We start from the raw sequence: 288,358 nt of genomic DNA, 5'->3' as shown, positions 1-288,358 counted from the left end.
GTTGTTTTTCAGAGTCCATAGTCTCTCATGGTTCACCTCCCCTTTCAATTTCCCTCAACTCCCTTCTCCTCTCCATCTCCCATGTCCTCCATATTATTTGTTATGCTCCACAAATAAGTGAAACCATATGATAATTGACTCTCACTGCTTGAGTTATTTCACTCAGCATCATCTCTTTCAGTCCCATCCATGTTGCTACAGAAGTTGGGTATTCATCCTTTCTGATGGAGGCATAATACTCCATAGTGTATATGGACCACATCCTTGACTTTTGTTCTTTATATCACACTTAACAGCAAATCCATCCACAAAGCTTATCTTCCTTAACATAAGTATATGTTCAGAATCTGACTACATATTACCACCGCTACTACTACCAACCTAATTCAAGACATTTGGATATATGAATATGGGGTTCAGCAAAAGAGGAAAGGGATGAAAATGTAAATTTGGAAGTCATCATTATATAAATGTAAAGGCACAGGAATGGATAAGAAGACATACGATGTGAAAGTCCATAAGAAAATATAAAGATTTTCATAACTGAGCTCTGTGCAGTCCAACATTTAGAGTTCAAGAAGATGAGAAGTGTCTTAGTCTATATAGACTTTTTAAACAAAATACCCCATATTGGGTAGCTTATAAACAACACACATTTGTTCATCACAGCTCTGGAAGCTGCAAATCTCAGATCAGGGTGACAAGATGATCAGGTGAGAGCCCTCTCCCAGGTCACAGACTACTCCTTATAGCCTCACATGGAGTATCTTTCACAAAATCACTAATTCCATTCATGAGAACATCATCTCTCAAAATCTCCCATCAGACTAGGTGTTCAGATTCCAACATGTGAATTTTGGGGGGAACACATTCAGACTATAGCAAGAAGCTATCAAAAAGACAAGACGTCTCATCCAATATGGTAGGAGGAGAATCCAAAGTATTGTCACACAGCCAAATGAAACTAAACAATTGCTTATGTCAAATAAATCAAGTAAGATAAACACTTGGAAATGGTGTTTGGATTTGGTTACATGGAATTTATTGGTGACTTGTACAAGGTACACTTTGATGAACTGATAGAAACAAAAACTTAATTGACATGGTCTGAAAAAGAGTATGTGGAGAGAATGTGTAATTAGTGAGTCAGTTTTGGTAATTTGTGTCACTCTTTAGGGTTTTTGTAAATGAAAGCAGAGATGTTGTCCTTCCTCTGAGTTCCCATAATGCTCTAGGAATTTCTCTATCATTGGGCTCACCTCTTACTATATTTAGCTGTTAATGTGTCTGAGAGAGAGTCAGTGGAACAAAGTAGAAAGTTCATCTTCATTGCCATGGGATCATCACCACAAATATGCATCACAAATATAAGGCAGACAGTAAACTGTCCACATTGAGGAACACCTAGCCCCATCTAAGCAGCTCATAAAATGCTTTCAGATAGATGGATTGTCAGAATTCAGTATTAAAAGAAGAGTAACCATTTACCAGGAAGAAGTAGAATGAAAACAAAGGCATCCCCGACAGTGAAAGGCCATGAACCAAGGAACAAAAGGGTGAAAAGAACTGGTGTTTGAAAGATCCCCACTTAGTACTTTGAAGTTGAAGAGGTAGCAGCAAGTTCCTGAAGAGCCTTGAAGAGTTATAAGCATTTTGGGATGGATTATTCTGTATGGCCCTGTGTTGAATGATTTCTAGGTATTATGAGATTTAACTTCACAATGAATCTAAGAGGAAAGCCCTACTATTAAAATTGTCCTCATTAACAGATGAAGAAACTAAGGCAAAAGAGATAAGATAAACATTCTAAAGTCACAAGCTAGGGAATGGTAGAACTGGATTGGCCTATCTCTTCTACCTTAACCACTATGATATACTGACTTGCACACTGTGTGAAGGTGTTTGAATTCTACAGAGCTGTAGTTCTCCAGATTTGGCCCTCAGACGAATAACAACAACCTCACCTGGGAAATCATTAGCAGTGCAAATTCTCAGACCTCCTGAGACTCCCTGGATCAGAAACTTGGCATGAGGCCAGCAATCCATTTTTAGGAAGTCCTCTGAGTGATTCTGATAAGCACTAAAGTTTGAGGACCACTGTTATAGAGAATGAGGAGCCCCTGAATTATTTTGAGCCAAAGGAGTACAGAATCCTTTTTGAGTTGTAAAAAGATCATGGTAGAATGGAATAGCATTGTCAGAATGGTCTCCATTTTTTTGTTGATCAGACAGAGTTTGTAAATGTTATTCTTCAGTTGCCAAGCAAGGTTACATTAAGAAACTTAATATTCATATGTTTCTCCTGTTATTTAGAGAAAAGAGTTTGAGGTATTTTTAATGAACACACGTAGTGTTCATATGGAGTCAAAACTATTAGCATGAACTGTGTTGGTCAGCTCAATAGGAGGAAAACAAGGTCTTGTTCAAAGAAGAACAATTAGAATGGTGTGGTAAAACAACTGATATGGAAAGCAATATTTAAAATCTGAACATATGTCATACCTTCTAGTTTAAAGATTAAAATACTCATGATGACTGATAATAGCTTTCCCAAAATAAAGGAGGATACCCAAGAAGACCAGATAAGGTAGAATTAGATAAAATAGAAAAGAATAATGGAAATAATAATAGAAAGGAACTAAACTAGACTTTGCCCAAAAACATGTAATGGATTACAGAATCATTTGAAAAAAAATGTATATTGATTTGTTTGTTCATTCCTGCATTTATTCAAGAAAATGTATTGAGCACCTTTCAGTATGCCACATATCAAAGTAGGCATTAAGACTGGAGGGGTGAACAAAATTGGGAAGAGTCCCAGCCTGCGCAGAATTTATATTCTGGTTGGGAAGATAGAAATTAAAGATACATGTAGATATATATGTCTTACTAAATGTCAGATAATGGTTAGTGTTACAAAGAGAAATAAAGGAGACTAAGGGAACAGCAAGAGGTTCTTTTACAGCTGGAGGCATTAGAGGACCCCTCCCCAAGGAGGTGACATAGAGGAGGGAGGAAAAGAGGAAAGAATTGTGCAAATATCTAGGGAAAGAAAATTCTAGGCAAAGGGGATAGCAAGTGGGAACATGCTTAATAGCTCTTTTACAAACCTATGTTATATATTTGTCTTTATTTCATTTTATTTTATTTCTAATTATATACATCCTTTATTATTACCATTTTTATAAGAGCATCTAAAATATCCTTTCTTTGCAAAATTGTACTACTTAATACAATTTTATTACCCATAGTCAGAATGATATACTTTAGATCTCTAGGCTTAACTGTAACTTTGTGACATGTTGACCAATGTCTTCATATTTCCCCCACCTCCCTGACATTCATAATCACTGTGCTACTTTGTTTCCTGTATTCAACCTTTTAAGATGCCACATGCAAGTGATATCATGAAGTTTGTTTGTTTGATTTTTTACTTTTTGTGTCTGGGTTGTTTTACTTAGCTTATTGTCCCCAAAGTTCATCCACATTGTTGCAAAAGCAGTAGGTCTTTCTTTTTAAAGACTGAATAAATTTGCATTGTATATATGAAAAAAAAAGTGGCAACATGCTTGGTGTGATTGAAAACAGCAACAAGTCTAGTGTGGATAAAGCCAAATGAGAATAGGAGGAGGAGTAGGAATTAATCTCAAATAATCAGGGACCAGATCATACAGGCCTCAGAAGCTAGGACACTAGGGCCTTTTTCCTGTGTATGATGAGGAAGCACTGGAAGACTGCGCATAGGACTAGGATGATAGAATTTGTATCTACACATCTTCCTTGACTTATAATGTATACCCCAATAAGCCCATTGTAAATTTAAAATACCGTAAGTCAAAATGCATGTAATATACCCAAACTACTGAACATCATAGCTTAGCCTAGCCTACCTTAAGTGTGTTCAGAACACATTAGCCCACAGTTGGGTAAAATCATCTAACACAAAGCCCATTTTATAATAAAGTGTTGAAGATCTCATATAATTTATTGAATACTGCTCTGACGGGGAGAAACAGAATGACCTAATGGGTACAGAATTGTTGTAGTTGCATTGATCGTTCACCCCTGTGATGTCCTGGCTGACTAGGAACTAGGACTCCCCTGACCAGCATCATGAAAGAGAGAATGGTACTGCATATTACTAGCCCTGGAAAAGATAAAAATTCATAACTTGAAGAAGGGTCTCTACTGAATGCCTATTGTTTTCACACCACTGCAAAGTTGAAAAATCGTAAGTTTAACCACTGTAAGTTGGGGACCATCAGTACAATCACTCCAACTACTATGAGAATGGACTAATAAAGACAAGAATGGAGGCTAGGAAGTCAGCAAGGAGGAGGTTGCACAGGCCAGGGGGCAGGTGCTGTTAGCCTGGACTAAGGAGTTAGGAGTCGATCTGGTGAGAACATGTGTGGGAGGCATTTGGAAGAGAGATCTGAGGAGTATATGTATCTTAAGAGATTTGTACATGGAATAATAGATAATCAAATGTAATCGTTCTTTAGAAAATATGAGCTAGATACAATGACCTGTATCATTTAGATAAACTGAGGCAGAGATTACAGAGATTACTTGTCCATGATCAGAGTCACAAAGCCAGGATTCAAATCTATCTGACACCAAAGCCCACTATTTCCTCTGCAGTTTACTGACTTCAAATCTGGAACAGATATACCAGTGTCAGATCCAAGTTTAAATAAATAAACTAGGGGTACCTGGGTGGCTCAGTCATTAAATGCCTGCTTTTAGCTCAGGTCAAGATCCCAGGGTACGGGATTGAGCCCCACATAGGGCTCCCTGCTCTGTGGGAGGCCTTCTTGTCCCTCTCCCACTCCCCTGTTTGTGTTCCCTCCCTCCGCCCCCCCTTCTCTTTCTCTCTGTTAAATAAATAAATGAATAAAATAATAGAAAGGTGGTGATCATTTTAATTCCTCCCTTAAGAAAGACAAACTATTTGACAAAGGGGAAATCTTGGTTTTAATAACAATTTTATTAATGAGAGAATATATCAAAGAAATTGTCCTAAAACTAATGTGTTGGTTAAAATTTCTGAATACTTATAAACTTTAAAAAGAGAATCACTAGCCATCAGAGAGATTCAAATCAAAACCACATTGAGATACCACCTTACACCAGTTAGAATGGTCAAAATTAGCAAGACAGGAAACAACAAATGTTGGAGAGGATGTGGAGAAAGGGGAACCCTTTTACACAGTTGGTGGGAATGAAAGTTGGTGCAGCCACTTCAGAAAACAGTATGGAGATTCCTTAAGAAGTTAAAAATAGAGCTACGCTATGACCCTGCAATTGTACTACTGGGTATTTACCCCAAAGATACAGATGCAGTGAAAAGAAGGGCCATATGTATCCCAATGTTCATAGCAGCAATGGCCACAATTGCCAAACTGTGGAAAGAGCCAAGATGCCCTTCAACAGACGAATGAATAAAGATATGGTCCATGTAGTGGACATTGCTGCTATAAACATTCAGGTGTCCATGCCCCTTTGGATCACTATGTTTGTATCTTTAGGATAAATATGCAGTAGTACAATGTCCACAATAGCCAAACTATGGAAAGAACCTAGATGTCCATCAACAGATGAATGGATAAAGAAGATGTGGTATATATATACAATGGAATACTGTGCAGCCATCAAAAGAAATGAAATCTTGCCATTTGCGACGACATGGATGGAACTAGAGGGTATTATGCTTAGTGAAATAAGTCAGTCAGAGAAAGACAACTATCATATGATCTCCCTGATATGAGGAAGTAGAGATGCAACATGGGGGGGGGGGTGTGGGGGGTAGGGAAAGAATAAATGAAACAAGATGGGATCGGGAGGAAGACAAATCATAAGAGACTTAATCTCACAAAACAAACTGGGGGTTGCTGGGGGGAGGGGGTTGGGAGAGGGTGGTGGGGTTATGGACATTGGGGAGGGTATGTGCTATGGTGAGTGCTATGAAGTGTGTAAACCTGGAAATTCACAGACCTGTACCCCTGGGTCTAATAATACATTATATGTTTATAGAAAAATAAAAAAATTAATAAAAGAAAAAAATTTAAAAAATAAATAAAATATACTGTGATACAAAAAAATTTTTAAAAAGATATGGTCCATATGTACAATGGAATATTATGCCTCCATCAGAAAGGATGAATAGCCAACTTTTGTAGCAACATGAATGGGACTGGAAGAGTGAAAGAAGTGACTGAGTGAAATAAGCCAAGCAGAGAGAGTCAATTACTATACCATTTTACTTACCTGTGGAGCATAAGGAATAACACAGAGGACATTGGGAGAAGGACAGGAGAAGGGTATTGGGGGAAGCTGGAGGGGGAGATGAACCATGAGAGACTAACTCTGAGAAACAAACTGAGGGTTTTGGAGGGGAGGGGAGTGGGGGTTGGGTGAGCCTGGTGGTGGGCATTAAGGAGGGCACACATTGCATGGAGCACTGGGTGTGATGCATAAACAATGAGTCTTGGAACACTGAAAAAATAAGATAAAGTTTTTTAAAAAGAATAAGAAAAAGAATTAATCTCATTAAGAAGATAAACTCCATAAAAAACAAAAATTGCTCCCCTCAAAATATTTTTCAAGCAATCTGTTAAAAAGCACAGAATCAAACATTCATCTTGAAGAAATTAGCAAAGGATCATATGTAATTACATGAAAGATGCTTATCATAGTACTTCTATAATGGCAAAATCATGAAGCAACCTAGATGTTCAATAATATGAGATTAATTAAATACATTTTAATGTATACCTCCACATAATATAATGTTATTCAGCCACTGGAAATAGTACATTTAAATATACTGAAAGGTGTAGGAAAATGTTTGCACTATGACATTAGCAAAAAAAAAAGACACAAAATGGGATATAAACTAAGAGCTCTATTTTGTGAAGCTATAGATACATATACAGATATAAATAGAGAGACAGAAAAAGAGAATGGGTAAGGGAAAAGGGGAGGAGGAAAAGAGTTAAGGAATAGAAAGAGGGACCCCTGGGTGGCTCAGTTGGTTGAACACCTGGCTCTTGGTTTCGGCTCAGGTCATGATCTCTGGGTCTTCAGATCAAGCCCCACATCAGGCTCCAAGCTCAGGGAGGAGTCTGCTAAATTTTCTGTCTCCCTCTCCCTCTGCCCCTCCTTGCACTTTCTCTCTCATATAAATAAATAAATCTTAAAAAAAGAAAGAAAAACCAACAAACAAATTCCAATAAATATTCCCTTCATGGGTTTAAATTAAAAAAAAAAAAAAAGAAAGAAAGAAATACATTGAAATAAAACTGATCCTGTGGGTAGTAAGCACTTTTTGGTGGTATTATTATTATTATTATTACTATTATTTTTATGGGCAACAAAGCAAGGTGTATTGAGCAATAGTGAGGTGATAGTACAAAGCTCCCAAAGAAAGAGGGGACCTGAGAAGGTTGCCATCAGAGTATCTAAGTCTAGGGTTTTTACAGGCTTGCTGGCTGTTTTAATCTGATTAACCCCCCTGTGTCTGTCATTTTTATCTATAAACACATACTCATAATAATAAGAGTGCTTATATAAATAAATTATATAACATAGTAAGGACAATGGCAGAAGGGAGTTTTTGCATAACTAGTGAGAAATAAGCTCACCCTAATGCAGAGATTCACACAGGGCTGGACCACATCTGCCTTTATGCTTACCCTTTAGCAGGCACAGAAGCCTATGTGGGAGGTGCCTGGACTTCATCCTGCAAGGTCTGTCTAGTGAGGAGCAGTGAGGGTCTCCCTGAAGACAGCCCTGCAGGCTTCCTTTCACAGTCCAGATTGCTTTGTAACCCAAAGTCATTTGACACAACACACACGTTTATAAACCCATTTGGGGTATATTTTATTATGGTTTCTTTTTCTCGTTGTTTTGTAGCTATGACACCATTGGAAATAAACAATCAAACAAATGTTTCTGAATTCACTTTCTTGGGATTTTCCAACCATCCAAACTATAGGGCTTGTTCCTCCTGGTTTTCTCAGTTATTTATCTGGCAACTCTCCCAGGGAACACACTCATAGTAACAACCACCAGGGTCAGTCCTGCCTTCCACACTGTACTGAATTATTCCCTCTGGAACCTGAATTTCTTGAACATCTGCTACATGTCCACTACCAAATTGATCTGCATTGAACATTTGACATATTTACAGCCAATATCTACTTGATCTTCTCTGATTTTCCAGAGATGGATATTTATAAATAAACTAAGAAATCTATTATATGCCCTACCTAAGAGGCTGTTTTAGTTCTTTTACTACCTACCTCCTTAAGATTGCTTTATCCATTCCCATAGCTTTAAAACCTATATGTATAAAACTGTCAAATTTATTTTTCTGGTTTATAAATTGCTCCTGAGCATGTGAAGTATAGAAGTGATTGCCTACTGACATCTCCTCTTAGATGTCAAATAACATCACAAATATACTATGTTCAAAATAAAGGTGTTAATGCTCCATTCTTTTATCTATCCCTCTATTTGTCTTCCACCGTCACACAATTCCAAACCACACTGAGCAGTCAATCTATGACTGAGTTCTGTGTTTCTGAAGACTATCTCATTAACCTTACCACAAACCTGGGCCTAACCACTCAGATTCCAGCACTATTCTTTCACTCATTTTTCTGATTCTACTCTTACTTCATTCTTGTTTGTTTTCTACGAGGTAGCTCAAATGATATTTTGAAAATATAAACCAGTAATCAAATACTCCTCTGTCTTCCCTCAGAAAGAACACTTTCTATGTGTATTTCTCTTAGAATGAAATGAAATGTATACTCCTGGGGTTCCTCTTCCAGTCACGCATCAGTAAAAGGATATGTCATCAGAAAAAAAAAAAAACTATAAAAATACCAGAAACAAACATTTCAGATATTGGACAAGATGCAGAACAGGAGGGTGCCTGGGTGGCTCAGTGGGTTAAGCCACTGCCTTCAGCTCAGGTCGTGATCTCAGGGTCCTGGGATCGAGTCCCACATCAGGCTCTCTGCTCAGCAGGGAGCCTGCTTCCTCCTCTCTCTCTCTCTCTGGCTGCCTCTCTGCCTACTTGTGATCTCTCTCTGTCAAATAAATAAATAAAATCTTAAAAAAAAAAAAAGATGCAGAACAGGAATCCCTAAGAAAAGGAAAACAAAGTAGTTCCTACCATTTCAAGGCTTCCAGCGAGGAGGTAATTTCCCATCTGGAGTGCAGGAAGGGAGACTTCAAACAAAGCCCAGTCTTATGAGCCCATCTCATTCTTTTGAGGAGAAAGCAGAGCACAAGGAGGTTAAGAACCCTGGAATTTGTGGAGCAAGATATTCAAAAGGAGGCAGTTATGCAAAGAAAGAATTCTAGAAATTTACATTAGCATCTCCTTGAATCCTTGACTGAATGCCAATTCATGCATGCATAGGGAGAAACCCCATAAAACTAGGCAAGAATCCCCTCTGGAGAAACCAATCACCAGGCAGAGATAAAGAACTGTAAGCCAAATTATTCCCAGGTCCAGAAATCATTCTAATTTCCACAATGTGAAGTGTAGAGATATCACTGGATACACAAGGCAGTCAGTGGAGATACCAGAAGAACCATACCTTAGAAGTGTAGCTCAGTTTGGGATGCTGGCTGGTGCAGTTGGTAGAGCATGGGCCTCTTGATCTCAAGGCTGTGAGTTCAAGCCCCACATTGGGTATAGGGCCTATTAAAAAAAAGAAAGAAAAGAAGTATTACTAAATTGGTCCTGAAGGCTCTTCTAGATCTCTCTTAAAGAATTTCATGACAGGCTTTGAAGGAATCAAATTGATCTGCAACTAACTAAACTGATAGAAAAAAAAAATCAAACATTCTTAAAGAAATGTAACAAAATATGGAACTCGAGAATATAAAATTCATTACTTCTAGCATCCAATTAAAAATTTACCATATGTAAGATGAAGGAGAAAAATGCAATTTCAGGACAAAAACGGTCAGTATAAACAGATCCAAAAATGATGGAGATGATATACTTAGCAAATAAAGACATTATAGCAGCTATTATAAATATGTTCCATATGTTCAATAATGTAAAAGAAAACATGAACATAATGAGAAGAGCAATAGAAGACATAAAAAGGAACCAAATAAAACTTCTAAAGATAAAAAATACCATATCTGAAAGAAAGTTCACTGTGAGACTAATAGCAAATTAAAAACTACAGAAGAAAAGATCTGTAAACTTAAAGACATAGCAACAGAAACTATGCAAAGTGAAGCACAGAAGGAAAAAGAGAAAAAACCCCAAAACTTTAGTAATTTGTGAGACAATACCAAGTGACCTAACATACAGCTAACTGGAATCCCTGGAGAAGAGAGAGAAGGGGAACAGAAAAGGCATTAGGAAAAACAATGGCTAAAAATTTCTAAATTTTATGAAATCACCAACCCACACATCAAGGAAACTCAGTGCACTACAAGCAGGACACATACATACACATGCACACACACATACACACACACACCTTACCACTTATGTATGACATGATCAAATTGTTAAAAGAAAGAAAATCTGATAGAAAATTTTGAAAATAACAATGGGAAAAGACACATTACATACAAAGAAACAAAGATAAGAATTATCATGGATGTCTTGTGAGAAATTGCAAACCTAAAGACAATAGAATAACATCTTTAAAGTTCTAGAAAAATTATCCATCAAGAAACCTGTATCCAGGGGCGCCTGGGTGGCTCAGTTGGTTAAGCAAATACCTTCAGCTCAGGTCATGATCCTGGAGTCCCAGGATCGAGTCCCTCATCAGGCTCCCTGCTCAGCAGGGAGTCTGCTTCTCCCTCTACCCTCCCCCTTCTCATGGTCTCTCTCTTTCTCATTCTCTCTCCCTCAAATAAATAAATAAACTCTTAAAAAAAAAAAAAAGAAACCTATATCCAGTGAAAAGTACTTTTCAAGAATAAAGCTGAATATATTTTCACTGAAATTACCATTTAGGTATTTCTCCAAGTGTATTGTAAGCTCCTGAAAGACAGGTCTTCTGTGTGTACATACTAAGCCCTCAAAAAATGTTTATTCTTGAGGTAAGAGCAGGATAACAGAGGAGTAGGAGACTGAAATATCATCAGGTTCCAGGAATTCAGCTAGATAGCTATCAAACCATTCTGAACACCTACAAACTCAACAGGAGATTGAAAAGAAGGAGAGCAGCAACAGAAAAGCGACCACTTTCTGTAAGGTAAGACCTGCCAAGAAGTGAATCCAAGGTGATATATGGAAAGAGAGACTACGGGGGGAGGGGTGGGCTCCCACCAAACGGTGGAGCAGTGGAGCACAAAATCAGAACTTTTAGAAGTCTGCTGCACTGAGGGACATTACTCCAGAGACTAAGCAGGGGAGTGGAGCTCTTGTGGTGACAGTGTGGTCTCAGGACCCTCAGGAGTCCCAGAAAGACCAGGGGTGCCTGAGTGTGGCAGATCTCCTAGGTATCGGACCAGGGAATCTGGCTGCAGATGCAGAGCTAAGGAGTTACCTTAAACCATGATTGGATACACAGTTAGACCACTGCTGCTTTTTGAGCAGGGACCCCACAAGTGGCAGATCCATGGAGACTTACCTTCCTCCTCTGGGAGACTGCAGCAGGAATCTGCTAGGTTTGGAGACTCCAAACAGGGCTGTTAGCCAGAGACAGAAATGCTTGGTCACAGGCCAGGTGAGCACAGAGTGTGGCTAGAGACCAGGGAAAAAGAAGTGATTAAGCACTTTTCTCTGAGGGTGTTCTGAGGAGTGGGGCCTGAGCTTTCGGCTCCTCCATGCCAGAGATTGGGAAGCTGCCATTTTCATTCCCGTCCTCCAGAACTCTACAGAAAGTGTTCAGGGAACAAAAGTAACCGAGAGCAAACTCAAGCAGATTACTTAGGGCGGCTCCTGGCAAGGTCGGTGCAATTCCACCTTGGGCAAAGTCATTTGAGAGTCTCTGCAACAGGTATCTCCTCCAGAAGATCAGCAAGAACATCTAGCCAAGACCAAGTTCCAGATCAATGAGAAACATGGAAATGCAAAACTCGGGGACTGCAGCACATAGAATTCATGGCTTTTCCCCCATGATTGTTTAGTCTTCAAAGTTAAATGTTTTTAATTTCATTTTTTCTTTTTCTATTCTTTTTAAATTTTCCCCTTTCTTATTTTAACCTCTTTAACTATTTTATCTTATCAATAACTTTTTAAAAATCTTTTAAAATTTTCATTGTTATAGTCATATTCTATCCCTTCGATGTACTTAACCTTGTTTTTTGTATACATATAAGTTTTCCTTTCTTTAAAATTTTGGAATACAGTTTCTTCTAACAGATCAACATACACCATAAATCTAGCATATGGCTTTGTTCTGGTCTCCAGCCAGATCACATTCTCTACTTTTTTTTTTTTTCTTTTTTCAACCAACTTGTCATCACTTCCCTTTTTAAAATCTTTTTTAATTTTCATCTTTTAAAAAAGATTTTATTTATCTATTTGAGAAAGAAAGTGAGAGAGAGCATGACAGGGGAGAAGGTCAGAGGGAGAAGCAACTCCCCATGGAGCTGGGAACCAGATGCAGGGCTCGATCCCAGGACTCCAGGATTATGACCTGAGCCAAAGGAAGTTGCCCAACCAACTGAGCCACCCAGGTACCCCTTAATTTTCATCTTTACAGTCATATTCCATCCTTTCATCATGTTTACCCTTATTTTTGTGTACACAAAAATAAGGGTATATACTATATATATACTATATATAGTGTGTGTGTGTGTATGTATATATATAAATATGTTTTTCTTTCTTTAAAATTTTGGGAGGCATTTTCTTCTAACAGATCAAAATACACCCAAAATCAAGTGTGTGGCTCTAAAATGACAGTACAGACAAAGGCTGATATCCAGGATCTATAAAGAACTTCTCAAACTCCCATCCAAGTACTAACCAGGCTCAACCCTGCTTAGCTTCCGAGATCAGACGAGATCGGGCGTGTTCAGGGTGGTATGGTTGTAGACAAGAACTTCTCAAACTCAATACACACAAAACAGATAATCATATCAAAAAATGGGCAGAAGATATGAACAGACACTTCTCCCATGAAGACATACAAATGGCTATCAGACACATGAAAAAATGTTCATCATCACTAGCCATTAGGGAGATTCAAATTAAAACCACATTGAGATATCACCTTACACCAGATAGAATGGCCAAAATTAGCAAGACAGGAGACAATGTGTGTTGGAGAGGATGTGGAGAAAGGGGAACCCTCTTACACTGTTGATGGGAATGGAAGTTGGTGCAGCCACTTTGCAGAACAGTGTGAAGATTCCTCAGGAAATTAAAAGTAGAGCTTCCCTAAAACCCTGCAATTGCATTACTGGGTATTTACCCCAAAGATACAAATGGAGTGAAAAGAAGGGCCATCTGTACCCCAATGTTTATAGCAGCAATGGGCACGGTCACCAAAGAACCAAGATGCCCTTCAACGGACGAATGGATAAGGAAGATGTGGTCCATATACACTATGGAGTGTTATGCCTCCATCAGAAAGGATGAATACCCAACTTTTGTCGCAACATGGACTGGACTGAAAGAGATTATGCTGAGTGAAATAAGTCAAGCAGTGAGAGTCAATTATCATATGGTTTCACTTATTTGTGGAGCATAACAAATAACATGGAGGACATGGGGAGATGGAGAGGAGAAGGGAGTTGAGGGAAATTGAAAGGGGAGGTGAATCATGAGAGACTATGGACTCTGAAAAACAACCTGAGAATTTTGAAGGGGCAGGGGTAGGAAGTTGGGGGGAGCCAGATGGTGGGTATTAAGAGGGCACATGTTGCATGGAGCACTGGGTGTGGTGCAAAAACAATGAATACTGTTACCCTGAAAAGAAATAAACACACACACACACACACACACACACAGTGTGTGGCTCTATTCTATTCTGTTCACCAGCCTAATCATTTTTTTCCCTTTCTTCTCCCCCTAGTTTTGAGTGTCTTCTAATTTCATTAGTGTATATTTTTCTTGGCTCATTGTTACCCTCTTAGTATTTTATTTTCTCATTCATCTATTCTTCTCTAGATAAAATAACAAGACAAAAAAAAACTCACCTCAAAAAAAGGAACAAGAGGCAGTACTGACAGCTAGGGACCTAATCAATATGGACATTAGTAAGATGTCAGAACTAGAGTTTAGAATGATGATTATCAAGGTGCTATCTGGGCTTGAAAAAAGCATGGAAAATAGTAGAGAATCCTTTTCTAGAGAAATAAAATCCCTTTCTGGAGAAACAAAAGAACTAAAATCTAACCAAATTGAAATTTAAAAAGCTATTAATGTGATGCAATAAAAAACGGAGGCTCTTACTGCTAAGATAAATGAAGCAAAAGAGAGATTAAGTGATATAGAAGACCAAATGATAGAGAATGAAGAAGCTGAGAAAAAGAGAGACAAACAACTACTGAACCACAAGGGGAGAATTCAAGAGATAAGTGATACCATAAGACAAAACAGTATTAGAATAATTGGGATCCCAAGAGAAGAAGAAAGAAAGAGATGTGCCGAAGGTATATTGAAGCAAATTATAGTAGAGAACTTTGCTAATTTGAGGAAGGGAACAAGCATCAAAATCCAGGTGGCACAGAGAAATCCCCTGAAAATCATTAAAAATAGGTCAATACCCCATAATCTAATAGTAAAACTTAAAGGTCTCAGTGACAAATAGAAAATCCTGCAAGCAGCTTGGAACAAGAGGTCTGTAACATACAACAGTAGAAATATTAGACTGGTAGAAGACCTATTCACAGAGACCTGGCAGGCCAGAAAGGACTGCCAAGATATATACAGAATATTAATGAGAAAAATATGTAGCCAAGATAATTATATCCAGCTAGGCTGTCATTGAAAATAGAAGGAGAGATAAAAAGCTTCCAGGACAAACAAAAACTAAAAGAATTTGCAAACACCAAACCAGCCCTACAGGAAATATTGAAAGGGGTCCTCTAAGGAAAGAGAATGCCTAAAAGTAACATTGACCAGAAAGGAACAGAGACAATATCCAGTAACAGTCACCTTAGAGGCAATACAATGGAACTAAATTCATATCTTTCAATAATTACGCTGAATTTAAAAGGGCTAAATGCCCCAACCAAAAGACACAGGGTATCAGAATGGATTAAAAAAAGAGAGAGAGAGACCCATCGATGTGCTGTCCTCAAGAAACTCATTTTAGACCCAAAGACACATCCATATTTAAAGTGAGGGGATGGAAAACAATTTACCATGTTAATGGACATCAAAAGAAAGCTAAGGTGGCAAACCTTATATCAGACAAATTAGATTTTAAGCCAAAGACTATAATAAGAGATGAGGAAGGACACTGCATCATACTTAAAGGGTCTGTCCATGTCTTCTGTCCATACTTAAAGGGTCTTTGTTTAGATAACATATCACCTAAGCAAAAGATCAACAAGGAAGTCAAGGCTTTAAATGACACAATGAACCAGATGGACATGACAGATATTTTCAGAACATTCCATCCCCAAACAACAGAATATACATTCTTCTCAAGCACACATGGAACATTCTCCAGAATACATCACATCCTGGGTCGCAAATCAGGTCTCAACTGGTACCAAAAGATTGGGATCATTCCCTGCATATTTTCATACCACAATGAAAATATGAATTCAACACAATGAAAACTAGAACTCAACCACAAGAGGAAAGTTGGAAAGAACTCAAATAGATGAGGGCTAAAGAGCATCCTACGAAAGAATGAATGGGTCACCCAGGAAATTAAAGAAGAATTTTAAAAATTCATGGAAACAAATGTAAATGAAAACACAACTGTTCAAAATCTTTGGGATGCAGCAAATGCAGTCCTTGGAGGAAAGTATATAGCAATACAAGCCTTTCTCAAGTACACAACCTAAGCCTACACCTAAGGAGTTGGAGAAAAACAGCAAAGAATTCCTAAACCCAGCAGGAGAAGAGAAATAATAAAAATCAGAGCAGAAATCAATGAAGTAGATCAGGAAGGGATGCTGTACTTTGTCAAATGCTTTTTCAGCATCTATTGAGAGTATCATATGGTTCTTGTTCTTTCTTTTATTTATGTGTTGTATCCCATTGACTGATTTGCGGATGTTGAACCAACCTTGCAGCCCTGGAATAAATCCCACTTGGTCATGGTGAATAATCTTTTTAATGTACTGTTGAATCCTATTGGCTAGTATTTTGTTGAGTATTTTCGCATCTGTGTTCATCAAGGATATTGGTCTATAGCTCTCTTTTTTGGTGGGATCCTTGTCTGGTTTTGGGATCAAGGTGATGCTGGCCTCCTAAAATGAGTTTGGAAGTTTTCCTTCCATTTCTATTTTTTGGAACAGTTTCAGGAGAATGGTAATTAGTTCTTCTTTAAATGTTTGGTAGAATTCCCCCGGGAAGCCGTCTGGCCCTGGGCTTTTGTTTGTTTGGAGATTTTTAATGACTGTTTCAATCTCCTTACTGGTTATGGTTCTGTTCAGGCTTTCTATTTCTTCCTGGTTCAGTTGTGGTAGTTTATATGTTTCTAGGAATGCATCCATTTCTTCCAGATTGTCAAATTTATTGCCGTAGAGTTGCTTATAGTATGTTCTTATAATACTTTGTATTTCTTTGGTGTTAGTTGTGATCTCTCCTCTTTCATTCATGATTTTATTTATTTGGGTCCTTTCTCTTTTCTTTTTGATAAGTCGGGCCAGGGGGTTATCAATTTTATTAATTCTTTCAAAGAACCAGCTCCTACTTTCGTTGATTTGTTCTATTGTTTTTTTGGTTTCTATTTCATTGATTTCTGCTCTGATATTTATGATTTCTCTTCTCCTGCTGGGCTTAGGGTTTCTTTCTTGTTCTTTCTCCAGCTCCTTTAGGTGTAGGGTTAGGTTGTGTACCTGAGACCTTTCTTGTTTCTTGAGAAAGGCTTGTACCGCTATATATTTTCCTCTCAGGACTGCCTTTGTTGTGTCCCACAGATTTTGAACCGTTGTATTTTCATTATCATTAGTTTCCATGATTTTTTTCAATTCTTCTTTAATTTCCCGGTTGACCCATTCATTCTTTAGAAGGATGCTGTTTAGTCTCCATGTATTTGGGTTCTTTTCAAACTTCCTTTTGTGGTTGAGTTCTAGCTTTAGAGCATTGTGGTCTGAAAATATGCAGGGAATGATCCCAATCTTTTGATACCGGTTGAGTCCTGATTTAGGACCGAGGATGTGATCTATTCTGGAGAATGTTCCATGTGCACTAGAGAAGAATGTGTATTCTGTTGCTTTGGGATGAAATGTTCTGAATATATCTGTGCACCCGAATGTTTATAGCAGCAATGTCCAACAATAGCCAAACTATGGAAAGAACCTAGATGTCCATCAACAGATGAATGGATCAAGAAGATGTGGTATATATACACAATGGAATACTATGCAGACATCAAAAGAAATGAAATCTTGCCATTCGCGACAACATGGATGGAACTAGAGCATATCATGCTTAGCGAAATAAGTCAAGCAGCGAAAGACAACTATCATATGATCTCCCTGATATGAGGAAGTGGTGATGCAACATGGGGGCTTAAGTGGGTACGAGAAGAATCAATGAAACAAGATGGGATTGGGAGGGAGACAAACCTTAAGTGACTCTTAATCTCACAAAACAAACTGAGGGTTGCTGGGGGGAGGGGGTTTGGGAGAAGGGAGTGGGATTATGGACATTGGGGAGGGTATGTGCTTTGGTGAGTGCTGTGAAGTGTGTAAACCTGGTGATTCAAAGACCTGTACCCCTGGGGATAAAAATATATGTTTATAAAAAATAAAAAATTTAAAAAAATTTTTAAAAAAATGAAATCAATGAAGTAGAAACTGAAAGACAATAGAACAGATCAACAAAACTAGGAACTGTGTCTTTGAACAAATTAATAAGATTGAAAAAACCCTGGCCAGACTTATCAAAAAGAAAAGAGAACCCAAATTAATAAACTCATAAATGAAAGAGGGGAGATCACAACCAACATCAAAGAAAAACAAACAATTATAAGAAGATATTATAAGCAACTATACACCAGCAAATTAGACAATCTGGAAGAAATGGATGCATTCCTAGAGACATATAAACTACCAAAACTTAATCAGGAAGAAATAGAAAACAGACCCATAAGCAGCAAGGAGATTGAAGCAGTCATCAAAAATCTCCCAAAAATACAAGAGCCCAGGACCAGAGGGCTTCCCAGAGGAATTCTATCAAGCATTTAAGGAAGAATTAATTCCTATTCTCCTGAAACTGTTACAAAAAATAGAAATGGAAGGAAAAATTCCAAACTCATTTTATGAGGCCAACATTACCTTGATCCCAAAACCAGATGAAGACTCCATCAAAAAGGAGAATTACAGATCAATATCCTTAATGCACATGCAAAAATTCTCACCAAAATACTAGCCAATAGGATCCAACAGTACATTAAAAGGATTATTCACCACAACCAAGTAGGATTTATTCTGGGGCTGCAAGTTTAGTTCAACATCCACAAATCAATCAATGTTATAGAATACATTAATAAGAGAAAGAACAAGAAAAATATGATACTCTCAATAGATGCTGAAAAAGCATTTGACAAAGTACAGCATCTTTTCTTGATCAAAACTCTTCACAGTGTAGGATAGGGGGTACATACCTCGATACTATCAAAGCCATCTATCAAAAACCCACAGCAAATATCATTCTCAATGGGGAAAAAACTGAGAGCTTTTCCCCTAAGGTCAGGAACACAGTAGGGCTATCCACTATCACCACTGCTATTCAACACAGTACTAGAAGTCTAAGCCTCAGCAATCAGACAACGAAAAGAAATAAAAGGCATCCAATGGGCAAAGAAGTCAACTTTGCAGATGATATGATACTTTATGTGGAAAACCCAAAAGACTCCACTCCAAAACTGCTAGAACTCATACAGGAATTCAATAAAGTGTCAGGATATAAAATCAATGCACAGAAATTAGTTGCATTTCTATACACCAATAGGAAGACAGTAGAAAGAGAAATTAAGGAGTCAATCCCATCGACAATTGCACCCAAAACCATAAGATACCTAGGAATAAACCTAACCAAAGAGGCAAAGAATTTGTACTCAGAAAACTATAAAGTACTCATGAAAGAAATTGAGGAAGACACAAAGAAATGGAAAAACATCCCATGCTTATGGATTGGAAGAACAAATATTGTGAAAATGTCTATGCTACCTAAAGCAATCTACACATTTAATGCTATCCCCATCAAAATACTATCAATTTTTTTCAAAGAAAAGGAATAAATAATCCTAAAATTTATATAGAACCAGAAAAGACCCCAAATAGTCAGAACAAAGTTGAAAAAGAAAGCCAAAGTTGGTGGCATCACAGCGCCAGACTTTAAGCTCTATTACAAAGCTATAATCAGCAAGACAGTATGGTACTGGCACAAAAACAGAAACATAGACCGAAGGAACAGAATAGAGAGTCCAGAAATGGACCCTCAACTCTATGGTCAACTAATTTTCAACAAAGCAGGAAAGAATGTCCAATGGAGAAAAGACAGTCTCTTCAACAAATGGTGTTGGGAAAACTGGACAGCCACATGCAGAAGAATGAAACTGGACCATTTCCTTACACCACACACAAAAATAGACTCAAAATGGAAGGAAGACCTCAATGTAAGACAGGAATCCACCCAAACCCTTGAGGAGAACATAGGCAGTAATCTCTTCGATATCAGCCACAGCAACTTCTTCCTAGAAACATCGCCAAAGGCAAGGGAAGCAAGGGCAAAAGTGAACTATTGGGACTTCATCAAAGCCGAAAGCTTTTGCACAGAAAAATGAACAGTCAACAAAACCAAAGACAACCGACAGAATGGGAGAAGATATTTGCAAATGGCCTATCACATAAAGGGCTAATATCCAAAATCTATAAAGAACTTATCAAACTCAACACCCAAAGAATAAATAATCTAATCAAGCAATGGACAGAAGACATAAACAGACATTTCTGCAAAGAAGACATCCAAATGGCCAACAGACACTTGAAAAAGTGCTCATTATTACTCGGCATGAGGGAAATACAAATCCAAACCACAGTGAGATACCACAGTGAGATACCACGTCACTAATGACCACCATTAGTCAGAATGGCTAAAATTAACCAGTCAGGAAATGACAGGTGTTGGTGAGGATCCAGAGAAAGGGGAGCCCTCCTACACTGTTGGTGGGAATGCAAGCTATTGCAGCCACTCTGGAAAACAGTATGGAGGTTCCTCAAAAAGTTGAAAATAGAGCTACCCTATGACCTAGCAATTGCAGTACTGGGTATTTACTCTAAAGATACAAATGTAGTGATCTGAAGGGGCACATGCATCCAAATGTTTACAGCAGCAATGTACCCAATAACCAAACTATGGGAAGAGCCTAGATGTCCATCAACAGATGAATAGATAAAGAAGATGTGGTATATATACACAATTGAATATTATGCAGCCATCAAAATCTTGCCATTTACAATGACATGGATGGAACTAGAGGGTATTATGCTAAGCAAAATAAGCCAATCAGAGAAAGATAATTATCATATGATCTCACTGCTATGAGGAATTTGAGAAATAAGATAGAGGTTCATAAAGAAAAAGAGGAAAAAATGAAACAAGATGAAATTAGAGAGAGAGAAAAACCATAAGAGACTCTTAATCTCAGGAAACAAACTGAGGATTCCTGGAAGGGAGGAGAGTGGGAGAGATGGGGTGGCTGGGTGATGTACATTGGGGAGGGTATGTGTTATGTTGAATGCTGTGAATTGTGTAGGACTGATGAATCACAGACTCGTACCTCCAAAACACATAACACATTATATGTTAATTTAAGAAAAAAAAAAGGTATGTCCCTTACCATAGGCTGTAGAGCTGTACATAATCTAGTTCCTGCCTCTGTCTCTAGACTTAACACCAACTCCACCTAGCTCCTAGGGTTCTTTTAGATCTGCTACTTTAGCCACAAGGGGTCTCCCTTCTTCAACAAAGCATAACATTTCTTGCCTACAGGCTTTTGCACTTGCTCTTCCTTCAGCTAGAGTACTACCCTCTAGCTATTTTGATGTCTGGCTTGTTGTCATTAAGATCTTACCTCAACCCAGTCAGTCCCCTTTTGGCTTAGCTTTGCTTTCACAACCTAGTGAAGATGTGATCTTCCAAAAATTACCAAATATTTTTGAGATTCAGTGTAACAATAATTTTATCTTTTAATTCCAAGTAGTATTCCACTATATAAATATCCCACAATACGCTTATTTACTCACTTTGTTGATAGAAATTTGGATCATTTCCAGTTAGGTCTATGAGGAACAAAACTGCTATAAACATTTGTATATAGGTACTTTGTGGACATGTTTTTCATTTCTCTTGCAATACTCCCACTCAGAAAAGAAGGCTATTTGGAAAGTCTCATGTTACAGCACATTCTTAATTATTTTATTCTGAACTACCAAGCACTTCAGGTGGTGAAAGATTAATTAGCTTTAAATGATATCAAACAAGTAATAATATTTAGATATGCAACAGCTATTCCTGATGGAAATGGTGAGAGAGATGGGAAGTGGAGAGAAACTTATATAATTAGTAATTTGTCCTAAAAATATGACTTCACAATTTTCTCTGTTGTATGACAGAATAAACAAGCATTTTCAATACAGTTTGAAAAGCAATAGAGCTCCATATGAATATCTCCTGAAAAATGAATAATATGGTATATTCATACAATGCAATATTTTTTTAAGATTTTTTATTTATTTATTTGACAGAGAGAGATCACAAGTAGGCAGAGAGTCAGGCAGAGAGAGAGGAGGAAGCAGGCCCCCTGCTGAGCAGAGAGCCTGATGCGGGACTCGATCCCAGGACCCTGAGATCATGACCTGAGCTGAAGGCAGCGGCTTAACCCACTGAGCCACCCAGGCGCCCTCATACAATGCAATATTAAACAGGATGTGAATAAGCTACAGCTACATGCAACAACATAGACAATTTTTTTGTTTTGAAGACTTCAACTTCTTATTGAACAGGTTACAGAAGAGGTTTAGTCAAAAAGACCAAAACACATGTTGACATCAGTCTCCTCTGAGTCTTCTTTTTTGCTTCCACTTTTTTCTCTTCAGTGGGGGCAGACCTGGTGGAGGGAGCAGGACCCCCTGCTGGTGCAGCAACAACTGCTGGGGTGAGTCCCCAAGCCCCTACATTACAGATGGGGCTCCTGATGTTGACATTGGCCATGGCTTTTGCAAACAAGCTTGTTTGCAAGGCCAGCAAGGTTCAACATTTATATCTGAGGCTATAATGAGGGTATTGATCTTATCCTTTGTGACCATAACCTCATCATCATGTAGGATGAGGGTTAAATGGATGCAAGCAAGTTACAAGAGGGAGGCCATAGTGTGGGCAAAGGCTGAACGAGCACTGCCAAGTGTGGGGCTAGTCACCAGATCAGGAGAGGGCCTCACTCCAATGTGGCCTTAGCTTCCTTGGAAGGACTAAGCACCTTAGGAGCAGCTGAAAAAAAACAACATGGATAAAGTTTATAAGGAAAATCATCTTATATTTCAGGTTAATCTTATATTTAGTCATCAATGGTATGTATGTTCTCCACTTTTCATTAAAAGAGTGACACATCCATAGGCCCTAACTAAGGAGTAGCCCTGTACAGTCATGTTATAGCATGTCAGCTCTCCCACCCCCCACCCATCACACACTTATTTGGGGAAGAGATATATGTCTCACCCAAGAGCAGCCAATCCATAATTAAAATTAATACATGCAATCCATGATCACTAAAATTAAAACAAACACATGCAATCTGTGCTCAGTGGATTCCATGCTCATTACAAATGCCAGAGGTAATAACAAATTCTGTCTATGAGAGCTTCTTAGTGAGGTATATCTAAATGGGCCCTGAACAAAAAAGAAACATATACAAATACGACTGAGACTGAAAATGAAACTTACTGACTCATATCACTAAACTAGACAAAGAGAAACAAAGTATACTTTGGTATAAGGTATATAACAGGATTAAATATAACAAGCCTAACCCTGTATGAATTTAATAACAGAACATCAAAAACTGATAAAACTGAATGGAGAAGTAAGTAAATCTACAATTATAGTAGAGATATCAATATCCCTCTCAATCGCTGATAGAACAATTGGTGATGGTAGCTAAAATTAGAAAACAGAAGAATGAAACTCGACCATTCTCTCACACCATACACAAAGTTAAACTCAAAATGGATGAAAGACCTCAATGTGAGACAGGAATCCATCAAAATTCTAGAGGAGAATATAGATAGTAACCTCCTCAATATTGACCACAGCAACTTCTTTCAAGACACGTCTCCAAAGGCAAGAGAAACAAAAGCGAAAATGAATTTTGGGGGCTTCATCAAGATAAAAAGCTTCTGAACAGCAAAGGAAACAGTCAACAAAACAAAAAGGCAACCCATGGAATTGGAGAAGATATTTGTAAATGACACTACAGACAAGGGGCTGATAAAAAGATCTATAAAGAACTTCTCAAACTCAACATCCAAAAACCAAATAATCAAGTCAAAAAATGGGCAGGGGCACCTGGGTGGCTCAGTGGGTTAAGCCTCTGCCTTCGGCTCAGGTCATGATCTCAGGGTCCTGGGGTGGAGCCCCACATCAGGCTCTCTGCTTGGCAGGGAGCTTGCTTCCGCCCTCTATCTGCCTACCTCTCTGGCTGCTTGTGACCTCTCTCTCTCTCTCTCTGTATGTGTGTGTGTGTCCAATAAACAAATAAATAAAATATTTAATTTTAAAAAATAGCTATTTAATTGGAAAAAAAAAAGGGCAGAAGACATGAACAGACATGTCATCAGAAAGGATGAATACCTACCATTTACATCAACACGGATGGAACTGGAGGGGATTATGCTAAGTGAAATAAGTCAAGCAGAGAAAGACAATTATCATATTATTTCACTTATTTGAGGAACATAAGGAATAGCATGGAGGACATTAGGAGAAGGAAGGAGAAAATGAAGAGGGGATATCAAAGGGGGAGATGAACCATGAGAGACTATGGACTCCAGGAAACAATCTGAGGGTTTTAGAAGGTTGGGGTGAGGGGATGGGTTAGCCCAGTGATATGTTTAAGGAGGGCACATATTGCTTGGAGCACTGGATGTTATACGCAAAAAATGAATCATGGAACACTACATCAAAAACTAATGATGTACTGTATGGTGACTAACATAACATAATAAAAAAATAAATAAAACAAATAAAAACCATGATACAAAGGACCCCACCTTCCACCAGTGATGAGGCTTTTACACCCAGCCAATAGGCTGGTGATCTAGTTCCAAAATCCTTTTTTAGAGTCTGTTTCCTAGGAATATTCTCAATATTTACTATCTTAGCCATATTCCCCAGAAACCAGATCTGAGACAGGGATTCCTATTGCAAGAGCCCACCTGTAATGAGAGTGAGAGAAGCAGGGTCAGGCAGGTCAGGTCAGGTCAGGTCAGGTCATCACTGAAGTGATCCAGTTTTGACAGAGGCCTCTGTTGATCCCATGCAAAGCTAGAAGACCCTTAAGAGTTGTCTCAAATTGAGGCCGTTGTAGCTCCCACATCATATAGGCATTGGTAGAGAGGTGCCTCCAAGGATTATGTGACCTTAGGCAAGACAGCTCCTTCAGCTGTCTTAGAGAGCAATTCTTAGGCAGGGCCTTTCTGTGAGCCAGTGAGATAGGAGCCTCAGTCCTGAAAGGGGATGTGGACAGGGCAGCACCATATTCACTGCAAAAGATCAGAACCTTAGTGTTTTTACATTTAAGATGTCTATTAGATCCAGCTGGAGATGTCAAGTAGCCTGGAACTCAAGAGAAAGGTGTAGGCCCGAGACAAATTTGTAGTCCACAGCATTTAGGTGACATTCTAAAACCATAAAACTAGGTGAGATGACCAGGGAAATTAGAAAAGAAGTAGTTCAAAACCTGGACCTTGGAGCACTTCCAGATGAAGAGGTCTGGAGGAAGTGGAGGAACCAGCCAACGTAATAGAGAAGGAGCAGCCAGTGAAGGAGGAAGAAAGCTAAAATTGTGTTACCAGGAGGCCAAGCACAGAAGGTGAGAAAGAAAGAACCAATGATGTCAAATGCTGTAGATAGGTCAGGGGAGAGGAATAAGATGTGTCCATTGGATCTAGCCATCTGGCAGCCACTGGTGATCTTGACAAGAGCAGTTTGAGTGGCAGAGTGGAGGTGAAAGCCTGACTGGAATCAGTTTATGAGAGAATGGGAAGAGAGGAACTAGGTGCATTAACAATGAGCTGACGGAGGCATTTGCTATAAAGAGAAGCAAAGAAATGTGGTGCAGCTGAAATGTGCATGGGGTTAAGAAAGGCAAGGGTGAAAGAAATAAAGTTTTTCAAAGATAAATGACAGAACGCATATGATGAAAATGACTGGTCACACAGGACAATTGATAATGTGGGAGGAAGAGGGGGTGATACTGAGTGGTGGCCTTGAGTAGATGGTGTAGTGTGGGATCTGGTACACAGATGGGAGAGCTGGTCTAGTTAGGAGTGTAGGTCTTTCAACCGGGGGAATAGTAGGGACCAACTCCCAATAGTACCAACTCCCATGTATGGTAGGAGTACTGTGGAAGTTCCTTTGATTATTCCAATTTTCTCTGTGACACAGGAAGTACTACGATTGGCTGAGAGTGGGGGCTGGGGAGATGCTGGGGAAGAGTAAATGGAAGAGAGATATAGTTTGATAGTTGGGCAGCATCAATGCCCGCTTGAGGTCTGTGGTCATTAATTTAAAGGGATAAGTGATGAGCATGACTATTTCCTCATCACAGCTATTCATCCATGTAGTGGGGATAAAACCAGTGCCCCCCTCTTTGGGTTGCTAGAATGATTTAAGGAGTCAGCATTTTAAATATACAGTATCACTTAAGTGTTCTTATGATCCTGTAGAGTACATTGTTATCTTGGGTACATATCTAAATTTGATCACAAATGTGTTAACTCATAGAAACTCAAGGTTAAAAACCATTGAGCCCAACCACTTAACTGATACTTGAATTGTATCCACATTGCCTTTCAGCCTTTGTCTGAGCCACTCAGGGCCGGCACATGTGCTATGAAGTCATTTCATCTTTGGACATCTGGACAAATACGGAAATCTGCTCTATAGTAACCTTCACCAAAATCTACTCACTTAGGCCACCCTGAAGAGAGTATCCCTGTGCACGTGACTCTCCCTTCTATAAATGAGTAGCCCTGTACACACAGTCAGTCTGGACACTCAGTATGTTCCCAACCTTTCCTTCCTTAGAGGAATCATGAACATTTGCAGAAGAAAAGACTTCTGTTTTTTAATTCTTCTCACCTCCTGGAGCCACATTCCCGTCAAAGCTTCAGATTTGGTTACCTTGCTTACCTCCTCAGTGAGAAGTGTGTGATCTGCTTCTGCCTAGTCTAGAACAATTCTTCATTACTGTGTTCTGGAGAATTTCATAAGATCTCAGTGATTATTCCATGAAAAATAGTTTTATGTAGTCAAATAGTTTTGGAAAACTGCAGACAAAATTAAACAGTTTTCTCATGTAAAAGTATACTGACATGTACTATAAATTCCCAAAGGGGAGCTGTAATGAATTTTCTAAATGTATAGGTTAACAAATGCATTTTGTTGTGGTTGCTTCTTTTCTGGGACTAGCATCCCATAGAACAATCTTTGGGAAGTCTCGTCCAGGGAATTCATCTCAAACTTAACTATTATGTGACATATAAAATATTGACTTAGATGACTTTATTATAAAATTACATAAATATGTACAATCATAAAATTAGGGTAAACTCCACTCCTTATGCATACAGCTCTCATATAAATAACTATAAAACCAAAATCAATTTACAAATTAAATATAAGCAAACCCACTAAAATTCAAATTGACTGCATTAAGTTAATGTGACATGTAGTATGGTTTTGTTTAAGCAAAATCGCCGATGCGGGGCTTTTTGGTAAAAACATAACATCTTATTATTAACTTGGTTTTTCTGACTTTGTCCACAATAGACTTGCATTTGAATCATCATATCATTGCTGATAAATTTCTTTATTTTTAATGGAGCCCATTTAACCACAGGTTTATTTTTGAATGGGTCAGTCAATGTAGAAGTGCAGCCCTCCCAAATAAAAAACTGTAATTAAAAAAATTCTTTTAAGCAAATTAGTTATCGCATATTGACTTATCTTCTGCCATTGAACTGTAGTAAGTTAGTATGAGCAAAGCATACAAGGAAAACACTTAAAATATGAATACTATACAAATGCTATACTCACTGACATGTGCAGATTCTTTCAAGTTTGACCTTTCTATTTTTCTCTGTCACATGGTAGTGAAGAAAATTTTCCCAGTACTTTTACTTTCTGAACTAGCAGAAACCTTCATTTATAGATGGTTTGGAAGTATTATTTGACCTTCACTTGGCAGGAACATGATCACAAACAGACACAAACCCAGGCACCAAAATCAGAAGGCTATATTCATCTTTTCTGTCTCAGTCAGCTAAGCATCTGCCTTGGGCTCAGGTCATAATCACAGGGTCCTGTGATCAAGTCCCACATTGGGCTCTCTGCTCAGCAGAGTGTCCACTTCTCCCTCTCCCTCTGCCTGCTGCTCCCTGTGCTTGTGCTCTCTCTCTCCCTATCAAATAAAAAATAAAATCTTTGACAAAGAGAGAGAGAGAATCATCCATAATTCAGAATATGCTTGTGTTCATTTTTAGAGATTATTATAAAAGTAGAACAGATGAAGGGAAAATAGAGATTAGGAACTGCTAAAAATGCCTGCATTGCTCTTTACAGAGAGAGTTGGTCCACAGCCTCTCTTCTCAACAGAGGGATGAAGAGAAACCGCTTGGCCAGGGTCCCCAGTTCCTGCTTTTTTCCCTTATGGTTCCTTCCCCTCCCTGCAAACAATAGAAAGGAGCAATGAGGTGTGTTTTGACATTCATTCACACCAATGTGCTACCTCTATTGGCAGTTTTACATTTTAATCCATTATTTATTTATTTAAGTATTAATCCATCATTGTGGAAGGAAAGACTTTCCCTATCGCTAAAGGAAGTTCAAATTCAGACTCCCTGGACTGGAGGACGAGACAGGGTTTGGGGATGGAGAGGATACATAGGATTCTGTGCTTGGAATTTAAACTATATTTAGGAATAAAATTGAACAGAATATAAATCTAATCTGAAATCTAACTTGCACTTGCAGGTTTAGGCAGGTGACCCGGAGAAAGCCACTCCTGCAGACACTCTCATGTTCCTTCTTCCCAGTGTCCTCCTCTGTCTCTTGCTCTGGACATCAGCTGTCTCTGGCTTGGGTTTCTCTTCCTGTCTGCCTCTCCTCTTTCTGAAGCCTGTCAGTCGCCTCTGTCCCATCTCACCAACCTCTTCACCCAGGGAAGGAAAACATGCTCTAGGACCCCTCTGCTGTGGGACTGGGAGGCACTGCGTTGACATGAAAAGTACACGAAGGGAAACTCACCTCCAGAAGGTCAAGGGCTGAGAAGTAAGATGCATGCCCTTTGTCTTTCATGGTGTGGGCAGTAATAAAGATACTAAGATGCTAAAGACTGAAAACACAGAATCTGGTCTCCAGGTGCACACTGATGCTCTTTACCACTAAGAATGCTGGGCGGTGGGGCACCTGGTGCTCAGTTGAGCATGTGCCTTTAGCTCAAGTCATGATCCTAGGATCCTGGGATGGAGCCCCATATTGGGCTCCCTGCTCAGTGGGGAGCCTGCTTCTCTCTCCCTCTGCCCCTTCCCCTGCTTGTGCTCTCTCTCTCTCAAGTAAATAAAATCTTTAAAAAAAAAAAAAAAAAAGGAATGGTGAGCTGTGCTGAACATCTAAGTGAAAATATGTCTTGAAGATTCTCTCTGGCTAGTAATCTCACTCATTTAACTGGAATTTCTGGTCTGAAGAGCTCTACATGGCCAATATTCCACTAAAGTCAGACATGGCAGGTTTCTTGCCTTTTCTTGAAGAGGAGAAAAAGGCAAAAGAAGAAGGTGACCATAAACTGGGGTCAAGAGCGTGCACCTCATACATTTCACACAAGGCATGCTCTTAACTTCTTTCTGTACAACGTTCATTGTTTTCCCTTCCCTTTTATTTTTTAATTTTTTCCCTCATGCTATCAACAAATATTTATTAAGCCTTTTTGTTGTCATAGGCTCTTTGCTTTGTGTTTCAGAGTTCAAAGGTGAAAAGTCTCGTCCTTCTCCTTGAGGGACTTTCAGTCTAGAGGAGGAAACAAACAAATAAAAAACTGAACAGCAAGACAGCAAATAATTACACTATGTGACCATTCCTTTATTTGCTCCAGGCCTGTGCAGCCATCCACATTCCTGTTATCTCCACAAAGCAAGACCCCCCTCCTCCTCCCCGTCTGCCAAGATTCTACAGTCCTTGCCTAGTATCTTGCAGAGAAGGACACTTAGTGTATACGTTTGTGATAATGAAGATATAGACCTTTATGTAAGGACAACAGATCCATCTATGGGTTGCAAGCTCTCTGCGCAGGGGTGGTATCTAACTGTCCACTTCGCACAACACGAGGTTACTGGGAAGGAAGCGCAGTAACACTCCCCTGCTGCCACCTGGTGCTTTACACCAGCAGTAGATAAGGCAACTGAAAATCATCTACCATGCTCAACCCTAATATGAAATCCCTGCCCTCCCCCACAACACATATGCAGGCACACATACACACGTCCCCTCATTGCTTCCAACTCTGCCAGCCCAGAACTGGAAAAGGGTGTTCAGTTAAGACTGGCATGGAGAAAGGTGCCATGACTGGAAAATGTTTTTCCTCTGGATGACCAAAGCTCATGCTGGGATGAAGAACCCAACTCTGTAGAGTTGGGAGTTAGTGAAGTAAGCGGTGCCCACCAGCTTATCGGTCAGCTCCTCACCAAATATTTTTGAACACCAATTTTGTGACAGGCACAAGGGAAGGCTCTGGGGAATCACTGGTGAGCAAGATGAATGCATTCTCTGACCTAAAGGGGCTTACACTGGAGTGTGGAGAGTCCTGTAAATTTTTTTTTTTTAAGATTTTGTTCATTTATTTGAAAGAGAGCGAGAGAGCACAAGCAGGGGGAGGGACAAAGGAAGAGGGAGACGCAGGCTCCCCACCGAGCAGGGAGCCCCATGTGGGGCTCAATCCCAGGACCCTGGGATCATGACCTGAGCTGAAGGCAGACACTTAAACCGACTGAGCCACCCAGATGCTATGAGTCCTGTTAACTCTTAACAAATAAATAAAATCATACTAGGCATGTGTAAGGACTAGAAAGAACACTAAATATGGGGATGTGACTGAGGGGCTGCCTCAGTGAAGTGGCCAGGGATGTCTGCTCAGAGGAGATCACATTTGAGATGAAGAGGTGACACTGAGGATGGGGAGAGGGGTATACCAAGATCTAGGGGAAGAGACTCTGAGGCAGAGAGGCCCACACAGGCCCTGAGAAGAGAAAGACTGTGATATCTTAAGGACAGAGGAAGGCCAGAATGGCCAAAGCATCATGAGATGAGTGATGGACATGTGGAGGAAGGGGAGGCTGGTGAGAGTGGCAGGGTTGGATGGGCAGATGCTTGGGAAACAGCAAAATAAGGCCTTTAGATTGGATTCTATGCGCAAAGGCAAAACTGCTAGATGGATTTAGGCAAGGGGGTGCTCTGCTCTGCTTTTAGGAATGATTGTGGTGGAGGATGGATTCCAGGAAAAGTATGGAAGTCTCAATGGTTGTGGCTATAACCTAGGTAGAGAGAGGATGAGGTGTTCTAGCAGCCAGTGGAGATAGGAGAAGTGTCAGCTTTGAGCTATATTTTAGAGGTAAAGCCAAAGCATTTATTGAAAGTCTAGATGCTGGGGTGTCAGTGAAAGAAAGGGCTTTCAGAGTGCTCGGGTAGAGGGTGGTACCATTGACTAAGGTGAAGAAGGCTGAGATGTGACAATATATTTGCGAATGGGGAATCAGTAGTTCTGTTGGACCATGCTACATTTGAAATATCTGTTAGACTTCCAAATGGAATAGACAGGTGGGGCTAAGTCTGGATCTCAGGCAAAAGGTGCAATGGAGAAGTGGGCATCTTCCCCATGCAGATGGTACACGTGGCCATGTTTGCTACCCGTACTCTGCTTATAGCTTCAAATAATATCCTTACCCAACATCTGCAATCCCAGCTCTCAGAAGAGCGTGTTTCCCTTGGCAAGAATAGCAAAGGGAAAGATTGGATGGGATGGTAAAAATCAACCATTCTAAAGAAGCAGCCACTCCAGTAATGAGCATAAGATGTCAGACTTTGCAAAGGTTCTACCTCCGAACTCCTGATTTTGTTGGTGAGGAGTTCTGTGTGCAGAGAGGTGAAATGACCAGTGACGTCACAGAGCTGGTGCACACACAGCAGAGCCAAACCTTGAACCTACGTGTGCTGGCAACCGGCACTCCCTCTGACGCCAAGAGGGCCGGATGGTGCAGAGCTGGGGGGTGCAAACAAGGCAGGTGTATGTGCACCCCACAGACGGATTTAAAATGAAATTTTTAATCTGTATGTGCGGTTTTTATTCTTTATCCTTCAAGAGTGAGTGAGAGTTCCAGATCTAGCATAGAACAAACAGGACCAAAAGTTTTAAAAATAGCAAGCTCTAGAAACCAGTCTCTTCATCTCTGTCTCTAGGGCCTCTCTGAGCCCCATCATCTGTCTTGGTCATCAGCGAAGGCCTTAGGACACAGAGCTCCCAGACGCCCTGGGAGTCCGCATCTGCCCTTTGTGAATATGGCAACGGGAAAGCAAGGCGCCACTCGGTGTCCCGCAAAGCACCACTAGAGGGCTGCAGAGACTAGCTGTGACAGGTACAGCAGGCCGGCCACCAAGACCAAGACGGGAGAACCAGCCGTCATTACCTCATGGCCCAACGCTCCCTCCTTTGAGGCGAGGGAGGAAATTGGAGCCTCAGAAAGGTGAAGGCCATGGACTGGAGAGTGACAATCACAAGTCTATCACAGGTCCTCTGGTTCAAAATTTGGTGTGAGGGTTTTGGATCCAAGAATCCCCGGTTTTGTGTGTCCCATTTTGTGTCATTGGTCAAATGGCACAGCTTGTCTGAACATCTGTGCCCTGGTCTGTACAATGGGCACTAGTGTTTCTGCCATGCCATGCATCATGTTACGTCGGTAAGCTGGTGGGCGGACAGGCCTGCCACTTAGGAAACATTTGCCAAATGCCCAGGCCTTCCTCTCTTCCTGACAAGGCGCTGGGTCTTCTCTGAGCTAGCTCATCCTCACAAAGCAGCTTTAAGTCATCACCCCCAGAGGATCCCATCTGGTTGCAATTCTCTGCCTCAGAGTAAAGGATGGAAACAGTACTATAGAGCACTTAAAGAAACATAACAAAGAAAACCATAGGATGTATATGTGTTATATATCTTTTTAATTTAACAAAGTGGCTGGAAAAGAGTGTGTCTTCCTTCTCGGTGTCCTAGGATTTGGATCCCAGGATCTTTTCACCCATCCCCAATCAGTGGGTATGTGTGGAGCTCCTTCAATGGACAAAGGAGTGTGGGGGATTTAGAACACCAGGGAGCCCTGTCCCCAATGGCAACCACCATTCTGCTCCAGACATTGCTTGTATCACCTTATTTACCTTAGCTCGTTTCTTCTCCCAGCCATCCTCCAGATCAGGTTTCCTTGGCTTGATTTTAGAGATGAGGACCAGGAAGGTTAATTCACTTGCCCAAGTCCAACCAGCAAATAAGTGGCAACGCTGGAGTGTAAACTCAGCTCTGCCTATGCTTTCACTGTACCCTTTTTCTTTGAAGTGCTTGCAAAAAATGGGAATGTGGGAAGGGCCATGAAAAAAGGCTCCCCAGAGTTCTGAAGGGAGTGGTTGCTCCTGACTGAGGAGTCTAGAAGGAATTCTGGAGGAAAGCTCAAAGTGGACAGGCCTGGAGGTGAGGAAAAGGAAGGAGGACTTCCCACACACCTATCTGTAGTAAATTGATGTCTTGCAACATAGTGTAGGGGCACCTGGGTGGCTCAGTCAGTTAAGCATTTGCCTTCTGCTCAGGTCTTGATCCTAGGGTCCTAGTCTTGATCCTACGGTCCTAGGATCGAGCCGTGCATCGGTTCCCTTGCTCAGCGGGGAGCCTGCTCCTCCCTCTGCTCCCTGTGCTTGTGCTCTCTCTCTCTCTCTGACAAATAAATTAAAAAGAAAAAATGGTGTAGTTGGTGTATGAGAGAAAGACTCATGCGCACACACACACAGGCACACACACATGCACTCACTCTTGGGCAGATGGAATACTCTAAAAGAATCTTCCTGGAAGAAAGTAGGGGTCAAAAGCTGAAATGAAGAAATCTCTTTAAGTTGGAGTCGTAACACTCATGCACTTTCAGGACCAGCTCACCCAGGAAATTAATTTCACGTTGAGTTGTTCTATTAAAAACCTTGACTGAACTGTCTCCACAAGGTAAACAGCGGGAAAGCCTCCGGGAACTTCCTAAAGCATGTAACATAGCCAGAGGCTGACCTGACCTAATTGGCAGGAGGAGATCGGAGGCCAGGGAAACCCAGTTCTCTTCCACCTACCACAGCCTGGCCAGCTGCCACATAGAGATGCCAGCCCAGTGGCCAAACAGCAGCTGCAAGGCTCCCCCGCGTCCCCTGCCCCGACCCCAGCCTTCAGAGGCTCTGCCCACCAGCATGTCAGTCACTGTGAGCACCTTCCTAACATGAAAGTCCAGACGCTCTTGCAAAGCAATTCTAGAAATAGCCAGGCACCTGAGTGTAAGCCGACACAGGAAACATCCTTCCTTCCGGTACAAAGCATATTCCTCCAAAGGGCAGGGAGAGGAAGTCATAATTAGAATCATTCATTCATCCAGCAGAAGTGAGCCCCCGGCTAGGAGCCAAACGTAGTTCTCAGTCCCAGCTGCACAGGAGAATCACCTGGGATCTTTTAAAAATACCAACGCCAGGGCTCCACCCAAAACCAATTAAATGCGCCTATCTGGGAGTGGAGCCCAAGCCCTGGTATTCTTTAAAAGCTCTCTGGATGATTCTTGTGTGGTTGAGAACCACTGCATTACATATCACGTACAACAGAAACCAAAATCACCGGTCAGGCTGCGAGGAGCTTGCAGGTCCACCAAGCCCTAGAGTTCGCAATGGGTTTTTTTTTTCCTGCAGGTGACCTTGACTGATCTTTGCAACCAGCCTGAGTTAAAAAGAAAACCACAGGCCCAAAATGGCATCTCGTGGGCCAGGCCAAGTCACCAAACCCCAGGTTTAATACTTAACCTAGCTGCAGTTCCAACCTTCCCCCAGAAATGTAAGTGTTAGCCTGTCAGTCAGGAATTTTCTGATAAACACCAATGAGATAATGTGTCACGGGGGCCCTCTCCATCTCCTGAAGGAACATGAGGTAATCCGCCTAATAAGAACCCGTACCTTTCCCCCTAAGGGAATGTAATCTTGACTGGAACAATTGTTTCTTTTCTTTTGCTTATAACTTTCTTTCCCCACTGTCCTTCCTATAAAAGTCTTCCATGTCCTACATCTCCTTGAAGCACCTCTGTACTTGGTTAAACAGGATGCTGCCCCATTAATGAATTGGTTAAGGAAGCCAATTAGATCTTCAGATTTACTCAGTTGGGTTTTGTTTTTTCATGCCTGGGAGGGTGCTGGTATGGCCCATTTTGTAGATAATGTAGCTGAAGCTAAGAGGGAGCATCTGTGCCCAAGGTCACGCAGCAGGTAAGCAGCAGAATGGGCACAGGAACTGGCTTTTCTGATTCCAGGACTCTTGCTCGATGTCACTGAGCCGTGCACAGAGGAACTGAACTTGAGAAGAGGCTCAGTGCACATTGTAACTACACCATGGCAGGGGTCAAGGGCCAAGGGAACACATGGGTGAGAGTATTATTAGAGGAACCTACTCGTCACAGAAAAGTCCAGTACCAGTTGCTGTCCATCAGTGTTCCTATAACTGAGTCTATGTTGATCAACTGCTTGTTTTTGTTTTAAAGATTTTATTCATTTATTTGACAGACAGAGATCACAAGTAGCCGGAGAGGCAGGCAGAGAGAGAGGGGAAACCAATGAGCAGAGAGCCTGATACGGGGCTCGATCCCAGGACCCTGGGATCATGACCTGAGCTGAAGGCAAAGGCTTAACCCATTAAGCCACCCAGGCGCCCCCAATCAACTGCTTATTTATTTCACCATTTTCATTAAGGACTTTTCTAGGTAATAGAGCCTGTGGCCAGAATAGTAAGTTGACACTTAAAAGATCACCTTGCCAGGACCAACAACTGGCCTTGGAATAGGTTAACAACCCCTAAGAAGAATAAAATTTATTGCACAAATTCTTAGGTTATGAACAGTAGTACCATCAAGTTTGCTGACTTGCTGGCCATGAATTAATGGTCAATAGATGTTTGAAGGGCAGCCTGCATTAATAGAAAGAAGAGGGAGACAGGTGCACCCCGTGGCTAGACTTTGAAATCGAATTCCCTCTCTGGATGGCAGTTTCAGCCTTATAAGAACTTTGCTTCTTTGGGTGACACGCACATAGTTTTGCCTACTCAGGAATGGGCTCTAACATTTCCAACGTGGCCTCAGAAATATTGAGTCTGGTTTCCTAAGGTCATTTGGGAAGCAGAAATTGCTACTCTTCATAACCAGATTTACTAGCCCTGTGCAATTTGGCCTGGACTTATCTCTCATCTGCTCTTCCAACCACTTCTTCATTCCTGGAGTCTGTCACCATTAAAAGGCAATCCTCTCATTTTGCAAACGAGGAGACTGTGATCACAAGAGACACCTGGCCAGAGCCAAATGAAGAGTGGTAAAGCTAGGACCAGCCCAGCCCCACCTGCTACTCCGTCAGGACAGAAGCAACAGGACTGACCAGCATTTGTGTGTGTAGATCTCATTCCAAAAGCCTAACTAGAGAAACTCAGTTACCAGTCTCATTTGTGTAAAATACAGTACTCTACCAGGCTCATTTAATTAATTAATTAATTTATTTTAAATGCCTTTTTTTTTTTTAATTAATCTCTACACCCAGTATGGAGCATAAACTCACAACCCTGAGATCAAGAGTTGTGTGCTCTCCCAACTGAGCCAGCCAGGCACCTGCTCCACTGGGCTCATGTTAGTGGTCCTTATGCGTGGGTTCAACTTTAGGCAACATCACGATGTAAGCAGAGCTCATCTTATAACCCCTCCCCTCTTTCAGGTCAAGAATAAAAAAGCAAGACATGCTAATACGCATTACTAACACCTCAGTATAGGCAAAACCCATATCTGTTTTTTAAAGAAGGATTCACCTTGTATGTAAACCATACTTTAGTGATAGATGAAAGAAAGAAAAGGAAGGAAGGGAAATAGGAAGGAAGGGAGGGAGGGAGAACACAGACCCATTTAGGAGAAGAATTAAAAAAAAAAAAAAAAAGCTGGGGCGCCTGGGTGGCTCAGTGGGTTAAGCCGCTGCCTTCGGCTCAGGTCATGATCTCAGGGTCCGAGGATCGAGTCCCGCATTGGGCTCTCTGCTCAGCGGGGAGCCTGCTTCCTCCTCTCTCTCTGCCTGCCTCTCTGCCTACTTGTGATCTCTCTCTGTCAAATAAATAAATAAAATCTTTAAAAAAAAAAAAAAAGCTTTTAACAGCAGCACTCTCGGTCTTTGATATCTGTACTCAGACCTTCTTGGCTCCTTCAGTAACAATAAAAGTATCAATAATCAACATCCCATTTACTGAGCACCCACTTTGTTCCAGGTGGTGTAAAATATGTTTATATATATATTTAATGCTTTACCCCATGTAAAGCAGGTCTTATTTTTTCTATAAGCAGATGAGGAAATTCAGACTCAGAGTGGACAACAGCTTGCACAAGTTCACACAGTGAATAAGTACCTGAGCCGGGGTCAAGTGTGCCTGCTCAAAAGACAGGATCTTTGTACCACATACATAAATGACAGGTACTCCTCCTCCTCTTGCTCTTACATGAACAAGTTTCCAGAAACTGTGGATGTGGCAGGGGCTGCACACAGATTCCAGGATGCACGAGGGAGAAAAGCACCAACCCCCAAGGGCTGAGCATCTTATAGTTGCTTTCTAATTTCCCCCTACCCTCAACATTCCTATCCCTACCATTCATCTCCTCATTAGTCATAGACCCTGAAGGGTGTGAGGGAAACACACAGTTTGAGCACAGCCTGGCCCGACCCTGGAATGGAGCCTGATGCCTGTAACATTCATCAACTGGTTAATTTCAGAAAGGCATCCATTTGCACCAGCTGCTTAAAAAGCTCTCTGCCCTCAGGAGACGCTCAGCCAATCACAAAGCAAAGGCAGGGAGTTTTTCTGGTAACCATGTTCAACCTGGTGTCTGTCTGCTGCTTGTTTGGTTGTATAATTTCACTGAAGCTCAGGAGAGTGGAGAGTACAGTTAAAATGAATGATCTTATTTCCTGTAAATTATTATTCTTATGCTTATGGCTCACATTTGTCCTTAATGCACATGTGCCCTATTAACCTATGAGGATGATGATGATGATGGTCATGATGAAAATGATGGCTATTGCTCTTTATTTGCTGAGAGATGCCTGGCTATTCCCAACAGATTCTCTCCAGGTGGCTGCATCTCACGTTGTATGTTTGGAGAGAGAGGAGAGAGAAAGTCCCCACGGGGCTGGGGTCTGTGCCTGAATTCAGTTCAGGTTCAAGCCTCAAGTGAGAAGTTCCTTTTAGAAGAGATTGATCAATCATTCACCTAGAGAAGGACATATTCCCCACCAATTCCCAGAATTCATTCTCAGGTCCAACCAAAAGACCAGATGGTTGTGGTCACAGATTTGGAATAAGGGCATGGGATGTCCTCAAGGGTGAGGGTGGGGATTGTTGAAAGCCAGCCCTTCCTCTACAGCAAATACTTATCAAGGTCCTTCATTGTACCAGGCATTGGACCTGAATGACCTCAGACTCTGCAAAAGCCCTAGGAGAGGGGTGCCAGTTATCAACCCCATTGTGCTGGTGGTAAGGTAGAAGCTTGAGAGGTCAGGTTACTCATTCAAGTCCAGGTGCATCTATCAACAAAGCTGACCCTCAGCCACCTGCTCTGTCCTCTCTCTTGGGTTAGGGCTGCTTCAAGACCTGGCAGCATCTGTTCACTATGGGACCACCTTCTCCCCTGTATCGTCCCGGAGCGTTCTGATAGACTTTCACTTACACGTTCCTTTTTTATGGTTTCTATGTAAGCCAGCTATCTGGCTGCATTTGACAGTTTATATTTTTGTTTCAAACTCAATGGTAGAGGGGCGCCTGGTGGCTCAGTTGGCTAAGTGACCTACTCTTGATTTCAGCTCAGGTCTTGATCTCAGGATTGTGGGACTGAGAGCCCCAATGGTCTCCATGCTCAACAGGAATTCTGCTTGAGACTCTCTCCCTCTCCCTCCACCTCTGCCTGGCCCTCCCTCCGCTGGTGCACACACTCTCTCTCTCAAATAAATAAATCTTCAAAATGAATAAATAAACTCAATGATAGATGAGAAAAGAATTTTTTAAAAGTCAGGCCAGAAAAAAATACATATAATACACACATATTAGAAAGAAGTTGATGGTCATAGTAGAAGGGTGAGGAAGGAATAACATAAATATGCAGATGCTGCTTTCATTCACGTATTCAACAATAAATCTGTGCAGAGTGCCTACTATGTGCCAGCTACTGAGTGCTTAGATGAACAGGACTAGTCTATCCCCTCAAGCTTCCCACAGCATTGCAGGGGTGGGAATGGGAAACACTAATGATCCAACGTTCGGGATATTTGGAAGCAAAGGAAAATGTGTGACTGACCTTTCCAAAGCCTCTGGTTAGGGAAGGGGGCCTGGTAAGGCTTCACAGTGTTTTTTAAATTATATGCAACATCTTCAGTTAACATATTAATAATAACATAAGGTCAGCTGAAGAAGTTTGTATTTTAAGTCCATGTTTGGACAAAAATGTCTTAATACGGAAAGTATAGCTGATCCTCAAACAGTGCAGGGATTGGGGGCGCCAATACACTGTCAGTCAAAAATCCACATATAACTTTGGATCCCCCAAAACTGCCAACTACTAATACTAAATGGCCAACAGTAGTTGGCCAGAAGTCTTATGGATGACAGTTAACACATATTTTGTATATTACATGCATTATATACTGTATTCTTACAATGAAGTAAGTTAGAAAAAAAAGAAAATGTTAAGGAGAAACAAGGAAGAGAAAATATATTTACAGTGCTGTACTGAAAAAGCCCACATACTGGAGTGTCTCGGTGACCTGAGCGACTTAGGCAGTTAAGCATCTAACTCTTGATTTCGGTTCAAGTCATGATCTCAGGGTCTTGAGATTGTGCCCTGCATCAGGCTCCACATGGAAATGGAGCCTGCTTAAGATTCTCCCTCTCCCTCTCCCTTGGCCCCTCCCTCCCCTTCTTGAAAAAAATAAATAATAATTTAAAAAATAAAATTAGAAGAAAAAATCCGGCATTTAAGTGGACCTGCACAGTTCAGACCCATACTGTTCCAGGATCAACTGTATTTGGAAATGTTAGCTTAGAATTGACTAATAAAATATACTGAAGTAGAATTTTTAAAAATAATAAACTAACATGTATGAATTCAGGCACTAACCTAAGCTCTTTATATGTATTTACTCATTTAGTCCTCACTAGAACTCTAAGTGGTAAACATGAATACTATTCCTATTCTACAGACTAAAAAACTGAATCACAGATTGATACAGAAGGCCAAGTGATAATGATTATCTATGATGTACCTGGGTACTAAGGTTAGAGCAAGGAGTCAAGAGGAAAAACCAAGGGGTGCCCAGGTCGCTCAGCCGGTTAAGTATCTGCCTTTGGCTAGGTCATGATCCTGGGGTCCTGGAATCAAGTCCTGCATCGGCTTCCCTACTCAGCGGGGAGCCTGCTTCTCTTTCTTCCTCTGCCTGCTGCTCCCTCCGCTTGTGCTTGCTCTGTCTGTCAAATAAATAAAAATCTTAAAGAGAAAAAGAAAGAGGAGACATCAGGTTTGAATTAGGACAAGACTGTGCCACATATTAGTTCCGTAGATCTAAGTGTTCATGGATAAAGTGAATGGGTTGGCAGATCATTTCTGAGATGCTTTCAGTGTCAAACCCTGAAATCCTTCTTAACTGTGTTTCCAGTGGCATAAAATAAAGAAGGGCAAGAGATGAGAAGAGGAAAGAGGACTCAGGCTATCAGGGCTTTGGAAGATGCCTCCAGATCTTCACAGAACCTGCACCCAGGAGGTAATCTAGAACAAAATGGATATATGAAGGAAAGAACTTGTAGAGGAAAAACCAAAAGCTGAGTCGGAGATGGAGAAAGATTCGTGTATGCAGAATAGCAGAAAAGACAGTAAGAGCCTAGTTCATGGCGAATCACCAGCTAGAGAGCTGAGGAGGAGCACGAAAAGCAGACAGGGGTAGCAACACTTCACCAGAGGGTTGCAGGGCTGTGGTTCTGGCATCAGACTACCTCAAGTTCAAATCCAGGCTCTGCTACTCCGTAGTGTGACCTTGGGCCAGTCCCCTAGCCTCTTCTGTGCCTCTGTTTTCCTCATCCACAATTTGGGGATAACAATAATACCTTCCTCATAGAGATGCTGACCAATAAGCTGAGATGACTCTTGTGTGGCCCTAGGGAGGCAGGCAGAGAGAGAGAAGAAAGCAGGCTCCCCACTGAGCAGAGAGCCCAACGCGGGGCTCGATCCCAGGATCCTGAGATCATGACCAGAGCCATAAGGCAGAGGCTTTAACCCACTGAGCTACCCAGGCGCCCCTTGTGCGGCCCTAGGATGTGGCTAAGGGCTCTAGGAGTTTAGCTGTTGTTGTTAATCCGAAATCAGCAGTCTTCTCATCATATCCAGCCTGATTATTCCTTGACAGAAGCTGTGGCCTTGGCAAGAGGCCAATGTGAACCATCAATAAGAAGATCCCTGACCAGGGGCACCTGGGTGGCTCAGTGGATTAAAGCCTCTGCCTTTAGCTCAGGTCATGATCCCAAGGTCTTGGGATCGAGCCCCACATCAGGCTCTCTGCTCTGGGGAGAGCCTGCTTTCTCCTCTCTCTCTGCCTGCCTCTGCCTGCTTATGATCTCTGTCTGTCAAATAAACAAATAAAACCTTTAAGAAAAAAAAAAAAAGAAGAAGATCCCTGACTAACACTAAAGAAGTGAGTCTAGTTTTATGGAGAACTGAAGGTCAAGGCAAGAGTCATTCCATGTACCTGTTAAGTGGGAATAGGGGCTCCCTCAAAAATGCCAACAAATTTTAACCTCTTCATCTCATTTCAGGACAGATCCAGAGCAAATGAGCTTGCTTCCCATAGGAGGGAAGGAGAGTTCTAAGCAAGGAGTGATCTCTGTTTCCTTATTTTTGGAGCTTTATTTTTTCTTTTAAGATTTTATTTATTTATTTGACAGGCAGAGATCACAAGTAGGCAGAGAGGCAGGCAGAGAGAGAGAGGAGGAAGGCTCCCTGCAGAGCAGAGAGCCCAATGTGAGCCACCCAGGTGCCCCGAGCTTTATTTATTTATTTATTTATTTATTTATTTATTAAAATTCATTTGAGAGAGAGAGAGAGCATGAGCAGAGGGGAAAAATAGAAGGAGGAGAGAAACAGGTTCCCCTGCTGAGTAGGGAGCCCATCTCAGGGCTCCAACTAAGGAGCCTGAGATCACAACCAGAGCCAAAGGCAGATGCTTAACCAATTGAGCCACCCAGGTATTCCTACTTTTTGGAGCTTTAAAATATAAATACATAAATTCTTATGCTGATGAAGTGGGGGCTAAGCCACAGCCCAGGGGTGACTGGCAGATAATCCCTTCCAAGTCTCAGGCCTAAGAACTGAGCATTGAACCCATTCTTGCGGCTGCTTTGGTTCTATTCTTCCCACATTCAATCATCGTCATTTGAACTGAACACCTACTGTGTGCCAAGCACCCTTCAAAGTTCCACATCTCATTCGTATTCCAGTCCTCTTCTCCCTGCTAGGTCTTTCTGAAGCACAATTCCTATCCACTTCCCATTCTTGTCCACTCTCCAGGAACTCATTTCTGACACACAAACACTCAAATCAGCCATAAAGATGCTGCGTTTCCCTCGTGCCCATGCCTGAAGACGGGCAGGTGGAGGCGGCAAGAGCCAGGTCCAGACCCTGAGCAACCCCTCGGGGTCTGGGTCTCCATACTCACCCCCTGTAGCGAGGACCCCAGAAATCTTAAGTGCAAGGCACTAACTTCTCTCAATTTCTCGGGTGCTGAGTAATGGGAGTAAATTAAAGAGAAGAATCGCACAAATAGACCAGTTTAACAAATGATCATATTCACACATAGGAAACACAACAGCAAATCAGAACAACGGGGAAATGCAGCGCGCTAATGAGACCAGAAGGCTGTTTCAGTTTTCTGGGCTCTGCTCACTGGTGTTTTGAAAGGGCGAAGCAACTCAGTTGCAGGAATGTCCTGGGGGAGAAAATTCCACCAGGACCGGCTATTATCAAGCTGTCACCAAGGAGGTGGGAAAAGGCTGCCAAAGAGAGTCTGATTCGTAGATTGCTCTCCGAAGGAGCCAATGCTAGGTCTGATCAGAGATCATCCCCTTAATGCTGCCTGATTTTTTGAGAAAGAAATGCCCAGAGTTACACGGCAGCTTTGCAAACTCCCCTGCCAGCCAACCCCAGCCTGGGCTTGTGGTTGGGCAGGGAAGAGGAGTGTAATCTGACGCCACCACCTGCTGGCTGGCTGGGGGGCTGGCTGAGGGCAGAAGGGAAGGAAGGCGGGTGTTCTAGAATCTTTGTGGAGACTTTGCTCCCCCCCCTTCCCCATCCTCCCACAGAATTGCTTATTCTTCTGGCGAAACCCTGATTCTCAATGCCAAATCTCTCCATGTGTAAAAGAGGGATTATGACATTTGTTACCCACTTTTCCAGTGTCTTGCAAGGTTTCATATGCTAATATTTATAAAGCATCTTGAAGTTCGGCAAAAGGTGACCATTTGTAAGCACCTTGAACTGTCATTGACAACTGATATTTAGTGAGCATAGACTCTGGACCAGAATGTGTGCTGGATATTACGTGTCATCTCATTCAGGCCTCACAATGGCTTGGTAAGGAAGGGATTGCTATCCCTCTTTTCTGACAAAGGGGAAAAAAAGGCCCCCAACATTATGTAGCTTGTCTACATTTATACAGGTGAAGAGTGAGGATTAAGTTTGACCCTGAAGTTTTCCCAAAATGTGGCTGTCTTTCCCATGTACTTTGGATTGTGTCTCCTTGGACTTTCTGTTCATTTATCCAATGAATGCCACCATGTGCCAGATATTCTTCATTTTACGTTTTTGTCTCCTCTATATCTCTGTATCTATATGTCTGTTTTTCTGTGTCTTCTTCTATCCCTTCCTCTGGTCACACACACACACACACACACACACAATCACGTACCCTGAGCCAAGTAGAGGGTAGCTGGGTTATGGGGTGCCCATAGATTTGGGCACTGCCCCGCAGAGACAGTTTCCCTGTCTTCCTTCCCCCAACCCCATTCTCATTACACAATTCCCAGAGATGTGAGTACCTGTCCCCTGCTAAGAAGGCCAGTTCGGTGACAAGAAGCCAGCAGGTTGGAATTCTATCTCCCCAGGTGAGCCTTCCTTGGCGAAGTCTGAAGAAGTCGGTCCATTCATTGTATGCTACAACTCATTTGATGATAAACCGTATATTGCTTTGTGGCAACCCTCCTATTGCTGCTTTAACCACTGTTTGGGCCTTGAAGCTTCCACATGGTTGTGTCTTGTTCCTAGAAGCAGGACTCACATCTCATGTCTATTTCTTCAACCTCCCCACATGCTTGACACATGACAGGCATTCAGTAAATATTTGTTCACTTTATATCCCATTTCCTCCCCTTGCTGGGAACAGGTCTGCCCATTTACCTCTCTTCCCACCCTCTGTGCCTTGCAGGATGCACCCCCCATCCCCATCCTTTCCAGGATTTTCATTCCTTCTCCTCCTCAGTTACTGTGGCATGGAGTCCCGTTTACTTGCTAAATCACTTGTTTGGATCCCACAGGTGGAAAACAAACCAAATTCGGAGTCTGGAGATCTAAGTTTCGGTTACCATAGGAAAACAGAGTTGTCGCGCTCGCCGCATGACCTTGACTAAGCCACCAGACTCTTCTGAGCACCCATATCTCCCCAGTCATTTTCTCCAGGCCTCTCCCCTGCTTGGACCATGGAGTGGGACATCCCTTGCCAAAGTCATCAATGTCCTACCAGCAGCTTAATCCAACAGACCCTCATTGGCCTTTTACGTTGACCTCTCGGCACATTTGGTCTGACTGACCAGTTTTTCGTAAACACTTCCTTCAACTTTCATGACGTCACTTTTGTCTGATACCCTCTGGCTTCTCTGGCTGCTGCTTCCTCTCATTATTATCATTCCTACTCTTATTAAACATAATTAACATAATAGCTTGCAGTAATTGAGGCTTACTCTGTGCCAGAATTTTGCTAAATTTTCTCCATACTATTCTGCAAGGTGAATACTATTATTGTCCCATTACAGAGGAAGAGACAAAGGCTCACGGGGGTGATAACAGCTTACCCAGAGACAGACGGCCTGAGGTGTCTGATTCCAAAGATTATTCTCGCAACAGAAACAATGCTGTTCCATCTCATTTGTAGGTTCTCTTTTCTTTACTCTTAGACCTCCTTGGAGCTCTGGCATGAGCCTGTTTCTCCTCTCTCCATCTACTCGCCCCAGACAATCTCACCCACTTGACCTTAGTAACCATCCACAGGGAAATACTACTCCACAGCTAACTTCAGCCTGTGCTCCTCTCCTGAGCTTCAGACACTTTTCTCCAACTGCCCACTCTTAAGACAGTGACACATGTCTCAAACGTGACGTGTTATCTTTCCCTCAAAACCTGCTCTTCCTCCCAGACTCCCTCGCCCAGTAAAATCACGTGATTAGCCACCAATTGGCCAAGTCAGAAAACGTAGTGTCTTCTGTTCTCCATCTGTTCATCCTCCTTATTCACCTTCCTTACTTTCCAAAGCCCTTTAAGACTTGGTTCCTGCCTCTCTTTCCAGCTGTGTTTCTTCTTTAAAAAAAAAAATATATATATATATACATATATATATATATATTATTTTTAAGTCATCTCTACACCCAGCATGTGGCTCAAACTCACAACCCCCAGATCAAGAGTCACACACCCCACCGCCTGGGCCAGCCAGGCGCCCCCCAGCCATATTTCTTCTGATTCATCCCCAGACATTCTTCACCTACCTGCGATGACCCCATTGCAGTCCTGACAATGAGCCAATTACTTCATCGCCATTACTTTCCAACTGTTGATGTAGTCCCGTCTGTTGCGGTATCTCGAGGATCCGGCATAGTGCCTTGTACATCAAAGGCTCTCAAAATAATACTGAATGAATGAAGGAACTGCAAAATAGAGTTAATTATAACTACTTCTCTGTTAGACTGGGTAATTGTGAAAATTACATGGAATAGTATTTGCGATTGTACTTTATAAGCTGTAAAATTGTAGAATCCTTGCAACAGTAAAAAATTATGCACAGTTGATCGCCCCTACTTTTCCAGACTCCTCGCCTCCTTTCTGGACCCACCATCTCAGCAACAGTCAAGAGATCCTGAAGTATCCAAGTCCCTTCGGGGACTCCAGCTGAGATTTGCTCCATGCTCTCTCACGTGGAGGTTCCTCTGCGATCCAGGACCTGCTGGGGGTTGCATTCCACATCATCTCTGTTGGATCCATCCCTAACCTGGCTCCGCCGGCAGCTGCTGCCAAAACCTTATACTCACCCCTCCACACCACAGCTTGACTCCAGCCCAATCCAGTTTGGCTCTTTAGGCCGATTCTCTGTACCCTAAGGAGACTTGGTGACCACCTTGGTGCTGAGGGGGAGCATCTCCTTTCCCAAACACCCTGGCTCTCCCCTCTTGCTTTTGCTCTTTCCAGAAACTTTGGGGGAGGGGATAGCCTGACCAAAGGTTCTCCTGGCCGCGGAGAAGATGATCTGGAGGGAAATAAAATGCTAATAGAGTTTCAAAGCACACTCTTGATTGCTGGATTCAGGGGAAAGAAGTGTAAGAAACGGGGGCGGGGGGGGGGGAGGAGGAATAGATGTGAGGGTGAGGAGTTCCTGGGTGGGCAGGAGAGGGACTCAGTCCTCCCTGTCATCCTCTGTACCCGGCAACAGCCCATTTCAGCAAAGTATGTGTCCTCTCTGGCTGGTTGCAAACAGAGGTGTGCGTTCCATTCTCATTTAGTGTTACTCTGCTCCAGACAGGCGTCTGATCTCTTAGGACTTCATTTACAGATAGAGTTACTCAGTATCATTCCTAAACTTAGAGGCTAAAATCATGGGTAATCTCAAGTGACTTTGTTTTATTTGTTTGTTTTTTTTTAAGATTTTGTTTATTTATGTGTCAGAGAGAGAGCATGAGCAGGGGAATGGCAGGCAGAGCAGGCAGAGGGAAAAGCCGACTCCCCGCTAAGCAAGGAACCCAATGTCGACCCAATCCAAGGACTCTGTGATCATGATCTGAGCCAAAGGCAGAAACTTAACTAAGTCATCCAGGCGTCCCTCAGGAGATTTTGTTTTACTCATCACCAGGAATTTTGGAAAGGTCGATCACTATATCATCTGGTGGTTTCAAATTACAGAAACAACCGTGACAGCAACAATCCCATCAGCTCCTTCACATAGGGTGGGGGTATAGACTTGCCCTCTCTTCCATCCCAGCACCTACACCTTAGACTAACCTCCTTTGCAACTGCTTGGAAACTGCCCCAGACGTTCCCTCACCTGAGGTTACCCATATAAACATGCGTTCATGTGATCTGCCCTGGACCATCCATACCAGGAATGGACAAGCTCTTAATTCCATAGAAGACACTTCATTTGGAAATCTGGAACCCTCTAAACACTGTGTGTATGCTAAGTTTTTTTCTTTTCTTTTCTTTTCTTTTTTTTCCTTCTGGAACTGACCTGTCTAAACGCCAAACAGGGTGCTGATTGGATGTTCCAGGTGAATGTTCCTTCCCTGTATTCACCTGCACTTGGGGTACCTTCCCTCAGCCCTTCTGTGTCGCTGTGCAGAGCTTCTTGCCACCACATGGTCCCGGCCTGGGCCCAGAAGCACCACAGTTTGTATAACACTCAGGATGCTAAGCCTACCTGCACCTTTCCCTGTTTTCACTGTGCAATTTGGGGAAGTGACAGAACTGTCATAATGTGTATATGTAAGTCTCTGAGTTTTAAATTCAACAGAGAAGAAAAGGAGGGGGCTCATGAGGATGAAAAGGGTAGCAGACATATTTTATCACTTTTCAAGATATTAGTTCTGGAGCCTCGTTTTTTTCACCCTCCAAAAAAAAAAAAACCTCCCTGCATAACAACTAGATAGAATGATGAGCAGTGACACCTTGGAAGACAGCCAGTCTAACACTAACAGTATTAGAGAGATAATATAATTTTAGAACTGGAGGGGCCTCGGACCCGATTTAGTCCAATGCTCTCGTGTTGAGATAAGGACAGCAAGGCCCAGGGAGGTGTGTGACTTGCTCAAGGTCGCATAGGGAGTTTGGTCTAGAAACAGCTCTCTGGACAGGCAAGGCCAGTCCATCCAGACTCGGGCAGGGTAAGTAGCAACAGCAGGGTCTGTGCAGAGGGCTAGAGGGAGGCGGTGAGAAAGGAAGTGGGGGAGCAGGGTGCTGGAAGAAGAGAAGCCAGGAAGGGTCTCAGGGAAAGATGTTTTAGAAGCACCATTTCAATGGAATGGTCAAGCCCAAGACATCTGGGCATGAGAGGGACCAGATGGGCATGGAATAGGCAGCAATCAGGCACAGGGAAATTCACTGGGAGTCAAAGCCACCGGAAGAAGCCTTCCAAGTCAAAGAGGCTGATTTGCCGCAGCTGCAGCTGCAAACCCAAGGACAGAATTTAGATTTATTGAGTGTGGCTAGGACTTTTGGTCAGCATCAGTCACCTCAGCCCTGTGAATCACAGCCAAATCTAGATGAGTTGTATTATTGACCATGATAATAGTAGGATAAATGGTGGCTGTGATTGCCTGTGCCGCAATCAACCTTTAAGATGGCTAGAAATTTTGATCCGGCGGGCGCTTGGCCCAGATAACGATGTCCAGAGACCCAGCAATTGCCGTGAGCTGAAGCGGCTTCAGAGACAAAGGCCACTGTGCACCGCCCTGTGATGGAGAGGCCTGCTTGGTCATGCGTCAGAGGCCAGGTTAACACAGACCTTGGTTAGGGAGGTGTATGTAGGGGGAGAGGGGAAAGGACAGCAAACACTGGAGAATGGGACGAAGTAGATGGTCTGTTTTCATCTCACGGATTCAGAGGCCATCAGGAGGCAGTTTCCAAATACTAGTGCTACGGGTGCTCAAATGGTAAATGTCTACACAACTTCATTACCGCTATATTCAGAGGATTTTTGTCACAAGTCTCGGCTAAGTCACTTAACTTTTCTATGTGTCAGGCTGAATCAACACAATGCCGGAAAACATCTGGATGAAAATGAAATGCCTCTGTCAGTTGTCTGGGTGTTTTGTCTACCTGACATCAAACAGCTGGATTCCTGTAAACATTTGGATGACGCACTGAATTCTTCATTCTTCATTCAGATCACAAAATCATAAACTCTCCAGCTTGGCAGGACTGTAAAGGTCGCCTAATCCCTGATATTTGGCATTGCCTCCAATGACCTGTTTTGTATTATTGTGCAAATCAAACACTAAGATAGGGGTATGTGTTTTGTCTAATTATATATATTGTATCTTATTTAAACACATGTTTATTTTAACATTTTGTTCTCCTTGGCTGTTTAATTGAATTGTAAATGAATCATTTACAGAGTAAACTAGATTATTATATGTATGAAAATACAATGAAATCCTGTAATTAGCCCAGACTTGATTTAAAAAAAAAAAAAAAAGCTGCAGGTGCATAAATGTGCATAAACTTTGATGTCACACTCAGCACGGAGCCAAGATGTTGTGTGCGTTACCTTCCCTCCTGAAGCTACCTGCTTAGCTGGGTAGGGAGAGGGGCTTGCAGAGAAGTTCACTTCACCTCTTTTTCACTCCCTTACTTATGGCTGCCATTTAATGAGCTCAAACCAGGTGAAGCAGAGTTAGGGCAAAGGACTGTGAATTTCATTAACTCCACACATCTGTTTTAGCATCTGAATTTTCTTCATCCAGCTGGCCAAGGTTGCAAGCCACCCCATTCCCCCTCTGCATTCAGATAATTCCTTTAAAAACATTCACCCGGGGACACCTGAGTAGCTCAGCCAGTTAAGCATCCACTCTTGGTTTCAGCTCAGGTCGTGGTCCTGGGATAGAGCCTGGCATTGGGCTCTGTGCTCGGCAGGGGGTGGGGGAGTCTGCTTGAGAGTCTCCTTCTGCTTCTGCCCCTTCTCCCATCCCCCCATAGCACATGCTTTCACTCTCTCAATAAATAAATAAATAAATCTTTAAAAAAATAAAAAACCAGGGGCGCCTGGGTGGCTCAGTGGGTTAAAGCCTCTGACTTTGGCTCAGTTCATGATCCCAGAGTCCAGGGATCAAGCCCCGCATCAGGCTCTCTGCTTAGCAGGGAACCTGCTTCCTCCTCTCTCTCTCTCTGCCTACTTGTGATTTCCTCTGTCAAATAAATAAATAAAATCTTTTAAAAATAAATAAATAAATAAATAAATAAAATAAGAATAAAAAACCAAAAACAGTCACCCAGATGCAGCCTCACAGAGGTGAGCTAAGGAAGATTTCTCTCCCATAGATTCGGCTTCTGGTCTCAAATATGTATTTTTATTTCCCTGACAGTCTGCATGGAGCTTTTCATTTCTCACAAGTGTTCTTTGAGCCATTGACTCATTTATCCTGGTAGGCTCCATAAAAATGGGTACAATCTAATTAAAATATAGCAGCAAATGGGAAACACATTCCAAAACTAAATAATGTGTGCCCTGAGCTGAAATGATGGTCTAGGGAGAAAAACAAAGTCAGAAGGTCCAGGAAATGGAAGAAAGAGTAAAATGAGATGGTGAGTCAATGAGGCAGGGAGGCGGAGGAAGACTGTTCTGGATGGCAGGAGATGTAGATAAGGAGGTTCTTATATTTGCAGTGATGGAAGCTTATTATGGGATGGAGGGAAGGTGGGAGTATATCAATCAGTCAGCCAGCCAGCAGCGTGTGTGGGTACTCACTGTGCACAGAGCATTCTTGGTGCGAATAACAGTGGAGAGTTAGCCAGGCTGTAAAAGACCTTCCCCAATGAGCTTAAAAACTAGTGGTGGAAACCACCCCAGCAAACAACACTTCTGTGAACTTAAGAGAAAGCAGAACCATATTGAATAATGAAGATAGCTACGATCTAAGCAGGCAGCAATACAACCCCACGCCCAAAAAATAACTCAAGTAATCTAGATATGATAGGTTTAATACATATGTATGTCAGAGTTAACATTTATTGAGTACTTACTATGCAGCCAATATTGTATTAAGCACTTTATACACATCTTCTATACGGGAAATGTGGACTAGCCTGGGAAATCTAAGCTTCAAGTAATATGCCTGTTCATTTTGGTATGAAAAGAAATAAATGAAAGGATATAGGGAAGAGGTGTAGGAGCAGACTTCGGCATTCCAGAATTTGACATAACTCACAGTGACCATCAATGAACTGCCCTTAAAGTACCTGACATGGATTAATGTGTAATGGGCTCAGATAAGAGTAACTTACGCTGGGCAACGGTTCTCTCTAAGCTTTGGGGAGAAAATTTCAGTGCCCACCATTTGTGTCTCATACAACATCAGTATTCTATATATTTCATTGAGTTTATAGTCATTCTTCTGAAAGGGTGTTCTACTGCATTTTATGGGGGAGAGTCTAAACTATTGTTTCAACTGGGAGTGTGAAGACTTGCAAAGCTCTGTGACGTACACTTCATAAAGGCAAAGACAGATGTGGAAGGCCCCTGTTGAGCATGGGTAAATTCTCCAGTGTCTGTCTGTGGTCTAGCTCTAGTGGAGTCACAAGTTCTATGAGAGCTACTGCTGTGATAGCTTTGCCCTTCTTAAGTCTCCTGGAGAGTAACGTCTCAGGATAACTCCAGGTTTGAAAATGGAGAACTGTAAAATCTATTTTGGATTGGCCAATCTTTTCTTCAAAGGATACCTGGCCTTGACCTCCTATTCCCTACTGTGCTGAGGGACAAAGCCCCAGGCTGCTCCTTGAATGAGGGTGGCCATGTTCTCTACCACATGAGCCTGCTCTCTGCTCTCTGACTGAATGCATAGTCGGCTCCTGATAGAAAGGCAGTAGATCCAGACTTTGTCAAGCAAGCTCAACGGAAGTGACGTTTAAATAGGGCAATAAGGTTCTTGTAGGAATCTGAACTGATAAACTCCAAAATAGAATCAGTCAGTACTATGAGAAGCATCAAGAAGATGAATGTGGAAGAGCAGCTGGAGAGGACAGCCAGGTCATGTTTGTTGTGAACAATATCAGGATGAAGGACCACCTCTGAAATCAGATCCCCCCAATGTCCATAGAACTTTTCACTCACTGAGCGGCTGCTGTTGCCAGATGGCCCTGGGACGTGTCTCTCTCCTATTGCCATAGGTATGCCCCAGTAAGACCCCTGATGGAAGTAGGCCTAGGGGGCGTCTGTTTCTGGAAAAAAAATATCCCAGGACTGCCTACTAATTGGCGATCATCTCACTGGTGCTACTCCAAGTGCAGTTCAAGGGCTGGTGGACTCCACGACTGTTCCAGTGTGTGGGAACCAAACTCAGAAAGTGAGAGTAAGTGTCTGAAACTTTAATAGGAATTTGACTTTGCCCCAACATCCAATTTTATGGCTGTTGAATCTAATAATAAAATTTGGGCCTGCATTTTCTAAATCTGGGGGGTTATTTTCACTGAAATTTCCTAGTAATTTATTTTTATTGTGTTTTACAAAATTATCAGCAAATGAAGGGCTGTAAATTGTAAAAGAAAAAACAAAAACAAACCCACAAAACTTAAAAACAAGTCCTCTGCAATAGTTCGAGGAGCACTGATCTAGTCCCTTGTTTTCAAGTTGTAAATCCTTGATCCATGAGTAGATATCAACAGTAACAAATAGTAAAATGGAAAAAATCAGGACATATTGATGCCATAAGGATAAGTACGGTTTTGTGAAGCTTTTGTTTTTTTGAGTGTAAGTGTGCAAACACTCATGTGTATTTGTGTTGTGTGTATATATATACATACAGCAGGGCAAGGAACATGAAATCCCCATGTTTGTTTGTAAAATGTGCCTCTGCAAGACACCCGAGTGGCTCAGTTAGTTGAGTGTCTGCATCCGGCTCAGGTCATGATCTCAGGGTCCATGGATTCAACCCTGCCTCCTGCCTGAGAGCCGGGAGTTGGGCTCCCTGCTCAGGGAGGAAGTCTGCTTCTTCACCTCCCTCTGCCCCTCCCCCGGCCTATGCTCTCTACCTCACTCTTTGTCTCCCTCTCTTTTTCTCAAATAAATAAAATTTTTTTTAAAATGCGCTTCTGCTCTTATCATAGGTATAGGAAAAACATGCACATTACTGGAAAACTCGGTTATTATCTGTAGAATACCTTTTGCATTATCTGATTTTGATTCTATGGGATCTACTTTACACCTCTCTAAATTGTAGATAACAGATAACATTGCAAACTAATTCCTGTCTATGGATATGCAAATTCTGTACTTCAGGGAGAGGGTCAGATGACTCCCACACGGAAGAAGCCAGTTTTGCCCCTTTTTGCACAAGAACTAGAAACGGGTCTGTCCTCTTTGGATTCTCTTTGAACCAGCTGTAGCATGTGTCTAGTTCCCTCACTGATTGAATTAAACAAACTCTCTAACAGGGCACCTGGCTAGCTCAGGGGGTAGAACGTGTGACTCTTGATCTCAGGGTCATGATTTTGAGCCACAAGTTGGGTGTAGAGACAACTTTAAAAACAAGAAGCCATAAGGGGCACCCGAGTGCTGCAGTTGGTTGGCGTAGGATTCGTGGTTTCTGCTCAGGTAGTGATCTCTGGGTCCTGAGATGGAGCCCCTTGTTGGGCTCCACACTCAGTACAGAGCCTGCTTGAGACCCCTCTCCCTCCCTCTCTGCCCCTCTCCCCTGCATGCTCTCTGTCTCTCTCTCTCTCTCTCTCAAATAAAAAAATAAATCTAAAAAGAAAATTAAAATAAAAATCAGTAAAAGAAAATGTCTGAGGAAGGCATGCGCATTCTAAATCTGCTTGAGAGTCACGAGACTACCTTTTCTTGAGAATGATCATCTACCAGAGATCATGGTAAAGCTTTTGTGCCCCCATCAGGCTGTGCCTGGGTCCCCAGCAAGGCTGAGGGGCTTCTGCCTGGGTTCACTTGCTACAGCTGCCATTACAGGAACCAAAAGAGGTTTTTTTTTTCCCCTTAAGATTTTATTTATTTATTTTAGAGAGAGAGCATGAGGAGGGGAAGGGGCAGAGGGAGAGAGAAGCAGACTCCCCTCTGAGCTGGGAGCTTGATGCAGGGCTGGATCCCAGGTGGGATCCAGACCTGAGCCAAAGACAGACGGTTAACCGACTGAACCGCACAAGCGCCCTCGAAAGTGGTTTTGATCATGAAAGATCTTTGTGAAAGACCACGAGCTGTCAATGATTTTGATGGCTGCCCCCATAATGTCCCTCCCGTGCCTTATTCCTGTGATATTTTAAAATACACATCCCTTTTACCATAGTTCAGAAAATGTCAAGATACAATTGAATGTAGACCAGGGAAATTAAAAGTATAAGGCCCCAGAGAGAGCAAGAAGGAGCACCAGCCTGAGAATCAAACATCTAGATGCCAGCCCAGCTTGATCCCTAATTAGCTGCCTGAAATTAAGCAAGTTACTTAACCTCTCTGGGCCTCGGATTCTTTGGTGCTTTGATGTAAGTGAATAGCTTGGGGTTTTGGGGTGGAGGGGAGTAACCACAGTTTTTTCAAAAGAAAGCTTGCACACAGTCCCAATTTGCAAAACAATGACAGACACTCTCTCCAGTTGGGTGTCTGCTTGGTTTCAGCTTCCCACACTATGGCTGGCCCCAATTGCAGGGGCCCCTCAGGACCCCGAGGATTCCATAATAACATGGCCTCAGAGACGTGGAACTCAACTGCACTAAAGTTCTTCCTAATGCTGTGATGTTACAGTTGGTTATTTTGTCTCTGAGTTCAACATATTTAAAAAACCCTTTCCAAGTCGTTGCACCCTTTCCTTCCTACCCCCACCCATTTGGCAATCTCCAGTTTTAGTTCTGACCTTTGGAGTGGTGCTCCCCTCCTCAGTTCCTGCAACCCCTGGGATCCACCCCAGAGCTCTAGTTCAAAACATAGCCATTGTATTCTAAAAATCTGTTTAATTATCTGCTTCCCCCACCAGCCCCTGAGTTCCCTGAAAGGACAAGCCAGGTCTCCTCCACACCTCCACTCTGGGCTGCCTCCGTTCTCAGGATATACTCCTGGGTTCTCTCCTGCACCCCACCAGTGACCTCTCACCCAGAGCTCACTTTGAAACCTCAGGTTCACGCGTGCGGCTACTTGCCGGACAATTCCACTCTGGGTTCCTCATAGGCTACGTTCAAAAGCAACATGTCCAGAACTGGACAGAGCTTCCATTCAGCATCCTCACCCCATCCTAAAGCCCCATCACGATGAGAGTGCTGCAATTGACCTGCCCCCTAACAGAAATCCTAGACACCTCTCTTTATTCATTGCCACATCCAACCAGTTATGTGTCCTTCCAATTCCATCTCCTCCAACTCCTGGCCCCATCTGCCTCTCTCCATTCCCACTGAGGTTGCTCTAGTATCCACGACCACAGGATAATAACAGATAATTCTGATAGAGATTTGGAGGTGTAAAGTGTTGTATGTATGTGTGCATGCATATATATAAATAAGTGAATTAATTAAGTAAGTAAACCCTCTTCATACCTTAGCTCCTTCAATGTTCTTGCCTACTTGGTAGGTTAGTACTGTTAGCAGACTCATTGCATGGTTAAGGCCATGAGAAGCCCAGAGAGAATAAATAACTTGCCAGAGTTATCCAGAAGTGCTGGAGCTGGAACTTGAACCTGTTTTTCTTTAATGCTATTGACAGTTCCATGAAAACTGAAATATGGACTGGTGGTATGTCCCTACCACCAGCCTTGCCCTTTTAAGTCCTTTCTCCATTCTTATAGCCCAGGACATTTTTGAAAATAGAAGTCTTATCATGTATTCTCCACTTAAAACCCTTCCCTGTTTTTCCTTTGCCCTGGATGCATACAAACTTGTTACTAGGTCACTGCTCCCTTTACAACCCGGACCACTTTAACCTCTCTGATCTCTTTTCTTGTCGCTGTCACCCTTGGTTTCAGTCACATTTAGTCACTTGCAATTTTGAGGTCAAACCTCATGGTGTCTCCCATCTGTACCTCTCTACCTCCTTATTCTTGTGTCTGGCAAATCCTTGGCCCCACCTTTTTCCCCAGCCCGCCCCTAGACACACTCCAGTGCTCATCTCAGAAGTGTGCACTGCCAAGAATCTCTCTGTGACCCACTCTTGTTCCCAGAGCCCCATGGATTTCCTGATGCTATTGCTGTTACTTCTACATTGGAAGTACCTGTTTCTTTGTTAGTATCTGCCACCAAAACAAGCTCCCAAAAGGCGGAGACTGCTTCTCATTTATACAGTGTCATACTTTGCTATAAGTTGGGTTCCTTTGAAGGAGGTGAGGATTCTTGGCAGGTGATTTATTGAGGGAGTGCTTTCTAGTGAAACCCTTAGGAACCAGGGAAACTGAATAGGGCAAGGAGAAATCAGCCCCGGGTTCCACGATGTCCAGCCTCAAGTTGGTCCTAGAGGGGGCTCTGGGTCTTGATGACAGTACGGACTGTCCCACCTCCAGTGAGCAAGAGGGCTAAGCTTTTATCCCCACCCACAACAATTGGCCGTTGGTTGCAGGCAGCCCCCCTCCCAGGGTGAGGGTGAGGGGAGAGAGAGAGAGTGTGTGTGTTTGTGTTGGGGACATAACTTCGGGACCATGCTTCCCCACTACAGGTGGGGAAAAGGGTGCATCTCTGAGTTTTTAGTGGCTAGCAGGTGGGTACACCCTCCAGATAAGAGGATTTACTACATACCCCAGCAGCTGGAATGTAGCCTGCCACCTCACACTCAATAAATATCAGATGAATAAATGACAGAACTTTGTATTCATCTATATTTCTCGTTTATTCCTGGCTTAATGATTTTTCTAGTGAATTAAATCCCCTAATCTTTCCAACCTTGGTTTTATTTAAAGGTCTCCAGTTTTTCTCAACCTTGCCTGAACTCTAACCATTTTACAGGGTTCCCAAACTTGAGTAACTCTAGTTTCTCCATGTGTTTTCTTTTTTTTTCTCCATGTGTTTTCTTAAGTACTAACAAAATACGTGCATGACTACTAATATTTCTTCAACTTAATTAGTTGTTAAAGGTCTGACTGGTTGTCATGCTGGCAATTGTGGGGAAATTTGATTCTTGGACTTTTTTTTTTTTTTTTAAGATTTACTTATTTCTTTTTTTTTTTTTTTTTTTTTTTAAAGATTTTATTTATTTATTTGACAGACAGAGATCACAAGTAGGCAGAGAGGCAGGCAGAGAAAGAGGAGGAAGTAGGCTCCCTGCTGAGCAGAGAGCCCAATGTGGGACTCGATCCCAGGATCCTGAGATCATGACCTGAGCCGAAGGCAGCGGCTTAACCCACTGAGCCACCCAGGCGCCCAGATTTACTTATTTCTTTGAGAGAGAAAGTGAGTCGGAGGATTGGAGGAGAAGGAGTAGAGGGAAAGCAAGAGCGAAACTCAAGTGGACTCCACACTGAGCACAGAGTCCAATGCAGGGCTTAGCCCACAATCCATGAGATCACGACCTGAGCAGAAATAAAGAGTTGGCCACTTAACCAATTGGGCCACCCAGGAGCCCCTAAAAATCTGATTTTTAGACCATTTGTCTAGAATGATTTGCTCAGGAACATCTACATATGTCCTGTTTGGGGGTCTACCCAAATATATCTGTCAATTCTTCACAGTGTGTTTATGTATTATTGGGGATAGGGGCCCCTCCCTAGCAGTTAGCTGCTGCCTGTTCAGATGGCCTAAGATCAACAGCCACCTCCCTGGTTGGGAAGGCCGAAAGGCCCCTGTGGAGGGAAGGAGAGTTATTCCAACAAGAAGGTTCCCTTCTGTTCAAGAGGGCCAGGGCCCTGATTTTGTTCCTCAAAGACATCTTCTCTGTGGGAGAATTCAGCCCTGTCAGACTCAGCCAAAAGTTAAGAACCTTCAAGGTAGAGACTGGGTCTTGTTCATCTTTACATAACACTAGTAATATTTCACACTTAACTATTTAAATGTTCTTTCACATGTAGCATCTCATTTGATCCTCACAAAAATCACAGAAAACAAAGAATTATTGGTACCATTTTACCCGTGAGGAAACTGGGACATCTGACCTAATGACTGACCTAAGATCAGAAAGCTATTAAGTGGCAAAGCCATGATTCAAACCCAGGGTTTCTGATACCAAATGTAATGGTCTTTTTAGGGGACCCCCCAAGTAATGTGAGGCCAGCATGCCATATGCCCTCATTAGCTGTTTGTTAGGTTGAATTACCTATGGCTTCTATTATTCATGTCCAGTGCTCCGTTTTAGTCTAGGTAGCAAGGTATACATGATGGGCTAGTCTGTGTTAATTAAAGCATTGCGCCAATGAGGTTAAGGTCAGCGGTTCAATTCTCAAAAGATCAGTTACTACTGTCCCAAGACAGTAGCAATCTTAGGGGTGCCTGGGTGGCTCAGTCAGTTAAGCATCTGCTTTTGGCTCAGGCCATGATCCCAGGGTCCTGAAATCAAGCCCCACATCAGGCTCCCTGCCCAGTGGGGAATCTACTTCTCTCTCTCCCTCTGGCCTCCCCACCTACACGTGTTCTCTCTCACTCTCACTCTGTACCTCAAATAAATAAAACCTTTAAAATAAATAAATAAATATATGAACAAATAAAGCAATAAATAAAACCTTTAAAAAAATAAATAAAACCTTTAAATAAATAAATAAAATTATAAATAAAAAAATAAGGAAAGAAAATCACCAGAGTTCCCCATAGAAGCCTCTGGGTCAATATTCAATGACTCGAGTGGATCTGGCCCCAAAATGTTTATGAAGGAAGGGGTGAGCCAGGCTAAAGTGGGAGCAATGGCACAGGAAGAAATGACCAGCTGGGACATCCAGTCCAGCACACATCAGGCCTTCAAAGAGGGAGTCACAGGTACATTTTCTGCTGAAGATAACCTGAAGACTTTGGGAGGTAGGAAAGTAACATGCTTCCACTGGCTAAATTTTAAATCCAGAACCCTAAATAAAATCTTCACCCAAGTTCATATCTTCCATTCCTACAACTTAGCCTATGGTGACAAGAAAGAACAAATGCTTTATAACAAATATTTGAAAACTGTAGAACCTTATTGCTAATAGCATTTATAACCATTAGATTTAATGAACACAATTGAGAGGACTGCTTTACGTCCCCCACTCTACCAGGCCCTATGAGTGGGGATGCATGAAGCCTCTGCCCTTACAGTATCATCCAAGGAGTAAAGCCATTGTAGTGTGTAGTGTGTAGCACAAATCAAGCAAAAAATAAGTGGTGATTGGGTAATGTACTCTAGGAGATTAAAGGGGAAAGTTGGCTGTGACAAGATTCCTTTGGGAAATCTTCATGGCAGAGGACTGAACTTTGAAGGATAGTTATGATCTGATTCTGAAGGCAGAGGGGAGTGGAAAGAGAATTTCTTCTAAATCCGGTGCCCCACCTACATTCTCAGCCTGCTTTGTATTTCAGCCATCACTGCAGTCACCAGCTGCCAGGCAAGCAAAATCTGACAGCACCACACCTTCTGGTGCATTGAGCAGACCTCAGTTTCCCTTCCTGGCTTCCCTGACCTTCCTGCCTGCAGGAACGTGCTCCACTGATCTGATACACGTGCAAACCTGGAAGTATGTGTGGAAGTTGACACCCCAGGAACAGCACTTGATCAACAGAGAGTGAAAGCGCTGGACTGATACTTCCTTCTTCTACCCTGCAGGCTGCTGAGTCTGAGATGCATTAGACAAGCATTCCTCAGAGGAACTAAGACTGAACTCTGGTTGCCCATAGTGATGATCAGATCCATAAAGTATGCACGGATTGGCTTTTCTTTCTTTCTTTCCTGTTTCAATCTTCACAAGACCCCTAAGCCCCCAGTCCTATTCCTTAGAATCACTTCCCCAAATTTACCACCTGTTCATGTGCTTGAAAAGAATCTGGACTAAGCTTAAGAATGAACTTGTTGCTTTTTCTCCACATCCCTGAAAAGTAGCTGTTCCAGACGCAGGAGAAAGTCATGTGACATGACACAGGGAGGGAGGTACTGAATCCTTTTACCGAACCTCCCCGACCCCTGACCTACCTCCTCTTTTGGATTTGTCTTATGGGATTTCATGAGCCAAGGTGTCTTCAGAGAGCTCCCCGAGGCCTGAGCAATGGAGAACCTTACATTTGTGTGGTACAGAGGTACTTCACTTAGGGTGAAGCAGCCAAGCCCTGTGCCCTCCCTTCCCCCCAGTTGTCTCTAAAAGCTGAAAGGGGTTCTTGTATTCCCAGGCCCAGAATTGTGGAAGGAGAGAGCTGAACCTCAGCCTGGTTTTAGCACCCTTTGTGGGACTCCTATGTATACCTTTGTCCCTAGGTCCCCAGGTCTCTGCACTTCCCAGGACCACCAGCCCATCCCCAGATTGGCACTTGCTCAGGCTACAGATAATGAGGCTCCCCAGACCACTCAGCTCCACAGTGTCCTCACCAGAAAGTGTGATAGGAAGGGCCATCAGACTGGCTTACTCTGATCTTGGAAACAGGACTGACCCTCTCTGAATGTAGACCATGTTGAGTTTTGTGCCTCACAAGTGAAGCATGATAATAAGAACTCGGACAGGACCTCACAGGGATATGAGTTTGAGAAAAAGATCTAGACCAAATGCTGAGAAGAACAGGGTGATTTAACTCAGTGAGAAGCAAGGATGTACAAGGTTCCCATGGTCTCAGTGACTCAAGGAGACTGACCCAGACTAGATAGTGGGACATCACTGGAGAGATTGAGGTTGGACAGAACTTCTCCCTTGTAAGGACCCCAAAGGTCTTGAATTAGGTGGGGAAAGTGGGGGTGGGAAGATTGTCAGGGAGAATAAAGAGGGGAGGATTACCAACTAGGGTTGGTAACTAGGGTTTCTGGTAAGATTACCAAGAGTTAAGCTCATTTAAGGGTGAATAAAGCAATGCCCAGTCGGTGGTGGTTGGGGGGCTTGTTCTCCTCAGCAATCTCTCTGGCCCTGTGTGATGCCATCAGCCTAAATTTTACCCATGTGCACTTGAAGGAGCAGGAGAGTAACATGGAAAGGAGAGGAGAGAGGACAGTGGGAAATGCCTGCTTCTGTGTCACCAGTCATCCTTATGAGGTTTTCCAAGGCCTTTGACTGGAACCTGTTCGGGAAAGCAGTATGGCCTCCGGTTGAGGATCCTGGTCTTGGAGTCAAACCTGACAGTCCCAGTGCTGCTTCCTACAGGCCAGTCAGCCCTCACTCCATATGTAATTCCTATCCACAGTGTCCTCATCCAGAATGGAAACCCGATGAGGACCGGAGCAGAGTCTTACTCATGGTGACATCCTGGAACTGTGTAGGGCACCTGGTAATACATATTTCCTATTGGCTGAATGAATAAAGAAGCCTATGGAATGGGAATAATGTGAGCACTGCTCCATAGGCAATAAAACATCACAATAAAGAATATGGATGCTAGGGCGCCTGGGTGGCTCAATGGGTTAAGCCGCTGCCTTCGGCTCAGGTCATGATCTCAGGGTCCTGGGATCAAGTCCCACATTGGGCTCTCTGCTCAGCAGGGAGCCTGCTTCCCTTCCTCTCTCTCTGCCTGCCTCTCTGCCTACTTGTGATCTCTCTCTGTCAAATAAATAAATAAAAATCTTAAAAAAAAAAAAAAAAGAATATGGATGCTAGAGCCAGGGCTCCTTTCTTCTGAATCCAGATTCAGCCACTTCCCCCACTGTAACATGTCAGTGAAGGTTACTGAATCTCTCTATGCCTCTCTGTGCCCCAGTTTCCTTATTTGTAAAATGGAGATAATAACTGCATCTACCTCAACTGGTTGTGCTGCTGCTTAAAATAAGTTAATACATGTGAAATGTGTAAAATAGTGTCTGATTATGTATTTGTTAGTTATTGTCATCATTACGAGGGTTAATTGATAATATGCAAAAAAAAATGCTCTGGCATTTTGTGTTTTGTACCTCTATGTACTCCTGAATGTTTCAACTCTCTGACAATGAAATGTAATCAGATATTGTTATTAAAAAATTTTTAATATGAAAAATTTTAAGGCAGAGAGTTTGTCATCCACCACATTGCAAGCTCTCCCTACATGTTAGCTCTTAAGATTGTTGCTTTTTGCTCTTGTTATAAGAAAATAATTCTGGAAAAAGGAGCAAGGTAGTGGAGGAATAGGAGACCTAAATATCATCAGGTCCCAGGAGTTCACCTAGATAGCTATGAAACCATTCTGAACACCTACAAACTCAACAAGAGATCAAAGAGAAGAAGAGCAACAATTCTAGGAACAGAAAAGCGACTACTTTCTGGAAGGTAGGACATGTGGAAAAGTGAATCCAAGTCGATATATGGGAAGAGAGACCATGGTGGGGAAGGACCTGCTCACAGCAAGCAGTAGAGCAGCAGAGCACAAAATCAGAACTTTTAAAAGTCTGCTCCACTGAGGGATATCGCTCCAGAGGCTAAGCGGAGTGTGGAGCCCTCACAGGGACAGTGTGGTCTCAGGACATGTGAGGTCACAGAAAGACAAGGGGTGTCTGAGTGTGGCAGAGCTCCCAGGTGTCAGAGTGGGGAAGCCAGCTACAGAGCCAGAGCTGAGGAGTGAGCTCTCAGCTTGGGGTTACCTTAAACCATTATCCAAGGCATAGTCGGGTCACTACTCTTTGAGCAGGGACCCCGCAGGTGGAAGATCCATGGAAGATCCATGGAGACTCACCTTCCTTCTCTGGGAGGAGCAGAACAAGAAGGGAGGAGCTGCTGCAAGAATCAGCTGGGTTTGGACACTCCAAATGGGGTTGTGCATCAGACATAGAAATGCTCAGGCCCAGGCTGGATGAGCACAGAGCACAGTCAGAGACCAGGGAAACAGGAAAAGTTGACTGCTTTTCTCTGAGGGTGCACTGAGGTGTGGGACCTTGAGTTCTTGGCTCCTATGGGGCCAAGAGATTGGGAGGCCGCCATTTTCATTCCCATCCTCCAAAGCTATATAGAAAGCGTTCAGGGAACAAAAGCTCCCAAGTGTGAACCTGAGCAGATTACTTAGCCTGGTGCCTGGCAAGGGCCATGCAATTCCTCCTTGGGCAAAGACATTTGAGAATCATGGCAACAGGCCCCTCCTCCAGAAGATCAGCAAGAACATCCAGTCAAGACCAAGTTCATCAATCAATGAGAACTGGGGAACTCCAGAGCTAGAGAAAAGCAGCACAGATTTCATCTCTTTTTTCCCATGATCCTTGAGTCTTTTAAAGTAAAATTTTATTTTATTTTATTTTTTAACATTTTCCCCCTTCCTATTTTAACATTTTAAAACTATTTTATCTTATAATACCTTTTTAAAAATCGGTATTAATTTTTATTGTTAATTGTCATATTTTATCCCTTCATTGTATTTAACCTTATTTTTTGTATACATATAGGTTTTTTTTTTCTTTAAAATCTTGGGATAATGGGCGCCTGGGTGGCTCAGTGGGTTAAGCCGCTGCCTTCGGCTCAGGTCATGATCTCAGGGTCCTGGGATCGAGGCCCGCATCGGGCTCTCTGCTCAGCGGGGAGCCTGCTTCCCTCTCTCTCTCTCTCTCTCTGTCTGCCTCTCTGCCTACTTGTGATCTCTCTCTGTCAAATAAATAAATAAAATCTTTAAAAAAAAAAATCTTGGGATAAAATTTCTTCTAATAGATCAAAATATACCCTAAATCTAGTGCATGGCTTTGTTCTAGTCTATAGCCTGATCCCATTCTTTCCTTTTTTCTGTTTTTTCAACCAACTTATCTTATCAGTTCCTTTTTAGAATCTTTTAAAATTTTCATCTTTACAGTCATATTCCATCCCTTCATCATGTTTACCCATATATATATATATATATATATATATGTTTTCTTTCTTTAAGATTTTGGAAGATAGTTTCTTCTAACAGACCTAAATACACCCAAAATCAAGAGTGTGGCTCTGTTCTATTCACCAGTCAAATATATATGTTTTTTTTTTTCTTTTCTTCCTCCATTCTTCCCACAGTTTCATGTCTCTTCTGATTTGGTTAGTGTATATTTTTCTGGGGTCATTGCTACCCTTTTAGTATTTTGTTCTCTCATTCATCTAGTCTTATTGCGATAAAATGACAAGGCAGAAAAACTTGCCACAAAAAAAAGAACAAGAGGCAGTACCGACGGCTAGGGACTTAATCAATATGGACGTTAGTAAGATGTCAAAACTAGACTTCAGAATGACGATTATCAAGGTGCTAGCTGGGCTCAAAAAAAGCATGGAAGATACTAGAGAATCCTTTTCCGGAGAAATAAAATCCTTTTCTGGAGAAATAAAAGAACTAAAATCTGACCAAGTTGAAAACCAAAAAGCTATTAATGAGGTGTAATAAAAAAAAAATGGAGACTCTTACTGCTAGGATAAAGGAGGCAGAAGAGAGAATTTATGATATAGAAGACTAGATGATGGAGAATAAAGAAGCTGAGCAAAAGAGAGACAAACAACTACCGGACCGCGAGCGAAGAATTCAAGAGATGAGTGATACCATAAGACAAAACAATATTAGGATAATTGGGATCCCAGAAGAAGAAGAAAGAGAGAACGAGGCAGAAGGTATATTGAAGCAAATTATAGCAAGAGTTTCCCTAATTTGGAGAAGAGAACAAGCATCAAGATCCAGGAGGCACAGAGAACAACCCCCTCAAAATCAATAAAAATAGGTCAACACTCTGGCATCTAATAGTAAAACTTACAAGTCTCAGTGACAAAGAGAAAATCCTGAAAGCAGCTTGGGACAAGAGGTCTGTAACATACAACTGTAGAAATATTAGATTGGTAGCAGACCTATCCACAGAGACCTGGCAGACCAAAAAGGACTGGCATGATATATTCAGAACACTAAATGAGAAAAACATGCAGCCAAGAACACTATATCCAGCTAGATTGTCATTGACAATAGAAGGAGAGATAAGCTTCCAGGATAAACAAAAACTGAAAGAATTTGCAAACACCAAACCAGCCTTATAGGAAATATCGAAAGGGTTCCTCTAAGGAAAGAGAGACCCTAAAAGTAGTAGATCAGAAAGGAACAGAGACAATATACAGTAACAGTCACCTTACAGGCAATACAATGGCACTAAATTCATATCTTTCAGTAGTTACCCTGAATGTAAATGGGCTAAATGCCCCAATCAAAAGACACAGGGTATCAAATGGATTAAAAAAAAAAAAAAACAAGACCCATCAATATGCTGTCTGCAAGAAACTGAATTTACAATTGCACCCAAAACCATAAGATACCTAGGAATAAACCTAACCAAAGAGGCAAAGAATCTGTACCCAGAAAACTATAAAGTACTCATGAAAGAAATTGAGAAAGACACAAAGAAATGGAAAAACATTCCATGCTCATGGATTGGAAGAACAAATATTATGAAAATGTCTATGCCACCTAAAGCAATCTACACATTTAATGCTAACCCCATCAAAATACCATCAATTTTTTTCAAAGAAAAGGAACAAATAATCCTAAAATTTATATGGAACCAGAAAAGACCCCAAATAGCCAGAACAATGCTGAAAAAGAAAACCAAAGTTGGAGGCATCAAAGCACCAGACTTTAGGCTCTATTACAAAGCTGTAATCATCAAGACAGTATGGTACTGGCACAAAAACAGACACATAGACCAATGGAAGAGAATAGAGAGTCCAGAAATGGACCCTCAACTCTATGGTCAACTAATCTTCAACAAAGCAAGAAAGAATGTCTAATGGAGAAAAGACAGTCTCTTCAACAAATGGTGTTGGGAAAATTGGACAGCCACATGCAAAAGGATGAAACTGGACCATTTCCTTACACCACACACAAAAATAGACTCAAAATGGATGGAAGACCTCATGTGAGATAGGAATCCACCCAAATCCTTGAGGAGAACATAGGCCAGCCTCTTCGACCTCAGCTGCAGCAATTTCTTCCTAGAAACATCATCAAAGACAAGGGAAGCAAGGGTAAAAACGGACTATCAGGACTTCATCAAGATCGAAAGCTTTTGCACAGCAAAAGTAAACAGTCAACAAAACCAAAAGAAAACCAACAGAATGGGAGAAGATATTTGCAAATGACATATCAGATAAAGGGCTAATATCCAAAATCTATAAAGAACTTATCAAACTCAACACCCAAAGAACAAATAATCCAATCAAGCAATGGACAGAAGACATAAACAGACATTTCTGCAAAGAAGACATCCAAATGGCCAACAGACACATGAAAAAGTGCTCATCATTACTCGGCATGAGGGAAAAACAAATCCAAACCACAGTGAGATACCACATCACATCAGTCAGAATGGCTAAAATTAACCAGTCAGGAAATGACAGGTGTTGGTGAGGATCCAGAGAAAGGGGAGCCCTCCTACACTGTTGGTGGGAATGCAAGCTATTGCAGCCACTCTGGAAAACAGTATGGAGGTTCCTCAAAAAGTTGAAAATAGAGCTACCCTATGACCCAGAAATTGCACTACTGGGAATTTATCCTAAAGATACAAATGTAGGGATCCAAAGGGGCACGTGTACCTGAATGTTTATAGCAGCAATGGCCACAATAGCTAAACTATGGAAAGAGCCTAGATGTCCATCAACAGATGAATGGATAAAGAAGATGTGAGAATATATATATATATATATATATATATATATATATATATATTCCAGAGCCATCAGAAAATGAAATCTTGCCATTTGCAACAAGGTGGATGGAACTAGAGGGTATTACGCCAAGCGAAATAAGAAGTCAATCAGAGAAAGACAATTATCATATGATCTTTCTGATATGAGGAATTTGACAGACAGTGTGGGGCAGTCATAGAGGGTAGGGAGGGAAAAAAATGAAACAAGATGGGATCGGGAGGGAGACAAACCATGAAAGACTCTTAATCTCACAAAACAGAGTTGCTGGGGGGGTAAGAGGGGAGGGATTGGGTGGCTGGGTTATGGACATTGGGGAGGGTATGTGCTATGGTGAGTGCTGTGAAATGTGTAAACCTGATGATTCACAGACCTGTACCCCTGGGGCAAATAATACATTATATGTTAATTTAAAAAAGAGAGAGAAAATCATTCTGTTCTTACTGAATCTACAGGCCGATGATAAAGCCACAGTTTCATCCTCGGGATCAGTTTGGAATAGGAGCAGGCAATGGCAGTCATTAAAGGAGGAAGGATCCCCAGGAAAACTGCTATTGGCATTGAATAGGATGGAGTAGTGGGAACTGAGCTGGTTGTAATGTTTAGCCGCAGGCTAGAGAAACAGACTTGAACAAGAGCAGAACAGGAGAAAAACAGTGATGCAAAGAAGCACAGACACCGAGTAGAACTTGTAATTCACCAGACCAATTTCTCCTTCTGTACAGTTTGTGACTTCCGTTACTCGTCAGAGAGGCTGGTTCTATTCCTCAAGAAGTATTTACGAAATCCGTACTATTTTTTTTTCCAGCAATGTGATCAGGGTTGCGAGAAATAGAAAAGCAGTATGAGGCAGACTTTGCTCTTGGGCTTACAATCTCTTACAGAAAGAATACAGTAGACAAAAAAAACTAAGATCACATATGAATACATCCCTAGGTGGACAAAACAGGTACCTGCTACAATATGTTAAGACACAAGAGACACTGATTCATTTGTTCATTCTTGCAAATACTTATTTGCTGACTCATTGTTTGATAGACATTTACTAAGCAGCCACTGTGCTGAAGAAGATCATAAAAGATAGGGAGCTCAGGAAACCATATGCCTGATTTCAAGGAGCCTATACTTTAAAACTGGTGTCATTCTGTATGAGAACCACTCCGAGACAGGGCAGAATAGGATCATGCTTTACAGGCTTCCTCAGTGTTAACATTAGCAGATGGATCTGAGTAGTTCTGAGTCTCTTTCTGAGGGTGGTGGAATCTGATTTGATTTGAAGCCTTGGTATAGTATAAATGTATGGGGGTAGGGGACGGGATGCCACGGAGGAAACTCGCAGAAGTGGAAATGAACATGGTTTGCATTTTGTTGATTCATTGTTTCATTGAACAGACTTTGTTTTTTGGAAATATCTGTTGTGTGACTTAAAGAGGAATAAGAAATCATCCCTTCTCTCAATGGGTAGTCTAATGGGTAGTCTAATGGGGGAGGCAGACGCTATTTTTTTTTTTTTTTAAAGAAGATTACAGTGTGGTAAGTGTAACAACCAAGGTATAAGTGAAGTAGTAGGCAGAAGGCTGTAATGAGGTGGGGGCTCGGTGGGTGACAAGGGAGTCAGTGCACCACAGGCACAAGGGATAGCAAGTGCAAATTCTCCTTAGGAAGCACACTGCCTAAGCCAGAATATAAGGGCAGATGAAGAGTGATGGGAAATCGGTTAGTTAAGGCAGGTAGAGATCATATCATCAGGGCACTTACCTCCTCCTGCGGAATTTGGGCTTTGTACAGAGGAAAGGGAATCAGTAAGTTTTTCAGGGGAAATGACCTACCCAGCTGCATTTTGGAAAGATAATGATAACAGCGTCTTATATTATTTGGGTAGGGCCAGCTGTGGTTTACAAGCCTCAACCTCCCAATAGCCTTTATCACCTCCAGAGAAATATACAGACTTGTCCAGGTTCACTCCAGGAGTAAGGAGTAGAAGCAGCCTTTCTGTCTCACTCCTATACACTGCTACCCCTCTGACTGCAGTGCGGGAGGGATGGGAAGGAAAGAGGCAGAGCTGTAGTCAGAACTCCAGAAAATAAGACCAGAACTAAAGCAGTGGGGTGGGAATATAGAGAAAAAGACAGAGTCAAAATTATTTAAGAAGTAGACTCTCCTGAGCATTGTGAGTGGCGAGAAAAGGGGGAAAGGTCTCTGCTTCCACAAATGTGTTTCTTGTGGCACCAGCTCTGGAGGGGAACGATAGCAAGTAAGGGAGGCAGGTATGATGGTAATGGGTGAGGCAGCTGTGGGACACCCAGTGAAGACCCCAGTGGGTGAGATATAGACCCAGGAGCAATCAGGAGCCAGGCAAGGCTGGAGCAAGAGACAAGCAGTCTGTGAGTCTGGCCAGATGGGCAGGGATGAGTAGACTGTAGAGAGCCCTGATGACAGGATAACATATGGATTTGAGTTTGAAGGCAGGAAGGAGTCACTTGAGGCCCTTTGGTTAGGGAAACAACATGGTCAGTAACAGCTTTTTAAATGTCAAGCCTTGAACGAAAATACCCAAGAACCAAAAGAGAACTTATTTCTAGCCTCCATTCCACTCCTTGGTGGGGAGCTCCATGCTCAGAGTGGACACCTAGGGCCCTGGGCCTCAGCAAGCACTGGGGAAGGAGCTGGCGCTTGGGCAGTGTCACCCTCCGCGTGGCACTCCTGAGACGTCATGGTTCCCAGGTCTGTAGGCAGGCTCCTCAAAGCTCCCAGCCTCATGCAGCTCATAAGGCCTGCAAGGGCCTCCCGGTCTCTCCTGGTGAAAGGCCAGAAGAGTTCCAGCTCCTCTCTTTGTTTGTCTTGTTCCTGGGACAACCTGGTGACTGGAAGGTCAGATGTATAAGTAGAGAAGATGAAAGGAAATGTTGAGTAATGAGATGGAGTGGCGAATACTAATATCTTGAGATAATAACGTGCCACATAATAAAAATCCTATTTTAGGAAAACCGGTTCACAACACTGGGCAGGGTCTAGTGGAGTGAGGAGAGGCTAGAGGAAACAGGGAGAGCACCTGAGGTTCCCCCATGGTCATGAGCTATTGCGTGGGCCATATGTCGTTACTCTTGAACAAGACAGGTGTGAGCCGCGTGGGTCCGCTTATATGTGATGTGGACAGTACAGAACTAAAATGTATTTTCTTTTCATTATGATGTTCTAAATAACGTTGTCTTTCCTCTAGCTTCCTTTATCGTAAGAACACAGCGCATAATACATGTAACAAATGAAATATGTATTAATCAACCGTCTGTGGTATTAGGGGTTTCCGGCCAACCGTAGGCTTTTGGAGAAGTCAAAAGTTTTACTTGGATTTTTAACTACAGCAGACGCTTGGTGCTCCTAACTCCCATGTTGTTCAAGGCTCAGCTGTGATTTACACTGGGCTTGACCCTCTCATTGGATCCTCACAGGGACTCTCTTGGTTGACCTGAGGATCCACATTTTATAGATAAGGCCAAGAAGAGACGTTAAACAGTTTGGACAAATCACCTTGCTAGCTTAAAACTTTGGTCTTGTGTTGAAAACCTTCAAGAGAAGGGGCATCCCTTGTGCATTCACACACACACATACCCCCACCAACGCACATCCCACAGTACCAACTTCTCTCTCTGGGAGTATGATGCCTAAACATCAGAGCCTAAAGGCGCCTGTGGAGGTTCTGTCTTGAGAGAACATCCCACTGGGAAACAAGGCCGCAAGCCTGAAGGCATTCCTCTGGGCTTTGGAAAGGACTTCCCACAGAGAGCTGCTTCCAGCCGCGCTGCACAGCCTTCCGCAGGGCCCCAGTGTAACTTGCCTGTTGGGGCCCCGCGTACAGCCGGCGCGGACACCCGGCTGCTAATCCATGCTGAACGAGTCCCGGGTACACGCTCTCAGAATCGAAGAGGCAGGTATGCCCCCCCCCCCGACGCTTTGAATAGGAACTTGTTCAAATCATGTAGCCTCTCTAGGCACAGTTTTTCCAAAGGAGTGGTTTATAATGTCTCATAGGCAGCAGGAGTGAGGGGGTGGGTTGGGAGAGGAAGGAGGAAGTACTGATGGGGGAGGCAGGGAAAGAGACACCTTCCTGGATCAGAGCAGCAAAGATCAAAGGAGAAGGGGTGATCCTCACTTCTGGAGAGGAGAGGCTGGGAGAGAATGCCCGAGTAGGTAAAGGAGAGAAAGAAATGAAATGTGGCAGGTGGAGCCCTCTCTAGAGAGAACTAGAAGCGGTTTCTATTTCCCCAAAGGAGTCTGGTATTCAGGGCTCGCTCGCCCCGCCCTCCGCAGCCACCTCCACTCCCTGGACGCCGCTGCTTCTGGTCCCCAGCCTCCTTGGCATTCCCCCCTCCCACAGCACCCTGGCCTCCTTTCCATCTATGGTTTATGCATTCTTACCCCTATACATCCACTCTCTGCGGCTGCCCTTCCTGGATGACTCTCTGTCATTGATCAGAATCAAATTTAAATGCTGAGTGGTAAGTCTGACTTGGACCTCGAGCCAGGATTCCACATTACCTACCCCATGCTTCTCTGACTCTAGCTCACATCAGAACTGCCTGGCGGGGCGGGAGGTGCGGGGGTGGGGCTTTTTAAAAACAGAGTGCTGGGATCCCCAGTTCCAAATTCAGCAGGGCTAGGATGGGACCTGAGAATTTACATTGCTAGCAAATTCTTAATTGATGCTGACAGCTGTGGTCTGAGGACCACTAATCTAGATCATTCATGTAGCCTTAATCATGCACTGCCCTGAACGGATACCTTAATCGAGTGTGTATATCCTGCCTCCCAGACGAAACTGAATTGTTCAAAGGCAGTGGTAAGTACTTGACTGTAACCTACCTCCCACCCCACCTCCACCCCCGTAGTACCTAGCTGACATATTCTGAGCAGGTACCCAGACCCACTATAATTTATTAATTGGTGGGAGAGGTTAGTATTGATTTTAGATAACATTATGAAATAGGTTGTCCACAGGAGCCTCCCGTGTTCCTCTCCTTTCCTTGACTGATTTCTGTGCCACTCACTCTTCCTCCTCCGGGCTAAACCAGACCTCCCAAACCATATGACTGTTCTACAAATCTGGAATTCTATCATGTGTCCCTCAGAGTCTAAAAGCAATTCTTATAAGCAGTCGGGCTGAGGAGAAAAATGAGGCAAAGCAGTAGCCAGAAAGAGTATTGAAGCCCAGGAGGCCTTTTAAAATTTATTTTATTATTTTATTTTATTTTAATTTATTTTACTTTAATCTTATCTTAAGATGAGGGGTACTTGAACTAACATAAATACTGATGGAAAGAAACAGTGGAGGTGCAGGATGATGGTATAGAAAGAATATGATGGACAGAGAGGGGAGGGGAACCCAAAGTAAGAGAAGGATTGGCACAGACAGACAAGGTCTCCTCTCTCACTAGAGATGGAAGAAGGGAAGGAAGGGGTTTAGATGCGGGAACAAGGAGGCTTTGGAGTCTAGGTGACTCTTCATTCTCCCATCTTAGGATTCTATGAGATTAAATCACCGCAAAGTCAGTGGCTTTCTGTGACACCTTTCCTTGACCAAACTTTATTTACTTTTTTAAGATCTTATTTTTTTTTAAGATTTTACTTCTTTATTTGACAGACAGAGATCACAAGTAGGCAGAGAGGCAGGCAGAGAGAGAGGAAAGCAGGTTCCCTGCAGAGCGGAGAGCCTGATGTGGGGCTTGATCCCAGGACCCTGGGATCATGATCTGAGCCAAAGGCAGAGGCTTCTGAGCCACCCAGGTGCCCCTAAGATCTTATTTTTAAGTAATCTTTACACTGAATGGAGGGCTTGACCTCACAACCCCAAGTTCAAGAGATACACACTCCACTGACTGAGTCAGCCAGGCCCTCCTACTTCTCCTTGGCCAAACTTTAACTCGAAGAAATGGATCTTTCATGAGAGACTCTCAGGCCATGGGAGGCCTGACAGTGGGGCAGTGGGCCCTTCCAGTGGTCTGGAACACCTATTGTCCTGTCCATAAGATCGAACTGGAAAAGTAGGGCAAATATGTCCAATGTGACAACATAAGGTCTAGATTAAGGTTGCAGTGCCAAGTGCATGTTGGAACCAGATTTAGATCTCTCTTCCACCTGATCCCAGGAGCCATCTGCTCCACCTATCTACACTCATTCATTCTCTGACCACCTACCATGGCAAGGAAGTGGGAGAAATATTAAGACAACTTTTCATAGCCCTAAGCGTGGAGACTTGGGATGCCACCTCCATTCCAGATCCACTCAGCCCCAGCACACCTCTGGGAAAAAACTGTTGGCGCAAAGAGTAATATCGGCAATAATAACAAGTTAGCAAATGCCTCCTCAACTTAATTAGCATGCCGATTGCCTGGTACATTGTAGGAAGAGGCCAATAAATGTAAATTGCCACCATCTTCTTCCTCCTTCCTACTCCTCACCACCACCACCACCATCATCGTCCTCACTGTGTGTCCAGGAACCATGTTATGTACTTATGTATTTATTTATTTTTAAAGTATATGTTTTTCCTAATTACAAAAGTAATAGATGGACAGTGTTAAAAAGTTCTAACAAGAAATGCATAACATAAGATGTGCACATGTGCTGTGCTGGGAAGAGTTTAAGCCTGGGCTCATACCGCCTTATTTATATTAGGGTTCTACTGATGCTAGCTGTGTGGTCCCGGACAGGTTCCTTGGGTCTTCTGTGCCTCAGTTTCCTGATTTGTTAAGTGAGGGCAATCATAGTTCTTATGTCATAGAATTCTTAGGAAGTTTTTTTTTTTTTTTTTTTTTTTTTTTTTTAGAGAGAGAGTGTATGTGTGAGTGGAAGTGGGAGAGGCAGAGGGAGAGACAGAGAATTCGCAAGCAGACTTCCTGCTGAGCTGGAGCCCAGCTTGGGCCTTGATCCCACAACCCTGAGATTATGACCTGAGCCAAAATCAAGGGTTGTGTGCTCAGCCAAGTGAGCCACCCAATCATCCCAGGAAATTTAAATAAGATGATATATATATATATACATAAAGCACTGAGCACTATGCTTGGCACATAGTAAGCAGTCAATATAAGGTGGTTGTTATTGATGTTACTATTGTTGCTGTTCTGTAAAACTTTACAGAGTAAAATAACCAATATCGTAACTAATACTGATAGCTCTTTACATATTTTTAAGGTTTCCTTTCTCTCTCTCTCTCTCTTTCTCTCTGATATGGGGTCCAAAATATGTATACTGTTTCACATCTTTGTTTACATGACAGATATTCTAGATGATTCTCAAAACAGTCCTACAAAGTACATATTGATAACACTATTATAAATGGATATTTGATATACACTCTCTGAAAGTGGCATCATCACATCCCAATGTTCAAAGGAAACCTCTGGAGCCTGGAATATAAGGTAGAGGTCAGCAATCTTTTCCTGCAAAGAAAGCCAGATAGAAATAGTCTGGACTTTGCAGACCATGTGGTTTCTGTTGCAACTACTTAACTTCATGGTTACAGTACGAAAGCAACTGTAGACCGTATATGAAGGAATAAGGGTGATGGTGTCCCTATAAACTTTATTAGTGGAGACCAAAATTTGAACTTCATATAATTTTCGCATGCCGTGAAATATTCTTAAAGACTTTTTATTTTTTATCTGACAGACAGAAATCACAAGTAGGCAGAGAGGCAGGCAGAGAGGGAAGCAGGCTCCCCGCTGAGCAGAGAGCCCGATGTGGGGCTCCATCCCAGAACCCTGGGATCACGACCTGAGCAGAAGGCAGAAGCTTTAACCCCCTGAGCCAGCCAGGCACCCCAAATATTCTTCTTCTTCTTCTTTTTTCCAACCATTATTTTTTTTGTTTGTTTTATCTTAAAGATTTTATTTATGTAGTTGTTTTAGAGAGAGAGAGAACAGGAGTCGGGGGTGGGGGTGGACAGAGGGAGAGGGAGAGAGAATCTCAAGCAGACTCTGCACTGAATATGGAGGCCAACACAGGGCTTGATCTCACAATCCTGAGGTCATAACCTGAGCCGAAACCAAGAGTTGGTCGCTTCATAGACTGTGCCACCCAAGCGTCCCCAAGCATTATTTTAAAATGTCAAAACCTTTGTTGGATTGCAGGCTGTACCATACAAAAATGCAACAGGTCGAATATGGCCGGTGGGTCATAGGGGGCACAGTCTCTTGCCTTTCTGGAGCGCGTTTGAAAATCGGAGAGCCAATGAAGTGTAGAAGTCATACCTTAACATGCCCTTCCTGCCTTCTCAGCAGGAAGCATGCTTTCCTCTGATCAAAACGCATTATCCCACCAAATCTGTTAAAATCCTTCTCGAGGTTTAGATCACACACTGTATCCTCTGTGAAACCTTCCCAAAATTCTTCTGAAGACATAAATGCTTGTTTCCTCCCCAGATTCTCTTCACACTTCTTTTATAGTACTGCATATGTACTTTTCACCTACCAGCACCCCTACTAGGCCTCAAACTCCTTGTGAGTTCAATTTATCTGATGTGCATCCGGAACGAGTTCCCTGCTTGGCATTTATGAGGGTTGGACTGAGTTAGAGTTTCATCCTCTCTCGGGGGCAAGAAAGAGAAACACATTAGAGCTAGTCTAGTGGGGAGGGAGTGAAGTTGGGGGGTAACTTAGAATCAGGAACATCTTAAGGAACTGAAGTCAGGAAGCCTCCACCAGAGCTGCAGCTGTGGTTTGGAAAGCAGACAACCAAGGACTCTCTCTCTCTTCCTCTCTTTCTCTCTTTCAGGCCATGTGGACTCTCATCTGCTACTTCTCCAAGTAGGTTGATTTCATTACTTTTTTTTTTTTTTTAAACCTCAGGAATTCTCTCAATGCTAGGGCTAAGAGAGATCAACTCGCTTCTGTTAAGTCCTAATTAAATTTCTGGGAGAGAGAATGCTGTCCAGGGGAATTGGTTGCATGGTATAAACACAAGTGTCAGAGTTTCTCTGAGCAGGTGGCTGGGCCGTTATTCTCTGTGGGTGGAGGGAATGTGTTGGGCAGGTACCTCAAATGCTTATACTACCTGGGTGCCTGGTTGGCCCTTTCAGCAGAGCATGTGATTCTTGATCTCAGGGTCATGAGTTCAAGCCCCATGTTGGGCCTGCTTAAAAAAAAAATGCCTGTGATCCCTGCTGACTTCCTTTATCTCAGGATGGCTGGTACTGTGGTTCCTTGTAATCATCTCTCTCTTTTCATCTAACTAGATGGCGCACTCCTTTAGAACAGAGACAGTCATACTGGTTTTGGTGGCACAAGTCCAAGCACAGTGTTTTGCACACAACAGGTAATAAGAAATGTTTATTGAATGGAGTTGAAAATACCACCTTCTATTCAGTCTTCACCGCATTTTTCGTCTTTATGAGAGGTACACATTCCATTGCTAGGCAAAAGACATGTGACATAAAAGATAAATTTCCTTTTCCTGGCTTCAGTGTTTTTTTGTTTGTTTGTTTGTTTGTTTGTTTTTTGTTTTGTTTTTTATTAAATTGTCTTTAGCTCAGATAATTGCATTATTTCTATTCCAGGTTTTCAGAGGTCAAACAACCTCAGGTCCAGACGTACTACGAATGCAACTGTAATAGTTTCAGAGCAATTATCTCTTTCCAGCTTTGCAGGACAGAACAACTCAAACTCTGGAGCCAGGCTAGTAAGAAATCCTTTTATATGTCCCCCTCTCAGCTGAAAGGGAACTCTCGGCCTCTTGGAGCGGAGCATTATGAAGCTGTAGCTAGTGGCCCAGGAAGCTGCTGCCTGGGCTGCCTTCTAAGCAGGCCTGGAGCAGCTGAGTGCCCCCGATCATACCTGAATCCGTCTGCCCTGAACCAAGGCCAGGGAAGCGCAGCACGTGAGGGCAGTCAGGGGAGGCAGTCAGGGGAGGCAGTCCTTTCCTGGCTGTCTGTGTAACTGCTGGAGAGTTTCCCTCCAGTGTGATTACAGCTCCTCTGATCTGCTCCCTTGGGGAAGAAGTTGGCTCATTGTTTACCAAAACCGTTGCTCCCACTGGTAGTTAGTTCTGCTGCCTCTTTCTGTTCTGATGAGCTGCAAGCTTCGTATAGAAGCAGATCTCAGGGATGGGGCATTACAGATAAAGCCCTTGGCCAAAGCCTGCTGTTCCAGTTTGTGCCTTCCTTGCCTGGGCTAAGCTCAATTCCTCAGACCTTTCCCAGGGCCGTCTAAGCTCCCTTCCACATCCTGCTTAGATGACAGGGAGAAGGGACAAACTGGCTTTTCTGTCCCACTGACATGTCAATTGTATTATTACACATACACTTTGTTCCTAATGGACGTTCTACAACCTGCAGAGTTGGAATGCTTACTAATGCCAGTCTGGGCCCATCTTTCCCCCAGAGGACTGTGCATGAGGGCACTCGCATAGGTGCCTGGTCTCCCCTCGACGAGCACAGGACTTCAAGTTATCATCAGTTCATCCACTTAAATGACAATCATAAACATGAATCAAACACACAGGAACTGACTTTCCTTCATCATTTAATTAGGGTCTGCTGAAAGCATTCAGAGGTCCTTTGTAACAGAGTTTTTCCAGAAATTTGCCTGGGAAAAAAAATAAGATGAAATAAATGTGCTTCGAAAATAGTGTGATAGTGTGTTAAAAAAAAAAAGTGGTGTGTTAGGACCTTGGGGCATTGACTCTGGTGGCCGCTTCCAGAATGGTTATCCTCTCAACCTCTCCACATGGAGCCCATTCTTCTGATTTATTATCGCTTAGATTGAAGGAAGAAGCTGTAGTCACTCATTCCATGGGAGAGGGGATTTCTGTTCCTTGCTATGTGATGATCTGTTTCCACCTGCCACCTCTCACTGGAGCTCAGTAATGTGAATCTCTTGTTAATATATATATTCAAACTTAAGTTGGGCTCCCTGGAATATTTTTGGCCTGTAAAATGGAAGTTCTCAATTTTCTGCATGTCTCTTAAAGTCTGGGGAGACTGCCTGCGGATTACCTGCGTGCTTTGTTTTTTCTCCCATACTGAACCTTTTGGGCACTTAATGCTCTTCTTTGACCTGAAGCTCAGCTGAGAAGAGACGATGAAATTTAGACTAATAATTTTTAAGTTCCAGAACACGAGTCTGCCGTAATGCTTTTCTGAGATACTTGTACTCCGGATTACTTTGAGGGATCTTTTCAAGGAGTATTTTTAAATAATAACCTCATCTCTCCAAGATGTTCTGTATGGAAAATATATTCATTGAGTGTTTATGTTTACAGACCACAGTTCACGTGGGAAGCTAATAAAGGTAAAGCAAATGATGATGCAATTAGTACGTCCTTTCAATTACCCGTGGTTCAGAAAAATCAATGGCAAGATAGACAATATAGAGCAGTAAAGAGCAGGGGTTTTGGGTCAAACAGAACCACATTCGGACGTCTTGTATTTATGAGCTGCGTGACCTTGGGCAAAGCTCTTAATCTCACCAAGCCTGTGAAATGAAAACAAATATCACATCTAATGTTTGATGATTACTTTCTGTGTGGGCACTGCGCTAATTATGTCATGTGCATTCATCATCTCATTTCATCCTCGAAATAATCCCATGAGGAAGGCACTATTAATATCCTCATTTTGCAAAGGAAGAAACTGAGACTCAGAAAGGTAGAGCAATTTGTCCAAAATCACAGAGTGATTGTAACTCACGGTAACTCAAGACCAGGCCTCTCTGGCTCTAGAGACCAAATACATAAGCACACTGTATTGTGTTGCTGTAGCGGGGACTTGTGACAATTAAATGAGATACTGGACATAAAGAGAATGCCTGACACAGAGTAGTGCTCTTATCGTCACAGATTTTTACCTACCACTGGCTAAAATTTGTATAGCCCTCTCCTCTTTATAAAGCCCATTCACATGGGAACTCATCACTTCATGATACCATGGGAAGTATCATAAAACCGTGGCTCAGAAAGATTAAAAGTCTTGACCAAGGTCATTCAGCTTGTAAGTACATCACATTGGGACTCATGTCTTTTCATTCCAGAACCCAGTAACTTCACCCTGTCTTTTTATCATGGGGGTGGAGGGAGGTAGCTATATTTTTATGTAATGTGATATATTTAATTTATTATTAGGAGAAGTGGCTATTTTCAGATCAGGTAAGTTCTAAGCTTGCCTGCTTCTAAATTGTTGCTTTATCTTGCTAAATCTTGAAACTTGGTTCCTGATATTCTGCTTGATTCTCTCCTTCATGTCAGATAATTCACCTTCCAGAAATGTGGAGGAGAGAGAAACCTCTTTTGTCTGACTCCCACATTTTCCCTCACAATTAAATATGTACAGGTAGACAGATATCAAATTATGAATGGGCTGGGTTTTTTAGCGTTTATTTGTAAGTTGGGTGTTTGGTTGGCTGAACATCTTTCCCTCATGAAAACCATGTTGTAAATGGAACTAAGCCCCATATTGACCCCATAGGAAGTTACTGTGAGCACTTGCCAGATGCAGGGAAAGGGGAATGTGGAGAAAGATGAAGCCAGGGTCCTTCTTCCTTTATTTTTAAATTTTTATTATTTTTTTAAGATTTTATTTTTAAGTTATCTCTATACCCAACATGGGGCTCAAACTTACATCCTTGAGATCAAGAGTTGTGTGCTCCCCCAAGGCAGCCAGCCAGGTGCCTTTATTATGTCCCCATCTTCTAATAGTTTATGCCATCTCCTGGTGCCTGCTTATCTTCTCTTGCTCTAAGCAACCCCCACATCAGACCTGCCTGACACCAAGACTCTTCTCAATTCTAAAACTATCTACTCACTTCCCCCTTTCCACTTCACTCTCTAACCTAAATGGCCGTTCGATATGAATTAGATATTAGGAGGAAAGCAGTCTAACGAAATAATTCACACTAACGTGTGAGTGGCTCATTTTCTTTATCCTCTCTAGAGGCGTTTTCTTTTTAAAAAGATTGTTAATATAGCAAATGACAGTGTTGTTGTTGGGAATTCCAGCAGTGAAACAAAATAAAGTGAAAAATAGCTATTATGTAGAATGTATTTTGGAAGAGGCCTGCCATAATTTGGGTAGACCAGTCCAACAAGGGTCTTTCTTGCTCCATCCCTTCGTTTCATGACCCTTTCCGGCACACATACGCATGTGCATACCCAAACATACATCTCATCAGCTCCCTTGGCTTTTTGTCTTTTCCTCATCAACTGGACATTTACCAGGATGACAGTGTTTTAGGGCTGGATAAGGTGCTAGATCTCATGGCATCAGCTCATTTTATAAATGGGAGAAACAAAGCTTGGCCGGAAGAGCCTGGTTCCTATCCCTATGAGTGGTAAAATAGCACTCGAACCAGGTCTGCCCAAGAATTCAGGGCATTTTCTTCCATACCCTGCAGTTAGCATTCAGAAGTCTTGTAAAATAAGCTGAGAAGCACTCGAGCAGTAATCTTGTTCACTTAACTACTTGGATTTCCTTTTCTTCGCTCTTTGGAGTTGGCAGGCGGAAACCATCAGTGCTGGAGGCAAGAGAGTCCGATCTGGTGTTCCTACCAACATGTTCTGACCCAGAGTCTGAGGATGCGCTGTCCTTGCCCAGGTGGGGCTGTGGGGGAATCAGAGAACTGGGTCTGTTTGTGGGCCTGGCACAGGCTTTCTTCTCCATTAGTTCCTCATGGAGATGCCACATGAAAACACTAGCGTTGTTGCCCCTCTCTGCTCTCTCTCACCAAGCATTTAGGTTTTCACTTAGAGTGAAAGGGTCAGAAGGGCTCCTCACTTCCTTCGGCTACTGCATAGCATGGGCTGGAGGGCATGGGCTCTGGAGAGGCAGGCTGCCTGGGGCCACAGCTCAGTCACACTTTCTGCCTCAGTGAGCTTGGCACTTCACCACACCTCTTCTGTGTCTCAGCTTCTCCATCCAGAAAATGGGAGCAATAACTGCTTATACCTTATGGGGTTGTTTAAGAGAGGAAAAAGCTTCATAAATGTCACCTGCTGTCATCATCATCAGCAGCAGCAGCAGCAGCCACACCTTGCGGGTGTTTTTAGTTTGATTTTATTATTATTATTTTTTTTTTTTAGGAAGGGAAGACTTTCTGGCCTCAGCTGCCTTTCCCCATTGCCCAGCAAATCTCCAAATCGTGTGGTCATTAAAGGTTAAGTTGACCCTTCGTGCAATTCTTCCCTAAAGGCCTCATTGTGAATAGTGAGTCATCATCGCTTAGAAGTGGACGGTGAGTCAGTAGTCTATTAAGGGGAGGTCAGAAGGTCCCCTGGCTCAAAGCGAGAAACCCAAACCCAACCTTGGGTACAGAAAGAAACAATGCGTTTGTATGGCTGAGTGGGGTGCTATGGAGAACCTGAGCTAGGCGGTCAGAGGACATGAGATGGTGGGTAAATGCTGGGGCTTTGGAATCACACAGGTCTGAGTCTGATCTGAGCTCCACTGCTACGTTGCTGTGTAACCTGAGGGAAGTTATTGAACCTCTCTGTGCTTCATTTTTTAGCATCTGGACATGGAGATGGTCTTAAGAGCAATGACTTCATAGTGTAAATGTTTAGGAATGTGCTAAAAATTAAGTAAATACTCAATCAAAAGTAGTTAATATTCTCACAATCAGCATGAATGAGAGTCAGGGTAGACAGTTGTAGGGATCAGCCGGAATGGAGAAGGAAACTAAGGGGTAAAGTCAGCAGGAACAAGGCTATGTCTTCGATACAGTTACTTTTAGTTAGTGACAAGCCATTTAGCTAGTATTAAGTGTAAAAAGTCATAATTTATTCCTTATTGCACCCCTACGAAGGAGTGAGTGATGCGTGTTCACGTAATTTGCATTTTGTAGAAGACTCTGAGAAACAGACTATAAGCCACCTGCCTGCAAGAATACAGATCTGGTTTAGCTCCCGTTAGGAGCTCAGCTTCTCTGCAGCAACTGCAGGTAGAGGGGCAACTTCCTGGCCTAGGCTGGGGAGACCTTGTCAGGTCTGTGACTCCACAACATGCTAAAAATATGAACGTCACATCATCATCCTGTCGTTCTTCTGGATCTCAATTGGCCTTCCTGATTTCATGCCATCTGCAAATTTGCGCATCCTTTGTGCTCCTTTTCACTCACATTTTCTGCCTTCCTTTGCCATCTCATTTTCCCCCTCGCATGTTTCAATCTCTGGGCTTCCATCTTTCTTCTTCCTTTTTAAATGCAGTGCCCCCCCCCTTACACCCCCACCTCCCTTCTCCCTCCTCACCAATCAAATTCCTGCCTCGCTTCATGCCATATTCATTATCCTACCTCATTCCCCCTCATTCCTAGAAAACAGCTCTGAGAGACTCCCCCACCCTTCCCCCGCGACTCGCAGTGCCCACCCTCCATAAATTCCAGCCGCCTGGCAATCAGTAACTTCAGCATCACACTTCACAGCTCTCAGAGTTTACACTACTTGTTACTACTCTCCTTGCTACTGCTCTCTAGGGTTTCTGGAAAAAAAAAATCCACTTTAAAAATATCCTGGGTACAAGTTGAACCCACAGTTCAAGTTTACTCGCACATTTACACATTTCATGGTTTTATTTTAACTAGTAGCTCAGGTCTTTGCTCAATTATGCAGGGAAGAAAGACCGGATCCTTCGGGAACCAGTTTTTCTCTACTATAGAAAAGAAAGGCACCTCAACATTCAACAGAAGCCCCGGATCTGGGTCTACCTACTCTCTTATCTCCCCACTCCCCCAACCTCAAGCTGATGGGACCTTGCTGTTTGGTTTGTGGTGGTTTATTTCACTCTTGCTGGAGCTCAGGCTGCCTCCCAGTGTGTGTCTGTGTGCACACGTGTGTGGCCACTGCTGTTTTTCCAAAGGGCTCACCTCTCTTCTGCCATTTTTACCAGGGCACAGGAGGCTCTCCCGCTCTCCGGCTCCCTCTCTCTTTCTCTCCCTGCCCCCAACTCAGCCTAGGCTTTTTCCTGTCTCTTAACTCCACCAGTGCAGCAACTGGCTGAGCTGCTTGCGTGAGAGGGAGAGAGAGAGAGAGGAGAGTGAGAGAGAGAGAGAGAGAGAGAGACAGAGTGTGTGTGTGTGTGTGTGTGTGTGTGTGTTAGTGTGTGTGTGTGTGTGTGTGTGTGTGTGTGTGTCTGCGTGCGCAGCTAGGCCAAGCCTGCGAGCCTGCCTGTCACTGGAGAGTTTTAGTTTGCATTCAGAAGAAAGGAGGAGGGGAGACAAGGGGGGAGGAGGAAAAGGTGGAGGGGGAGGAGTGGGAGGGGGCACCGAGAAGGGAGGGAGAATGTCTTGTTTGTGGCTTGTCAGCAATTGCTTGAGACAAGCTTCCATGTGTGAAAGCTACTTGGCATGAATGCCTGGGCCGTACCAAGTGTCACCGCAGCAAGAGGGGGAGTCAGAAGAAAAACAGATCAGACCAGAGCAGACAATAGGCCCCTAAAGTGTTCCCCCTAAGTTGCTTTGATGTTGTCCTAGTGTCTTGATACCAGGAGGCCAGGGATTGCAGGAAAAGGGTCTTTTTTGTCTTCATTCACTTTCCCCCCTCAGTTTCTGAAATGATTCTCCAGAATTTCTCCTCATAAAAAAGGTAAGAGCCCTAACAATTCCTTCTTCTGTGGCAGGCTCGTTCGCCCGTGCCTGGAAGTGGGGGTCTCATTCCTGCGCTGCTCAGGAGGAGCGCTGGGGTCCTGCCATTGGAGCTCTCGCCTTGCCCCTGGAAGTCTTGCAAGGCGCGCAGGGCTGGGGATGGCCCCTCTTTCTAGGGAACCCCAGTAACACGATCTGTGCCTCTGGGTTGGTGGGGGAAAAGGGGTGGCTGGAGAGGGGTGGGAGGAGGGTGTGAGGGTGGAGGTGCGAGGGGGAAAAAAATGAGAGAGAGGAAGAGAGAGAAGCCTGAAAGAGGGGGAGAGGAGGGCAGAGCCCTCGTTCAGAGCGGCCCCAGACTGAAGCCCAGGGAGGCCTTGCAAGCTTGGAGCTGTGGTTCTCAAGCTGAGTGAGGGCTGGCTGGGGCTCTGCCGAGTGCCCGCAGAGATTGCATCGAGCTTTGTGTGTGTGAGTGTGTGTGTGTGTGTGAGTGTGTGTGTGTGTGTGTGGACTTCCCCCACACTGCCCTGGCGCGCCTCTGAAGGGGAGGTACCCCAAACCTTATCACTGGAGCCCAGACTCCCGAGGCAGAGCAGCAAGGCAGGCGAGATGGGAGAGCAAGAGAACTCTGCGGCAAGACAATCCAGAAACTTTTCCAGTCTCAGGGATTTCTCTGGTGGTAGTTACTGTAAAGGAGTTGTGTGAGGGGGATTGGGAGGGGGCGGGAGTGGGGGGTGCCTCAGTTTCCCCCATCTATACAATCCAGATAGCTGAATCCTGGGGATGCTGCATATCTGCCTGGGATTTGGTAAAACAGAACAGAGCTTTATGTCTGAAAGGCATGGAGAAATCTTCAAGCTAGATTTACCGTGGAATCACCAAGTAGAAGTGTTATCATTATTCTTGGTCATCATCATCATCATCAAACCATCATTAAAGACACCCTGAGACAAAAAACAAAACAAAACAAAACAAGACAAAACCGGGGAACACAGATCAAGTGTCTGAGCATTTCTAAGGAAACAAAAAGCCTTTTTCCACCTGTTGGCTTCTGTCCTTTTCTCTTGTGTCTTTTCGTTAGATTTATTGGCTGATTTGTACAGAGAATGGGGTGGGAGGGGTTGGGTTTCCCCTTTCCTCCTCCCTTGTACATATTTTGTTTAAAAGAAGGTCAGTGTAAGATGCTCGAGAGAGAAAATGTGCCTCCTGTTATAGTAGTTTATTCAAGACCTTGTGTTTCCTGGTGCTGGCAGGCCTTCCAGACACATCTGTAAACTCTACCTTGGAGGTTAAAGATTTTTATTGTGGCTTTTAGAGATTAAATGAGATTTATTTACAATTGCTGTTTATCAGAGAGTAAATATCTTACTGTGTGTGTGTGAGGGTAAGAATGTGAAGGTTGTTTACTCACTGGTGGTTTTGTGGATAAAACCTTTTGCTTTTTTAAGTGTCATCTTGAGAGATGGGAATAGAAGGCAGAAATCAGTGCCTAATACTCATCTTTAAATTTTTTTTTAAGGAAAAAAAAATGTCTGCTTATTTTCTTGAGCCATGGATTTCCTTTCTTCTCTTCTTACACAGCAATTGCTTCAAGGATCTCAGTTGTGGCTCTCTCTGAATTCTCTGGGGGAATTTCACTCTCTTACCTAATTTGAGGTTTTCTGTGACTCTTTCTAGTTTTCCAAAAAAATCTGCAAAAGTCTAGGAGGCTATGCCTCCTTCCATTCTAACTGCAAGTGTTTATCAGACTGACTCCCTGTGATAGAGATTGAAGCAAAGGGCCGGCCCTGGTTGAGAATATTTTCTTCCCTTGGAAGCCTGGAGAACCCGACTTTGGGGTGTGAGAAAGGATGGAGGAAAGATATTAACTGGCCTGGATCTGGCAAGAAGCACCCTCCACACACAAATAAAATGTTTTGTTGGAATAGAACTGAACTTTGTATTTTAAAACTTAATTTATCCCCCACTTTGTAGGCAGAAGATCTTACCATGGTTTGTCTTTGGCAATATTTCAGGTTCTGGATATCTTCCTAAAATGTTAGAATTTCAGAACTACAAGGGACAAAAAAGGTTATTCATCAAGTTTTAAATGAGGACACCGAAGCCCTGGGAAGATCAGCAGTGACCTGAGGGGGGCTCAGTGCAGCCAGGTAGCATCTGGACCCTACCCTGGGGTTCAGAATGCCCAGAAGGCTGTCAAGTCAGCACCCTCACATGGCCTCCATACTCGATCTTATACAGCCCAGCACTTGGGTCTGCCAGAAAGACAGGCAGCTTTTGGAATCTCTTTGCTGTGCTGGACGATAGCAATGCATTTAGTCCTGCTCAGGGCACATGGAGCAAACATGGCGACTGCGTGTCACGGTGTGAGTTCGCGTGAATTCATTCATGTGCTCACTTGTTGATTCAAGTAATACTCTAGGGGCATTAACTATGTACCGGGCACCTTGCTGGGTGCTGAGGACATAGGAAAGAATAAAGTAGACGCACCCTTGCTCTCAGGGAGCATGTAATCTTTGTGGTGTAATCAACATTAACCACAGGGTTAAATTAGTAATTATGATAATGATAACTTATACTGAACAGCATGCAGATACTCTAATAGGGCAGAACATAGAGTTATATAAGTAACTGTCCTAAATTTGTAACTAGACATAAGCTAGCTGTCCTTTTTTCTTGCCTGAGGTCTTGCCCCAGCCAATTCTCATTCCACTGGAGGCATTCCTACTAGTACAGCATATAGTGGGCCTGTTGTTTCCAAAGACAGTAAAAAGCACCCCCCCAACTTCTTCACACAATGCAACAGAGACCTGAGTAGTATCTATTAACTCTTTACACTTGTATTAGTAAATAATGCCACACTCCTCGTGAGAGTCATCTCGGCGGGATTCACGTTAGCTCTAGTCTCTGCGCACCATGAAACTCTGATGGGCATTGCAAAAGACCTGTGGTTAGTGAGGCTCTTGTCTCATTTCACTTACTCCTTAGTTTCCCCAGTTCATATGAAACACTTACCTGCAGGAAACTCCACTGTTATCACTGTCATCTTGAAATTCCAAAGACAGGGGCACCTGGGTGGTTCAGTGGGTTAAAGCCTCTGCCTTCAGATCAGGTCATGATCCCAGGGTCCTGGGATCGAGCCCCACGTCTGGCTCTCTGCTCAGCAGGGAGCCTGCTTCCCCATCCCTCTCTCTCTGCCTGCCTCTCTGCCTACTTGTGATCTCTGTCAAATAAATAAATAAAATATTAAAAAAAAACAAAACAAAAAGAAATTCCAAAGACAATAGTGTAATGAAATGGCTTTTCCCATTCCTCCTAACAAGGGCATATATCTTTAAAGGTGAAAAAAATTTACAGCCTCTTCATCTTACCATAGTCCCATTTCGGTTGGGTTGTTAAAATCTCACTGGTTGAATCTCCCAGAGTAGGAGCATGCCCAATTCCATTTTGGTCTTGGGTGGAGAGAAGGAATGGTGACAATGCCAGTCGTTTCCGTGCAGGCCGACTTGGGGTCTCGCTTGTATCACCATTTTCTACATTGTGTGTTTCTCTAGTACTTAGAGGAATGTTGTCTTCAGTGGTGTCAATCTATTTTTTTTTCCCCCTAGACTAATTTAGTAGTTTAAAAGGAAGGCAGGCATGCCCACCCACACAGAAATCATAGGTTTGGTGCCTGTACTTTGGGAACCTACAGAGGTCGTGTGATGAGCAAAATGAGAGTCATTTCTGTGCCCCCGCCGTTGTTTCACAGTGAAGTACAGGCCTACATGGTAGCTACATTGTAGCCACAGCCCTACCCAGAGCTTGCAGCTATCATCTGCATTTGGCACCTGTGGCCCCTGCCTTCTCCTGTGAGCTGTATGACTTCATTTGCAAGTATTTGATCACTTCTGCCCGCCCCCCAATGTGTTACTCACTGGGGCGCTGCCTCTGGGGGAGGCAATCTGAGTAATCTGAAGAGAGGAGTGAGCCAAGTGGGGAGCTGAGATGTGGTGAAAACAAGGATCTGGTTGAGGAAGAAATTTAACAGAACTGGGGAGCTAGACAGCAGTGATCAGGCCATTCTTAACTCTAGGGGAGTAAAAATGGAGATTGATCACATTTTAAAAGGTGCATGTGTGGGTTCTGCGTGTATATAAAAGTGTGAGAGCCCCTAGTCCTGCCGGAGGTTTAAAACCAACACAACAACCGGGACATTCCCCCACACTTCTTGGTTACAAATATTGCTTTTGCCTGTAGCTCAGGTGAAGGGAATTGTGTGTGTGTGTGTGTGTGTGTGTGTGTGTTTCCCAAGAGACACAAATATAAGATGTAAAATGGAAATTTTCTCCATTTCTTTTAAACCTTGACATTTTAATGCACTTTAAAATATCTGCTCAGTCCTCTCTTATAATAGCCCTGTGAATTAAGTAATACCGTTATCCTTCTGTTATATTTAAGTAAGGTTATGTGACTCACCCAAGGACTCACAGGAAAATAAGGGACAGGATGGCTTGCTGATTAAATCTCCTGGTTAGGCCAAATCTCTACAAGAGAAGAAAAGCAAAGAGGTGAGGCAGTCACCATTGATATCCCAGCCAAATGTACTCCTTTAAAGACTTAAGATTTAGATTGTTGCTCAAAAAAGAAGAGTCCCCCATTCTAACTGAATCATTACATGTTTTTTACAAGTGCATTGGACCAGTTTCTGGATTTGGTTTTGCCATTCTATGACCTAAGACTCCCCACTCTGCTCCTCCAGACTCCTTTTAAGAATGGGGCTGGGCTACATCACTTCTGTTTCCTTCCTGTTATTCCGTATTTCTCTAATTCTGCAAATAGAAAATTCTGTGGATCTGGTCTCTTGGTCACATTTTACAAAGCCCAGTTCTAGACCCGTGGCTCCCAAGGGGGAAATGTTGTGAGTTTTGTGGGTATAATGGGATTCATTCCTATATATCCCAACTATGTTGACATTTTGAAGTGAAAAGCACAATAGGCAAAAGTGGGGTTTTAATTTATGGATTTGAAGAGAATTGGCCAGTCAGCATGTAGGCACATGTGCGAGGACACTAAAGAACGATTTTCAAAAGAATAGGCTGTTTTGAATGCATATCTTCCTGTATAATAAGTATGAATTGAAAATGGATGGGCCCTGCTTACATCTCTTAGCTTCACTGCTCTTACTGCTTTCTCATAGAAATTGTGCTCTTCCTTTTTGTGCTGTGCTTACATATTGTTTTGAGGGTGCAAGGGACCAGATGAAGTGACCGTAGTGTGGATAATACATGCTATGTGTTAAACACCGTGCTTTGGGGGATGATAGGGCTACTGACGATCTTTATGATATGCAACTCCTGAAGGATATTGCTGAAGACTTGCTGATATGATGTGTGCTATATATAAATATTATATACCTTCAGGATGTGAGTGATAAACGGCTTCTGAGACATGGCCAAGAGTGAGACAGACAGGTTGGGCAGTGAAGGATGTTTTTATTAATCATGTTTCATATGAGTAATTCCAAGCACTATTCACTTGAAATTGGTTAAATCTTTGGAAAGATATAATTTAAAAATTTCACGTGCTAGCTCTTAATGTAATTTTCAGAATCCAGAATAAGATCTTCTACCATGTTTTACAAATATCCTCTTGCTTGTAGCAAGGGAGACTAGTTCAAGGCTACTTTGAGGATTAGTAAACCACTGACTCTCTTTGAATTGGTCTTATTTCTGTCTGGAAAAAAAAAATATGTAAGATATGATTACTTTATAACTGGAGGAAGGAATTTGGAAGACCATATATAACAATTTTTTTTAAATTTATACTATTCCTTTATTCTCAGTTCCTTAAAATTCCTATCATTGGGTAGCTTGCTTAACTTCATAAAATCCCAAGAAGTAACTACTTAAGAGCAATATGTTATTGACTTTATAGTTGGGAAAACATGAACGGGTTTGTGAAATGATATACCAGCAAGCTTTTTTTGAACATAAGAACATACTCTACAGAAATATGTGAAATGTGGTTATTGATGAGTACCAAACGTACAGGAAAAGAAAAGCATATTTTATATATCATTGTTGCTAATCTAACTTTTAATGGTCTAAGTAGTTATCAAAAATATTTTTATGTTGTGTGCTAACTATACTAGAATTAAAATTAAAGTGAGAAAACTTTTAAAAAAGTATTTTTATGTTATTCACTTAAAGATTCAAAATGACTCTAATTAAAAGCTTTGGAGAGCTTTAGTAATTTCCATGAAAATCATAATCATTCTTTTCCTTGAAAAATAAAGACACAAACTAAAAATTAACAGTAATGGCAGTTGAAAGAAGCCAAGCCATCATTTTTGCTCGAAGAGAAACTTGGGAAATTTGCGGTCCTTCATTTTGTCTAATACTAGATACATTGGATTTTCTGTTATCCCTGTGCCTTGTGTAGTTAGTGTCTGGTTGAGGAAAAAAATTTTACTCAAGGTGTGTGAGTAAGGAAATTTTTGAATGTGGGTCAAAGGCATACTTCTCTTTTCTAAAGATGCTTGGACTGATAGTTTATTGTATAGAAGTCCAGGATATACCAGGGTGTTTAAGTCAACAATAGTCTTTTTTTTTTTTAATTTTTAAAAAATTTATTTGACAGAGATCACAAGTAGGCAGAGGCAGGCAGAGAGAGAGGAGGAAGAAGGCTCCCCTCTGTGCAGGGAGCCGATTTGGGGTTTGATCCCAGAAGCCCAGGATCATGACCTGAGCCAAAGGCAGAGGCTTTAACCCACTGAGCCATCCAGGTGCCCCCACAGTCTTTTTTTTTTTTTTTAATAAAGATTTTATTTTTATTTCTTTATTTGACACACAGAGAAAGAGAGAGATCACAAGGGGGCAGAGCAGCAGGCAGAAGGAGAGGGAGAAGCAGGCTCCCGGCTGAGCAGAGAGCCCGATGCAGGGCTCGATCTCAGGACCTGAGCCAAAGGCAGACACTTAACCAACTGAGCCACCCAGGTGCCCCTAAGTCAACCATAGTCAAAAGAATGCAGGGTTTTAGAATCTGTGCTAATGGCCAGGTTTCTACCTTTGCCTGGACATCTTTTCCAAGCCAGCTCCTACTGTTCCTTCAAGACTTAAATTAAGCTGGACATTTCTTCTGGGAATCTTCTTAGACCCTATCTCTGTTGCTTATGTGTCCCTTACCACACGGTGCTGCCTATAGGCCACCTCCTGCTCTGGACTGTAGCTTCTTCAAGGTTTGGGACTGTCTTTAGTTTTTGTACCCCCACTGCCCAGCACAGGGTGAGGCACAGCAGCTGGTCAATAACTGCTGTCCAGAGAGTAAACAGTTCACATTGAAATGTAGCTTATTAAGAAATTTAACTAAATACAAAAAAAGAAAGACAGGTAAAAATCTTAAATTATACAACCACATGTTCCACGGTAAAAAAGGAAATTTTTCATATTAAGATATTCACCCTTCTCCTCCTTTGCAAAGAGTAAATTCTACATTCATAACAAAGTATTTTGAATATCTCTGAGTCTCTCCTTTACTTATGCTTGACTTTTCTCCCCTAAAACTTGTAAGCCATGTTTCTCCTTCTTGGGCCTTGTGGTTCCCATTTCTGAGAGTTTATTCTTTATGTTTGAGGATCATGGGTGATAAATGAGTGGTGAAGTTTGAGTTGTTATTTAGGTAGTGGCTGAATAGGAGAAGTTTCTTCCATCTCAGAAACAGGGAAAATAGAGAGACCTTTGAGGAAGTCAGGACAATCGCAAGGTAGGAAGGTGATGCCTGTCTTCCAGGAATCTGCAGCTGCGACCCATCTGATACAAAGGGGACAATGCAATTTAATCTTCATTTCATAAAAAAGGTTTTAAATGCTGAACCCTCCAGAAAAGGCCTTCTGGTTGCAAAGAACTGACTTGTTGTGGTTTCTTCGAGGAAAGCAGCATTCACTGTGAGGATGCTCACAGATGGAACCTGAAATTAGAGCTGTAAGTCTTTCAGGTCCTGAGGTAGCTCTAGGAGCAACCTCTTTGCCTATCTCAAACTCATTCTCTCACTGTGTGTTCTCTCACCTTGAGTTCCTATTGAGTTCCTATTGCTGCATGCTGGTTTGGTCTTCTAGCTCTACTCTGGGTAACCTCTATCCATCTCGTAGCTTTTGCTCATACCTGGTGTCACTCCTTTGACTTGCCAAGCCTACCGTGTCCAGAACCTACCCTCTCCACCCTCCTCCCTTTGCTTCTTCTTCATGTCTTCTTTCATTTGTAATTTTCCCTGATAATTCCTTCATTCTCTCAGATTTTTCTAATTCAGATATCCAAGAAAGAATCCAGTAACCCCACTCATCTTTTCATTGCCCTTCTTCTAGGTCCCTAACTAGTCTTGCCCAAGGGGCAGATGTGCATCTCTAGCCTGGAGGCTGTGGGGCAGGAAGTTGCTACTTGGTATAAAACTGGGGTGCCTTTTAGTAGGAACTATGGAAGAGCCGTCTTCCCTTTCATGTATTTGGTGACAAATGTATTTGACATATCTAATGTAAGTCCATTATGGAAATATAAGAAATTCAGGATAACCACGTTATTAAAAAGTACAATGTTTTAGGGTTGACAGTTAGTACAACAGAGATAAGAAGACTGTGGGAACAAATAGCAAATTTATAACCAGGAAAAAAATTAGGAGAGGGAAAAGTGTTAGATTTAGTTCTTAGATGAGTGACATCATTTCATGCATTTATGAAAAAGCAGGAATGTGTGAATAGTGAACGTGACAATATATTTTCTCAGGTCCCAGAGGCTGGTTTAAAAAGCAAGCATAATCCCAAAACTGAAGACCAGAATGGGTATAAATAGGAATACTAAACTTCTTAGGGAGTCTCTGCCTAGTCTTCCTGCCTGTATTTTCTTTTTCTGCTTCCTATTCTGTTCTTGACCCCTCTTACTTTAGCAGTTGGAGCAATCTGTCATGAACTAGTGATATGCCCTTGGGCTGGTTATTTATTCTCTCTGAAACTCAGTTTACTCACTTTTAAAATAGGGATAATGATTATTATTTCAATGGCTTATTATAAGAATTAAATTAGATGGCACAATATATTTAAAGTGACTGGTACACATCACCTAGGATGTAATAGGTGCTCAGTTAATTGTAGCAATTATCCTAGCACACAGTGAGGAAGGAAACATTGATTGAACAATGTGTGGGGTAAGACTTTGTTTCTTATATCATTTATTTCATGTAAGAATCCCACAAGGACTTGTATTACTATGTCTACTTTACGAACAAGGCTACAGTGTTAGTACTTAATTGAGTATTTGCTATGTCCTAAACACTGAGTGTTGTCTTATTCAAGCGAAGCTAGGTGCTATTTATGTTTTCATCTCATAGTTGAGGAAACTGAGGTCCAGAGAGTTTAACTTGCCCAGAGCCATACAACTAGTAAGGAACAATCAGAACTTGTGTGTCTGTGTGAACTTAGGTCCAGTTGACTCCAAAGTTTTCCAGTCACGTGGTGGATGAATGTGCATATGACTGAATCAAGATTCAGACCTTGTGTAGGACAGTGTTTTTGCAGTTCACCTATCAGAGGCAGGCACTAACTGAATGACAGGTAGTGGTTGGCACACACAGGCTTATGATCAGACAGACAAGGGCAAATTTTGGAAAAGGTACAAAACAAAATATTTTAGTAATTGAAATATGTCAAAATGGGTCTCTCAGACCTGATGAAATGATTTAACGTGCATGTGTTGAATGTCTACTTTTGTCAGCCAGTGAAAAAGGAACTTGGCATTGTGGGAATGCAAGGTTGAATTCCTATCTTTAAGGTGCTTTCATTCTGGTGGAAAGAGATTCTCACACAACTAATAAAGCGTATAGCAATGAAGCAAAGAAGTGGGGTAGTCAAGAAAGAGAACAGTCAATTTGCTGGTGAAGGGACTGGCGGTAAAAGGACCTGGGGAAAGCATACAGGAGATAACATTTGCAATGGTCTTCGAGGGGACAAATACAGAAGAACAAGAATCCTTCTGTAGTTTCCTTCTTCTTCAGACCAGTGGTTTTATTAAGAGGGGTATGAAGTAGCTAATTATTGTGGTAATAGATAGACAGTTAAGAGTGTTTCCAAAGATTAGGTTCTTTGACCAAAAGTAGAGAAATACCTACTCTTATTAATCGTAAGTATATATTCGCATTTCCCGGTCTGCACTTACGTGTGTCTTTATTGAAGGAGCCAGAAAATGGAATCCCGTTTTCTATGCATTCTAGATCCTAGGTTCTAGGATCTATAATTGCCTAGCAACCCAACAAGAACCTACAAGTCCCTCAAGTGGCCCAATGGTACACAAGCATCAGCTTTTGGCCGTATGGTGTGGCGTGAAGTAAGTAGAACTAAAGTACTGGCAAGTGGGTCATTTATCCATTTAAGATCTGGATTGGAGATTTTAGTCCATGGTTGGGAGTTCCCAGTTTTTCTTACAGACAATACCAGGTCTTCTGAAAAAAAGAATTGTTTGTTTTGAGACCGTCCCTAATTTAAAACATTCTGCCTTGTCTTCCTAAGTATATTCATGATTGGTAATCTGTGTGTTCTGATTGTTATTTAAGTTGTTAATTAAATTGAGTTTCCACAGCCTCATCCTGTTTCAAGAGGCCTGTAGACATCTGCAGATTTTGTCCACTTGAATGAGAACGCACATACTCATCTTTGCGGCGTGTGGTAGAAACCTAGCCAAGATCCCTTGTTTTGGTTTTGTTCTTTGCTTATGTCCCCCTTTTTTCCAAACTGTTTTGATGGACCTTGTGCTCAACCTCCCTTCAAGGTCTGGCTCAAGTGTCACTTTCCTCACAAAGCCTTTCTTAATTCCTAGAGCCTGATGACTCTCTCCATCCCCATAGCGGCTGTATTATCTGGTTCTTTTCTTGGCATGATTGTAATAGCATGAATGTTCACTATCACAAATCCCTTCATAGGTGGTAAACAACAGGGCAGAGCTTTTGGTTTCATTCACCTGTGGATCCCTCTAAACCCCCAGCGTGGCCTCTGCCCTACAAGTGGTTGGTACTCAGAGATGTTCACTGAACTGAACTGAATTGAATTCTGGGTTTCGTTGGACTGGCTTTGCTTATGGTAACATTGATGTCTGAGCGCTCATTCTATTTAAGAAAAGAAAGGTTGCTTTAAAAAAAACACACTTTTAGTTGATTTTAGGATGAAAGAAACCATGTAGTATAAACAGTAATTGTAATTATTATTAATAAGCATCATTAAAAGAGCATGAACTGATAGAATTACCCTCATGCTTGCTTTTGCTGGCAGAGTGGGTAGGCCTGATAAACTAACTGGTCTTTTCCATCTGTAATATCTATGATTCTTTGAAATTTTATGTAGACAAGTGCAAGCTAATGTACACTGGAAGGAACAATTGAAACAGCTCATACTCACTGATGGGCTCTGAATTACTCTACTTGTAAGTGCTCAGGAAAAAGATCTCGGATTCATTGTGGATTGCTCAATGGAGACATCTGCTTGCTGTGCAGAGGCAGCCAGAAGAATGAATGAGATATAATAGGCTGTATTAACTTTGAGAATGGGATAAAGAATGATGCAGAAAATAATATAGTGCACATAATTTGGCATTGACTATTTCTGTAATTACAATAAAACATTTTAATGATATACATTGATGTTATGACTTCACCTTAGAATCAGAATTCGGCAGTGGGTCCTTTCATTTCAAAGAAAACAAAGCAGAAATACAAAGGATCTAGAGAAAAACAACAGACTGTCTCCAAGACATGCAAGGGATTTGCCTATAATGAGAAACTGAAAAGACAAGGACATTTTAATTTGGATAAAGGGGGAAAATGACATTGTATAAATTTATTTAAAATTAATGAAAGTTTCTGAAAATTGCTAAAGCTAGCTTCAGATTATCCTTGGTAATGGAGGTCAGAGATAGGCAGGATAATTGAAATCCCTGATAATCTCCAGCCCTCATTTTAGCTATTAGTGGCAGCATCCTGTCCTATGAAAAGTTTTAACAAATGAACAAATACAAGACATTGAAGCTCAGGATTTGTGAACCAAATGACCCATGAGAAAGGCAGCCAGGGGTGTTGGGAAGCTCAGAGAATTTGGATTTAGGTGACCAGGTTCTAGTCCCTATTCTCTGTCCAACCTTGAGTGATATGTTTGATGTCTATGAGACCCAGTCCCCTCATGTGTAAGATGGAGATAGTAGTAATATTTATTTTATGGGTTTGTTGACAAAACCAAATGGGCTCATTGGGTTTGGTAGGTGAGCTATGATGTTTGATATTGAGTGCTGTTGTTAAGAGTAACTGCTTTCCCATTTGGCTTGCTGGTCTCAAGGGCGGGCATGGCTCCTGGCACCTGGGAGCTTACATCACACCTTCCCTTTTCTTGAACTTTCTATGGCTTTTGTCCATGGCAGGAGATTTTAAAAGAGGCAAGCCACATTTTCTTCATCTCCAAGACCATCCTCAGACCATCCTACTCCCTTGCTCCTAGAAAGCCTAAAGATAGTTTTGCCGTGTTTTTATTAATGCATGATCATTTAAAGGCCACCTTCCATAATTTTCACAACAGCCCTTTGAGGTATAGACTGCAGTTGTCTTCATCTTCTAGAAGAGAACACTGAGGCACAGACAACTTGCTTAAGAACACGTGGTTAAATAGAGTCAGACCTGCATTTTCATGCCTCTGGATGGACTGATAAAGTCTAGAAAACTGACATCTATGACTATACTGATCCCTTCCCTGAGGAGCGACTGGTCTTTCCTTGATTTCCTAGAGACTCCTACTCTACCCTTTGGCACACAATTCAGGACTCATCTCCGCCATGGAGCCCATCATAAGCCCTCTCTTCCCCTAGAAGAAGTCATCTTGCCTGCCTTAGTACCCTGTATTACAGCTTTTAACATTCTTTATGTTAAAGTAGAAATCCTTATACCCTATGCAATTAATAGTTCATGATTCAGTTGAACAAGTTAGTTAAGGCAGGGATCATACAAAATGATGGAATCGTTCCTTAAACTTTTATTTCAACTTAAAACATATCTCAAGTTTTTGAGGTAAGCCCAAGGCCTCACTTGCCATTTGAGTTTCAAGCTTCCCATTAGAGCTCTGCGTCTTATTTCTCATATAAGCCACACCTCCAAGGCTTTCGCAATCATTTTGTCTTGGTTTCTTTAAAGCGGAGCAAGATCTTAAAGACATTCTGTGAGGCAATCGGATTTTTCCAGATTTTTAGTGGTGTTTTACAGGCGGCTCTCCCACACATGTATAGACAGCAGGTGTTCTTAGTAACACACCTTGATGTGCCTTCCCCAAATGTTCTCCTTAGATCTTGTCGACACAACTTCTCTCTTCTTTATTCACATTCCTTACTTCAAGTAAGCTTAATTAAATTGTGTAATAACAATGATTATTGTTTTGGGGAACAATCAATGAGTTCTGGGAACAAACATGCTGACTTCCAGTGAGCAGACAACTTGGCTGTGGGAATAGCAGATTGCAGGCGTCCTCGAGGAGCCTCCCACTAGCTATGGTCACCCTGCATCATGGGCCTTATGTCTTTACATTTACAGAGAGAATGGAGGCCATAGAATAATCCATTGTGTCAGTCACTTAAGAGAGCTTCTGCTCAGTGTGGCTTCTGTTTCATGTTTGGCCTAGAAGACGAATGCCTTGAAGGTCTAGCATTTATCTTTCCAGGTAGTCCCAGAAACTAGCACAGTGATGGGTATATAGTGAGCCCTCAATAAATGTCAACTAATTGGCCAACTAGCCATACCCATAAAAATAAAACTTAACTTTGCCCCTGAACACCTGCTGCTGGGAGTACTAAGCAGCAATCAACCGTCCAGAAGTTAGTTTAGGGAGAGAGAGAGAAGAGCTAGCAAGTGAATTTCTAATATTAATATAAGGTAAGATTATGTGTACCATTAAATAGTTAAACATAAGGCAGCTCTAAAGAATTGGATTTTGTGTAATAGATAATTAACCTGGGTAACTCAATAACACAAAATAACATTGAGACAGGGATGCTTGATAACATTTTAAAAAAGACAAGATAGGTCTTTAGTGGAGAAAAATCCACACTTAAAATCACCACAGTATCTGACTACAAAAAGTCTCTCTGGTGGTCAGGTGCAGGGCCAGCCAGGTCATGAAAAAATTTCCCTTACTGACATATTGGAGCATGTTTGTTTTTTTTTTTTTTAATATGTTTCTTGTGACAATGTAAAGCATCTTGAATTGAGCACCACAAGAGGAAAGAAGGCAGATCTGAAGGCTATTAAAGTTGACAAAGACATTCTGCGGTAGGTGATTGGTTTGGAAGATGGTGGTAGACTGCTGGTGATGACAAAGATGTACTTTTTCCTGAGAGAAAGTAGGCAAAACATTTAGTCTTGTGCTCAATAAATGTTGGGACCAAAATAGACTCAGTAAGCAACGTTGGAAAATTATGGAAAGTTTACATGACCACAGGAAATGGGATGATAAAGAATGTATATATTATATATATGATATCATATACAACATATATAATATATATTTCTAATATATAATATAACATATTTGTATATATCTTAGAAGATATGTGTGTATATATATGTGTGTGTACATACATACATATATATATATATAAACTATTTGTATAAATTATATAGAGAGAATGTGTATGTGTGTAAAATAGAAATAATGCTCCATAGCATTATTTGGTGGGAATGCAAGTTGATGCAGCCACTTTGGAAAACAGTGTGGAGATTCCTCAAGAAATTAAAAGAAATTAAAAATAGAGCTTCCCTATGACCCTGCAGTTGCACTACTGGGTATTTACCCCAAAGATACAGATGTCATGAAAAGAAGGGCCATCTGTACCCCAATGTTTATAGCAGCAATGGCCACGGTCACCAAACTGGAAAGAACCAAGATGCCCTTCAATAGAGGAATGGATAAGGAAGATGTGGTCCATATACACTATATGGAGTATTATGCCTCCATCAGAAAGGTTGAATACCCAACTTTTGTGGCAACATGGACGGGACTGGAAGAGATTATGCTGAGTGAAATAAGTCAAGCAGAAAGAGTCCATTATCATATGGTTTCACTTATTTGTGGAGCATAACAAATAGCATGGAGGACAAGGGGAGATGGAGAGGAGAAGGGAGTTGAGGGAAATTGGAAGGGGAGGTGAACCAGAGTCCAGACTATGGACTCTGAAAAACAACCTGAGGGTTTGAAGTGGCAGGGGGTGGGAGGTTGGGGGAACCAGGTGGTGGGTATTGGAGAGGGCATGGATTGCATGGAGCACTGGGTGTGGTGCAAAAACAATGAATACTGTTATGCTGAAAAGAAATTAAAAAAAGAAGAAGAAAAGAAAAAGAAATAATGCTCCGTAGGATGCCATGTGAACCTTCTCATTAATTTTCCATTGTGAGAATCTGTAGATCAGTTCCAATTATTAATTCTTGAGGACCTCCCTGTTTCTCAAGAGGCTGTGAAGCCGTTGTCTAGCAAAAGAAGAAGGGAATTAACAAGGCCTTGAACATTCCTTGTGTGCCAGTCATTATTCTAAGTTTTTAGTATATGTTATCATATTCCTTTGAATATAAGTTGCCCTTGATTTTTGTTAAAACCCATATTACTTCATGTGCTGCTATGAAAGAAAGAAAAAATAACACTCCCAATTGAACTATAGCTCACTACCAATGGTAAAATGCATCTTGATTTCTGAGCTATTAAAATGTGGGTAAAAAAATACCCATCTTATCAATGTGATATGGTATCTCATTTAATCCTCCTAACAACCCTTGAAGTAAGTATTATTAATACTGCCAGATGAAGAAAGTGAGACTCAGAGAAGTCAAGTAATTTGCCTGAAGGCAAATAGCTAGTAAGTGTCAGAGCTGGAATTTGGCCCAAATTAGCATCTCCAAATCCAGTTCCCTTCTCATAGTCTCGTGCTGCGGATTGAAATCAGTGCTTGCCCATAACTCAGATTTTTAAAATAGTTTTTAAAGATTTTATTTATTTGGGGGCACCTGGGTGGCTCAGTCAGCTAAGCATCTACCTTCATTCAACTCAGGTCATGATCGCAGGGTCCTGGGATTGAGTCCCACATCGGGCTCCCTGTTAGGCAGGAAGCCTGCTTCTCCCTTTGCCCCTTCTCCTGCTCATGCACGCTCTCTCTCTCTCTCTCTCAAATAAATAATAAATCTTTTTTAAAAAAGATTTTTTTGAGAGAGAGAGAGAGCACAAGCAGGGGAGAGGCAAGAGGGAGAGGGAGAAGCAGACTCCCTGCTGAGCTGGGACACCCCTCCCCCGCAACTTCAGGCTCAATTCCAGGACCTGGAGATCCCAATCTGAGCAGAAGGCAGACACCCAACCATCTGAGCTGAGCTGAGCTACCCAGGTACCCTGTGATTTTTTTTTTTTAATAAAAATAGAAATGCTGTATTTTAAAAGCATTTACCTTTTCACCTAGCTCCTGAAGATGTTTCTTCGGGGGGAAAACTGTGAGGGACACTGGGGTCAATGATGGCCGTGGATTTCTAAGGATAGAAGGAAAATTTGAGTTCCTCTGGCCAGTCTCACATTGGGTGCTTGAACCTCTGATGATAACACTCCCCCAAGGAGCCACACGGTCTCTGAGAATCAGCAGCAGGAAAATCACTTGGTCACTCCATCACTCAGGCAGCTTCTTTCAGTGCACCTGTTGTGAGTGCTGCTTTCATCTATTCCCTAGTCCTGGTTCTGTCTGTGGAAATATAGAGTTGACCTCACTGTCTTAACCCCTTATGGCCCTTCCCATATTTGAAAGAGCTATGAGGATCCCTCTAAGTCGCCTTTTCTCCAAGTTGAACATTCCAAGTTCTTTCTAGGACACAGTCTGGAAATTTTTCTCTTTGGTCACTCTACAGTTTCTCTGTGTTCCTTTGACAGAGAGGCATTAGAACTGATCATTTTGCTTCACAGGAACAGAGAATGATTACATCCCTTGCTTTAGGTACCATACTTCTCTTGGTACAACCTGCAAGTACATCTGATTTTTCCAGCACCTCATCAGAGAAATGTAAGCTCTCCTTGCTCCATGATTTCTCCTTCCTTGCTCTCCTCTCCTCTGCCTTTTATTTATTTATTTTTTTTTTAAACACATGCTGCTGTGTAGGCAACCTGGACTTCAGTGATTTATATGTTGGACTTAAGTTGTTCTGCTTTGATCACTTTGAAAGTTAGTTTTGTTAGAATAGACATTTTGAGGATTTTTTTACTTTGGCTTTCTGTTGGTTTGCATTTAATGGTCATGACTCCTGATTTTGTAACATCCATAAATGAAGCCATTTTTTTAAAAGATTTTATTTATTTATTTGACAGACAGAGATCACAAGTAGGCAGAGAGGGAAGCAGGCTCCCTACTGAGCAGAGAGACTGATGCGGGGCTCGATCCCAGGACCTTGGGATCATGACCTGAGCCAAAGGCAGAGGCTTTAACCCACTGAGCCACCCAGGTGCCCCTAAACAAAACCATTAAAAAATGTTTTCTATGTACAGATTGAGTAGGACAGGGACAGGGACAGAGCTCTTTGGGAAGTCTTTGGGTAATGTTTTAGTTGTTGAGTTACCAATCCACCACATTTTTCCATCTTGCCCCCCCCCATATGTCTCTACCTTGTCTAGAAGAATATCAGATGCTTCACATACGCCATCCCACATAACATGGATGGATAATACGGCTCCTCTTTTACAGCTGGGTAAACTGACCCTCACTGGGGAGGTAGCTTGCCTGGGATTGCATGTTTGCTAAGGGTGGAACTGTGATTTGCACACAGGTTTTCCCATCCTATCTGCTCTGCGTGGCTGTATCCATTGTGAATTACTTTGCTCGGATCCAGAGATGCAAATATTACCTCATTTTCCTGAGTTATGGGAGAGCACTTCTGATCTCAAAGAGCCAAATATAACAGAAGTGCATTTTCTTCCTCCTCCTCCTGGAGTACCACAGCCACGAACATGGATACCTCACTCCTCTCTAGAAATAAGATTTACACCCTCACCTTCCTGTGGACCTCTCTTAGAATAGATGTAAAAACAATGTTTGAAAAAAATTTCCTGGACCTTCGGGCAATTTGAGTAATTGAGTTCTGAAGGTGAGGAACTAGGAGCAAAGAAAACAGATTTTAAGATGCTGGTAGAAAGCTGTTTACCTAAACTCTTGGTAATAAAGTCACACACACCCAGGAGTTAGAAAGCCTTGCTTTTCACTCCCTTCCTTAGGACATGCTACAAGGGCTTCATATTTCAGAATAAATTACTACTATGAGGTTTAAAAAGGAAAGAAAAGCAACATAAACGATACAAGGAACTACTTTTGCTTCTGAAACCACACCTGGTATCCAGCTTGTTGGTAGGCCAGAAGGTGTGCTGGCATGGACCGGATCCACTAGTGGCAGCAGCCCAGGGTAAGGTAAGCCACCTGAGGAAGGATCAGCTGCCACATTTTTGTCTCTCTCTCAGATTTTTGGTGTATCCCTTAATCTTCCAGGAGGAGTCTTGTTAACTAGTAAGAAATAAGGAATACAGGTACCCTTGCTTCATGAGAGTTCCATGATTCTCAGCCATAATTAGTAACAGATGGTTCGCAATGAAACAATGTACTAACAATATGTATAACTTAAAAAACAACAAGGATGGGCTTGTGGGTGACTCAGTTGGTTAAGCGTCTGTGTTCCGCTCAGGTGGTGATCCCAGGGGCCTGAGATCGAGTTCAGCATCCGGCTCCCTGCTCAGCGGAGAGTCTGCTTTTCCCCTCTTCTTTCCCTCTGCCTCTCCCCCTGCTTGTGTGCGTGCACTCTCTCTCTCTCAAATAAAATCTTAAAAAAAAAAATCAGGGACATCCAGTTATCTCCTTTTGTAAAGAGAATCAAGTTCAGTGCATGAAACAAAAGATAGTAGTGAAGAAATATTACCTTCTTGCTTCACCAGCAAATATACCCATTTTCTACTTAAATAGAGGCCTTTTCTCTGTAAGGAAGTTCCTTCAGTACCTTTCCTCCAAAGTAGAGTCACTTAAGATAAATGAACTCACAACACAATTGATTGAGGTAAACCCCAACACACTAATTCAGTCTTTCTAGAATGCTAATACTACAGTGAAGAATTAGGGAATTAGATGAAACTTTTATCTTTTTTTCTGCAAAGGAACGGCTCAACTCAAAATTAATTGCTAAGGGAAATAGTTCTACATTATTTCCCATAAGCCTACCTTAGGGACTGAAGGACTGTGGGAAGTGGGGAGCCCCAGACATGGAATCTATGTCCTAGGGCACTGTTAACACAGTGCATAATTTTCAGCAACTCCCAAGTGGCTTTTTCTGACATCCATTCCATGTAAAACAATGGAAACCTATTTCCATGCTTATTTGTGTTTCCCAGGAGCCCTTAGATGCCATAGTGAAGATGAAAGGGCTAGACCCTTTTTCTTATTCTCTCTTATGATTATTCATAATTTTCTAAAATCATTTCCTAGAGCAATGCTGCCTAAAGAGGAATTTCAGGTCTATTTTTCTATTGACTTGTTTGTTCATTCATTCATTCAACAAATATTTATTAACCACCTCCTACATGCCATGCTCTCTGCTCGGGATTAACAAGCATAAAAAATGAGAAAGCTTCAGTCATCATGCTCGAGGAACTAATCATTCAGTAGAGGAGTAAGACACGTATGTAGAGAGCTGTATATAAGAACAATATAATACATACTTTAAAAAGGTTCAGACAAAATCCTGTGGGAGGTTCCCATCTAGTCAGAAGGAACAGGGAAAGCGTCATGGAGATGATATCATTCGACTCCAGGGATAGAGCAGTATAGGATCTCAACAGATGCAACTGGAGGAAACATCCGTTCAGACCCAGGAAACCGCGTAAATAAAAGTAAGGCATGTTCCGAGAAAAGCAAGGAGACCAGTTTGGCCAAAGCATATGCACAGTTCAGAATCTATGTTGGAAGATCTCGAACACTTCAAGAATTACCATTTAGTTTCCTGGGCAGTGGGGAGCCATTGAAAGTTCCCAGTCAGAGAAGTGATGTAAGCAGGTCTTTAGTTGGGGAAGATTTATTTGCTGTGGTACGTGGGGTGGGTGGCAGAAGGGAGAGATGAAGAGTCTGGAAGACCAGTGAGAGCCCTACTGAGGTATTTTTGGTGCCAAGGGCTGAGGACTGGAACTGGGGTGATGGCAGTGGAAATGCAGAGAGAGGCTGAGCTTCAGAAATATTAGGGACAGTTTGGCAACAGATTGAAGTGGGGCAAGGAGAGACTCACACACGACAGATAGCTGGCAAATGGCGAGGCTCCTAAGAGAATCTGGGTGTGTGCGTTTGCGCTGACGTGTGTGGGCAAAGGGATGGTGGGATTAGGAGTAATCTTTTTAAAAGGCAAATCAGATCTCATTGCTCCCCTGCTGAATAATATCCCAATGGCCTTCCACTGCATTTAGAATAAAATCCAACCTCCTTACCATGGCCCAGTGTAAACGCCACATAAGCTGGCTCCTGATGGACTCCAACCTTCTCTCTTAGCAATCTCCTCGGCGTCAACGTTAATCCTGTTGGCCACCTTGCAGTCCCTCAGAGGTACCTCGTTCGTTTCTGCCTCAGGGCCTTTGCGTTTACTGTACCCTCTGCCCACAACACTGCCCTCAGATCCTCACCTGACTGGCCCTCTCTTGTCAGTCAGGTTTCAGCTTAAATGTCATCTCCTCAGAGAGGTCTTTCCTTCCCAATCAATTACCATGCCCTTTGCCTACAGCCACTCTTTATCACATCATCCTGCTTTTTATTCTTCACAGCACTTACCATAATCTGAAATGATCTTATTTGTTTGTTTCTTTTGTGTGTGTGTCTTCCCCCCTACCAAAAGCAAGCTCTAAGAGTATGACTTGTTCAGAGCTGTGGTCTGTTAGAACCATGTCTGGCACATACGAGGGGCTTCATGAGTCATTGTCAAGGGAATGAATGGATGAATGTGAATCCATTTTGGGTGGGGGGAATGTTGGCTTTTTATGCAGCTGTCACACTCAGATAGACATGGGCAGCAAGGACTTGGGTATGTGGGGTTAGAAGGCAAGAGAGGGCCATGTGTGACATTTGTCTTACAGGAGATAAGTCAGGACAGGTCAGCTCCTGGACCATTTTGAGCAAAGGCATCTCTTCACTGCTTCTGCCTCAGTCACCGACCCCAAATTTAAAGTCTTCAGCTTAACCCACAGTGTCCCAGTGAGTGTGTTTTGTCCTCCAGAGATGGTCTACTCGGTAGACTTTAGCCAGAATGCCACCTCATCTGAAATAGTTTTTGAAATTCCTGTCTCAGAATTGCTCACAGAAGCTGCAGCCCCTTAATAATATTGTAAAATATTAATAACTACTATTCATGAAGCACTTGTGCTAAGCACTATACTAAGTATTTTCAGAAACTGTCTCACTAAATCCACCTCAAAACCTTGTACAGCAAGTAAAAAGATTTCCCAGTTTGTGTTGAGGAAACTGAGACCCGGAAATATTAAATTCCATGAGCAATGTCTGATCTGAGGTTCAGATGGAGTCTGAGTGACTCCAGAGTCTGCATGCCTAACAGCTGATCGGTGTCTTCTGTGGTGAGGTATGTGCGGAGACACTGTTCTGGAAGCATGGGAAGGGGGTGCGAATCTTTCTCTTTCTTGAACATGAATGTGGCTTTTGGAAACAGCCGGAAGCTGCAGAACAGGATCCTGGTTATACTATTCAATAGGTGTGTGATCTTGTGGGGAACTTTCTCAGTAATAAAATGCTGCTGAGAAGGCTCCTCCTAGAATTGTTCTGTCAACTATCATCTATAAAATGCCTGGCACATAGGAGGAGTTCATTTTGCACTCCTTTCTTTTGTTTATAAGAGACACAACTAACTCTTGATTCTTTCAGGGATGGATTATCTAGTTGGTAGAAGATCGAGTCCCTTGCTTTTCCTCAACATTCTTATTCTTATCCTGTTTATATCATTTGTTTCCACTTCTGTGGTGAAGTTAGGCAAGAGGAAGGATTGGAAGTTGAACTGTCTGAGAAAGGAACTGGAGGAAATGTAGTCTGAAGTGATTGTTTCAGATTTCTACTTCATTTTTGTTTTAAGCCTGTGATCTTGGGCAAGCATCCGGGTCTCAATTTCCTCATCTGTAAAACGAGATAATACTACTTGTCTTTTACATCACAGAGTTGTTGTGAGGATGAAATTATAGCCTGAAAGAACTTTGGAGAACATAAAGTTGTATACAGTTGTAAGATACTGTTATCATTGCCATCATTACAAAATGAGAGTCTATCCTTCTTCTTCTTCTTCTTTTTTTTTTTTTTAAAGATTTTATTTATGTATTTGACACAGAAACACAGCAAGAGAGGAACACCAGGAGTAGGAGTACTCCTACTCCTGGTACAGGAGTACAGGAGTACACCAGGAGTACTCCTACCAGGAGTAGGAGAGGGAGAAGCAGGCTTCCCGCTGAGCAGGGATCCTGATTCGGGGCTCAATCCCAGGACCCTGGGATTATGACCTGAGCCGAAGGCAGACGCCTAACCAACTGAGCCACCCAGGCACCCCTGAGTTCACCCTTTTTTTGAGAGGGTCTAAAACAATAATAGTGCTCTGTTTATAGTTCTTCAATTGAAACAATTCCCAAAGTACTCCCTTAATCTTTTATCTTTATACTTAAAGTTTTAGCTTAAAATGAAGTCAATATCTGTCCTATCCAATATGGTAGTTAATATCTTCGTGCAGTCATTCACGTTCAAATTAATTAAAATTAAATGAAATTAAAATTTAAAATTTAAAATTCAGTTCTTCAAGGGCACCTGGGTCATGATCCCAGGTCTGCTTCTCTTTTTGCCCCTGCCCCTCTCCCTGCTTGTGTTCTCTTGAGCTCTCTGACTCTCTCTAAATAAGTAAATAAAGTCTTTAAACTAAATAAATAAAAATAGAATAAAATAAAATTCTGTTTTTCAATCACACTGGCCTCATTTCAAGTACTCAGTAGTTACATGTAGCTAATGGCCACCATATTGGACAGTGCAAATAGAGAATGTTTCCATCTTTGCTGGAAGTTCTGTTCCATGGCACCATTCCTGATTTTCCCGAGTTCCACTTTTCCATGCTTCCTCTTGCTCTGTAGCCATGATAACACCAAGCTAGTCATTCTTCAGATGAGAAAATTAAAACCTAATGCACTTGCCAATGCCTATATGCTAGAATATCAAGAATCGTAAGAATGTTTGCCATCATCAGTTCCAACTTCCTAATTTTACACATGAGAACGTTTAAGCCCAAAGAGCTGAGATCACTTGCTTGAGCCCATACAACTCTTCAGTGGATTTCCACTGCTCTTTTCGCAGGGAAACTGTGGACACATGAGTAATAGAGTAGGCTGATACCCCTTTTGCAAGTCTGCTAATACCATCCATCTCAGAAGAAAATACGACTGAGAGAGAATTTACAAGTAGCTTGCTGTTGTCATTTGGCATCTTTCTCCTGCCTGGCCAAGGACTGCTTGGTGAGCCCCCCATCTTAGGGAGGGTGTGCTGAAAGCTGGAGAACATGCCCTTCCATGCTGCCTCTAAGTTCCAAGTGTCCTAGAAAATGGCTGCTTTGAGAACCAGAGCATTCCATGATTCATAATTTGAATAAATTCCCCAGGCCAGCTCACTTTCCGTGAGTTGGCTTCACTTCATCTTTGCACTTATTTAAATCATGAAATATTGATCTTTAAGTAAACTGCTAGGGAATTTAGAATGGAGATTGTTATACCCCAGGGTTTTGTGCAGTATGGATGTTAAATGCCAAATAGCCCTTGGTGCATAGTAGGTGACCAACAGATGTTTAATTCTGTCCCTCCAGCTCCGCCCATTTCCATCCCCACCCCCTCACCCACTGCCAGCCCTTTCCTGGACAACCAAAACAACACTTGCAATTCCCAAGTTGCTGGAACCCCAAACAACAGTTTTTGTGTTTTTTTTTTTTTTTCAATCTTATCCCTTTAATTAATCTTCAGTGAGAGCCTACAATCAAAGGCCCAGTGTATCAACAGTTTGTAAAGGTCTGGGGAGGGAAGCACATATTTTTAAAATTTATCATCAAGACAAAGGATCTTGGTTTCAAGATTTGTTTGCAGACCAAATGGTTGGTCTCAAGCATTTCTAGAGACAACAGGGTACATTTGAAGTAGGAAGTGTGCCAGAAATTTTGCAATTTTGCACTATGTGGTTGCTTTGTCCTTCCATATATGTATGTGAATTAAGCATTATCATCAGTAAGTTTAGGAAGAGAAGTCTACTCTAGCCTGCTTTTCACAGTCATAGATAGCTTATTTTCAAAATATTCTAACTGAGTTGACATTTCACACATACTTGGTATATGCCTGAGGGAAATCTAGAAGGGAAAAAACAAAATGGAACCCATTCATTTACTTTCCAGTCAAGCAAAAGCAAAGGGAAAATACTTCATTTTAAAAAACCAGATATGCTCAACAATTAATGGTACAAAAATCAATATTTTCTTAAAGCATCAAACTTGGAGTGTAACCGACCCTTGGTGGGGAATAAAGCCTAACTCTGAGGAAAATATGGGTGGAAATAATGAGACCATAAGAAGTGAAAGCAAGTAGTGTTCCTGCATAATGGAGCCTAAATCTGTCTTCGGACCCCCACCCCCAACCCGATCTCAGGAGCCAATCTCTCCTTCCTCCTAATGCAGACATTTCTTTATCTACGTTGAAGGTGGCATTGCTAGTGACCCAGCAGGTCTGACTGCCTTTCCACTCTGCTACTGGCAATCTATTTCAAATTGTGTTACGTTTCAGCTCTAATAATTGCACTTGCAAATTGCAAGCAAACTGCTCAGCACCTCACTTGCACACACAAATGCTAGCCAACCCCTTACATGCTCTGTGACAAAGCAAGCGGCATCCCCTTAAGAATGGGAGCCCCTGCATGTGAAGCATCAGATGTGCCAACACTCCCAATGCCTTGTCCTTTTAGATGTCCAAGCTGCCCTCTCGTCCCAAGAAAGTTCTAGTCGTGTTGCTTTTCCCCATTTAGGCTCTGTCACAGGATTGAAGGGTTTTAGGGCCAAACCGTGGTAGAACGATCTCGTAAGAGATGTAACTCCACAGCTTTGAGAGGCTTTAAAACCTGACAGAGAAAATTCGTTGTACTAAATGCCCATTGACCCACACCACACAGAATGTTGGGTGTTGAGGCATTGCAAAGTTTTGGACTCATGAGGAGCCACAAGATATCTTCTAACAATGCTTAAATCCCTTCTCTCATGAAATTTCATACTTGGGCATTGCTGAACCAGAAAGATTGTTGGGGAAAAAACAAACAAAACCAAACAAGTTTCTTAGTCATTTCACATGGATCCAAACAGAACAAATACTAATAGTTTGCTATTTCTTAAACCCCTAGCTATCTGAGGGGGAGGATTGTACTTCTTTTTCAAATATAGAAAGCGATCAGATGAAAAAGGAGGGCAAAGTCAGGCAAGTTGTTAGCAATCATCTCTTACCTTCTCCCCTCTTTCCCACAGATCTTCCTAAAAGACATGATAAATGAAATAATTAGACTTGAGCTCATCTTTGGAGAAAGGCCTCCTTCTGTCTAAGCCCAGAGCAGAGGGCAGTCCAAGAGAAGAGGCATCTCTTTATTTGTATTGTGGAGTGTGTATTTACATTTTCCCCATGGCTTGCTTTTTTTATTTTTAATTTTTTTTTCCTTCCTTTCTTCCTTCCTTCCTTCCAAAAAGATTTTATTTATCCATTTGACAGAGAGCACAAGCAGGGGGAGCAGGAGGCAGAGGGAGAGGCAGACTCTCCACTAAATTGGAAGCCCAATAGGGAGCTCCATCCCAGGACCCCAGGATCATGACCTGAGCCGAAGGTAGACGCTTGAGCTGGGTGGCTTGGGAGCCACGCAGACACCCCTCTTTATTTACTTTTAAGTAATCTCTACACCCCTCGTGGGGCTTGAACTCACAAACCCAAGATGAAGAGTGTCATGCTCTACTGATTTGGCCAGCCAGGTGCCGCACCTACCCCGTGGCTTTCTTCTTCAACTGTCCTTCCTCACCATTTTCATCATTCATTTACTTATCCAGTTGTTTCCTGAGTACCTACCACTGTGTCAGGTGCTAAGGATCCCCCTCCTAGAAATCATAAAATAAATGCCTTCATTACAGTCTGGTAGAAAGTGACAAAATCATTAACAGGAGCCTAGAGGAGGGAAGGTGACCACTGGGAAGCTGGGGGCAAGGGAAGGAGAAAATTCTCAGATGGAGTGTTAAAGGTCTAAAAGAGTCTTCTGGGTGAGCAATCAGGGAAGAGAGGCAAGCTGAGGAAGGGCACCTGGTAGGAGGGAACAGAAAGTGCAAAATCATGAAGCCCTTTGAGAACCAAGTCTTCTTAGTGAATAATTATTTTCTTGAAAAGGATTATTTTTGGAGAAAGTAGAAGGGCATGAGCAAGGGTGTAGTGGAAGAAAGGTCTGTCCCATGACAAGGAATTTGAACTTCACCCTGTAGGATCATTCTGATGGTACTTCGGAATAGGGCAAGACTGGGGGCAGTAGACTGTTGCAGGGAAGCAGGAAAGAGGTGGTGAGGGCTCCTGGCAGGGAGAATGAAAAGAAAGGGACATATTTAAGACTTTGGAGATGGAGTCTACAGGCTATTTTGGGAGTAAGGAGTGGAAAGAGTCTAGGATGACACTATGACACTGGTGTCCATTTAGGAGCTTGGGTATTAAAAGTGCCACTTTATGAACAAAAAGAAAAAATAGAATTTAAAAAAGGAGGATCGGCCACAGGAAATGAGCTCTGTTTCTCCTGAATCTGAAGACTATGGGACATCCTGATGGCAATACCTAATGGAGCTTGTGGTGGAAAAAGACTGGCTAGAGCTCAGCTCATTTCAGCAAACGTTTATCGTGTGCTTTCTGCATGCCCACTGTGGTGTGTTCCTCAGGATGCCTGGGCTAGAGATGTTGGTCTGAGGGCCATCTGTTCGTAAGTGGCAATCGAAGTTACAGACAATCACTCAGGAAGAGCACATTGAATAAAAAAATAGGTCTTGGGATGAAGCTTTGGGGAATCCCCGATTCTTAAGGAAAAGGAAGAGGAAAAGCTGGGGAAAAGGAGGGAGTGAGAGAAGTAGAGAGGTGGTGTCACAGATGCCACAGTGAGGGAAGGAACCAGAAGGACACCAAAGAGTCCGCAGTGCAAATCCCGAAGTCAGGCCAGGTGCAGGCTGGCAGATGCTTTCTTCTTTTGACAATCTGAAGCCCTTTATGACCTAGGTGGGAGCAGTTTCTCCATAGTGGGACAGGTTCCAGGAGATTGGCATCATCATCTTCTTTGGGCACAGGTTGTATACAAATTCTTACATATCTATACTCTCCACATTTTGTTCCTCTTCATCATCCTATCCCTTTGCCCCCCCTTCCTCCTTCCTGCAACATTACTGGCCAATTTCTGTCCTGAATTCATTTTCAACTACCCATAGACACCTCAACCTTGATTTTCCACCTTGAGTAAAACAGAAGACTGTCACTTTCATCTAAAAAGCCGGAGTCTCCTCCCATATCCCTTTTCCTAGTTAAATAATACCTTTCATCCAGTGCCTTCAGCTAGAAGCCTTGGACTCATTGAGTTCTTTCCCTCCCTCACCTTCTACATGAGGATCTATTGACTCCACCTCAAAAAAAGTCTCCAATTTCAGCATTTTCTTTCTCCACCTGGCATCGTGTATGTACTTCTTTTAGGACTTACTTCATTCCATAATGATTTTGTGGACGTTCATGTTCCCTCCTTTAAATCCTGAGATCCTTCAGAGCAAGGTTGATGTGACCCCACCCGTACCACAGTGCCTGGCACCTGGGAGATGCTCAGCACATATGAGCATCACCAAATGAATGAACGAACATGATCTTTCCATATGTGACATTTGCCTTCCTGTCTAGAAGCTTATGGAACTGTTTCTGTGCCTGCAGTTCTGACCTCTCTGCTCTCTGGTCTGCCTGCCAACCTACCTCCTTCACTTTAGCTCTGGTTGGGTAACATGTGACTTTTGTTTGAGGATGATCAGATGCATTAAACCAACCAGTTATAAATTTGCCCCTCTCTACTCCTCCAACAGAGGAAACCATTTCTCAGATAAGAAAAATAATAGATAATCCAGGCTTCAGGGGCAGAGATGTGGGCAGTCATCACAGTAATTACTCTTTCATGAGCCATTGTCTGGTTCAGAATAGGAACCAGTAAGTGCCAGCTGAACAAATGAATAAGTCAAAAGCTTGAATGCAGAGGAGAAGTTGAATCAGACCTCTACATTTTTTTTTGAAGATTGATTGATTGATTTTTAGAGAGAGAGAGAGAATGGTGGGGAGGGGCAGAGGAAGAGGGAGAGTCTCAAGCAGATTCCCCACAGAGCAGGGAGTCCAACATGAGACTCGATCTCATAATCCTGCAATCATGACCTAAGCTGAAATCAAGAGTCAGTTGCTTAACTGCCTAAGCCCCACACTTCCAACTTTAAAGAAGAACACCTTTCATGTCTCCAGGAAAAATAAGCTTTAAGGAAGACCCGTTTTAAATTTGAGCATTATGGTGAGATTCTTGCTAGGGACATTCTAGCCCTTTAGCTCCCTAAATGTGCCATCATGTTCCTTTATTTTATTTTATTTTATTGTATTTTATGACTTTATTTGTCAGAGAGAAAGAATACACTAGCAGGGGGAGCAGCAGACAGAGGGAAGAGGAGAAGCAGGCTTCCTTCCGAGCAAGGAGTCGGAGTGAAACTTGATCCCAGGACCCTGAGATCATGACCTGAGCCAAATGCAGTCTCTTATCTGACACTGCCACCCAGGTGCCCCCATCATATTTTTTTTAACAGATACTTGATTGACATGATGGTGGATAATAGTTTCAGGACAGGCATATTCCTTAAAGTGAACTGGGTGGACATACACAGTCCTAAAGAAATTGGCCCCATCTGGAGCTTATCCTGGTCAGATGAAGTACAGGGACAGACAGGACATGGCCTCCCTGACAACTCTGCCTCAGGTGACTTCCTGGTACCCCTGTCCTTTGCAGGAGTTAGTCTTGGATTTCTCAGTCTCATCTTCACTGGGCTACTTCTGATGGCCATAAATGGGAGGCCTTGTTTTCTGGCAACTTCATTGACTTTTTCCTCCTAAAGCAACCAATGTAAAATGTTTTTGGGTTTTTTTTTTCCCACCTCAGAGAAGGAAAGCTGGTATATTTTCTCAGGCAAATATCCCAGCATGCTGTCTCCAGAGGGGCACAGTTGTGTGGACTTGGGCACATCATATAACCTTCCTGTGCCACCATTTTCTCATCTGTCACATGAAGGGATGGTTTGACATACCCACATTGTCCCTTAGAACTGCTATGCTGTGATTTGGGGTTTAGAATATTTCCCTCACCACCCTCACCTCTCTGGCTGGCTTGCATGTCCTGGTAGCCCAGGAAGCTGAGTTATCTCAGTTCTATTAAGGAAACAAAAGTGATATATTGAAACTCTGTATTAACATAAAAGACAAAATGAGAATCAGGAGAATGACACGATGATCCTTCTTATAAGATCTTTCTTCATTTTGTGAAAATTTATTTATTCATTAATATGCATTCATTTTTCATCCTCTTAATCACTTCAGCATTTTATTTTTATTTTTATTTATTTATTCATTTTTTAATGTAAGCGCCACACCCAAAGTGAGGCTCAAACTCATGACCCTGAGATCAACAGTCACACGCTCCATCGACTCAGCCTGCCAGGTGCCCCATTCACCTGTTAGTTTTCAAGGCCTGTGCTAAGAGGCAGGTTCCTGTTCTGTTTCAGGATTCCTCAGAAGTGTGCTCTTGTCCTTTGTCACACTGGGGTTCTCTGGGACCAAGGGCCTTTCCCTGAGTCCCTCACTTGTCAGGTCTCCCCATGCTCTTAGCCAATTGGATCACAAGGAACCAATCCTTGTGATCCATAGCAAATGAGGAAGGAATCCTTACCTCCTGTAGTTCTTCATCTGTGTAAATCCATCTCCAGCAAAGTAAGAGATGGAGGCCGGGAATACCACATGTGTGTTATTTGCTGCTTAGGTCCAAAGCTCTCGAGCCATCCTGCCCAGTGAGCAGCCAGAACCAATCCCTGACAGAGAGAGACTGGTACTCAGTCTCAGGGAAGCTGCCTGCGCATCTCCCATCCACCATGCTGTAGGCACGGGGCCCACCCAGGGGCCCCTGGGTCACAGACATTCTGAAGCCTATCCCACCACCAGTAGAGACAATTAGTGGGGAGAGTAATAACTCACTGTTGTATGACATTTGCAGGGTGTAATCAGTTGCGGCGCTCGTTATTTCTTCTGGTCCGTACCACCCTGGGGGGAACAGGATTGTTCTTATTATCCCCAGTTTACATAGGAATAAAGTGAGATCTGAGACCAGAGATCCATTATTCCTTCTTTGTCCTTGTGCTTTCTGATCAGCCGTCACTGACGTGACGTTTCCACCCTGCAAGCAAGGGGCCAACTTGACACCATCCCCAGGCGGAGTATTTCCAGCAGGCAAGGGTTGGTTCAGGATTTGTTGGTCTCCTAAGAGTTAGCTGCAGACAGAGACCCTCTTTTCCATCAAAGGCAGGCCTCCAGGTTGGAGCTCAGTGATCTGGGCACAGGGGTAGGGTTTACCACCGGCCCCCCTGCCCTAGGGGACATTGAGGTCCCTTGTTCCTCCTTAGTGGGCAAAAAGCACCCTTTTCCGTGCATCCTACTCCCATTTTCCTCCACAGAAAGACCCCGGAGTGATGGGAATCAAACCCAGGGACTGCCTTGCCCACAGGTTAACGTGTGAGAACCTTCTAGAAAGAGGAGTGGAAGAACAGCCCAAACTGCTGTAGGTTATCTTCTGAGGACATGCCACAGAGGGAACGCTCTAAAGGCAAGAGACCTTGACATGTCTAAAGAGGCGTATAAGCTTCCTTAGTTTTGCCCCCAAGCACCTGCACTGGAACCCAGGCTCTATTCGTTGGCTCCCCATACATTTACTGAACATCTACTCTATGTTAGGCCCAGCTCTGAGGACTAGAGATGAAACCATACAAGACAATTCTGTCCTCCTAGAGTTTACACTCCAATGGGACATGGGTCAGAGGCCAGGTTGAGATCAGACTTTTGTTGCAAAGGCTCCTAAGGGTCAGGGGACTGATGTGTTTCCATAGAAATCACTTCCTGGATAAGCTGCCGCTCAGGTGGCTCAGGAAATTCTTGACTTGAGCTGACCACCGATGACTAGCCCGTATTGCATTCTGATCCTATTAACACCTCTCTAGAAGGAAAGGCCCACAGGTTCAAGGTTTCTATCCTCTGTAATACTTCAGAACAGAGGTTTGAGCTTTGTTTTTTGGTTTTTGTTTTCCCCTGATACAGCATTCCAGCAAAGAATAACTGTGTGTATGTGTGCCCACATATTTGTGGAGTCTTTTATTAGACTCTGAAGACGAGAGAACAGGAGAATCCCTAGAATTTTTTTCTCAGATGAAAGAAAAATAGTAAAACCCAGGTGCTAGAGCCCAGAGAAGTTAGTGTAAGGATTTTCCACAAATAGGTGGAAGTTAGTTCTGTTGTTGTGGAAAGAGTTACAATATGTAATTCTGATAGGGACAAATGTTGAGGAATTCTAAGACAGGTAGTCTAATGAATATAAATTTGTCAGGGTGTTTGTGTTACAGAGGCATCTTATTTCCCCTAGGATGGAGCATGGATTAGACATGAAATAGGGGGTGCCTGACTGGCTCATTTGGCAAAACGTGCAACTCTTGGTTTCAGGGTCATGAGTTCAAGACCTGCCTTGGGTGTGGGGCCTACTTAAAAAAAAAAAAAGAAGAAGAAGAAGATGACTCTTTGTAGGGGCACCTGGCTGGCTCAATCGGTAGAGCATGCGACTCTTGATCCCCCAGGGTTGTAAGTTCAAGCCCCACATTGGGTGTGGAGATTACTTAAAAAAATAAAAAAGACTCCTTAGTTGAGGGTTGCTAGCTAAGAACAAGGTAGGCTATGGAATGAGTCCTGGGTTCAATTTCTGACCTTGTCCTTTAATAGCAGTGAGAGTTTTGTTGTTTTGTTGTTTGTTTCTGTTTTCGAATATTATTTATTTAGGTCTCAGTTTCCTCATCTCTAAAATGGGGGAGTACCACTTAAGGGCTAAGTCCGAAAATTCATGCAACCTGGCTCACTACATACAGTGAATGTCATTTTCCAGGAAGAAGAAGGGACTCGCTCAAGTCACACAGCTAATTAGAGACAAATTGGAAAATAACTGAGATCCCTTAACTTTTCGTCATGTGCTTTTTCCCCACTACCAACAAGGAAGCACAAAAGAGAAGCAGGGCAAGTGAAATGTAGGCTTAGTTCAGAAGTATTATGGTGCCTTGAAGGAAAAAAAAAATCCCTATTACTTATTGAGGACAGCTGTGTGCCAAGTATCAGCTTACATTCCACATGTGTTATCTTACTAATCTTCACAGACACTACATGGCATTATTATCCCTATGCTAGAGATGGGGCACTGAAGCTTAGGTGAACTAGATAATCTACCCAAACCCAGATCTGTCTGACTGACCTCGAAACCCATACCTTACTCGGAGCTGTGAATACTGTGGTAAGAATACTGGGAGGCACGAAACATAAAGTCAAGGCAAGCGAGCTCTGCAAGGCTGCTCACCGAACCCCCCTCTACCACTGTCCCTGCTTCTTGGGGCTGCCCTTCATGAGACTGTGCTCCTCATTTGTGGAAGGACAGTGGATTTGAGTGGACGCTGCTTTTATATTATTCGTTTGACTGTAGGAGAACCTGTGAGGAACAAACGAAGATCCTACTGCCATTTGGGACCGGAATTCCAGGAGAACTAGCTAGTTGTGCACCTTGATGGCAGGGGATGGCGTTTTATTTCCAGTGTGAAATGCCAAATAGTCCAGGAATGATAAAATCACCCTCGTTTTTCTTATGAACTCCTAGAAGTCATCTTTGTTGGTATAAATGAGATCATTTAGCCTAATTAGTTCCAAGCTTAATTAGCAGTAATTATCCCAACATGGGAGTAATATCCAAGCAGGAAGTGCCGAGTCCTCGATTAGATAGATCTCTAATTGGTGTTACAATATTGTAATTAAAGCGTGTTTGTACGCCTCTGCCGCAGCACGCGATTTGTTTCATGTCTGATTAAACAGGGAGACCCAGCAGCCTTTGAGGGGGCTGGGACTTTAGATCTGACTCATAGAACATGTTAACCCCGTGACAAAAAGTATGGAGGGTGGGGGTGCTGCCCTCACGGTCCTGTGATTATAAGCCGTGAGCCTTTCTGCCCAGACGCTGTGCGTGGGGTCTAGTCACCCCCGCCTCTTCCAGGCAGTGTGTGTGGGAGAACGTGAGCATTTAGCGGAAGGGCCGTTGTGTAAGTTTTATACTTTTGAGGGCTGCCTGATCTGTAACCCAGAGGAGACTCTCCGAAAAAAACAATAATAGCTATCATTTATTGAGCATTTACTATGGGCTAGATATGGCGCTAAATGCTTTAAATATCAAAACATTAAATCTTCCGAGAAAACCTCTGAGATAACTACGGTTGCCCATGTTTTACATAAAAAATAAAACTTGAAGGGGAGAGAGTTGCTTCAGCCAGATAACTCCAAGGCCACCCCCTCAGGTCTCATGTGTTTTGGTGAGGGATCAGAGAATAGATTTTCTTTCTTTCTTTCTTTTTCTTTCTTTCTTTCTTTCTTTCTTTCTTTCTTTCTTTCTTTCTTTCTTTCTTTCTTTCTTTCTTTCAGATTTTACTTATTTATTTGGGTGGGCGGAGCGGCAGAGGGAGAGGGAGAAGCAGGCTCCCTGCTGAGCTAGGAACTGGTGGTGGGGCTTGATCTCAGGACCCCAAGATTATGACCTGAGCCGAAGTCAGACACTTAACTGACTGAGCCATCCAGGTGCCCTAAGAATAGATTTTCCTGACTCTTATTTCAAAATGCTGTATTATAATTTTGTGATAGATCCCTTAACCATTCACCATATTTATCTGTTTAATGCTTCAACTTATGTTACAATGTAGAGATTTTTGTCCATACTCAAACAATCTATGATTTGATCTAGTAAGTACAAGAGAATTTGAGTAAACCAGATAGAATGTGCACTTATATATCATTGGATCCTGCCAATTTTTAAAAAATGTGACTAGCATTCTTAGAATCTGTATTTCAGTGATTCCCAACCACGGTTTTGGCACACTCCAAGAATGTCCAGTTCTTTCAAACAGTGACACAAAATTCTCAGAAATTATTTAATTGCATTATAATTAACATACAGTGTTACGTTAGTTTCAGTATAGTGATTCAACAATTCTGTACATTACTCCGTGCTCTTTGTTACAAACGTACTTCTTACTCCCCATCATCTATTTCACCCATGGCCTACCTATAACCCCTCTGTTAACCATGAGTTTGTTCTCCGTAGTTAAGTCTGCTTTTTTATTGGTCTCTTTTCTTTATTCATTTGTTTTGGTTCTTAAATTCCATGTATGAGTAAATCATATGGTATTTGGTTTTTTCTGACTGACTTTTCTCACTTAGCCTCATATCATCTAGATCCCTCCATGTCATTGCAAATGGCAAGAGTTTATTCTTTTTTATGACTGGGTAATATTCCATTGTTTACCACATATCTATCGATGGACACTTGGGTTGTTTCTTCCATATCCTGACTATTATAAATAATACTTCCATATCCTGACTATTATAAATAATAATAAATATAATGGACATATATCTTTTTGAATTAGTGTTTTCATATTCTTTGGGTGAATACCCAGTAGTGGAATTACTGGATCATATGGTAATTCTATTTTTTTTAATTTCTGAGGAATCTCCATACCATTTTCTACTGTGACTTCAGTCTCTATTCCCACCAACAGTACATGAGTGTTCCTTTTTCTCCACCTCCTCATCAACACTTGTTGTTTCTTGTGTGTTTGTGTGTGTGTGTGTTGTTATTTTAGCCATTCTGACAGGTGTGAGTTGATATCTCATTTGATTTGCATTTCTCAAAATTCTCAGGAATTTAAAAAAAAATTAATTTTGCCGCTGGGGTGTCTGGCTGGCTTAGTTGTGAGAGCATGCAACTATTGATCTCTCAGGATCATGAGTTCAAGCCCCATGTTGTGGGCACAGAGTTTACTATAAATAAATAAATAAATAAAATAGATCATGAGTTCAAGCCCCATGTTGTGGGCACAGAGTTTACTATAAATAAATAAATAAATAAATAAATAAATAAATAAAATAGACCCTAATGTACAACTTTTGAAAAAATGAACTCTGCCAGATATTTTAAAGAAAATGTGACACATGATGCATTGTGGAGGAATAAGAAGCAGGTTGGATCAGAATGGAGCCAACAAGTTGGAAATCAACTGCTATTTATCTTTTGTCACTGCTGAAGCATATTTAGGGATTAAGAAGCTCAACAAGAATATTTATTTATTTTTTAAACTTCTGGTTTCTTCTTTTTTGAAAGAGAGAGTAGGAGCAGGGTGGGGGGGTGGGGATAGGGCAGAGAGGGAGAGGGAGGGAATCTCATGCAGGTTTCCTGCTGAGTGGGCAGCCCACTGCTAGGCTCAATCCCAGAACCCTGACATCATGATGTGTGCTGAAATCAAGAGTCAGTGGCTTAACACTGGCACCCCCAAAATATTTGTCCATTCATTAAAAAATTTTTAAACATATTTTTTTGCAAATGAGTAGATGATACACAAAGTATAAAATTCACAAAGTGTGTAAATCCCATCCCTCAGCCATTTCAGAGGCAACCAGTTTTGCATATACATTTCTGGAGATATTCTATGCATATGCAAATAAATATATTTTGAAAGACATTATTTCTTGACCAAGTACCATAGCCCACACTGAATCATTTCAGTGAATCAGCTCACTTCCCAGTCTAGGCAAAGACAGGAAGTGAGAATGAGACATTCAATACATAGAAACCCAAAGTGCAAAGCTCTGTGAGTCTATTTTTTAACAAAGCTATTACTAAACATGGTGGAATTTATGGAAATTTGAATGGTACTAAAGGTACTGGTACTAATGGATGAGAAATGCTGTTTGACTTAATGACAACAATGACATCATCAAGTGTGAGTCCTGAATTTTTCTGGCTTTTTCTGTTCTGACCAACTCTTCGGATCATGTTTCCACAGGGCTATTTAGTAGCAGCATAATGAGGCAGAGGTGATGGGTTCCAGTCACTGTGAGGAACTTAACTTACTGCTGCTCCCTGTCACTAAAGGAGTTAGATGACAAAGTAAGAATGAATTCCTGCAAATCTAGTACCACCAAAAGAGAAAAGTCTCTTTATATAAAGGACATAATTATATTATTTTGTGTGGACAGGGCTTGGTGTATGTATATCTTGGATGACTATTTTAGTACCAGAATAATCCACAAAGCTTCCTGAAGTATTGCACTAATATTTGAGTTTTTTTGTTTGTTTGTTTGTTTGTTTTTGGCTCTGGAATTGCCAGAAATGATCTAACCATGATATTAAAATAATTGGATTTGCATTTATGGAAGTAACAGATAAACCAAGTTAAAATTATCTCAATTTGAGTATCTTATGATACCCAAAGAGTACACTAGCCAAGGTCATCATCAGCTTACTATAGTTTGTATTTAGAATCTATTGAGCCTTATACATGCTAGGCTTTGAGGAAACCTGGTTTCCTGGGAACTGATGGTCTTAGGTTATTTATCATCTCATTTTGTTTATCAAAATCTTGCCTAGAGTCCCCATGGCTTTTCTTTTCACCAAGGGCTCAAATGGAGATGGACTCTGATGCTTCTTTTATGGCTGTGGAAGGTTCTCTTGACTCTGAGTAGACTATGTTCTTTTCTAAAAACATGCCTTCGGCAAACAAAAGGACCAGCGTGGTGAAATGTTCTGGAAGCATCATCTAGGACCACACTAACCTCTTTATTTATTTTAAATATTCTGCTTTATTATGCCTATGAATGCACTTGTATTCTGTGTCCCAATTTTTGGCTTAGAAATTATAACCACTAGAGCTGGAACAAAGTGGCTCTAGTTTGAGCCTGACCCTTTTTGCCTTCCTTAGTGGAAAGGTAAGTTTTTGCTTTGTTTTTCTGGATCTTGATCTTTTCATTTGTGATGAGATGTTGGACCAGTCTCCAAGGCACTTTTTGTCTTTGGGATTTGACCATTATGAGCTTTGGAACAGTGCTTCCAAAGTTTTTTTGCGCACGCACGCGTGTGTGTGCGCGCGCATGTGGGTGTGTATGTGTTTAATGTTTTCATGATATCAAGCTCTTAGTGAATCTGGCTATAAACAATATGACAGATTAATACAGTGTAAGGACAAATTCCAAATACTTTGGGGGGTAGAAGTTAATGGATTGTTTCCCTTTTACCCAGATTAAATCTAGAAAACCTTCCTTCTCTGTGACGCTTCAAACTATTTTGAATTCTCCCTCTCAGAGTATATCCCCTCTTCGTTCCTGGCCAGTTTTTCTCTGCCTTCACAATATTTTCACAAGTCTGCCTCTCTCCTCCTGCTAGCTAGTCACTGTGTGACTTCCTTTAGTTGTTTCCCTTCTGCCATTAATAAAGTTGATAGTACTGCTACCTTTCAGGGCACAGACCATGTGATAGTCATCTTATTAGGCTTCCTCCTCTCTGTGTCAAGTGCTTTGTACATATTAGTTATTCAGAAATGGTTGTTGGTATAACTGAGTTTCTGACAATTCCTACCCAGTCACCTCATTAAGAACTTCCTCCAAAGAAACCTTTCTGGACTAAATTCAGACTTTGCATTCCCTTTATTTGCATGCCATAACACTTTTCTGGACATGTGGCTTGTGTCATATTAACTTTTGTACAGCTATTTGTTCTAGCTCTTCCTTTTGAGCTGTAAGTGAAGTCTGAGAGAAAGGCCCTCAGTGTTGGAGCTGGAAAAGTTGGGTTCTGTCTCTGCGAATTTACTAGGTGTGTGACCAAGGACAGTCACTCAGCCTCCCCAGGTTTCTGTGTTGCTGTTGTTGTTGTTTAACCTAAAAGAGGGAGGGAGGGAAAAAGTGAGGATGGATCTAATGATTCTCATCTTAGAATCCTGATTTTTGGCATCCTGGTTCCCTAAGAAGGTGATAAACTTCTCAAGGTCAAAGAATTTCCTTTTTCTACAATTTGGGAGAGCTTACACTGCTTGAAATAGATGGTACTTAGTAAATTCTTCCTTAGAAAATAACTGTTATTCTACCCCTTTGGTCAAGAAAGTTAAACCTGAGAGTACCCCTTTTGCATCACAGCCCGTGACCCGAAGTGGCTCTTGGAGCCACTCTAGGAAATGCTATTCTGGACTCGGACATCAGCAGCTAAGACCAGCACACCTTGTTAGTCCGGAAGTTGAGGGGTATACCTAACAGCTTTGCCTTTTTAAGTAAATGTGTTTATGGTTTGTGCTGCTTTCCTCAGTAAGATCATTTCCTTATAAGTAATGAGAGCTGTGTGTGATATGGTTGAAATCCTGTCCCTCGGCTGAGATGGAGAACTCACGTGATGCTGAGTGGGGCCCATTATCCCAACGGCACTCACAGGAATGCTAAGTCTGGCAAATATTAACTCAGGAACCACAGCAGCAGTGAGGAGACAGCTGTCTGCCCACCTTCCTGAACCTACCACATTGGGGGGATTTTCTGATTCTCCTTTCTTGGGCTTGAGCATTTGCATTTATTTCCCCTTTCATTCATTCTTTCTCCTCTCAAACAAAAAAAAAAAAAAAAAAGGGAAAAAATATAAAGGCTAAATCAAAACCAGAACATTGCATTTCCTCCATTTGTCTCCAACTGGAAACCCTGATGTTCTCCTTCATTTTGGAGCAGGAAGATTTTCCCCTTTTGCCTAAATGATGTACGGTATACTTACTCATCTTCTCTGCCTCCAACACAAGACTGGGCATTGGAAGAACTCCAGAGCCTTCCCAAGGTCTCGGGAAACAGACTCCCGTGCAGGCAGCAATTGAATGGATGGGTTGTGTTAGCAGCTCAGAACCAGTTTTGTGTGCTGGAGACGCTTTCCTCAGAGGAAGCATATGATAGTTATCCATATGGCAGAGAGGGGAGTGACATATTAGGTGGGAGAAAGCTAACACGGATCTGAATGGATGTAAAGAAACGACTTATAGCGAAAAGGGAGGAGTTGTGGTTTAGGTTAAAACCACAAAGGAAGTGAAGGACCTTACCACCTTCCTCTTTGTGGGTAGAAAATTCTCCTTTGGCTCATCTCAGGGGCTCTGTGAGACTGTCTTCCTACAGGAATATGTTTATTGCTCTTTGCTCTTCTAGGAAAGCACTGTGTGCAGTGGTTTGTGGTCTTAGAGAGTTTAGACACGATTTTTAAAGCATAAACATGCCCCATTGCCAAACCTGTTGTCCCAGGCATGCTTCCCTTATCTTAAATAGAAAAGCAAAGAATTAAAGATCTCTGGGAAATGAAGGGAAGAAAAAATATATACATAGTTATGTTCTCTTCCTAGCAACCATTTATTGAGGACTTACTATGTGCTAGGTATTTTCCTTATATTATCCCTGAACTTCCAAAAGTTCTGAGAGATAGGTTTTATTACCTCCTTTTATAGGTGAGAAAGCTGAGGTCAAGAAAAATCAATGCATGCTATGATCTTGAACCCAGAACTCTGGTATGTTTGATGGTAACACCTGTGCTCTATCCTGCCTCTTCTTCAAATCCGGTTTCAGTATTTCAGCCACTGATACTGAAAACGTGGAAGTAAGATTTGAAACCTGCCTTTGCTCCTTATTACCTAATGACCCTGGGCAAATTATTTGACCCCTCCAGGGCTTATGGGTATGTCTTGACTGGTATGACAATTGCTCAATGTTGGGAAAAGTCCTCCTTATTGGCTTCTTTTTAGAAGTAACTGATGCAACCAATATAAAGGTGTAGCATGTCAACTAGCATACAGTAAACTCCCCAGAGGATAGCCATGCACTAATTGTCCACGGGTCAGGTTCTAGACCAAACTGTGAAACGGTTAAAGTGTGCTTGAGGGAAACTTCCATCTCCTTAAGCTGCTCTAACTCCCCTCTCTCTCTAGCAAAAGATGCATCCAGGTGGAAATGGCTAAGTAACACTTGGAAGAGAGAAACCATACCTCTTCCATACTAAAACAAAAGAAGCAAGCCTTGGTTGTAGAATTCTTATTCCATCCTTCTAAAGCTTGAGACAAGAGCTGTTTTCTGGTTTATTATTTGGGGGAAGGTGGAGGTGATGAGGGGTAGGAATAAGAAGCCATCTGCGTCCCCATCTCCAGCCCCACTGGTGCACAAGGACCCAAGGCAGCCTTTTCATCTCCTGCTTCTTTTTCTGGCTGTGTTTAGTGTAGGGGCAGTTGTGGATTCCAGGTCTCAGCTGCTTTTGATCAGAACATGAATTTTAGAACCTGGCGACTTTGGGTTGCCTGGGTCTGGTTTTCATTGCAGATTTTGTCAAGATTTTACATTTAGATTGTATTTGAAAGAGTTTTCTTTTTTCTTCTCTCGCTATTTTGTGTGAACTTAAGCTTCCAGACTTTTCCTCCAGTTTATTTTATTTTAAATATAATATTAGGGTGCTTTCTTTTTCTGAAGACTTTATTTTTAAATAATCTCCGCACCCAACACGGGGCTTGAACTCACAACCTGGAGATCAAGAGTCGCGTGCTCCACAGACCAAGCCAGGCAGGCACCCCAGTGTATTCTCTTAATTATAAAAGTCATAACTATTCACTATAGAATTAGAACAAAAGAATAAAGAAAAATCTAATCACCCACAAATCCAGCATCCATGACTCTATTCACATTTTAATTCATTTCCTTCATTCTTTCCTCTATATGTATACATGTTTCTATATAAATTGTATCACAAATGTTTTTGCAAAAATAGGATATATACATTTTACATTCTGTTTTTTTCACGTACCTTTTATGTGAGATTTTTCGAATGTCATACGTGTTTTTTCAAAAGATTTATGGCTGCCTAATATTTCATTGTATGAAAGTCCCAGAAGTACTTAACCATCCCCATTCTGCTCGATGTTGAAATGCTTCTTTGTCTGAATTTCCAAGTTTCTACATTTCCTTTTTCCAAATAAATAATTCCTAGAAAGGGAATTATTAGGACAATCAGGGAAAGGAGTATATGCTTTTAATTTTTTATTTTAAAAAAGTATGTGTACCTGATTATTGTAATACTGACGAATCTGTGTAAGGCCTTTTCAAAGCCTCTTGATATCAAATTGATTTCGTAAATGTTGCTCTAGGACGGGGCAAACCCATCCCATGAACTGTTTTTGTTCAGACCATGAGCTAGCAATGATATTTAAACATTTAAGGGGCTGGGAAAAAAATCAAAAGAACAATATCTTATGACATGTTAAAATTATATAGAATTCACATATAAGTTTGCATGAAGAATATGTTTTTGGGACCCAGTCATGTTCTTGCAGTTACAGAGTGTCAGTGGCTGATTTCACTCTATAGTTGCAGAGCTGAATAGTTGCAACAGAGATTTCATGGCTCACAAACCTGAAAATATTTACTGTCTGCCCTTTACGGAAATAGTTGGCGGAAACAGTTTGCCGAGCCCTTCCTATGTAATCGTACAAATTGCTGATGGGATTTTCTTACTCTTTGTTAATCTGAACAAGTCAACAAATATTTACACCCTGAGATAGGCCAACACAGAAAATACAATTGATTTACTGTTTCTTCCATTTCTAGTTAGAATGAATGTTTTCATGAATTCAAGTGATTTTTTTTCCTATTAATTTTCTGCATTTGTGTTAAATGGTAAATTTTGAAATGTTAAAAATTGTAATGTCAAATTTCAACTTGGGTATTTTTTTCATACTGCTTTGTATGAGCTCTTTCTATATTAATACAATTATTTTCAGTCATAGTTGTTAAAATCCTATTTGTTGGAAATACTTTGCTTCCATTAGGTTGCTGGCTTTCTAGTTTTATGATTTTTCTTTTTACATACAGAACTTTACATTTTTATTTCATAAAATCTATCAATTTATTTATTTATTTATTTATTTTTCCTTTGATTTTATTCTAAGAACATCTTTCCCTGTCCCCAAAGTCAGATAAATATTCATCTATATTTTCTCGTCATTTTCTTTTAAATTGATTTATTTTTATATCTATCTCTTTAATTCCTCTGGAATTTATTATGCGATGTGAGATGAGGATCTTAAATTTTTTTTCCAAACAGTAGAATAATTATGTCAGTGGCATTTCTTGAGTAATCCTCCCTATACCTACTTATCTGTGATGTCACCTTTACTAAATTCTTATGTATCCTGGGATGTGTTCCTGGCCCACATTCCAGTTCTGTGTGTGTGTGTGGTCGTTGTTGATTTGTAACTGACCTCCACTTTGTTGTTCTTGATTAGGTCTGCACAGTACACAGCTCCTAGTTGGATTTGGGCATTATATTTTTTTCTTCCTCTGGTGTATTACTCCTTTACAATGGTAAATTTCAGTAGCATCACCCTGTCTCATGGTCAATTTGTCAGCAATGCAGTATGAGCTTATCTCCTAAAAGTACACAAATGGTAAGGAACCTTCCTACCAAGCAAGAGGTAAAGGCCAAGGCCAGGCCTCACACATATGTGACCCGTGAACCATAGCACTCATTCATAACCACTCCAGGTGACAAGGGCTTTAGCTTTTGTGACCTAGGAGGTTGGAGGTTTTCTGGCTGAATAGTATCAACTGGCATAAAAAGAGCAAATCTCTAGAAGGGGTTCCCAGAAGAGCTGTTACATGAGGCACAGCCCCTAACCTTCTGTTAACAGCTCACCCCAACCCGACCTTGGTTCGCAGTGGAGTTATTTCATTTACCAGGTGTGAAAATTGGATTTTACCACAGAGGAGGGGAGTTATTACCTATCGGGTCTGCTCTTTAGGGGAGCAGAGACTGGTATGGGATTTATTAAGAGATGGGCTCTGCATGGAACATACCATTAGAGATGTGTTCCTTTAACGTGGATTTGCAATCTTTGTCATTTGAGGAGCGCTGTTGTTGGTTTTTTTTTTTTTCTTTTCCTTTTTCTGTCTGACAGCCTTCTTTCCCTTGTAGATGGTGCACATCTTACCTAGGATCTGAATATTTTATACGGCACCATTCTGCCAAGACAGGGACCTCAGGGGTGTGACAAAGAGTGTGGCTTAGGGGGGATGGTGGGGACTGCCTGCAGTTTGGATGCTGATATTAGTCACACATGGATACTTAGAATGGAAGGTGGGATGATAAAATAATTTTTGTGTTGACTAACTGCAGTCTGGCCCAGGCCCTCCATTTGATGGAGGTATTAGGGACACTTAGACTCTCTCATGAGGGAATTCTTGAAAATTGAGAGTTTAGATTTACTTACCTCTTGTTAGAAGCTGTAGACAGCCTCAGAATTAGTATCTTTTTTTTTTTTTTAAAGATTTTATTTATTTATTTGTCAGAGAGAGAGCGAGTGAGAGCAAGCACAGGCAGACAGAGTGGCAGGCAGAGTCAGAGGGAGAAGCAGGCTCCCTGCAGAACAAGGAGCCCGATGTGGGACTCGATCCCATGACGCTGGGATGATGACCTGAGCTGAAGGCAGCTGTTTAACCAACTGAGCCACCCAGGCGTCCCCAGAATTAGTATCTTGTTGGCCACATCTGTTTCTGAAAAAAGACACCTTGTTTACTATCATGGCGGAGGAGGAGGTGGCTGAATTTATTATTGTTTAGCATTTCTAGCACACTTTGTTCTTGCTGAGTGCCTTAAACTTATTTATGTATGTATATTGGTTGCTCTCCAGCACTCCCATGAGATGAGTGGGTGATAAGTTTTATTATCACCTGCTTTTCCAAAGAGGAAACCGGAGCTCCTGAGAAGGGAAGGGACTGGCCTAGGTTTACAGCTCACAGCTCCTGTCCCTCAACAAAATGGTGATAAAGGCAGGCCCTGCAGCCCTCTTTTGCCTCCTCCCAATCCCCATAGCCACCCATGCCTCCTGCTGGATCCCACTACCCACGGTGTGTCCTCCCTCAATGTAAAAATCAACAGTATTCTGACTGTGCCAATGCTTTACATCTAACCACACAGCCTTCCTCACAAAGGCGCCGTACTCCCCTGCTTTTCTTGTGATGGTCCTGCTGGTTTTCTCCTTGCCTAGCTTGGATCCCTGGAGTCAAGTGTGACTCAGCCCCTCCACCCACTTCAGTTGCCCAGTGAGCCATGTAAATTCTGTAACCAAACGTCTTTGCATCTGTCCTCTTCCCTCTGCCACTGCCATTGCATGATTCAGGCCCTCCTGACTCCCTACCTGGACCCCTGTAATAGCCCTTTATGGGGTCCCCACACTTTCCTTCCTAAACTCTTCTGCCCCTTACATCTTTCCTAAGCACTCTGGGCTCGACCAATACCATTCCCCCTCTGGGTCCATTCTCAGCAGCTCCCCACCACCTTCCAGCTGAAGTGCAGATCCTTCGCCAGCACTCAAAGCCCACCTTCCTTCTTGGCCTTTTCTTCATACTCAGCCCCTAAACGATTTTCTTGGGCCTCAAGATCACCTCGGGCCTTTGGTAAACAGGCTCCAGCCCTAGAGGTTCTGACCTGGGGCGAGAAACCTGAGCGGTAACCCAGCCGCCCTGCTCCCCCCAGCTCCCAACCCCCTGCAGCCAGGTGTGCGCGGTCCGGCCCTCCCCCCCGGGTGCACCGCTCGCCCCCACCCAGGACGCTGGGGCCTGGCCGCGCCGTTCTCACCAAGCCGTGCGCTTTCAGACCCTCCTGGCTCTCCAGCTTCCGTGGCCAGAAACACTCCCCGCCTGCCCCATCTCCACCTGTTGAAATTTGTCTAATGCTTTAATGGCCCAGCTCAAATATGAAGGCCTTACTTCATGAAGACCCTCCTGATTGTTCCAAAGAGATGGGGTATAAATTCCTCCGTGTTAAAATTTGAGATCCTTTCTCAGTACAGCTCTGTTTTACAATTCCAGGCCCACCTCTTGCCTGGATCCTCCACTGTCCCTAAACTCTCACTTTAAATGCATCCCCAGAAAAGGCCCTCTGCGCAGAACTCGTCGAGGAATGCGGTGCCCCTCCCCCCACCCTTCCCCCATCCCCTCTCTCTTTTTAAACTTATCCTACTAGGCTCAGCTCAAGTATCACTTCCTCCGTGCCACATTCATCACGCTCAACAGTCTTTCTAGGTTCTCCCCTGCCCCCACCCACACTAAGTCACTCCCTCCTCTGTGCTTCGAAGCCCCTTTTGACCTCACAGCGCTCCGCCACCGTAGCTGACTTCGTGCTTTACCTATTGAACAACCCTGGGCAGTGAACTTGGCCAACGTTGTATTCCGAGGTCCATACTCAGTCCATCCTGGAATGTGGGCTTGAAGGAGTCTCTTTCCTCGGAGCCATCCCTTCCCCAGGACGCGCCTTGCTCCTTCCAATTCTCCCTACCATTTCTCATCTGTCTTTTCTGCACTTGCTTTATTCCGTCTGTTAGATCACAGGCACCCTTGAGAGGAGAAACCTTGCAGGATTTCCCTCTCTATCCCCCAGCCTTGTTCCTTAGCCGTGGCAGGAGCTCAATAAATGTTTGTTTAATTGAATTGTAGGGTGTTGTGCTCAACTAGCTGCGGAACAGCCCTATTTAAGGGGTTAACAAATAACACTGGGAGAAGTTCCTCTCCTTTGGGGGTATTTGCATTTTAATGGGAATCTTTAAAACCCGAAGGAAATGTTCTCTGATGGTGGGATTGCCTGCTTTGTAGGGAGGCTCATTTTTTGTGGTGCTGAATGGGGACTGGGGTAAGTTTTTCCAGTCCTGGAATTCTTCAACTTTTTTGTGACATGGATGCACCTTGGTTCTCCTGGTGAAGCCCATGGATGGAATTATGACTTTAAACACCTAGGATAATATATTGAGCGTTACAAAAAGAGTTATATTGAAATATGATCAAAATATCAAAAGCTTTAGGGCGCCTCGGTGGCTCAGTGGTTTAAGCCTCCACTCAGGTCATGGTCTTGGGGTTCTGGGATCAAGGCCCGAATTGGGCTCTCTGCTCAGCGGGGAGTCTGCTTCCCCCTCTCTCTCTGCCTGCCTCTCTGCGTACTTGTGACCTCTCTCTCTCTGTCAAATAAATAAATAAAATCTTTAAAAAAAAAGATATGTGGTATACTAATATATGCGCTTCTTTATTAGAACATTAATAAAAAGGTCTAGTGGCAGATTTAATAGCTACAGTAATTGCATCATCAGCAATGAGTATAAGCGATATTTGGAATATCTGCCACAACCTTAAGGTGATATAAAAATATCTGTGATTCTGTCAGTGAAAAAGTCATGGATGGCTCATACCACCCATGTTTATATTCGAAGGCAATGGTAAATTGGAGTTAGAAGTTAGTGAAAGTAAATGTATATTTTTCCTCAATCCGAAATCCAGCCTTGGTCTCCAGATGAACCTGGGATTAAGAGACCCTGCTTAGCTGCCCCTCACCGTGTGATGTGGGCGATGGGTAGTCCTGAAGCCAGGGTCAGTGTTTCCCACCTTGGGTGGCTTCTTCTATACCCTGCCGCTTCCATCCTGACCTCCCAGATTCTTCCCCCGCACCCCCCCCCACCTTTATTTCACAACCAAGGACAGTAGGCTAAATTTGCTTCACTTTCACTGGAGATGAGAAAGGAAAAACAAAAAAAGGATTATCAGGCCTTGGGGGAAGGAGGGGATCTTCAGTCCCTAGCCTGGGAGGATCCCTCTCCCCAGAGTTCTAAGCCTGGGATGGGGACTGGAGGAAGAGGGGTCGCTGTGAAGTGGGAAAGCAGGTGCAGAGTTTATAGGAGAATGTGTGCTGGCTCCTTCTAAATTCAGAAGTCGATGTGGATGCCAAAGAGCCCGATTCCAGCGCTGGTGCAGGCCCACCCTTCCCAAGAAGGTTGGTTGTTGGTCAGCAACTAAGTGAAATATCACAGCTCTGGAAACACCGTACTCCCTAATGCTGATGTTCTTTCTAATTTGGGTGAACGTGTTTATGCAGTTCTCTTTTTTAGCATCAAAACGCAGAATATATTCAGTCCATTCCTACTTATCCTTGTGTATTTTTGTCACTTAGAGGCAATTTTCCCCCACGTAGACTGACCCTGTTGGTTGCCAAGCCATGGGGCATGTACCTCTGTGCTCAGTGGGTGCAGGCTTGGAGAATATAAGGACATTTTAATATTAATAGGACTTGTCGCTACCAGGTGAACACCGCATAGGCCAAGGCAGACCAGCGTCCCTGCCCCGATGGTAGTGACACCAAAGGTTTTGTCCTTGATGTCTTCCTTTTCTCTTGTTTGCCTTTTTCTTTGGTGAACCCATTCATTTGTATTGCTTCAGCTCTTACCTCCGCATCTTCAGCCTGCCCTCTCCCCTGGCAGGACCTCTCCTCTTCAGGGTCCAGTGGTCGCCTATGATTCTAAAACTGGTCTTTGTTGCTTCACAAGCCAGCTTCACTTTTCTTTTCTTTTCTTTTTTAAAAGACTTTATTTATTTATTTGAGAGATAGAGAGAGCATGAGAGCAGGGAGGGCCAGAGGAAGAAGCAGACTCGCTGCTGAGCAGGGAGCCCCACCCCCCCATGTGGTACTCGATCCTGGAATCCCAGGATCGTGACCTGAGCCGAAGCCAGTCACTTAACCCACTGAGCCACCCCAGAGCCCCAGCTTCACTTTTCTTAAAAAAAGAAGCTTTAGGGGCACCTGGGTGGCTCAGTGGGTTAAAGCCTCTGCCTTCGGCTCAGGTCATGGGATCGAGCCCCACATCCGGCTCTCTGCTCAGCAGGGAGCCTGCTTCCTCCTTTCTCTCTCTCTCTCTGCCTGCCTCTCTGCCTACTTGTGATCTCTCTCTGTCAAATAAATTAATAAAAATCTTTAAAAAAAAAAAGAAGCTTTATTGAGATATAATTTACATACCATATTTACATACCCATTTTAAGTGCAAGATTCAATGATTTTTTTTTTTGTAAATTCAGTGTTGTGCAATCACCACCCAAGTCCAGTTTTCCAACATTTGCTTCACCCCACAAAGATACCCATTTGCTGTTGTTCCCTCCTCCCAACCCCCTAAACTGCTTTCTGTCTCTATGGATTTGTCTTTTCCGGACATTGTGTGTACATGAAATGATGGCATACGCGGTCTTGTGCATCTGGCTTCTTTCACTTCACGTATTGATTTTGAGGTGCGTACATGCTACAGTGGGTATCAGTCCTTCTTTCCTATTGCTGAGGAACACCCCACATTTCATTTATCCATTCAGCAGATGATAGACATTTGGATTATTCTCACTCGTTGTCCTCGAGGAATAATGCTGTGGTAGAACATTTGCATACAAGTCTTTGTGGGTCCGTTTTTATTTCTCTCCGATAGACACCCAGGAATGGAATTGCTGGGTCATATGGTAAACTTATGCTTAACTTTTTAGGAAACTACTCAGCTGTTCTCAAAGGCAGCTGTACCATTTCACATTTCCACCCGCAGCCCTCGAGGTCATCTGTCTTCTCTATCACGGCTGTCCTGAGTTGGCATGTGGTATGTCTCACTGTGGACCAGCATCATTTTTGAACCACTCTTGGTTCTAATCACAATGCCCCATCACTACTTCTACCCATTTTAGGCTAGAAACCAAACTGAAGCTTTTCTTCCTTCCTTTTCTGGTCACGTGCTTCAGAAGTGAGCCACTATAGCCTTCCTTAGATGGCGCCTGGTTGTGCAGTGTCTTCAGTCTCCCTCATATTAGTCCATCTGGGGCTGCCTCACCTCACCCCTAAACTTCTGTAGCCTTCCAGCTCCTCTCCCTGCCTGCTCTAGTTCTGTGGAAGTGCGGGACCTGTGTTCTCGTCCAGGGATCACACTCATTGTCATAGGACCTTGAGTGAGTGCTTGCAACTTATCTGAGCCCAGCCTCCTTCATTAAGTCATTTTACCTCTCTGAGCCCCAGTGTCTTCATGTGCAAGTTAAGAATGATAACAGGAAAAAAAAAAAAAAAAGGAATGATAACAGAGTCTATCTTACAGGATTGCTGTAAGTCAAACATATAATCCATGTAAAGCCCTCAGCACAGAGCCAGGTATAGGGGGAACACTCAGTGCTGCCTAAGATTATTATTTTAATGATTATTCTGACTGTTATTATTATTCATCATGATGGATGAGGGAGATCTCTTCCAAACTTATCCCAGGGTTATCGTAAGGATCTGATGCGGCTGTGAATCTGAAAGTGCTTTGAAGAACACCGCAGATTGCACCGGTGTTATTTTTACCCAGTTTTTCCCTGGATCAAGGAGAGAGGCAGCGTGGAATAGCAGCAGGAACACAGGCTTTGCTGTCAGCCCAGTGTTCAAATCTGGGCTGGGCTATTTAACAGCTGTGGGGCTTGGCCAAGTCATTCAACCTCTCCATCTTGATTTTCTCATCTGTAAAAATGGGTATAACTCTAAATCACACTCTGGATTACCCTGTGAAGAAGGTATGCCTGTTCCGTAAGCAGCTTTTGGTAAACTGCGGGTTTTGTTTCTGGTTTTGTTTTTTAACCTTATGGTATATCATTCTTGCATGCTTTATTTAAATTATATTCTATGGAATGAATTCCTACCCTATTTATTCAATTGTATTTGCTGCTGCATCCTACCACCTGCACTAAGAGAGACTGTACTCTGGAGAGCTAAGAGCTTTCACCCCAGAATGACTTGGCCTTTAATCATTTAAATCATTTAGCTACATGATTTTAGGGCAGTGACTTATCTCTCAAAGTATCTGGCCCCTCAACTGTAAAATGGGAACTATAGTTCATACAATGGGCCATTGTGGGTCCTAAATGAGACGATATGAACATAGTCAGAATATTGCTTGGCACATGCATATACCAAATACTCAGTAAAGGGCAGCTGTTATGATGGCTTGTTTTCATCATTACTATTATCGTTTTCTGCCCACACATGCTGTTCTTCTTTCGGTCTCTTGCTTGCCTCCTTGCCTTTCCCTCCTGGGTCACTGTCTCATCCTGGAACTGTTCAAATCCTATCCTTTAAGGCCCAGTTCAACTTCCAATGCTGCAAATGATTGCTCAAGATTCTACTCATTGCTTTTTTTTTTTTTTAACCCCCAGAAGTCCAGAGTTTGTTTCATGCTGTTATACTTGCAATACAATTGAGGAATTAATTGTGATTAAACTTTTTGTGTTTTCTCTATTGGACTAGACTGTAAGATTCATGACAAAGACTATTTTTGTTCACCTTTTAAAAAAGTATTTATTTACTTGAGAGAAAGAGACACTTGCAAGCACAAGTTGGGGGAGAGTCAGAGGGAGAAAGTCTCAAGCAGACTCCCCACTGTGCACAGAGCCTAGAGCCCCAGATGCAATGCTCACCTTAGGACCCTGAGATCATGACCTGAGTCTGAATCAAGAGTTGGACGGGTAAGCTTAACCAACTGAGCCACTCAGGCTCCCCTGTTTTTTCACCTTCTAATGAAATTTTCACTCAACTGAACTTGCCACTAAGACACATATTAAGTGCTTATTAATTTTTTATTACAAATAATAACTAAGAAATAAAACATGTAAAAGTCATTATGAAATCTTAAAACCAGGGGTTTCTTTTTTTTTTTTTAAGATTTTATTTATTTATTTGACAGACAGAGATCACAAGTAGGCAGAGAGGCAGGCAGAGAGAGAGAGAGAGAGGGAAGCAGGCTTCCTGCAGAGCAGAGAGCCCAATGCGGGGCTAGATACCAGGACCCTGAGATCATGACCCGAGCCGAAGGCAGCAGCCCAAACCACTGAGCCACCCAGGCGCCCCAAAACCAGGGGTTTCTTGATCACCTGCATAGTCTCCTTCATTGAAATGATTCAGCATTTATCCCAAGTGAATTTATCCTGAAACATAGACCAGAGTAGAGAAAGGGGCAGTGGATGGAGAGTCCCCTAAATCAAGGTCAGCACTGTTTGTTAAGTTAGTAAAGCATGTCTTTACTGACATAAATGACCTTGTTTTTGTATTTCTCATTACTTCTTGGCATCTCTCTCTAGTCCTTCCCTTCTTTCAATCCCAGAGGACCTATTGCCCTCAGAAAACCCTCTGAGCATCTCCTGGCTTCAGTTTCTGGGGAAGGTTCTCCATGCTTTAGAATTAGCCCTTCCTTTCTTCCCCACAATATTCCCTCAGTACAGTTAATAGTTAAGGAGAATAGAGATCTGGCCAGACAGATTATTAAAATAAAAAAGGCTTACCCCTTTGTTGTGTTACCCTTCCCAAAGTCTTTTGGGGAAGTGACATCTTGAATCCAAAGGTATGAATTTCTAATGGCAGAATTTAAAGGAATGTGTTAGGAGAATGGAAGACATACGAGTGAGTGAGATGTAAGCATGGGAATAAGTGAAGTGTTGAGGAGATAACCTCAGGGCTCCTAAAATCTTCCCCTAAGGCCAATTCTGTTATGAGAAAATGAATAACCAACATTTATTGGGCACTTACTGTGCAAGGCCTATCCTACATGTCTGCATGTAGTCGCTCATTTATTCCTCACACTATCCTTTGAGGAAAATACTATCATTGCTCCACTTTATGAAAGAGAAGACTAAACCCTAGAGAGTTTCAGTAATCTTTCTAAGATCACAAAGCCATCTGATGGTGGAGCTGGGATTCAAAGCCAGGCGAGCCTGATCGAGGGCCCCTCCACCCGGAAGTGGTTCTGTTGAATCTTGAGTCTCCCTGTATAAGCATTCTAGGAAATCAGAAGAACCAACTTCATGAGAAAAGCCAAGATGTCGTCATCATTGTCATCATCATGGCAACAGACAAGGTGTTGTGCCGTTGTGCACAGGGTGCTGTGTAGAACACTGAGAAGACAAGAAGTCATCTGGCCCCACTATGGGCCTGATCAACCTGACCCCTGACCCCTTCATGTTGCCTCAAATGCCTCCACTTCCATGAAGCAGTTTCTGCTCATGTCCCCCAGCCCCCATATATAATGTATCTCCTCTGATTGCCATTTTACTTTTGTCTCTGCTCTGCCACTTATTTATTACTTTCTATCTTGTATTGTGGTTATTTATATATACTTGTCACACAGCTTAGTCTTTGCACATTGCTGAGTCCTTTGCCTGACTCCTACGCATTCTTTGAGATTCCCCTCAGATCTTGTTGCATTCCCTGACTCTCGTGTCTGAATTAGATGCCTCTCTTCTGTGTGCCCCCAAACACCTGGTATTTATCCATTTCATAGCATTTATTATAATTGATTATAAGTGTTCACTTGTCAGTATTTTTAACTAGATTGATCCCAGGTCCCAGCATGAGAGGACTTATCTTACATTTACTTGAATCTTTGGTACCTTGCATGATGCCTGGCACTTACTGAACTACCCCCCTACAACCCTCCCCCTTTTTTAAATGAATGACTCCCCTGTATAAGTCTGATTAGACTTTAAGGACAAAATTTGATACACTGAATACCCGATTCATTTTTTGTACCTCCCCCAAGATGCCCTACACTTAGTAGATGTTCACTTAATATGGCAACTACTAAATGATTGCAAAACACAAAGAAGTGTACGATTTTGTTCTCAAGATGCAGGTCAAGACTTAAAAGGTAGAGGATATTAAATGTTTGTGTACCCAGGTTATGTTCTAAAATGGGTGATCTAAACGCTTTACTTCTATAAAGAATAAGAAAGAAAAGAACATTTTTTCTTCTTTCTGAAGTTACTTGGCTAGTAAATTGCCATCCAATATTCAATCAAACCCAGGTCCAGGTGATTCTCAAGCTGATATTATTCCTGTTATGCCACACTGTTGATCTTAGGGCAGAGGGGCCCTATAGTATATAATAAATGGGTCTTTTAGGAAGATCTATCGGGAAGAAGCATGGAGAATTGGCTGAGGAGGGCAGGAATGACTACTTGGAGGCTATTACAACAGACCCAAGTTGGGAGCAGAAAACAAGAAATTGATTTAAGGGGAGATTTGTGGATACCGGTGACTAAGAAGAAATAAATAGATGGAGATTTTGAGTCAGAATGAATGCCAAGGTTTCGAAGCTAAGTTAAAGGTGATGAATACAGAGGTGAGACTTAATTTTGAAAGACGGTGAATTTGTTTTTTTGACCTGTAAAGTTGACTCTAGAAGACCAAACTGATTAGGTAGAAATACAGGATTGAAGTTCAAGAGACCTAGGATGTGTTGGTCATCTCCAAAGGGGCAACGGCTGAAGTTAGAAGAATGAGAAAGATGTTGTAGGGAGATTTGAAGAGAGGAAAGATGAAAGAACAAAAGGCTTTAAGGAACATTCACAATTAGAAGACAAAAAGAGGAATTTAAATCAATGAAGAAACAGACATCTAGGTATATATCTGAAGGAAATGAAATCACTATCTCAAGAGACATCTGCATGCCCATGTTCATTGCAGCTTTATTTACAATAGCCAAGACATGGAAACGATCTAGGTCTGACCATCACAGATGAATGGATTGAAAAAAAATGTGGTGTATATGCACAGTGGCATATTCTTCGGCTGTAAAAGAGAAGGAAATCCTGCCATTTACAATAACACATATGAAACTTGAGGATATTATGCTCACTGAAATAAGTCAGAGAAAGACAAATACAGTATGATCTCATTTATAAGCAGAATGTAAAAAACCCCAAACTTACAAGAACAGAAGAGATCGGTGGTTACCAGAGACAGGGAGTAGAGGGTGGGGCAAAATGGTGAAGGTGTTCAAAAGGTAGCAGTCTTCAGTTATAAGATAAACAGGTTCAGGGATGTAATGTACAACATGGTGACTATAGTCAACGATACTGTATTACATATTTAAAGTTGCCAAGAGAGGAGATCTTTAAGGTTCTCATTACACACACAAAAAATTGTAACTGTGTGCATGGAGGGAAGTTAACTGAACTTAACAGGGTGATCATTTCACAATATATACATACATCAAATCATTATATTGTATACCGTAACTTATACAATGTTATATGTCAAAAATATCTCAATAAAACTGGGTGTGGGGGGGACACAAAACCAGAATTTATTTTATCTTGGAGTTCAAACTATAAGAAGGGAGAGGTTATTCATTGGATGTTTTGGGTGATTAAGTTTGACCATGTTGAAGAGAGAATTCTGGTAGAATGGTTGGTTGGGTTAATACCCAGGAGGAAAAGGAATTATGAGAATATAGATTACCCTTTGGATAAATTGAGAATGAAAAGGAAGAGGGAAAAAGAGTATTGGAGTACGAAAGATCTTACTGAGATACTAAAGCAAGGGGGTAAGTAAATGGAAGACAGAAAACCGAGCAAGAAGCCTCTTTAGTGGTGGGGTGAGATGACAAGGTAGGTCTTACAATGTAGGAGAGGTAGCAGATAAAATTTGGAATAATTGTTGTGGGAAATGATATAGGAGGTTATAAAGATACATGAAGGAGTTGTCAAGTAAATAGAAAGTTCAGTTGAAGTTTCATTGCCCCAAATTTGGTTGGGACCCACTTTCTTTGGTTTTGTGGGTTTTCTTGTTTTCTAGTAATGTCTGGAAACAAAAATGTGGGTACACCTCAGCATTAAGACTTTCCACTACTGGAATGATGGGTGGCCAAGGATTCCAAAAAGGCACTGCGGCAAATGAGAGCAACCTGGATGCAAACCATGGTGGTAGAGTCAAGCAGCAGTGGTTGGGCAGCAGCTCCCGAGAAGCTGGGGAGAGGATGGCTGTGGGAAGTGGGAGGCTTCCAGGATGGAAGGTAGAACCCAGGAAAAGTCAAATAGGTGTATCTGAAGGTCAACATTCTGAGAGAAATGCCTGGGAGAAGAAAATGAAATGAAATAGTAGAAATATTTACCCAGAATTATTGTTGGGAAAGAGGTGAAGAAGAAAATGAAATAGTAAATTAGTGGAATTTAAAGAACAAAAGGGATGTGGGACAATAATGACAGATGTGAAGAACTGGCATGAAGATGAAGAGATTTGGGGAGAAGTTGTTGGAGCACATGGAGTAACCCAGTTGTTTCTGGTTCAGCCATCATGGGCCGTGTGAAATTGGAAACCTGGGGAAGAGGATCAGCATTGATGTATCAATCATTTAGGGCTCAGAAAATAGCAGGCTGGAAGTCACAAAGTTTGACTTTAAGAACGCAGACAGTGAGGGCAGGAGACAAAACCATACAGGTTTGAGGTGATGGCACCTTTTTAAGAAATCTGAGTGTCCTATCACAGATCTGTCTGAGCGTTCATAGAGAGGGTGCCTCTAATACCCAGACTGTGGACAGCAGATTTGTGGTGACATAGGAGACCCACACTCACATCAAAGTGCCAATGGTCCTAGGAGGAGCTCCTGGGAAGGAAGGGGGTGGGAATATTGATTTCTTCCTCACAAAAGAGAGACTTAGCCCTAAATTTTCCCAGTATGGATGAATCTCTAAGACTCCCCATTGATTTAAATGAACTCATGAAAGCTGGGATAGGGAGATTTGTTTCTTTTTCATGGGCAACCTAACAAAGACATTGTTTGCGGGCTCTTTTCTTACAGCATAGGGGAGGAGCACTGTGAAAGTCAAGACACCATTCCCTCCTAACCCTTCATTTGCAGTCACAAATGACTCTCTTAGTGGTATTCCTTTGGGTTGCCCGTTTTGGTCTGGACAATGAGGTAGATGAATTGGTAAAAAACAGTATAAGAAGTAGGAAATTGTGGACAAACCAAGGGCTTTGACCAAGGCAAGAATTTGGTAGGGCCTCTTACAGCCTTAGCACCAGCTGGTTGAGTGGGCTCAACCTTTCTGAGTCTTACTTTCATCATCCCGAGGGTAGAACGTCATGTTCTCTTCTACAATGATAAATATTAGTGGGAATGAACAACCCGCGGGAGTAAGAACAGTGCTGAAGAGTGTTGGACTTAAATTCTACTCCCTAAAAATGGGCATAATCTTGGCAAGTCATTAAACGACTGCGTCTTAGAATTCTCCTCCATAAAATAGGAGGGGGTTCCTTCCAACCCCAAAATTTCGGGATAAGTTTATCAAGAGCTGAGGGAACAGAAGCATTTTGAAAGCAGAATTTGCGGTAGAGAAGGTTGGAGGAAAACTGAAATAAAAGATACGGTGATTAGTTGGAGAACTAAGAAGCCAAATTTATGCTATCCATGTTTGCATCACAGTGAGTGCTTCTTGTCAGTATGAGAAGCAAATTTCAAAACGGAAAAAAAAAAAAAATCAAACCCAGGTCTCTTTCACGTCAAAAGCCGTTATTTTTACCAATGTTACCATTTGGATTAAAAATGATTTCTCTTAGAATTTCTAGAGTAGCAGAAACAGTTTGAAGTGTTTATTTATAAGATGCTTTTAAAAATGATTTCATCATTATCCATTAGTATTTATGTATAGACAGCCTGCAAGATCTTTATATAGCCAAATAGAATTCATTCTCAAGTGAGATGGCAATGAATGGAAATTAGAAAATTCAGAAGACAAAAATTCTAGTAAAATAAACTATGATAGAATAAATACTATTTTAAAACGCAGTTCTATCCCACGTGCAAATGTAGCTAAGTTAACATTGCTATGGAGACTCTAACCTGTAGATTTCATGACTTGTAACACACGTTCTTCTTAATATTATTCCTCCTTCACCCTGGAGTTGCACATTTAGTATTCATTTACATTTTTCTTCTGGTTCAGTAAATAATTTTGACTTTTGACACATAGAGTGGAGGGTGTAATGCCTAGTAAAATGGTTAAGACTTTTTTGTACGTGTATTGTTAGAATGAGCTTGTCTTTGAGCTTTGTAAGTAGAAGTGACCTGGGCTGGAACACTCCACTCAGGAGCTTATTTTAGCAGTGGTTTTCGCTTATAGGTCCACTCTGTAAATCCCTTTTTTCCATCTACTTCTGCAATCCCAAATGATTCTTGCATATTCCTGGGTTTAGCTGTCTTTCCCTACATGTGTACCTTAATTTTTCCTCCTGTCTTCTTTTACAGAGGTTCTCACCTATTGCCAAAACATGACAAAAAAGTATTTAAAGTTTTTTTAATCTTTTTAAAAAAAGATTTTATTTATTTATTTGACAGAGAGAGAGAATATAAACAGGGGGAGCAGTAGGGGCAGAGGGAGAGAGAGAAAAACGGGCTTCCCATTGAGCAGGGAGCCCACCTTGGGGCTCATCCCAGGAGCCTGGAATCATGACCTGAGCTGAAGGCAGATGCTTAACCATCTAAGCCACCCAGGCGCCCCCGACAAAGAAGGATTTTAATTATTTCCCATTTGGAATCCTTCAATTGATCTTAGATTTATATTGTTTATATGTACAATCGTGTTTTTTCTTTATATCCTCAGTCATAATGGGAGACAAAGGGGAAACATCTGGCTGAGAAAAAAACAGTTTTCCGTAGCATCTAGGCTGGAGACACATGGTATAGAAACTTACATGGTCACCCAAGAATTTTAAGTGGTTTGGAAAGCTTTATCATTCAGGGTTCTCCTGCAACATCCTTCACAACCAGCACCATTAGTTAAAAGATTGCCCCCAAGGAAGTTTTCCTATTTTATAAGCAGGGAAATTGACACAGAATTAATTATCCTGGTTAAAACTATGGGTGGTAGAAGCAAAAGCAAGGAAAATTTATTTACTTCTCTTGGCCATGTTGCCTCTGTCTTTAGGGAGAATACGCAGTACGTTATAACATAGGCAGTCTTGACTGAACTGATTGAGAAAGGCAGTGGGGCCAGTGCTCGTAGTTGCAGAAACAAATAAGATCAAGACTCTACAAAGCACATACACAGAGATGGAACAGCAGTGTGTTCTGGGGAGGACTGTGAGTAGACAGGTCTGTATAATAATAGTTGGTCACGGCAGCAACAAGGGCCACAAAGATAAAACAGGAGTAGCCGGAATCTGAGCTTTATTCAGCAACGTGCGTCGTCATTTTCCTTCTGAGAAAAAGTGCAGCCTAATGGGTTATCCTCTCACTTCACAGGGGACGGTGCCGGGATGCCTCGGCTTCGAGCTCTGCAAAGCGCAGGCCTCCCGAAAAATCAGGGGAGCGATACTCCGATTTAAAAAAGCGGTCGTGAAGCCGTTCGAGGATCTGAGCAGAAGGTCCTCTAGGGCACTAGCTAGGTAGCGATGCGTGAGCGGGGCTGGGCTGGGCCCGACGTGGAAGGAGAGACCCTGCAACAGCCACCGCGTTCGCAGGACCCTGGCAAGAATCGGCTTTGGAGAGGGTGGAGAAGAGTGCAACCCGAGAGGGGCCTGCTCTCTTGGGAGGGGAGAAAGCCGGCAACCGCCAGCACCGTGCACTGATTGACGGCTGAAGACCGGGGACCGGAGAGCGGATGGGGTAGGGTGGTGGCATCCCGGAGGCGTGAGGGGGGTTGCCTTGAAGGAGGAGGAGTAGGCTGGGACCAGCGCAGCAGGAAAGTGTGAGGGAAAGACCCCTTCCTTTGGCAGCTTCCTATTCGTTTCTGTCAAAGATGGCCAAATTTCCCCGCTGCCCTGCCCCCCTCCGCGCTTTCTGCTGGTCCCCTCGGGTTGCTCCCCAGTGCTGCGGCAGGCGGTGGGGAGGTCCGGGTGAGTGTGCGCGCCGGGAGGACGGTGCGGGAAAGAAGAAACGCTCCTTGGCCGCACCTCCCACCCCACCGGCCCTTTGGGAGGCTTTTTTAGTTGAGAAAGAGGACTCTGCCTCTTTAAGGTGGGGAGTAGGCGTCACCTCTGGCCGGGTGACGAACTGGGGCGGGGACCGGTGGGCGTGTCCATGCAAAGCAGGAGGTGGTGCTGGCCGTGGGCGGTTCCATAGTAAAATATTAGAAGGAGGGGCGGGGTCAAGGAGGCGAGGCCACTCGGTGGGCGGGGCTCCGGAGGCGGTGCCTCTCCGGGAAGGCCTGGGAAGGGGAGGAGGAAGCGGCCGGGTTAGTACCATTGCGCGCGTTCCGGGAGGGGGACGAATGACATTCCCTTGGAGGGGGGCGGGCCCTTCCCGGCGGCAGGCCTTGAGCCGAGGCGGGGAGGGGCAGTCCCCATTCCCCCGCCGGGCGGGACTCCGGGGCAGGGGGAGGGGGCACTTCGCAGCTCGCGTCCGAGGCGGGGCCGGCGGTACCTTTCGAGGCGCGGTGCGGCTGGGGGAGGGCCGAGGGGAGGGGGAAGGGGCGGGACCGGGAGGGGGGAGCCGGAAAGGGGAGGCGCCGGCGGACAATGGAGCCTATGTGTGCCTGCGGGAGTGGGACGGCGCCGCCGCCGCCGCTGCCGCCGCCGGGGGGAGACGCTGCGCCGCCGCTGCCGCTGGCCCCGGCCCCGGCCCCGGCCCCCCGGGGCTGAAAGCCGCCCCGGACCGAAGCCCCCTCCCCTACTCCGCTCCTTCTCTCCCCTCCTCCACTCCCGCCTCGGGGGTAAGTGGCACCTCGGGGGGGGGGGGAGGGGAGGACCGGAGCCGGGGGGTTGGTGGGCCGGGTTCGCGTCCGCGTGTTTTGAGCGGGTTTGGGGGCAGGGGGAGCCACCGCCGCGGAGAGCGGTGGGATTGGGGGGAGGGAGAAAAGGGGTGGGGGTCGAGGTTGCGGATGTAGTGAGTTGAGTCTGGAAACCTGTGGGGGAGGAGGGGGGGGCTTTTGCCCACCGCTCTGTGAGCGGGGGGAAAGAGACCTCGGCATCTCTCGATTTTTTTAGAGGTTGTGTCCCAAGCAGCGCTGGGAGAGGCTAAGTGAGGAGATGGGATGGTCCCAGGGTCCTGGGATGAAGGGGCTTTGGAGGGGCGAGATGGAGAGCTAAATAAGGGAATTCAGGTTGAGTTTGGTGGGGTCTGTAAGACCCCGGAGGTGGATAGAGAGATAAAGGGGACTTTGCAGGCCAGTGACTTGTTGAAGGATGAAGGGAAGTGAAAGCTAAAAAGCATGTATGAGTAGTAAAGGGCTCTAGTAGGTGAGGTGGTGATGTGTAGGTCACTGAGTCATTGTGGGGGTCGTGGACACACCAGTGATTTCCAAAGTGGAACCCTGGTCATTGACCTTTGAAAGTTGCAAAGGCTATTAAGATGTCACTGGTTAGTGTTGGGTGAGCCTGGTGAAATGGAGATATCCTAAGGAACACAACATCAGGGTTGGTTATTATGTTCAGAGGGACGGGCAGAGGCCTGTAATATTGTCGCTGGGGGCCTTACCTGAAGGTTCCCAGGCCTGAAGGAGGAGGCCTCAAATCTGTCCTCCAGGGACCCTGGTCTGTGCTAGAGAGGAGGGACTTAGAGTTTAAATTGCAGTCCAGTTGGGGACTGAAAAAGTTAGTAGACAAGGCAAAGAAATGGACATAAAGTATCTATCACTTGGCGGAGAGACTAAGATGGGATGGAATTGGTGTGAAGTTAGGCTTTGAGGTAGACTGGCAGTGACTGCAATGGGAAAGTGATTTCGTGGCTGTGTAAAGAGATTCATTTGGGTCAGTGATGCGTAGAGGGTTACTAGCATTTGAAATATACAAGATGTAAGTGTTCATTCTTAGATCAGAGATTTGGACTCTTGTGCACAGAGCACAAAATAATGAATTGGAAGTAGCAGGTAGGAAGGATGAATGGTAAAATAGTTGAGAGATGGGGGTTGGGAGGGCAAAAAGATATGGGTGGGTAACAGTCATGATTGTTCGTGGAGATTCTGCAACATGATCGCTCTATTGATTTTGTTTTTTGTCTTGATACTAGTGATTTGGGAAGTTTAGCAAGGAATTAATGTTACTGTGAGTAATGTTTTGGTCCTAAGTACAAATTTAAGAAAGACATCCTTATTAACTATTGAAAAAAGACTCAAACTGTTGAAGACAGAGATGAGTTAATAAAAGGAGAAGTTAGTTAGATGATGTAAGGATGCTTTGAAGATGAGGATTCCACTAATTAGTTGTTTAAATAAGAAGAGAAAATTTAAGGCAGAATTGGGGCAGGGGTAACATTTCACAGCTTTAGGACTGAGGATCTAATGGTATTGAACCATTATAATATTATTTTGTAATAACAGTGTTGAAAGTAAGGTGATAATAGTTCCACAAGATATGGTAGGTAGATAAGGAGCTCATTGACTAAAAGATGAAGGAACAATTCCACACTGTTCTCTTCTTAGAAGGCAACTTGTATGTAACTTAGCTTTTGAGCTCAGGATCCCTGACTTGGATTTTTAGATGACGAGCATTGGTGAAAAAGTACTTATGTACATTGGAATTTATTCTATGAGATATTTGCTTTTGTGAATCAAAAGAAGATGCTTTCTGGCTTATAGGGGTTAAAAAAAAAAAAAAAAAAAGAGGAAGAGGTGTCCCAAGCATTATAATCAACTAAATATTTGCTCATGATGATTTGGTATAATGGGTAGAGCCTTGAACTTGGAATCAGGAAACTGGCTCTCCCATTGACTTTTAGGACTTTGAACCAATCTTTTGTATTTATCGTCTAGTTTTCCCGTTTATGAAGTGGTGAGACCACTGCCCTAACCACTCATGACCCATTGCGGCACTTAACAAGTGAATGCCTATCTGCAAAGTGCTTTGAACGTGTCTGAGAATGAGACATGATGTAGCCCAACTTTTTTCTCCCTTCTAAAAGATTACTCTGTCTCAAGAACAGACCAGATTCAGCCTTTGTAACAATTACGGCAGTATAGTTGATCAAAGAGTGAAAAGGAGTACCTTATACATCCATCTTGTTCTATCGTTTGGGTTTTGATTTTCTACTAATATTGAAAGATGATACCTCTTCCCCATTTAGTAGGAAGTTAGTTGTAGTGATGACAATTGTGGAATGTAAGAAAAAGTCCCCATGGAAGAGTAGGAATATACGTACTGTGAATGCTCACCTAGGCAGATGCCCATCCTAAATTTTAGTGACTTTGGACATGTTACTTGGCTTCGTGGTGCCTTAATTTTTTTCCAGCTATGAAGTAATGTTGGTGGAATAACTTACTTGTCTGTCTGCCCTGGTGATTATGATATTAGAATCTGTAGGAACTTTGTTTTAGAACAACTTTATTTGTTCTTAGCCTCCTATGTCCTACATACCCCTTTGGCAACCTAATGAAGTGTAAGACCTCTTTCAAGACTTGGGTTTTTTAAATTCCATAAAATGGAACACAATAGTCTTATAAGTGAATGGTAACAGTTAACAAAATATTAAACAATTATGATACAGTAATTTATATGCTTCTTTCTAACCTATTAAATAACAGAACGTAGCTGTACTGTAATTTTGAAGTAGGGATGAGTATAAACATTTTGTTGGGATATCAGCAACAAGTATAATGCCACGTGGAAGTGTCCTGTGGTGCGTCTTGGTGACAGTCACAGGATTGCTAATACTGCCTACCACCGATTGTTCCCTCCCTTCACAATTGAAGGCAGTACAGACTTTTGCTAGAGGTGAATGACTGCGAGTAAAGATGGAAGTTTTCCCCAGTAAGTTCACAGCTACCACAAAGTCTCTCCATAGACCCCATGAGAGCCAGTGGGTCCCACATCAAGAACTCCTGCTCTAGACCCAACAGATTTTTGAAAGTTAAAGTATCTTCTGGCCACTTGAATTTTAGGCTTTTGCAATATTTTTTCAGCATCTCCATCATGTTGAACACAAGGACATAAAGAAGATAGGAAGTAAAAGTTCATTTTGCCACCTGTTAGTGACTGTTCTTGGTTGTGGAGAAAGTTCAAAGCAATGATTAGCAGGAGGCTTTTGTGTCTAGTGGTTTTGCTTTTCTAATAAACAACCCTGGCTTCAATGGGATGGATTTGGGCTGTACTGCTCCATCTTGCATTTTGAGTTTTAGTGGTTTTGCCTTCCTTCCCCATTTTTGACCTAATTATTTTCTCACTGCTCCTTCCAAATACTGTTTTGGCCACAGAGCACTGGGGAATGGGTGGTTTTCTTTGCAGTCGGTGAATTGGGGTATGAACTTCTCTATTCTTCTCACTCCCGTAGGACTGAATGTGGGGCTAGCTGGTGTCACTCCACTTTGACCTAAAAATTCCCTTCAGTTTGGGAGGCAGAGCTCATTCTTGGAAAGTTCTTCTGTGTCCCAATGTAGAAGAGAGAGCAGATTGGACATCTTGAAAGGTAAGGAACCTGATGGTGAACATAAGACTTCTGTGATTCACCTGAGTATTTTGGAATTTTTGCTTGTTTCTGTAGGGTCTCTTGTAAGTTAAAACTACATTTATTCGTTATTTTAGCAGTTCCCAGGGCAAAGGTCATGAAGTTAAATGCAAGTCAAAAGTGTAAGCATAGTTACCTTCCATTTTTCTGTGACCTTCTGCACTAGTTCATCTCATGGGAAAGGCAGGTGGTGGGAAGTGAGACAGGTATTTTAGCATGTCTTCATTGATTTGTGTAAATGCAAGGCAAGGGTAGCAAAACTTAAGCTCCACATTCATTATAATCCCTGAATCACCCAGTATTTATTGAGTTTCTTTTGGGTGTTGGGTGCTAAGATAATGACCCTTTCCTCAGGGAGCTCTCTGTCTACACATAACAGAGATACAGTTTTTCGAGTGTTAGGGCCCCAGAGGACTTTCCTAGGGACAGTTGGGAATCAAGGAGGATTTCACAAAGAAGGGACATTTGGGCTGAAATTTTACTTTGGGTGGCCATTATTCTAAATGATAGAAATTCATTTTTGAACCCTTAACTTTTGTCAAGACTCTTTAGTTTGATACAAGTTACATGCCTGCTTCAGGTTTGTTAGCTTGAAGGACAATAGAGGCATTCCAACTCCTCGAAGATGAAAACACGCATTAGTATTTTGTATGGACCAGGGTTTTCTGTGCATGCATATATGCATTGTATAGATTTTTCCTCCACATGTTGGGGATGATCGTTCTTCCCATTGTGTACTTTTGCTGAGAGGAAGCTGTTAGAAGTTGACATGCCAGAAGTTAAGAATGAGCTCAGAATGGAATCCTGCGGCCTTTTAGTTCCACATTCTAAGTTTGATACTCTGCCTTTTATGGAGTAGTGGTCATAGCATAGAAAATGAACTTCATTAAACACGACACAGTTGTAATAAACTTGACTTCTTAGAGCAGGAAAGTGGGAAAGGATCATCGGAAGAATGAAATTGGAATTGTAGAGGTGATTCTGAGCTTGGTCAGATTAATCTGTGAATTTATTTACCACTTTGTGGCAACCTTATAGAGTCTCCTTTGAAAGATTCCAAAATAATTTGGCCTTAGGACAATCTGGAACTTGGTTCTTTCTTGGAATTTCAGAACTATAAAATCTGGGCAGAGGAGGAGACTCACAGTTATAATTCTATTTTACGAGGACTAATGTTAAAAATTGTCCTGCTTGACCAGTAGCTTGTTGTTTTCTTACTCATCTAGCCCCGTTCAGTATAGCATTTTGCACACAGTAGGCACTCAGTCACAGGAAATCATCTGGCCAGGCTGTTCAGCCCCACATTCTCACAAAAGCATGTGAAAATACCTTTCCTTGCTGAGTGCTTGTTGTGCAGAGTGAGGGTTCAGAGGAGGGAGGGCTGCAACTGAGTTCACTCCGTGAATTCAACAGCATGTCTGCAGGTTTGTCTCTTTCTCCTTCCCCATTAGCTCCAGTTCCCTGCACTAACAAGGAGTCGGCAGAAGCAAAAATTGTGAGGTGTTTTTTTTTTTTTTTTTTAATCCCTACTCAATGCCCAGAAATCTGGAAAGTAGAAACATTGATTTTATTTGCCCTTAGTATTTCCCAGTCTCTGAAAATAAAATGTGCATTTAGGGAGGAGGGAAAGTCTCAGGGGCCTTGAGATGTCTACAGATTGGCTAATAAACTCTTAAAAAATTGGAAGCTGATTCCCTTTACATGGGAGACAACAACTGTCTCTTAATCGCACATTCTAGAATACATAGGAAATCTGCTCTTAAGATATTCAGTAGCAAGATGTATAGTTGATTTTCTTTTAAAGCCATTTAGAGATTTTTCTTCTTTATCCTCATCCAGGTGAGGGGACCTTTGAGAAGGGGGTTCCTGGATTCCTCTACCTCCTCACCTCCAGGATGAGCACTGCAGTATCGTGACCCTTGGGGTTTTGGTGAGTAGTCTGATGATGGATTGTAGCACTAGAGAGCTTTGCTGGCTTAGAAAGATGAGCTTGGGGAAAAGCTTCCAACTTTTATTCAAGAGATATTTTTTGAGCGAGTACCACATGCCAGGTGCTATAGGAAGTGCTGGGAATATAGGTACGGACAAATCACTCTTGGTCTCTGCCTTCCCTTTCTGAAGATGAAATTCTGAAGCCATGATTTCATTCACTTGGCAAAAATATTCAGACTCAAGATGGAGGCTTGAGGTGAGGGAGAGGCTTGTCGGGAATGATGCCCGTTTTTGTGGCATGAGCAGCTGGGTACCATTTACCACGGTGTGGAAGAAGGAAAGACAAACACTTTGGGGAGGCAGGCTATCTGGAGATGAATTCCTTGCCCATCTTGTTGAGTCTGACATCTAGGGAGATGCCCAGGTGGCATTTGTGGGTTCAGGCCCACAGGGCAGAAGCTGAGCTGGGGACGGGAAACGGAGTGGTTGGCATGGAGAAAGCTTACCGAACAAGAGGCGGAGAGACCCCAGGGTGGAGTCCCAAGGACCTCAGAGTTCTAGACATCGCATAGAGAAGGGGCCAGCACAGGGGGCACACAGAGAGTGACTGGAGAGGCGGGAGGAGATCTAGGGAAGTGGGGTACCGTGGAAACCGAAAGAAGAGAGTTTCAAGAGGGAAGCGATCAGCTGGCAGTCTACAAGATGGAGTAAGATGAGGTTAGAGCAGTGGCCAGGGGTGACCTGAACCAAAATAGTGGTTTCTGTGATCCAGATAGGGGTAGAGGGGGGAAGTTGGTTTAAAAATGGCGAAAGGGTGGGGCACCTGGGTGGCTCAGTGGTTTAAGCCTCTGCTTTCGGCTCGGGTCATGATCTCAGGGTCCTGGGATGGAGCCCCACATGGGGCTCTCTGCTCAGCGGGGAGCCTGCTTCCCCCCTCTCTCTGCCTGCCTCTCTGCCTACTTGTGATCTCTCTCTCTCTCTGTCTGTCCAAAAAAAAAAAAAAAAAAAATTGGCGAAAGGGTAAATGGCAAGTAAGGAAGTAAAGACTGTGCGCTTGTCAACCCTGGGGAGACTTGGCTCTGGAAGGGAACAATAACATGCTAGAGCTGGGCTTTGTTTTCCTGTAATTTTTTTGTTTTTTTCTCAATGCTGGAAGAGACTATTCCATGTCCAAGCAGTGGTTGGAAATATCCTGGAGATGGCAGGGAAGGCTAAAAGAGAGAGAGAGAGAGCTCTCAGAAAGCTAGAAGGGATGGGGCCTTTACCACCCATGGTGGGACTGACATCTGGGGTAAAGGGGGCTGTTTTGTCTGTTTCAATAATAGTGAAGAAGGAGAGGGCTAGGTACTAGGAAAATGGGTTTGCAGATTTGGTGCTGAGCATGTCATGTCCGACGTGGTGACTTCTTTTCTTGTTAAGCCAGGGCAAGCCATGCACTGACAGAAGGGAGGGCGGGAAGGAAGGGGACAGTTGGAGATAACAAGATATGAAATGACAGTGGGCAGGATAAACAAGTGAGCTAGAGAATGGTAGTCATCCCAGCAGTAGTTCACCCACACGCTGGTACTGTGCTGCTGAGCATTTGATTCTGCACACTGGCTCCCCTTGTCCCCAGAGTCCCTATCTTGACGCACTGGAGTGATAAAGAGCACAGCCAGGGTGCACGGCCCTGTGCCAGCTCTCTCACGCACTGGGGTCTGGCTAACTCGGAGATGACCCACCTTGCTCGGGTAGACAGCTGAACATTTCAGAGGCTCAGTTTCCTTATCTCTGAGATAGGGAGAATAGGGGTACCTGCCTCCTCGTGCTGTGGTCAGTGAGCTTAGTATGAAGGGACTTAAAAGAGTGCCTGACCCCTAGTTAGGAAGAATTTTATATAGCTTCTCAGAAGGAAAGGGAGTTGAATAAATAGATCTTAAAGTTAGGAGGTTTCTTTGTAGCAGAGGACAAAATCTGTGTGTTTCTCTAATGAAGGTCTCTTCGGTGGAAGAGCTTTTCCAGTTCTTAAAGTAAAACAGTTGAGCCTACCCTGTAAATATAGGGTCTTTGGAACTATATCATAAGACACCAGGAGGATTTTTTTTTTTTGCTCGGCTTAGGCCAAGGCTAGGGTAACTTCCTCCAAATACTCCCTAGATCAAGGGTTGAAACCCTAGATTTTGTTGCCCATCTCTCAGTGAGTCCACATGCTTGTTTCAGCCTTCTGCACAGTCTCCACCCATAAAGTCATGGTAAGGAGATGGCCTTGAGGAAGAGCAGGGTCGGGGCAAACCTGGGAGAGGCCCTGCCTTCCGCTCATGTGCGCTCTGGCCACTCATCTGTGCAGGCCTGTTGATCAAGCTTGAGCAACTCGCGAGAACAAGAGACTGGTTGTAGGAGTACTTTGAAATTAAAGAGTGGTATGCTCACAGTATCATTAGAAATCATCGTTGCTATTGGCTCATTAGAAATGCCTGGCAGATGGAGGCAATTCGATAGTTGTAATATGTTCAGAGTTCCTTTGGAAAAAGAGTACAACACAAATGCCAGGTATTTCTTTTCTGGGAGAAGCTGGGTAAATCACGGAGGGTCCAACCACATCTTAGTACATCACGCTGACGATTATAGACAAGCCAAAGAACTTTAAAACAAGATTCCTGTCTTCAAAGAACAAAGTCTACGTAGGGAGATGAAACATACACATAGGACTATTCAGTATGACATGTGATTGAGTGCTAGAATGTGTGATGCAGACAGAAAGTACCAGAAGTTACAGAAGGGGACTATCTAGGTGGTGACTGCTTTTCTGTTCCTGAGGTAAATGTTTTCTGATGGCTTTGTCCATGCAAGATTCATTTGCTACTTCTGTTTTTCCAGTGATTCCTGATGTTTAGTGAGAGGTTATGAAATGGTTTATAATCACATATGTCAAACTTGACAACCACGGTCAATTTTATAGTTTAAACTGAAAAAGAAAAAGGAAAAAGCTGAAGGGGGGGTGGGGAATAAAAATACAACCTTAAGTATAATCGAGACAAAAATTGTGTTTTAGGATGTTTTCTCCTAAGGTCGGCATAGGAACATTCCATAACATTTTATTCTAGTTCTTTTTCCTGACTTCTTCACTTAAAAAGAAAAAAATGTAATCTGGTGCACTGACAACTTCCGTATTCCTGTTGCAAATTTCCAAATGAAGAAAGAGACATTTAGCACTTGACAGTGATCCTTCTCGGTGCCAAAACCTGGAGTAGAGCTCCCAGAACTTAGTCCAGTTCTGGAGTCTCTCAAAGGGTATGTAAGCTGAACCTGAACCTGAGTTCCTGCTAACTCCCTTTGGTCCTTCAGCCAAGAATCCTACATCTTGTCTCCTCCTTTGGTCCCATACCCCAGCAGCAAGATAGCAGAAGGTGGGGAGGGAGCTGAGGGGGACAGTGGTTACCAGAAAGCCATGTTGGACCTACCCTGGAAGGAGAAGGGACTGAAAGTGTATCTAGTCTAGGCGTCCTTAAGTAAAGGGTTTTCTCATTTGTTCTCTGGCTAGGTTTGGGAATATTTTCTTGACCTTTATGCTTCAAATTAGCCTTGCAAATTGGCTCAGAAAACATCTTAGCTTTCAGAGATGTTCTTTTACTTTCAGCATTACGGATCATTCCCATGCTTCCCCATGCCTAGGGTCCCCCTCATTAAACAGTGAGAATGCAAGACACATCCTTGGCATAATTTAATAGAAAGATCATGGAAGTCAGGGGGCAGAACTGATTGTACTTGGTGTTGGCTCAACAGCTGATTTCAGAAGTAACTCCTCCAGTGTCCCACCACAAGGCCCTGGGAATAGAAACATAGATTCATTTGTTTCGTGGTTTGAATTAGGATGGGTTTGTTACATTTCAGTGCCTTGTTGGCCATTTGAGGTGAAGGACCAGATAGTAGCTTTGGATTTGGAGTACCCTGCAGTTTCAAGGCATGGTTTTGAGAAAAGAAAAACCCAGGTGTTTGACTGGTTTGTATTTGGAAGTAGAGAGATGGAAGGGAGAATATGTGGCTGAAGACAAAATGTTTCTCTCACCTGCTTATAAACACCGGGTCCACGCTACAAGGCAGGAGGCTTGTGTGCCTGGCAGAAAGTCTTGTCACTCTCCCAGGGCCTTAGTGTCAGAGCACGGACACCATTGCTCCTTGAACGCCGCTGAAGCCGAGGAGCAACCCAGAGGCTGCACTGTCCAGCTGGCTAGCACCTTACCTTCGATCCTGTAAGGCTGTTTTATATCTTTTGTGTTTTTGATCCCAACTCTTTTTGGGTGGCCTTTTCCCATAGTGTGCCCCGGAGATGCGAGATTTCCCTTTGGCAGCAGGAGGCACACCCCCAGAGAATGCTGGAGCTGCAAGGGGAAAGGACCCACTTCCACAGCAGAGAAAAACAAAGAGGAAAAAGGTATACAGGTGGCCAGCGATAAGGGACGCCCCCAGCGAGCAGCGGGCTGCCGCCACTGCCCTCAGCAGCTCTTTCTGCTGCTGCCCGAGAGGAACTCGGTGAGCGCATCCCTGTCTGTGACTGCAAGCTCAGGATTTCAATCAATGCATTCCAGTAACCCTAAAGTGAGGAATTCTCCGTCAGGAAACACACAGAGGTAAGGGCTGCGGCCTGCCCAGCTGCCCCTGGCGGGAGGTGGGGGGTAGTGTCGGAGGTGGACCTTGAACACTCATTGAGGGCACAGTGTGTTGAAGTGGAAGAAATGGGGAAAGGAAGAGAAAACAGACGAGTCAACAGGCTACAGTGCAGTCAGACTTTCTGGCAGCGCTTTGCCCGTTATTCCCTGACTGTGCCCCTTTGCCATCCCTCCCCCCTCACCAAAGCACAACGGAAGGCACCTTAGAATCCACCCGGTACAGTGGGTGTACTAACCCTGGCATGTGAGGAAACCGAGGCCTAGGATGGTGAGGAGGCCCAAGGTCCTAGGATGTCCCCACTGGCCCCTAGCCCCCCAACGTGAAGCTTTCTCCTGCATTCCGCAGTACTGAAATTGATGTTTTTCAAAGAACTTTTTCCTCCTCCCTTGGGGCACCTGTGAGCACATGTGCCCTGGTGTGTGGTACTGCTTATTGGAGGGATTCATATCTGGGAGGGTTTCCCTAACCTGCCACTCACCAGCAGGTTTCCTCTCCTGCTCTCTGGGCCCTGCTGTATTTTCCAGCAGGGAAGCTAGGCTCTCGTTACAGCTGTTCCTTGTTGTCAGCCAGGGGGTGGATAGTATTTTGATCTTAACGATGCCTGTTTGTTTACTCTGAGCTAGTCTTAGTATGAGAGTCACTTCTCTATGTACATAGAAACCATTGTCCTTTATTGACAGAAGCCCTAGAGATGGGTCCCCATGTGACTCTAGGGTTCCAGAGACCTGGCAGGCCACTCTGCCTGAGCCTCCTCTGGGTTAGTTAGCACCTAGCGCTGAGAAGAGAGCAGGGTTGGAGGGAGCGGGGAAGGAACTGAGGTGAAAGGTAGGGCGGGTACTCAGTCCTCTGTGTCTCCTTGACCTACTCTAAAAATTGCTTCTCCCTGATTTGGGCTGACTGGCTACATCCGGCATCTGATCTCCCTTTATTATTTGTCTCTTTTAGTAGCCCTAAGTCAAAGCAGGAGGTGATGGTCCGTCCCCCTACAGTGATGTCCCCATCTGGAAACCCCCAGCTGGATTCCAAATTCTCCAATCAGGGTAAACAGGGGGGCTCAGCCAGCCAATCCCAGCCATCCCCCTGTGACTCCAAGAGTGGGGGCCATACACCTAAAGCACTCCCTGGCCCAGGTGGGAGCATGGGGCTGAAGAATGGGGCTGGAAATGGTGCCAAGGGCAAGGGGAAAAGGGAGCGAAGTATTTCCGCCGACTCCTTTGATCAGAGAGATCCTGGGACTCCAAACGATGACTCTGACATTAAAGGTATGTCTATAAGATCTTTGAGACTCAGAGGGAAGTAGGCGTTCCCGAGGGAAGGCCCCTGACGTTGGTGGGTGCCGGAGAGCCTAAGAGCAGCCAAGTGGGGAGAGTAGGTATCAGATTCAGGAGCTCACCTCACTGCTTATTAAGACGGGACCGTTCCTTCTCGTTTTCCTACTGACTGAAGAGCAGTTGGAAACCACCCTGTCGAGGAGTCCTTGCTCTTGAGGACGCACATGAGTCGGGGATTATGGGCAGACGTTCCACGGTCCTCACCACGTTCTTAAGGGTATTTCTGGCCTCCCTGTTATTTCTTCTTCACTATCAAGCCCCAGTTTGTGTCTGCCAGGGGCCCACACTGGAGCAGTTCTCCGGGCCTCTCCTCCTCTTCTCTGTTGGATTCGCCCTCTAAGACTTGGGGTCTGTACTCTTTAGCCACCACTCTGCCAGAGCTGTAGTGACAAGAGGAAGCGCTGGCACCCATGGGGTTTGTCACAGCTGATTCCCGTGTGGCTGGACTGGGTGGCTACATGTGCTAGAAACAAGGGAGGCAGCAAAACCTGGCCAGTGGGGAAGAAGGTGGGGCCAGCAGCTATGACTTCTGTTGTTTTTTCTCCTACTATAAAACCAAAAATCTTAACTATAGGCCAGAGCATGAAGTTGCATTCCAGGAGTGGAAGTGGGACACCCTTCCCACCAGTCCAAATTAGAAACGGAAATCTGAGCGATTGCTCCCTGTCTTTCCTCTCCACCTCCCCCCCCGCCCAGTATTAGTGGGAGGCCTGTGGGAGTGCCTGCACGTGCTGGGCGTGGGGGGCATGGTCAGCACCGTTCGGTTGCTGGCTGTAAGAATCTGAGGGCACCCGCATAGCGGCTCATTAAACAATTACAATAAATGTGATAAATGCTGAAATCAGGGGATCTGGGGGCTGTGGGTTCAACTCACAGGGGCATCCAGTCCAAGAAGTTCCAAAAGGGTTTCCAGGAAGGAGGGACCTTTGTGCTAATGTCTGAAGGGTGCGTAATAGAGAAGGAAGGAGGTGGTGCGGTTAGGGGTGGTGGGGGACAGTGCTTTGTAATTGGTCATTTCAGGAGAAGCGTTCTGGAATTTTTATGAGCTGGAGAGGTTTCCTCTTAGCAGGGTACTTCCTCTTTGACATTCTCAAGGTGGGTTTGTGTTGTGGTGCTATGAATGCTGGCATAAGTTTTCTTCTTTCTATGACACGAGTCTTTTCATTCTTTTAGAATGTAATTCTGCTGACCACATAAAGTCCCAGGATTCCCAGCACACGCCACACTCGATGACCCCATCCAATGCTGCAGCCCCCAGGTCGTCCACCCCCTCCCATGGCCAGACTACTGCCCCGGAGCCCACACCTGCTCAGAAGACTCCCGCCAAAGTGGTGTATGTGTTTTCTACTGAGATGGCCAATAAGTAAGTTAATAGCTATGTCTCGCTGTTGACGTGGCTTGTGCGTTTGGACACTGAAGTTCTTATTCCCACTGAAGAGTGATCCTTGTTTCCCTCACCGGTGATATTCTCACTTAGAGTTAATAGTATGGAAAGGGGTAAAAGAAAAGAAAATATGAAACCTCCCCAGAGGCGAACATTGATGATACTTCTTTGGCTTTCCTGCCAGAAAGTTTTTATGCTTATAATATACATAGAGATCTTTTTTAAACATAAAAGAGATTGATTACACAATATACACTTTCTTATAGTTTAGTATTCTTTTTTAAATAACACAAGTAATACGTGTCTATCTCAGAATAATTAGAAAATATAACTTAAGAGAAGAATATGTCTGGAATTCATAGAGATAAGTACTGTGAATGTTTGGGTACCTATGTTTCTGGTGGGTGGATCAGCAGATTTTTTTAGCCACTTACTTAATTTATAGAAAACGTGAATTACCCTACATACATACAGAGTGAGTTTCCACAGCCTTAAATTATCATTAGGTGTTGTGAGATTTCACGTTTGCCTTTCATGGTTGGGGTTTGGAACCAAGATTCTATAAAACACCTATCACAGTGTATTGGTTTGAAGGAGAAAATCTTGGTGTTTTTTTCTAGTGTCTCTTTTGAGATTTGCTAATGGCTCTCATTAGATTTCTTTCCTAGTAACTGGTGGTAAATGATAGACACGAATAATGAAAACCTGTGTTTCTTGATTCTTACTCAACACTTCTGGTGGCTCTCCACACAGACCCGCCCTCCTTCTCTCACAAGTTCAATCAGGGGTTAAAGTGCTTTGGCATTACAGGTGGTGGAACAGAAGCAAGTCCTAGGGTGTGCCTCTCTTTCGTCTTTGCAGAGCTGCAGAAGCTGTGTTGAAGGGCCAGGTTGAAACTATCGTCTCTTTCCACATCCAGAACATCTCTAACAGCAAGACAGAGCGAAGCACAGCCCCTCTGGTAGGCCATTTTGAGAGTGGTGTGTGGTTTAAAGGCACTCCGGTAGCTCTAAAGGTGGGAGCTGGGGAATGCTGTTGACAGGGAGATAGTCTTGATGGTCTAAGCTGTGCTTCAGGCATCTCTTGCACCCCTTCTCGAGACATTGCATGGTTTCAGGCAGACGACACTGTACTGGCCTTTGCTTTTGCGGGCTGGTATACTGATGGGTTACTAGGAAAGAAAGACCCAGAATCAAAAAGGAGCTATATGGAGCACTTCAATTTCTTTTCTCCTGCCATCTCTGGGAAAATCTGAACTCAGACCCTGTGCACAGGGCAGGGTTTTTTTTTGTTGTTGTTGTTTTTTAAGATTTTATTTGACAGGGATCACAAGTAGACAAAGAGGCAGGAGGGGCGGGGTGGGGGGGAAGCGGGCTTCCTGCTGAGCAGAGAGCCTGATGTAGGGCTTCATCCCAAGACCCTGAGATCATGACCTAAGCCGAAGGCAGAGGCTTAATCCACTGAGCCACCCAGGCGCCCCCACAGGGCAGGTTTTTAAAAACTAACAAATGCTCTTGAGTTGGTTGCAGAACAGAAAAGGAATAAGTAAACCCCCAGTACTGGGGTCTATGCTGATAACACCCCAATTAGAGTCTCAGTGACTTTCAGAATGAATCTTAACTTACTTCAAAGTGAGAGGACCATCGAGTGCTTTTAATTGCTTGATATTTCCAAAATTATAAGAAATGTTAGTCTGTCTCTTCTCTGGAACTTAATTACCTGCCATGAACCACGTTAGAAAAGGCACGCAATGGTTGTTTGAATACACAGAGCATTCCACGTGGAACCAAAAGCTGTTTCTGTGACTTGCATTGTCAAGGCATCCTCATCCCAATGTTATGGGGACATTAAGAGGTTCAAGACACAGTCCCTGCTTTCAGGAAACATAAAATCTAGTACTCAGCAGATTCTTCAACATGGGAAAAGTCAAGTGGCAATAAATGAGTCAAATGACAGTTCAAGATAAAATAGGTGACCTTTCTGTCTGTGTTGTGTATCAGTGGAGTCCCTCTTCATTGACACAGCAGAGCTTGGCTTTCCTAGACTTAGAGAAAGCCATTTCACATTCCTCCTACATCTGTGCTATTCAAGAAGGGTAGAAGATGGATGAACAAAACATTTAAAATGTTTGTATATTTTAATTTATACTTAAACATTTTATACATATGTATATGTAAAATTTAAAATTTAAATTATCCTGGAATGTACAGGGACTAGCATAGCGCAAACCAATATTTGATTGACTTAGCAACAGACCTTAACTCTAGTTCTCACCTTTACCTTCTTCGGTACTGAACTGAGTCAGAAAAGGAATTAAGGATATAATTGGGAATAATCAAATCACCACCACTCCCAGTCTAGAATCAAAAGGATGGCACTAGACTGCAGCTTCTCTCCTGGTCACATGACACAAAGTCCGGGCCTGTCCCCAGCAAATAAACAAAAGCTGGCCAACAAATGCAAACTTAAAATGGCACCGGAGGGAAATTTAAGTTGACACCGACACTACAGCGAGGGCGTCAGGGATGCAGGAGACCCAAGAGCATGTGGAGTCGTGCATGCTCAGCCAGCCCTCCCTGCCACTGTCTCTGTATGCAGACATCGGGGCGTGGCTACCTGCACGGGAAACATTTATATACGTACCCACAGAGTGTGCCACTCGAAGACAGGCTTTGTGTTTAAGCAACACAGACTGTTCAATGCAGAGGTACACATAACGATTTGTGTACAAGTTTGTACACAGGGAAACATTCCAGAGAGCAAGTGGGGAGGTAAGGAGGAGCCTTAGGGGTGTGAAAGTAGACTGGATTAAGTGAACGAACAAGTCGAAACAAATGAGCATCAAAGAAGGGGCCGTGAGGCTCGCCGCAGGCTGGTGAAAGAGCCCTCCCATGAAGGTCTGTTCCTCAGGACCCTCCCGCCAGCACTGTCAGCGGTGCCAAGGTTTAGCCCCAGCACAAGTACATCCCTCTTCCGGACACCAGCGGCACCTGTGTCACTGGCCGCAGGGGAGGTGCTTTCACCCCAGGACCTAGTGTAGTGTCGGTACTTAATAAATAATAACGAGGCTCTCCTCCACCCTAGAGAAGGGCAGTCGGCTGCCTATTGGAAAGAACAGATCAAAAGACAGCGTGAGCTAGATAGCCTCAGATTTCGCCACAGACACTTCCTGCCTGCGGATTCTCTTACTACAGTTAATGTACGAATTCTTATCGAATATGGAATCAGTGATCACAAACCGAAAACAGAAACCAGAGCTGTCAGGCCCCCTGGAAACTCCAGGAGAGGAGTCCTTTGGCAGTTGCCATGCCAGAGGGGACGCTGAAACAGAGCAGCCCTCCCTGCTTCCTCTGGCTGGTGGCGTACAGAGCCGGGAGCGACAAGTACTTTCTCTTTCCATTGAGAACAGCAGACCTCTTGATTGACAATGAGAAGCCTACAGACCCAGTTGTACTTTCGGGGAAAAGAAAAAGGTGTTAGGTACAGCCTCCCACATACCAAGAAACTAATCTCTCTTTGAATCAGAAACACACAGTAGACATGTGATCTCAAACCTGTTCCTCGAAATAGATACTCAGATGTATTCACTTTGGCAGAGTGGCTCTCTTCTGGCATGCTTATAAAGTTATTGAAACCTAATCCTTAGCAAGGGAAAGAGGATGCCATTTGACAGGAAAATGGAAGAAAAAAAATCAGAACATCCCCATGTCCAGAGTGGGGTTGGCCATGGGCACTTTCTATGGCAAATGTCAGAGTAGATTTATGGGCCTGGGACAGATCCTTGTAATGTGTCTTGCTTTTTTAATTGCCTTTCTGTACAATTGACCAATGATTTTTAAAATCTTGTTTGTCTTCAGAACACACAGTTATCTGCCATTCGGAACGATCCGAAACCCCTCCCACAACAGCCCCCAGCTCCAGCCAACCAGGACCAGAATTCTTCCCAGAACACCAGACTGCAGCCGACTCCACCCATCCCGGCACCAGCACCCAAGCCTGCTGCACCCCCACGTCCCCTGGACCGGGATAGTCCTGGTGTAGACAACAAACTGATTCCTTCCGTAGGCAGTCCTGCCAGTTCCACTCCACTGCCCCCAGACGGTAGCGGGCCAAACTCGACACCCAATAACCGAGCGGTGACCCCTGTCTCCCAGGGGAGCAATAGCTCTTCAGCAGATCCCAAAGCCCCTCCACCTCCACCGGTGTCCAGTGGAGAGCCCCCTACACTGGGAGAGAACCCCGATGGACTGTCTCAGGAGCAGCTGGAGCACCGGGAGCGTTCCTTACAAACGCTCCGAGACATCCAACGTATGCTTTTCCCCGACGAGAAAGAATTCACAGGAGGACAAAGCGGGGGACCCCAGCAGAACCCTGGGGTACTAGATGGACCTCAGAAGAAACCAGAAGGGCCGATACAGGCCATGATGGCTCAATCCCAAAGCCTAGGAAAGGGCCCCGGGCCCCGGACGGATGTGGGAGCTCCATTCGGCCCTCAAGGACATAGAGATGTGCCCTTCTCTCCAGATGAAATGGTTCCACCTTCCATGAACTCCCAGTCTGGGCCCATGGGACCCGAGCATCTGGACCACATGACCCCCGAGCAGATAGCATGGCTGAAACTGCAGCAGGAGTTCTACGAGGAGAAGAGGAGGAAGCAGGAGCAGGTGGTGGTGCAGCAGTGCTCCCTCCAGGACATGATGGTCCATCAGCATGGGCCTCGGGGTGTGGTCCGGGGGCCTCCCCCTCCGTACCAGATGGCGCCCAGCGAAGGCTGGGGGCCTGGTGGGGCCGAGCCCTTCGCCGATGGGCTCAACATGCCCCACTCACTGCCCCCGAGGGGCATGGCTCCCCACCCCAACATGCCGGGGAGCCAGATGCGCCTGCCCGGATTTGCAGGAATGATCAACTCAGAAATGGAGGGGCCGAATGTCCCCAACCCGGCCTCTAGACCAGGTCTTTCTGGAGTCAGTTGGCCAGACGATGTGCCAAAAATCGCAGATGGTCGGAACTTCCCACCTGGCCAAGGTGTCTTTAGTGGCCCCGGCCGAGGGGAACGCTTCCCAAACCCCCAGGGGTTGTCCGAAGAGATGTTCCAACAGCAGCTGGCGGAGAAGCAGCTGGCTCTACCCCCGGGGATGAGCATGGAGACCATTAGGCCCAGCATGGAGATGAACAGGATGATCCCAGGTGCCCAGCGACACATGGAGCCTGGGAATAATCCCATTTTCCCTCGAATACCCGTCGAGGGCCCTCTGAGTCCCTCCAGGGGCGACTTTCCTAAAGGAATGCCCCCCCAGATGGGCCCAGGTCGGGAACTTGAGTTTGGGATGGTTCCTAGTGGGATGAAGGGAGATGTCAGTCTAAACGTCAACATGGGATCCAACCCTCAGATGATACCTCAGAAGATGAGAGAGGCTGGGGCGGGCCCTGAGGAGATGATGAAATTACGCCCGGGGGGCGCAGACATGCTGCCGGCTCAGCAGAAGATGGTGCCCCTGCCCTTTGGTGAGCACCCCCAGCAGGAGTACGGCATGGGCCCCAGGCCATTCCTTCCCATGTCTCAGGGTCCAGGCGGCAACAGTGGCTTGCGGAATCTCAGAGAACCCATTGGGCCCGACCAAAGGACTAACAGCCGGCTCAGTCACATGCCACCACTACCTCTCAACCCTTCCAGTAACCCCGCTAGCCTCAACACAGCTCCTCCAGTCCAGCGTGGCCTGGGGCGGAAGCCCTTGGATATATCTGTGGCAGGCAGCCAGGTACATTCCCCAGGCATTAACCCTCTGAAATCTCCCACGATGCGCCAAGTCCAGTCACCAATGCTGGGCTCACCCTCGGGGAACCTCAAGTCCCCCCAGACTCCATCGCAGCTGGCAGGCATGCTGGCGGGCCCAGCTGCTGCTGCTTCCATTAAGTCCCCCCCTGTCTTGGGGTCTGCTGCTGCTTCGCCTGTTCACCTCAAGTCTCCATCACTTCCTGCCCCGTCACCTGGATGGACCTCCTCTCCAAAACCTCCCCTCCAGAGTCCCGGGATCCCTCCAAACCATAAAGCACCCCTCACCATGGCCTCCCCAGCCATGCTGGGCAGTGTAGAGTCAGGTCAGTATGCTCGCGTGTTCCCCGTTGTGCCCTGTAGCCGGAGATTGCAAAAGCCTGATTGATGTACTTTAAGAAAAATTGCTGTCCTAGCATGATTCTGCAGTTGGAGGAGGTGGCCCGTGGCAGGTGGATGCATTCGCAGCCAGGTGCATGATCAGTGCTCCCACGGGGTTCTGCACAAGCGTCGGGTCCTGATAGAGACATGGGGCTCTTATTAGCACAGGATACGGTTGTCAGATAGTATCGTTCCGAGGAGGAGGGAGAAGTGGAAGCATGTGTCGTTTCATGGAATAATTCACAGTGAACACACGGTGAAATAAAACACCTTGTCATTGGGTAAATGTGGCTTCTGTAAGTAGTAGACCCGCCCACTGGACACCCGAAGGGACTGCCCTCACGTCCACGGGCTCTGAGTGTAATCCAAAGCAGAGTGGTTCTCGTAAGTGTGTGTTGACCACAGAGGTGGTTACCAAAACCTTCTTTGGTAGACTGCTGTTCTCAGATCGGCGGCAATTTGTCAGTATTTTCTTCCTAGGAGAAGCTCTTGCTGATGATGGTGGTTTTGTGACTAGGACCAGAGGTGGTCCGTGGAAGATGAGCACTGAGGTGTAAATACTAGGTCTGTGTTGTCTCGGCTGGAGGAAAACTACACTCAGAATAAGATAGGAGAGGGATCCTGCCCAGCTCAAGAGTCCCCTTCTCCGTTGGGTAGCAGTTCACAAAAGCAGTACCAAGGAACGGCTGCCTCAGAACCTTTTTGTTCAGCCCTCTTGCTCATGAAAATTAATGGAGCACATGTGCAGGGTGACACAATTCGCACCTGGTTTCCCATCACTGGTCTAGCTCCACGGCGGACCAGACACCTGAGTGGAATTCAGAATTGTGATGGGCAAGGGAGAGAGCCGTTTATTTCACATTCTTTTCAGGGAAAATAGTTGTCCCTAAACCATGCTTTTCCCAAGCTTGAAGTTCTCTTTCTGACGCATCCTTGGTGTGTTTGTCTTCACCTCTGCGGACCCGTCACCTCCATATTGCACTGCGGTCGCCCCTCTGCACACACACACGGAGCTTGACCAGAAGATTGATGGTTCGTGTCCTGGGTCTAATAACACTGTCCTGTTCATTTGTCTCATTCGTGGCCTTGCTAGTTCATAACTATATAGGCCCAACTGCCTTTAAGAGGAGTCTAATTCCTGGCCCGTTGTTTTATTTTGCTTTCTTCTAGGTGGCCCGCCACCTCCTACAGCCAGCCAGTCTGCCTCTGTGAATATCCCTGGAAGTCTTCCCTCTAGTACACCTTACACCATGCCTCCAGAGCCGACCCTTTCCCAGAACCCGCTGTCTATTATGATGTCTCGAATGTCCAAGTTCGCAATGCCCAGTTCTACCCCTTTATACCACGACGCCATCAAGACTGTGGCCAGCTCCGATGACGACTCCCCTCCAGCTCGTTCTCCCAACTTGCCATCGATGAATAATATGCCAGGTAAGAAATCAGGAAGCTAGGAATATGGAGCCAGTGTTAGACGGAAGAGAGACTTCTCGCATGCCTTTTCTCGACAGCGGCAGACCTCAACGGATGGAAATGGAATGAGTTGAGAAAGAGTACCATTAGTAGAATTAGTGTCTTGGCCAGAGGAAGAAAACAAAAGCAAGTTTGTATTCATTTGATTCAGTGTGTTTGTCAGAAAGCAGGTTTGCTTAGAGTGCTTACAGTTCCGTAACAGAAGTTCTAATGTTTCTGTGTACCGGGATGGGTTCTTTTTTCCCTTTTGAGGGGGTGGGAGGGGGGTGGGGAATCCTCCTGGAGCAAATACTGAAAGCCGTTTCTTTTTAACATGCTGATCAGAATGTCTTTATTTCTCAAGTGTTTTTCTGGAAGAGCAGCCTCCAACCACAAGCAGCCACAGGATTTCAGACAGGGGAAAGCCCCTGTTTCCTAGCAAGCACCATTCTCAATATACTCAGTGGTAATTCTACAGAGACACCAAATACTTAAATGCCCCAGAGACTACAATAGAGCCAGCATGCTTTCCTTTTCTGTTACAAGTTATCATTTCTTTAGCGTTTCATATAACCTAGAGTTTGAAACACACTCTTTGCAAGGCAGTATAAAAAAGTGCCAAATGTCAATTGGTAAAGGACTGTTTGGTTTCCTTGCTATATCTGATTCTTGGACTTGCAGGACTGATTAACCCTCTTTCTCCAAGAGGACCTTACCTAAGTTGTTCAGACAAGTTCACTTCTATATTAAATAATGTCTCTGATGAAGAAGGCTAAATTGGTGTACATATTAATTTGTAACTTTTCACACCGGTGACTTTTTTCCTAGTTGTTTTCTACATATCCTTATGTCATACAGTTTAACATTCAAAATATATCCTCTTGTAGAGCTCTTGGCTTATAGGCTCCAAAATGTATTTTAATCTCGTTGAAGGGCAGGGATTTCGTGTTGTATGTTTTCCCAGCAGAGTCCCTTGCACATGTGATACGTGTGGATTTTATTATTGTTGTTGTTAATTGAATTTCTTAGTTTTTCTAAGTTGCTCTTGGTTAAGGTGATTCTTTTGATATCTTTATTTTTCTAGGAATGGGCATTAATACACAGAATCCTCGAATTTCAGGTCCAAACCCCGTGGTTCCGATGCCAACCCTCAGCCCAATGGGAATGACCCAGCCACTTTCTCACTCCAATCAGATGCCCTCTCCGAATGCCATGGGACCCAACATACCTCCTCATGGGGTCCCAATGGGGCCCGGCTTGATGTCACACAATCCTATTATGGGGCATGGGTCCCAGGAGCCTCCGATGGTACCTCAAGGACGGATGGGTTTCCCCCAGGGCTTCCCTCCAGTACAGTCTCCTCCACAGCAGGTTCCATTCCCTCACAATGGCCCCAGTGGGGGGCAGGGCAACTTCCCAGGAGGTATGGGTTTCCCAGGAGAAGGCCCCCTCGGCCGCCCCAGCACCCTGCCTCAGAGTTCAGCAGATGCAGCACTTTGCAAGCCTGGAGGCCCCGGGGGTCCCGACTCCTTCGCTGTCCTGGGGAACAGCATGCCTTCAGTGTTTACAGACCCAGATCTGCAGGAGGTCATCCGACCTGGAGCCACCGGAATACCGGAGTTCGATCTGTCTCGCATTATTCCATCCGAGAAGCCTAGCCAGACACTGCAATATTTCCCTCGAGGGGAAGTCCCAGGCCGTAAACAGCCCCAAGGTCCTGGACCTGGGTTTTCGCACATGCAGGGGATGATGGGTGAACAAGCCCCCAGAATGGGACTAGCATTACCTGGCATGGGAGGCCCAGGGCCAGTGGGAACTCCGGACATCCCTCTTGGTACAGCCCCATCCATGCCGGGCCACAACCCAATGAGACCACCAGCCTTTCTCCAGCAAGGCATGATGGGACCTCACCATCGGATGATGTCACCAGCACAGTCTACCATGCCCGGCCAGCCTACCCTGATGAGCAATCCAGCTGCTGCCGTGGGCATGATTCCTGGCAAGGATCGGGGGCCTGCTGGGCTCTACACCCACCCTGGGCCTGTGGGTTCTCCAGGCATGATGATGTCCATGCAGGGCATGATGGGACCCCAACAAAACATCATGATCCCTCCACAGATGAGGCCTCGGGGCATGGCCGCCGACGTGGGCATGGGTGGATTTAGCCAAGGACCTGGCAACCCAGGAAACATGATGTTTTAAGCTGCTAAGATTGGATGTGCCGATCCTTGTCAAGATGAGATTCCAGGTCCTGAGAGCTGCTTTGAGGGAGTTCCAGGAGTACTGTTGGTCATGCAATAGGAGAACAGAGACCCGAGGGCTGCTTTGGGGGAGGGGGGAACTCGAGAATGTATGGATTTACCTGAAAACAAATGATTCATTTAATCAACAGGTGTGTTTTTTTTAAGATTTATTTTTTAAAAATTATTTTTGTGGACTTGGGTATCCCATGATGGCACCTACTTTTGGGAATCTGTAGCTGTGCTTTGAGAATTGCCATCGGTCATGTGTTGCACCGTTCTCTGTATGTTTACGTCCTTTGGACTGGCTTCTCCCAGGATTCTTTTCTGGTTTGTTTTTTGCTTTGGGCTTTATTTTTTTGTGTACTGTACTATATTGTAAAAGGGATTTTAGCAGAGACTTTAGTCTTTGGGACAAGAGGAGAACAGGAATGCTGGGCTGTTTACTTTAGGTGGAGAATCCATCTTCAGACCTTTGGACTATTTTCTTTCAACTCCAGTGTATAGAAAAAAACCAAACTACGACCTCAGAGCAGAGTATTAATGAAAAGCACAAAAAAAGGAACTAAGTTCAGCGAGGGGTGGGGGGAGGGGGGAGATTTTTCTTTTTAAAAATAATGAAGCTTAGGACGTTTGTTTTTCAGTTCGAGTGCTCTCCGGCACTTGTCTGTCTCTCCCAGTCTACAAACCCACCTTCACGTTTTTCTCTCAGTTTCCCTCCCTTCTCCCTCTCCATCTCCTTGGTTAAGTGTGTTTCCTTCTCCCGTGGCATGCTCCGCCATGGATGACCCCTTCTTTCCTCCTTTTTCCCTTTGGCAGCTGCAATACACGGTGTTACTTGGGGGAAGTAAATCTAAGGAAGAAGCCTCGCCTTCCAGGCCGAGTGTCGTCGGGGCTCTGGCTCCGGGAGGGAAAGGCCTGTGCTTGGGATGCTCGATGGTCTTCTTTCCCCGTTCTCTTCCCCAACATGCCCTTCCCTGCCCACCTTGTTTTCTGTTCTCCTTTTATTAGGAATTCCCAAGTGAAATTTATCAATGTGGGAGTGGAACAGATGCTAAAAGCTATCCAGGATTTTGTTTTCATTTTTGTTTTTAATTTTGTGGTTCCTTCCCTTCCCTCCTCCTCCCATGCGTAAAACGTTCTGTGTAACCTCCATTAAATTTGGTACAAACCACTCACCAGAGCTGTGGTGTCAGAAAAATAAAATATATTGTTTCTTACAAAATGGAATTGCCTTTCTTTGTTCACTTGGATTCCTGTTTGCTCAGTGCTGGGCACGGTAGCTGCCACATGCCCCAAGAGGCATAGCAGCTTGGCATCGGAGTTGGTTGATGAAGGTTAGGGGAAGTCGACAGAAGTGCCTACCCAGGTGAAGCATGTTCCCTGTGGATGAGGAACAACCACTTGGAGATCTGTCCCACACACCTGTCCTTGCTCCGTCACCAAGGCCTAGCTGTAAGCGGAAGAGCAGCCCCGGCCCCCAGTGTGGAAATTTACCTCTGGAGGTAATTAGTGGTCGTTCGCAGGAATTTCTGTGAGAGCCAATTTAATGGTGTGAAGTAATTAAGGCTAAAGGTATATTTTCAGTCATTTGCACAAGCCCTGAAATGTCCCTGGGTCTTGCTAAGGTAAAACATTACTACTGTACCTGCAGATCGTGGTTTCCTGCACTTTCTGTCTCCTTTCCACCCGGCATCCGCTCTGGGGCTCTGCTCCTTCTGGGCATGGCTTACCTCCCACCAAACTCCTTCAGCGCTGCAGCGGTCCCTGTCTGAGGGACTAGCTGTTTGTGTTTCTGTGCACTGGGGCTTGTTCTGGTGTGGGTATTTTCTTTGAGTCGTAGGCATTTTTAGCTGGGTGTGTGGGTGTGTGGGTGTCTGTGTGCGTGTTTGTTCACCCGTGAAAGCAGAAGGTAGGAGCAGCAGGTGCCCAATCATCTGCAGACAGACTCATACAAATTGGGCTCTGCTGGTGTTCTACAGGAGTTCTTCTTGTGACTTTCTCTAGACGTGTGTTTGAGAGCTTCTTTTTCTTCCGCGGCTGGTGGCCCTGTCAGCTCAGTAACACAAGAGCCCCAGGCAAAAAAGTGAGAGGACTGTTGCAGCTCCTCCCCCACCAGTCACCTCCCTGTGTGGATCTTTGAGGGGTCTAAGAAGTAGGTGGTAATCATTGCCTTTGCAGATGAGAAAGCGGAGCTCAAGTTTAAGAGTTCTGGCACAATCAGATCTATTCACATGGTCCTGCATGGTGACAACTCTATGTGAGGAGACTAAAATGAGCGTTCTGTTTCATTAATTTGCCATATTCCTCAGTTCTCTGGCTTTCAGGTATATGGAAGAGAGCAGGGAAACGGCGTGAGAGGCGAGCCCTCACCAAGGAAGGCATTTGTCCCACTGGACTGGCTTGTGGGGTGGCTCACTCCCTGCTCCACCTAATAGTGTTGTGCTCACTGGTAGTGCATGGTGCCCTTCCTACTGTCCCTGGGAGGAAGCAGAGGGTGCACAGGAGTGGGGTGGCCCCAGAAGCTGGGGATGTGGCACTGCTTACTCGGCCCCCTGCTGGAGAACTGCAGCAGTGCAAATGAGCTCCCCTACCTCTGATTAGTTGAGTTTTGAAAAGACCCCTTCATAAATCTTCATTCATTTACACTGTCAGCAGATACCAACAACATTTCATCACAATGATATCTGATAAACTAAGTTCATTTGGGGTTTAAACGGAACAATTTCTAATTTACTAAGAATGCTGTGAAATAAAATCACATTGGAGAGACTGGATGTTATTGCATGGAGAATTAATTTTTACAAATTAGCAAAAGGTTGATAAAGATATTTCATGTTAACATAATCCTGGGAAAGCCCAGCAGATCTCCCCCAAATTGGGGGACGGAATGGAGGAAATACAATTATGATGTGTTACTTCATTTCAGGGCTTACGTGGTGGGGTATGGATCATAGCATTACTTCTTAAGGACTAACCAGAGTATGCAGTATTTTTTGTAAAACAATGTGGACTAAAACATTTTGAAAGAATCTGTATTTCCAAATGAAAAATAATTGTAGGGGTCTTATGAGGGGTGAGACATGAGAAAATAGAAATTCTAAAACAAATTTACAGATTTTAAAGCTACTCTTTGAAAAAATTGATCCAAAATTTCTCCTAGTCTCCCTTACTTTCCTGCTGTCAACAGGGCCAGCTTTCACTCTGTGAGACCTGTGCAGCTGCCCTGGGCCGGGGCTGGGTCTACTGAAATTCTCAATAATCTTTGGATAGGTGACCCCACATTTCCATGTTGCACTGGGCCCCTCAGATTATGTAGCCGGTCCTGACTGTTGTAGAAAAATCACAGCACTTCCCCAGACGCACTGGGCTCTTGGCCTCAGTCCTTCTTCCTCTCACCCAGTGGCAGGGGCATATCCCTGGCAGGGTGGTGGTTGTGTTCCGTTTAAACGGCCTACACTTTAGTCATTTCCTTTTCCTTTTCTGAGAACTTTCAAAGTACTGAGAGGACAGGGAAACTGTATTTAACACAAGGACTCATTTCCTCAGCAACCACCATCTAGAGCGCACCTACAGTGTGTCCCAAATTGTGCTGAGGCTCGGACGAGGAAATAGGTGCATAAATTGATCATTAGACTACAATAAGCTGGTTACTGTGGGGATTGCGCAGAGTGCAGCAAGCCAGAGAGGAATGTACCATCAAGCCTCAACGGGAAGGTGATTTTTCCTTGGGTGGAAGGTGCTGGTTGGCATTTAAACAGAGGAAGTGGGCGCAGCAACAACCTGCCTCTTGAAACTGGATGGGTATTATAAAGGAGGTGCAGGTAAGAAATGAGGTGAGCGGGAGAGGTCACAGGGAGCCCGGTGTGGCCCACTGAGGAGCCTGAACTTCATTAACGTTTTAAGCAAGGGACTAGGTGATCATCTTGGCCCCTCAAGAGAAGTGTGCTGTGTTGTGGGAAACAAGCTGGGGATGGTGTGGAAGAACACAGGAAGGTCACTTGCAAAGACTTGCTTATTCTGCAAAATCCTTCAGCTCACAAACTCATCTCTTTTGCTTTAAAAAACATTAAATTGTATTTTCTGTGCTGTTTAAAGAACTTGAGCCTTATTGCCACTTTCTTTTCTCTCACCTAGAGCAGTAATTGTTTTTCAAACTCACAAGCCCTTGTATTTAAGAAAAGTCATGGCATCTTAATCTGGTGATAAAATTCTAATGACACATCTAAAGCAAATAGTTTGCAAAGCACACAAAATAGTTTATGGCTAAACATTTTATATTGGAGGGAGTTAATAATAAACGGGGTTAAAAAGAAGGTATGCTATGAGGGTTGTAGAAGCAAAAATTGTCTTCAACATGGCTCTTTATCTGGTTTACTATAATAGATGCGATTTCTTTTTTGCCTACAGGTGACCACACTCCAACTGTTAACTTTCTGGCTCAGTGCTTAGTTGTGTTTGGCAGCCCATACTGCTAGAAGAAGGTGAGTCTATGATCACAGAGAAGACTAAGAGAAGTTCAGAACTGATTTCCTCACAATATTTAAAGCGCAGAAAATGCAGCTGTTTTACCAAACACACAAGAACTCAGTCTTCCCTTGCAAAATAGCCCCTCAAAGCCCACAGCAATTATGAAGGAACCTGGGATTCCAAAGAACAGGTTGAAAAAGTCCGGCCCAAGCGAAGTGCAGGTCTCCACTGTGGCAGGGAGACAGGGACAGGACTGGGATGACTCTCAGCTCTGAGTGGTTCTTCATACCACACAACGTGTGCACAGCTCTATGCTAGCCACGCTCTTCTTTTCTCCAGTGTTTGCAGCTAGAGTTCAGGGCAGAAGAAATTTGTAAGTCTCGGTGTTAGTCGGTGTCCAATTAGTGTTCAGGATGGACTGTAGTTTTCAAGATTCTTTTCTTTTTTTTTTTTCCCCCTGCAGCCCAAGTTCTTTCTGTTAAAGACTCCGAGGAGCCTGTGTTTATTTCTACTCTTTACCAAGCTTCTAGGAACTTTCATTTTCCTCCCTTCCCACACAGAAACCCTCTATGAGCTTCTTTACCTGGGGACTCCTGCCCATCCCTGCATATCAATCTGATCCAAGCACTCACGTTCAGCTCTCAGTGATGCTACAGGAGCTCTATACACAGGCTTTTTGGCTCTTGGTTCCCAGCGTCAGATGTAGCCGAGCCAGGCCCTAACCTTGCTAGAGACTGAAACATCACCACTACGTTCAATCCAAACAGCTCAGTACTTAGTTGTGCTTGGCAAACAATACTGCTAGAGGAAGAAGGTGAGTCTATGATCACGGACAGAGATTAAGAGAAGGTTCAGAACTGATTTTCTCACAATATTTAAAGAATGGGAAAATGCACCTATTTCACCAAACACATAAGAACTCAGTCTTCCCTTGCAAAATAGCCCCTCAAAGCCCACAGCAATTATGAAGGACCCTGGGATTCCAAAGAACAGGTTGAAAAAAATCCAGTTTGGTTACAGGGAATCATGGATTACTGTTATTTATTTTGTTCCCCAACTGCAAAAGTTCTCCCAGGCTTTGAAGTTCTTTATCCTAGCTGTTGGTAGTTGTGCTATTAAAAATTTTTACACACACACACAGATTTATTTATACACATGTATATGTACCTTTAATATACTAAGGTATGTAAATAATTAAATGCCAGTTTTGAAATGTCAACACACTACCATGAAGATTAGTTTGTTTTTTCCTTGTCAATGAAGCTGGAGAATCCCTAGAATTCTCTTCATTCCTGTCATTCTTAGTTTCTATTAATTTCTTTTTTTTTTTTTAAGTTTTTATTTATTCATTTAAGTCATCTCTACACCCAACGTGGGACTTGAACTCATAACCTGAGATCAAGAGTTGAAGTCTCTTCTGACTGAGTCAGCCAGGTGCCTCTACATTCATTTCTTCTTCTTCTTTTTTATTTGGTTTTTGTTCTTGTTTTTATTTTTATATTTTTTACTTTTTTTTTTTTTACATTCATTTCTTCTTCTTCTTTTTCTTTTTTTTAATTTTGACTTCTACTCTTGCTGCTCTTCAGATTACTCTCCACATAGTAGCCAGACAGATCTTAGAATGTTTAGCTTATATACATCAATCCCTTCCTTAAAAATCTTTAATGGCTTCCCAGTGCAATTCATATAAAATCCAAGATCTTTCATATGGCTTATCTGGCCCCAGGCACCTCTTCAGTTTCACTTCATGCCCTTCTACCCTTACTCACTATGCTCCAACCAAACCATTCTAAGTCCAGTGTCTCCAGTGTGCCAACCGCTTCTTGCTTCTGGCTCACACACTGGTTCCTTGGACTGGCATGTGCTTGACTCTAGCCCCTCCCACTGGCTGATACCTTTACCTCCTTAGGTCCCAGCCTATTTGTTACCTCCTTAGAAAGGTCTTTTCTGATTACCCACCCATCCCAAACACACACACACACACACACCATTTTGTATCACAACATCACACTTGTGCTCCTTATAGCAATTGTTTAGTCTATCTCACCTGCTCCATGAAGTCAAGAGATGCATTTTTCTTATGGATTCACCAGCATCTAGCACAGTGCTTACATTCTAAGAGGAATCTGTAAATACTTTTCAGATGGATGAGAGAAATGAAGGATCCATGTGACTGTTGGTGGTCAGGAAAAATGTCATAGTGGTTGCAGTACATGAGGTGGTCCCTATAATAAAGCTGGGGGTGGAGGACACACAGAGGGACAACACAGATGAGGGAACAGAAGTGGGAATGAACAGGGGAAGGTGATCAGACCAGCTGACATTGAAGGGAACAGCTTCACTACAACAGTCATTTGAGTAATAGAATGAAATAGAAAAGAAAGGGAAAGAAGAATGGTCCCAAAAGCCAAGAAAGGAAATCTCATTTTGATATGGGAAACAGTAGAAACAACTTTTCAGTCTTGATTAGGGGAAATGCATGATAAGATAAGTACTGTATAAAATGGGTCTGGCAGGGGCCTGCAGAATGGCTTAAAGCAAGGGGCAGCCCCAAAGCTGGGAAATCTGACTGGCAGTGTGCACAAATCCTCCAGGGTTGAGGAGGCAAGGCTGCTGGTGATGGAGAGTGAAGCGTCAGTCCAAGAGAGTCCAAGTGAGGGAAGAACCCCCAAGATTTCATCAGATACTGGGGGAAAGAAGAGGGAAGAGTCAAGATGCCAAGATTTTGAGACCAAGAAACTGAAAGAATCATGGTGTTGGAAAGAACCAAGCTCCTGCCCTGCACTCATCCTGGCAGGTGGCCATCCAGTAACAGGAGACCACACTATTAAATGTCATCAGATCTAATATTCAGAAAATTCTCCACACAATGACTCAGGCTTCTTCTAGCTTTTTGTCCATCCCAATTTTGCCCTTATGTGTAAATACAGAATAAGGACAGCCCTTATTTCACACAGCAGCCTCTCAGATATCTGAAAACAGTTATTAGATCTCTCTTAATTTTCTTCTTCCCAGGCTAAATCCCCTGGCCCATCAAGACCCATGAGGTCTAGTTTTGAGTACCCTAACAGCTCCCATAGTTTTATCCTGCTTTATTAGAGTTTACAACCTTCTTGAAAGTATACTGCTAAGAACAAAAGACATTATTTGGTGCCCTCATATCATCTGATCAGCACAGAGCACAAGGAGACTGTTGTCTCCTTTTATCAAAACACAATTCTTCTAATAGACCAAAGTTTACCTCTCCTCCTCTTACTATGGGGTTATTTGGAATTTTAGGAAATGAAAACCCCAAGATCTTTCACATGTAAAACAAATCATTGCTCCTAATTCCATAATTTTTTTGCTTATTCCTTATCTTGAATTCAGAATTGTGCAATTATTCCTCTTTAATTTCAATACCCATTTTTGATCTATTATTCCAGAATCCTTAGAATCCCTTAGAAATCCAGAATTCTTTAGAAACATCCTTTGCATTGGTTTTCTCTGATTTTTGTACCAAAAGCAAAAGATGTTAAGATTTTCATCCAAGTGATAAAAGGGCCTGGAATAAAATCCTGAAGCTCACAATTAGAGCTACATTTTTAAAACCTATTTGTTTTATTATGGTTAAAAAGATACACAACAAAATTTATAATTTTAATGATTTCAAGTGTATAGTTCTACAGCATTAAGTACATCATTGTCGTGCAACCATCACCACCATCCATCTCCAGGACCCTCTTCATCTTGCAAAACTGAAACTCTATAACCAATAAGCGGTAACTCCCCACTTTCCCCTTCATCCAGCCCTGGCCACCACCATTCTATTCTTTGTCTCCATGAATTTGACTACTCTAAGTACCTCATATAGATGGTAACATATGGTACTTGTCCTTTTACTAGCGGCTTATTTCACTTAACATGATGTCCTCAGGGTTCATCCCTGTGGTAGCACATGTCAGATTCCCTTCCTTTTTCAGGCTTCATAATAGTCCATTGCATGTATTGTATAGCATGCTCTGTTTATCCATTCTGTCTATGGACACTCAGGTTACATCTACTTTCTACTATGGTGAATCATGCTGCTATAAACACAGGTGTACAAATATCTATTTGAATCCCTGCCTTCACTTCTTTTCTAACTTCTTTCCCTTAAATTTCTTATCACCTGTTTAACTTCTTTTCTCTTTTGAATTCCACAGAGGTGGAATTGCTGGATCATTCGGCAATTCTAAGTTTAAATTTTCCCACAGTGGCTGGACCATTATATACTTCCCCTAGCAATGTACAAGGGTTCTACATTGTCCACATCCTTGTCAATACTTGTTATTTTCTGGGTTTTTTATTTTTTAAAAGATTTTATTTTTAATAATCTCTATACCCAACATGGGGCTCAAACTTACAACCTCGAGATCAAGAGTCACATGCTCTACTAACTGAGCCAGCCAAGTGCTCCCTGGGTTTTTTAAATAGCCATCCTTATGGCTGTGAAGTGGTATCTCATCTTGGTTTTGATTTGCATTTCCCTGATGACTAGTGACAGTAAGCATCTTTTCATGTGCTTATGGGCCATTTCTATATCTTCTTTAGAGAAATGTCTGTTTAAGTCCTTTGCCAAATTTTGAATTGCCCATTTTGTTTGTGTGTACATGTGTTTGTGCATTGAATTGTAGGCACTCTTTATATATTCTGGATAGCAATCCCTTACCAGAAATATGATTTGTAAACATTTTTGCCCATTCCATGGGCTGCCTTTTTACTGTCGATAGTATCTTTCAATACACAAAAGTTTAAATTTTCATGAAGTTTAACTAGTATATTTTGTCTTTTATTTCCTCTGCTTTTGGTGTTGTATCCAAGAAATCATTGCCAAATCCAATGTCATGAAGCTTTTTTCTTTTTTTTTTCCTTTAAATTCAGTTGGCCAACATATAATACATCATTACTTTCAAATGTAGAGTTCAGTAGGTCATCAGTTGCATAACACCCAATGCTCATCACATCACATACCCTCCTTAATGTCTGTCACCCAGTTACCCCATCCCCCACTTACCTCTCCTGCAGCTTCTTTCCCATAGTGGAGTGTCATGCTGTCTCCCTCTCTGATTTCTTCCCATTCCATTTTTCCCTTCCTTCCCCAATGATCCTTTGTGCTGTTTCTTATATTCCTCATTTGAGTGAAATCATATGATAATTGTCTTTCTCTGATTGACTTATTTTGCTCAGCCTAATACCCTCCAGTTCCATCCATGTCGAAGTAAATGGTAAGATTTCATCCTGATGGTAATATTCCATTTTATGTATGTATGTATGTATGTATGTGTATACACACACCGTGCGTGCACACCACATCTTTATCCATTCATCCATCATTGGACATTTTGGCTCTTTCTATTGTTTGGTTACTATGGGCATTGCTGCTATAAACATTAGGGTGCAGGTGCCCCTTTGGATCACTACATTTGTATCTTTGGAGTAAATACCTAGTAGTTCAATTGCTGGGTCTTAATATAGCTCTATTTTTAGCTTCTTGAGGAACCTCTATACTGTTTTCGAGTGGCTGTACTACCTTGTATTCTCACCAACAGTGTAAGAATGTTCCCTTTTCTCTACATCCTCACCAACACTTGTTTCCTGACTTTTTAATTTTAGCCATTCTGACTGGTATGAGGAGGTATCTCATTGTGGTTTTGATTTTTATTTCCCTGATGCTGAGTAATGTTGAGCATTTTTTCATGTGTTTGTTAGCCATTTGGATGTCTTCTTTGCAGAAATGTCTGTTTATGTCTTTTGCCCATTTCTTGACTGGATTATTTGGTTTTGGGGGTGTTGAGTTTGATAAATTCTTTGTAGATCTTGGATACTAGTCCTTTATCTGATATGTCATTTGCAAATATCTCCTCCCATTCCATAGGTTGCCTTTTAATCTTGTTGACTGTTTCCTTTGCTGTGCAAATCTTTTTATCTTGATGAAGTCCTAACAGTTCATTTTTGCCCTTGCTTCCCTTGCCTTTGGTGATGTTTCTAGAAAGGAGTTGCTGTGGCTGAGGTCAAAGAGGCTGCTGCCTGTGTTCTCCTCAAGGATTTTGATAGATTCCTGTCTCACATTGAGGTCTTTCAACTATTTTGAGTCTATTTTTTTTTTTAAAGATTTTATTTATTTATCAGAGAGAGAGGGGGGCAGAGAGCAAGCACAGGCAGACAGAATGGCAGGTAGAGGCAGAGGGAGAAGCAGGCTCCCTGCCGAGCAAGGAGCTCGATGTGGGACTCGATCCCAGGACGCTGGGATCATAACCTGAGCCGAAGGCAGCTGCTTAACCAACTGAGCCACCCAGGCGTCCCATTGAGTCTATTTTTTGTGTGTGGTATAAGGAAATGGTCCAGTTTCTGCATGTGGCTGTCCAATTTTCCCAAAACCATTTGTTGAAGAGATTGTCTTTTCTCCATTGGACATTCTTTCTTGCTTTGTTAAAGATTAGTTGACCATAGAGTTGAGAGTCCATTTCTGGGCGCTCTATTCTGTTCCATTGATCTATGTGTCTGTTTTTGTGCCAGCACCAGACTGTCTTGATGACTACGGCTTTGTAATAGAGCTTGAAGTCTGGTGCTGTGATGCCACCAACTTTTGTTTTCTTTTTCAACTTTGTTCTATTCAGGGTCTTTTCTGGTTCCATGTAAAATTTAGGATTATTTGTTTCATTTCTTTGAAAAAAAATTGATGGTATTTTGATAGGGATAGCATTAAATGCATAGATTACTTCAGGCAGCATAGACATTTTCACAGTATTTGTTCTTCCAATCCATGAGCATGGAATGCTTTTCCATTTCTTTGTGTCTTCCTCAATTTCTTTCATGAGTACTTTATAGTTTTCTGAGTACAGATTCTTTGCCTCTTTGGATAGATTTATTCCTAGGCATCTTCATGGTTTTGGGCGCAGTTGGAAATGTGATCGATTCCTTAATTTCCTCTTTCTTCTGTCTCATTGTTAGTGTGCAGAAATGCAACTGATTTATGCATGTTGATTTTATATCCTGCCATGTTGCTAAATTCCTGTAGGAGTTCTAGCAATTTTGGGGTGGTATCTTGGGTTTTCCACATGAAGTATCATATCATCTGCAAAGAGTGAGAGTTTGACTTCTTTGCCAATTTGGATGCTTTTTATTTCTTTTTGTTGTCTGATTGCTGATGCTGGGATTTCTAGTACTACGTTGAGCAACAGTGGTGAGAGTGAGCATGCCTGTCATGTTACTGACCTTAAGGAAAAAGCTCTCAGTTTTCTGAAAATATCTGGGGGTCAATGATGTCTCAGTTGGTTAAGTACTGCCTTTGGTTCTGGTCATTATCCCAAAGTCCTGGGATTGAGCCCTGCATTGGGAGCCTCAGCAGAAGCCTGCTTCTCCCTCTCCTGCTCCCCCTGCTTGTGCTCCGTCAGATAAATAAAATATTTTTTAAAAGGGGAATAATAGTCGCTGTGGGCTTTTCATACTTGGCTTTTATGATATTGAGGTATATTCCCTCTATCCCTATGCTGAGCAGAGTTTTAATCAAGAAAGGATGCTATATTTTGTCAAATGCATTTTCTGCATCAATTGAGAGGATCATATGGGTCTTGTCCTTTTATGTGACATATCATGTTGATTGATTTGTGAATATTGAACCACCCTTGCAGCCCAGGGATAAATCCCACTTAGTCATGGTGAATAATCTTTTTAATGTACTGTTGGATCCCACTGGCTAGTATCTTGGGGAGAATTTTCACATCCATGTTCATCAGAAATATTGGTTGGTCTGTAATTCTCCTTTTTGGTGGGGTCTTTGCTTTTGGGCCAAGGTAATGCTGGCTTCACAGAATGAGTTTGGAAGTCTTCCTTCCATTTCTATTTTTTTGAAACAGCTTCAGAAGTATAGATATTAGTTCTTTAAATGTTTGGTAGAATTCCCCTGGGAAGCCATCTGGCCCTGGGCTCTTGTTTGTTGGGAGATTTTTGATGACTGCTTCAATTTCCTTGCTGGTTATGGGTCTGTTCAGGTTTTCTACTTCTTCCTGAAGTAGAATATATATATAGAAATATGAATATGTTCTTCATATTTCTAGGAATGCACCCATTTCCATTTCTACCTAACTTGTTGGCATATACTTGCTGATAATATTCTGTTATAATTGTATTTCCTTGGTGTTGGTCATGATCTCTCCTCTTTCATTCATAATTTTATTAATGTGGATCCTTTCTCTTTTCTTTTTGATAAGTCTAGCTAGTGGGTTATCTAATTCTTTCAAAGAACTAGCTCTTAATTTCATTGATCTGTTCTACTGTTCTTTTGGTTTCTATTTAATTGATTTCTGCCCTGATCTTTTATTTCCCAACTCCTGCTTGGTTTACACTTTACACTTTATTTCCTGTTGTTTCTCCAGCTCCTATAGGTGTAAGGTTCAGTTGTGTATTTGAGACCTTTCTTGTTTCTTGAAAGGCTTGTTACATATTTCCCTCTCAGGGCTGCTTTTGCTGCATCCCAAAGGTTTTGAAGAGTTGTTTTCATTTGTTTCTATGAATTTTTAAAATTCCTTAATTTCCTGGTTGACCCATCCATTCTTTTTTTGTTTTTGTTTTTTTGTTTTTTTTTTTTGTTTTTTTTTTTTTTGAGAGAGAGATCACAAGTAGGCAGAGAGGCAGGAAGAGAGAGGGGGGAAGCAGGCTCCGTGCTGAGCAGAGAGCCCAATGCAGGGCTCAATCCCAGGACCCTGAGATCATGACCGGAGCCAAAGGCAGAGGCTTAACGCACTGAGCCACCCAGGCACCCCGACCCATTCATTCTTTAGCAGGATGCTCTTTAACCTCCAAGTATTTGAGTTCCTTCCAAATTTCCTCTTGTGACTGAATTCAAATTTCAAAGCACTGTGGTCTCAAAATATGCAGGGAATAATCCCTATCTTTTGGTATGAGTTGAGACCTGATTTGTGACACAGTATGTGATCGATTATGGAAAATGTTCCATGTGCAATATTTTTATTGATTTTGAGGGAGGGTTCTCTGTGCCTCCTGGACTTGAATGCTTGTCCCCTTCCCCAGATTAGGGAAGTTCTCAGCTATGATTTGCTCAAATATACCTTCATCCCTCTCTCTCTCTCTTTCCTTTTCCTCTGGGACCCCAATTATTTTAATATTGTTTTGCTTTATGGTAGCACTGATCTCTCAAAGCCTCCCCTCATGACCCAGTAGTTGTTTTTCTCTCAATCACTTTTGTGTGAGCCAAACTCTGCAGACTCCTGCAGTTTGCACCCGTGTGGATCCTCTGAAGGGAAGGAGGGGAGTCATTGCAGCTCTGCTGCTTGCTGCCCAACCCCCCCCCCACCCCCCCGTCACCCAATCATTCTGGGATTCAGTTTCTGGCAAGAGCCCATTCCCAGGCTCACGGATTATAGCCAGTTTCCCCACTCCAATATTTGGGGACTCTGCTGCACTTAGGCACCCCTGTTCTTTCTGTGATCCTGGAGATCCTGAACCCACACTGTCCCACCTAGGATTCTGGTCTACCTCACCATCTGAGCACCTTTCAAGCAGGGAGGTCCCTCATTGGAGCAGACTTTTAAAAGTTCTGATTTTGTGCTCCACTCCTCTATCACTTTCCAGTAGCAGGCTTATGGAGGCTCCCTCCCCCTGTGGTTTATCTTCCTATATATCCCCTCAGATCCATGCCTCCATACTTCCTACCCAGCAAAAAAATGGGTCGCTTTTCTATTTGTAGAATCGAAGCAATTCTTTTCTTAGATCTCAGGTTGAATTCACAGGTGTTCAGAATTATTTGATAGATAACTAGCTGAATTCAAGGGACCAGATGAAATACAAGTCACCTATTCTTATGCTATCTTCCCTCCTCTCCATTAAGCTTTTCTTCATGTTTTTGTCTAAGAGTTTTATAGTTAGAGCTAATCTTTAGATTGACATCAATTCAATAATTTATCAATTTTGAAATGCACTTTTGCAATCATTTATATGTTTATTATCACCCGGTTCACATTTTACATCTACGTATTAAGTAACTAATTCTTTTATTTATTTTTTGTCAGAATGTACAAAGCCAGGAATTATGGGTATAGCAGCAAACTGGTCAGGCATGGTTGCATCCTGTTCTCACCAGTTCATAGTCTACTAAAGAAGTCAGACACTGAACAAGTGATTACAAAGAAAGGCATGATACGACTAAAGGAAAAGAATTTGCCAACATGAAGACTGAGAAACATAAACTAACTGGAATGACTTTTATCAAATTTCTTGGGAATATTTGATCCATTGGTCTATTAACCTAAACAGAAAAGAGATAGTTTCACTAACTGTTGATTCCTAATGCTGGCTACAGCTTTCCTTCCTAAGTGCTCACAGACTTTACTTATTTAAGAGTCCACTCTAGATGCTACTGGGAAAAAGAGCTCTCGGTATTCAGAATTTGGAGTCTCTCATTTTATGGTTTTTAAAACACTAGGACCACATATGCCTTTGTATTTTGGCTCTCTGACACTAAAAATCCCAAAACATTTTAACTTCTACACTATTCTCTGAAGTAACATGTAGAGCTTCTTTCTCTACCTCAAGGCGTTATGTATGTGTACATGAAGATCTGACCTCATGAACAGCAACCAGGAGCTATGTGCTCATCTGTCTAAGGTTTTCAGCCATCTCAACAGTGTTTGGTCTTTTTTGACTTGAAGACTGGTTCCCTTCTTAGGAAAGACTTATTAGGGAAGAGAGAAGGATCTAGACTTAAATGGTTTCATTTTGTTGCTCTTAAGTCCTTTTCCCCAGACACTGGGCCTGTTTCTTTCTTCTTATATTCTCAGAATGTAGCTCAGAGGCCCTTTTCCTCTGCTGCACCTCATCCAAGCCTCTGGTATAATGGGGAAAACACTGGGGAAGTTGGGAAGCCAGTGCTCATCGGAGCTGAGGAAGTGCTAACTATGAAGGGATGATGTAGCATCTATGTGCAGAGAGCTGGACATAAGGGCAGGGGAGTGAGAGTTTTGGAATAGCTATGGAAATGTGAATTCCTCTACCTGCAGACAAGTATGGATTACCTCTCCATGGAAGTGAGAGAAGAGAGAACTAAGTGGAGAGATGGAACTAAGTCATGAAGGACTGGCACAGTCCGAAGGGGTGGAAGAAGTTCCAACAAAAGAAACTGAAATTCATAGCATGCGAAGAAACCTTAGAAATGACCCTAGCCCACCTCGCTCATGTAACTGTTGGGTAACTGGTTGTCCAGATAAAGAATCAGTCACTGGGGTAGTTATAGAAGTATAGAGTTACACAAATCCTGAGGGGGTGGGAGAATGGCTTTCAAGAAATAGGAGGTGGTCCACAGGGTCAAATGCTACTGAGAAATCAAGGATGGTGAGGACACTAACAATGGTTCTCAAAATTGATCAATGGCTCTTTGGTCTCCTGGGGGCCATTTTTGGTAAAGAAATAGAAGGCAGATTGCCAGGGGAAAGGATCCGGGTATGAAAAAGACAAGGAGACACTGAATTAAACTCACTCAGTAGGTCTGACAGTACTCGGCAAGAGAAAGGATGACAGTTAAAAGGAAAACAAAGTTTGAAATAATGGAAATAGTATTATTTTAGGACCAGAAGAAAGAAACCAACTGAATGGGAGGGATTGAGGATACAAGAGAACTCATGCCATCCTTGGCAGCAAGATAATAAGAAGCAGGTAAAGAACCAGAGCACAGGTGGAGGTAGCTTTGGAGAAAGGAAGATACCAAAAGGAAGGAGGTACCACATACGCTGAAGGAGACAAAGCAAAGGGAAAGCAACATCCCAGAGGACAGATGTGAGGATCTGGGAAGAAAAGCTGACCCGAAGGTCAAAGGTGGATTGAGTCCTGCCTCTGCCTCTTGCTGGATCATTGACTTTGATCTCTCTGTAAAGAGATGTAAAGCCAGCTGCTTTACATTTCAGTGTCACAGAGTTTCTGTGAGACCGATATCAGATAACATATGTGCATACACCCAGTACAACCTGAGTTATCAGAGCATTTTTGAGATTTACCCGATGGCTTGCAATGCAGAGATCTGAAATGGCTGTTCTAGAGAGTAAATTCCAAAGCTTCACAGATGTGCTGACTGGGCAGTAAGAAGGTTCTAGCTGCAGCTGGAAACTGTTCGTTCTTTCAGAAGGGAGACTCAGGGAGCCCTCTCACTTCTCTCCTGAGCATTGAAAGGTAGCACAAGAAAACCTTAGAGAAAACTGCACCAGAATGGAATTGTAAAATGGGATGATGGTAGCAGCCCCAAGAAGCTGTTTTCAAGAGCTGCTACTACTCCCTGGCGCCTTCAAGCGTGGTGGACTTTATGGCCCAACATGGTGGACTTTAAAGGGTTATAGTGAGGTCACCAGATTCCCAGGCACTTCCCTCTTCCTTCTTTAAAGTTCGGAATCATTAAATTAGAGGACCAAACCTCATCCCTGACCACATGAAAAGAAAAATGAGGCCTGCCTCTGACTGTTCACAGGGAATGAAAGATGCTATGGAATCACAGAGCCGTAGATTCTCAGGGTGGGGAGAGATTTTAAAATCCATTAATTCCAGACCCCCGGATAGTGTCTGAACCTTTACAATACTCTAGCTAAATGCCAGTGTAAGCTCAAAATCCTTCCACGACAGGAATCTTCTGAGGGAAGCCCAAATCCATGGCCAGCTCAGATTCTTTCACAGATTTTCCTTATATTGACCTAAAGTCTCTACGTCCCCGTAGCCTACATACTGGTCTGAGTGCAGTCCTCAGAGCCCACATAAATAAAATATCTGATATGGTCTCAGCCCCTTTGATCCCTCCCCCTTGATGGTCCTTCTCCAGCTGGCACGTTTAGTTCTGATCACAAGTCTGGCTCCCAGATCTGAGCAGAGTTCTCTGAGCTGTTGCAGAATGGAACAGGACCATCACCTCCTTCATTTCAGGTACCACAGCACATTTAGAATTGAGGAACACATCATACTGTTGATTCACACTGAACGAATTGCTCACAACAACCCTTATCCAGTTGTGGGCAACTGATTTTGAGATCAAGAACTTTGTATTTATTCCCAGTAAGTTTTGTCTCATATTTGACCAGGATTAAAAAAAAAAAATACTAGCATGGACATATTGAATAGACGTATCATTTATTCACTCATTCATTTAGTCACTTAATAAGCTATGCCTCCTGGTTTTATGTCTTTAGTAAGTATATCCAGCCTGTACTCTCTGGTTATTCTGTTGTATTTTTCCTCAAACTACTGAAAAACATCCAAATGGGGAGAGGTCTACCATACAACACAAAACACTTCCCTGAAACACGACTACTGAATTAGTTACTTTATTAATTCAGCAAATACATTCAATAAATAGGTACTGAGACTCTACTATGTGCCAAGTCATGATCTACACGCTGGAGAAATGTCCAGCAGTGAACAAACCAGACAAGGTTCTTGCTGATTACAGAGGGAGAAACACAGGATATGAAAAACAAAAACAAAAAATAGTAATAGCTGACATTAACTATGTGCCAGCCTTTTTCAAAACATGTACATGTTTGCTCTTCACAAATTCTTGTGAGGTAAAACTATTATTCCCATTTTCTAAATTAAGTATACTGAGACACAGAGGAGTTAAGCCACTTGCTCAAGATCACACAGATCCCAAAAGATGGAACATCAACCTAAGCAGTCTGGCTGCAGAGCCTGTGTGTGAACTATCAGGCTTCTGTTGTGTCTCTACAAAAGTAAACGCTAAATTAAACAGATACATAAACACTAAGGAAATATCCACATGACAGACACTCACATTTAAGGTAAAGTCTGAATGACAAGCAGGAGTCAATGTCTCAAGATCTGAGGGGGTAACAAGAGGCAGGGGATGAGGTTGGAGGGGTGGACAGGGGTCCTGTCATGTAGGACCTTGTAGATTAGGTAATACTAAAGATCTGGGCTTTAGGAATTCAACCAGTTATGAATACATCTTGTTTCAGTATCCAACCTATACATACCCATCTTAACCACAAATGTACTGTGAATGATACCCTTTCCCTACTGCCTGGTACAGGACTCCCTCTTCATACTCTGAGGAGGTCCCTTCCAGCTGTCACCATCACCGTGGCACCACAAGACACACTCTGGATGCACAATCGGGACTCAAAATCCCGTACAGCTCCTCCATGCTATAAGACCTTGGCCGAGTCACAGCCTCTCGGCTCTTTCAGTTTCCAGGGATTTTTCCCATTGCTCTCTAATGTTACCTCACTCCCAGAACAGAACCACTAAGGTCTTAGAGCATCTGGGGACACTCTGGCTTAGGGAGCACTCACTCAACCTTTCTCCTCCCTGAGCTCTTCCATCCTCATCTCCACAAGGCCCAGATAAGCCATATCTAACTTTATGCATCTGGCTTGAGTTACTAACAGCCCCAGGGACTGCTCTCTCATCTCCCAGAAGCCCTGTTGGTTTGACCCCATCAAGTTCTACTTACCCAAGTGTTATACAACCCTCCCCTTAATTACACACTCAATCAGTTCCTTCCAAGCTCAGCAATTTGTGGTCTCTGGACATCCCCCGGCTGTTTCTCTGGAGCTAGCTCCCAGACTGGACCTTGGCAAGCCTCTGAAGCACCGACTGGGTTTCTAAGGCCACAGTGCCCAGACTTGAAAGCCTTGCTGCTATTTCACACTCTATTTCCTTCCAAATTAATTCTCTGATGAATACTGTCCTTTGCCGTGATTCAGTGCAGGCCATTTCCTTACATCTCTCCTTTACCTTTGAGACTTTTAATCTCTCTCAAATCCAGATTTTCCTCTGCGGAAAGCCTGCTTCAGAGAAAAATGTCCTGCTTTCCCAGCCGGTATAAACAGCCCCACCAGCACTGGCCCCAGCCTCAGGGCATTTGTCCTTTCCTGGCTCACCTAGGTCGTCCCTTTGATTTCAAAGCACATGCCTGCCTTCTCTAAACATCTCAGCACCACACATTGTGACATAAACTTCCAGGCATATAGTGAGCCATGAATTCTAGTTTCTTTAAGGCCCAAACACATGAAGATGCAGATTCAAAGTTGGAAGCTGGAAGCTCATATTTCAAAAGCCAGGTAGAAAAAAAGGAGTCCTGGGAAGACCCGCTGTTTATTGAGAATAGTGCATTTTAGTTCTCTTTCCACCAACCCATAGACAGGGACCAGGTTCCTAGAGGCTGGCAGGATGGACTGGGAGGGTCAGGACTGTGAGGCCAGTCCCCTGGGCCACTAGAGGGCAGGGTCTGAACAGAGCACACAGCCCTCTTCCTGAAGTACTCCCCAGCCAGGCAGAGGGACTCCCACTTTCTCTAGCAGCCCCAGGGTACCCAGGGAACCACAGCTTTAGTGCCAGGGTTGAAGAATGACACTTCCCTGGCATACAGTGAACAAAATAGTTGCTCTTAACTCCTCCCAGCCTCCTCTACAGATAGATAGATGGGCAGCGCCCTGGAGGATTCCAGCTGAGGAGGAGTGTCAGGTACCACTTGCAAAGACCTGAGCTGCTTATAATAAATACCAACAGGTCAGCATGCTAGGTCCTGGTGCTCTGAGGACTAGGGGTAGGGCGGTACGAGGACTCTTTCTCTTCCTTCTTCTCTGTAGGTGGGCCCTTCAGAGTTTTGAACACCTAGCTGTCGTTTGAACCATCTACATGAAACTATTAAAGGGGACTCATACATAACAGTGACTGGCCTTGTCTAAAGACAGTTATTTCATTCCAGTGCCTGCCAGAGCCAAGAGCTTTGTAAGTAAGAGAATGCATGTGGCCCTCGGGAGGATCTGTCAGGTAAATTCCCGCTGAAGTAAATCTACCCAAGCAAGCCCCGGTATGTGGGAGAAGAGTGACCCCTTTACTCTATCTTGGGAGCCCCTAACTTTGGCCATCCCAGGAGAGACCCACTCTACAAATCCTTTTAATCTTAATAGCACAGTACTCATTTTAAAAACATTACGAGAAAGGAGTCAAGGCCAAAGCCAATGAAGCACTTTTCAGACCCATCCTCAGGACAGATTGTCAAGTAGACAAATATTAACATCCCTGTGTAAAAGCTGGGAAAACAGAAGTTCAGAGAAGTTAAGTGGCTTGCCCACAGCCACATTACTGGTGAGCCCAAGGGAGCCAAGGTTCCGCTGTACACACAGGCACACTCGCCCTGGTGAGGGGTAAGAGAGGAGGCAGTCTGCAGAGAAGAAAGCTGGAAAGTGCTCTCCCAAAGTTCCCCACCAGGTGAGGAAACCTGTCACAGCTCCATCTACTCGGCAGAGATAGCAAAAGGGCACAAAAGACTCTTTGAAGTCCCTTACATTTACTCGATTATTTCTCACAACACCCCTAATTAATAGGTATCATCATCTCCATTTTACATGAGAGGAAAAACAGGCTCAGAAAACCCTGTCGGGGTTTCTGCACAAAGTAGTGCCAGAATTGGAACCCAGCAGAAGCCTGCGTGTTTTCCTTTACTCCATGCTTCCCCCTGGTGGTAAGTGGGGAAGAGTGCACACGAGCCACCTTTGGGCCAGGCAAAGGGAGCTCAGAAACCATTCAATAAATCTTTTCGGAAGCCCACTTTGTACCATGTCTTATACTTGGCTCTAGGAACACAAGAATAAACCAGACAGACAGCTCTCTACTGAGAGACCAGCAGAAAAACGAGAAGCATCTAGATGAGCAGGGATTAGATAGGCAAAGGCAGTGTGTCAGGGGTTGGAGGAATGGAACAATATGCACCAGAGGCCAGAGGAGCGGGACTGGCTTTTCCTAAAACAGTTCAGTCTGGCCAGGGTGTGAGGGATGAGGTTGGAGAGGTAAGCAGGGGCCAGGTCTAACAGAGAAACAAAAGGCAAGAAAGGATATGACTTATTAGGAAGCCACCAAGTAACCCAGGAGGATGATTATGGGCCCCAGGATAGTCGTGAAAGAGGGGATTATTCATTTATTCCACAAATGTTTTTTGAGTGCTAGCATGTGCTAGGCACTATTGATGCTGCAGGCATATCTTTACAAGGTGAAGTCTGTCTTTTAAGGAGCTTGCATTCTAGTCATGAAGATAAATACATAGATGTGTAATATCAAGTACTGATAAATACCATCAGAGGAAAAAAACCAACAGAACAAGGCGTATTGGTTGATTAGGGCTGCCATAACAAAATACTACAGATCAGGTGGCTTAAACCACAGAAATGTATTTCCTCACAGTTCTGAAGGCTAAACATGTGAGATTATGGTGTCAACAGAGTGGGTCTCTTCTGAGGCCTCTCTCCTTTGCTTATGGAAAGCCACCTTCTCCCTGTGTCTTCTCGTGGTCTTCCCTCTGTGTCGGTGTCCTAATTTTCCCTCATGAGGATTCTCCTAAGTCATTGGATTGGGGCCCACACATATGATTTCTTCTTACCTTAATTACCTCTTTAAAAGCCCTATCTCCACACATAGTCACATTGAGGTACTGGGAGTTAGGACTTTAACATATCAGTTTTGAGAGGACATAATTCAGCCTGCAACACAAGGTGACAGAGTATAACTAAGGCTGCAGGTAGAGGGAAGACAAGGGTCTGGAATATTTTACATAGGATAATATGTAAGGATTGTATGGGATAGGATAGGATAGGATAGGATAATATGGGAGGGCCTCTCTGAGATGGCACTGAGCTGAGCTATGAATGAAGAGAGAAAGCTAAGGTCTAGGAGAGCATTCCAAGGAGAAGGAACAGCTTGTGCAAAAGTCCTGAGCTGAGGTGAGGACATGACGCATGGCTATGTGGCATACAAGAACAGCAAGATGGCTAGTGCAGCTGGAGGACAGAAGACCTAGAAGAGGATGTCATAAGGCCTTGACAACTGGCTCTTTCTTTGAGATAGGAAGCCAGGGGTGAATTCTGAGCAGGAGAGTGACATGATCTGACAGCACTTTAGAAGTACCTATGCTGAGAATAAGTTGGGGAAGAAGGGAAGGGCAGAAATAGTGAGACTTTGAAAAGGAGAGAGATGACACTGAGACTAAGTAGCAATGGAAGTCTCAAGGCAAGGGTAATTCCCAAGTTCTTAGCCCAAGCAACTGTATGAAAGACAGTCCCATTTACCTAGCTGGGGAAGCCTGTGGGACAAAGTAGGTTTGTAGAGGCAGGAGAATTAAGAGGTTATTGTGGACAGTGGCAAGTTTAAAATGAAATTATCTTAACTACCCACGTAGAGATGTTGAGTAGACAGTTGAAATAAGACTAGAATTCAAGAGAAAAGTCCAGACGGAAGGTAAAAATTTAGGAGCTATTGTGTAAAAATATTTTAAACTATGGAACAACTTGAAAAAATACCCGAGGGGAAAAAAGGCAGTATCTGCAACATGCAGCAAAATAAAACTGGACCACCTTCTTACACACCATACACAAAAATGAATAAAAAATGAATAAAGACCAAAATGTGAGACAGGAAACTGTTAAAATCTTAGAAGAAAACACAGACAGAAACCTCTCTGACCTCAGCCATAGCAATTCTAACTAGACACGTCACCGGAGGCAAGGCAAAATGAACTGTTGGGACTTCATCAAGATAAAAAACTTCTACACAAATAATTTTTTTTTTTTTAAAGATTTTATTTATTTATTTATTTGACAGACAGAGATCACAAGGAGGCAGAGAGGCAGGTAGAAAGAGAGAGAGGAGGAAGCAGGCTATCCGCAGAGCGGACAGCCCGATGCGGGGCTCGATCCCAGGACCCTGGGATCACGACCTGAGCCGAAGGCAGAGGCTTTAACCCACTGAGCCACCCAGGCGCCCCTAATTTTTTTTTTTTAAAGAAAAAGTTTATACACAGTGAAGGAAACAATCAACAAAACTAAAAGGCTGCCTACAGAATGGGAAAAGATACTTGCAAGTGACATATCTGATAAAGGGTTAGTATCCCAAATCTATAAAGAACTTATCAAACAACACCCAAAAAACAAGTAATCCCATTAAGAAATGGTCAGACAATATGAATAGACACCTTTCCAAAGACATTCAGATAGCTAACAGACAAAGAGATGCTCAAAATCACTCATCATAAGGGAAATACAAATCCAAACCACGAGATACCACCTCAAACCTGTCACAATGGCTAAAATTAACAACACAGAAAACAACAGGGGTTGGCAAGGATACAAAGGGGAACCCTCATGCACTGCTGGTGGGAACGCTAACTGGTGCAGCCATCCTAGAGAAGGGTATGGAGGTTCCTCAAAGAGTTAAAAATAGAACTACTCTACCACCCAGCAATTGCACTACTAGGAATTTACCCAAAGGACATAAATCCAGATTCGAAGGGGTACATGCACCCCAATCTTTATAGCAGCATTATTAACAATAGCCAAACTATAGAGAGAGCCCAACTGTTCACTGTTGAAAGGATAAAGAAGATGTGGTATGTATATACAATAGAATATTACCCCTATCAAAAAAAAAAAATGAAATCTTGTCATTTGCAATGACATGGATAGCGCTAGAAAGTATTATACTAAGTGAAGTAAGTCATTCAGACAATGACAAATACATGTGATCACGCATACATAAAATTCAAGAAAAAACATGAACACAGAGGGAAAAAAAAAGGAGAGAAGGGAAAGAAACTATAAGATACTCTTAACAATATAGAGAACAAACTGAGGGTTGATGAAGGGAGGTGGGTGGGGGATGGGCTAAAAGGGTGATGGGCATTAAGAAAGGGTACCGCGATGAGCACCGAGTATAGTATGTAAGTGATAAATCCCTGAATTCTACTCTAGAAACCAATAGTGCGCTGCATGCTCACTAACTCAAAATTCACATATAAAAACAATAAAAACAAATGAACAAATAAAAAGCAGAATCAGACCCTTTAAAAAAATGAACTATGGAACTGCTTGAGACGACAGTACAGAAGAAAAGGTAGAGAAAAGATCCAAGGACTAAGCCCTGAGATACTCCTACATTCAGAGATAAGGAAAAGGCAGATTCAGCAAAAATTAAGAAGTTGAGAATTTGGAAGAAAACCACGAAAGTATTTGTCATGGAAGCCAAATGAAGAAAATACTCCAGGACTGCTGATGAGAAGCTGAGTAAGACTGGAAATTGGCTATTGGATTTAGCACTCAGAGGTCGCTGATGATGTTGACAAAAGCTGTTTCCATGGAGTGGTAGGGTGAATACTTAATCACAGCTGGTTCTAAAGAGAAAGGGAAGGGAATCGAAGATGGCAAGTATAAACGACTCTTCTGGTAAGTTTTGCTGTGAAGGGGAAAGAAAGTAGCAAAGAGTTCAAAGATGTGGGAAAAAGTGTTAAGACAAGAGATTTTTACTGTATATATGTATGCTAATGGGAATAATTAGGGTAGGAAGATTAAAGTAACTGCAGAAAAAAGATAATTGTAGGAGTCAGTGCAAAGCTGAAGGTTGGTCTTAGGTGGGAGTAGGGATGGTTCATTCTTAGTAACAGGAAGGAGGGTCTTATGGGTTAAGAGATTTGGTAGTCAGGAGTGAGGAGATACGGAATCTTCTGATTGCTTTCACTTTCTTAGTGAAATAAGAAACAATAGTAATTAGAGTGAGGATGGGGGAGAGGACAACAGTGCTCAAAGATGGAAAGATGCGGAGACTGAAACAGTAAACAGGAGAGACTTCTAGAACTTAACTGATTAGACACAGGAAAATGTGAGAAGAAAAACACAAGGATGGGTTTCTGGTTTAGCAACAGAGCAGATGGTGGAGGTGTCTCTCATTCAGATTGGGGGAGCAGGTCTGAGAGGAAAGAGGGGTTTGATTCTGATGTGGAAAATTTGGTGTCTCTGGGACATTCAAGTGGTCATAAGGTCATGAAGCTCAGATGAGAAAACATCAGCTAGAGAAGAAGGTCTGGGAGTCATCAACATGAAGATAGTTGGAAGTGGAAAGGTTTTTTGATTGCTCTTTTCCCTAAGAGACTGGTGATCTGAGATCAGAGCAAGTCTGAAAGAGCTTCTGGGGAAGAATGACAAAACTGATAAGGATCAGGAAATAGCGGGGCTCATCGGGAACCTTAGGAGGCCCAGTGAAATGTGTGGAGTACTTATTTTGAGAGTGGTTCCAGCCCACCACCGCGGAGGCCTCATCCTCACTCCAGACAGCCATGAGAAGCCAAATGTCTGCCGTATCTTCCAGCTGGGTCCTCACTGCAGAGCTCATCTCACTGACCAGCAATGCCCCCTAACCTTCAAGCTCACCTTCTACCTACACACAACACCCTATCCTTGCTTACCTGGTTAACTCCTACTCACCTTTCCTACTCAGATCAGGATGGAATTTCCCTAGAAGACTTTTTTTTTTAAAATGATTTTATTTATTTATTTGGGAGAGAGAGAGAGCATGAGAGGAGAGAGATCAGCAGGAGAAGCAGACTCCCTGCCGAGCAGGGAGTCTGATATGGGACTCGATCCCAGGACTCCAGGATCATAATCCGAGCGGAAGGCAGTCGCCCAACCAACTGAGCCACCCAGGCGCACCCCTAGAAGCCTTTCTAAACTGCTCCCCCCTACCTCACACTGGCTCCTGCCGGCTGGGGCTGGGGGGTAATCTCTGTACCCAAATAACCCCTGATGCACCTTATCACAGAATAAAACATACTGCAACTGCATTGTCATCACTGACTTATCTGCCTCTCCCACAAGGCTGAAACAGCTTGGCAGAACCTTTTCATTTTTATAATGTCCACTACTTAGTAGGTGCTCAACATATGTTTGTGAAATGAAGACAGGAAAAAAAGAACTTAAGTCCCAGAAGCAACACAATTCTGCAAGGTCCTGATGGCCCCAGCCTGCAGCACAGCAGAGGCTTCCGGGCATGGAAATCAAGCCACAAAATAGGAAATGTCCCTTTGGTCTCAGCACCTCTCTTCCTCTCAAGAAGAAACCTTGGTATAACCACAGCAAGGAAATACAACCCTTGTTAAAATACATTAACCCTTGTTCCTGTCTTCCCCAAACATGACAGCCAGAAGCAGTGTGTAAAGGCATTTATTGAAAAACCAACATCCTGTTTGTAGAAATCAGTCACTTTCCATTTCCAAGTTCCATCACCTGGACTTTAGAACAGAGTGTGTGGTATTTTTCTGGGCTCAAGGTATAAACTGAAATGGTGTTTAAGAACTTGTCCAGAGGACAGAGCCGGTCAGGGCAACCTTTTGGCACCTGCTCCTGTGGAAGAGACAAAACTCAGCCAGGCCCCTAAGGACCCCAGCCCACTATCTTCCCCTGTGCCCAGAGGTCTGAAAGGTTTGACCCAATGGAGTGCGTATGCACACACAGAGCAGCTGAGAAGGCCCCACCACCTGGTCAGCTTCCAGAGTAGGAACACCATGCCCTGCTTATTGTTACTCAAGAACTGCTTGCAGAGCTGACTGGGGAGACACAGTCACATTACACCCCTAAGCTGGGAGAGCGAAAGGTCTAATCTCTGGGGGGTGCTCTAGCATGTGCCCACAACCAACAACGCACACTGCCTCCCAAAGACACCATCATTCACTTTCAAAACAGGCCTCCCAGTCAGGGTGTTACATCCTGACAGAGACACTCAGGGGAAGAGGAGGGGAGTCCCTTTTCTAGAAGCAGTCTGTAGCAGACATGCCATAAGGCCCAAATCTCAACCTGACACCACAGTTCCAGTTCTGCCGTATCCCTGGTCATGGTTGTGAGTCATTCCATTGGATCTACAGAGCTGACTGTACCAAGGAGATTCCCCTGAGCCCGAGGAGGGGGATTTGGTGCTAAAGCAGATGGGTGGGTCGGAGGGAGGGTGCCTAGCTACCACCCAGTTGCACCTCACAGGACTTACCTCTCCGCGGTAATAGAGCTGCACAAACCACTCCTTAGATTGCCTATGCTGGTAGAGTTCCATGGTCAGATCAACAGCAAATGGGGGCCACTTGTGGTCAAAAATCCCCAGGGTGATTAAGAGAGGCATGAGGGTCATATCATGAGCCGCGTAGAGGTACAGCTTTCTGCAAGGAGAAGACAGTCCACAGTCCTTTACCTCAGGACTCTGGAGGCCAGGACACTGCCTGCCTCCTGAGTAAGAAACACTTGACCCGGAAATCAGGTGACATCTAGAAGTCAGTGAGCCTGGTATAAAATTTCTTTGAAAGAGATGGTGGGGGGAGGAGACATTATTCTCACTCCCATGTTTTTATGAGGAGGGATCCCCACTGGAGTAGCTCTCCTGGTCCCTTCCTGCCCATCTGCTTGTCCACCCACCCACTTGTTCTTCCCCAGGTATGGCTTGGCCCTACCTCTCCCTTCCCTCCTTGGGATCTGCCTGCCTGTGGCAAATGTTCTTCCTATGCTCAGCCATGTGATGGGTTTAGTAGAGCACGCTCTCCTCCTTGTTGGGAAGCTTGTAGTTTGGGGGAATTAAGTTCATTTCAAAGGAATATTAAGAAGCCTGTATGGCCTTCAACATAGTCTCCAAATGGCTTTCATCAGTAAAAATGGAGCCATTTTAATCTTATCTGCCCATCCCCTGTATCTCTCTCTTTGAAAAGATCAAGGATTTTATGTGTTCACTCCTAAACTAGAAGAGTAGCACTAGTATTCTACAGATACAAGGCAAGGGGGGCAAGGCGACAAGGACCGGTTAGGTGCTGAGAGAGATAATGAAGGGCATGGGTACAATCTGCTATTATAAATCTGGCCAAAAAATAAATAAATCTGGCCCAAAGTTCCTGAATGTTCCTATTGCACCTCACCGGCCTCTCCTGTTCTCAGGCTCGTGAGTTTCTAGCTATCGTACAATCTCTCTTTCTCATCCGTGGACCATGCTCTGCTCCGTCAGGGCCCAGGACACATAACACTGCAAATCTGTGCCCCTAACTGGGGTTCCAGGCACTACAAAAGTGGCGCTGAACGTTCAGAAGTTACTTCCAACATTTAAAATGCCAGGTGGACATCATACCCTTCTCTACACTCAATGAAGGTGTTCGAACAAAACCATCTATTATGTGTGTCCATGTGACATCATAATCAGCTACTCTTTCACATATGTTCAGTTAGTTAAAAAAAAAAAAAGAAAGAAAAGAAAAAACCAAATACAGGCTTTTTCCTGTTAACATAAAAATTTCAAACCATGGTAGGATGGGTGCCACAGAAAGAAAGGTAACAATGTTGTGAATATCTCTGGGACTCCTGGCCTCTTTAACAATTGCACTGTCAGCCTGGTTCTTGCCCTCCCTAAAACCAGAATTCCCTCCCCACAGCCAGAGGCCCCTCCTGGCCTCAGCTGCACAAAGTGGAGTTGCTGTGGTAGTACCTGGTTTTGTCTGCTGGAGTGGCAGGGTCCACAACTTTCAGCAGGTTGCTCTCCAGAATATGAAGGAGTGGGCCTACGGCCATCTGAAGGCTTTCCCTATGGCAAGTAAACAACATTGGAGCTGCCAGTGGGCACTGGCATACAGGACCTCAGAAGCCCAATCAGAAAGAGCTGAGAAGATGACAAGAAATGCATGAGGGACAGCAACAGGCAGGGAGAAATGGCACCTTCAGTTTGAGGGTTCTGTGCACACAGAGACAAAAGCACCAGGGCACAGACCTGGTACAAACACGGCTGTAATGGACTGGTACCCGGGATTAGTCATGAAGAACTAGGCCTCCAGGAATAAAAGAACAAAGCTGGGAAGGACAGGCTATTTCAATAATTAATTAATTAATTAATTAATTATTCCAAGAATTACAGAAGGCCCTTAGACAAGCAATCAGAAGGAAGAGCATCCTGAACTCTGCTTCCCGGGGACCAGCCCCTCTTCTCTGGAGTTTGGACGGCAGGGACCCGTCTTATCTATGTGGTGTGACACAGAGCTCAGTGGCAGTGCTCACTTGCAGGGCAGGTGCTGTGGCTTCGCCACTTTCACCCTCGTCTTTGCCACCTTAGGATCACAAGGCAGTTACCACAACTCCACGCCTGTCATCCCAGTGTTAAAGCAGGGAGCTGTGCTGGCGAGCATCCAAAAGGCTTGGCTTTGGTGCCTCTCCCCTTTGATCAAAGATGAGGAAAACACTTCTTCCAGAATTCCCAGAGCCCAGTCATGGACCAAAGGGAGTGGGGTCACCATGACCGGCTTAGACCAATCCTTCTTTCATGATGACTGGAAATAAAGGATAACCTTTCTAAGTCAAGGAACGCTGAAGCAGTGGATGAGGAGTAGGCAACCAAAGCACATGCAACATATACTTTCCAGAAGAATGTACGTAGGCCAGGCCAAGTTGGGATGGCACTGTGAGGCCTTCTAATTCGTCCCTGAAGAAACATCAGTTTTGCGAAATCAAGGCTAACCGAAATGGAAAGAAGAATCAGATCTTATTTAAAATGCTTTACACGGGGGAGAAAAACTATGGCCATTGTCCAAATCCAAGCCACTTGCCTGTTTTATAAATAAAGTGTTACTGGAATATAGCTGTGCCCAGCTGTTTGTATGTCGTCTATGGCTGCTTCTGTGCCACATGGACAGGGATGAATAGTTGCAACAGATAATGCATGGATTGAGAAGCTTAAAGTACCTACGCTCTGTGTGTGTGTGTGTGTGTAGGGGAGGACTGTGTGTGACAATTTAGGTCTGTCTGGTGGGGCTACTTCAAGAACAGATGAAGGAAGGGAGCAAAAATCACAGTGAGTAGTCGCAAGCTGGGTGGCATGGCAGGAGCCTTCTGGACACACTGACACTGAGCAGGAGAGAAGCAGCCATAGGTTAATCTTACTCTTATGGTACCAGGCCCTGAAAATTCTTGACATGTTAGCTGCTTTTTCCTCCCCAGGACTGATCCTTTTTTTCTCCCCCGGACTGATCCTCTTTTTCCCATCGCCTCCTCTATCAACTTACCTATTCTAAGTGCAAGCCAAATGTTTCTTAACCAATCAAAGAACGTGTTTTCTTTTGTTTCATTTGATAAGAGAGGAACTCCCCTCTGGGAGACAAGAAACGGACCTTCCGAAAACAAAGCCCTAAGTCCCAACAACATAAAAAACACAGGACTGCCAGAAGATCTGGTCTGTGTCCCAGCTCTGCCACATGCTAGCCAAGCCTAGGTGAGAAAGCCCGCATCACCCAGGCCATTTCTTCATCTATAAAGGCAGACTCAGCTGTGGTCAGGGATAATGACATTTCCCTCGGAGCGAGATCAGGGAAATGCCTTGTAAGCTGTAGACTGATGAACAAAGTGAGCAGTCAGTAGTCTTCCATCAGCTCTCCCGACCCAAGCCCTTTGAAAGGTAAAGCTAAAGGGGAGGAAGTCAGTGATTTAAGAGAAACTCAGCCGAGTGGTGGCTCCTGGTTCTGTATAACAGCGAACAGAAGCCCCATGGCACCAGTCCCTGCTCCAAAGGCTAAGGACTTAGTGCTGTATCCATTCAGCAGGCCAGCAGAACATAGTGATTTCTACCTCAGCACAGGTAGAGACCCAGCTGGCAGGTGTGAGCAGGCCAGGGGACGCCCCCCGCCCCCACCCCATGCCCACAGGCTGAGAGGCCTGGACAAGCATGATTTGATGCGGGCGGCTGACGAGGCTGCTCACCTGTCTTCCCTCTGCATAACGTACAAGACTGTGTCCACTGCTCTCTGCTCAATCATCCGTGCAAATCTCTGCAGCGTGGGGCAGCTCAGGAGGTTGTGCACCTGAAAGGACCACGGGGACAGTTTTACAAAGAAACACTTCTCGCTCACTGTGCTTGGCAGCTGCTTGTCTTTCACACAACCTTTCGGGGGCCCATCTTCTCCTGGGGAGGGACTTAACAGTTCCAAAAGCTACGTCCCAAGGCCCTTCTGAAGCAATTCCTAGAGATCTGAAGGCTCAAGGGGGAGAAAAAGAGCTGTTTTTCCTCCCCTTCTGATGGCTCCCCACCTATTTAAAACATCTGTATTTTTTAAAACCATAAAATATAATAAAATATAGAGTAAGGAATTCATAAATTTCTACACGACTTTCATTTTCCCCAAAATGGTTTTCTACAAAGTATGCCACGTAAATACCTTATATAAACCCCCTCATCTTATAACCGTATTCCTATTTTACCCACAAGCACAGGACCCTTCTGCCTTCAGGGCACACTGTCGTCCTGACAAGAGAGGGAAGGAGGATCCAGGCTACACTGCACCTTTGGGAGTCTGGCTTTTGAATCTGCAGAAGACTTTCACATCGTGTGGTCTTCAATATTTATTAGATGAAAAAAGATTCTAGGCTAAGTAAGTTTGGGGGGAAATAGATTTAAAGACTGACCAGCTTTCTTTACTGCTTAGATTCTTTAATATGCTTCAGTGCATATAGACTCTCCAAAAAGTGATATAATACGGATTCCAAAACTTTCAGGCAACCCCCGCTACCCGTCACCCACCCCACCCCTGCCTGCCCAAAATATTCACACTTACATCACCGGTATTCTGGAGAACATGCCTTAAGAAATTCTGATTTAGAGTTAAATATCCATGCGCCTAACCAAATGAGGACTCCTCCCTGATTGTGGCCTAGCCCTCAGTTCCGACAGCCATTCCACTTATAAGTCCTACCACAGCAGCCTCCACCCACTCCCCTCTACCCAGTTCTAACTCAGAAGCCAGCCTGCCTAGGTGCCTATCCCTGACCCCACCCCCACCCCCAGGGGCTGGAGGAGAACAGTTATCCAACCTGCTCAGCAGCCATATTGTCAAAGAGGCTGAGGAAGTCTACTCCATCATTACTGGTGATGCACATTCCTTCCTTCACCTTTTGCAAATCCTCTGAGATTCCTGGCTGCAAAGAAGCAGCCTGCCTCCGGCCTCTGCAAAAAAATAAAAAGTAATCCTGTATATTGTAGAGTAATACACAGTTTACAAAGCGTATCTCATTCATCAATTGGGATCTCATTCATTCCTCAATAACAAAACATTGGAGTTAGTTGGTATTCCCATTTTATACGAGTCAACTGGGGCTCTAGGAGTTCACATGACCTATGAAAGTAAGATAGCTGTGGTGCAAAAACAATGAATCCTGTTACGCTGAAAAGAAATTAAAAAAAAAGAAAGAAAGTAAGATAGCAGAGACTAGGGCCAGAATAAAAGCCTGAATTTCCAGATTCCACTCTAGCATCTTCTTCCATTCCACCAAAAACAATACAACAGCAGCCTAGGTCCGCTTGCAAACAACCTTCTCTCTCTTCTGTGGAACACATACTTCGGGTGGCCCAGAAATAAGTAACACTGAAAAGTGTCATCAGTCCAAACCAATCTCTTCTGCAAGGCAGCAAATTAGTAAGAGAAGGGAAATCTGTGTCTTCTGCTTGCCAATATGGATTTGTAGTCCAAACACTGACTTAATCACCTTTTACTTAACCTGTTGGTGTTTTCATCTGCCCTCTCTGAGCCCATGATGGTCACAAGGACAATGGTTTCTAAGGCACACCGGGCTCAGGCTGTACATACCATCTCTCAGGCCCGGGATGTGGCTGGAGAGAGCTTGCTGCACCTTCACTATGAGCTTGTCACTGTGAACAGGAGCTTCTTCCTTTCCCGGACAGCAAGGTCAAGCCTTAATGTAAAGCAATCCTTCCCACCCTTATCCACCAACCTGGTAAGCCTCGGCAGGGCCTGAGTTCAGGCACAGGCTGCCAGCGAGAATAAAAGGCTGTCTGTCCCCAACTGGTGAGCAAGGTGCCAGGGCAGTTACCTGGTTCTTTCCCGCAGGCTCCAGCAGTTTTGGTAGTTGGGGTACAAGACTTCTGAGCTTGCCTCATCAGCATGGATGATGATGGGTCCTGGAGGGAAGGTGGGAGCGCAGGCAGGAAGAGGCTTTAGCTTGTTCACCCAGCATCCCCACCCCTGTCTTCTCCTCTCTGCTAGAGGAGGCAGACCATCCAGGTTACTAACTTCAACATGCCCTGGCCTTGCCAACAGGAGCTCTCCTGTGGTCTGAGAAAGACAGAAAGCAAGAAGCAGCCTGTTCTATCTGGCACAGCCCCTCCTACTGGGCCACATATAGACTAGAGCAGGCCCAGACCTGGATCGGACTGGCACTTTCCTGACCCGTTCCCAAAGATTCCTGCCTTCAGGCATTCTAACAAAGAACAGGCTATCCCCAACTCTATCAGAACTAGGTGACTTTCCTGCTTTTCAAAGTCCAATCCTCTAGACCAATACGATGACTCAGCACATGATAATGTAAGAACGGTGACCATAAGGTCACAAGACCTGTCAGCCTCAGAGCCTTGCCCAAAAGGAAAGCCAGGTTTCTAGATGAACTGTCAAGAGACACACATTAGGCTACAAACAAAGCTTCTTATACAGTTGACCCTTGAACATCTGAGGGTTGGGGTCACTGATCTCCCCCTCCAACAGCTGAAAATCCACATATAACTTCTGATTCCCCAAAAACTTAACTACTAATAGCCTACTGTTGACTGAAAGCCTTACTGATAACATAAATAGGTGATTAACCCATCGTTTGTATATGTATTATACATTGTGTTCTTCCAATCAAGTAAGCTAGAGAAAAGAAAGTGTGATTAAGAAAAACCTAAGAAGAGAAAATACATTTGTAGTTCTGTACTGTATTTATCAAAAAATAAAAAAATAAAATTGTGTGTAAGTGGACTCATGCAGTTTGAATCCATGTTGTTCAAAGGTCAACTGTATACCTTCCAGTAGCTTGCTGCTGCTCAGAGCTTACAAGTATCTTTATCCCCTCCCATCAAGGTGCTCTAACACCTTCCCATGCTTTGCTCTGTGCCAGATATGGCAAGGGCCTGTGGTAGCTTTCCTTTCCACTCAAATCAAGCCTGATCTCTGATGGCAAAAGAAAGAACTTCTATGAGCAGCTCTCTGGAACTCACTGAAGTCAGTATGTGGGGTGGTGAATCTAAACCCCAAAGAGTTGTTGTTCTCAACTGTTGATAGTTAAAACTCCAGTAGCATATGGTAACTTTACCATAATATCAAAATTCAGACACACTTTGTTGAGCAAATGACCAGAGGCCCTCTCCAAATATGTGTGTCCTCTGAACAGCACAGCATAAAGGTGAAGAGTATGGATTCTGGAACCAGACTGCCAGAGTTTGAATCCCTATTCCACCATTTACCAGCTTTGTGGCCCTGGGAAAGTCATTTAGCCTCTCTGTGCCTTAATTCTCTTATCTGTAAATTAGGAATAATATTACCTACCTCATAGGGTTATTAAAAAGAATTAAACAGGTTAGTATACACAAAGCAATCAAAAAAAAGGTTTGATACACGGTCAAATTAGAGTCCCAGGATGTTTGGGTCCAGTGGCTAGTGAGGCTATCACTTCCCTCCCTGTTGGGAATTTGGGGCAGTCTCAGTCTGAGGCCTGCTGGTAAATCAGGCTGCCTCTAAGAAACAGCTTTGCTACTCCAATCATACTTCCGCTGTTTCTGAGGAGAGGACATTTGCCTTTTAGAAGATGGGCAAGCGAAGAGTTTTCAGAAGTCCAGCAGCCTCTAGGAAGTAAGGGCAGCACATTCTGCTCTCTGTTGTCTATGTTCGGCAGATACATGCTGTCTATGTTCGGCATCCAACTGCTGCCGGAATTGGCAGCTGTACGCAACCCAGAGTGGGGTAAGGCCAGCCTCTTCTGGCCTGGAGGTTTCTATTATTTTACATAGTTTATTTTTCTAAAAGCTGACGGAAATTTTATATCTATTTGAGATACTGCTAAAGAAGTGAAGCAAGAACCTTTGCCTTATGGCACCATTTTAGTATTTTAATATCGGTGAGGTCATGTTGATATGAAACTCAGACCGGCAATTAAATGTAAATCTGAATCAAGTACAAATGACAAAATGCAGTTCCATTTGCTAGTCAAAGGGCCTCAAGACATGAGATCCATGAGGGAAAATAATAAATGTGGTCCTCAGTGGTGAAAGGTTGAGTACTATTAGCTGTGATCATTCACGGGTTGAACACGTCAAAACTCCAACTCACTAGACCTTCTCAGTGAGGCGAGACTGAACAGAATACTGTTAATACCATCTGGGTCCGGCTGTGGATTATAACCAAGACCAGAGCAATGGCAGCAGGCTTGGGTCCCAGCTAAGTATCCCTCCTGCCTGCCTTCCTTTTCAGTAGCGTCTTACCTAAGCAAAAAGCCCCAACACTGTTCACAAGACCTGGCTAGGGCTGCCTCATGCAGCCTGTGGAGAAGCCTAAGAGGAGAAGTCAGGAGCCACGGGCACATCAGAGTGGCTGACACATCACTGTAGGTGTGGAGGACAGATGGCAAGGGCAGCGGAAGGCCAGACAAGGGACAGCCCACTACAGTAGGTACAGCATGGAAGCCACATGTGCAGGAGAGAAATCAAAGGAACAGCACCAAGGAAGAGGGTGGGGAGGGCTTTGGAAGCAAGAAGAAAGGTCCTCTGGGATAGGGGCTGACTTCTAGACTCCAAACTCGAACCTTCTTTCTGACACTGGAAAAGTCCAGCCAGCAAACACCGGGTAGACTCCAGATTTCGATATATATTAGTGGAACGAACGCTGGAAGAAAAAAAAAAAAGCAGAGACATTCATAAAAGGAAGATTCAAGTATATATACTACCCTATCCTACAGAGCACCTAGGAGGCTTTAAGATCACATAGGGGGAGCTATGGGGCTGGGAATAATCCTTTATCTCTCTGTGGGATGGTTGCCCCAAGGGACCCAAAAGCCAATGAATGTCACCTCCATCAACCACATGTTCACAGGATCCTATTATACAAGGTAACTGCCCCAAACTATGTTGGGTGAGAACAGGAACCATCTGGGGGGTCAGTATGGGTTTCCTCATGCTTAAGACCTTAAACTGGGTGCAACACCCCTTTTTTGAGTAACTCACAAGACCTCCATTGGATTGAAAGTTGGCGAAAGAAAGGGGATGTCCTCCACATAGTTCTTCCTCAGCCTCTCTCCTAGGGCAAACATCTGCTGCATGCCCACGTTGGTCAGCTGTCCGGCAAACATGCCCCCCTAATGTGGGGCAGAGACATAAAGAAGAACGAAAATACCTCACAGCCTGCTAAACTCAGCCCAGAGAGAACCATGGAAACTTTATAGTGGGCTTCCCAGAGGAGGGAAGCACTGCTCACCTTCAGTTTGGTCTCACGGTATTGAGAGTCGAAAGGACAATGTGGTTTTGGGCCACCAGTGAGATTGGTGACGGTGTAATCAAACTGAGTTTGGGGTGGGACCTCTAGTAGCTGGAGATTCCACTCTGCCTGCTGTGACCACAAAAAACAACACATTGTTTAAAAGGCTCTTGAAACTCAGTAATACCCAGCACCACCTGGAAGACATAGCTGGAATCACCCACAACTTTCCCATGGGAAGGAAAGAAACTTTAGCTCCAATTAAGGGAAGAAAAGACTGTAATTGATTATTCCAGCCGAACCTCGCTCAAGTCCTGTTATTGCTCCACTAGTACTCACTGTTAAGATGTTGTTCTGGCACGAAGCCCAGACTGCAGTAAAGGGGAGAAATGGCCAGAATGCCTGGTATGCAAACACTCGGTGAATGAATGAACAAACAAACGAATGAGCATAATATAATCTCAGTGAGCATATACTTGTAAGAATTTTTTAGGAATCAACCCCATGCAGGCTTCTACGGCTCCCCACCCTTAAAGGCTCTACTCAATGTCCCTTCTAACTACCACCTATTTCCCTTCCTTTCATCCAATTTCTCAAACAAGTAGTTGCCCCCAAGAAACCTTCACTTCTTCACCATCTTCCTTTTCTCCTTGCAATGTGGCTCCTGCTCCACTGTACTATAATGGCTTCCAAACATCACCAGTAGCCACAGGTCTCAGAGCTCCAACTGCCCATGAAACTCTTACATTCATTGAGTCAGATGTGATGACTTCAATTTAAAAACAAAAGTCTTTTCTTCTTTCCATATACCAGCTCCTCTTCTCAACATACTACGTCATTCACAATGATGCCATAATTCTGCTAGGCCCCAAAACTCAAACTTCCAGCTCTCCCCTACTGCTTTACCAGCCATGCACTAGACTCTGTTGATCACTGGCTAGAAAAAAGTCACTCCCAAAGGTCCTTCTTTTTTCTGTCAGAGTGTAAAACCTAATTACACAGATTATCTACCCCCCTCCATGAATCTTGTTAAGCCACTTCCATCATATCAATAGCTTTTTCCCAATGTTTCAAGAGATATAAACACCTGGCCACTTGGCCTTCCACAACTTCTATACCTTGGCCCAGCCCCTGTCCCCAGCTGTACTGTCACTATGCCTCTCTCCTCTCCAAACCAGACCATACTCATTGCTTCCTCTGCATCTTCTTTTAGCTTGCTTCCCTTGCTTGGACAGATTCCTGTCCCTACTGCCCATCCAGCTTCTCTTCAAGGTCCAATGATAGCTCAAGTCTTACTTTCCATCACGGACTACTCCAGCTTTTAGCATGTTGTCTTCTCCTCTGAATTACTATAGCGCTTAAAATCACAAGAATAATATTTAACTCTATTCCCCACCACTTTGTTTTGTTTTAAAACTAACATCTGAAAACTTAACTCTGTCATGGATCATCATATTTATCTTGGCCCCTCCCAGAAACAGCCCAGAAGAACACCACTGGGAATCCCAGGTTCCTTTCAGGAAGCCCTCCATTCTTTCAAAAGGCACTGTCTCACTCCCACCTGCAGCCAGGTGTTACAGCAACTGATATCAGAAGATTGGGTGTTCAGAACACAGACCTTCTTTCTTCCCACTGTCTTTTACTCGTGGCTCCTTTCAAAGTTCTGATCCTGTAACTTCCCTGCATAAACCCATTAAGGGCTCACAAGGGCCTCTGCCCCTCCCTCTGTCTCCTCACCATTTCTTCCCAGTCCTACAGACTTAGTCTCTAACCATATAACTTTGTCTCCAATTCACCAATCCTCATACTTCCTGGCCTTTCAACCGCATGTTTCTTCTACGTGAAATTTTCCTTTTCCTTTCGTCTGGAAAGATTTCTGCTCATTCCACAAGATGGCTTCAATGCTGCCAGAAGCTGTGACCATGTCCCACGCTCTCAATGCAGCCTCAGTGGCCCTTTTTGGTAGCCTTTACCAAACTGGATTAGAAGAGTTCCTTTACTACTAGTCTGTCCTGCTCAGTAGTCCTGCTCTGAGAATGGAGATGAGGTTGTCTATTATTCCTGCATTTTGAAAGCCTAGCAAAGGGCTTGGCACACAGTAGGTACAATTAACAACTCCCGACCTTGTGGAAGACACAAAGACGGAGATAATAGGACCCTGCCTTTTCTGGGTTTTTAGGTCGGTAGAGACAGTGAGCTATGAATATAAATGATAGCACTAAAATAAACTATGTCCTACAAGAAACCAGATGAAGACCACTAGTAGCTCAAAGACAAGAAAGACCTTCTCTCCTGGCTGGGAATTCAAGAAGTTTCACGAAAGAATGGCCTTTGAAGTAAAGAGGATTTAGACAAGCAAAGATGTGGACTTGAGAATGAGAGGTAGGTAAGGAGAGGGTGGTATTCAGAATTCCAAAATCAGTAGAAGTTTGAGCAAAACAGAGATGGTGAAGAATGCATATAGGAAAGAAGTGGTTTGGTTTGCCTCAACCTGGGAGCAGTTTTCAGATTTTTTTTTTTTTTAAGATTTTATTTATTTATTTGACAGAGAGAGATCACAAGTAGGCAGAGAGGCAGGCAGAGAGAGAGAGAGAGGAGGAAGCAGGCACCCTGCTGAGCAGAGAACCCGATGTGGGACTCGATCCCAGGACCCTGAGACCATGACCGGAGCCGAAGGCAGCGGCTTAACCCACTGAGCCACCCAGGTGCCCCTTCAGATTTTTTCATTAGCAAATACCAAATAGAATTTGACTTTAGTTTTCCATATAAAAAGCCAAAAAATGGAGTTCCTCCAGTTGAAGTAGGAGTGGGAGTACAGAGCCCCAGCCACTAGGCATCTCTCTAGATTACAGGCTCCAAAGAACAGTTTGAAAACCAACAGCCTAGATCATTACTGGAATGGGAAGACTGATGCAGAAGCCAATTTCAAGATGTCTGCAATGGAGCTGATGAGGGCCTAAGGCCTCATCTAGGGCAGTAGGAATAGAAGGGGTAGATGCAAGACATGTGAGTCAAACCTGGCAAGTGAGTCCATCAAATTTTATCTGGGGCCTATGTTGGTAGGTGAATGAGAAAGAATAAAGAAAAAACTTCCTTTGATTTTAAGCCTGGGTGTCTAAGGTGACAAGACATCCTCCGTGACTAAAAACTAAGACCAACTCAGAAGACAGGTGACACAATAGCCAAACTATGGAAAGAACCTAGATGTCCATCAACAGATGAATGGATCAAGAAGATGTGGTATATATACACAATGGAATACTATGCAGCCATCAAAAGAAATGAAATCTTGCCATTTGCGACAACATGGATGGAACTAGAGCGTATCATGCTTAGCAAAATAAGTCAAGCAGAGAAAGACAACTATCATATGATCTCCCTGATATGAGGAAGTGGTGATGCAACATGGGGGCTTAAGTGGGTACGAGAAGAATCAATGAAACAAGATGGGATTGGGAGGGAGGCAAACCTTAAGTGACTCTTAATCTCACAAAACAAACTGAGGGTTGCTGGGGGGAGGGGGTTTGGGAGAAGGGGGTGGGATTATGGACATTGGGGAGGGTATGTGCTTTGGTGAGTGCTGTGAAATGTGTAAACCTGGTGATTCACAGACCTGTACCCCTGGGGATATAAAAAATTAATTAATTAAAAAGAAAGAAGACAGGTGACATGCTGAGTCCAGTTTTGGACATTTTAAGTTTGAGGTACCTCCTTTATGTTCCCAGGGCTTCTAGCGTATTCCCATAATTGGAATCTCTTTTTACTCTCCTTCAGCATATCTCTTTTACAGCCAATGCTGAATTATCCAATCTTGTAAGTCCAATGTTTAGTCCAGGTCCTCACACCAAGTCCACAGGGCCTAGTCAGCCTCACTGTGAATCTCCTGGGGCGCCTGGGTGGCTCAGCTGGTTAAGCATCTGAATCTTGACTTCGGCTCAGGTCATGGTCTCAGAATCTGGCTCCTCACTCAGCAGGTAATCTGCTTGAGATTCTTTCTCCCTCTCCCTTTGCCCCTCTTCCTGTTCATACCCTCTCTCAAATAAATAAATAAATCTTAAAAAAAAAAAAAAAGAAAGAAAGAAAGAAAAGAGAGAGAGAAAAATCTCCTCTTGTTAAGGACATCAGTCAACAGAGGATCTTTGCTGTTTCCCAGGAGATAACTCCTGGAAATCTAGGTCATGTCAAATCTGCGGTACATGTTTTCAAAATTTTAACAGATGATACACCAGTTCTATACATGGTGTCTACCCCATATACACACTCTCACTCTTGTTCTGGCTCTTCAGCTTCCAACTTAGTGGCAAAGGCTAACTTTATAATTTTACTTACTTATTTATGCCCCATTTTTAAAAGAACATAAAGTAGATGATAGCAAGACCTAAAATATAGTAAAACAACCAATTCAGGGTGAGCGAGAAAGACAAAAGCAAACAAGTATAGGGACAAAAAAATTGGACATAAGAATAATGTATCTCCAAAACATAGACTATAAAGATCCTTATGCTTAATTGTAGGTGGGCCAAAGATTCAGCACTAAGCCGTCTGGCTTTTATGTAAAGCAGAAACTCGATCAGCTAGACAAGCCTAAAGATAAAAGCAAGACAACTATTCGGGAGAAGCACACCATTTCTAATGCTAACAGACAAATTCCTCCCAAGGGTCCTTGGGAGGATAGAGTAATATAATGAAGTATCACAGCAATGAGTTCTGTGGGATTGTTTCTCAGTTTCCTCAACACAGAATGATGGGATCTCACCAAAGCACATTTCTGTGAAGACAATACTATACTGGGATTGATATGCCACATTCCAAAGGTAAAAGAAAAAAACCTACATAAAACTAAGCAAAACCCTTCTGGGTGTAGATTTTAGAATAAAGCAATGGTTTTAAACCTTGGCTGCACACTGGCATCATGAAAAAAGATTTTAAAAAGAAACTAATGCCTGAGCCCCATCCTGAGCTCATCACATCTGGATCTCCTGGGGTGGGGCCTCAGCTCTTTTAATGCTACCTAGTCCAGATAATTCTAAAGATTCACCAGAGAGGCTGTTGCCATGTCTGCATGCTCTGGGCCAATTAAATCTCTAGGAGGGAGACCTGGGCCTTAGCGTTTTAAAGCTCCCCAGTTGAATCCAATGTCCTGCCAAGAACAAGTTAAGAACACTATTCTAGAATAATGAATGGACCCACTGGCATATCCTTCACGCACTGCTTCCTGAATACTGCTTCTTAGCTGAGCTTCGGGTAAGTATTAAGTAACAGTAAGACTGTCAATATACTTTCCACCTTGCCTACATTATCAAGTAAATAGGAACCCAAGTTCCTTTATCAATAGTAGAGTTGAGCTAAGTTGAACTTTGTTTTATAAAAAACTGAGGAACCTGCCTAAGTTGGAGGCCATCTTGCCTAGAGGTGAGCTGAGGGAACTCTGAAAGTAGGGCCTCATTTATCTTGTCAATGTGTACTTGGATCTAACCTAATAATCAGAAAAAAGAGCCAATCAAGTTCCAGAGCTTTATTTCCCAAGCACTGCTAGAGGAAGACAAGTCAACTGCCACTGAAGCCAAAGAAAACAACTCAATAAGACATCTAATTTTAGGGACACCTGTCTGGCTAACACCAGACACCAGTGAAGCATCTGTCTTCGGCTCAGGTCATGATCCCAGGGTCCTGGGATTGAGTCCTGTGTCAGGTGCTCTGTTCAGATGGGAGTCTGCTTCTCTCTTTCCCTCTGATCCTCCCCTCTCTTTGTGCTCTTTCTCTCTCTCTCAAATGAATAAATTTTAAAAACTTTTAAAAAACCTAATTTTAGACAATGCTACTTTCTGAAGATTTGCGAGATAACTGAATGAAGTGACTTGTCACTTTTGTTCATCTATAAACCAGTCACAAATCTGGAGACATCTACCAAAGGCAGTTGTAGTTTCAGAATTGTTGCCAGGTAGTCCTTCTAACTACAGTTAATAGCAGAAGCAGATTAGAAAATCCCAGTAACAACCTCTACCAAACTGGATCTTGAAAAGAAAATCGGAGAGAAAACATCCAGAAACAAATTACAGGAAGCTGATGACACCTGCTCACAGCCCAAATTGAAAGAGGCTTGGTTCCACCCCCGGCTTTTATGCATACAACTTTTAGGAGATAATCAAAGATGTCTAATGCATTTGCCTGAAGTCTGAGAATGTGAACAGGCAGGAGAGGTAATGTGCCTTCCCTAACTGCAAAGCAAGGCCATGGGCTCAGATGCTTCTTATTTTGTGGCTACAGAGACAGAAGATGAATGAAGATGGCATTCTATCTTAGCTACAAACTGCCCCTTCCAACATAATGGCAGAAGGTACCCATCACACATATACCGGCTCAGGATAAAGTCCTGTAAGAATCTAAATCTTTCTCAGCCCCTTAAGGGAGTATATATATACTAGGTCTAAGCCTAGACATTCAGACTTTTATTGTCCTGCTACCACTGATAACTTTGTTTTTTAACATGAGTCTTTTACCTCTATATTATTTTCCAGTTTCTGTAACAAGAATAAATGGAGAAGAGAGTGCAAATGAGACAAGCTATGTACAAAAATCATCAGGAAAATTTAGTGACCCAATACAAAAAGGCAGAGTAAGGGATTGAAAAAGCATCAAAAAGAAAGGAAGGAAGAGGGGTGGGGGAAGGAAGAAGAGGAAAAAAGAAACTCCAATACCAAAAAGTGGATACTAGATACTCCAATACTAGAAAGTGGTAGAGCCATTCAGAAAGACTAACTTAGAAATCTGATAATGGAATTAACTGCCTGCCAAAATTTATTTATTTATGTGGTAAGACCTTTACAAGTTTGAGTTCATGTCTGACCAGCTTTAAAAGCTGGATTTTCCATTGTACAGTGTGAGAACACAATCCTAAGGGTTTCTGGAAACCAATTATGATCATGAAAAGTATGCCAAATAACAGGTTTAGACGTCTGCTGAACTTGCTCCAACATTAACCTGGAGGACTAATAATGCAAAAGCACTCCACAGTTAAGTGTTACAGTCAAGGGGCCTGAGGATTTTAGGTTGCCTCTTTATCATCACTGGGAAGCCAGAATTCTTCAATTACAGACCTGCCTGGTATCAAAGGTCAGAGACCTTCACTGCTTCTCCCCAAAAATCAAAGCCAGGAAGGTTAATCACTTGAAAAAAACTAATTATTTGTGTTTTAATCATAATTATCCTGACCAAATCAGGTAGATTTTAAGACATTATAGCCACAAGACTAGCCAATTAAAAATGCTTACCTACCTGAAATCCCTTCCACAAGAGTTTTAGAAACCCAAAATAGAAAAGGAGAGCCCCCAGATATATCACTTACTACAAAAAAAAAAAAAAAAAAAAGCAGCCTTCAAGGGATCTCAAATGGTCTCCAGCAAACCCTAAGAGAAAGCGGCTGTAAAAATTTGTTTCCAAAGGTGCTGAGCTCTGTTACCCACTGTGACCCCTGCTCCCAGTTACATAGGTTCCTGCAATTCTTGACAACCTTCAAAACAGTCACACAGAAACGCACTACACCTTCGTTCTCAAGTTCACCCCAGTATCTGTTAAAATACAGAATCTCAGGCCTACCTCACACCTGCTGAACTGGAATCCTCATTTTAACAAGATCCCTGGGCGCTTTAATAAGCACCTAAGTGTCACCAGCTGTGCTACACCATAGCCATCAAGGCCACAAATGGAAGTTCCAGGGCTGCCTTACACATGGAGGGTCCTAAGAGGTAAGAGGGCTAGCAGTACCAGGCCAGCAACGCTTCTGCTCAAGAGCTGAGGGCGGAACTGGCTACTGCAGTTTTCCCTTGGTCTGGACCCTGCCAGAATCCAGCTCAGTGAAGGTAAATCTCCAAAGATGAGTGTTCAGGTTGTCTGGTCTGCCCGGGTCGACCACGAGGTCCTTGCCCCCACAAACCCCTGCCCAGGCCAACCTCTCACCTGCTCCTCCTGCGGGAGCGGCTTGAGAGGGCTCCGAGCCCCGTGTCGGAACACGACCTGCACCATTTTCAACTCCAGCTGACTCCGGTCGACGGGATGCTGGTTCTCCGCCCTGCGCGGCTCGGCGCGGGCCGTCCGCCGCTGGTGAACGCAGTAAGCCAGCGAGGTCAGGAAGCCCACCGGCGCCCACATGCGCACGCTGAACACACCGCCGATCATGGTGGAAGCCCCCGGGCGTGAGGCTGCAGAAGGCGAATACAAACTTTGCTCTCGCGCCGGGGCTCAGCGGCCGCCCCCGAGTTCCCGGGAATCCGCCGGAGCGCACATCCAGCGACTGCAGCGACTCCCGGCCCTAAGGGAGACCCCCAAGTGGGAGAGTGGTGGGAGAAGCGGCGGTGGGAAAAGCGAGGACTCCCTGGGAGTTTTAACGCGGGTCGGGGTTGGCCGCTCCCGCCGCAGACCCGGCAGGGGGAAGCTCAGCTCCGAATCTTTCACCTTCTGGGGAACCTTAAACTTGGAATCCAAGTTTGGCCTTCAGGGCTCCGAAGGGACGGGAACCAGCCCTGAGTTCCTCGGCCGCAGACTCCACGAACACAGACGACTACGCTCCACTTTTTTGTCCGCAAGCTCCCACACACCTCTTCCCCCACCCAAGGACTCGTCCCAAGAGGATCCGCGCATGGGAGCATGGGAAAACGAGTGCCGCGGTGACGCCTGTTTGGAGAGTCTGAGTTCTGAGAACTACAACTCCCACAAGGCTGCGCGCGGCGGACACCGCCTCCACCGCCGCCGCCCCCCCGCCCCCGCTCCCTTTAGAGGTGTTTCGTAGCCCGGGACAGTGGACCTCGCTTCTTAGCACCAGCAGGGCAAGTCAAGGACTGGTGGCCAATGTAGTAGGAGTGAATCCGCCAGTTTCCCTGGCCCATAGGGTAGGACAAGTGAAGACTGGGGTAGAACTGGGTGGCAAAGGGGAGTAATTTAAGGTGTGTAGATTTTCTTGAAGTCCTGGAAGGTCGCTGAAGCTAAGAGCCTCAACACCAGTTTACCGAGTGATGATTATTTGCGAAGGGCAGCACTAGGCATTTTATATTTAATCTTCACTTACTACACCCCTTCTAAGTTTAAAGAGGCCTAAACTGTCGCAAACATGTAGAACTTTAAGCTCATTGATGTGTTCACTCATATCCACAGTATTTCTTGTGGAATAATCCAGGTCTTGCCTGTGGGTGTCTAGTGACTAAACAACCCATAGGTGCCTGTTGGTCTGGTTTCTCTTGCGTGTAGGCTTGCTTGAAGCCTGCATTCCAGATCTTTGCAACAAACAGGGCACAATGGAACCAGCCATGCCTATCTGAAGGCAAAGGTCAGGTTGAGAGGAGGGACATTTGTGAAAAGAGTCTGAATGTATGTCCTCTAATGAGTTCTTAAAACCTTCTAAATTCTAGTCCTGGATCAAACTGGACCAAACTTGAAGACAACATAAAACATAATTATGGAGTACAACTCTTGCCCGGGGTCTAAACTTGTTCACCGAGATAGAATGTTATGAATGCCCTACTGTGGGGAAAGGATCATTTTGGAACACTGCACATTGTCACAGCTTTCCCACTAGCCTAGCCCATGGACGGACTCACTCTTTAGAGACTTACTGTGCATACTGATGTGATTACAAACTGAAAACTGTTTTTCTGTAGCCTAAATAAGGCGTCAAGAGTTTCAGACAACAGTGCTTCAGAGCCCATGTGATGAAATGTAATCCCAGTGGTTAGAGAGAGCTGTTTTCAACAGTTCGGCAGAAACATGGTACAACTTTTGTGCAGAAGGGCCCTGAGCCCTGGGAGTTTTAGCACATCAGAGAAGCTTCAAGGTGATGTAACACTGGCATCCGGGTGCCAGTACCTTCGGCAGGAATTGACAGGCAACCCAGGTCTGCACCCTGCACTCTGGCAACCTCAGCATAAATTTGTCAAGCATTACGAGCAGCACCTCTGACCTGTATGAGCAACAGCAGCGGCTTGTCTGGATAGGACATGTATGTGTAGTGGGGTAACAGTGCTGGTGATGTCTCAGCAGCAGATCTCTGCAGGAAGCCAGAGCAGGTAAGTTGGAAAATGACAGATTCCATGTGCTAGTTGAGAGTACTGTTTGTCGGCACATAGGAGACAACCACTGGGGAGTCCTGTAAATATTGAGTAAGTGGTGTGTGGTGGTGCTGGGAGTGTGGGTAAACGGCAGTTTAAAGGAAAAGCTAGAAATCCTGAAATCATGCTCCAGGGACGGCCCCAGGAGAGGAGAGAGGAGGTGGACGAACTGAACTACTGTTTTTGTCCCTGGTTTTGCCATCATGGAGAGATATCTTGGGATATCTCCTCCCACCAAATTGTGTACAGAGAGTCACTTTTAATATGATGCCAAAACTTGGTTTTAATCGTGAGATTAGATAAGAAACAACCACATTTGCTGCCTTATCTGCAGTCGTGAGCACGGTGCCTGGCTTATAGCAAGTATTGCATAAATACTTGCTGAATGAAACTGTAGGATATATCACAGGAATGTTGTGGAGGACATTGTCCGTTTCATTGCTTTTTGCCTCCTATATAAATCTCCTCCTGAAAAATGTCTTTTAGAGAAATGTGTTAGCATTAGAACAAGCATTAAAAAAAGATGAAGATTACTTTTCCTTCATTTTTGCCTTAGTTGCAGGAAGCTCGAAGCCTAATTTCAAACCTAACCTATGGCAAATATTTAGGACCTAATGGCCAGTATAACTGTGGTCTTCTCTTCCAGGGTATCACCCTGGATTGGAAGGACGCCAAGGAGGAGAAGGTCAGTTAGGAGGTTGTTGAAGCATTCTGGGTGTGGGTTAACAAGAGAGAAAAGGAGGAAGGTGTTCCCGGCTTGGGCAGCTTGCAGAGGATGCCATTCACCTAGAAGGAGGCTGAGTGGAAGTTACCAAGGTATATATGTTATAAGGGACTTGTGAGGCATCTAAGTAGAAATGCATTCTACATAATTGATTATGTGGGTCAGGAGCTCAGAATGAGTTGGACTAGGAACTATACATGGGACTTTTCTGCACTTAGTTATTAATTGAAACAATAGGCATGGATAAGATTCTTGGGATGAGTGGGGAGAGAAAAAGAGGAGGCTAGGACAGGACTCTAGGAGCCCACCATTTAAGGGAAGGGCAGAGGGAAAGAAACCTGAGAAGGAGAGTGGGAAAGAGCAGCACAGAGATGGGAAAAAAAGAGATATCAAGGAAGCCAAGAGAAGAAAAGTTCCAAGAAGGGAATAGATATCAGTGTCAGATAGGACTGAGAAGTTCAATAATGTACGGATTGAGTGTCCACTGGATTTAACAACAAAGTAATTTTGGATCATTTTAGTGAGAGCAGTCTCAAGGAAATAGTGGGGTGGAAATTAAATAGAAGTGGGCAGCAAAGGGGCTGTCAGCGTAGAATCTTCAAAAAGCTTAGCTGAGAAAAGGAGGTGAATGAGTATAGTGGTACACGGATTTTTTTTTCAGTAAATACAGTACTGAATGTGTTTTCCTTATGATTTTCTTGCCATCATTTTCTTTTTTCTAGCTTACCTTGATTGTAAGAATATGGTACATAATACACATAACATGCAAAATAAGTGTTAATTGATTGCTTGTGTTATCAGCAATGCTCCAGGTCAGGAGTAGGCTATTAGAAGTTAAATTTGGGGGGAGTTAAAAAAGTTATATGTGAATTTAGAACTGCGGATGCTAGGAGGGAGGGGCCGGTGCTCCTAACCCCTTATGTTGTCCATAAGGGGTTCATGAACATGTCCATGTTCATGTGTTTAAATGATAAAGGAAGACTCTAGAGAAGGAAATATTAAAAATATAAGAGACATATATAATATTATATATATAATATATATAATATAAAAGATTAAAAATATAAGAGACAGGATAAAGAGTGAGTGAAGTGCTTAGAAGGGTAGGAAAATATGAAAAATGAACTCAGATGTCATAGTTAGCCTCAGAAGGAAAAAGTATTTTCCATGTTGACAGGAGGAAAAGTAGAAAGACTAGGTATGAATGAAGTTACATTTTTAGTGTGGGAATTTTCTCCTTTAATGTTTTCTTTTTTTCTACCAAATCAGTATGTGTGTGGGAGAGGTGCTGGGCTTGATACTTTTGAAGATTTGAGGACTATAGGAAAGTGAAACATACACAGTATATACAAGATTGGGTAATGAATAGGTAACTAAACACTTTTCTCCAACTGCGTGGTGCATCAGAATCACCTGGAGTGTTTTTTAGAGGCCAGGTTCCGGAGAACCAATGTGTCTTACTAGATCAGGGTGGGGCCAGGACTCTGTGTTTTAAAGATGCATCCCAGGTGCTTCTGATATAGGAGCTCTTCAGATCACACTTTGAGAACTATTGATGAAGAGTCTAGGAGGGCATTATTTTAGTATGGGGGAATTTTTATAAAGATGGAAGAAAATTGCCAGTGGAGAGGAAACAATTAAGACAAAAAGGAATCACTGATAGAGCAAAATCCCTCAGGAGATGGGAGAAGCTGTGATAAAGAAAGGAGGAAGGATCAGCCTTGGACAGAAGTGTCACCGCTCCAATTAAGATCAGCCAGAGGGGCAACTGGGTGGCTCAGTCAGTCAAGTGTCTCCTTTTGATTCATTCAGGTCATGATCTCAAGGTCCTGGCATCAAGGCCCCCTGCCTCAAATCCCTGCTCAGAGGGAGTCTGCTTCTTCCTTTCCCTCTGCCCCTCCCCTTCACTCATGTGCATACTCTCTTCTCTCTCAAATATATAAATAAAATCTTTAAAAAAAAGATCAGCCTAGACAGAAGGGTTGTGTCTTTCATTAAGGGTCACCTGTTCCATTAAGACAGGAAAAGAGGTAAAGATACACATCGAGGCAGGTAAGATTGATAGTTTCACCTTCAATGAATTTTTTTCCCTAGTGATCTGTCCCACAAGCTTGCAAAAGAGAAAAACCATCAGTAAGAATAATGTCAATTATGTATTATATTATAAATATATAATTATATAATTGTAAGTATATAATTATGATTGGATTACGAGGTAGTTTGAATTACCGACAATATGAGCCACAGATTATACTGCTAAACTTATATTGGGGAGAGGGTTAGTAATTTGTGTGCTATAGAGCATGTATGATATCCATCCAACATGTGAGACTAGAACATTGGTTTTCCTTCATGACTTCTCACCAATAAGTCTCTTTCTTCTTGTTATTACTTCAGTGATTGATTAAATTATTTTCTCAAATATCATTTAGAACTCTTCCTGTTGCAAGTGGCTGAAAATTTGATTCAAGCTAGTTTAACAGGAAAAAAGGGGAGAAAGGAATCAATTAGCCCACATCACGGAAAACTTCAGAACTGCCTTGGGCTTAGCTAGGTAGAAGCACAGATAACATTGGTTTCTAAGTAAAAAATGAGCAGAAGACATGAATAGACATTTTCCAGAGAAGACATACAGACGGTTTCTGGTTTCTTTCAAAGCTTCTAGCTTCATCTCTCACTCCACTGCTTTTATTCTCAAACTGGTGACTGCTAGGCTACCTCTGGGTAGACAGTGGCCAAGGCTGTTTTCACTCTTCCCCACTCAGCTTAACTGGAAACAACGTGCTTTTCCCCCCTCTGTGTGAACAGAAATCCTGGGCCTCAAACTCATTTGCCAGATTTGGAACACATCCTTAATTCCTGAAAAAATCATTTCTGACCTTCCCTGGAGTTGAAGGGGAAGTCAAACCCACCCAAACTGTGTGAGCCACGAGGGGTGCACACAGTTCTTCCAAAACTCAGAGAGCTCGTCTTAGTAAAAAAGGGAGAATGGGGGTTGGGGGGACACAAGAGATGCCTTCCATGCCTTTCTCCCTTCTTTCCTCCTTTCATGAATCGACCCCCTATGCACGTTGTCAGGGGGTCCTAGTGAAGTTGCTCACCTTTCAGTAGAGGGAGGTGGGCTTAAATGCTCTCTGTAACTCTTAGAACTCTAATGAAGTATGTCTACCTCTACATCTGTAGTCCTTGTTTAAAACATTTGTTGGCCCTCCATTGGCCATGGAATGATTTGCGGCATCAGTGTCCAATGGTCCACTACTCTAGTGTCTGTGATGTTTTGTAGTCCTGGAACACTGGTGTTTCTGTTGGTGTCATAACATTATTTTGAATTTAAAAAAAAATCTCAATCATTTGTGTCTTGAGACATACCAGAGATAAGCTTCATTAATTTTGAATCAGAATATAGGTGAGCTTGTTTAGAAGGCTGTCTTCTATACTTCCACAAGCTTCAAGCAAAAGAAGAAAGTAGGAATCACAAAGCAAAGTTCTAGGGCAGAAATAATTCTTGTCTATTACAATGACTTTCCAACAGATGGAATATGAACAGAGCACTATTAGTATTAATATGGTATCTGCATTAAAAATCTCTATTTTTATGATGTTAGGAAGTGATGACAAATGAGAAATACTTTTTTAAAAAGATTTATTTATTTATTTTTTGAGAGAGAGAGAGAGCAAACAACATGCCCTGGGGGAAGGTCAGAGGGAGAGGGAGAATGAGAGGAGCAGACTCCCTGCTGAGTAGAGAGTCCCATGAGGGGCTCAGTCTCAGGACCCTGAAATCATGACCTGTGCTGAAATAGATTCAGATGCTTAACTGACTGAGCCATCCAGGCGCCCTGAGAAATACTTCTTCTTTAAAAAAAAAAAAAAAAAAAAAATATATATATATATATATATATATATATCTTGTTACCAATAAAAGAAATTGTTGTTTCTGCAGGGAAACAAAACATTGCCTCCTGCTCCCAAATTTCCTCAAAGTTATTACCCAAGAGATAGGACTGTTTGAAGATAATAGGCTAGAGAAAAATATTTAAGAACAACTTAACAATTATCTCCTTATCATTCCCTTAACCAGTATAGATTCAGAAAGAAGCTTTCAGGGACTGGAGGGTTTTTCACTACCCAATGGTGATATCATTGAGAGACTAAGAACACTTAAAAAAAAAAAAAGATCTCAATTTTATTTCATTTTTAATCCCAATTAAACTTTCTTTATGTGGGGTGCCTGGGTGGCTCAGTGGGTTGAGCCTCTGCCTTTGGCTCAGGTTATGGTCTCAGGGTCCTGGCATCAAGCCCTGCATCAGGCTCTCTGCGCAGTGGGGATCCTGCTTCCCTGTCTCTCTCTGTCTGCCTCTCTGCCTACTTGTGATCTCTCTCTCTGTGAAATAAATAAATAAAATCTTTTTTAAAAAGTTACTTAAACTTTCTTTGGGTAAAGCTAACTTTAAGCAACATTTTATTTTTATATTGGAAAATGCTTAATATGTATTAAGTATATTTATATTTTACTTACAATTATGAATTTTTTTTATTTGAAATGTTTTAAATACTTTGTTTTACTGATTTCTTGTGCTTATTTTAGTAAAATATATACTAAAATACACTGAAATGTTTATTTATTTATTTATTTATTTTTAAAGATTTCTTTAATCTCTACACCCCATGTAGAACTCAAACTCATAACCCTGAGATCAAGAGGTGCAGGCTCTATCAACTGAACTAGCCAGGGGCCCCTTTACTTCAATATTGAAATGACTCTCTAGTTTGCACTGGAGGCCCTTCTGATCAGCCGCCTGTCTATATTTACAGTGTCCCTCACACTGCCCCCATCCCTGGGATAGATGTGCTTATCTCTGCCTCCTTTTCCGAAGAAAGCTTGGATATGGCTACCTCTGTTCTTTTTCTGGAGGCTCCTTCTCCTGTTTCTGCCTGTAATGTTTTCATTGAACAAGAATGACTGGTAGAATGGAATCTTTTTTTTTTTTTTTTAAGATTTTTATTTATTGGGGCACCTGGGTGGCTCATGACCTGCCTTTGGCTCAGGTCATGATCCCAGAGTCCTGGGATTGAGCCCCGCCTCGGGCTCTCTGCTCAGCGGGGAGTCTGCTTCCTCCTCCCTCTCTGCCTGCCTCTCTGCCTACTTGTGATCTCTGTCAAATAAATAAATAAAAAGTTTTTTTAAAAAAGATTTTTATTTATTTATTTGAGAGAGAGCGCACTGAGGAAGAGTGAGAGGGAGAAGATGGTAGAATGGAGTCTTAAAGCAAGTTCGTTTTTGACCCCCGCTGTCTCTTCACATCTGCACAAAGGGGCTATCTCTTTCTTACCCCTAGGAAAGACAAAGGTGGTCCCTCAGAGGTAATAAAAGTACTCCTTTACGCTTTAAATCACAAAATAAAATGGCAATCAAAAATTAAAATGGCAGTCCCGGAGAATTAGAACTTGAACATTGAAATTTCTCCCCTCCTCCGGCTTGGGCTGACTGTGGGCTAGAAGTCTGGAGATTGAAGGTGAAGGAAGAGAAGAGTTCTTGGCTTCTTCTCTTTCTTCCTCTCAACTTCCTTCTTCTCTTCTTCCCTCTTCCTAATCTGTTTCTGCCCCCCTCAGGGTCTGGAGTTTGGGGAGGGACAATAGTAAAGGGGGATTAGGGAGGGGAATTAGCCCAATTCTTGGTTGACCAGTACAGTGGAAATGATCAAACTGGTGCTATCTGGACCTTGCAGCTGGTTAAAGCCAATTGCTCTCTTAGGGACTTCCATGGGTTCCCAAGAGAACTTCCCTTTCCCCACACTTCTGCAGCTGGAGGTATCGAGCAGCAGTTCACCTCCAGCTCACTGCTGAGGCCTCCACCCCTGCAGGAGGTCATTTTGAGCAGAGCCTAAGCAATATCACACTGACTCCCTTTCCCTCTGGGACCTCCCCTGGTCCCCTGGAAGGAAGCATCATTTGCCCAGGTGGACTCCAGGAGAGCAGCTCCTTTGCCACAGCTCCGCCCTCTAGATTTATGTTTCCCAGGTGCATGCCTGGCTACAGTCCTGTGTGCTTCAAACTGCCAGAGACACCCATTAGGCTCTGTAGGTGGTTCCCTCAAAGTCCTGCCCTTTAATTTGAGGTAAGGAACGGATCTCCCTGTCTCTCTTCCTTCACCCCTGGGGAGGGATATAGAATGCTTTATACCCTGTAGTTCTCTCCAAAAAAATCCTTTTTCGGAAGTCTTCCTTTCTCTGATACAGTGGCCTTGCATGCCATCAATGTGGGTGACAACTTAAGAGTTACCTTCTTCTCTTGCCCCGCTTTTTACCACCTGCTTTGAAGGTGTTTGTAGTTTGGTCCTACACATAGCTCTAGAGGCTATCATTTGCATCTCCGGAGGCTTTCATTTACACATCTTGTTACATCCCTAAAGCTCACTTTCATGCCTCTACCTCAATAAAATCTTCACCATCACCCCCAAGGTAGTCATTTTTTACTTCCCTGAGCTGTTTGGTGTGGATCTTCATGCCATTCACATGGCACTATTTTCTACCTTGTATCATAGTTACAGGCATGTTTTAGAGATATTGTGAGTTCAGATCTCCTAGTATGTACAAAATTTATGTTCACACTCTACTGTAGTAAATTAGGCAATAGTATTATATCTTTTTAAATGCACACAGCTCACTTTTAAAATATTGCTAAAAATGTTAACCATCATCTATGCTTTCAGTGAGTTATAATCTTTTTTGCTAGTGAAGGGTCTTTCCTCATTGTTATGGCTGCTGACTGATTGGGAGGTGGTTGCTGAAGGTGGGGTGGCTGTGGCAATTTCGTAAAATAAGCAACACTGGTTTGCCACATTGATTGACTCTTCCTTTCACAGACGATTTCTTGTAGTGTGTGTTGCTGCTTAACAGCATTTTACCCATAGTAGGACTTCTTTCAGAACTGGAGTCAGTCCTCTCAAACTCTGCTGCTGCTTTGTGAATGAAGTTTATGTAATAAATCACAACAATCCTCTGTTGTTGTTTTAACAGTCTTCACAGCATCTTCACCAGGAGTGGACTCTATGTCAAGAAACCACTTTCTTTGCGCATCACAAGAAACAACTCCCCATCCCTTCAAGTCTGATCATGAGATTATAGCAATTTAGTCACATCTTCAGGCTCCACATCTAATCTCGTTCTCTTGCTGTTTCACCACCCTGTAGTTACTTCCTCTACTGAAGTCTTGAACCCCTCAAAGTCATCTATGAGAGTAGGAATCAACTTCTTCCAAACTCCTGTTAATGTTGACATTTTGGCCTCTTACCGTGAACCATGAAAGTTCTTTTTTTTTTTTTTTTTTAAGGATTTTATTTTTTTATTTGACAGAGAGAGAGATCACAAGTAGGCGGAGAGTCAGGCAGAGAGAGAGAGAGAGAGAAGCAGGCTCCCGCTGAGCAAAGAGCCCGATGCGGGGCTCGATCCCAGGACACTGAGATCATGACCTGAGCCGAAGGCAGCGGCTTAATCCACTGAGCCACCCAGGCGCCCCAACCATGAAAGTTCTTACTGGTATCGAGAAGGATGAATCTTTTCCAGAAGATTTTCCTTTGACTTTGCCCAGTTCCATCAGCTATGGTCTTATGAAATGTATTTCTTAAATAATAGGTCTCAAAAGTTGAAATTACTCTTTGACCCATGGGCTGTAGAATGGATGTTATGTTAGCTGTCATGAAAACGGTCTTAATCTTATACATCTCCACTGAAGCTCTTGGGAACTCAGGTGCATTGTCAATAAGCAGTAATATTTTTAAAGGAATCTTTTTTTCTGAGCAGTAGTCCTCAACAGTGGACTTAAAATATTCAATAAACCATGTTGTAAACAGATATGCTGTCAGCCAGGCTTTGTTTCTCCCTTTATAGTGCATGGGCAGAGCAGATTTACCATAGTTCTTACGGGCCTTAGGATTTTCAGAATGGTAAGTGAGCCTTTGGAAAACAGTGTGGAGATTCCTTAAGAAATTAGAAATAGAGCTTCCCTATGATCCTGCCATTGCACTAATGGGCATTTACCCCAAAGAATCAGAGGTAGTGAAAAGAAGGCCATCCATACCCCAATGTTCATAGCAGCAATGGTCACAGTCGCCAAACTGTGGAAAGAATCAAGATGCCCTTCACCGGACAAGTGGATAAAGAAGATGTGGTCCATATACACTATGGAGAATTATGCCTCCATCAGAAAGGATGTATCAACTTTTGTATCAACATGGACGGGACTGGGAGAGATTATGGTGAGTGAAATAAGTCAAGCAGAGGGAGTCAATTGTCAAATGTTTTCACTTATTTGTGGAGCATAAGAAATAACATGGAGGACATGGGGAGCTGGAGAGGAGAAGGGAGTTGGGGGAAATTGGAGGGGGAGATGAACCATGAGAGACTGTGGACTCTGTGGAACTAACCGAGGGTTTTGGAGGGGAGGGGTATTGGGGGTTGGGTGAACCTCGTGGTGGGTATTATGGAGGGCATGTATCGCATGGAGCATGGGGAATGGTACATAAACAATGAATTCTGGAACACTGAAAAGAAATTTTAAAATAAAAATTAAAAAAAAAAAAAAGAATGGTAAGTGAGCATCACTTTCAACTGAAAGTCACCAGCTGTATTAACCTCTACCAAGAGTGTCAGCTTGTCCTTCGAAACTTTGAAAGCAGAAATTGACTTCGCTCCAGTTACCAAAGTCCTAAATGGCATCTTCTTCTAATATAAGGCTGTTGGTCTACATTGAAAATCTGTTGTTTAGTGTAGCCACCTTTGTTAATTATCTTAGCTGGATCTTCTAGAAAACTTGTTGCATCTTCTACATAGTACCTGCTGCTTCATATTGCACTTTTATGTTATGCAGACAGCTTCTTTCCTTAAACCTTATGAACCAATCTCTACTAGCTTCACACTCTTTTTCTGCAGCTTCCTCACCTCTCTCAGCCTTCATAGAATTGAAGAGAAGCAGGACCTTGCTCTGGATATGGCTTTGGCTTTCAACATGCCCTCCTTACCAAGCTTAGTCATTTCTAACTTTTTTTTTAATGTGGTCAGAATGTACAACCAACATTTTTAAAAAATATTTTATTTATTTGAGAGAGAGAGAGTGTGAGAGAGAGAAGGAGAGGAGAGAAGGTCAGAGGGAGAAGCAGACTCTCCACGGAGCTGGGAGCCCGATGAGGGACTTGATTCCGGGACTCTGGGATCATGACCTGAGCCGAAGGCAGTTACTTAACCAACTGAGCCACCCAGGTGGCCCCCATTTCTAACTTTAGATTTAAAGTGAGAGACATGTGATTCTTCCTTTCACTTGAACACTGAAAATCCATTGTGGGGTTATTAATTGGCCTAATTTCAATATTGTTGTGTCTCAGGGAATAGTGAGGCCTGAGGAGAGGGAGAAAGATGGGGGAATGCTTAGTAGGTGGAACAGTCAGAACACATACAATATTTATAGATTAAGTTTGCCATCTTATCTGGGTGTGATTTATGATACCCCAGAACAATTACAATAATAACACTGAAGATCACTGACAATGGATCACCATAACCAATTTAATAGTAATGGAAAAGTTTGAAATATTGCAAGAATTACCAAAATGTAACAGAGAAATGACACAAATGCTGTTGGAAAAATGACACCAACAGACTTGCCACAAACCTTCAGTTTGTAAAAACAAAATATCTGTGAGACATAATAAAATGAGGTATGTCTGTATTTGTGTGCACTTATTTCCACCAAAAATTTGTAAGTTCCTTAAGGGTAGAGACCATGCATCTTTCTTTTTTTTTTGTTTTGTTTTGTTTAGATTTTATTTGTTATTTGACAGAGAGAGATCACAAGTAGGCACAGAGGCAGGCAGGGGGCGGGGAAGCAGGCTGCTTGCTGAGCTGAGAGTCTGATGTGGGGCTTGATTGCAGGACCCTGAGACCATGACCTGAGCTGAAGGCAGAGACTCAACCCACTGAGCCACCCAGCTGCCCCACATCTTTTGTTTTTATATCACTGAAGTCTTACCCGTAATGTGTGGCTATTATTTGTTATAAATACAAATGGATTGCTCAATATTGCTTGTATTATAAAGTCTTGGAAAGCAGGCAGTATCTTCAGTTCAACTTATTTTTATTGAATATGTGCTGTTTCAAGCACTATGCCCAATAGAGGATACAGGCATCGACAAGACATAGCCCTGTCTAGGAGGAGCTCATAATTATCACAGGAGGCTGGTATATTACAAAAAATTACATGAACCCCCAATAAAGTTGTGATATAAAGGTTGTGCACAGGAAGGAGTAGTTAATTCTAACTAGAAGGCCTGGGGAAGTCTTCATGAAGTTGGAACTATCTGAAAAAATTTTAAATAGGGCTATAATTTACATATCATAAAATTCACCCTTTTAAAGTACACAATTCAGTGATTTTTAGTATGTTCACGAAGTTGTGCAACCATCACTACTAATTCCTGAATATATTCATTACCCCCAAAGGAAATCTCAAACTCATTAGCAGTCATTCTCCATTCCTCCCCTCCCCTAGCCCCTTGCAACAACTGATCTACTTTTTCTATGGATTAACCAATTATAGACATTTAATATAAATGGAATCATATAATATGTAGCCATTTTGTGTCTGGTTTATTTCACCTAGCATAGTGTCCTTAAGGTTAATTCACACCGTAGCACATAACAGAATTCTCTTCCTTTTTAAGGTGGAATAATATTCCATTGTGTATAAATACCACTTCATCCATCAATAGGTTATTTCCATTTTTTTGGCTATTGTTAATAATACTGTTACAAACATAGGTGCACAAATATCTGTTCAAGTCCTTGCTTTCAGTTCTTTTTGAATGGATACCCAGAAGTGGAATTGCTGGATCATATGGTAATTATATGTTTAACTTTTTTGAGGAACTGCCATAATATTTTCTATAGTACCTACACCATTTTACATTCCCACCAGCAATGCACAAGTGATCCAATTCCTCCACATCCTTGCTAACACTTATATTCTGTTTTGTTTTCATTTTTGTTTATTTATAATAACCATCTTAATGAATGTGAAGTGGTATTTTATTGTGGTTTTGGTTTGCATTTCCCTAATGACTAGTGATGTTGAGCATCTTTACATGTGTTTATTGGCCATTTGCATATATTCTTTGAAGAAAAATATATACAAGTCAAAAAGTTCATTTTCAAATTCTGTTGTTTGGGTTTTTTGTTGTTGAGTTGTAGGAGTTCTTTATATATTCTGGATATCAGTTGCCTTATTAGATATATGATATGAAAATATTTTCTCACATTCTGTGCGTTATTTTTTCACTCTGCTGATGATGCCTCTTGATATACAAATGTCTTGAATTTTGATGAAGTCCAATTTATTTATTTTTCTTTTGTTGCCTGCACTTTTGGTGTTATATATGAGAATCACTTTGGAAATGCTACTGTGTTTGGGAGAACAGTGATTGCAATTAGTCCTTAGAACATGTGTGCATTAATGTATTGGTCTTTTTCCAGCCTTGGCCAGTTGTAGAAGAGAGAGAGGGAGTTACCTGAAGGAGAGGCCAGGGTCAGATATTACAATGAGTGAAGGGATATTTGCCAATATTGGACCAACAGCTGTCTGACCAGAAAAAGGGGAAGAGCTGCTAGCAGCGGAAACAGATGCATTGAGAAGAGGAAGCACTAACATTACGTAGTTCACAATTTGAACCAAACTTAGATGAAATGGCTGTACTGAAGTGGGGAAAGCAAATGCCATGAAAAAAACTGCACAGTGCTTTTAAATAATATTGCATGCAGTCTTCTCCTTGGCTCTGTTCTGTGAATTAGGGAAGCATGCCATGTGTGAAAGCATTATAGAAGTGCTATATAAGATTGTATTTTGTTTACTACGTGTGTAAAATGAGAGCATAAGAAGTTGGATGAAGGAGGGAAGTAGTAGATATGGAAATGCATTACTCAGATTTCCCTTCCAGGAAAGACTTACTGCCCAGCTGCAAGGAGTGTCATCAAAAGGAGCCTCCAGCTATTAGGTCCTTCTCATTCTGCCTCAGCTACAGAGGCCACTCTTCCCCTGAGGTTGTGCCCTTCTGTGTGCAGTCTCCGTTTGATGACTGAAAGAGGTCAGGTGATTTTTGACCCAATGTGGGTCCCCCATGTGGATAATGTTTGCTATAAAGCTCTCTAATGGGGTGGCAAAAGTCTCCTCGGGTCTGTACTGCAGTTTAACTTCTTTTAGTCCCCTTTCTGCTCCCTCCCTTGCCCAAGTGTTGACCCCTGATAATCACCTTATACCTGAACTGCAACTCAACATCTGCTTCTAGAGAACCCAGCCTGTGATGAGGGACATTAGTGATGATCTAATCTGTACTCTTTTTTAAATAATGGAAGTTATTTTTTTCTAAATTCAAAATTATCCTCAGTTCTTATAGAATGCGGTAAATATTTAAATAGAAAGAAAAAAATCACTTGTAATGTTGTCCACTGTCTTTGGAAACCACTTCTCACTGGGTTAAGTAACTATTCTAACATTTGCATGTATCATAATTTACTTATGCCTTGAATGATTATTATTGTTTCTTTTTTTTTTTTAGTTTTTCATCAACATAAATAATGCTACAATGAATGTCTTTGTGCATAAAGTTTTTATGTGTCCTGAATTGTTTTCTTGGGATAGATTCCCAAAATTACTGAGTGAAAGGGTGTGCCATTTTAAAGGCTCTCATTGGATAGTTTTTCCAGGGGTTGAACCAGCTTTTACTATTATCAACAGAGTACAATAGGGCAATGGGATGCCCATTTCAGTGATTTTTTTCCCTTTCATTTCATAGATGAGATAATTACTACTTACATAGCCATTTGTGACAGTACAGAGTCTCCTGAATCTTAAATTAAATTAGTTCTCTTTTGCCCAAATGTCTATAAAACCCCAAAATGCACAGTAACTCTTCTCATGAGCTTACCAGTGTTCTTTATTCTCATGCATGGAATGCTAACCCTCAGAGGATGTTTTTGTGGGGAAAGAGGTATAGGTGTGATGGTAAATGCACAAAGCTTCCTCCCTGGGAAGCAGTTAGAGACCAATCACAAGGGTGTGGCCCTGAAAAGAACTAGCTGGGCAGACACTGCAGCAGGGGACGGGCATCCCTGGACTAGGTGAGTCCCCTTGTTTCTGTCATGGTGCTGTGTACATGAGGTAACAATGGACCCAAAACAGAAGAAAACTTGGGACACCCACACGGTGGTGTTATTTCACTTTAAAAAATGGTGATATTGGGGCGCCTGCGTGGCTCAGTGGGTTAAGCCTCTGCCTTCAGCTCAGGTCGTGATCTCAGGGTCCTGGGATCAAGCCCCACATCAGGCTCTGCTCAGTGGGGAGCATGCTTCCCTCTCTCTCTCTGTCTGCCTCTCTGCCTACTTGTGATCTCTCTCTCTCTGTCAAATAAATAAATAAAATCTTAAAAAAAAAAAAAGGAGATATTCTCTAACACTGATCCATAGCCTTTTCTTTTTACTTACTATATCATAAATTCTCCATGTCATTAAATATGTCCGTACATGATTTAATTATGTTTCATCAGGCTAAATAAATTCACGAGGAAACGGATGTGCAGAAAAGTTCTACAAACTTGTACAGGTGCCACAAGTAAGTGGAGGAACTCTTACTGAGCTGTAGTCGCTTCTGACTCCAAAACCCATGATTTTCACTGTACTATGTTAACACTCCAGGCACAAAAAATTAAGCCCAACACCAACCCTGTTCTTTTGATTCTTGGCAGAAGCTCTGTGGAGTGGGGTGTCTCTATAAGAAAGCAGAGTGATAGAAACGCAGCCCAACCACCATCCCCCTGAAATATTCTTGTCCCTTTACAGTTAACAAACTTTAGAGCAATTTAAATTCATTTCAGTCACTTACCTATTAGGCACTGGGAACACAAAGATAAACAGGGATGCCAGTTTAAACAGCTGTATCTGCCTCAACATATTCCAAAAGTGAGGGCAAAGGGGACACAAGTTCAGGTCTGGCACCCTATGTGCCTATGACACACTCACAACCCAAACAGAGAGCAATACTGTTCCTCCCATGTGTATGTACTGCTTCTGCCAGAGACATGGGGCCTAATTAGAGTGGCACACATTTGTTCATAGGTTAGCTTCCTTGTGATACCAAAGAAAGCCTTTCTCTCTGGTTTTAGTGATGAAGATACCAATTGCATTTCCTCCCCATCATCTGCTAATGCTTTCTGAGTCCCCAGTTCAGACGGGACAGAGAATTTGCCTCTCAGAGAGGATGCCTCTGATACCCACTAGAGGGCACTTGATGCTGATTCTGGGCAAAGGGCCGTTGTGTGTGTGGGGGGGGGGGATTTGGAACTCCACCTTCTGTGATCACTGGCCGTCAGATTTACAAAAAGCTCCAGGCACTTGGTTTGTTTGTTCTAGAGAATGGTTGGAGAGTGTTTCCTGGGCCAGCTAGGAGAGGAGGAGAGAGTGGTGGGAGCATTCCCTGCCCGCTTGGCTCTTCGTAACGCCCCTTCCCTTGCCTTCCAGCCAGGACCCATCCCTTCAGGGCAGCAGGCCTTCCAGAGAGTGGAGGCAGAAGGGTGTCACCTGCCTTCCAGAGCAATAACTGTGCACAATGCCATTCAGAGCCTGCGGTGTTTGGAGGAGTAGATTAACCATGGAGGGGTTGTGAGAACTCCCAGTTCAGAACACAAAAGAAGAAAGAACAGAACATTGAGATGCAAAGATTTATGAGGGAGAAAGAGTCGCTAAGAAAAGGAAATTGGAAACCAAGGAAGCAGAATATTCAAAAGACAGCCATGCACCATGCATAACAATGAAGCTTCCATGACTCCCTTTGGCTCAGGTCGGTTTCCTTAATAATTTATATAGCAACTCTCCTTCATCTGCCAACAGGTGGGTGTGGGAGCTTTGCTAATGTTTCCTCATTGCTCCTTTTGCTATCTCCGAGAGGAAGGTCAGGGTGTCCAGAAGGCTTTCCTTTGGGTATCCAGATGGAGAAACAGGCTCTGTATGCCTGCCATTTGCATAAGGTAACGGAGTGAGACAATGGCAGCTCTGGGACCAGCTGGCAGACTTCCTCATCAGTGCCATATGGACAGCACCAAGGTCCCTCAGGCACCTCAAGAGGATGGGATGTGGGTGAGAAACGCAGGCAAAGGTCAGTAGATGAGTGGACTTTGAAATGGAGGCAGACACTCAAACTGCACTGGATTCCTTTGCAAAATGGTGCCATGGAGCCCTCGTCTCTGGTTGGGTCTTGTTCAGTTGATTTGTGATGTGGGGTGTGCTAGGCCTGCTCTCACTACTACCAAACCCCCAAGCCCAGATTTGTTCCTCTCCATACCTGGGTTTGCAGCTAGTTTTCTCTGTCTTCACCCTCTCCTTGCAGTTGGGATTGTGCACACTGCTGTTGGAAACATCTTCCCCAAACACCATTTCTACCAGGCCCCTCCCCAGATAGAAAACCTTCTAAAGTGGAACTCATAAGCAAGTCATAGCAGTCCTGGAGATATGCTTTCTTTGACTATGTGATATTTTAGAAGATATTTTGAATTTGTTTGCAATGTTGAACAGGGAAGATTGTAGATAAAAAAAAAATCCAAATTTCTAACTATGGGGAAAAATTAGAATATTTGTCAACGCTCGGCCTGCATCTCCACAGTGCAGTTGACTGAAGCAGAACAGGATCACTGCCCTCAGACAGGGTGTTCTCCAGTTCACTTCTGTCCCTACCTCTCTCTTGTCTACACATCTCCCCAACTTTACTGCTGAGGGTGACTTGCGTTAGTCCTATAGACTGAATCTATGATTCTTTGTCTATGACAAATCCCGACTCAGAATAGAGGTTTACCAAAGGGGTTCCAGCTTCAGGGTCCTCATGCCTAGTGATGATAATTCCATGTCTGGCTTTAAAAGAAAACACACACACACACACGCACGCACTACAAGTGATACTGCTTCTTAGCCAGGCAGTGGCACCAAGGATAGAAGGGAGGGGTCAGTTATGAAGAGAGATTATTGAATGGTATTGTAAAAGCAATGGAGTTTAGTAATTTGATTATGGGGAGTGAGGGAGAAAAAGAAGACAAGCATATCTCCAAGATTTCTGGCTCGATAACTAGATAGGTTGTGGTGACATTTACTGAGAAGGGAGCCCTGGAGGAGGAGCAGGTTTTGGGTTACCACCAGAGGCAGAAATGTAGACAACAATTGGATCTCTGACTCCTAGGCTCAGTGGTGACGTCTGGGCTGAAAATAGAGTTTGAGCTCTGAGGTGGTTGATGAGGCCATGAGAATGCAGACATTACCCAGGGAAGGGGTGCAGTCTGAGAAGAGAATGGGGCTTAGGTCAGAATATTAGGAAGCACCAGGCAGAGGCAGAGTCAGTAGAAAGTGAGAAGAGAGTCTTCTTCTCACAGTGGCATGGCAGCTATCAGGAGAAGCGGGGGTCTCAGAAGCCCAGAGAGAAGACAGATTCTGGAAGGGAGTGGTTAAAGAGGCCACATCATATGAGGTGTGAAAGAAAGAATCTATCTGGGATTTTGGGAAGAGGTCATTGTTTTGTTTTCAGAGAACAATAGTTGGAGGGGTAGAGGCGGAAACGTATTGCTGTGAGTTGACATATAAATGGGAGAAATTAGTTGCCAACTATTCTTTTGAGAAGATAGAAAGAAGGAACGAAGATAAAAAGTAGGACAGAGGAATTGGAGAATTGGAGAGGGTGTTCTCTTTTTCTTCAGGTGGGAGAGGTGTGAACATTTTGACCTGTTGCAGACAGTAGTGAGGAAGGAGGACTCTAAAGGGTGGGGAGGAAGCGTGGAGAAGAGCCCAGGACAGTACAGGTGGAATGCAAAGCACATGGCCAGCTTTGAGATCCGAGAAAGGGACCATTCACCTGCTGGGTGTAGAGAAAAGAGGAGATGAGGGTCGCAGGTAAAGAGGTGGGGAGTTGGAATTCAGGCTTGATTGCTTCAAATGTCTTCGAAGTTGGAGGAAGGGCAGGTGGCTGGAGGAGAGGATTGGGGTGTGGAATCTGTGATATGGAGAGTGGTCTTGTTTGGGGGCTCTATCTGGGCCCCGGGGGTAGAGGCTTCTCCTTATATCCGCTCTTCCTGTATTCTTTAGAGTGTCCTTTACTTCTTTAGAAATTATAGTGCCCATTTTAAATGTACAATTCAGTAATTGTTAGTGCATTTGCAGAGCTGTTCAGCTTCAGAATCACAAGGCAATTTTATCAACATTTCCATCACCATAAAAACTCCTCATACCCATTTTCAACCAATCCCCATTCTCTCCTCCAGCCCCGGGCAACCACTAATCTACTTCCAGTCTCTGGATTTGTCAGTTCTGGAAATTTCATAGAAATGAAATCATACAATATGTGGTCTTCTGCCTCTTGCTTCTTTCACTTAGCATAATGTTTTCAAAGCTCATCCATGTCGAGCATGTTTCAATACTTCATTCCTTTTTACGGCTGAATAATGGCCTACTATATGTATCTATCCCACTTACTTATTTATTCACAATTCATTTGACTTGTTTCAAGATTTTGGCTGTTATGAATAATACTACTCAGAGCATTCATGTTCATGTCTATGTACATGTATATTTTCTTTTCTCTTGTGTAAATCCGTAGGAGTGGAATCACTGGGTTATATGGTAAGGTTTTTTTTTGTTTTTTTTTTTTCACTTTTTAAGAAACTGCCACACTATTTTTCAAGATAGCTGAACCATTTTACATTCCTACCAACAATGTGTGAGGGTTTGGTTTTTCCACATCTTTGCAGCACTTGGTATTATCTGTCTTTATTATACAAACATTTTAGTGATATGAAGTGATATCTCATTTGTGGTTTCAATTTACATTTTCCTAATGACTAGTGATGTTGAGCATCCTTCCAAGTACTTATTAGCTATGCATATATCTTCTTTGGTAAAATATCTATTCAAATCCTTTGTTCATTGAAAAAAATGAGTTGTTTTTCTTCTTCTTTCTTTTTTTAAGATTTTATTTATTTATTTGACAGAAAGAGAGAGAGAGCGCGCAAGTAGGCAGAGAGGCAGGCAGAGGGGGAAGCAGGCTCCCCACTGAGCAGAGAGCCCAATACAGGGCTGGATCCTGGGATCATGACCTGAGTTGAAGGCAGAAGCTTAACCCACTAAGCCACCCAGGTGCCCCAAGTTGTTTTTCTTCTTATTATTGAGTTGTAAGAGGGTTTCTTAGGAAATTCCTTGTTATTCCAATCCCTGTATGTTATAGTTAATATTTCCTCATATTAAACTTCCCCTGTTCAAATCACTATGTGATCTCTCTTTATTGTATTTTGATTTATACACATGCCTACTAACATCTATTTTCTTTTTTTTTTTGAAAAGGTTTTATTTATTTATTTGAAAGAGATCACAAGTAGGCAGAGAAGCAGGCAGAGAGAGAGGAGGAAGCAGGCTCCCTGCTGAGCAGAGAGCCCGATGCGGGACTCGATCCCAGGACTCCGGGATCATGACCTGAGCCGAGGGCAGAGGCTTTAACCCACTGAGCCACCCAGGTGCCCCTAACATCTATTTTCTAATAGGCTGGTAGGAAAGACTCAGAAAATAAATAAGAAAAAGAGAAAGCTTTGGAGCTGGGCAGATGTCTATTTGGATCCCTGTTTTGCCACTTCAATATGACCTGAGACAAGACATTTGAACTTCATGAACTTGCAAGTTATCATCTATATAATGGGAAAATAATGCCCCCCTCATGGGATTTTCTTAAAGATTAGAGATACATACATAGCTTAGCACAGAGAATGACACTTACAACAACTCAATAATTGATACCTAACCACAACAGCAGCAAGTGGTCAAGAGCTGAAAATAAATCTTAGGGCATTCTGCAACTGGGAGTTTTTTTCAGTCAAATCCCATTTGATGAAAAGGTCCTTGTTATTTTATGAAAAGTATCCTTAACTGGCACCTGAGTGCTCCTATTGTTGAAGAGATGTCAAAGAGAGAGAGGCCAGGTGATGGCTCAGAAAGGTCCTCATGCCATGGCCGCACTGTGCCAGCTCATCAGGAATATGGAGTGTGGTTCTCAGCTTCACAGGGCCCATTTTAGTGGTACCTTTGGGGTGTCCAAGCTTTTGAAGGCTGACTCATGCCAATGCAACTCACATAGTTATTTTAATCTTTAGGCTAACTAGATTGACTCACTCTTCCGGGGATTGATCCATTACTCAGTCACTAACTGTTATGAAGATTAGAAAACTATTACTTATTTTCATATTCAACTGACTGTACATGGAGACACAACCTTAAGCTAAAACGATCAAGTTTATATTGGGAAAGCATGAGTGACAAAACATCACAAGCACGACTGCACTGCTTCTAATGATAATTATTTAGTTTGCAGGTAGACTTGGACATTTCCATATATTCATGTTTTGTGTGTAAAACGTTTTGCTGCTTTGAACAGTGTTAAAACCAGAATCAGGAATAGATGTGATAAAGGAGTCATAAAGGGGTAATAGATTGCCAAGTAAAGAACAGATCCTAATGCTGATGGAGCTGGGGACTTGTAGCTGTGTCTGCACTTCTGGGTGGGGGAGCTGGAGTGTGCTTGAGAACACCTTCCTCTCATTCTGAGAGGGTCTTCTTAGTGATCAATGTGGTCGAGGAGATGGAAGTATCTACTCATTGTCCACAGGGAAGCCTGCTTCACACATATTAAGTATGCTGTTTAGATCTGTTTCCTGGAGTGTGATCTATTACCTGCAGTACTAAGACATTTTCCTCTACGCTTGCATTCGAGCTGTGCATTCTGAAAATTGTGCGTGTGTGAAAGGCACGGGTGGGGTTTGCTCATGTATCTGCACTCTAAGGCCAAAGGACCAGGTTTTAGCAGGTGTGACACACAGGCCTGATTGCTTCTTTGATGCACATCAGACAACAAGCTGGAGAAGGTCTGGACTTGGTGGGTGGTGTGCTATTGGTTTTATTTAGTACCAAAAAGGCCATTTTTGGTCACAAACAGGGGCCATGATATACGACAATGGAAGGCATAGAGACAAGGAGATAAGACAGACTTCACACTGAAGAAGGGAAGAACTTTGGGTCTGCTCGAGGTTCTGAACATGGAAAGGTAATGACGTCTATTAGCTACTCTCCCTGTTTTATGTCCCTTGTACCCAGAGCATTTATTACACATTCAGACAAGGGTTAGCCACATTTGGAGGGTTACAGAATATGATTATGCTCACACTTAAGGTACAGGATATGGCATGAGCTGCTACTCCTGGAGAATCAAGTCATAAGATGACAAGAGGTGAAAGCAGGGTCTTAACCCCTTGATAGTCTAGCACAAGGACTTTGGTTGAGAAGACATACGGCAAATAGGATTTACGGAACAAGTAAGCTTTTGTCAGTGACCACTGGAGGTACTCAAGAAAGTGAGACTAAAAAAAGGCTAGAATTTGCAGCCATAGAGGACAGAGCTCAAGCTAATGTTATTTGGGACTTAAAGGCCAGAACATTTGAGCACTTCTGGGTTATATAAATATTAACATTTCTATACCATAGGGCAAACAAACTCACTGACACTCTCACAAGCAGAAGCATAATCCAAGGATAAAACTAGTGATCTGGCACTTCCAAACCATTATTAACAATAAGCAATACAAGAATGACATTTCATTTATTTTCCCCTCTTTTCTCTTGCTACAATTTGAAATCTGAGTGGGGTCAAACAGTCCTTGCTCATGGTTCAAACAGGACCCTGTGCTCTCTGGAGCTCCTTCAAATTGCCCATCTTAAAAAAAAAAAAAGAAAAGAAAAGAAAAAAAAAAGAAAAAGAAATAAATGCCCATCTTGCTTCATGGCTCGTGCAATTGACTAGCTCTGATGTTGTGCCCTGATTCAGTTTCTATTTTTGACTTTTGCTTTGCTCTACATTATTCAGCACCCTGTGATTATTAGGAATTGGCCTTCTATTCTGATTTAGCTTGTCATGGTATCCTGGGACAAGGATAGTAATAAGTGGGATATAAGCATATATGCCTAGAGTCCCAACTCTTGGTTACTGGTGGACCCTCAGTTGGTCCAAAATCGTTGGAGATCATTCAGAAAGAGGAGAGCATATCAACTGCTCTAATCACAGGGGTCATGAGATCAAAACAAGCATACCAACCTATTCCTATTACTGAAACCAGAAAGAAAACATTTCTGAAAGAATGTTCTAAAGAAGATGTAATCACAGAGGCCATCACCAAGAGCAACAGTTCTTAAGGTAGACACTGGATGGAACTCATTAGGGGTAACCACACCAAAGCTCAGTTCAATAAAAGCAGTTCTCCAGGCAGCCAGTTCAATTAAGGTCTGACAGTCTAGATTTTAACAGATAGTGGATGGTGATGAGTATGAGACTGTATTCCCTCAGGAGACATGAATCTCTTCTCCTGTGTTTCCCAGCAAGCTCAGGACTCTGTCCCATACTGGTTCATTGCATTGTGTGTAGAATGGCTTTTGACTTTGTTCCTTGAGTCCTCCCAGCCCAGACTTCCGCTGCTTCTGGCCTGGCTTCTAGGCTCAACCTGACTTACTCTCCCCTCTCTTCCCTGTCAATTCTTAAAATTCTGGCATATTCATCTATTCTGATACACTGAAAGTGACCCCTCCTTCTATATCATCTATGCAGTCTTGGGTGGGTTCCTCATTCTTCCCAAGACTTATTTTCCCTAACTATAAGATGGGCTGTATCTATGACATAGTTTTGATGTGAAAGGTCAATGAAAGAGATAAAGCCTCTAGAGTACAGTGCCTGGCAAATAGGAGGCAAAGGAAAAATCTTGGTCCTCCTCTCCTTCATTATGATACTGCAACTTTAAAAAAAAGTAAAAGCTTGTGAAGTCTAGTACATTACTTATTTTTTGTAAAATTTTTTTCTTCTAAGGAGTCTATATGTTTCAATTACTTAGGCCTTTCCTTGCCCCAAATTACAGATTGTAGAGCTTTGAGCATAGTAGGAACTCAATGCATATGGATTGAATGATTCCTTTTGGAATGATTTGAAAGGGAAGAGCTGAGCAGGATGGAGGACAAACCCTGCACTCCATCTGAGGGTCCATATGGTGGTCAGTTAAAGCTGTGACAAGATGTTGTTCCCAAGGTACCCTCATATCATTTTCTAAAGCTATTTCCCGTGTCAGTGTGATTGAGAGACAGCAAGACAAAGAGAGTGGGACAGAGATGCAGGAAGAAATGTGGGCGAGGGTAAAAGGCAAGAGGAAACTGGAATAGTCTTTTTTTCCCCCCTCCTCATTCAACTTCGCTAAATAACCCAAATATTTTAATAGCCCTATTTTCTCAATTCTCTTGCAATTTAATTTGAGGGCTTTGGTTACGCACAATTGTTAGCACATTAAGGATTTCTTTCTTAAATAAAGAAAAGCTTTGTGTTTGAATGAAAATCACATACAGAAGAAATTTTTTTTTTTTTAATCTCTATTATAGAACAATTCTCACACAGGAGTCAAACATTCTCCCCACCCCTTTCTCCACCAACCTCTCCCAGTGCCATGTAAGGAGACTTGAAAATAACTCATGGTATTTCAGGGAAAATCAGCAGGCTATTTAACTTATCCTAGATGGGTCTTAATAAAGAATTAACCTCCCCTCAGTTTATAGCACAAAGCAAGTGTAGGAGAGTCCAAGGTGGAGGAGCTGAGTGAGTCTGCCCATTTAAGGAGCTCAAACATATCAGAGCATGTCAGAACTTTGAGGGCAGCTGGTCGTGGTTTATGTTTGAGTGTGGGCTTAATGAGCCTCAAGGAAGAGGATAAGAACCAGTTGGAGCTAGTCCTTATTTTAATAACTGCAGCCAGTGAAAGGGATACTTTTGAATGTCCCAAACTGAAACACTTTACTTGGATAAAAAGGACAGACAAGGGTACCACATCTACCCAAGGGGAAGGAGGGTTTTGAGTATAACATCGCATAACGATGTAGAGTATGATATCCCTGAGAGTAAAACTTCAGGCAGTTCTCTGTCTTTGCCTGGTTTTGACCATTTTGGGCACCCTCATATTGATTTCAAATGTCAGGTAAGGTCCATCCAATCCTGATATTGCTCTATAATAAGAACTAAAAAAAGTCTTTTTACCCCAGGACTTTCTGAAGATGGAAGAATTAAGAATGACTAAGTTCACATTCTGGAATTAGAATTTCCTACATTTTACCATATGGCTAATGCACACATAAATGCATACACAAACTACAAAGGATATAAAGTAGACTTGCTATGGTACTGGTAAAAATCATCAGGTCTGGCTGAGAGAATGACCTGTGTTTTGGTCCAATTCATAATTCTCTTATTCTAGTTCTGTAGATTCTCTTCTATGTGCCATACCATTTTTTCTGAATTAGAGGCCATACTGAGATGTGTCTTTCTTCTCCTGTCTTTATTATATGCTGTTCACTTTATGCACAGTTTTTGTCATTGTATTGCCAAGAAAATTGCTGACTTACCCTCATGAGCAAAGAGAAATAATCAGACAAGAGTTGCCACCAGAACACTGGCCCACCTTCCCAAATCTATAGCGTATACGCTGCCTTTCTGACTTTGTTATCTCTGTCTTTTCTCCAAGTCCAGCTCCTCCACTTGGACCTTCAATCCCACCTTTTGCCTTTTACCTACTCCAGCACAGTGTTCCAGAAGTTCTCCCTGTCCCTGTCTCCCTACCCTCTATTGTCAGCATGTCCACGTGCTGTTATTCTCCCATCTAAAAAAGAAATCTTTTCTTGAACCCACTTCCTTCTGCAGCTATATCCCATTTCTCTGTTCCCCTTTATGGCAAAACTCCTTGAAAGAGATGCTGCCTCCAATTCCTTTCTCCCATTATCTCGTAAACCCACTTCAAGAGGGTGTTCATCTCCATTAGATCACTGAAACTTCTTTCCTCAGGGTCAACAATGACTTCTACAAAGCTATATCCAGTAGTCATTTCTCTTTTCTCATGATCACCTCTTCAAACTAACCTTCAACTTTCTCCCTGTCTGTCCAATCCACACACAGTCCTCACAGTTCCTCAAATCTTCCAGCACACTCTCTCTGCAGGACTTGGTACTGGCTATTTCCTCAGCCTGGGGTACTCTTCCTCCAGCTATATACATGCCTCTCTCCCAGATCTCTCTTAAATCTCTGCTCAAGTGCTCCCTTTTCAAGGATGCTTACTCCAACCATTCAACTTAAAATTGCAGTAGTACCCACCCCACCTTGCTGTTATTCCTGGTTCTCCTTTGTCTTAGTTACTATTGCTGCTTAACACATTATCCCAAACTTAGCATTTTAAAGGAACAATGCAGTATGTCTTATCTCTTATCATTTCTGTCGGAATGAGGAGTGCTGAGTGGGTTCCAGCTTGGGCTGTTCCATGAGGTTGCAGTCACGCATCACCCCAGGCTGCAGCAGTCATCTGAAGGTTTGACTGGGGCTGGAGGATTTGTTTCTAATATGGCTTATGCACCTGACTATGGGCAGGAGACCTTAGTTTAGTTTATCTCCACGTGGACATCTCCCAGGGTATTTGAGTATGCCTTATGACATGGCAGCTGGCTTCCCCCAAAACAAGTGATCCAAGGGATAGCCAGCAGAAGCTACATCAATTTTAACCTAGTCTTGAAAGTTACACACCATCCCTTCTGCAGTATCCTGATGGTCACATAGGCCAGACATATCTCGTGTGGGAGGAAACACAGTGAAGAGAGGTCTCTGGGCACCATTTTGAAGACCGACCACCACACCTCCACTCAATTTCTTTCCATAGTAATTACCATCTTCAGATAAACCATTTACCCACATATCAGATGTTTACTTTTGGTGTCCCCTCACTGGGATGTAATCTTCCTGAGTGGTGGATCTGGTGATGGATCTATTTCATTGAGTATTAAATCTCTAGTATCTACACTGTGTCTGGCATATAGTAAGCACCCAGATATTTGTCAAATGAGCAATTGGATATAAAGCTCTGTAAAATTCTGCCTGTCCAGCTGATTATTATTCTGGAGCAGCTTCTCTCTCTTAAATTGCAAGGAGCTGCAGCTTCAGCGGAATCTACACTTCTTTGAGCATTTGGTGACCCATCTTTGTTTTCTGACCCAGTCTATTTAGTGCCTTTGCTGGAATGAATAACTTCCTGATTGAGATTTGAGCTAAAAACAAACTCTCTGCCAATGGAAACCACCCTTCCCAACACCACCGCCACTATACACACTCACACTGTAAGTAAATGTTTTTCTTTGACCATTTCATGCCTAGTAAGTATATACATAAAAGTAATAAGGTTTCACTCATGATATCTTCTCAGTCAAGTTTAGGTAGCTAAGGAAGGAATGATGGTAAGAAGAAGGAGCAAATCAAAGGAAGGATCTCTGGGGTTAGGGTAGCTGCAAGAGAACCAAAGGCACATGGTAGCTCTCTTCTGTGGTCTAAGAGGAATTATTAGAATCTGGGTGGTGATCCTGCCACCACCAGAGTTCAGGAATTACTGAGAGGAGAAGCGGCATCTGTTTCCTTCCTGCTGGGTCTTGGCAGTGCAGGCAGGCAGCTGAGGTAGTAGGGGACGTGCTGGTGCCAGAGGAGGTAGGAATCCCAGCTGAGGAGAGTAGTGAAAGAGCAGGTGGCAGTGCAAGCTGGTGAGGAGAGAGCCCTGGCTTCTCCTCCATCCACAGCTGTTCCCTCCACCTGTGCTCTTGGGCCCATCCTGACTTTCTCTCACATGCTCCTGCTTCAGCCATTTCCCCATACACATTCCTTTCTTCTTTCTTTACTACAGACTTTTCTCCCTCAGTCTGCAAACATGATTAACTCTCCCCTTTCCTAAAAACCTTTCCTCTCTCCTCAGACCACTTTTTCTCAGGTCTTAGCCACCTCCCAGGTAAAATGAACACACACACACATACAAAACCATGTTCCTTTACCATTTGGTCCCATTTCCAACCATCATTCGTCTTTCCTTAGCAAACTTATTAAATGAGCTGTTCATATGCCTGGCTTTCTCATCAATTTATTAAGTTATTTATTCATATAAGCAATTTATTGAGGACCTATATTATAAAACATACTGGGAATAGCACAATGGAGTATGGTTTAACTTTCAAGGAACTCTGTACCTAGTAGGGGACACGGATAACTAAATAAATTAATATAATAAATACAACAATATAATGTCAGGAGGTAACACAGGAGAGAGAATCATTGGTTAGAGAGTAGAGAGGCAGGAGTCAGAGATTTTTTTCCCAGAGGTGTGGAGTCTGAACTAGATTCTGAAAGACAACAGGTAAATCTAGGCCTGGGGAGTGGAGGGAAACAGAGAGAATCTTGGAAGCTGAATAAGAGATACTGGCCAGCTTACATGCACAGAGAGATGATGTAAAATGAGGAAAACGTACATGAGTTGGCAGCATGAAGATCATTGAAGGACTTTGCAGACACAGTTGGAGTGAAGAGCATTCCAATGGCCCAACTCTGAGAGAAATATTAACATAATAGTCACCAGCCTCTTAGGATTGGTATGAGGATTAAATGGATGTAGAGTGTCAATGCCTGGCACCCATTTGATTAGCAGGTGGTGGAGCCAGAATGTATATTCTCATCCTTGGGTGCCAATCATGTGCTCATTCAATTGCACCAAGAAGGCCTAGAAAAAGGCTTCCACATTCAGAGAGCTCCTAGGTAATGGGAAAAGAAAAAAGAGATTGAGCAGGGCCACCCCAGGCCACTCAGAGGACTCCTACCCCATTCAAAAGAAGAAGTTTGAGCTTTCTCTCCCCAACAGGGCCAAAATCTCCCTCACCAGTTGTCCTCATATGGCTTCCTTCTTTTCCTTAATTAATTAACTAATTAATTAATTTGTTGAAGAGAGAGAGGGAGAGAGCACAAGCAGGGGGAGCAGCAGGCAGAGGGAGAAGCAGGGAGACTGATGTAGAAGCCCGATTGATACCAGGACTCACTTAACCAACTAAGCCACCCAGGCATCTCCCCATGCTTCCTAATCTGACTTCTTCAAAGAGGTAGATGCCTTCTAGTGTGGGGCTGAGGGAAGACCTTATGTCCTAATAGCCCCAAGATGTCCCTGCTTCCCTCCCCACTGCATATTGCATTGGGGGAGCTCTGCTCCCCCAGGAAGGATTGAAGTTGCTGAGGATGACTCAGCTGTGGCCACTGCAGTTTCATTGACTGCCCTGTTATGAGGAGGGAGTGTTCTCCAGGAAGAGAACTGTGGGAAGCTCCCAGACACCAGCCCAGGAGGAAGGAGCTACACTGACCGAAGGGAGCAGCAGATCCCATTCAGCCTGTGACCTGGGGACAGTCTCAGATGAGGGCAAAAGTAGCATATTTATGCTAAAAGTTTAAAAATGCCATACATAAAGAAGAAAGAAAAATCACCCCTAACCATACCACCCAGAGATAACCACTGTTAACATGTGGGGTAAATACTTCCAGACTTCTCTTTTCACTGGTTTTTCCACTTAATACACAAACTTTATTTCATATTAATAAATATGTTCCCAAATACATCATTTTTTTTCATGAAGATATCAATATTTTTATTTTTTTTAAGTTTTTAAAAGTTTTCAGTTTAATTCCAGTTAGTTAGCATGCAGTGTTGTATCAGTTTTAGGTGTATAATATAATGATTCAACAATTCCATACATCACCCTCCAAATATCACTTTAAATGACCATATAGTATTCCTGTGAATCAACTAAAGGGGTATTTTTTTTTAAGATTTTATTTGTTTATTTGACAGACAGAGATCACAAGTAGGCAGAGAGGCAGGCGGAGAGAGAGGAGGAAGCAGGCTCCCTGGGATCATGACCTGAGCCAAAGGCAGAGGATTTAACCCGTTGAGCCACCCAGGCGCCCCCTAAAGGGGTATTTGAATGGAACAAGAGAGCATGGTTCATGTGGTCCTATATTCTACCTCATCCATTTCTCACCAGGTAGCCCCTCCAGAAACCAAATTCCCACACCCTCAATATATCTCAAACGGAGCTTTTTTCCTCCAAACCATTCCCTCCTTCCAAATTCCATTCTTCAAGCCACCCCCTCTCAAAACCCAAGAGTCACTTTTTTTCCCTTCGCTTTACATCTGCTTGTCACCACATCTTATGAATTCTTTGTGATACTTTTTCACCCACCCCATCCCCTTTTCATTTTTGTTTTCAGTACCTAAGGCCAGAAAATTAATTACAAAATTCTCCAACTTACTATAGTTGCTCTTTAATATATGTTCCTGGCTTCTCTGCCTTCTCTCTCTTTCTCATTTATTTTTCTAATTCATTCTGCAGAATGTTGTCAGACTTTAAATACTAATCAAAAACCTCCAATCACTTCAGATTTCCTTTTAAAAAAAGGAAAGATTTTGAAAGATAATAGATTTTTAAAAATCTTGTATTTGTATAGTGCATCTCATATTATTTCTATTTCTGCAAATAAAGTTTACCTGGTAACATATAAAAACACATTATCCTCTATAATCTAGAAATATCTGTCAACCTCAATACCTAGCCCAATACTTGAAAAATGGTAGCCACTGGATAGTGATGAGTAGACGAATAAATGCTTGAATGAAGTGCATTCTATTTTCCACTGACTTTCATCATGAAATTGGAGTTTTGTCTTCTCTGGATTAACATTTAAAAGTTAATTAGTGGACAGACTTGAAGATCTTGATGAGGAAAATTTAATATGGTCAATAGGCAAGAGGCATTGTGCTGAGAAAGGTGATAGTGGAAAATCCCATCAGTTTTTTTTTTTTTAATATTCTAGAGTAACACTTGATAGTATATCCAAAATCTAGTATCTTTAATGCTCTCCAATTTCCCTAGCTTCCATCTTTAGATGACTGGAATGTCTGTCAAAAGCAACTTGGAAGTAAAGTTAAAATATTTGGTTTGGGATCTAATGAGTGTCAGCAGTGCAGAGAGAGGAAAAGAAACCTCTTATTTGGTCACGGTCACAGAGGGGTGACCAGAAAACTGATGAGTCCTATTAATATAGCATGGTGCTGGACTTTGGGATGAGAGTACCTGGAATACACTACTGTCCTTCTCTGAGCCTGATTCCTTATCTATAAAATAGAGATAATACCCATCATGAATGGGTATATAGAGGAGTAAGGTCAGTTGGGATGTGTTTGTGCTTAGCACATAGTAAAACAGTGAAATAAATAACTGTAATTATTGTATTTGGGTTCTCTAGAGGAACAGAATCAATGAGATATATGAGATTTATTATTAGGAACTGGCTCACATGGCTGTGTAGGCTATCAAGTCCAAAATATGCAGAATTAACATCTCAGTTCAAGTCCCAAAGCCAGCAGACTGTTGTAGAACCAGGAAGAACCAATGTCCCAGTTTAAAGGCCATCAAATTCTTCCCTACTCAGGGGAGGGTCAGCCTTTTCTCTTTAAAAATTTTTTATTTAAATTCAGTTTAGGGGGCACCTGAGTGGCTCAGCAGGTTAAGCCTCTGCTTTCGGCTCAGGTCATGATTTCAGGGTTCTGGGATGGAGCCCCCACATCGCATCCGGCTCTATGCTCAGCAGGGAGCCTGCTTCCTCCTCTCTCTGCCTCCCTCTCTGTGTGCTTGTGATCCCTCTCTCTCTCTCTGTCAAATAAATAAATAAATAAATAAATCTTAAAAAAATAAATTCAATTTAGTTCACTTGTAGTATATTATTAGTTTTGGGGATAGAATTTTGGTGATTTGTCATTTGCATATAACACCCAATGCTCATTATATCAATTGCCCTCCTTAATACCCACCACCCCGCTACCCCATCCCCCAGCCCCCATTTCCTCCAGCAGCCTTCAGTTGTTTTCCTATAGTTAAGAGTCTCTCATGTTTCACCTCTCTTTCTTTTTCTCTTATTTTATTTTATTTTACCTTCCCTTCCCCTATGTTTTGTTTCTTAAATTCTACATATGAGTGAAATCATATAGTATTTGTCTCTTTCTGACTGACTTAGCATAATACAGTCTAGTTCCATCCATGTCATTGCAAATGGCAAAATTTCATACTTTTAGTGGGCTAATATTCGTGTGTGTGTGTGTGTGTGAGTGAGTGTGTGTGTGTGTGTGTGTGTATATACCACATCTTCTTTATCAATATCTGTTGATGGACACTTGGGCTCTTTCCATATGTTGGCTATTGTACACATTGTTGCTATAAACATTGGGGTGCATGTGCCCCTTCAAATCACTATGTTTGTATCCTTTTGATAAATATCAGTAGTATAATAGCTGGGTCATAATGTAATTTTATTTTTAACTTTATTTTTAACTTTTTTTTTTTAACTCCATACTCTTTTCCTGAGTGGTTGCACCAGCTTGCATTCCCACCAACAGTGTAAGAGGCTTCCCCTTTCTCCCCATCCTCACCAACGTCTATTGTTTCCGGAGTTGTTTATTTAAGCCATTAGGGTCAGCTTTTTTTCTATTCAAAAATTCAATGGACTGGATGAAGCCCATTTATATGAGGAAGAGCAATCTGTTTTACTCAATCTACCAATGTAAATGTTAATTTTATCCCAAAACACCCTCACAAAAACACCCAGAATAAGGTTTGACCAATTATCTGGATACCCAGTGGCTGATGGAGTTGAAACATAAAATTAACCATCATAACCATTATCAGTGATAATAAACTGTGGGCACAGCCTGTTATAATGGTAGATCACAGGGTATCAATCAGTCAGGGTGGTAGGTGTAGGGTAGGCCTCAGAGGAAAGGACTGATGAAGGCTCCCTGAAAGTTATGGAGCCTAACAGATTATGCATCGACTGAGGGAAGATGTCCATTCAATTTAGAGACCTGGGGCGCAGGGGAACTGCCAGGAGATAATCAAATGAGGTAAAAGAATGGATGAGATTAGTCAGAAGAAGTGTATAAGGGAAAGGAGGGGAACAGAGCCATGAAGAATACCACATTTTACAGTCAGCCAACAGAGAAAAGCTACAAGACAACCATACTGAACTGGAATGTTCCCCCAAATCTAAGACCTGAGACAAATGCCTTCTTCTCGATCTGTTCTATCAATTCAAAAATCTGAAAATAAGTTTGCAGACAGTTGGTGCTGCTTGCACTGAAACCATAAGCACGCAAGGGACGGGCCTTTGTGATGCTTGGCTCTGGCTGTGATGATACCTTAACTTATCTGTTACAGGGTCCTCAGCTCTAATCCAGATTTTTAGGAACCACCATTAGGTGCCCTAGGTAGGGGACAGCTTAGTAGGTAGCCACCTACATGGAATGATTTGGGAAGGTCTTTCTATCCCAAACCCACCCTGCTAGTACCTGCAGCAATTCTTCCACCACAAACTTCTTGAAGGGAAGGAACCATTTCCTATCCAACAGTAAAGGCTAAAGAGAACTGGTTTTCCTTCGAACTGGCTACATGATTGAAAACCAGCCACTTCCTTCCCCAGGACTCAGATGCCTGCTTTGTAGAATAAGGAGATTGGACTCGATGAGCTTTAAAGGCTGGTCTTTCTTTAATCTTCCATGAATCAGACTGTAAAGAATTGAATTGTCTCCCTTCATGAATTTGTATTTTTCCACTTGGGCTAGGAAATCCCATCAAGAGAGACAACATGTTATAAAATACTAGTATTTCTGATAGCTGAGTGTAGAATTTTGTCAAATGGTCCTGTAGGATTTTGAGGGGTGGAGGGAGGAGAAAGAGAAAGAAATATTCTGAGTAGGGAACACTGCTCATGAGAATAACCCTGTTGGATGATTAGGGTTTGGGGTAGAGATAGGGGGATAAAATCTATCCCAGCTAGTGGGGGCTCCTGAAATCTTAGAAATCTCAAGAGGCAAGTGTGTCCCCTACACAACTGGTAGTCATTCTACACCTTTGTGTTTATTTCTCTTTATATATTCTGGCTTTCTACCAAACCACACTCCTACTCACCCCACCCCACAGGACCAGTGCTTTGCCATCATGAGCCAGCAGAGTATGAGTCTCCCATTCTCAGTGCCCCTTTGATGAGGAAGACCTCGCTTCTAGGAAACAGAAGCCATTTTTATTCTTGTCAAGTGTACTTCCTTCAGCGACCTCTGTCAGTCATCTGCACCATCCCTCTGAGCTCCTGTCCTGAGATATTTCCCCAGGACGCTTGCACTTCTCATCATAGCCTGAGTAGTGGGTGTCGCTGGTCTCCAGCTTTTCCTGCTCTTGGGTATCCGCTTCATTCTCCTTCCCTCTGGGTGTGGTATACTCCTGCTTCTTTGGGCCACACAATGATGTTAGGGAAAGCAGGAAGCAAAAACAGATGAAGGGAAGGCAGCTGATAATGTTCCAGTGTGGGAGCTTTTAAAAAGCACTGGTTCAGGAAATAGAGGACTGACTCTGCCACCAATTAGCCATGTGACCCAGGCAAGTCTCTCTACCCCAGTGGGTTTCCTTTTCTGGGTTGTGAAGTGAAAGTGTTGGGTGAAGTCAGTAGTTTGCAAACTTTTCACCACTATGGACCTCTTTTATTGTCTCTCTCTGCATGCACTTCATATTTTGAAAGACTAATCTTCCTCTAAAAATCCTCTGCATTTTAAAGAATTTATTTTGCCATCTGTAATTAATCAGAGATTTTAATCATCCAGTTTTATAACCCTGAATTCACAAAAGCCTAACTAGAAGCAAATATCAATAGACCAGACTTCTTTAGAGGTTTTGTTATATTATTCCTGGTAAGCGCATGGTTTCCACTGGACTTTTTGAAATATTACAAATAGCTCTGGCTCTACCATTGTCCAGAGTATGTACAGTCTCTGAGCTAGAACAACTTGACTAAGTGATCTCTAAAGCCCCTTCTCCAAAAGTGCTTTAAATTTATGTTATTCTTATGCTATTAGTGGGCTAAAATGGGCTAGATGTGAGAGAGGCATGTGGGGACTATCTGTGCTTCTATGTACAGTACAATCAACCTTCATCCATTTTGATACAAATGATTCAAAATTGCTCTTATTTTCACATGGGTTGAATGGAAGTCCATCTTTGCTACATTCATGAAACAGGTTTGCTAACCACAGTTGCATATGCCAAGTCTCCCAGTAGCTTGTCAGAGTAATATTAGGGCAGGCACAGAGTTTTTTCAGGCACTTCATTTCCCCAACCCCACTTACATACCCCACAAAAAATGGTATCCTCATAATGAATCATTTGACTGTCTTAAACATCTTAAGTTCCCTGGAATTATATAGCGTTACGTAAAACCACGTATTAATTGAGCAAATAGTTTCCAAGGCAAGAACTGTGGTAGGCAGTGCTGGGAGGGCTACAGAAGTATGTAAAATGTAGCTTAATTGCATTTCTACAAAATCATTTTTTAATAGGAAAACCTTTTCAAATAGTGTGCATTACAGAGGCTTCGCTCATTCTCACTTCTGGGGAAGCACAAAATAGAGATGAGTAGAAAACAGAATGTGGGGCGCCTGGGTGGCTCAGTGGGTTAAGCCGCTGCCTTCGGCTCGGGTCATGATCTCGGGGTCCTGGGATCGAGTCCCGCATCAGGCTCTCTGCTCAGCAGGAGCCTGCTTCCTCCTCTCTCTCTGCCTGCCTCTCTGCCTACTCGTGATCTTTCTCTGTCAAATAAATAAATAAAATCTTAAAAAAAAAAAAAAGAAAAGAAAAGAAAACAGAATGAAAGAGAAACCTGGGAGGACCAGTGGCTGTTGCCAAAGAAGCAGACCCAACAAAGGAGTTAGGACATCTGGCTTCTGCTTCTTGAGGTGGGGTTGGCTTTGACCCCAGCTATAGGGCATCATTAGTTAGTAGAGAAACAGAGATGCTGAATGCAGACCCAAAATTCTTCAGTAAGTCTATTCAGCAACTACCTGTTGCCTATCTACCATATGTCAAGCACCATGTGGAAATAAAATGCCAAATAAGTCCCAGTCCTTGTCTTCAAGAATCCTGAAGCCAAAGGAGAAGTCACATAGGGAAACAGACATCTCTGGGTGAAGAGCGCCACAGGAGTACCAAGCAGTACAGAGAAGAGAATGATTTTTACTGTCATGGGTTACTGAGGCCACCTTACAAAGGAAGTGACCTTGAGGCCAGCCTTGAAGTAAGTTTCAGTCAGGGCATTCCAGGCACAGAAAGCCACATGGACAAAGCTGTGAACATTCATAGACAGAGGTGGCTGGACCTGAAGGGAGAGGGAATGAGGGCAAAAAATTAAAGTTGGGATAGGATTAGTCCAGACTAGTGGTAGTAGTCCAGAATCTAGTATTGCTGTGGGTATCACTTTACTTAAAATATTTCAGGGGTATTCCCTCCAGGACTATCCAAAACAATGAGTTGACAGACATTCAGCAATCATGAAACTGTAACTTATTTATTTGTTTGTTTGTTTTGTTTTTTAGGGTTTTTTAATGCTAATTTTGTCATTGCATTTTATTTTAATTTTTCAATGTTAATTCCAGTGCAGTCAACATACAGTGTTATATTAGTTTCAGATGCACAGTATACTAATTTAGCAGTTCCATATATTACTCAGTGCTCACCCCAAGTGCACTCCTTAATCCCCATCACCTGTTTCCCCCATTCTTTTACCCCTTTCCCTCTGGTAACCATCAGTTTGTTCTCTATAGTTAAGGCCTATTTCTTGGTTTCTCTCTCTCTCTCTCTCTCTTCTCCCTTTGCTCATCTGTTTTGTTCCTTAAATTCCACATATGAGTGAAATCATATGGTATTTGTCTTTCTCTGACAGACTTATTTTGCTTAGCATAATACTGTCTAACTTCATACATGTTGTGGCAGATGGCAAGATTTTGTTCTTTTTTATGGCTATTTTTCCATTGTATATACATACTGCCTCTTCTTCATCCATTCATCTATCAACTATCAATGGACTCTTGGGCTTCTTCCATAATTTGGGTATTGGCATGTATCCCTTTGAATTAGTGTTTTTGTATTCTTTGGTTAAATACACAGTAGAGTGATTACCGGATGGTAGGGTAGTTCTATTTTTAACTTTTTGAGGAAATTCCACAGTGTTGGCCGCAGAGGCTGCACCAGTTTGCCCTTCCACTAACAGTGCACCAGGGTTCCTTTTTCTCCGCATCCTCGCCAACAATTGTTGCTTCTTGTGTTTTTTTGTTTTAGCCATTCTGACAGGTGTGAGGTGATATCCCATTGTAGTTTTGATTTACATTTCCCTGATGATGGGTGATGTTGACCATCTTTTCATGTGTCTGTTAGCCACCTGTATGCCTTCTTTGTAAAAATGTCTGTTCATGTCTTCTGCCTTATTTTTAATTTGTTTTTTAAGGTATTGAGTTTTATCCATTCTTTATATATTTTGGATACTAACCCTTTCTCAGATATACCATTTGTAAATATCTTCTCTCATTCAGTAGGTTGCTTTTTAGTTTTGTTGGTTGTTTACTTTGCTATGCAGAAGTTTTTTTTTTTAAATTTTTTATTTTTTATAAACATATATTTTTATCCCCAGGGGTACAGGTCTGTGATGCGATGCAGAAGTTTTTAGTTTTGATGTAATATCAATAGTTTATTTTTACTTTTATTTCCCTTACCTCAGGAGACATACCTAGAAAAATGTTGCCACAGTTGATGTCAGAGATGTTATTGTCTGTGTTCTCTTCCAGGATTTTTATGATTTCATATTACACATTTATTTAGGTCTTCAATCTATTTTGAGTTTATTTTTGTGTAGGTCTAAGAAAATGGTCCAGTTTCAATCTTTTGCATGTAGCTAACCACTTCTCCCAATACCATTTGTTGAAGAGACTATCTTAAAATACTGTTGGTGTTGTGACAGGGATGCATTAAATTTGTAGATTGCTTTGGGTAATACAGACATTTTAACTTCGTTCTTCCAATCCATGAGCATAGAATGTCTTTCCATTTCTTTGTGTTGTCTTCAATTTCTTTCATCAATGTTGTATAGTTTACCTCTTTGATTAGGTTGATTGCTAGGTATCTTACTATTTTTGGTACAATTATAAACGGATTTTTTTTCTTAATTTCTCTTTCTGCTGCTTCATTATTAGTGTATAGAAACCCAACAGATTTCTGCACATTGATTTTTGTATCCTGCAAGAAAACCATATTTTAGATCTTGACAAATAACAGGTAAAAAGTTCTATTTAGAAACATTTTCTCTGTGTCTTTTAAAAACTAACCTTAGAATTCTTATTAATCATCTATTTTTAACTAGAGGGTATTATGCTCAACAAAATAAGTCAATCAGAGAAAGACAATTATCATATGATCTCCCTGATATGAGGAAGTTGAGATGCAACATAGGGGGTTTGACGGATAGGAAAAGAATAAATGAAACAAGGTGGGATCAGGAGAGAGATAAACCATAACAGACTTTTAATCTCACAAAACAAACTGAGGGTTGGTGGGGGGAGGGAGAGGGTAGGGGGGTTATGGACATTGGGGAAGGTATGTGCTATGGTGAGTGCTGTGAAGTGTGTAAACCTGGAAATTCACAGACCTGTACCCCTGGGGATAAAAATATATTATATGTTTATAAAAAATTCTAAAAAAATTTAAAAAAAGACAGTGCAAGAAAACATACATAAAGTGTGCACAATAGTGTGCATCTCTAATACATATAGCATACAAAATATGCATTGCTGAATTTGTATACTGTGTGATAAATATTTATTAAGTATTTGCTGTATACCAGGCACACACATGGTATTTCTTTCTTTCTTGGCACTTTTACTGTATCTCTTTGCACTCGACAGAAGAAAAGTGGCAGAATTTTCTACAATGACTTTGACTTTTTCCCACTATGTTGTAATTGCAGGGCTATTTTATATATATATATATAATATATATAAATAAATAAAATATATAAATAAAATCTTTAATATATATTAAAGATTTTAATATATAATCAAATATATAATTATAATTTAAATTAGAATATAATTAAATTATATAAATATAATTTAATATACAAATCTTTAATATATAAATTAAAGAGTTTATTTATATATGTTATATATTTTATTTATATAATCTCTTTTTCTTAAATAAATAAATAAAATCTTTAATATGTATATTAAAGATATATATAAATATATATATTAAAGATTTTATTTATTTATTAGAGAGAAAGAGAGAGTACAGAGGGAGAGTGAGAGGGAAAAGCTGACTCCCTGCTGAGCAGAGAGCCACATGTGGGGCTTGATCCCATGACCCTGAGATCATGACCTGTGTTTTCCCCAAACCTCCAGTGACTATTTTGTGAATGAGTGGTGACTTCTTTTCTGTCTCAGTCCAATGTACTCTTTCAGAGTTTAATTCTGAAGCAGGCCACTTTATTTATTCATTCATTTATTCATTTATTTTCTCTTGACCCCCGGGTGTAGTGAATTGATGTGGTCACACTCCTCAGTTTATGGCTCCTCATCACTGCTGGTTTATTCAGGAACCTTTTGAACTGCTGTTTTCTCCCTGTCCCATGGATTCCCGTCCCACACTGTTCTCTATTTTATCCCTCTCCCTGTTCCACACTGCTTCTGTGTTTTTAATGTGTGTCCTTTGGACTCACTGTCCATACACTTATTACATAGAGTGGGTCTGTTGGAGGACTGGCCAGATGAGGGACACACACTGAGCTAAAGTTACTTTGACCTAGTTTTGCTGGTGAATCAGGAAGTGAGCAAAGCAGCAGTACAGAAGGCATCCATCAGAGGAAGGAAATGTAGGCTCTGAGTGGCTGAGTGGTTCTCCCATGCCTGCCTTGCTCTCATCATAGAGACTCCTCCGTGAAGTCTGAAGTCTCAGCATCCCCAAAGAGAAAGGAATTCTCCAGCTCACGAGAGGTCAGAACTGTGGGCTCACTACCTTTAGTCCCTTTGTGGCCGGGACAATCACTATCAAGCTTAGCGATAACATTGCTTTAGACACTCTCAGGCTTCTGTAGATTCCACCATCGCCTGTAAGGGAGCTGGGGAGGGGTTGGTCAGGGCAGGGGAAAGGGGATGTAGTTTCACCTTGGAGTAAAAGTCTTCTGCTTGGTAATTGGAATGCTCCTCTCTCCAGATGTCTTCCTATCCCTTTTTATCATGCCATCCCCTTTTGGAGGAGATGGAATGATCCTTTGTGGATTAATATTTAACGAACCACAAAGTTTGGCAGAAGTCATGCTTTCTGTGTGACACAAACCTTTGGCCTCCTGGGCTTCCTGTGTGTCTGTGATACATGTCTGCTGAAATCCTTTACAGAGAAGTTCTACAGGACCATCACAACGTTGACACTGCTGTGTGTGTGGTACTCCTCTTTAGCATGTAACAGACAGATTGAACACCTCCTGAGTAAGACATAGAAACGGGAGCAGAATGGGGATATGGGCTGAGAAAGCATTGTTTTTAGGCTCTGACTTTGTGTTGAGTCACTTTTCAGCCTGAGTTTTCAGCTCTGTCAGCACCCCAGGAGTCACTGGGCACAGCCACTTTGATTCTTGGAAACTGAGCTGAGGGCGTGGCTGCTGTGGGAGCTGGTGTCAGAGTGTGACTGGATGGGGCCCAGTCTCAGCTGTGCTTGTGGTGACAAAGAGATTTTCATGCCCACCCCCTTCCTATCCTGACTGGTCCCTATTCACAGAGCTTGCCAACAAAATATCCCACCTCGTAGTCTCCTGAGGGAGAGAGGGAAGGGGGAGAGGCCACAGGAAGAGAGGCTGCGTGGGTTGGCATCAGCCTTGTTGCATGTGAGGCAACACGCTGGCTCAGATGTCGCACCCACTAGAGCCCACGGCTCTATCAGACTCGATAGGCACCCATGAGGATCCGCTCACGGGGGACTCTGGCGGGTAGGCACTCCTTGGAATTCTCTCAGGACTTCCTGTTGTTCAAAGTCACATGACCTTGGAGGGGTCCAGCTCAGCCCTTTGGGGGTACCTTAGACTAACCTACAGAGGCGACTACCATCAGGAGAACTTGGTGTCCACGTAGAGCCTGCTACACACAAGATCCTCTCTGGGCCACAGGCTCACATCAGACCACTGTGAACCCCTTCCTGGCCTAAAACAAAAGAATCGTTAAGGGTGATCATTTTTTCATGTTGTGCACATGAGAGCACTTTTCATAAATGATGTAGCCTAAAGGTACCTTTATTTTTACCTTTATATTGGGGTAATTCCACATACCAAATCCACTGACCTAAATGGACATTACCAGATCCCACTTCCTCTGCTGGCTGTGGGACCTGGGACAAGTTATTGAAGTCTTAGTTTCCTCATTTGTAAAATGTAAATAAAAATAGTCCATCCACCTCAGAGGGCTGTTGTGAAGTTTAAATAAGATCTTCCAGGTAACACCCGCATCACCCACTGACACATCCACTGCTCAATAAATGTTAACTCCCACTATGATTTTTACTTAGAGCTGTTCCACACTTTACAAGAGGTAACATACTTGCCATGTGACATCACTGTCAGAGAGGTTGTTACCATTACCTGCCATCTTGTGAACGCTCAGCACAGAGAGATGTTGGGATCACCAGGGCCACAAGGAAAACCAATCAACCAGAACTTGGCAAGCCATTGGCACCCAGATGTGTGAGCTCCCACCAGCCATTGAAACCCACTAACTGAGTAGCAGTAGTGGATGGAACACTTCTAAAAGTGGTATAGAGTAGTGTAGAGTGATGGGGGGAAAAAAACAAGGAACCCATCAATGGCAAACAATTACAAGATACTGTTTAACTTATTCCAAGAACATCTGCATGTGGGAGAGGATGAAACATGAGCAGGCAACCTAAACCAGTCTATTTGAAAGGGCAAAGGGGGGATAGGGAGGAGAGCAGCTTGTTCTAAGGAGGGTCTTCTGCTGAGGACTCACTCCTGGCTCTCTAGAGCCTCCTCCTGGGACACTGAGGGTGCTCCCAGAGCCACTCTGACAGACATCTGGGGGTGCTTCTAGTGTTGTTTCTCGCAAGCATGTCTTCTCTGAAGCTCAGAAACCTTCTCCAGGAGATCAGCCCCTCTTGCTGGGGCACACTTCTACTGCCTACCCAAAGAGAGGTGTCAGCCACACCACTTTTTAGGCTGGCAGGCCAGCAGGATTTGAGGGCTGCTGCCTTTGGGGTGTCCTGCCACCACACATCCTGGCTCCTGGGTCACTTATTTTAGCACCAAGTTGGAGAATGAGGCAGTTAGAGGCAGAGTAGATGAAGTAGAAGTAGCTACCATTTCCATGGCATTTGCAGTTTGTAAAGATTTCCTAAATGTGCTGGTCCTTATATGAACCTCCCAATAACCCTCACAGCAGGGGAGGGGGTATCCTTCCCACTTAGCAGCAGAAGAAACTGAGCTCAAGTGAAATGACTTGCTCCGTGGAAGGTCTGGATTCACAGCTCTGTTGTGCTACTCATTTTGTGGAACCATAGGCAAGTCATCTGGCTTTTTTACTGTCAGCTTCCTCCTCTATAAAATGTGGGGATTGGATTAGCCAACCTTAAACAGTCTCTTCACCTCCGACATTCTCCAACTCACTTAATTCAGCATATAGGCTCTTAGCTTGCAAATCATCTTCAGTGAACATTTATTCCATATAAGCATCCAATCTGGGCAAGGACTCCCATCTGAAGGAAACAGATGAAGTCCCCTCTTCTTCTTGCTGCTGGGGACACTTAGGCACCCACTTACAAACACTGGAAACTCCTGAGGCTCTCCCTTTTGGCCATTTATACTAGCAGAGGGCAGTAGGAACTCAGAACTTCTGTCACTGTGGCGGCCTGTGCAGAGGACATGATCTCCAAGTCCGTGTTGGGGCTGCCCTTGGCAGAGACAGCTTTCCATATTACAGTGCAGAGTGGCTTTTTCTGCTGGAGTCAGGTTTTAAAGGCTGTAATGTTAAGGTACTATAGTTAGTTACATTGTGAGTTAAATAAGTTCCTGTGGAATAGCCTGGAAACCTCCCTCTCCTGTTCATAGGTTTCTCTGAAGTAAGCCTATTAAGTTCCAACACATGTGATTCAGGACCACAACCTATCTGTAGGCTGTGAACTGACTTGTACTTTATCATCATTCTTAATGTTTCAGGATTATGTCTCCTACAGTCTGTGGTCCTGAGCCCTTCATGTAGACAGGATCAGTAAATTATCTCAGATGGCTACTGTTTCTTCTAAATAACCATTCTGCTCATTGCTAAGTGCTTGTATTCCCCCAAGTCTCCATAGTCAGATGATAGATCCAGAGGGGGAGCAAAGGGACTTAAGTCACATGGTGGGTAACATCCTAGTGTTATGATATTGACAACATGCCTGTCCCCGAATCGCCAGCCTGGCTCCACTGTTAGACATAACACTGGGCTGGGAGAGGTGTGGGAGATTCTTGGCCTACTCGGCGTCTCTTATCTGGTGCTGACCTCACCTACCATAGAACAGGGCTAGGAAGTGTGTGGGTTGAAAGTTCAGAGTGTCCTGGGCTCAGCATGGCTCTTCTTAGTTTTAAAAATTTCTATAGAGCTACCCACCTGCCAAAATTAATAAGCTCTGCTAGCCAGTACAAGAAATTCAACTATATATTTTGTTAGCTCGGTTTTTGCTTTCTTAGAATATACAGCATAATAGGAGAAACAGACGTTTATAAATAACCCTGACACTAGGCAGACAGAGAAGTGCTAGACCAGATACACTAGATATACAAACACAGTGCCTTGAGAGACTATTTCAGAGGATCTTAAAAGGGTTTTTGAGGGGCACGAGATTAGAACCAGGCCTTAAGGAATAGCAGATCTTCAGCAGAGGCTCTGAGAGAAGGTAAAGGATGCTGGAGAGGGGAAGAAGAGTGGGTGGAGGGAGCAGCGTGCGTCAGCCAGGGACAGGGAAGAGCATGGGGAGCCTCAGGTGTAGGTGGGGGTAGTGAGGAGAATGCTGGAAAGGGAGGCTTGTAGCATCATGCGGAGGACTCTCAAAGCCAGGCTTTGGAACTGAAGGAGGCAGTGACATATTGTGCCAGGTTTGTGTTTCAGGGAGACCGCCACATCAGAAAGGAGGCTGGACTCATACAGGGGCATGGAAGGTGAGGACCAGTAGGAAGCTGAGCAAGGGCCTGGGCGGAACAACTGGGCAACTAAACTTAGGTGAGGCAGAGACGATGGAAGGGAAGGAGAGGATGCAAGAGACATTATGAAGTCATCATCAGAAGTTGTATAGTCCAGACACAGGCCTCTTTAGGGCCGATTTTATGAGGACATGGACACTATTCTTCTGGGATCTCTTTCATGAGATATTTCTCTGCTCAGAAAATTACAGTGGCTCCCTATTGCCCACTGGATCAGATCCAGGCTTCCCATTCTGACCTTCAAAGTTGTCCAGTAACTGGAAACTGGATCCTTCATGATTTCCTCTCCACTGTCATCTGCAAATGCTAACACTGTAAACACTGTAGTTCTGTTTGGGCCAAGACAGTCTGCTCATAGTCCCTGGCCCTGCCTGAAACCCTGACCCTCAAGGCCTCTCTCCTCTCAGCTGAAGCCACTGACACCCCGCATCCATCTATCTATATATCTAGATATCGAGATCTAGATATATAGATAGATGTATATCTATCTAACTAGATCAAGATCTAGATCTAGATACACACACACACACACACACACACACACACACAGGTTTAAAAGCTTAGCTTGGCCCAGCTTCCTTGGTATAATACTGACATGAGGTAGGATCAAGTTCCAGGTCCTGGCTCTTCAGGGTGTCCCTTTCTGCTGGGGCTTTCTGGCGCTCACACTTTTCTTCCCTGAGTATGACAGAAGGGATGCTTATAGCTTGCCCAGACCCACAGGAGGGAGAGACAGAGGAGGAACAAAGTGGCTGAAGTTCAGCCACACCTTTCCCACAATTCATTCAAGACTGTTCAGTGTGAGTTCTGTATGTGAGCTGATAGGGCATTGTATTTGAAGAATTTCACACTACAGAGAGCTGTAAATGCATTGACCTAGACGTGGCCAACCTATTCTTGGTATAAAAATGGAGTACAGGGTCAGAAAGACTTGCTGTGTCTATTTGCTTCCCAGTCAGGTACCTACAGGGGCACAAGGCAGGGGCTTAAGTGTGTGCGGGGTTTGGAACCAGGGCCTTGGAATTTACACTCAGTCTGTTTCTGGGTACAGCAGTTGTTCAGTGCAACTTATTTTGAGAGTCTCTATAATCCTTGAGTCAGAAGGTGGTGACTTGTGAATCTATATTGGGCAAGAGGTAGTAAAGTCATGGGGACTAGCCATGATGGGGGGGTGGTATGTGGTATTAGAGGTTGGGGGTGGGATGGAAGTCTTGGACAGCCTTCCTTAATGGGGCCTAGGGCATCACTGCCATCAGATGCCCACTTTCCCCTTGCAAAGGCCTTATGAGGTACTCCTTTTCAGAAGTCAAACTCGACTTTCCCAAAACACCTGCTCCTGGCAGTGTCTGTTTCAAGGCTTATTTTTAGCCAGTTTTAACTGCACCCACCCCTGTTCCACCCTCAGCAAAGTTCTAAAGAAGTGATGGATTAACAATGGGACCAGGCATCAGGCCCCAGGGTTTGTCTTATCAGGGGGAAACACCGAGAACTGCCATAATCCCTCCTCTCCCACATCTCCACAAGGAAAGGGTGACTTTTCCTTGCTTGGCCAAAAGGAAATGTGACTGCTTGTATAGAAGGGTGGTGGCAGCTTGCAGAGCTCTCTGTCCATATTGATTGCCAATGGTAGAGCTGTCCCAACCCGACTGCACCTAGAAGGCAAGCCCTGCTTTACCTCACTTCCCCCCATTGTGTGTCCTCTGCTATCTTCCTAGCTGTAGGCACACACCATGTTGATTCATTCAGTGAGAGCTGGGCACAGGCCAACCAGGCAGACTTCCAAAGTGCCAATCCATAAGGGTTGCATTACAGGCTATAAAACATCACTGCGTATAATGAAATGAAAGAAAATATGTTTACCAGAACATCTTTCAAGGAGAGCACTAAATTCATTTCATTCATTTACCAAATAAAGGTTTAGTTGTTCCTATTCCATTCATTCGATCAATAGATATTTATTTAGCACCTTAAATTGTGTGCCAGACACTAGTCTAAGCACTGAGATACAGTAATGAGCATAAAAAGTTTTCACCATGGTAGAATTTATATCCCAAAAGGGAAACAGACATATACAAAGATCTTAGGTCAGGTTCCTCACAGGCAGACACTAAAATGATTTGGGTTTAGTGATTTAATAAAGTGGAAATGGGAGGTATTAGGGATAGTAGAGATATGGGACCTTATGGGATAGGAAAAGTCAAATCATCTGATCCCCAAACAACGGGAGTTAAGACACAAAATATGTGTGTGCAGCAAAGGTCCAAAGGTTCATTAAGATTTCACAGTTACATAGAGGGACTCAGTCTATGAGAAAGATCAACTTCAACTTCATATTCAAGCTTTTGCTTCAGACGGCCTCAGGGTAGCCTCCAATGAGTTGACAGAGGCATGAGGATGAGGAAGCATCTTGATACTGACGAGGCAGTATCAAGACTTATGTCTAGGAAAGATTTCTGGGCATGTCTATAGGCACATGAAATTGACTGGAAGCAAATAGATTAGAAGCCTACTGTTTTTGTTTGTCAGTTTTCTAAAGATTTTATTTATTTATTTGACAGAGAGAGATCACAAGTAGGCAGAGAGGCAGGCAGAGGGAGAGGGGGAAGCAGGCTCCCTGCTGAGCAGAGAGCCCGATGTGGGGCTCGATCCCAGGACCCTGGGATCACGACCTGAGCCGAAAGCAGAGGCTTTAACCCACTGAGCCACCCAGGCGCCCCAAAAGCCTACTGTATTTGAGAGAACTCTGTTGTCCGAGAAATCATAATCCTGATTCTAAAAACAAAAACAAAAATAAAACGATTCCCCCCAGACACCTTGTAAGATAACTGTCAGTATTCTAAATTTGTGCTAGCTTTCCAGCTATATAGTTCCAGCTATATATATATATATATATATATATTTTTTTTTTTTTCTCCAAGCTGTGAATGCCATAGAGTCCCAAGGATGGCCAGCTCAGCAATCCTCACTTCAGATAAGGCTGTGGAGGAAAAATGGACATGGACCAGTCTTTCAAAGCTGTAGTCAGACTCCATGGGGTGGGGGGCGCCTGGGTGGCTTAGTGGGTTAAAGCCTCTGCCTTGGTCTCAGGTCACGATCTCAGGGTCAAAGGTGCAGTCAGACCCCAGAGAATGATGGATAAGGAAATTCCTCCAGAGATCAGAATTTAGGTTTAGTCAAGGAATTCCACCCTCACACACTGGAGCAAACAGTCTTTACTGTGTCTACCCAGCAAGACTTTATCATTTCTGTGGATAAGTGACTGCCCTGCTACTTCTTCCCTCTTCTAAAATGGAATTTTATTTTGGTTTTCCTGTTCCTGCCTCCACATTGTATTTTGAGTGGTTGTTAGTGGAGAGATGATAGTTGTCTTTGAGATAGAGGTCTCTGTACCACAAGGAGCTACATCTAGACTTGCTAGAGATTACTGTATATCACCCATACATCCTCGTCTTTGAGCTAGATATAGTGATGGGGTGGGAGATTGGGTGTGTTTGTGTTTGTGTGCATGCTAAGTGTGTAAGTATGGAAAGAAAGGTGTGAGCTAGTATTGATGACCAGTCAACCTTGTTGACAAGCTGATAACATACCTAGATGACTAGCTGTCCATCCAATATTCATATAGTATAGGATTGATGTTGGGGTAGACTACATTTCCCAGCATCCCTTAGATCCATATAACTAGCTATCACCAATGGACTCTAAGTAGAAATAATGTGTATCACTTACGGGTTGGGATTTTGAAGAAGATAATGAGGAATATCCACATTTTCTCCTCTAGTCTTGAGAGTGTTGAGAACTCTGAGTTTCTAGGGAATAATGGAGCCACAAGATGGCTCCTAAACACCACATAAAGGAATGTTGAAACCCACCCATATGAAATGTGTACACTGAACATTACATGGTCAAGAAATAAATGTAGGTTAGGTTAAACCACAATTTGGGGATTACACAAACTATCACTACCATAATGCTAGAAACAGCTTCATGTAAAATTTCATGACACTGAATCAGGCATTCATTAAAGCCTTAATTGATGTTCCTGACATCATGGTAGGCAGAGAGAAAAATGCAAATCCAGATAAATACCTATTTCAGTGAGAACCAAATTGTTGCCTACTCCACCATTAAAGGATTTAATTTAATCTTTCAGGCAAGCCCTAGTTTGGTATCTCGTAGTCATGGTACCATACTGAGGGTTCAATATTAGTAACTGTTTCAGGGAAGATGGATACTCAGAAATGATGGTGGCCAGGTCAGTCTCCATGAAGGAAAATGCATGCTGTATCCTATCTGTAATTGTAACCCTGCCACTATGATGATGTTCATAACCTCACTGATTAAATATGATTAAATATGAGGGTGACTAGGAGAGGCTGACTTACATTCATAAGGCAAGACATCTTGTATACTGTTTGAGAGCCTCCTGCATTGTGGACAGCTTTGGGAGAACATTCTCATGGAATAAATACATTTTCACATCCTGGACCCATTGTGATTAATCAATTCATAAGCCTCTTTCCCAGAAATGCTTTATCATAAATCCCTCACTTACTCCATACAAGTTCCTAACTATTTTTTCAAACCATTAGTCACTGTTCATGAATTGGCTTAGATCTAGATCTCAGGCCATTTCTCCTTTCAGACAAAGTACCACTTAAAGCTCTGCACATGGAAGGATTTCTCTCCTCTACATTCCTTCAGAGACACCTCTTAAATAGAACTATACTACTACAGGAGTCCACTTAACTGTTGGCACCAGCATATTGTGCAGATCTATCTGTAAACCATGTTCTTTTAGGCTAGGACTGAAGGTGGGAGATGCTGCAACTGAAATGTGTTCCCTGAGTTCATAGGAGATGATGGGATCCTGAAGTAGGAGAGGCAATGTAGCAGCACTTAGCCATCAGAGACAGGATGGGCATGGTTACCATAAATGGCTTCAGGGCCAGAGTAAAATCAGCAAGTTAGACCCACAGCAATCCTTGTGTTGTGAATGATGCATCCCTAGGAGCAACATGGAGGAACAGCTCAATACATTCCTTCTTGATCTGTATAATCCAAGGAATTCTAGGTCTGAAAAATATAAGCCTGACTTGAATCACCATGGTAGAAAATCTAGATCAGGATCAACTCAAAGACCCAGAGCCCTTTAAATGAAAGAAAGGCTGAAAATCCTTGAGAAAGTAGCCGGAGATATTGCCACCAATATATACTACAAATCTTTCTAGTCTTCCCCAAGTAGGCCTTCTATGGCCATTTCCCAGGTAACTGTATGTTGTGGTGGAAGGAAATACCCAGACATTTTCAGAGGTTATTGAATGCTGGCTCTGAGCTTAACCCTGAGGACCCAGAATATCTCTCTGACACATAAGCCAGGGTGGAGTCTTTGGGGAGGGCATCATGTCATAGGGTATCAGGGTAGGTGACTTTACCTCAGGCTTCCTCCCTGGCCAACATGGTAAGAAGGAAACACATGAAATTTGCAGCGTTGCCCATATCACAATAATCCCAGTAGATCACAAATACATCCCACCCACCCACCCCCATATTCCTTAGTATATACTGGGAATAAAGATACTCAAAAACTAAAAAAAAAAAAAAAAATCCTTCTTTTTCTCCTGACCTGTACTGTGAAGGCTATCATGATAGGAAGAAAGTGGAATCCTTGAAGCTACCCTAGTGAAATGGCAAACCAAAGCACTCTGTTTACGATGGTGGAATCACAGAGACTAGAACTAATAAAACCTTGAAAGAGGCAAGGAGGCCAATCCTCACACTCCCGTTTACTTTATTTGTTTGGCTTATGTAAAAGACAGATCTTGGAGCATGACAGTGGACGCTCATAAACCAAATCAGGTGGAGGCTACATTTAGTTCCAAACATCATCTTTTTAGCATAGTAAGTCAATACATACCCTGGCACTTAGTATGCAGCTGTTCATCTGGAAAATGATTCTATTTCTACAACAAAAAGAAAACACCACAATCAAGTAACTTTCATGTGGAAAAATGACAGTTTTCTCCATCTTGCTACAGAATTACATCAGTTCTCCAGAGTCATGTCACTTCTTTACTCTAAAAGGCATGCATTTCTCAATATGGTGGCAAAGAGAAATGTCTTTGAGCCCTCTTCAGGGACAAAGTTAAGAGGTAAATGAGTGGGGTTCTATGTGATATATACTCCAACATTCCTATCTTGCTAAATTTTTGGATTCTTCCCTCTGCATTTTACCGAAGAATTTCTGTTGTTGCTGATGAGGAGTCTACCATTGTTCTTTTACAGTTAATCTATCTCTTCCATAAATTCTGGGATTTTTTTTTTGTTATTTTTGTGTTTTATAGCTTATCTGTAATATGGAGTTTGGAGATTTATCATATTTAATACTTGATGAGCTTTATAAAGCTGAATACTTATGACTTCCTTCAGATCTAGAAATAGCCACCATTCTGTCTTCAATTATTGTGTCTTTGTCATTTTCTTAAGTCTCTCCTAAAACTCTTTCATTAGACCACATTGGACTTCCTCCATGTCTTTTCATTGCCTTTTTAGATTTTCTAGTTTTTTAATTAACTGTGTCGAAATTCTAAGAAATTTCATCAGTTCTATTTCCCAATTCAGTAATTCTCTTTTCAGCTCTGTCCAATCTTTAACTTAGATGATTTTTTTAAATTTTAATGTTCTATTTTTCATTTTAAAGATATACACTTGAATTTTTTTTTTCATATTTGCATGTTCTTGCTTTGTAAGGCCAGTTTCTTTGGTGGATGCTACTCCATTCTTTATTCCTTTGAGGGTTTTATTTTATTTTTTTAAAGACTTTATTTATTTGAGAGAGAAAGATCATAGAGACAGAGGGAGAAGCAGACTAGCCACAGAACAGAGAGCTCGATGAGGGGCTCAATCCCAGGACCCTGAGATCATGACCTGAGCTGAAGGCAGATGCTTAACTGACTAAACCACATATAGGTGTCCTCCTTTGAGGATTTTAAACATGCATTTTTAAAGTCTTTTTCAACTTGCTCTGTTACTTCTCTTTTCTCAGATGTGTTTCTTTTGATTTATTGGGTATGATGACTGTATCATGGTCTTGTCTTTCCCCAAATGCTTTATTAAGAATTGCAAGCTTATCTTCCATAACATTTCTAACAGCTTTATTGTAATATAACTTATCTACCATATAATTCACCTATTTAAAGTGTATAGTTCAATTGCTTTTAGGATATTTAAGGTTGTGTGTCCATCACCACAGTCAATTTTTCATTACCCCTTCCATGACATTTTGTACCATATGCACTCCTATACTATGATGACCTCCCTGTGGAATGACTTTGCAATTCCAGTGCAAAGCACCGAAGTGGATCTTTTGCTTGAGACTTGGCTCAAGACTTAGGCTCTGAGAAAATAGAGTCCTACTAAAGCCTGAACTCATCATAGAGGTTTGTGCCTGTGTGCTGTGCTGTGACTCTTTTCCCTTAGCCACTGGTAGTATCTCATTTTTAAATGCAGTTTCAGGAGAAAAGGTAGAGTTATTCTAATTTCCCTTTTTTAGATATCAGCTTACTCAGGAATTCTGATTCAGACCCATTGCCAGTAACGGAGCTACCAATAAGAACAATGACCTTATCCTTGCTTGGGCATCAAAACTGTGGTTGGTTTATTTGTTTGTTTTCAAAACTGTGGTTTTGATGGTGTTTATGAATTTTCTCCTTCCATGGATCATGAGGTTCCAGTCCTTGTCTGTGACTGTAGGTTCTTTCCATATATTTTCTTCTCCTCGTTTTTTCTTCTTTTTTTCTCCTCTCCTCTTTTAGGGTGACAACTTTATTTCTGGTCCATGATGACTTCTCTTTCTAGTACTTTATGTATGGATGGATTTTTAAATGTTCTATTTATCATATGTGGTGGGGGATGAAAGTGTGAGGTTCAGCCTGTGCTGAATTCACCCCATTGCCATAGAATTGGTAAATGCTTTTCCAAACAACCTTCTGGCAACCTTCTCAGATGTTCTGGGTGTTTATCCTGTCCTCAACTCCCCAGGATGCTCCCAGTGGTTTATCCTATGCTTTGTACCACCATCTCTATGGAAGAGGCTCTCTGGAAGCAGAAGGTTTTTGCAGTTTTGATGTAAGATCCCCTCTGGAACTGAAGAACTAATCTTGTCTTTCTACTATACTTGTAGGCCAGAACTATTCCTGTCCTTTTACCCATTCATTAGCATAAGAAAGTGTGCAGGGGAGATGGGTGGGTTCTCTTGGTGGGCTGCTACCTAGCCTCATCTACAAACACCTCCCTCCTCCCTCTCTGATCTGTGAAGATGGAACAGAGAGAAACTCATTGAAGTCTACCTGTAGTGGAACAGCACCAGACTAGAGAGGAGACTGATTTTTTTTTTTTTAAGATTTTATTTATTTGACAGAGATCACAAGTAGGCAGAGTCAGGCAGAGAGAGAGGAGGAAGCAGGCTCCCCGCCGAGCTGAGAGCCCGATGTGGGACTCGATCCCAGGATCCCGGGATCATGACCCGAGCCGAAGGCTGAGGCCCCAACCCACTGAGCCACCCAGGTGCCCCATGAGAGGAGACTGATTTTAACGGAGTCTTTCATTAACCAGCCCTGAGGCTGGTAGAAATCACTTTGCTTCTATGGGAATAATTATAATAGCAGTTTATTATGGCAAATTGCTTTCTTTTTTGATTCATGGAGCATGTATTTCACAGACAGCCTGGCCCATTCTAGTCCCAACTCTGCCACTAATTCTAACTCACTTGATGACTTAGGGCAGCTCACACAAGATGGAAACTCCATGAGTATAGATTTCAACTAAAAGAAACCTTAGAAGTTGCTAACAGAGCTACCTGAAGATAGGCTGGGTTGTCTTGGGAAATGGCGCAATAATATAATAGTTAATATTTAATTAGTAATCAATTGATACTAGGTATTATTTGCTTAATTTACTTTTCATAGCAGGCCTATGAGTTAAATGCTATCACACCATTTCATAGATGAGAAACAAGAACTTATAAAGTTGCGTAAGTAGAAAACTGGGCTCTGACCCCAGATCTGTGAAACCAAGCTGACTGATCCTAACCACTCTGCTATTTTGCCAGTGGAAGTGCTCAGAAGAAACTGGATGACTGCTGTCAGGCAAGGGAGAGATCACAGCAGCAATTAGAAGGTTGGGCTGGGCGACTGCTCAACATTGAGAATTCTTCATTCTCCAGGGCTGTTTCCTGGAAAGTAACACTTGAATTTAATTGCTAGAGATTCCTTTCTGTTTTAAAAATCCTGTGATGCATGTGCTAGAGACAGAGGGTGACAGAAAGAAATGTCATATGTACTCTCTAATGTCCCGGGGTTTAGTTGGGAAGACGAGTCATTTGTTCATGAACTTAGCTGCCCATGACCCAGTGCTCAGCTGGGTGGGCAGGGAAAGTCAACAGGGTGGACAGAAAGTGTTGGAAGGAATGAGCAAGGGGGCTTGGAATGGCAGGGTCTAAGTGGGTGCCAGGAAAAGGAAACAGAAAGTGTGCATATTTGAAAAGCCAGACGTGTTTCTCCTTGAAAGCTTAGCTGCCACTGGAGCAGCTCTATCCATGCCCTAACAACAGCCAGCCCCAGCAGTCAGAGGGTGGCTTTCACTCTCTCAGCAGCCAAAGTGCCCTGGATGTCCCAGACTCAACACCTCTTCCCCTGGTCTTCCGCCTGAGCCTGGCAGAGGAGGCTGAGACGAAGGCCACTACCATCGCTTTGGCTACCTCCCACTCCCAGAAAGCCCTTTGGGTTAAGAGCTGTTGTAAATATTAAGATAGGGGCCCTGTCGTGTGTGTGTGTGTGTGTGTGTGTGTGTGTGTGGTGTGTGTGTGTGTGTGAGAGAGAGAGAGAGAACTAGAGAGCAACTTTTTATTTTCCCCAAATCTTGAGACTATTTTAGGGATGGAGAGGAAGAAAGACAAGTTAGTGGCAGTGATGTCCTTGATTAAATGGGGAGGGGAAAATAATTTCTTTCTACACTTTAACTTCCTTTCCTACTAAAAAGCTGAACAAAACTAGGAGATTGTTATGGTTTGTTGGTGAGGGTGGATGGGAGAGGGGACTTGTCCTGGGAAGAGGGACACAAAAGCAGACGGCAGCAACCAGCTTGGATATTTCCTAGGCAGAACCTCTAAAGCCACTGCTTGGGAAGGGGGAGCTCTTTGGATAAAACATTGTATCTGTTGGAGCATGGTCACACTTTCACACTAGATGGAAGTTTCTAGCAGTGCTATTTTACCGTGCACAAGCAGTACAAGGAGAGGAAGGAAATGCCCTTTTGGAAACTAGTTGGTAGATAAAACAAGGCAGCGAAAGACAACGTAGAATCCAGGGAAATTAAAGAGAACAACTTTAGTTCAACTTGGCAGATGCTTTCTGGCATCTTCTGCCTGCCCAGCACTGTCTAAACGCTGTGAGACACAGGGTCTTGGAGTTAAGATCTATCGAGGCAGACAAGACTAACACACAAGAAACTATGGGATTCTCTATAAATGCTGAACAGAAATGTCAGGATTTTTGACCTACACTCCTATACTGTACTTGTTCTAGAAGTGAAGTATTGCTATTAACCTTGATGTTCCAGGCTTGGTCTGAATGCTGTGTAATTTTGCCTAGAGTGAGAACAGCTAGAGTTCAAGTAAGAATCATTGGTTCAATCTGGATTCCCCAGGGAGTGGAGTCTAAGGGAGAGACTGATGTGCTGACACCTTATTAAGGTGTACAGTTCTGGGAACAAGAGTAGGCAATAAGGGGAGAGAGACAGAGAGGGCAGTAGATCCAATAGGAAGATGTATTATCAAGCTAGGCACTGCTAAGTGGGACCGGTTGTTCAATCTAACTATACCCTGAAGAAGTGCTAAGAACTAGGTCTTGGAACCATCAGGGTGGTGGGGGTAGGAGTGGAAGAAGAGCTTCTGTCCCCTCGTGGTCAGAGCTTTGCCCTATATTGCACAGATTACTCAACAGTTCTGGGTTGTTCATTTGTTGGGATAGGTGCTGAGCAGAGTTCTACCCCTGTCAGTAAGGGAAGCCTGGAGGGGTGTCAGGTGCATCTGTGTGAAGTGGGTCCACACCCACAGACAGCTGGAACAAGAGGCAGGTGAGGCTAAGAGGGTCTTCCCACAGATTTCCTCTCTGGGTCCCCAGGTCCTGGCACTGAGTGAGGCACAAAGCAGGCCCATGTTATATTCTTATTAACTAAATGAATGGAATGAATTTTGTTGAAATAAATGAATAAATGGTCACACAGATCTGAAACCTCTTCATTATCTCTGGCTTCCATCTCCTACCACAATCCCCACCCTACACCTAGTCTCCATGGCTCTGTGTTATCTCATTTCATCCCTACTTCAAAAGGGAGCCTCATGGATGACCACAGCCTCCCAACCTCTTGGGTCTTCCCTCTGTAGCCTGTAGACAAGCTTCTGTCTCTAGTCAGCCTCGAGTACCGCGCTGGTCACCCCACTCCCCAAAGAAACTCCGTAGCTCCTTACTGCCCTCTGAGTCAGTTACAGTCTCCAGCAATCTCCACATGTGCACTTGCCGCCTCCTGGCTTCATCTTCCCCTCCCGGTTCCTTGTGGTTCCTGGAACATACAATCTTACTCATATTTCACAGTCAATTTCAGATGGCATTTAACTCTACAAAGCCTTTCCTGCGGTTTTGCTCTCCCTGGTCCTTGCCTTGCCCCAAGGCCCCACAGTGCCACTTTCCTCTCACTTACCACACTCAACTTCTCCCCTGGAATATGGCATGGTTCTCCTCTCCTGCCGGGTCTGAGCACCTGGGGACTCTCCCACTGGTAAGTTCCCAAGCTGCCCAAACAGCGCCTGCCCGTGGCCCTGACCTGACATAGAGCAAGAGCTTCCCACACTCATTGCACTTGAGGGGAGGAGTGCAAGCTCACGGCAGGGGGATGGTGCGGCTGGGTAGCGCCCCTGCACTCACTGCAATGCTCAGCTACATCCAGAGGTGCAGCTGGCCGACCTTCAACAGCTCCGCCCCTGGGGTGGGTGCCTCAGGCTAACCTTATTCCATTTAAGGGTGGCATTCAGAGCCCAAATAAAGACAGATTTTCCCAGGCATGAGTGCTGCGGAAATGAAGAGAGGCAGCTCCCAGCAGTCACCCCAAGGGAACACCAAATTTAGCCCGAAGGCTGAAGATAAATATATTTTAAATTTTTTAATTATAAAAATAACATGATAAAGTTAAAATAGTTTAGAAATAAGGAGAATTAAAGCGTTCCCACAGATCCACTGTACTGGCACAACCACTTTCATTTTTTTCTTTCAAATCTTTGTTCTTTTAATAATCTTTTTTTTTTTTTAAAGATTTTATTCATTTATTTGACAGAGAGAGAACAGGAGAGCACAAGCAGGTGGAGCACAAGCAGAAGGAGAGGGAGAAGGAGGCTCCCCATTGAGCCCTGTGACAGGCTTCATGTGGGGCTCGACCCCAGGACCCTGGGATCATGACCCAAGCCGAAAGCAGTCACTTAACCAACTGAGCCACCCAGGTGCCCCTCAAATCTTTATTCTTTTAATTGCCTACTTTACACATTGGAGTTGCGATGGGGTACACTTTGTATCTTGCTCTTTTCCGTAAAAATATATGAGAAGCACTTAAAAGAAGCAGGTTGTAGACAAAGAGAAGTGTTTGAATATCACTTCTACCACCTACTAATTGTGCACGTTACTGAATCTGTTTCTTTATCTGTAAGGGGATGTGTGTCAAATGATATCATAAGTTTATTATAAGGATGAAGTGATAATTCATAAAATCTCTTAGCACAGAGCCTAGAAAATAGCACTTAACTATTCCAAAATAGGTGGTGGTTTTGGGGTTTTGTTTTTTTTTTTAATTGGCTTTTCCCCAGCTAATGACACCCTATGTAGGTTTTGACACTGGTTTCCAAATGTACAATTTTGGCTTAAACGTTTGTTAGCTTAAGCCCCTCTACATGATATTTCAATCCTTAAAATAAATAAATAAATAAATAAATAAATAAAGTCCCAGGAAGGCATGGAACAACTTCCCACCCTGCTCTGAATGTCCGCTGCCCAGGGGGCTTCAGCTTGGCCAGGCTCCAGAGCCCAGGGTAAGAGCTCTCCAGAATGGGTTCATGACTGGCTTTCAGTTTCTCTCAGAGGAAACCCTTGTTCACAAGTGAATGCACCCCATCCCATAAGGCCTTGAGTCAGAGTGATAGAAATTCAGCTAGGTTAAAGGGATAGAGGGGACTTAAGCCATTTCCTGGCCATGACCTCCCAGGGCTGCGTTAGCCTTCCATGGAATTGAAGGAGATGCCAGCTTGGGGTGATTTCAGAGCAGTATCAGATCCCCTGCCAAAAATCATCTCCCACCCACCATCATGCTTGATGAGGTGTGTGGAAGTCTCACTACTGGCATTCCTTAGATTTATGACTTTGAAGTCATCTAGTATATGTTACCACCAATAAATATATCTAGCAGCACCTCACATCAACTCTGATAATGAGTACCCACCTTGTACTCTGTTCAAGGCTCTGTCCCAATACATTGCCTAGTTACCCAGCTCCTAGGCTAAAGCTGTGCTTTGCCCATGTCAACACCCCCCTCTGAGTCTAGAGGCCCAGTTCCCAAAAAACCAGATCAGGGGTCATTACCCTGCTGCCGGCTGAGAGATGTCCCCAGTGATGCCTGCGTGCCTGGCGTCTTGCACAATTTCTGTGGCCTGGCTTCCCCACCGCTGTGCTTCTCCCTCCTTCCTCACTGCCCCCACTCTGTGCACTTGAGTCTAACTGTTTTGACTCCTCTGATGCCAAGCCTCCTCTGGACCACACCCTGCTGGCTCTTTCCCAGCCCCCTCAGATGCAGTCTTCTCTGCCCACCAGCCTGGACTCTAGGGAATGGGCCCGATTTAGAAGTCCCCAAGCGTGTTACAAGAATCAATCCCAGTGGAAACCATAGTTGCAACATCAAATAGGGCTTTTTAGAATGTTGACATATGATATTTAGTTGTTTTAATTAAGACCACCCTTCTCTTCTTTGAGTAAAGAGAGTTTTCTGTCCCTTGAGGCTTTTACTGAAAAGGTACATGGTGCCAAGTGGTGTTGTTTTAGGTGCTAGTTAGGGACTGCTTGAATTCTGTCTTTCAAGAATGTTGGATCAGACTGAAGTTAGGGTCACTCACATTTTGGGGTTTCCTGGAAGGAATTTGGGTTCTCCTACTTCAGTTCTTCTAGTCATCAGTGTCTGGCTTCTCCTCAGCTCTCAGATCTCAGCCTCTGTGTTACCTCCTTTCTGCCAGTCTGAGGAACATCCCTCCTCCACCTTTGTTAGCATTTCTCTGTTTCCTTTTTGGCACTTACAACAATTTGTAATGATTTTGTTTATTTACTTGCATTAGGGTGTCTTCCCTACTAGATGGTAAGCTCCAAACGATGGAATCATATGTTTTATAAATTGCATTCCTAAAACCTGACATAGTGCCCAGTCCATAGTGGGTGCAGAATAGATGTTTGTTGAGTGAAATTTTTCTCTTTCCCAATGGAAAGAATAATAAAAAACTGTAGATCATACTCATTTCTGATGACAAACAAGTAACCAATGAGAGGAAAAGCTATCAATCCTGTTCTGTTTACATATATATCATTTGTAAACTCTGTTTTATATTCAAGCTGTGGACCCACTGCAGGGGCTCCTAGGAACTACGGAGGATTGGGAAGCACAGAGCTCATTTTTGGCACCCCCTCCAACCTTGTTGTTTTCTTCATCTGCACATCATGAAAACAATCCTTCAAGACACCTGTGAGGTGTGCAGAGCCCTTGTTCTGTTTTTCTCTCTGCTGGAGAAATTTGCTATTAGGAAGGAATCTGAAATTCATTCATGCTATGATTCTTCATAAGAGTATTATTAGCATTTAAGCACTGAGATGCTTTAACCACAGTCATGAAACACTAGTGGTGGAAATGCTGATCTTATCTGGCACTGGAGGGAGGAAATTAAGAAGGGAGCCTGCAGGGACCTACAACCCAGAATGTATTCACCATATTGCCACCCAGCTAACCCTCCTTAGGGATGAACCTTTAAAAGGGAAAGGAAGAGAAAATGAGAGCAGATACATGGAGTTAAAATCTTACTCACTGTAACGTAAGTCCCTTAGCTTTTGCTGTCTGGGTGTAACATAAACTATTAAATGTTAATAGCTATGTTTATAGAACCATGAGATGCACTGCTTCTTTTCTAGGAGAAAAAGTAGATCTCAGATGCTTTTTCCACTTGGACTACTCAGGCACCTCTGGGCTGAGCACCTTGCCCTTTAACAGATGCCAGGTACATCCCCAAGTCTCAACTCTGCTGTCCTAAGTTGCGTTCTACAATCTGCTTGCAAGACTCTTTAAAAGAGCTCTCTTGCCCTGATGAACAACACTAATTGGTAGTGAAGATAATACTTCTGTATATGTTCCCCAGGCTTTGTTTATTTCTCTAGGAAATAGCACCCATGTGGTATTCAAGGGCTCAGTGGTCCCTTGAACCTTTGTTTGCAGCAAGAATCATTTCTCCTCTTCCAAAAAGATGTGGTCCCAATCAGAGAGGCCAATGAGAAGCTTTCACTGTTACAGAGATTTCCTGGGCCTCAGTTTCTAAGTCTGTAAAATAAGAACACCAAGATCCATTTTACAGAGTCATCCTTGAGGTCTTCACCTGACTAAAACCTCAGCCTCTTAAGGCCCGCCCCGGTCAGGTGTCCTCTTCCAGGGGTTTTGTTTCACTTCCAGGAGCCTGTGGTTCTTAGAATTCCCATTCAATTCTCTTCCATTGTTTCCTCTGCCTTAATTTGAGTTAATTTGACCTGTCTTAAACTGACCACCTTAGGTAGATGGGAGCTCCATAAGGGGAAGTTCTGGAATCATCTCTCAACATCCCAGGTTTTCAAATATTCTGCGTTCCACACAATAATGAAAATAATAAAGATAACAATGGCAACAGTATCAATGATTACCATTTAGTGAGGTACTGTTATTTCCCAGGCACTCAGATGAACTTTTCACTCCCTCCTTTAACAACCTAAAGATGAGGTAGATGTTCTGAGACTCTACTTACAGAAAACCAGGGTTCAAAGATTAAGTAGCTTGCTGGAGTCCAGCGGTAAATGGGCAGCTGAGATTTTTAACCCTTGCATGTCTGACTCCAAGCTGTTGGCATTACTAACTGATGGGTGGAGTCTGAGTGCTTCCCTCCCTGACCAAGTCTGTCATCCTATTTTCATAGTCATGGCATGAAAGGACACCAAGAAGAGAGATGCAGGGCCAAATTTATTAAGACAAACTACACATATTATTTCTTATTTTATTCCTGAAAGTCCCATCATCAAGGACTGATGTCATAGGATTTCTAATCCAAGTATACTTATTTCACAAAACAAACCCATTTTAGAGATGGAAGGAGAGACATTTTTGTTTGTTTGTTTGTTTGTTTTGTTTTGTTTTGCAGAGAGAGTCTTAATGGTGGTGCCAGATAAAAGATAAAAAGGTGTTTTCTCTAGGGACCTCTGATGAACATTCTTCCCTAAATGGCCTCCCAGTCAGTCCCCTCCAACTCTCTACCCTCATCCTTCTCTCCACCCACATATCAGCAGAAGGGCCTGGAGATCATGATGGGGAGCAGAGGCTAAGACACCTTCTGAGCCTTCACCCTCTTCTGCTCAACTTCTCATCTGCAAAGGCCGATGCCACTGGAAACTGTGAGTCTCAGCCCCTCCACCAGCATCTGGAGGTGAGGGCAGGAAGACACAAGTTCCTCTAAAGCTTCCTTTCCTTATTTCAGACTCCCCTCTCATTCATCCACCCTGTCAGTGTAGACACACACACACACACACACATGCATTTTAAAAAGTAATCATCTACCTATAAGTCTCAGTATCCAATTCTGAGCATCCTTCACCTTCATCCATAATGGCAACCGCCCATTATGGATGGACTGAACAGAGAAACCAGGCCAGTCCCTGGGAAGGCAGGACTTTTCCACAGTCCACAGTCACCACTGCTTTCTAGCTGTCTCATTAGGAGCACCAGGGAGACATAGAAATCACTGTGCTCTTAAAAGAGGCCCCTGCCAAGAGAGCTGGAGATTCCCTTACTGCTTCCTCGCCCCTGCTAAGCCCTCCAGGGAGATTGAGATCTGGGGGCTCCATAGCTGTCATCAGGCCTCCTCTTGGCACTCTAAGTTGGCAGTCAGAAAGGGAAATAAATAGGGGGAAATAGTTTTCCAGTATTTTCTCTCTTTTTTTATTTTTATCTTCACAGCAGAATTATTTTTTCCCAAAGGGAATTTGAGAAGCACAATGCCCTCTTTGTTTTAATAAGACCTAGGGAAATTCCATTGGCCCTTGTGGCTGGTGATCTGGTCCGGATCTGAGAGAGGACGACGGCTTCTTGGGCACTCTGGTCGACAAGATCTTTAGGGGAGCACTGGGTGAAGAGCCAAGGAAGGGATGGGATGGTTTCTATCATCGGGTTGAGCTGTAAAGAGCTGCAGGATGACAGGTGGTGGCAGGGATTCCAGTGGAGCCTGTGTATATAGTCACTCCCTGGGGGAGTTTGCACCCCCATGAGCTAGTTGTCACCCTGGCAGAAGTAAAGGCTGCGGCTTCACTAAGGTAGGACATTTGCCAGAGGTACATACCAAAACACTTGTAAAGTTGAGGCTGCTGGTCAAGTTCCAAGGACCTCTTTTTAAGTAAGACTGGGTACAGGGAAGGCTGCCCAGGGCAGCCCAAGGCCACCTTAACATCACTGCAAGTTTTGACCCTTGGAGACAACAGATTCAAGAGCACATCTAATGGAAGGTCTTTGATTGATGCTCTTGATTGGCTGGGATCTTTGGGTTTTTCCTTGCAAGAAGAAGGGCGATCAGGTCAAGGAATCCATAGAGACTTGGAGAACCCATCTGGTATGTGGTTGGTATGTAGAGAGCCAATCTGTCCTTCTGGCTATCCCTCCTGTGGCTACATTTATCGCTGTTCCCTTTTCTTTCTCTTGACCAAAGAATCTGAAAACCTTCTATGTACACTGGGTAGAGGATGGGAAAGGACAGCAGCTGGGCTAGGTAACCATGTCACTGCCTGCACTCGAAGAGGTCTGGTCCTACCTTCTGGAATAAATGAGCAATGCCATGGAGACCTAAAGCCCAAAAGGAACAGAGCAGATAGGAGAATGAGAGATGGGGTCAATAGGGACACATCTTCCCTCTGTGAGCTTCCTCTGTTCCCACCTGGTCCTGGATTCCACCCCAATACTAGAGGGTCACACTGATAGGTCATCTGACCTGGCCTTGCTGCTGGCCTTGCTGAGACGGCGCTTGTCGCTTGGATAGCCAATGGGAAGGCGGTGACCTGGGGAGGCCCCATTGGGTACCTCAGGCTTCTGGCCGTAATGGATGTGAATGAAGCCCTCCCCAGGAATCGCCTCCTGGCCTTGAACTTGCTCGGTGGCCAGGTTCTCGGTGTTCTGCTGCGAAGCCATCTTGTTACTGAAGGGATTGAAGAATTTGCCCCCAGGACCGTTCTCCAGGCACTGATTGAAGTCAGGGGGTGGTGTGCAGTTCTGGACCATGCCGGCAGAGGGGCCAGGAAGCTGACACTCGGCTGTGCCCTGCCGAGATCTGACAAAGCGCTGTCTGATCTTCTTCCAGCCCAGGTGGTAGAGCTCAGCCAAGCTGAGGAAGAGCGACAGCGCCGCCACAGCCAGCATAAAGACGATGAAGACATTCTTCTCTGTGGGCCGGGATACGTAACAGTTGACAGGGTGGGGACAGGGACTCCTGCGGCAGACATGCAGGGTGTCCAGGAAGATCCCGTAGAGGAGGTACTGACCCACAATGAAGGCTACCTCCATGGTCGTGCGAATCAGAATGCTGCAGACATAGGTGTTGAGCAGAGTGCCCTGGAGGACAATCCTCCCGTTCACTTCCTCCCAGCAGGACAGCTCTGCCTTCTCAGCCACTGGGTACTCATAAGAGCCAGTGGCCCGGACCTCTTTGGCCCTCTCAGCCTCCCTTAGCTTCCGCTTCTCCTGCATACGCACCGTGTGCATGGCATGGCCCATGTACACCAGCGATGGCGTGGACACAAAAATGATCTGTAGCACCCAGTAGCGGATATGCGAGATGGGGAAGGCTTGGTCGTAGCAGACGTTCCCGCAGCCGGGCTGCATGGTATCACATTGGAAGTCGGCCTGCTCATCCCCCCAGGATGACTCGGCAGCCGTGCCCAACACCAGCATGCGGAATATGAAGAGGACGGTGAGCCAGACCTTGCCGATCACTGTAGAGTGCTTGTGTACTTCCTCCAGGAACTCTCCCAGGAAGCTCCAGTCACCCATCCTGACTCAGCAGGAGACAGCCACCAGGACTTCTGCAAGTGGGGCAGAGAGAAAGAGAGAAAAGGAGAGGGATGCTTCTGCAAAGTCTGGACAGTCTGGGGCTCCACCGATCCATTCTTTAAGAAAGTGCAACTCATGAGCCAAATTCACCTGAAAAGCTCTCTTTTTTCCAGGCCAGCAAAAGGAAAAGGAGATCGAAGTTTAAAAATGGTTGTGTTAGCAAGATGAGAGTGATTCCCACACTTGAATGGATCTAGAAATCAACTGAGGAGCCTGTTATGAGTGGGTTCTGTGCTGTTACCTCTGGAGAGTCTGCTTTGGGAGGTCTGGGGCTGCCCCTGGAACCGGGATCTGCCCCAAGCAGCCCAGGTTACTCTGAGGTAGACAGTGCAAAGCCCACGCCTGGAGAAACACTGGTGAAGCAGGAATGCAAAGGACTGCTCTCTGCTCTCGCCATTCTGGCCCTGTGTCTCACTGAGTCTGCCTCCTTGTCTGTAAAATGGGGATGGAAAACAGCTGCCTCAGAGTTTCAAGGGTGAGGTACATGATATGTTGGGGATCATAACTCAAATGTTCCATATGTTTGAAAGGGCATCAAGTGAAAGAATTATTTTGGTTCCAGAAGGAACTGAGTGAAGAGGAAGGAATGGGGACGGCGGCAAGTCCGGCCTCTCAGAATGCGTCCCCTAACCTTCAGAACCATCCCCAGCTGTACTGGGAGATGGCGAACAAAAACCAGCTCTGGGTGCTGCTGATGAGTGCTCGGGTTCTTGCAGCTGGGAGGCAGCTGGCGATGCCAATCTCCCACACCTTGGGGCAGTGCAGCCCTTCCAGGGGTATGGCTCCTCGTCCTCCTGCAGAAGGTCGCCATGCACAGACCTGCTCATCCAGAATAAATGCCCCAAACCATTTTGTCCCACACAGAACCTTCTCTCAGCAGGCCCTTTCTTGCTTCTCCAGCCTGATTCCTTGTCTGTCCCCATTAGTTCCTTTTGTACTGCCTGCCACATCCTGGAAGATTCCCAGATGCCCTCTTCCCAGCCACCTTCCACATAACCGCCCCCCCCCACCCCCAGCTAGATCCTTATTAACCCTCAGAACTTAACCCTGTCGTGGTTCCCTGCAGCCCTCCCTGCTCCTCCAAGCTGAACCTCTTCAGCTTCTGTGGTGGCTTTAGGGACACTTGGTTCCCTCCTAGCACTTGTCTTCTTGTTTTGTGGCCCTCTGCCTGTCTGTGTTCTTCTAGTGGGGGCTCCTTGATCACAGAGATAGCCTGTATAATCTTCACCTGGCCCAGAGCCTGGACTGGAGTGGATAATCTTAGGGAATCTTAGTTGAGTGAATAAAGGGTGGCAGGCTCTGATTGGCAAATCAGTTCCCTATTCCTTGCCTGCCATCCGTTAGCAGGGTGAAAAGACCAGATTTCACTTTCTCAGTCTCTTCTGCAGTTAGATCTGGTCAGTCAGGTATGGTGAGAGTCTATGTAGAGGGAGTGCTCTAGAAACTGTTTTCCATCCCCCAATAAATGGAGGGAGTCTCACTGGAGGTCCCCCTGCCCACTACCCCGACTACTTCCTGCCCATGGACAGGACTATTTGAGCCAAGATGTCTGAGGTTGTCCAGAAAGTCTCAGAAATGCCAACTAATGTCCTGAGACCTCTGAATCAGCTCTTGAATCTCCTACCTCAGAATTCTTACTTGATGAGCAATAAATGTCCTTATGGCTTAAGCCTCTAACCAATCCTAATCAACAGAATGACCAAAAATAAAAATAAAGAGAAAGAGGAGGGAACTGAATTACAAATATTCCATTTTTGTGATCCTAAAACCTTAGAATCTAATGGGATCTTAGAGATTGTCAGGTTCACACCTTGACCTTCACATCTTTGCTGTCAGTATGCCCCTGGTTCCTATCCAAACACTCTTTATGCAGATAAAGGACAGTGTGGGTTGCCATATTTCATGGTGCAGGCTTTCTTGACTCCTGAGTTGATACCTTGACAGAGACCAGGCTCCTGGCCCTGTTTTCTCCCAGGCCCCCACTCCCCAACCCTGAGAGTCCACACATGAGTGGAAAGGGCCTTATCTCTGTCCCCCTCCATGTCAAAGACTCATCCAGGTCTTGAAGCCTTTCCTCTAGTTTGTGTTCAGACATCTGTCCTTTCCCCTAGGTGGTGAAGGGTCCCCCTCCCTTAGCCTCCAAATGTGGAAAACTGTGGAGCGTCTGCTCAGAAGGAAAATGGCTGATTAGATAAGAGTGCGAATGGTCTGTCATCTCTTCTGGGCACGTGCATAGTGTTCAGCACCTCCAGGGTCATCCACACAACATGCAGGGACCAGGATGTGCTGAGTGTCTGAGAGAGGGGAGGGCGAGAAGGAGAGGGAGAGAACGGGGAAAAAAAGAACAAAAAGAGGGGAAAGACAAGCAGGAGTTTGGAATGGAAAAAGAGAGACCATGTAGTGGTTAAGCAAATATAGTTTGGGGATAGCTAAGTGGAGTTCAAGTCCCTATCAATATCGCTGAGCTTGGAGAAGCTACTGGATCTGTAGCTCAATTTCCCTCACTGCAAAATGAAGATACTATTATTTAGCTCATCCAGTGTTAGGAAGTAATGTATAAAAAGCACTTAGCACAGTGCTCAGTGTATAAGAACTAAAGAATAATTCCTTGCCTTTGCTAGCAAAAAGTGGTGAGGGAGGACAGGAATGGAGAAGGAGGGAGAGAGAGAGAGAAAGTAGAGAGAAGTGCATTACAGAGAAGAGAGAAACAGATGAAAAAGCAAAAGGGGGGGAAAGTGAAAGGGAAACAGAAATGGAAAGTAAAAAGAAACAAGAAAAAGGGAAACAAGTGTCATATTCTTCCAAAATCTGGGGCAAATTTTCCAAACTGTCCTCAATCCCTGAAGACTTTTCCCTTGACCTTCTGACTCTGCCACTCATTCCTTGCAAGTCCCCCAGGAGGTCTAAAAATAGGGCCAGGCAAAGAATGTGATGCTTTGGTCTGGTCTGCCAAGAGGCTTGCGGCTGACCCCCTCCCTTGTGGTGCAAGGAATCCCACCTGGAAGAAGGAAAGCAAGCGTACAAGAAAGAAACATCATGGAAGAGGAGAAAGACAGTGACATTGAGAGGCTGCCTCATGGGGAGGGAAAAACACTAGCTGATGAGGTAGGGGTGGGCCAGACCCCATGCACCCCGGTGACAGCAAATAGGGTACAGGACAAGTCTCACTTGTGACTTCCTGATGACCCAGGCGAGGTCAGAGAAACTGAAAGTTGCTACCAAGTACCAGCTGCTCAGTTTTTAATATGAAAGTCAGTTTCCCAGCTACACTGTGTCCCTTCGGGTCCCCCACAACCTCAGCCAAAGAAATATGTAAATTAATACCCACTGAGTTTACTGGGTGTAGAGCATATAAAATGCTTTGTAGATTATTATCTGTTTCTTGGCAGGAAGTATATTAGGAGGGGCAAAGGAAGCTGCCCATGCCATGAATAAATTCTATCAAATCCAATGGTAATAATATACCTCACTGCTTTAGCTAAGATCTTCACTGCCTTCCTACTGCTTATAAAGTTCAGACTCTTTAACTTGTACTTGAGATCCTCCACAGCACAGTTCAGTCCCGTCTTCTTCCCTGTTCCTCTCACATGCTCCATTTTTAAGCTACGTTACTCCCGTACACGTGTACATGGCCCACACCTTTTTACCTCTTTGTCTCAGCTCCTCACACCCCCTCTACCTACCAGGTCCTTCTTCCCTTTCATCCATTCAATTTCATATGAATGGTTACCAGGTATCCTGCAGGGCCCTTAAAGCACAGCAGTTAAAAAGTAAAACTAAGAGTCCCTGACTTTACTGAACTTAACTGCCTTTATATCCCTGACATTGCAATAAAGCATGATGTGTGTTAACATTAAGAGAGTGCTGTGGGAACACAGCCAGGTTACTCTGGCTTAGGGCGTTGGGGAGGACCTTCTAAGGAGCCCTGAGTAATTAAATTCTACAGCCCTTTGCAACTGATACAAGTTCTGAAGTCCCCAAGGCAAAAGAGATGGTCCCTAGAACCCAGTCCCTAGAACATCCCCACTCTGTAGTTTCTTCACTCAAAAACCTTCAGCATCTTCTTTCAGCATGTCATATCCTGGGACAAAACAAACATTTGGAGGAGTCACCAAGGAACTTGTTTGGTAATAGTGACATGGCACTTGGATAAGAGGGAAAGGGCCAAAAGAAGGCTATTGTGTATAGTGAACATGGATCATTTTATTCCCTTACTTTGTGTATTATATGACTACAAATAAAATTCAGGTACCTACATTCCCAACCCAGTGTTAGCATTTCTGCCTCCCAACACAGCCAGTGTTTTCAAAGAAAACTAACTTAGAGCAACCTTGGTTAACATAAACTCATAGCTAGGACTTCCTCCTCTGGCCCCACATATGTAGGCAGAAATGGAGAATTCTTTTCTCAAATTGATCTCAGCCCATTTTGACAATAAAGACTCCACATTACTGTTCAGCATGTAGGATTCAGGCACACTTACATGTTGCCTTACACTGATTTTCCAAAATTTTCATTCTAACAGCCAACCCACAAGTACTTTTTTGAGTCCCTGCTATGTGCCTATCACTATTCTGGGTACTGAAAATAATATCTAGGGGGTACCAGACCTGGCACATACTATGCCTTCATAGTATAAAATCAGGCCCAATTCCTGCCTTCAAGGATTTAACAGCTTTTCCCTTCAAATGAGTAATAGACTTCTCAAGTCAAAAGCCCTGTCTTCTACTTTGTATTCTTAATGCATTAAGATCTCACAATAGGCACATAATAAATGCTTTCTTAATGATTGAAAAAAATGTTTGACCCAGCAGTAAGATTACAGAGAGATCCTATGGAGGGTCAAATCTTCCTTCTCATGTCCAACAATAAAAAAGAAAACCTTACCGGGGCCCATGGGTATCTTAGTCAGTTAAGTGTCCAACTCTTGATTTCAGCTCAGGTCATGATCTCAGCGTTGTGAAATGGAGCCCCATTTCAGACTCTGTGCTGGGCATGGAGCCTGCTTAAGATTCTCTCCCTCTCGCTTTTCTCCTCCCCACCTCTCTTTTTCTCTTGTCCGTTCTCTAAAATAAAATAAGTAAGTAAAACCTTATACAGTTCAAGATGTGCTTCTCCTCCCTTCTCTTATTGACCCCAAGAAGGTGGGGCCATATTTGTTTTGTTCACGACTGGCTACCTTAGGACATACAGACACTCAGTTTCTATTGTTGAATGGAAAAATGCTCATAGTTATGAGGATTTTTATGCCTTTTGGGGTGCTGGTTATTGCCTCTGTTTTGCAGAGAAGGAGACATCTACAGAAGGTAAGAGATTTGCTCAAAGAAATGAAGACGAATAGAGGTAGAACCTAGACCACTTCAGAGTTCCTGATCAAGTCTGGGGCACACCAGAAAATGTCCCTCCATCCTCCTTCTAGGGGTGAAGTGCATCAATTCTTATGTCTCCCCACCTCAGAGCTTGAAGTTCCAGCAGTGAGTTATTTGAGACATGACTGCCATTTAGTGCTAAAGCCTGGGGGTCGGTTTTTAAGCAATCAAGCAAATGTTTATGATGGTCTCCTGATGTGACCAGCACTTGATATGAGGTGCTGAGGGGATTATGGGAAAGTTCAATTCAGTTCACCTTCACAAACATTTACTGAATGTCTCCTTATGTGATAGAAGTTAGGAACCCAAAGATCAGAAAGACTCTGGGTTGAAGGAACTCACTGTCCAGTGAGGGATACAAACACAACCAACTGTGCAAATATTCTGGGCTTCTCCAAAGAGGCAACCCTTGAATTGGAGTTAGGTGGAGGTGAAGTCTATAGAGGTGAGAGATAGGGGGAGAGAGGAGGTATGGGAGAGATGGGGGCATTCCAGACAAAGGCAACCACGTGAATAAACCCACCAAGTGAAAACCAGCATGGTATTAGAGGACAATGAGCAGAACAAAGGGGTGGTCTGCAGAAAAGGCAGAAGCAGATTATGGAGGGCTTTGAGGCCATGCCAGGAGTTTGGAGTAGTTAGCAACCCTTACATAGACCATGTTCAGTACATGACTTGTTCCTGTGGGCAGACCCTAATGGTACACAGCTCTGAAATGGGGTGGGGACATAAAGCATGGCACAGTCAATAATCACCCTGCTGGTGGCAGTCCTTTGGTAGTGGCTGCAGCATAAACTAGGCAGGCTGCCGGTGACAGGTTCGTCCAGCACACTGCTAAAACAACACCCTGTCTCTCCTGCTCAAGAAAGCATATCGCAAGGGAACAAGAGACTACCATAGAGATGCCTTGAAAATTCTCTTCTATTGATTCTAATTCTGTCCTCTGGAGCCACACTTAACAGTCTTTCTAATTTCTGTGTCCCCCACCCCCACACCAAGTCAGCAGCTGGGCCTTGGACTGAACTGTAAAACCATTGGGTTTTCAAATACATAATGAAAATGATTTGCTCTACTGGCTATGTATTCTCTCTCCAACTCTACCCTGAGCTCCTTGAAGACAAGGTCCATATCTGTTCATCACTGTATCCTCCTCCTAAGTCCCACGACCCCCTCTTCCCTCTTGGTGCTTAAGACTGTACCTTACACCTGGTTGGTTGATTTGTGCACCTTTAAAAATCAACAACAGTAAATAAATTACAGCATTCAGCTCACTCAAAACACCTAATGCGGGCGCCTGAATGGCTCAGTGGGTTAAAGCCTCTGCCTTAGGCTCAGATCATGATCTCAGGGTTCTGGGATCGAGCCCCGCCTCAGGCTCTCTGCTCAGTAGAGAGCCTGCTTCCCTTCCTCTCTCTCTGCCTGCTTGTGATCTCTGTCTGACAAATAAATAAATAAAATCTTTAAAAACAAAACAAAAACACCTAATGCCAGTAGAGGGGCTCCCTGGGAAGTGACCTTAGGGCACCTGCACAGTGAATGTGGTGACCAGAACAGCAGGAGACTAAAGCTGCTGAGCCTTCCTTCTGCCTTTGACCGAGCCCTCAGCTCAGCCAGGCAGGACTGGATGGATCTAAAGCAGAGACACATCTGTTCACCATGGACTATTTCTTCTCCACCTCCTCCCCACATATCACTGGGGCGCTCACTCAAGTTTGTCAAAATTAGATTATAAGACCACTCTACAGAGTCTGAGTCTAATTCTGGACAATGACACATGTTCTGTATTATCTAACAGATCTCTGGTTCTCAGTAAAGGTTGTTATTCACAGTAATGATAACAGCATTCTGGGCCCATGCTATAATTCTGCTCATCACACAGTGGAATGTGGCACAGAGCAGGGTTGACTTGCTTCCCAATTAAGAGAATTCTGTTGTAAAAGGACCCAAAGGGCCTCACTTAATAAATGATCCTTGGACACAGTATCATGTCAGTGCAGCTCAATGCAGAAAGTGTTTATTGAGCTCTCCTGCTATGCCAGAAATCAGAGGTGGCTTTATAATGTAAAGCACTAAGTATAACACCATCTCAGAACTCTTCGGCACCTTCCTTTTTCATTAATACCTGCTTTTCTGACCTACCCTCCCCCTCAATAGCTTCTCACTAAAATGGAGAGGCACAGGGAGGATTGCACAAGAAAGTGGTCTTGATCTTCAACTACTCCAGCAATCTTCGTGACCCTTGGAGATTCTCTGCTCCATTTTCTAATTTACCTAAACTTACACAACAAGAAACTCTGAATCTAGGTAATAATGATAATAATAAAATTAAATTATTGAGACCTCTCTATGTGCCAGATGTTCTGCAAGTTTCTTGATATGTTTTTTTTCTCATTTGATTGTCCCAACAATGGAGCAAGCAAGGCTCATCCCCAGCCCCTTTGTACCGGCTCAGGGAGGTTGGCAGAGCAACACCACTTGAGGGGGACTTGCTGGCAAGTGGTGGAGTTGACATCAAACCAAGCTCTAGTCTTGTCTGACAGCAGTACGCCTGCCTTCACAACTGTGCTAGATCCCATCTAAATGACCTAAAGTTCCTAAAGTTCCAAAGAGGGTGGCCACTTTGACACAAGGTGAGTGCTGCAGGGAAGTTTTCAAGGTGACTGCTAGAATCGGGGGTCGATTCGAAGTTCTTGGGGGTAATTCTTACATTTAGGACTTCCACTCCTCTCCTGACTGCTCTTTGGGGATTGCCTTTTCAACCTCAGGGGACACAACCAAACGGGTCCTACAGCCAAGTGGGCAACTTCCTCAGAAGTCCAGTGGGGGCTTCCACCCCTGAACCTTGATCACTGAAGAAAGGAGAGGGAGACAGAGATGAGAAAGAAGCAGGAGACAGATGGAGGAGATGAAGTGTCACTTTGGTTTTCCTTTGACTCCAGCCAATGGCAGATAATTAGCCTTTCTTTCTATGTCATTATTTTATTCTAGCAAGGACAGAGTGGTCTGCTCAGAAACACTCTGCTGATAGACAGTTGTTTCAAAGCCAAGGAGGTGGAACAGAGCAAAGTGGAGAAGGACAATCATGCTGAGATACGTAATTTTCTTGTTAAATTGTTGGAAGAAGAAATATTTACAAGATGTAGGTGGGAAGTGGTGGCCAAATGGAGATATTCAACAATGAAATATTAGGAGGTCCTTAGTAAGTACCCTGAAAAGGTTGATTAAAACCTATGAAGTTATTAATGAAAATTATATTTATGAGACACTTAGATTTCTTTAATATTTCCACCATTTTTCATGGATTCATAGGAAAGGAATCTAGATATCAAGCAAAATCAATCCCTTATTTTTATACAAGCTGAAGACCAGGGTCCAGGGAAATTAAGTACTAGTGATAACAGATAACACGAATTTGAGTGTTTTCCACGTATGAAGCATTTTACAACTATACTTTTAACCTTTATTAATTCTGCTAGGAAAGTAGTTATTATCCCATTTGACAGCTGAGAACACTGAGGCTCAGAGGTAGCAAATGCTGCATAAGGGACTTGCCGTCAATCTGCCTAACTGCAAAGCCTACCTTCCCACTGTGTCTTTAAAAGGGAAAGAAAAATCAAAGAGGCCCCAGTTCTGACAGCTGGTGACAAACCTGTGACCAGAACTCTGTCCAGTCTCTGAACTCCACGAGCAGGGCTTTTCCCACTCTCCCGTAAGAGGCCCTGGGTTTTTCCTTTCAGCCCCTGGCTTCTTGGCTGGCCATCCCTTGCTGATGCTGTTCCTAGAATTAATGATTCCATCGACGCCCGTGGCCCACAGTGGTCAGGATTCCCAGACTCTTCAGCATCTGCCACCATTTGGCCAGAATTCACATATAGAAAGTTATTTCCTTTTTTAGCCACTAAGTGCTCTTGGCTGCAGCCGTGTCTGCTGCCGGGTTTTCAGCTGGCCAGACAACAGACTCTGGTGTTTCATTGATGTCAAATCATAACAAGAACCACTGAAACAAAAATAGGAGGTGGGCCTTGTGTTTCCTGAAGAGTAGTGGGATTCGAACCCTGCCTCCACTCACCAATTGTGTGCCCTTAGGCAAGTCACTCAACCTGTATGTTTCCTCCTCATCTGAAAAGAAGGAATGTTTACTCATGGGGATTCAACAGTATGTGGATGTATGGAAGGTGCTTGAACAGTACCGGGCACATAATAGACAGTCAGGTTAGTTCCTTGTTTTCTTTTCTGACATTTCCAGTAAAGACTCCTCTCAAGCATGATCCAACTAGCCAACCCGATACAGAATTTGGCAGTGCAGCAGCCTGGTGAGAGCGACCCAACAAGCACGGTCACGGGGCACCGCGTGGGAAAGGTGAGGAACACATGGGTGATGGGAAAGATATTAATTTCACTGTACATCTGTTATTTCACTAGGCGTGCAGACCTTCGGGGGCAAGCATGGAGAAGGAGGGAGGTACGGGGTCTCACTGAGATCAGGCCCCTCTCATTCTCGTAATTGGTTCAGCCTGGTTCTGGACTTTGGGCCTGGAGATGGACTTCATTTGAGTCCACATTATAAAATGTGTGCTTCATATAATCCCTGGTTTCTGAAAAGCTGCAGCACTTTTGAATCTGTTCATCAACCAGTCCAAAGGCACATCCACTAGGGTAGGTTTGAAGCTGGCTCGGTTCTACTTGGAAGAGAAATCGGTGACCTGCAGAGGAGGGCCATCCCGACCCCTAACCACATCTGCCCTCTCCTGAAGTTCTGAATCATGAAAATCCCAGGATGAATTAAGATCCTGGAAATTATCTGTGAACAAGAGCCTTGAAAGAAAGGCTCTTCCGAGTCTCAGCTCTTTCTCTGTGGCTCTGGATGAGACATTCCGCTCCCTGAGCCTCAGTTTGCTTGTGTATAAGAGAAAGCAATTGAGCTGGATGGCTGCTAAGTTAGAACATCTGGGGAGTTTGTGACTTGACCAATTGCGATAGCATGGCAAGTCAGTGGCAAAGCCAAAAGGCAAAGCTAGATTTTCTAACCGCCCCCAGCTTAGAGGTCAGCAAAAGTCGTCCCAGGGGAAAAAAAAAATATCTGCGATCATAAAAAGCAAGCAGTACCTTCTCAGAATTCCATGTCGTGGGGGAGGCTTTTCCATCAAATGAGATGTAGTTCCAAGATATGGGCTGAGGACCAGCTAACCTGGATTCTACCCTATTGTTCCATTGTTCACTGAGCACTTAATATAAAATAGCCATTTTATTTATTTATTTATTTTATTAAAGATTCTATTTATTTATTTGACAGACAGAGATCACAAGTAGGCAGAGAGGAGGAGGCATACTCCCTGCCGAGCAGAGATCCTGATGCGGGGCTCCATCCCAGGACCCTGGGATCATGACCTGTGCCAAAGGCAGAGGCTTTAACCCACTGAGCCACCAAGTCACCCCTAAAATGGTCATTTTAAATACAGGTTTCCCCCACCATGTCGGGCTCCCTGCTTGAAGGGAGCCTACTTCTTCCTCTGCCTCTGCTCCTCTGCCCGCTTATGTGTGCACTCTGTCAAATAAATAAGTAAAATCCTAAAAAAAATATATATATATATGAAGTGGTGTAGAGCACATATTGGATAGTGGGGAAAACTGTGTGTTATTTTATTTAATCTTCACAAAACCTTACAAGGAAGACATTTATAAACTTCTTTGACAGATGAAGAAACTAAGGCTCAGAGACGTTAAATAATTTGCCCCAAGCCACACAGCTGAAATTCTAACCCAAATATGATTCCAGATGCCCAGGCTCTTCCTTCTGCCCCATCCCTGAATTAGATAAACTCTAAGATCCCTCTGTGCTATTTCAATACCCCTGATTCTGAGACCTCCTGACTCCTTTTCCTTATGAAAGTGAGTGGATTGTTGAAGGTTGAATTTTTTTTTTCCCATGATATGCTAATATCCAGAAACAACTGAATGACCAAGTGGCACCAAGCTGTCATTCTCCAGGAATCTAGAAAGGGAATTCTGGCTCTAGAAAGGGAATTGGTTTCTTTTCTAGGAGACTTGAAGCTTTCCTGGGCATCTCTCCCTTTGGTCAGCTTAATCTTCGAGCTCAAGGTGGGGCCAGCTGGCACACAGACCTGCGAGAACCCCAGGTGGCTGAGGTCTTCCCTGAGACAGGGAGCAGAGCCTGGGCCTTGGGTCTCGCTGACCCTGAGGACTCCAGGTCTCCTGACTGATCCAGGCAGATAGGCTCCCTGTTCTGCTTTCAGTGGCTGCAGTGGAATCAGCCAGTCCCCAAGAGGCCAGGCTGCAGTGTGGTAGTCCAGCAGGCTGCCAGAGCCCCAAACCTTCCACTGCACATACCCCTCAACAACCAGCAGTGATAATGAGGAGCAGGTGGGCAAGTGAGAATTCCTGCCAGAAAACAAGATCGTAGAGATACTTAAATGGAAGAGGCAGGGAGGCCTGGGGACAAATGGAGGTTCAGAGAACACAGCTGAGGACAGAAGTCCAAAGGGCCCTAGGAATGAGTGAGCACAGCAGGACATTCTCCCAATCAAATTGCGTGACTCATTGCGCCATCCCTCATGGGTCACTTTCCTTTCCTCTGCTTTGTTTTCCCTATTAGTGGAAGAATTGGACAGGCAATCTCACAGACCTTTTCCAGTCCTAATGGCCTAGGACTTTTGGCCAGGGTAAGGAGCGGGGACAGGAGTGAGGCAGCTGGGGGCAAGAAGAACAACCAGTTTCAAGAGTCCAGTGAGAGCATCCTTGGTGTGCTAAGGCTGTGGCAAAGCCAGGCACCATGACTGTTACTGACGTGGCTTGATGAACTGCATGGATCTGACTGAAGGGATAGCCAGTGGGTACCAGTCTGGAAGCCAGGAAACACACTTCTGGGTTTCCTCCACCATGGACACTGTGGTCAGGGGACTGCTTCTCGGCGGCTGCTGAATAAGGAGAAGATGGGGAGGGATGGCCAGGGGAGCAGGCTCCAAACAGCTCCACTGCCCTGGGGAACCTGCTGGAAGGTGGAAAGTTCAGAGCCGTTCTTCGAGAGCCATGAATCAGGGTCTTGGGCTGAACTGGGGCTCTGGAGGCTTTGGGTGGAAAAGAGGAAGGCCCGCTGATATGAAAGTCAGGCTGCGGTGCCTATAAATACCAGCCTGTGTCCCCAGTGGTGAGCCATGCCACCTGGCTAATGAGGGTGCCACATCGCCACATATAGGCTTTTGTCTCTTCTCCAGTTTTGCTAGATTTCTCCTGGGTCTCCTGACTCCCCGGCCAGTGCTCCTTGCTCTGCCCTTCCTTTCCTCCGGCCAGTCAGACTCAGTGGGCCAGACCCTTATGAGACGTTGAGGAGGAAAAACCAGGAATCCCTCCATTATGATGGCATACCGGAAGGGGGAATCCAGTTAAAAGTGAACAAAGGCATAGTACAGATGTAAAATCCTTGTGACGAGCTTCCCCTTGCCATGATTCCAAGGAATACTTGAGCCTAAGGAATCATAACCTTGTACAGCATTACTGCTGAATGGAACTGGAGGGATCCTTCTATTTCAAACCCCTCATTTTCTTTTTGAAAGTAGACTCCAAGCTGTAGTAGACACACGACCCTGAGATCAAGATCTGAGCCGAGATCAAGAGTGGCACACTTTACCAGCTGAGCTACCCAGGTGCCCCACAAACCCCTCATTTTCTAGATGAGGAAACTGAGGCCCAGAATGGGGAAGGGTCTGGTGCCAGGACACACAGCCACTCAGGGCACAAGAACCCGGGTTCTTTCACCACATGCTCAGGAAAGAGGTCAGGGAGCCCACAGAAACCTTTGTGCCCGCGGGCGGCCGTCTACCTCACCCTGTACCCAGGAGGAAAGGAGACCTTCAGTGACACCTCTCTCCTCTTCCCCTCTGGATCTTCACCAGCCTCTTGCCTCTGACAGCGACAGTGAGTGGCAGGCCAGCCGGCTCACAGCGCACAGCGGGGACATGATATTCTGCAGGAAATTAAGCACGGAATATTTTTAAACCGCCCAACACGCCTTGGGGGGTGGGGATCAAAAACACTCCCCTAGATGCGGTGGAAGGCAGTTGGAAAAAGATTCCAAGCCTAGAGGAAGCACCACAATACAGTGATGGTTTTTGTTTTTAAGGGCCAATTTCATCTTAACAAAAGTTCTTGGAAATGAACTGCTAAGCTACTTAGAAGATGCCCCTGGAGGGCAGCCATTCGGCCAGAGGTAGACCAGCTCCAAGGGCCCTCCACTCACACTTCAGCAGATCCTTAGAAATCAAGTGAGTAACTTATCTGCTGCTTTACCATCCTCCTCCGCCGTATATCCCAACCTCACCATCGCAGGGACTCAGGGAATAAGCCCCCAGTACAGAGAAGGAGCTCTGGTTCTTGTCCAGCCTGGAACTCCAGGCTCTCTCTTCTGGCTCCTTCCCATCAACTGAGAGTTTCATCTCTTAAAAGCACGTCTATCCTTACCTTCTCCCCAGTCCTTCTCTCTGGAATTTCCACAGGCTTCCCTGGTTCTGGGTTCCCGGCTGCCTCCTCCGCTGCCCACTCCTCCCAGCTCTCACTCAGCCTGTCAGTTGCTCTCCCACCCCCTTTTGA

General features: G+C 43.3%; 3 protein-coding genes, 1 long non-coding RNA gene and 1 pseudogene across 20 annotated transcripts in view; 2 read left to right on the top strand and 3 right to left on the bottom strand.

The window, feature by feature from the left end:
- Positions 1-22,154: 22,154 nt before the first annotated feature.
- LOC101677397 lies at positions 22,155-22,506 on the bottom strand (annotated as a pseudogene).
- A 48,217-nt stretch (positions 22,507-70,723) lies between these two features.
- Positions 70,724-166,649, top strand: BCL9 (BCL9 transcription coactivator). Of its 14 annotated transcripts, XM_013049509.2 has the most exons (14): positions 70,724-70,903; positions 75,177-75,208; positions 75,637-75,716; positions 79,884-79,986; positions 80,472-80,623; positions 146,114-146,248; positions 148,127-148,217; positions 152,514-152,826; positions 153,812-154,128; positions 155,371-155,560; positions 156,443-156,542; positions 159,439-161,680; positions 162,906-163,166; positions 164,269-166,649. In XM_013049509.2, exons 8-14 carry the CDS (start codon positions 152,774-152,776, stop codon positions 165,384-165,386), a joined length of 4,281 nt encoding a protein of 1,426 aa, XP_012904963.1. In that variant the 5' UTR covers positions 70,724-70,903; positions 75,177-75,208; positions 75,637-75,716; positions 79,884-79,986; positions 80,472-80,623; positions 146,114-146,248; positions 148,127-148,217; positions 152,514-152,773; the 3' UTR covers positions 165,387-166,649. The 14 variants fall into 14 exon arrangements, with proteins under 14 accessions (XP_012904963.1, XP_012904964.1, XP_044937754.1 ...); XM_013049510.2 differs by lacking the exon at positions 75,177-75,208; XM_045081819.1 differs by lacking the exon at positions 79,884-79,986.
- A 2,266-nt stretch (positions 166,650-168,915) lies between these two features.
- On the top strand, positions 168,916-180,139 carry LOC123392528. 2 transcript variants are annotated; one of them, XR_006607254.1, is made up of 3 exons: positions 168,916-169,248; positions 169,835-169,908; positions 179,944-180,139. It is a non-coding gene; the product is annotated as an uncharacterized LOC123392528 (long non-coding RNA). The 2 variants fall into 2 exon arrangements; XR_006607253.1 differs by lacking the exon at positions 179,944-180,139 and adding an exon at positions 172,489-174,207.
- Positions 180,140-191,891: 11,752 nt separating this feature from the next.
- On the bottom strand, positions 191,892-210,630 carry ACP6 (acid phosphatase 6, lysophosphatidic). Of its 2 annotated transcripts, XM_013049517.2 has the most exons (11): positions 210,435-210,630; positions 209,940-210,181; positions 201,984-202,115; positions 201,734-201,864; positions 201,316-201,395; positions 198,574-198,661; positions 197,557-197,689; positions 196,450-196,550; positions 194,195-194,290; positions 192,725-192,890; positions 191,892-192,087 (listed from the first exon to the last, which is right to left on the bottom strand). In XM_013049517.2, exons 2-11 carry the CDS (start codon positions 210,156-210,158, stop codon positions 191,944-191,946), a joined length of 1,290 nt encoding a protein of 429 aa, XP_012904971.1. In that variant the 5' UTR covers positions 210,159-210,181; positions 210,435-210,630; the 3' UTR covers positions 191,892-191,943. The 2 variants fall into 2 exon arrangements, with proteins under 2 accessions (XP_012904971.1, XP_004779679.1); XM_004779622.3 differs by having other exon boundaries at positions 209,940-210,630.
- Positions 210,631-271,241: 60,611 nt separating this feature from the next.
- Positions 271,242-288,358, bottom strand: part of GJA5 (gap junction protein alpha 5) — a 17,118-nt gene continuing 1 nt past the window's right edge. The window contains exons 1-3 of one of the 2 annotated variants that reach the window (XM_013049512.2): positions 288,230-288,358; positions 287,597-287,735; positions 271,242-274,357 (exon numbers count right to left, since the gene is read on the bottom strand). The exon at positions 288,230-288,358 is cut by the window's right edge and continues 1 nt beyond it. In XM_013049512.2, the coding sequence (XP_012904966.1) occupies positions 273,249-274,325 (1,077 nt within the window). In that variant the 5' untranslated portion in view covers positions 274,326-274,357; positions 287,597-287,735; positions 288,230-288,358 and the 3' untranslated portion in view covers positions 271,242-273,248. The remainder of the gene's footprint in view (positions 274,358-287,596; positions 287,736-288,229) is intronic. The other variant, XM_004779624.2, reaches the window with a different exon arrangement.

The sequence above is a fragment of the Mustela putorius genome, unplaced genomic scaffold (genome assembly GCF_011764305.1).
Source record: "Mustela putorius furo isolate JIRA1106 unplaced genomic scaffold, ASM1176430v1.1 tig00000585_pilon_pilon_pilon, whole genome shotgun sequence".
NCBI classification, from domain to species: domain Eukaryota; kingdom Metazoa; phylum Chordata; class Mammalia; order Carnivora; family Mustelidae; genus Mustela; species Mustela putorius.
The sequence above is the reverse complement of the archived record's forward strand: the minus strand, read 5'-3'. Positions and strand labels throughout refer to the sequence as shown.

Coding starts and splice junctions, on each gene's coding strand:
- ACP6 (XM_004779622.3), bottom strand. CDS start 210,158: ATGATCGGCGGTGTGTTCAGCGTGCGCATGTGGGCGCCGGTGGGCTTC. Junction 201,396..201,733: donor TTCAATCCAATGGAGGTCTT/GTGAGTTACTCA, acceptor TTTTTCTTCCAG/CGTTCGTTCCACTAATATAT. Junction 192,891..194,194: donor ACTCCAGCAGACAAAACCAG/GTACTACCACAG, acceptor TTCTCCTTGCAG/AAAGCTGTACCTCTACGCGG.
- BCL9 (XM_013049510.2), top strand. CDS start 152,774: ATGCATTCCAGTAACCCTAAAGTGAGGAATTCTCCGTCAGGAAACACA. Junction 154,129..155,370: donor CGATGACTCTGACATTAAAG/GTATGTCTATAA, acceptor TCATTCTTTTAG/AATGTAATTCTGCTGACCAC. Junction 156,543..159,438: donor AGCGAAGCACAGCCCCTCTG/GTAGGCCATTTT, acceptor GTTTGTCTTCAG/AACACACAGTTATCTGCCAT.